This window comes from Lutjanus erythropterus, chromosome 4 (genome assembly GCF_056507025.1).
Source record: "Lutjanus erythropterus isolate fLutEry1 chromosome 4, fLutEry1.hap2, whole genome shotgun sequence".
In the NCBI taxonomy this organism is placed as follows: Eukaryota; Metazoa; Chordata; class Actinopteri; order Lutjaniformes; family Lutjanidae; genus Lutjanus; species Lutjanus erythropterus.
The window spans coordinates 2,695,729-2,984,086 of NC_139320.1; the positions used below are offsets into that span (position 1 = coordinate 2,695,729).

General features: G+C 39.0%; 9 protein-coding genes across 12 annotated transcripts; 5 read left to right on the top strand and 4 right to left on the bottom strand.

Annotated features, from left to right (window-relative positions):
- Positions 1–1,137: 1,137 nt before the first annotated feature.
- On the bottom strand, positions 1,138–36,440 carry nlk2 (nemo-like kinase, type 2). The gene is made up of 11 exons (XM_084716767.1): positions 35,307–36,440; positions 25,406–25,535; positions 23,114–23,169; positions 19,485–19,591; positions 18,419–18,504; positions 15,510–15,719; positions 11,602–11,703; positions 8,325–8,411; positions 6,014–6,212; positions 5,392–5,485; positions 1,138–3,358 (listed from the first exon to the last, which is right to left on the bottom strand). The coding sequence occupies exons 1-11, from the start codon at positions 35,777–35,779 to the stop codon at positions 3,304–3,306; spliced, it is 1,599 nt and encodes a 532-aa protein (XP_084572893.1). The 5' UTR covers positions 35,780–36,440; the 3' UTR covers positions 1,138–3,303.
- Positions 36,441–47,712: 11,272 nt separating this feature from the next.
- smco4 (single-pass membrane protein with coiled-coil domains 4) lies at positions 47,713–57,608 on the top strand. The gene is made up of 2 exons (XM_084716771.1): positions 47,713–47,919; positions 56,553–57,608. Exon 2 carries the CDS (start codon positions 56,596–56,598, stop codon positions 56,773–56,775), a length of 180 nt encoding a protein of 59 aa, XP_084572897.1. The 5' UTR covers positions 47,713–47,919; positions 56,553–56,595; the 3' UTR covers positions 56,776–57,608.
- A 5,365-nt stretch (positions 57,609–62,973) lies between these two features.
- On the top strand, positions 62,974–178,084 carry nf1a (neurofibromin 1a). The gene is made up of 57 exons (XM_084716775.1): positions 62,974–63,789; positions 73,789–73,932; positions 76,550–76,633; positions 79,062–79,252; positions 79,560–79,666; positions 81,156–81,223; positions 81,415–81,490; positions 82,415–82,572; positions 82,672–82,845; positions 84,873–85,001; positions 85,120–85,194; positions 85,289–85,420; positions 87,291–87,428; positions 87,681–87,794; positions 90,079–90,158; positions 90,740–90,863; positions 92,636–92,882; positions 95,814–95,887; positions 96,648–96,731; positions 97,166–97,555; positions 99,989–100,128; positions 101,079–101,201; positions 102,269–102,352; positions 102,472–102,588; positions 103,825–104,006; positions 104,095–104,306; positions 105,691–105,852; positions 106,522–106,619; positions 107,567–107,702; positions 110,993–111,055; positions 122,363–122,521; positions 123,531–123,628; positions 124,677–124,823; positions 124,913–125,059; positions 127,115–127,225; positions 145,967–146,399; positions 146,487–146,827; positions 147,906–148,108; positions 149,931–150,124; positions 150,205–150,345; positions 157,868–158,147; positions 158,250–158,464; positions 159,648–159,709; positions 159,807–159,948; positions 160,826–160,927; positions 162,278–162,418; positions 165,215–165,341; positions 165,732–165,863; positions 166,919–167,054; positions 167,537–167,697; positions 167,871–167,993; positions 168,080–168,198; positions 168,296–168,396; positions 169,729–169,871; positions 170,034–170,080; positions 171,786–172,002; positions 176,106–178,084. Exons 1-57 carry the CDS (start codon positions 63,730–63,732, stop codon positions 176,246–176,248), a joined length of 8,331 nt encoding a protein of 2,776 aa, XP_084572901.1. The 5' UTR covers positions 62,974–63,729; the 3' UTR covers positions 176,249–178,084.
- LOC146327360 (oligodendrocyte-myelin glycoprotein-like) lies at positions 130,574–132,998 on the bottom strand. Its single transcript, XM_084716310.1, has 2 exons — positions 132,790–132,998; positions 130,574–132,283 (listed from the first exon to the last, which is right to left on the bottom strand). Exons 1-2 carry the CDS (start codon positions 132,990–132,992, stop codon positions 131,305–131,307), a joined length of 1,182 nt encoding a protein of 393 aa, XP_084572436.1. The 5' UTR covers positions 132,993–132,998; the 3' UTR covers positions 130,574–131,304.
- On the bottom strand, positions 139,946–143,534 carry LOC146327361 (uncharacterized). The gene is made up of 2 exons (XM_084716772.1): positions 143,383–143,534; positions 139,946–142,552 (listed from the first exon to the last, which is right to left on the bottom strand). The coding sequence occupies exon 2, from the start codon at positions 142,511–142,513 to the stop codon at positions 141,248–141,250; it is 1,266 nt and encodes a 421-aa protein (XP_084572898.1). The 5' UTR covers positions 142,514–142,552; positions 143,383–143,534; the 3' UTR covers positions 139,946–141,247.
- LOC146327362 (uncharacterized) lies at positions 143,932–145,765 on the bottom strand. The gene is made up of 2 exons (XM_084716774.1): positions 145,608–145,765; positions 143,932–145,392 (listed from the first exon to the last, which is right to left on the bottom strand). The coding sequence occupies exon 2, from the start codon at positions 145,384–145,386 to the stop codon at positions 144,721–144,723; it is 666 nt and encodes a 221-aa protein (XP_084572900.1). The 5' UTR covers positions 145,387–145,392; positions 145,608–145,765; the 3' UTR covers positions 143,932–144,720.
- Positions 178,085–184,229: 6,145 nt separating the features above from the next.
- akap1b (A kinase (PRKA) anchor protein 1b) lies at positions 184,230–209,512 on the top strand. Its single transcript, XM_084716773.1, has 11 exons — positions 184,230–184,386; positions 193,285–194,828; positions 198,856–198,980; positions 202,775–202,901; positions 203,020–203,147; positions 205,016–205,193; positions 205,444–205,594; positions 206,782–206,849; positions 207,061–207,134; positions 207,689–207,754; positions 209,100–209,512. The coding sequence occupies exons 2-11, from the start codon at positions 193,310–193,312 to the stop codon at positions 209,160–209,162; spliced, it is 2,499 nt and encodes an 832-aa protein (XP_084572899.1). The 5' UTR covers positions 184,230–184,386; positions 193,285–193,309; the 3' UTR covers positions 209,163–209,512.
- Positions 209,513–220,969: 11,457 nt separating this feature from the next.
- Positions 220,970–251,951, top strand: cuedc1b (CUE domain containing 1b). 4 transcript variants are annotated; one of them, XM_084716778.1, is made up of 11 exons: positions 220,970–221,125; positions 229,904–230,578; positions 232,594–232,721; positions 236,267–236,393; positions 238,365–238,626; positions 244,177–244,242; positions 244,474–244,554; positions 245,161–245,254; positions 245,725–245,783; positions 248,538–248,607; positions 251,350–251,951. In XM_084716778.1, coding segments are annotated over exons 2-11 (1,191 nt in total). In that variant the 5' UTR covers positions 220,970–221,125; positions 229,904–230,275; the 3' UTR covers positions 251,351–251,951. The 4 variants fall into 4 exon arrangements, 3 of the variants coding, with proteins under 3 accessions (XP_084572904.1, XP_084572902.1, XP_084572903.1); XM_084716776.1 differs by having other exon boundaries at positions 236,267–236,392; positions 238,361–238,626; XM_084716777.1 differs by having other exon boundaries at positions 220,985–221,121; positions 236,267–236,392; positions 238,361–238,626.
- An 8,855-nt stretch (positions 251,952–260,806) lies between these two features.
- On the top strand, positions 260,807–273,463 carry wsb1 (WD repeat and SOCS box containing 1). Its single transcript, XM_084716779.1, has 9 exons — positions 260,807–261,201; positions 263,417–263,585; positions 265,583–265,866; positions 266,638–266,769; positions 267,602–267,702; positions 270,684–270,856; positions 271,186–271,299; positions 272,755–272,862; positions 273,157–273,463. Exons 1-9 carry the CDS (start codon positions 261,162–261,164, stop codon positions 273,317–273,319), a joined length of 1,284 nt encoding a protein of 427 aa, XP_084572905.1. The 5' UTR covers positions 260,807–261,161; the 3' UTR covers positions 273,320–273,463.
- The last annotated feature ends 14,895 nt before the right edge of the window (positions 273,464–288,358 follow it).

Below are 288,358 nucleotides of genomic sequence, written 5' to 3' on the forward strand. Positions count from 1 at the left end.
CTTCAAGTTATGTTTGTGTCCGCACCAAAAGTGGTGCAGCCAATCAGCGTTCTACAAGGGACTACTGGTAGCTACGGGTGTGGTTTTAGGTGTGACGACAGCGAGAAGCGTCAAATAAACAATGGCAGGTAGAGCAGATACTGCACCAGCATCAGTTACAGCAGAACTGGAGAGTATTCCTTCATTAAAAGAAGAGCTCCGTAACACTGGGGTTGTGCCTGCTCTGCTGTCTTATTGTAGTGTCAAACACCACTATGACCTGAAAACCACCTGAAACATGGACACTCTGTCTAGCAGATTTACTGGACATGTCCAAACATGTTTGAGCCACCAGAGCCAGAGGACGGGGACAGGGTGGTATTTTTTTCATTCTGTGTCTGGTTGTTGGAACTGAAGTGAGTTGAACTGAACTGCTGGGCTGATTTGAACTAAGAGAAGGTAAGTTCATAACTGAGTATTATGGAGGGCAAGGAGAGGGGGAGGCGGTGTTGTTCGTGGGCCTATAATGTTGGGGGACCATGGCTCTGGTATGTCACAGAGCCAAGTTTCAGGTCCACCAAAAAATCCTGAACACTGAACTCCACAATTCAGTACTACATAGTTCTGTTTATGTTATGTCCGAATCAGAGGTTCAGATAACAGAGATTAAGTGTGTAACTGTCCCCGATCACTGCGAAGTCGCCTCATGAATGCTGTTGTGTGGCTGTCACACTGGAGGACCACAAAGGAAATACAGAGAGGAAGAGAGTGTTAACATGCAACAAATGTCTCCTGCCCAGCTCAGAATGCATCAGACTGTAGTCAAATGTTGCCACAACAGGAACGATGGCCCGCACTATGAAAATAAGACCCAGGTTGTGAACTTTTCAATTTTGTGTTTTTTTCAGGAATCTTTCTCTTCATTCTCTTTGGGGTACAATTTGCTCAGTTTGGCTGTTACCTTACTGTCAAAGCAGTGAAATTAGGAGGCACACAAGTAGACAGCACACATTCCTTCATAAAAAAAACAACTATTGAGTTAGATTGACAGGATTGTGTAGATACAGTAGTACTGAAGTGAGTGTTAGCAGTAGAGGATCTATGGCTGGTCAGAGGTGAGGGCAGAGCAGCACTGATCTGTTCCGTTTCCCTTCGTCAGAACAGAAACTGTCAGGACTGTCGGCTCTCTGAAGCTGAGCTGAGTGGTCTTGTTCGGGAGCAGGGCCTTCTATTTCACCTGATCCCTTTTTTTTTTTTACTATTTCATATTCACAGAAAGGTTCAGTTGTTCCTTCATCTAACATGCAAGTGAGCATTTAAACCTTCACTGAATGATTTCTGCAATAAAACAGAGCAGGTTCCATGTAAATCTCCAGAACACTGGGAGAGCTCAGGTTCATGTTGGGCCTGTTCAGGGGACACCTGATTCTCTTCAAGATGACTGATCAAGAGGTTTACACACTGGGACAACTTCATTATAAATATAGTGGAGCCTCATGTATAAACGTTTTCATACAGTCAACACTGACATCATGCACAAAACAGCAGATACATGCATACATTTACCTGTTCTTTACATGTATAGTATAGTATGCTTCAAACTTCTTTGTAATAACTACATTTCTGCATGCATGTCATCTTAAGTTTCCAAATATTAGTGGATTTGTGTTTACCCTTATCTTCTTTGACATCAACTGGAAATAGTTGACACATCTAAGGCTGAATTTTAGTTTAATTCAATTCATTTTTTAATTGACTTACATTATATTTTTATTATATCAAGTGCTAGCTTTGCTGACTGTCAGGGCCGTTTATAGCTTTTTGGAGGCCCTATACAAAACCTTTTTTTTGGGGGGGGGGCGGAGGGGGATTCAGTAGGGGGATTCCAAACCCTCTAAAGTGGTGCACGGGCATGCATTTGACATTTAATACATTGCATCTGGTGCACTTTAAAAGGAAATAAGGCTAGAACCATGAAAAACATCCTTTTTTTCTCTAAAATTCAAATCAGAAATCTCAAGTTGACCCCAGAAAATTATAATAAATAGGAATCACTGGGCCTGCCCATGTGAGTGACGCAGTGACAGCAACAGTCTTACTTTGAATAGCAGTGGGAATACTGAACACATATCATCACTACATTACACTGTTTGTGGGCCCTTTGGGGGCCCTGTGCAACTGCAAAGCCTGCATATGGCAAGAAACAGCCCTGCTGAAAGTGAACGGATCAGATGTTCATCTTGCTTGGAAGGACACCACCATGAATACATCACCAAACATGACATGGTGAAAAGAAACGAAAGGTGAGTTCAAATATCCTTGGGGGTCTTGAAAGTCGCTTATAAACTATATTATTTATTTACTTTTTTTTTAAACTTTTTTTACATCAGAGTTGGAGCAGGACTGTATCCAACAATTGTTGGAACTAAATGAAGAGGAGGAAACAGCTGTGTGTTCTTTAGATGTCATCAGATGACACACTGTAAAAATTAGTTTGTTTACACACTGAATGGGTCTGTCTCTCCAAAATCATCACTAAACATGATGTACAACATGTGCAGACAGATAATATTTGCTAACTTGCACACAGTCTTAATGTTGATGCATCGTTTATACATGAGGCGTCTCATCTTTGGCAAATAAATTGTTATGTAGGTAAAAACAAGGGCCAAATGTGCAGGGGGACATGTACATGGGGACACAGGGGGACATGCCTTTAATAATTTATCTTTCATTAATTAAGTTAAAATATCAACATACTCAGGAGCATGTTCTTATAAAATCTGGGGAGCTTTCAGTTGGGAAACATTGAGCCTACCAACTCAAGTACAATCGATTGTCTGAGTAAGAAGCAAAGTTGGGTTTCATTGAGCAGTGCAGAGGTGAGGGCGGGCGTCAGAATGCAGAGTGGCCTGATTATGTGGGAAATTAACCCGTTTGTGATTACAGAAATTTTAAAATAGACATCTTGTTTCATTTGTATTAATATACTGTATATAGCAAAACAAATGTACTTCATTATGATGCAATAACTATTAAATCTTCTCTACTGGAGGTGACCAGATGGGTTTGTTTAAAACATTCTGATTTGGTCTACAGAGCATTCATCTCATTCATTTGCATACCAAACCCCCTCTAATACACCCCGTAAAGCAGTTAGCAGAGGGTTTCTCTTCATTTGTTTCAGATGTCAGCACACACAGCAGACCTGTGAGTCCTGCTCTCCAGTGAAATGCTACGCAGATGATCGAAGACGTTCAGACGCGTTCTTGTTCCCAGTTTAGCAGCTTGTCAGTCGGGGAAGATGATGACACACAGCAGCAGCTATTCCCACACCAGCGGAGATGGAGGCATTTCAGAGGGCTGAGCCACGGTGGAGCTGTTCAGAACCAGGCCAACAAGTGGGTGAAGTTAATATTAGCTATTAAGCTGTCTATCAGAAACGCACATTTATTACTGGCTTAAAGGTGGAATGGTTAGTCATGTTGTGTTCCACAAATGTTAAAAATACGTTTAAAGATATACTTACATGCTGCACGTTGTATACAGACTATATTGTTCGAAACCACCCACTCCACGTGTACACACTATACATATATATACATATATATTATTTTTATTTTATTACATCACTCATTCAATGTTTATTCCTCTGTACTATTTGTATTTATTTACAATGTACAGAAACAGGTGACTGGTGTTCTGTTGTGTTTTAGATATATTTACATTCATATGTACACACCTATTTTTCACCTGTTTGTATGTATATCAATGATTCTTGAAAATTTGGACAAATCATGTCCTACACAAAAATGTTTAAAAATAATTAATACTAACACTCGAATTCCAGTTTTTTGGTGAAAACATAGGATTTATATCAAATATATGTAGTTTACGAAATGTTTTGTTCTGTTTTATTTTTTTTATTCCTAAACTTGCTCTGTGTTAGAAAACAACCCTGTCCCAGACAAGAATTCACAACTTCAAACAATTTAAAAGCCTTCAAAATCTAAAACTAACAATTCCTACTGAAAACAAAGGCATTAAAATGTGTTGCTCTAATCATCTTTGTTTTAAATATGATTTTTTATGAAAATGTTGAGCCCAGAGTCGACTCTGTCAGATTTTTACAAAAACATTATTTAATCAGGCATAAAAAGGGTTAACTACACCCTAAGAACCCCTACTGCTCGAGCACAGGTAAACTTCCTCTTTTGAGACAAATTCATTGAATGATATTTCTATCAGATGTGTCTCAACCAGAACATGTCAACTCTGTAGCCCTTCTAAATCAAAGAATTATGCCTTAAAATGATCTATTTTGATTAACATTAAGAGAACTTGAGAGAATAGCCAAGACTTTGATCTTTTAAAATATATTTTCCAGCATAATTAAAGAGTAAAAGTCAAAACTCAAATTCAAAACTTCAAAATAGGGTTTTATCCCAATTCTCAAGACCCTCTTTGTTCAGCTTTATTGTTACTTTTTTAAGCGGTATGTCTATTTTTTTGTATGTTGTTGCACAAAACAATAAGGAAAATACAAAAATCCTATGTTGGATTCAGAGGTTTGTCTGTCTGGGGTGAATGATGTTGAAGTTTTAAACCATTGGGCCTCATGCAAGAAGCACTGTTACAAACAGATTTGTTCTTGTGTGTATGACTGATTTAGGAGAACTTATGGCATTCACCATTTTTTTTTCCAGATACAAACACAATTTATGAACTCATAAAGTTCTTTTTACTCTTCGATACCATTCACTAAATACATACACTTCCTGACATGTGGGGCAGGAAGCGCAGCCTATATGGTAAATACTGGGGCATTAATTATGCTAATTTACAGGTGTCATGCACATGCACTCAGATACATACAGGTGGATCATTTACACGGTTCTCTGAAGTTATAAGTGTTTGCTGAATCTGACGTGGCCTGTTCATATGAGCTTTTCTTATGAAAACCAGTAAGAGAGATGTAAGATAAGAATATGAAAATATTCTTGCATGAGGCCCATTAGGTGGTGCAGTTAAAAGATTATTATACGTTTACATATTGGGAAATTTGAACTTCATACTTTCTGGAACTAGTGTCAGTGATGACAGACTGTAGCTGGAGAGCAGTAAAAACTAACAGGAAGAAACCTTCAAAAGAGCTCTCTACAGTTTTAGGAAACACTCATGTCCTCTGACCCAGATTCAGATGACACTATTATCAATGTAATGTATGTACAAAGGGTATGTAGCTTGCTTTGCTTAGCTTAGCATAAGGACTGGAAGCAGAGAACCTGTTAACCTAGCTTCAACAAAAGGTAAAGAAGAAACAAGGTGTTTGATGATGTTTCATCAACACATACAGAATCTTTAGTTGTACAACCTGCTGTAAATCCTTCTGTGTATTTAAGAGCCTCCTACCTGATAAAGCTTTTGAAAGCAGCCGACTGAGGGTTAATGCAGAGTGGCACTCGACTCCCCTTTTGCTGTTCCAAGATGAACTGATGGATGATCTCTGTGAGGGAGAAACACAGAGCAGCAGAGACAGATGAATAAACTCATTCTTACTTACTGTGGGCTAAAGTCACAATCTGGCCCTGAATGTCAACACAGCTTTGGTTTTTTTTAAACAGAAAAACTTCTGTGCTATATTAAGTGTTTTTGTTTTCATCTCTAAGACTTTTATTTCCAAAGACAGCTTGGCCGTGGACTATGTTTGGTATGTTTGGCTTAATTTTTGATTGAGAGATTCTTCCTCTGCCAAAGAATCGTTCTGTAGATGCTACTATCTGCTAGTGATGGTTCTATCTTCTGTTCTTTCTTTTCATTCCAATAAACACTCACAAGTGAAAGAGTAATATTGCATTTAGTAGAATATTCTACATCCATCTCTGGCAGACTGTGTTGTTCAGTGAATGTGAATCAAACAGGCTGCATTTTCTTATTATGGGAGGAATCACAAGAGTAAACAGTTGCAACAGTTTGAAATCCCATCATTAGTCTTAAAATGTGTTTAATACAGCAGCTCAGCAGATAAACGCACCTTTGACCTGTCTCACAGAGCTCAGGTTCTTCTCAAAGCCGTCGTCAAACTTGGGATTAGTGACGGGCTCAAAGTCACTGGTGTAAACTCGGCCGGAGGATGTGGTGTAGCAGCATTTGCACATGCATGTGTGGTAGCGAAGCCGCCCCTCGTCCAGGTAAGGGTGAGCCAGAGCATCCTTAGCTGAAATCCTCTTTGACTACAAACACACAAATTGTATGTGATTAACAAGGCTATTAACTACACTTCACATTCATCTCTGACTGAAAGCAGCCATTCCCAAAGACTGGGTCATGACTCACAGGTGGGTCACAAGAGATTCCATTTGGGTCGCCACATAAATAAAAAACTACAACAGAAATTTTGCAAGTTTTTTATGTTTTATGTCAGCAGTACAGCTTTTATAAAGCATTTAAAATGTGTATATTGTTTTACTGATGAAGGGACAAAAGCAAGAGGCTGTTTATTCTGCCTTAACGCACTAATTTTGTCTCATTTATGAAGGAGACTAAAATGGCCTATATTGTTTTAAAACAATAACATGTCCTGTTATCTGAGCCTAAATGCATTTATTTCTCATTCATTAGGTATTCAAAGTGTGTTTATTAGGGATGTAATGATTCACTCATGCATCTGATGCATCGGACTGTAATGTGTAAGATATGAGTGCCTCGGTTCAGACGGCCTGTATTGGTAAAAAGCTGAACATGAATTGGAAATAAATTGATGCAACACTAGCATATCGATAAACCTCATTAGGATGCACGTTTCATTTTTGGCATCAGGGAGCTGCTGCTGTAACGTCCCTCCGTCTTCTCCTCCTGTCTCTGCCTGCACCGCTCTTACTGGATGCCTGCTGCTGCGCTCACACAAAACAAGCGCTCCCTCCTCCCTCACCTGTGTCTCCTCTTCACTTACTTAAAACAGACGGCGCAGAAAACACTGACAGAAGTGACATTGTATCACGTCGCACCACCAAACTTTCATAACGCACAAGTGTAGAATAAGTATTGTTTCATAAGAAAGATGAGAAACGCTGCTGCAGATCATTTATGCAAAATGTGTCTGACAGCAGAGAACAGAGACACGAGTCTGACCCACAGAGACGTCATGTCACTGTGAGAGCAGGTAACACAGAGCATCACTGTTCCTCCACTAATCAAAACCACAGCACTCTTCATATGAAACAGAGCAGCAGATCATCTTACTGCAAAAATGCTGATATTTTAAACAGTTTTAAAGTTTCTCATTTATCTCATCTCATTTACACATGAGACTCATAATAAGATGTTAACACCACTGTAATGTCTCCTTCTCTCTGTCTCTACTGTTACTACATTTAGTTAAACTAACAGCACTCTACAAATGTCGCATTAACTGAATCAAAATGTAAAGATTCACACACTGCATTGTCTTATATTGCATCATATCATATCGTATCATGACAGAGCTGAATGGAATCGAACCGAATAGTTGGCCGTTTTATTTTTTAAGATTTTAAGACATATCGTATTTTTGAACATGTATCGATATACGTACGGAATTGGTCTCAGTCAGTGAGATACACACCCATAGTGTTTATGTTTTCAATAACAGGCCTCCAGATTAGGGCTGCAAATAAGTTTTCATGACAGATTAATCTGTCTATTATTTTCTCAATTAATCAATTAGATGATTGATTTATAAAATGGTGATAAATGTTGATCAGCATTTCCCAAAGTTCAAGATGACGTCCTCAAATCTGCATCTAAAATATGTTCAGTTAATTGTCAGAGAGGAGCAAAGAGCCAGAAAATGTTCACATTTAAGATGCTGAAAAAACAGAGAAACTGGACATTTCTTTCTTTAAAAAAAATGACTTAAACTGATTAATCGATAATCAAAATAGTTGGCAATTAATTTAATAATGAATTCATAATGGATTAATCACTGCAGCTCTAGTCAAGATAATATAAGGTGATGTGTAAATGGTAGTAAAATGATCAGGAATGTTCATTTATGACTCCCCAGAAAAAAAACAAAAAGTTTGGGAAACTCAACACTGACTTAAAATACATGTGAAGAGAAATAAAATAGAAAATTTGTTCAACTACTAAGGGACAGTATAAAAATAGGTTGGGAGTATTAATGTTAACCAGTCTGAATGGAGCTCCAGTGTGTCTTTGATCTGATCTGCTTTGTTGCTTGTTTCTTCTGTTGTGTTGTGTTGATCAGTACAGAACACATCTCTAATTATACTCAGTGACTCACTCAATGGGCTTCATTCATTAACAAAACAGAATGCAAAACTATGTATAAGAGAATGACTCACCGGATCAAACACCAGCATCCTGCAGAGGAGGTGGACAGCTTCATGGGTCGCTTGGCTAGACAGTGTGTACAGAACAGGAAGGGATGGCTGCAGACAAAACAAACACGACAACATCAACCACCCTCCCATCTCGTTCCTCCTGCTGTATCAAATGTACATGGAGAATAGCTTGGAATTCACTGCATTCTTAAAAATTGTGCCATGAACTGCGGCTCTGAGCCAGCAGACTGACTGTGATGGAGGTGCACTCCCATCCAAAAAGCTTGGATGAAAGTGTCTAAATCATCAGTTTTGCAGCTGTTAAATGTGAAACTAAATATATTCTGTTTAATTACAAGAAAACATGACTGAGTATCTGAAAGGTCAATTCACACTTAAACTTCTTTTCACATATCAAAGTGTTTTTGAGTATGTTTTTACAGACATTTTTCACTCAGTCCCGTGAAGTGGGTTTTGATTTTTACACTTCAGTTATGCTGTAAAGTATATTTTAAAAGATCAAACTCTTGGCTATTAAACCCTGAAACATGCCAACCTCCTGGAGATGAACTTTTTTTAATTAAAATTCACAGCATAGTCGTAGTGAGCAGGCATTTATTTTTTGTTGACATGTGAGACACATCTGACAGAGACATTTCTTGGTCGGACCTGATTAGTCCCAGTTCTCAAGAATGGGTGTTTTATTATCTATTTATTTCTATAACTGATCTATAACTGATCACACACTCTACCAAGTCCAGTTGCGTACGACAACCTTTTCTATGAATACCATGACCTGTATGACTGAGAATCTTCACAAACATATAACTGATCACAGACAGGACTTCCAAAAAGTCAGGCCCACAGCAGGACACGGGTTCAGGGAGGGGTGGAAGCTGTTCTTGAATGTGGGGGCATGGCTCCAGTACAGGAGGGCAGCCAAAATAGGGAGTGAGGGCATGGTGGATGTTGGGCCTCCGCTCACTTCCATTCTGTGCTTTGCGTGGAATTCAACATTGGCAAAGTCACAGCATCAACAGATAGCAAATACGTGTGTGCTGTTGACTCATAAAACACACTTAAAAGCAGCGAGCTGATTCCCGTGTGTGGCACTTCCTGAAGCGCCCACATTTCACATGGAAAGAGACGGCCACTCATCTGCATTCACACAGATCTGGGGGTTAGTTCAGCCCTGCCCAAAGATAGCAAAACATTTATTTAAATGGAAAACAGTGATTCGTGAACACCCTGTTTCACCAGTGCAGCCTTTTTAATACGGTGGGTTTATAAAAATATCATTACTGATTGGGTATCAGCTCTGACACAGCCACCAGACATGAGAAAACATAAATCAAAGCCTGTTTCACACTGTTTCAAGGAAATATGTCATGGAGGCAAACAGAGCACACCAATTTGAACATGCCCCAGAGCTGCTGTTAGGTACACAGGTACATTCATCTTGTGAAAGTATCATGGCTGCCGCTGGGACAGTGTGTCTGGTCTGGTGTCAGATGGGAGGCTGAGTTTTGTGAAAACGTGTGGCCATAGGAGGAGCAGTGCCTGGGTTAGGAGAAGGTAATGGGCCAGGGGCACGTTCAGTTTGAAGATGGTGTGCATTGTTTTGTCACAGTTTCCAGTTTGAACAACATGTTTCCTCAAAATGGTGTGAAATGGAGTGAAATGGGCTTTGAGGTATTTTCTTTCTTGTTTGTTGGGTGTGTCAGAGCTGTTACCCAATCAGTGACCTACATAAACACCGCTGTATGAAAAAGCCAGTGCAGTGCTTGTGTAACACAACAAGGTGTTAAATGCACCACAGTTTCTGTTTTAATGTTTTCACACACTTTGTCAGGCCTAATTGCTCCCCAGATTTATTTAAAGAGGGTGTAGCTGCAGTAGGTGCAGGGGCACGTTCAGTCTGACATCGTTGTACACCTGTTTGCTACCGTTTCCAGATTGAACGGCACACTTCCATAAAACATTGTGCAACGGGCTGCGAGATCAATTTTCTGTTATTTGGTGGGTGTGCCAAAAGTGTTACCCAATCAGCAGCAATGTATATATAACCTATATATAACCACGGCCACATGACAAAGGCGTTGCAGTGCTTTCGCACACAACAGGGTTTTCAACACAACACAGTTTCTATTTGAATATATGTTTTGCCACATTTTGTTGGGCCTGAATGTGCCTCAGATTTATCTGAGGAGGATGTAGCTGCAGTAGGAGCTGGGGCACGTTCAATCTGAAAACATTCTGCACTAGTTTGCTACGGTTTCCAGATCGAATGGCAAGTTTCCACAAAATGGCATGAAATGGTGTGCTCTCTTGTTTGGTGTGTGTGCCACAGGTGTGCCCCAATCAGCAGCGATGTATTCATAAATACTGCCATATTTAAAAGGCGTTGTAGTGCAGTGCACTTGTGTACACAACAGGGTGTCCAACACACCACCATTTCTATTTAAAAATATGTTTTGATATGTTTCGTCAGGGCTGAATGCAGCCCTGGTTCTGAGTGGGTGGGGCCTGGTGCCTGACGTGACAGCAGGACTGGAACTGGAGGAGGAATCAGACCCAAACATGGCTGTGGTGCCACTGCACACACTACTGCCACAGGCCACATGTTCCAAGATGGCAGCATCTGGGCAGGTTTCAGGGAATTATCCAGCTGCTACTGTTTCTAACACTAAGATCTACGAGATCATCTCTCTCACTGTGGTCTTTACTGGTGCCACACCTAGACATGACTTTTGAACCAAGCACAAGTCAGTTTGTACAGTAGTGCCACCTACTGGCTGCAGAATGTCAGCAGAAACAATCAATTTCAGGTAAGAATCCAACATAGATTTGACCTTATTCAAAATATTAAGTCTGTCAATTTATCTCTCCTAAGACATAAAGCTGAATAAGAAAACCTTACATTTGATTTAGAAATGCTTTCTTACTTCACAGCCTTGCAAAGTCACCTTTGATCTTTAACTGGGTTTGTGTTCCAGGCTGTCATTAACACAATTAAGCAAATAATCCTGCATCAGGGCAGCAGGCCACAGCACTGCCTGTTGTATAAACCATCGCAGGGCTTGAAAGAGCTCAGCTCCCTTCTGACATCTTAGCTAGCTTGTGATTCTCTGTCTCTGTCACGTACAGATTCTGAAACATAGCAGGGCTGTCATGGTTTTTGTTCTGCCCACCTTGTTTGGTCTTTGTCAACATAACAGGCAGATCTGCTATTAGGAGAAGAGGACAGCCCAGGATCATTTCATCTTTTCAGACAGGCAGATGGGGGCTCCATGCTCACCTGTTTGTGAGGTCCTCTGAGAATGTGTGCACGAGCGCCTTCACACGCGGTCCTCATGGCCTCCATAGAAGGAGTCCCCAAAAGGTCAGTGATTAAATCCAGCTACAAAACAACAAGACAAAAAAAAGACACGTCACAGACAGCAGAGTAAGAGACATTTATATACCTCAAACTGCAGTGTAATTTACTTTCACCAAAGTGTTGCACACTCATTTGTACTTTGTATGCCCGTATTCAAATAATGGCACAGAGGAGTGAGAGACATGGTCAACACAACAACAACAACAATACCAGGGTTCTTACACCTTTTCTGAAGTCAAATTCAAGCACTTTTCAGGCATTTTCAGGCTTTTCCAGCACCTTACAGTGGTGGTAAGTGACATATTTATACAAATATACATGCTCAACATGTTGAAATCAGATGTTATTGTGCTATAAACAACCTAAAATGTGTTTCATCACAGATTTCTACAACAGAAAAACGATAAAAGGAAAACAACAGTTCATCAAAATGTGACTCCTGTCTGTATGTAGACTTGGCATCCTATTAGAGCTACAACAATTAATCAATTATTAATTGATAAGTAAGTTGATTGTCAACTATTTTGATAACTAATTAATTGGTTTGATTATTAATTAATTAATTTATTTATTTTTTAGAAAAAAAAGTCAGAATTCTGATATTGTCTGGTTTCTTTACTCCTTGCTGACAGTAAACTGAATATTTTTGAGTTTTGTGGACAAAACAAGACATTTGATGACATCATAGGTCATTGGAAATGACCAACAGATTAACGACAACGAAAATAAATTATGACAGGAAAGATTGTGACAGGACTGATTAATCGATTAATCAGTTTGAGTTGTTTTTTAAGAAAAACAATGTCCAAATTCTCTGACTTCAGTTGTTGTGAAAGTAATGCAATTACAGTTTCAAGCAGTTTTAAGCACTTCATTCAAAATCCAAGCACTTTTCAACCCTTGAAAATACTACATTAAAATTCAAGTGTTTTCAAGGATTTCCAGTTAGAACCCTGAAATACAGGCTGGTCTCTAATAAAGGCAGTTTAAAAACACTGAGTGGGGTGAAATGAACTGAACTCTAACAGCTCACGTGTTGAACTCAGTGTGGTGTCCATTTCCACAGCTCTGATTCCACCACTCATACTCACCACTCTGCTGAGAACACTCTCTCTTTTTAACACAAATGTTTTATTCAACAATTCATTATGATCGCATCCATTTTGTTTTTTCAGTTAAGTTACCATGAATTAACTTAACAGCCTTCTGCAGATGTTTCAAATTAAAACTAGTGGTAGTGGAGGGTTCATGATTTTTTGAGCCTGTGAAATGCTTTTAATGTGTATCATTTATACTGTAAGTGTGGTGACTCACTGACAGTAGATGGTGATCGAAAAAACTATGAAATGGACGTGTTTGGAAACAATTTGCGAATAATTGAGTGTTGTGGAAAAAAAACATTTGTGAATTTATCAGTAGATGAGAAGTAACTAAGTACAAATACTTAATTTCTGTATTTAAGTAGATTTTTCAGGTATCTGTACTTTACTTGAGTAACTTTTTACTTTTACTCACTACATTTTAACACAAATATCTGCACTTTATACTACTTACATTTTCAAGCTCATTACTTTAGTTTTGATGGGAATGATTGATTATTTTTTATTTTGCATCATCATGCACTGATTTCAACCTAATTAGATGGACAATCTCACATGGAAAAGACACAAGTATCTGTCCTTGTACTACATAAAGAATGTGTGTACTGTTGTCACCTCTGGAGTTTAACAAGACAAGAAGACTTAACAGAGAGAAAGTGTTGAGGTTGTATCAGCAGTGAGTGAAAACAGGACCCAGGGTGAACTTCACCTCTTGACAAATGTCAGCTCAGATCAGCTCCAGTTAAGGTGACCAAATGTCCCACTTAATGTGCGACTGCACAGCATTTTTATCCTGTCCCACATATTGAGACGATGTCTCATATTTTGATTGGCTCTAGTTGTCAAAAGTCAAACCACAGTGGGACAGATGCTTTTCTAAAATCTTGCTTTTATCCAAAGCAGTGCAGGGCTGTGTTTGACGTCAATCAACCCGTTAACCTGTCACCATCTTCGCTGCCTACGCTACACCCAGTGGGGAAAACTGAGAGTCACTACAAAGATTTAGGTGGAATATGATGGAAACCACCACAAAGAAAAGGCTACAGCTACAACTACGACTGGGAAATGACTTGTAAGTGGGTGAAGCCAGTGAAAGGTGATTCTCAGAGAGGTTTTCACAAAATTTAAGTTCCTTTTTAATTACACATGAGGTGTCAGTTTCACAAGAAAGTGTGGCTCAAAAAGAGGGGTACTGATCTATGGTTTCATTCCCATTGAAGCCCAAAGACAAAGATGACTCACCACATTTATGCCACACAGATGAGAACAGCAGCTGAAATAACTTGTGTTTACCACACTGTGCAGCACTCCCAGTCACACAGGTCAGCAGACTGTGGTAACCTGTGTTCTTCATTGTTTATTGTGTGTTGGCTGCAACTGTGGCTGCACAATTACTTACAATGTTATCAAAATCTTAATAAAGCCAAGTGCAATATCAAAATCATAGAACCTGAACCAAATTGCAACTTTTTGAGAAAGGAAAAATGTGTGAGAACAGCACTATTATGAAGTAAATCTCTAGTCTGAAGTAAACTAAAAATCTTTTTCTCTGAATGTAAAAATGTTTGTTTGGTGCAGAGCCCTCAAAAATATCATACAATCACAATTTTAATAGTTTTTCTTTTTAGTAAAAATGAAAACTGTAATGCAAAGATGATCATTCCCACCAATCGCATTGCTCATCGGAAATGCAGTTTCAGTCAAAGTAATCCCAATGACTTCTTTACCATATCATACAGCCCTAACTGCAACTAACAATTCATCTGTAGATTATTTTCTTAATTAGTTGACGAGTTGTTTGGTCTATAAAATGTCTGCCCTATAAATCATGTTTGTTGGACGTACATTGACAAGTTTTTCCCTTAACAATTATTTTCAATATCATTCAGTCTGTTGAGCATTTTCTCACTAATCGAATAGTTGTTTAGTCCATGAAATGTCAGAAAGTGTTGATTAAAGTCCAAGACGACGTCCTCAAATGTCTTGTTTTGTCCACAACTCAAAGATATTCAGTTTACTGTCAGAGAGGAGTAAAGAAACCAGAAAATATTCACATTTAAGAAGCTGAAATCAGAGACTTTTTTTTAAGAAGTAACTCAAACCAATTAATCAATCAGCAAAATAGTCGACAATTTACTTACTTATCGATTAAATAATGATTAATTTTTGCAGCTCTTACAGGATGCCAGGTCTACTCACACACAGGTGTCATATTTTGAAACATGAAACTTTGTTTTCCTCTAATTTGTCTCCCTGCTGTAGAATTCTGTCATAAAACATAATTGGACCTTTTTTTTTTCTTAAAAAATTACTCAAACCAATTAATCGATTATCACAGCAGCTGACAATTAATTTAATAGCTTACAGCTAATTGATTAATTGTTGCTGCTCTACCTGTATGCAGCTGAATCAACCAGAGGGAAAAGTACAGAGTTATTTTTATCTAAGGGGAAAAACACAGATGTTAAATGGACATCAAAATTTTAGACTCCTGTGTCCACATTGTCCCATAAAGAGACTCTGTGTCCCACATTTGGCCAGCTGGAAGCTTGTCATCCCAGCTCTAACCCTCACAACTCTCCAAAGGATGAGAGGTTATGATAATGGAATGGACATACAGTGTGTAAGGTATTTTTATACTAATTCACAATTATTTTTGAATTATTACTGATTCAAATATATTCACGTCACTCTGACTGAAGTTGTCTCTTGTCTCGTCTCAGTTACCTGCTGAATGGGACTTTGGGCTTGGAAGAGGATGCGTCGGCCCAGCAGCTCAGCAAAGATGCAGCCCACAGACCAGATATCGATGGAGTTGGAGTAGTGGCGGCTCCCCATGAGGATCTCAGGAGCTCGGTAGTACTGTGTCACCACTTCCTGAGTCATGTGCCGTGCCTCGTCTGACTCCTCCACCCGGGCCAGGCCGAAGTCACAGATCTGGAAGACAGTCATTCACATGTTCAGTGCAACTGTTCTGTTCTCTTGTTTCCCCTCGCAGCTACGCTGACAACTAATACTAGCAACCAGCCCCAGATCTCTGCAGCTCAGATGGAAACAACCACTGTGTGTGGACCCTATGACTCACAGGGTGCAAGAGTTGCATCGTGAAGCACAGTTTGACACACATTTCCCACACACAGACTATACTTGGGCAGTCCACCCGTGTATATTAACGGCTGTTTTTGAGTTTGCTCCAGATCTGTCTTGAAGAACAGCACACACACAGTTATAAAAACTCCCTCAATGACTCAGATCTTTGGAAGGCCTGCAAAGTTTAGAATTTGGTGACACTGTGCCAAAGATGATAAATAACAGTAAATAATTATAGCTCCTAGGTAGGATATGAAAATTTCTGTCTTTGGTATCTCAGAATGGCAGTCAGTGTTGTGCATAAACGCACCGAAAGAGCGGCGTTCATCGAGCCTGCTTATATTTTTTGTGAATGGTGAACTGAACAGACCAGTTTGCCATTAATGAACATAAGTGGTTCACTCCCGAAAGATAACGGCATTCATATCGTCAGCTGATTAGAACCAAGTGTGATCACAGCGGAGACAGACAGAGCTGCGAATATGGACAGGAATGTCAGCGTGGCATAAAAACTTTGGTTTATCCTGCAGCCTGAAGTCTCTGAATGATTCTGAAAAAATATCTAACTGCGATTATTTTAACGGATACTGCAATTACAGTATAATTTGTATGGAAGCCAAAAATTGTGATTTTCTATCTCATAATTTCGAATTTTTATCTCATAATTATGATTTACCATGGGGATATTTTTTCTTTCAGTGGCAGAAATGGGCTTCAATATATTTGTGATATTTGAGGTACTGATAATTTTTACATCATTATTCTTATTCTGATTAAAAAACACATTAAAATGACAATGGTGTGGGGTTTTTTTACAGGAATTTGTACCAAGTTTTAAATTTGTAGAATCTGATGTGTAGGACAGAACATCTCTGCCTCACCACATTCATTCACTTTTGAGTTTGAAGTTTTTTGACACAAGAAATGTTGCACCTCCTGTGGTTTGAAATTTACAGGAAGCCATATTGCACTTTTGATAAAATTCTGGTTAACTGTACAGCCCTGATCTGAACTACACTGAAGACTGGAGATTGTATGAAAGTGACATAAAGTCCTACAGATCTGTGTTAGATTCACCCTTCTCCTCTGTCTCCTCTCCCTCTTCATCTCACCGCAGCTCTCATGTCCTATGGGGCGTTCAATTGGCACTGGAAAGTCAGTATTTTGAGTTCTGAGATGGAAATTTCAACAGTTTGTTGATGTTCACGTTTGCTGTAGTGTAAAACGATCTCAAATTGTTGTGAATTGTTGCTAATAACTACCGATATGAATAATCCTTGGAGTTCAAATTAAAACATCATGCACCACTCAGTGTGACATTGTTACAAAGTCTCTGGTCAGAGGAGGTTCTCTTTCATTTAGATTTATTTAAAAACTGAAGAAATGAATGTGAACTAGTTCATTTTCATTTGTGTGCACTGAACTTTGAGCAGCTCTTTTTAAGTGTGAACTTGTACAACACTGATGGCAGGATCTAAAATGACACCGTCACACACACACACAAAAAAAGCAGAGACAGTGAAGGCGCTAAAAGCCACACAGACTGGATTGTGTCAATTTTCTACAAACACAATTACAACCCCCCAGCACAGTTTGAAAGCTGCAAAAGCTACAAATGTAGAGGCTTTAACCACCATCCATCACTCACGTTAGTTTTCTGGGCAGCTTACATTAATCCTCACATAAAAACATCAGATACCCAGTTGAAAGCAGCGTTACATCCACCAGCAGAGACCACTGATCACTGATATACACGATTCTACTTATTGACGGGAGTGCAACAGCTGATTCAGCTAAATCAACTTGTGGAGAAGAGCTGTTTTGGGTGGAGGAAGAAACTGTTTGACCGGTCAAACTGCAGATACATACAGGTCAGTGTCATACTTTCCAGCCCTCTCAATTTTCCCAGGAGACTCCTAATTTTTATCATCTTCTCCCCGTTTCCTCCTGGGATCACAATTCTCCTGTATTTCTCCTAAATTTATAACAAATTATCACAACTTTTTGTCCTTTTCATTATGCCATACAGACAGCAATACAGCTACACCAAACCAGACTCCTGTTTCTTCAGGAAAGTTTTAAAGGAAAGGAGCATACATTTTGTAAAATATGCCATGTCAATTTTCTTTGAGGGGCAAGGCAAAAAATAAACCAATGAAAGAAAACTGATCAATATTAGTTAATAGCAGGCCTCCCTATTTTTGAGGTCTCAATGTTGGAAGGTATGGAGTAATTTCTTGATGAAAAAGGCTGTATGCTGATAGTGTAGTAGTAGTAGTAGTAGTAGTAGTAGTAGTAGTAGTTTTAGTGCTGTTGCATTGTGTCCACTGTAGACTAAATAACTAACTCGCTCAACTACAGGCTGTAAAATGACCACAGAGCTGAATCTGATTCTTTCTGACACAGCCTGATCAAGAAATAAGTCTTAAAATATACAATTAATTGACTATGGCGGCAGGACTGACAGAGGCTTGTGTTACTGTGATGTTGTCCTCCTGTGGAGACACAAACATTCAGTTGACATATGAACAGCCTGTTCCACTCACCTTGAGCACACAGTTGCTGTTGACCAGAAGGTTTCCAGGCTTGATGTCTCGGTGGAGAATGCCAGCAGAATGAAGGTATTTGAGTCCTGGTGGTGGTGGAGAAGAAAGAGACAACAGTTCAGTTCAACAGAGATGGTTGACCACAAAAACAAAAATACATATGCTCAAAGCCCCAAAAAATACATTTGAAAAATTCAACAGCAGGAATTACTTTATTTCTGCAGTAAAATCTACGAGAGCTACATTACAGTTCTTATGTGAAACTGCTCACAACAACGTGTGTGGATTATCTTGAGTAACCAGGTTGTCATCTCTGGAAAGAAACACTGGTTTTGAATTTTTAAAATATATCCACAAGCCGAGTGCCAATTAATTCCATTATATTGGAGAGAAGGCAGACATCTCTACAACTGATATCTCCAAAACTCTGCAACTCACAAAATAACTATCTAGTTGGATAAACAACACTACAGACCAGGAGAAAAATACGTAGTTTTGATTTTGGGGTGAGCTGTACAGGAAAAGAGCAGCCAAATCACTTTTTAAAATTAAAATAAAAACTAAACAGTGGAGTCAGCATGTTACAGGTGTACACACAGCTCCTACCTATTCATGTTTACATTCTGCTCCGTCTGTCTTGTTTTAGTGAGAGCTAGTTTGAGTCTGTACAAGGCAACACTGTTTACATTTATTTTCTTTAAATTATAATGCATAGTTTTGTCAAATGGAGTACTTTATATCTTATTTTTTCTATTTTATCTTTTTTATCTATTTATCTATCTAAGTATTCTATTGTCACCACTCCTTTTTCTATCTGTACTATCTGAGATGCTGTATCGTGTGAATTTCCCCTGGTTGAGATCAATAAAGCTGATCTCATCTTATCTTATTATGGGCTGTTGTAACTTCCCTCTGCAGGCACTGAAATACTCAATGCTGAAAAATACTGACATTCATTTAACTTGGCTTTCACCCCTCACTTCCTGTAAACCCATTTCACCCCCATCCCTGTGTAAGTGAGAACATCTTAATGACACATGATAGCAACAACGAGACCAGAACCTACCTCGTAAAATCTGATAAAGAAAGACTTTAGCGTGGTCTGAGCTCAGAGGCTGTGGTGATACGATGATCTTATGGAGGTCACTTTGCATCAGTTCAGTCACCACATAGCTGATCATTGGGAAATTAGGGGAAAAAACAAAAACACATCCAAGAGCACAAACAGCAAAATCTGACTGGGAACCACCGGAGGATAGTTGTCATTAGGGCTGCACAATGTTGGAAAAAACTGACATTGCAATTTTTTTAAGCCTGCGATATATATTGCGATATGAAAAAATACAGGAATTTTCACCAGATGACTTGAATAGCACTTTATGTTATGCTGCACTGCTGCCATCTTATGGACAATTAACCTGCACTGATCTTGTGACTCACTCCATATACAGGGGCGTGGTCTGCTTTGGCAAACTGATTAAGAACGATTGTGATTGGTGGATTGCTGCACGCAGTGTGTGTCAGGTACCCTTAAATTAGATGAGAACACGTTTAGTTCATTTGCCTCCTACATCGCAGGACCTGCAATGTGACTATTGCGCACACGTACATTGCGATGATGATGCTCAAACGATATATTGTGCAGCTCTAGTTGTCATATTCTTAAGCTGTACTTTATTCCCTACAATCAGAGTTAAGTCTCAGTATCAACAGAGCTCCTCTAACCTCTGGGTTACTGACTGCCATAGCTGTATGTGCTTAACCTTTGTGTCTCATGTTGGATATGTCTTGACACTTGGAAGTATAATGTTTTGTACTTTTATATGGACGTTGTCTGTAGTTTGTGTGTGTGTGTTTCGTATGTGTGTGTGCATGCACTTATGCCACTATCTTTGTGAGAATAAATACACTCTAGAGCAGTGTTTCCTAAACTCTATTTCTGAGGACCCGCTTTTTAAAAATAACAAACCATCACCACCCTAGTTCACAATAGGCTTCATCAATAAATTTGGGAGAGTTCATTTGTGTGACCATTTCCACATCACCTTATATTATCTTAACACACACACATACGCTAGTTAAATGCTTTATAATTGAGAAATAAATCATGGTTTTCATTTTCTCTAATCAAAAACCAAACCTAAGGAAAGTTCAGACAACTCAAAATTTCAAGAAGCTCACTGTAAAAGTTTTTGAGTTTTGAATCAATGTCAAACTCTTAAGTTTGAATCTCGAATCTTTGAAATAAAAAAAAAAAATGCATTTCAAAAATTGTTCACAGTGAGCTGTGAACCTGGTGGGTGTTCCATCAAGGCTGATAAATAAGCCTGTGATTAAGGGAAAAAGCCTGGCTTGAATTAACTTCAGCTTCCACTGAAGGCTTAAGCCGTTCCACTGAGACATTTTAGCCTGGTGTCATCAACACTAACTCAAGACAGGCTAAAACAAGCTGCACTGTCAGCATGCACGGAGAACACTAGCTGCCCAGAACAGCTGACTGTCAAAAAGAGGACAATGTGTCACAAAGAGAAGAAAAAATGAGATCATGAAAAAAAGCCAGTAGTGAAACAATTAACAAAACAACTGGGGAAAAACCCAGAGACAAAGTAAATTCAAAGAAGATGTGATTCTGTATTATATTGCCCGATCTTAATAGATTACTCAGGAGAGCATCTGCTCTATGTACTGAGGCTTCAGCAGCAGCACAGGTTTGATTCCAACCCGAGGCTGACCTACATGTCATCCTCCTTCTCTCATTCCTTCTTTTCTTGTCTATCTTCAGCTGTACTATGTAGCAAAAAGGCAAAAAGCCATTAAAATCATTTTAGAGGAGCTATACAAGCTTACTTGAAGTATTTTTTGTCTTTACAGCTTGAACAAAACACTTTTGCACATTTTTCTTAAACTGTAAATGTTAAGCTTTAAAATAAAAGGCTGTTTTTGGCTTTTGAAGATAAAAACATTTTTTATAACATGATTTCTCAAACTTTTTTTAAAAGAAAAATAATACATTCTTTGAAACTAAAGTAAACATGTAAATTCATGCTTGGTCACATAGAAGAAGGTCCAAACTTGATGTGAGCACAGAAAGACACCTGAGGGGACTGTCTTTAACACACAGCTAAATAAAGCTGGACAGTTAACCTGTCACTGAGCAGGTTAGTTCAGTGGTATCAGTTACCATGGTTACTGAGCAGGGATTCCTTTAAGCCGCAGTCATGGAGCAGATCTCTCACTTACATTAAGAAGACTTAAGGCATGATTTTCCTTTATTCAGGTTGATGGCATATCACTCTGGTTTGTCATTATTTAGGTGCTTGAAAATCCAATGCTTTTAATTGACAATCTTAAAATATTAACCAAATTTTATCCAAAGAAGAAAAGTAAATTATCTCCATAAAATACTGTTAGTTGGTAAATAACTAATTTAACTTTTTTTTTCACTCAAGAATTTAAGTTGGGCTCAAAAGTTGCCTTGAAATTTTGAATTTTCTCAACCAATATTACAATGTAGAACATTTTAGCCTACTTCATAAATAACACTAAAGAAGTGCATTTGGGCAGAATTAACAGGATTTAAGGAGACTTGGATTACACCAGATGAGCAGCATGGAGGGATTGCATGTTTTTATTTTGTTTTTTTTATGTTTGAAAACTGGTCACCATTCACTTCCACTGTTGATTCTGCAACACTGTTTTCCTGTAAAACTGTAGTGGTGGTGTTTTGTGGACTAAAGAACTAAACCTGACCTTCAATCTGAATGAGGGTGAGTAGATAATGACTAAGACACTAGAGAGGAGCCAAAAGAGCTGCATGTGGCTCCAGTGCCACAGGTTGCAGACCCCTGGGTTAGGGAATGCATTATGTCAATTATGGTCCTCACAAGGATAGACGTACTAGAACGCATGCGTCTGTGTGTGTGTGTGTGTGTGTGTGTGTGTGTGTGTGTCAGGTTGGACTCGCACCAACAGCTCAAACCCTAAAAGAACATCTCATCAGTCAGAGGAGTTAAGAAGGATTTTACACAGATGACTTTCAGTAGGCAGACTGCTTCTTTTTTTAGGCCTGCATCAACATAATCAATAAATATTCAAATGAACACAGCACGAGGGACAGTGAGACTACGTCCAATGTGTGTAGCTGTGTCTAGATAGAGATGGTGTGTAACTGTGGAGCCTGGGGTGTTTCATGCATATTTCTCCTACCTCTCTGCTGCAGTTCATGATATAATACAGTGTTGTTGTTTTTTATTATATTAGACTTTAGATTTTTTATGCATCTGGGCTGCTCACACAACACACTCCAGTTTAACTAAAGACAATTATTAGATCATTATTAGATCAACATTAGATCAACCATCTGTCATCGTGGCAATCATGTATATAAGGTGATAAATGAACTTTGAGTTGTTTTTTCAAACTCAAGAATGAACTTTCATACACAGCTGGAAATTGCTTTTGAAATGGACACTCTGTGTGTTGTTACAATCAGTTTTAGTATTCCCACAAGCAGAAAAGCTGGAGCCTAATAAAAGTTACAACCAATAATAGACGAGCTGAAAGAATTATCCTGGAACACTGATGAGGCACAACAGAGCTGTTCTGCTGCCTGAGAACAATGTACGCTGTCAGCCACAAGTTCAGAATAACTGTACAACAACACGTCAGCCTGAATCCATCTCTGGTAAAGGATACATTTCTTCAAAGTAGTCAATGTGTGGAGGTTGTAGTATGTCCAGAGCCGAAAGCACCTGAGGAGAGAGTTAAAGGCAGAGTCTTATTTTAGATTTCCAGGTTAAGGGCACGGTCACAAGTTTCATCATGATATTTTGTCCATTCTTTGGATAACGGTACGGTATGATATCAAAGTCTGCCGCAGTATGATTTCGATTCAGTTCAATTCAGAGGCCTGTGATTAAAATGAAGACAATATGAAACTGTCAGGGTCCTGTATCACCTTGTTGAGGATTATTTCACAGTAATGACCTGCTCACTGTACATTATCCTGCTTGTTACACGGTTACGTACCAACAAAAGCAATACTTTGACACAAAATATTAATTTTAAATGATTTTAGTGATTTAACAATGATTGTATTGTTGCTCCAGAGTTTATGATCAGAACTGTGTCCATGGCAACGGTCTGTTCTTCATAGCAACTGTCTGCTATATAGAAATAACAGACCTTACACTGCTGTAATTGACCAATCAGAATCAAGTATTTAACAAAGCCACGTAGTGAGTCTGTTTAACACATTAAGTTACACTAATATCAACTCACAAAAAGTATTCGACATTCATCAATTTTATGACTGAACTCTTCCAAACATTAGTGACATATGTGCCATGGGAATTTCAAAATAAAGGCATATCTTAAAAGTTACTTTAAGAAACGTTCATGTTGTGTTGACTTTGGAGACCCCTGTGGACAAAAATGGTACTGTTTCCACCATAATAACCACAAAATATAACATGAAAATAAAATTATCTGTACAAAAATATCCTCCTGCTTCTTTTTTACTGCGTGACGCACTACTCACTCTTACTTTCCCTGGGAAAATCTAAACACAGTCCTGTTACACCTGATTTCAAGCAGAATCCGACCCAGTGGCAAGCAGGAAGAATAACTATACAGAAACAGCTAATCTTCTTGCGGATGGTCTTTTTAACTTATACAGGTCATATAGCGGCATAACTCCTTAAAGTAGCTTTACAAAGTAAGATATAGACTGATATTTTCACTTTGCATCAATCATATTTGATCACTGAACATTAAATTGATACATTGATTAAGAGCAGAATATTGTTGCACCCCTTGTCAACCGCAAACACCTCTGCTTGTTTACTACTGACTCCACTCGATGCAAAGATATGAATCTACTTTGCCAACTGAAGCTAATATTTTATTTGCCCCTTCGCTCACATAGATTGGACGTGAATGGGAAACCAATATGTTACTGCTAATTTTGTTCATGTGTGACCATGCAATAATCTAGTTATCTAGTTGTTTTCTGTATAGTTGCATCTAATAAGAGCACCTTTGCATTCATACTAGGTCTTAATAAATGTTCTCAGTAACATCATACTACACATTTTGTGATCCAATCTAAAAATCCAAGCAGAGCTGGAACCATAGATCAGAGCAACCTGTCTGGGTTCTTTGCTCCTGCATCATGCTTCTGTCCCTTTATGGATGAAAACAACCTCTCTAATTTGACTGGCTGTCAATAACAAATTCAAGGTCACTCAAGAGAATCACTGTTGAGCCCAAATCCTTTGGCCAGTCAGGTGAACAATCATGCTATGTCTTTCCCGATCAACAAGTGGCATCATTACATAGGGGAGAAATAGGGGTTGATGAGTGTCTGCCTCCATCAAAGTAGAAGAGCGATTCCACCGAGTAGTCAGAGGTGTCATATCCTGACAGACGCAACTCCTTTACTGAATCTCTAGGTGATGAATTTCTGACATCTGTCACTTTTTAAGACATTATATTGCTGTTTTAGTAGTCCGTCCACTGTGCCGTTATGACAACCTTTGTACATTGCCAACATTACTTTTGAATAACACTCGTCTTTTCTATGTGGCGCTGACACTTTAACAGTGCTTGTTTTCACCCAAAAGGTGATGTGGTCGAGGGAAGTGACATCCATGATGCGTCTCAAGTCGATTGAAGGGACTTCGAAAGGGATATTCTTAACTGACCACGACAACATGCAACAAAGGGGGCATGTGACAGAGGGATACAGCCTTGTTGACCGGCTCACGTGACTAACGCTGTAAGAATGTAATCAGTCATTGGAAAAGCTTGTTACACTTGTCTGTCACATGACCTTCGTCATGTTGAGTTGTGTCAAGACTCTCCTGAAGTGACACAACTTATTTTTCCTTTGTAGAGGGAGGGTTCATCTGTAGCTTTGGACAGGATGTGTTGGAGTGTGATTGGATCTATAGATGACAACTTGTTTCATCGTTGCTGTGTACTTACATTTTCGTGTTTGAAGAAACATAGCATCTTCAGCTCCCGAAATACCCTCTTGCAAGAAACAAGGTTTTGGAAGACATTGGGCATCTTTTTCAGGGCGACTCGCTTTCCATCTCTGGGGTCTGTCACTGACCTGGGTGAAGAATACACACACATTATTACTAAGAGTCACTGGCTCTTATGAGGAGTTAGCACTTTGCTAATGCATATTAGGATGATACAATAACTCTGATCACATAACGTAACACTTCTTGAACAAGTCACACTCCAATGAACCAAGGTTGCTATTGAGTTTCATATACCTACTCCAGGTCCAGAGGCTGATTCCTAATCATTTTGTGTGCCAGTAATTTCAATATTCAAACACTTTGGTTTTCAACATGGAATCTTGAAAACTAATGATGGCAGTTCCATGAAATTCAGCACAGAGGGTGATTTCTAATGTTGTGGTGGCTCCTCTGCCCTTATAATGCTAATCTTCCAAACAGATGTGTGCAAGCTTGACAGCCAGAAACTGGATAAAGAAAGAGTTAGACAAGGTGACTGAGAAAGTATTCACTTGTTCTTCATGATGTTTGTTGGATGAGCAAATCTTGAATTTGTGCAAAGAGCAAAAGGTTACCCACAAGTGTCAATCCTGGGGTCTGTTCTGTTCACTCTTTTATACACATGATATTTCTTCTTCTGTGGAACAAGCATCTTTTTGCTGATGATACTATTTTGTACTGTACTGTGTGTGCTGTACTCTCTGCTGTTATATCCCTTCAATGCCGCTTTTCTGATTTACAAGTTAGATTCAATAACCATTAGTCCTTAAAGCGCCAGTTCCCCACAAAATAAAAAAATGAATATTTTTCCACTGGCCTATAGTGCGATTGATCCATGTAGAGTTTTTGGTGTAGTTAGCCAAGTTTAGAAGATAACAGCTGTAGAGATGTCTGCCTTCTCTGCAATATAATGGGATTAAATGGCAGCTTTTGACTCAGTTATTGAAGATAATCCACAAACCTTGTTGTGAGCAGTTTCATGCAGGAACTGCTTTCTTTCTGCAGTAGAATCTACTGAAACTACTTTCTTTCAACTATAAAGAAAGTAGTTCTTACCTGAAACAGCTCACAACAAGGTCTGTGGATTATTCTGAGTAACTGACCCATGATTTTTGGAAAAAGACATTGGTTTTGAACGTTTTCAAATTTTTTTGAGTGCAGTGAGCACCACAAAACAAGTGCAATTGAGCCCCGTTTTATTGGATACAGAAAACTGCTGATCTACAGTCAATATCTCCAAAACTCTGCAGCTCAAACCAAAAAAATCTTGATGGATAAACAGCACCACAGGCCAGAGGAAAAAATATGTATTTTTGATTTTGGGCTGAACTGTACCTTTGATGCTGATAAACCTGAGCTCATGTTTTTCACCCGGGACACAAATATTGATTATAACATCATCATCTCTACCAAAAATATGCAAATATTGAAAGAGTAATGCAGTACAAGTGTCTTAGAATATCTTATTTACTCTTATGGTTTTATTATTTTATTAATGCTTATTGTCTTTACTTTTTATGGCCACTTTTATCCAAGCTTCTTATTTGTGTTTCTTTGAATCTGGGAGCTTTTATTTATTTTTCACTTGGCTACACTTTAAGTGAGGTCTCCACCTCAATGTATTCCTGAGTTAAGATAATAGTTGAAAAAAGAATCTTTAAGTACAGGAATGCAGAGATCAAAGCCCTCGTGAGGAGCACAGCAGGTGTAAGTAAGAGCATTCCAGCTCCACACACCACAGCCCTTCCAGCGCAACCTTCAGTGAACCTTTTCAAATAGGATCAGTCACTGCAAACAGATGGCAATGGACTAAGATCCAAGGCTTCAAGACAACACCGAGCTCCAAACACCACCAGTAAGCTCACGTCCTCAAACCAGAGGAACTTTCACTGAGTACACAACAGCCACAGGACTATGAAATGGTAAACTTGAGGTGTTCATGCTGCTTCAAATTACCATAAATTCTCAGATTCTAGCCTTTATTTACCTTGATTTTTCACAGGTCAGGACAGGTACATTAGGGATATATTTCTAATTTTATCACATTTCAGTAAGAACGTCCTGTTTTATGATCTGCTCCCGTTTCTATTTGCTGTTAATGCAAACTTGACACGTCCTCCATGTTTACTTGATACATTCAGTGTAATCTACAGATCCACACCTCAAATTCCATCAGTACAACAACAGAATCTTGTTATACTCTCTTTTCTGGAACAGAAATGTAGTTTTCATGCACTAGTGTTTTTCCACTTTAACAGTACATGAACAGCAATCAAAAAATCATCAATCTACTGCACAGATGTTCCACATAAAAGCAGTCAAGTGGTTCCAAAGGTTTCCCTTCCTGGATGGCATTTAAGGCAAATCATCTGCAGGAAATAGTTCACTAATGGTGCTTAAAACTGCACAGTAGACGAGGTTGAGATTAATTAGTGACTGAACACTTGAATACTAGTTTTTATTTATTCAACAAATTACAGTGAACACGTTACACAAGACTACTAACTTTGACAGTTACTTGGAGTTGAGTTTATTTTCTCGTGTTTACTGGAGACAGACTCAGGAATCATTTTCTTGATTAATCGATTGTTGTTTGGTCTATAAAATGTCATAAAATAGTTACAAAAACAAATCAGTGTTTCCCAAAGTCCAAGATGATGTCCTCAGATGTCTTATTTTGCCCACAAAGCAAAGATATTCAGATTACTGTCAGAGGAGTGAAGAAAACAAAAAAATATTAACATTTAAGAAGCCGGAACCCTTTTCACTTTTTTTTGTTAAATTAAGCTAAACTAAGAATTTACTCAACTGATTTCTCAATTATCAAAATAGTTTATGATCATTTCGTAATCGATAAATCTCTGCAGCTCAAAAGAGGATCCATACATATTTTCAGACATAATACAGGTTCTTGTTCGTCGTTGTCCAATAAACATAAATCTAGAGGTTTTAAATTATGCATTTGCATACACATCCATGTTTTTTGGAAATGCTCTGCACAGAACATCATGTGTATTTCTTTATGGAATTCAAAATCTAAAGTTCCTGTAACTTTTATTTCCTTTTCGTATGCCTTTTTCTTGACATTTCTTTTCCTCTTATAGCAGAAAAAGCCATCTTTAGTGTTATATAACGCATCCTTTTTCTCTATAATGAGCAATACCCATAATGCACGGCTGGACGCAGTGTTACAGGAGAAACCCAACTCAACTACTTACATGCAATGATAATTTTTATGGCTGCACTTTCCAACTTTTTCTCTTTCAACCTCATGAAAGGTGGGTTGATCTGAAACTGCATCTATTGCACCAGCAGGGTTATATTTTGCATGACATCTATAAAGTTATTCTGAAACTCCTGTTCCAGGCTCAGTGCTGGCAGGGAGGTTGACAGCAACTGCTGCTGCCAGATGAACTATGAAAAAGCTCTGGCCCTCTAGCGTATCATGTTGAATCCAAAAACTTGTAATAAGTGGCTTGTTTCAACTTGATGAATAGCACCTGTAGGAGGATGTTTTTCACATTTGATCATTAGCATATCACCACCCACAAAGAGCTACACAAGGCCATTTATTCCACTCCATTTGTTGTCAGGTCTCATTCACAAAATCAGAGGAAATGGAATTGCTGAAAATGTACCCCTGGACAGATTCCTGTAGAAAAGAGCCCAATTCAGTTGATTTAAATTTCAGTCACATGAGGGCAATACAATTCTTTAATCAAACACAGTGTTTCCCCTCCTGAAGGGAAAACTACACACCACTCATTCAAGAGGTCTGTGTCACAAAGAAAATTGAGAAAACTGGGGAATGTGAAAATAACTCATGTGTGCCACTTAAAAACACATCTGATTGTATGAGTTGTTTTTCTACAAGGCCCTATGAGAGTGAATTATAGCCGAGCCAACAGTGCAGCAGTGGTCAGTGTTTCCTTCATGTATACCTTACTCCTGCACCTTTGTAAGAACTACTTCCCTTCCGAGACACTGGACAAAAATTGCAAGAAATTGCCATGATAGCATCATGTTTTCCATAACATCCTGGTTTACCAATAGAGAATTGAGAATACAGTGCTGTTCAGCACTGGAAAAAGATAACGCAGTATTAAGAGCAGTACCACTCGATTCTGTAACAGCACATATCCTGAGGCAGTGAGGTCCTGAACACCTCACCTTCAGGTCTGTTCATCAACTCTACTTAACTGTGTCTCCTTGTAGGTTTTTATTGACTGGACACTGTGTTATATTTACCCTGATAGATTTTATCTGCTTGTATTTACTCTTATTGGGTACATTTGATACTTTTTTTTACTCTGATAGAGTATTTTACGCTGTATTTATCTTATCTTGACATGTAATTTCTCAGATATTTTCACATGTATGTGTATTTGTTTTGTTTTGTTAAGTCTCTGTATGTTTGTTTGAGCACACACCAACACAAATTCTAATCAATACTTCATTGAAATGGTAATAAATTATTGAATCTTGTATCTTGGAGCAACAAGCAGAACATTTTAAAGCTTTCCTCTTTCTTATCTGTAGGGCAATTTAATCTTTAACTGTATCACATTTTAACTCCAGGCATTCCTGTTTTAGCTGATTCATACGCCTTAAATTTGAACTGTTTTTACTTATCATTGAAGTTACTGTTTATTCTTAAAATTTTATTGTAGCTTTTATTGATTTTTTTACTGCTTGTTGCCACTTTTATGTAAGTTTCTCTTTGGTATTCTTTGTGTCTAGAGCACTTATTTTACTGTTATACTCAGCTACATTGTAAATGAGGTCTCTACCTCTATGTATTTATGTATGGAGTTAAATACCCACTTAAGGGAAGAGAAAACTCTAATTATTATATTTTAGTTGCGTAAGGAAATCATTACACTCCCTGAAGCTGACAGGATAAGACATGCACAAAGACAGTTATAGTGCTTAAGTTTAAATGAATATATCAGCTGTGTTCTGAGAGGCTGAAGATGCCTGTATATTAAAGGATATGGTTGTTTCTATAGTTTTCTCATTGTCAATAAATGCCATGCTCATGTCCAAACCAACATTGTGTTATTATTTTCTGACTTCCCTGCTCTATCTATGGCACACAGCTCAAACCCACTGGTTCCTTCTACCGTCAAAAATCACAAAAAAACACAAATATACGTTTTCATCTTCACAGCTGAGTCATTTCCTACAATAGCTGACAGTGGAGTTTTTAAACAAATGTCCCTCAAGCAGAAGAAATTGTTCATTTGTTTGGGGACTATTTTCAATGGCGGATTAATCCAAATTTGGTGCTCCACTGAGTATTTGGGGCAGCAGGACGGTGTGCGTGGGATTGAGTCTAAATAAACTACAGTGTGTGTGTGTTCATAATAATGAAGGAACATGTCACACAGTGCAACAGTGTGGCTCATTCATGTGTTTTTAATAGTTTTTGGAAACAAATGGAGCTCTAAAGCACAGAGGAGGAAGATATATCAGGCTTTTTTCATTTCAGTGTTGGTTTGGCTCTGCACTTGGCCTCTGATGAGCATAAGAAAAATGTAAAATATCACCAGAGTTATCCTTTAAGGACAGGAAACAAAATAGGAACACATTTCAGCAGCAGCACTCTTTTTTTATAACTCTTAATCTTAATATTCTTGCCATTTACAACATCACTTACGTAACAGACTGCCTGATTAAACTAAATCAGAGAATTACACCCACTTCAACTCTTTTAGCTGTGATGAGTACAGAACTCAGGTCACTGCTAACTGTAACAACCAGTGATTAACCTGTGACTGAAGAAGGATATGGATGTGTCAAATACAGGTGGACTGCATGTTTATTAAGCTGCTCAAACACAAGGTTAGTGTGCAAAAGATATGATGCTGCTGTGAGGGGCGGAGCTGGAATGACTCTCACAAGTGTAAAGTGTTGAGATGTTCTCTTATGTAGACACTGGCTGTACTGCTGCAATAATTCAAATAACAAGTTAAAACGTAGTTTGTTTGCTTTCATGCACAAAGACCCATATGCACTTGCGATACACATTCCTGTCAGTGGTTTCTAATGGTTCCACTGGTCTATAGCAACAAAGGCAGTGAAACAGACATCAGCGAGCAAATAAACATGGACACAAACAACGCTGGATGTGAGGTATCAAAAATAAAACAGCTGTTTTATGATGAAGGAAATGCTCTGAACATTTCTGAACATTTTGTTACACTGTAAAACCAAAATTAATTAGTTATAATGAGCTCTGAAAACTTAATTTGTTTACAAGTTCTAGTAACTTCAAAATGTTGAGTAGCAGTAAAATTTCTTTCTGCTGTGGTGGAAAGAGTACTCAAAATTTGTACTCAAGTACAACTACTGCTACATTACTGAAATATTACTCAATTACAAGTAAAAGTACTGATGTTAAAAAAACAAACTTAAGTATAAGTACAATGTATTCTTCCTTTCGTCAGTATGTCATGGTTTCATTGGCCCGTTAAGCCATATTGGCTATAAAAATGCAAGTGAAAGATCTGAATAAATTCAAATTGTACTCAGTACTCAATTATGATTTTAAAAGTAACAAAGTAGATTACATGGTGCAATGCATACAAAAGTACTAGTAAAATTATAGACTTGAAAAAATACAGGTCCCCTAAAAAAAGGAGTTGAAAATGAGTTACTTCGATGCTTGTTAAACTATTTGTGATTAATATGAACTTTACTAAACATGAATTAATTGGTTTTTATACTTAAAATGATTCAGTTCTATTAATTTGTTGCAATGAGAGGGGTAATCCAAAATTCTGAGCTGCATTTACTGAAAATGTCTGAATTGGTTTCATCAGCTTTATCAAAAAGTACATATAACTAACTCCAGATATTTAAGCTCTGATAACTTTTGCATTTCTGAACTTAAAGAATTTGTGGCAACTAATTACTGCTGACTTATCCAGGATTACAGTGTAGACCTCAACACACGATGCATGTTGGTGAGGGACAGAAAGGGCCTTTATCTTCATAAACAAGGGCCGAACAACTAGTCGAAATATTATCAAAAACGCATTATGGCCAGGCTAAGTGAGAAAAAAAGTTGAGAAATGCAGTAGCTGCAATTTTCTGATCAAGGTAAAATTCTAAACCATTATGAACAATGGCGTTTCAGATGTATCCCAGCCTGCCGATCATATTCCCCACATCTAACGGAAAGCGCCTGTTTGGCACAGACTCTAGCAAATCTCACATCATCATTATTTCAGTGAAAATGAGATGAAAAAAAATCCCACTGAAGTGACTCTTATCGCAATATCTACTAAAATTAATCAATATAATAATCAATCCTTTATGTCTCGCTTGTTTCTGTCTTTGTTTCTCCTTTTTACCTTTATATTCTTTTGCTAATCCTTCTGCATTGCTATCCTTGGCAACATTACTGTTCCTTGCAGCTATATTCACCCACATCATACCTTCAGTGCATACATGTTCACAGGTTCTGATGCAAAGCTACATTCTTATTGTGCTAGAGAGCTGGACACTCAAATCTATTGTAACTCATATCTAACGGGAGGGCTGTAAATACATGAAACTATTCTGATTGAATTCTTTAATCCAAAGTATGAGTCAATCTCCCAAAACCTCCCACTGGATCCTACATGTCCCATAATGCAGCTTGGTATTATCTTTTATTAGAACCTTCCTGTCTGGTGAACACAGGTGTGCCATTTTTAAAGGTATTCACCTGTTCTGCTGGGTCATACATGCAGTCACTTTTGCATGCTTTAAGATACTTATCACACAATGTGTATTCGGGATGTCACCATCTCAATATTAAATTAAAAAAAAAAAAATCTATCATAATGAGCTTTCAATTTCAATAATCGAAAGGCAAAATCAGTGATTCTTCCTGTATTTTTTCTCTCTCCACCCCTGTCTTCTGCAACACCCAAAGCAAACCACAACACTTCAAAGACGACACAGCGTAACTTACCAACCATTATATGAGACTTCTTTTTAAAGTAGGATTTGAAAACATAAATGACAACTGTCAGGGCATAAAACCAATATTCTGTTGATTTCTAAAAAATCAAAACTTGATAATCTAACAATGGCATAACCCTCAGTGCAAAATAAAAAAAACTGTTTAAATAGAAAAATCCAATTGAATTGTGACACTGCTATTGTGTATACATCACAGCTGACTGTTGTCAACAGATGGCTGCAGGATGTTGTATTGTTTGAACAGATGTGTAAATTACTGAATACATTTTGTCCATTTGTTGCAGATATTTGAAATGTTTACACTAGATTACCACAAAATAACTGAACTGACATAAACAGGCCAGTGTGAAGAATTAACTCAAGTTTCAAGACTCTACAAGTTCATTTTCATACTATTCTGAAATTAGTGGAAACTGCAGCTACCTGGAAAAACACATGTTGTTAAAACACTGGTTCTCAAAGTGGGGTCTGGGGACCACCAGGGGTCATTGTGGGGGGGTTCTAAGGGGTCCCCAGCAAAAAGGGGAATAATTTATTTTCACTGTAACGCCATGGAAGCTGAGAACAGCCAGTTCTCATGATCATGAGTTAGTTATCTCGAGATAAAGAAGCTCGTTTTCTCAACATAATGAAATAAATGAACCCCTTATCACAAGAAAACAAGTTTTAATGTCGAGATACAGAACTATCTTAACCCGTTATCACAAGAAAACGGGCTTTCTCATCTCACATAAACAATATTTTTATCTTGGGATAAAGAATATTTTTACTTGTTATCACGGGAAAATGATCTTTGTTATCTCGAAATAAAGAAATATTTTAACACGTTATCACAAGAAAACAGGTTTTCTTATGTCACAGGAACACGAGATTTGTTATCTCACAATAATGAAATATTTTAACCAGTTATCACCTAAAAATTAGATTTGTTATCTCGAGATTATGAAAAATTTTAACAGGTTATCACAAGAAAACAAACTTTTTTAACTCACAAGAATATGAGATTTGTTATCTTGGGATAAAGAAATATTTTAAGCTGTTATTATGAGACAATGAGCTTTGTCATCTCAAGATAACAAAATACTTCACCAGAAACCAAACTTATTGTCTTGAGACAAAGAAATATTTTTAATGTGTATTTACAAGAAAATTAGTTTTGATATTCTGAGATAACGAAATAATAAACCTATAATCACAAGAAAATTAATGTTGGTATCTTGAGATAATGAAATAATAAAACTTTTGTCACAAGAAAACACTATTATCGATATTGGGTAAACACTTATCTTGAGATTAACATTTTGACCTGTTCTCACAAAAATGAGTTGTTATCTTGAGATAACACAATAATTAGCCTGTTATACAGAAAAGAAAACTTTATTATCTCAGTATAAGGAAATATATTAACCAATTATCATGAGAAAATGGCATTTGTTATGGAGATAAATTCATACTGAGAAATAATTAGGCCTAACCTGTTATAACGAGTTAAAGAAATATTTTAACTGTTACTGGAAGAAAATAAGCTTTGTTATCTTGAGGTAATGATGTAATTAACTTGTGATCTTGAGGTAAAGGCATTAAAAAAAGAATTACAGCCATTCTTGGCTTCTGTACAAAGTAATATAATGACAGAAAGTATATAATAATTTTGGTCGTGGGTTTAATACACTCAAAGAAAAAAAAGTAATAACAATAACATAATGTTATCTGCTGTGGGACCCGGGTAAAAAATCTTGCTGGGGGTCTGTGACCTAACTTGTATCAGTTTAGGGGTCCTTGACATGAAAAAGTTTGCAAAGCACTTCACACGGTAAAAGTGGAAAAAACATGTATGAATACTGGTACTGTCTGCTAAAATAAAAGTAGTGCAGTGAACTTACCAAACAACCCCGAACGCTCCATATCCGATGGGCCTGTCAGGCTCTATATCTAGCTGCTGTTGTAGGTGGTGCGTGTGTTGCTGCTGATGCTGCTGATGGTGGTGGTGGTGGTGGTGGTGAGCTTTGACAGCAGCGGCGGCTTGAACCTGGGCGGGAGCCGCGGCCGCCGCCGGCCCGGGGGCCTGTCCGGGGGCAGGGGAGGGGAAGTAGGGCTGCTGCTGGCCGGGGTTGAGCATCACCGCCGCGGCGGCGGCCGTGGAGGTGTGCTGCTGGACCGTGTGCACGGCGGCGGCCGAGCCCGGATGCTGCAAGTGATGCTGGCCCGCGTGGTGGTGGTGGTGCATGTGGGGAGGCGGGAGGTGCTGGAGCTGGTGGTGGTGGTGCGGGTGATGGGCAGCCACTGCTGAGGAGCCACCGTTGTAAGCAGCCATCATTTTTGTAACATTTGTTGCTGTTGTGCCGCAAAGAGCCATTCAATGCCGCTGGAATGAACCTGCTGCTAAAAGTGATGAACGGCTACCAGGCTGCAACTCTAACACTAATCAAACTTAGAGAAAACATACAGAAAACAGGTCTGGGCTTTAAATGATCCAACAACAGCTACTTGGAATCAGTGTGGAGAGAAAGCACTCTGGTGAGCCTCCTGATCATAATGCCAACAAGGATCTGACCCACTTTTCTAAATTAATTTTCTTGCTTGCACACCATCAGGCTACTGTAGCCGGGGGCTAATAACACAAATCATATCATATCATGAGCATGTGTGATGTAGCAATGACCACACGAGTCGAAGAATCTGTGCAGCCCTGAAAAGTGTCACTACTAACGATGAGAAATCAAAAACAACCCGCACCCCCCGCAATAAATAAAAAGTCGGTGGCCCTAGATGTCCCTCATGATAGAGGTGGCGCCCCCTCCCTCCTGGTGAGATTCAGCTTCCCCGTCTTGATAGAACAGTGTGATCTGAAGCCTGTCACATGGGAAGCAGCGCATTCATCTTTTCAAAGTGTCCAAGTTTGCCTGCTGCCACACGCTCTGCAGCCACCCGGGCTCCACGCGGCTCCGAAACCGCATCTATTATTCCAAAGTGAAGCCTGCCTCAGATAGATCTGAGTGAGTGAGTGAGTGAGTGAGTGTGTGTGTGTGTGTGTGCAGGCCAGACAGCTACTCTGTAAACACGGCTAATCTGCGAGCCGTAATTAACGCTGCTGATCCGGTGCAGAGCAGAGGAGGTGTATCCCAGGCCAGGCCACAATACAAGAGGCAGGCAGCAGGCAGGCAGCAGGCAGCAGGCAGGCCCAGGCCTCGGCCGTCCACTCCTCTCACATATTATTATTACAGCGGTCCACCGAGCCGCGCGCCTGGACACAAACCCCCATCATTGTGACAGAGTGACGAAGCTTCCACCATGACTCAAAAACTGAAGAGAGAAATCCTCGCAGACGGCTGCCAGCCAACTTCTGTCCCCCATCGACAGCCGTGTGTTCGGGTGTTTTACTCTGTGCTCCCGCGGCTCACGAGCAGCACACATCCAGGGAGAAGACGGAACAATGCGGGAAGAAAGTTAAATCCTGTTACCGCCGCTGCCAGGAGCCAGAGAGACGGCAGGAGTATGAACCTGACAGATTGGAGCTAGCTAATCGCTGTCCGTGTCGCCAAATCAAAACAGTAGCTTCTCCTGCACTCGGTGTCGGTGAGCCCGCTGTGTGCCGGGGGAGAGGACGCCGGGACCCGAGGTGAACCTCTACGCTGTGGGCCCGCGACGCTTCGCTGTCACCGACATGATCAAACTATTAGTCACAAGGCAAATAAGATGAGCAGTTTATCCAACATGGTGAACAAAACCTTAGCTACTCGGCGGTGAGATTATGCAGGACGGCCAACCAATCGCCGGCCGCGCCTCAATGACGTCATGGTAATCTCCCTGATTGTCACCGCGCGTAGCCAGTGGCGCGTGCGGGCTGGGGTGACAGCGGGGTTGACTGCTGCTCTGAGGACCCAATGATGTCCACACTGAGACAGTGAATAACAAACTGCTCAGCTCAATTCAATAAAATATCTCCAGTCCACTTCACACACAAAGTAGCTACAGACCAAAAACACGAGTACACTGGAACACATACTGTATGTTATAATAAGGTACTATAAATACCTTAAAGAATATATACTGAATATATAAATCATGTCCTACAAGAAATCTTTAAAAAATGATTATCACCAACCCTCTCTACTCCATTTGTGATGAAAGTTTATTCTTTAAGGATTTATATACATGGAATATATGTAATTGATGAAATGTTGAAATGAAATGGTTTTTAAAAATTTTTTTTTGAATTTCTTAACTTGCTCTGTCCCAGAAAACATTCTTGCCCAAGACAAGAATTCAGAACTTCAAACAACTTAAAAATGTGTTCAAGCTTTCAAAACAACAATATCCACTGGTAACATAGATATAAGAAATGTGCTACTATAATCTTCTTCTTTTTTTTTAATGGATCTTTTAATAGAAATGTTGGCCCTTTAAAATTGTGTCCCAGATTTCAATCAACTCTGTCAGATTTTTACAAAAATATGATTTAATCAGGCATAAAAAGGATTCGCTATACCATAAGGACCCCTGTCTCCTCACTTCCTGGTTTAAAAAAGGCAGAAGTACTGTTCAAGTACTGCTAAACTTTCTATTTTGTTTTTACAAATTCATAAAATAATATTGCTGTCAAATGTGTCTCAACCATAACATTTCACCAGTGTAGCCCTTCTCAATCAAAGCTAAATGAGAATTATGATTTAAAAATGTGTATTTTGATTAACATTAAGAGAATTCTGAGTAACTACATTTAATTAAAAAAATGTAATCACTTGGAGGTTGGCTCCATGGTCCTTTAAAAGTTAAGGATTGCTGTCTCACAATTACTCCATACATGAACTGATATGTGAGCAAATTAGCTGGCTTTTCAGTAAAATAAAACTTTTTTCCAGACCTATGGGTTTGCATAACTTCTGTGAAAGCAGAACTGAAGCATCATCAGATGCAAAAATTTACATGATAAAGAAAAATACATGAACGCAGGTTCAAATAAATTTCTATGACTGAAATCTTGATAAATTGTTTTCATATTAATCTGTGAAGTAACTGTTAATTAACATTCCTTCCTTAAATGATGATGATCTAAGTGTGAACCAGTCACATCAGCTCATAATAACTAGATCATTTGTTCATGGTAAACAAAAAGAATTCATGACACATCCTGCATTTAGTCATCATGAGTCATGCATTAGTTAACCATTACTTTTGTATATGATCTGTAAGTTTATTATAACATGCTGCTGTTGGGCCCTTCATGAACAACCACCTCCGCCTTTTGTCATCTGTGCATTGTGTTTGTAATGTTATGTTGACTTCAACTTCTCATTCCTTTTGGGCCCTCTAGAGATCTGTTCGGGTTGGTGATTGAGCCTTGCCTGTAACACTGATCAATATTTAAATTATCAGTATTATAGCTACATATTTTTACAATGGCACGGCACAATATCAGATCATTTCAAAGATTGTAATAGATAAACACAAGCCGTTCTTTCTCATGTTCACCTTTACACATCATATTAATTAAACCCCACAATACGATGATCAGCTCATCATCCATAAATAAATACAGTCATGATTCCTGTCCTAAAGACTATTAACAGTTGCCAAAACATGTAATTAAAAACATTTTAATCTCACTCTGTCAGAGGCGTGTTCTATTTAATCTGCATACAAATCTGTTGACATCTGTTAAAAAAAATCACCAAAAGTTATAGTTTAGTAATAAACTGTTTAGTTTAGTAATGAACAGTGCAACATGTTGTTCTTGAGCCCAGCTGAATGAACATCTTCAACACCTACTGACTTCACAGTACCCATTTACAGCACAGTACAAGGTTCAGCCATTTATCATTGTACAGCAAAGAGTTGTGTAACGATATGCTATTGTAGTCCCTTCATGCTACTCACAAAACAAAGTCACATAAATGGATGAATAAATAAGGAGTCATTAAGATAAACTTTTATTTCTGGTGGAGTGCTGAGGATGAATAGAGCTGTCTGAGGGAAGAAACTGCTCTTCATTCTGGTGGTACAACAGTGGATACTTCTGTATCTCTTGCCTGATGGCAGCAGGGGTGTGTGTGGTCTTTCAGTATCCTCTGCGCTCTGCAGGCACCTCACCTCCTCAGTATCACTGATGCTCTGTGGATGGTACTACTGATGTTCTGGGCAGTTTTATTGACCCGCTGCAGAGTCCTCCTGTCGTTGGTCGTGCACATTCAATGTTGCCAGTTTATGATGTTTCCAGTCAGGATGCTTTCTTTTGCTCCTCTGTAGAAATTAACTAGAACACCTTCTAGCACCTAACTAGATCACCTTCCTAAGTCTCCTTAAGAAATACAGCCATGTTTTTCTGAGCCTTCTTTACCAGGGTGGAGATGTTCAACTGCTCCACCTGAGCTCCACTGATGTAGGCAAGGGTATAAATTATTGTGTCCTTTTTCTAAAATTTTACAATCTGAGACTGACTGATTTCCTCCTGACATGAAGTGTCAGTGTCGGCCGATGGTGTCTTCTGCAAACTTCACAGCAGAGTTCTCTGCATGTCGGGGATCCAATATCCAGTTACATAGAGTGCTAAGTTAACCTATCAGCTTCCTGACTCTACAGCTCTACATTTGTGTTTAGCTCTTTTGGCAACATAGCTTCACATGCTGGCCATTGACAGATGCATTAAGTTGTCAGTTCATCACATTCTTGTGCGCATAATGTCTCAAGAACGCATTGAGGGAATTTCTTTAAACTTGGTACAAGTGTCCACTTGGACTCAGGGATGAACTGATTATATTTTGGTGGTCAAAGGCCAGGGTCATGGTGACCTCACTAAAACATATTTTTGGCCATAACTGAAGATTTCATATGCTAATTGTGACAAAATTACAAACAAATATCTAATAGGATAAAATTATGAGGTGGTGACATTTTACATCTAAAAGGTCAAAAGCCAGCTTCACTGTGACATCACAATGTTCAGCTCTCTATCAGTCCTCCGTTCTCCTCTATAAATACAGTCTCTAAGTGAAGACAGCATGTTTCTACTTGGAAATTATTCACTGGAATCACACTTGTATAGGTAGAACTTCCATTTTGCCAAAAAAAAAACAACCCAGACACATAATGCCTTTAATTAAATTCCCTCAAACTAAGTTACAGATCAATATAGTAAATTCTTTCAAAGTCCTCACTACAGATATTATATGAGTGTGGACAGACATGGATGTAAACTGTAACTTGACTTTTTGGTGGAGACATACAACTGTGAGGCAGTAATTCTATGTTTTTGCTCTGTGCTCTGTTTTATACAAAAATTGACTCTTCTTAACTGGCCACTAGGGGCCACAAGTGACCAACAACTGCTTCAGTTTGAAATTTTGTTTGAGTTCAGGACAACGTATGTGGAGGTCATATTAATGTTGGCATAACTTTGCAAATCTCCACTAGCTGCATCTGGTAGTTGTGATGGCATTGCAGCAGGTGCTTCATCATCTGTTGCCTGGTGGGAATCTGCAATCTACTAAGTGAACTCTTCCCAACACATCAACACATTGGGTGATGTGTGGTGATGTCACTGTTGTTGTATATTCCTCAGGGTTGACGTGGTTCTCCTGTGTGGTGACATCTCTGAACATGGTCATAGTCAATGCACTCAGAACAGTCCTGTAGAGCTGATGTTTCACTGCTGAATCCCAGTTGGTCACATCTGTAGAAACTGTTTGGACCAATCAGACCACTCATGGTCTACTTGAGTAAAAGTATCGGGCATGAAAACAGCTGAACTAATAAAACCTGGGGGTCTCAAAATGTGCCCTACACTAGCATCATCACCACTACTATTACTGTTAATCCTTTGATACACAACATGGGTCTGAAAAGACCTGGCTGAGTCTTTATTTTCTATATCTTCATTTTCAACCTTCGATAAATTAATTTCATCACTCAGTATTCCAGGTATTCCTCAGTTAACTTGTATTTGAGCATCACAAATCTTCATTTTCATTGGGCCCCTATAGTTCAGTTGGTAGAGTGTGTGCACCATGTGTTGAGGCGGTCAATCCTCTGCAGCGGCTGCCGGTTTGATTCACACCTGCGGCACATTTGCTGCATATCACCCCCTCTCTCTCTGCTCCCTTTCCTGTCATATCTTCAGCTGTCCTATCTTAATAAAAGCAAAAAGCCCAAAAACATAATCTTTAAAAAAATCTTTATTTTCATTTGTCCTGTCTTACTCTTTGAATAAAAATCATTTTTGTACCACAACCTGTCTAATGCACAACAAGGTCTAAAAAGACCCTTATTCATTTCTTGTGTGGTTTCATGTATTGGTGAGTGATTCTTTGCTATATCTTTGAAATAAATGTATTTTATTATTTAATATTCCAGGTATTCACTGCATATCTTTTTTGATCGTTTTTGATTGAAGGTTATTTTACTTTTTGAACTTGTTGAGGTATGAAAAAGACCTTAACATGTGCCACTTGAGTAATAAACCTAGATTATTATATAGTTTAGATCATTATATACACTCAGCAAAAAACAAACAGCTGTATTTAAAGTAACTTTATTTTTTGTGACTGGTAAATATGGGTGTCAGTTTCTATAGGAAAGCTTTAAATTGGTAAGGGTCTGGAACACTTTTTCAACTCTTTTTCAAACAGAGTAGGGCAGATCAGTGTGTTGATATGCAGTGAGAGTCAGGTCAGCCAGGGACAGGAAGAGGTTAGGTTACACCAGCAGGGGCTCAGGGCTGATACAGTGGGCACAGACTTGTTAGGCTGCAACAGATTACTTGATATTGGTATCCATTGTGTTTCCTGTTTGAGGAAGGACAGAGTGTTTGTGGCTCCAGAATGACAGCTGAGCTAAGAGAACATAAGCTCACTGGTTAGTGAGACAGGTGCTGGCTGCAGCTTTGAACTGATGTAAAGCCTTTACCTGTTGCTCTACTTCCCTGGAGAGCTCCATGTCTACAGAACAACCCCCCCCCCCCTCACCAGAGGCATGGATCTCAATGATGAGCTGTCAGGTAGGATCAGGTTGAACCAGGTAAAGCAGAGGTAAACTGATCTTTGAGATTCTGGCAGGTCTTTTCACCTTCTTGAGTCCATGTATTTGTGTGTCTAAGTGAAAGTCAGGTGATATTCTAGATTTTTCTTGTTAATAAATCCCCTGTGCAGCCAAACTGACAATGGACTAATCCACTAACAAGAATTGTGCATGTATCAAAACCCAATAAATCTTCAGAGCTCCAAAACCATATCAGTGAGCCACACTGCTGAACCCTATATTCCTGCATTACCATGAACTCACATGCTGCAGTTTATTTTGAGTCAATCCCACATACACCGTCCTGCTGCCCCAAATACTCACTAGAGCAGTGTTTCCCAAACTTCTTTTCGGGGGACTCGCTTTTTAAAAATCACAAACCATCATGACCCACTTCACCACAGGATATATCAATAAATCTTGGGAGAGCTAATTTGTGTGTGATCTTTTCCACATGACCTTATTTTATCTTGACGCACGCATATACACATTAAATACTTTAAAAAAGAGAAACAAATGCATGTAGGCTGAGTTCACAGGCCATCTCATTGTTTTTATTTCCTCTGATCAAGAAAACAAACCTTTAAAAAGTTGAGACAACTAAATATTTCAAGGCAACTTATTGTAATAGATTTTTGAGTTTTGAAAACTCAAACTCAAAGTTTGACTCTTAAATCTTTGAAGTTTAGAAAAAAATGTTCAAAGTGAGCTGTTAACCTGATTTTTAATTATTTGGGTGCCTGAAAATGAAATATTTTTAATTGAAAATATTAAAATATAAACAATTATTCGCTTTCATTTCATTTTTTAGCGTTTCTAAAACTTAAAGATTCAAGTTTATCCAAAGAAGAAAAGTAAATTATTTCAACAAAATATTATTATTTAGCAAAACTAACAAAAAAAAACTTTGGAGTTTCAGTTGGGTTCAAAAGTTGCCTTAAAATTTAGATTTTTTTTCTCAACTTTCTCATTTTTACAGTATAGGACATTTTAGCCTACTTCATAAATTAGACAAAATAAATGAATTTAAGTCAGATTAACGGGCTCTAGTTTTTTCCTCTCATCAATAAAACAATATACACATTTGAACTGCTTTATAAAAAGTGTATGGCAAATATTAATCTTAAAATTTGCAGAATTTCTTCCATAGTCTTTACTTTTTTAGTGGACCCAAATAAAATTTTCTGTGACCCACCACTGGGTCACAAGCCAGTCTTTGGGAATGACTGCAGTAGTGCACCAAACGTGGAGTCACCTCTGAAAATGTTTCCTTCTGGTTTAGTGACATTTGTTAAAAACTGCAGTGACCAGCACTTTTTAGGAAGTTACTGAAACTTTTTTTTAATGACACTATATATTTGTGAGTATTTTGAACCATCGTCAGAAGGAACCAACATACTTGGAGCTGAGAGTCACAGACGGGGTCGGGAAGCCAGAAAGTACTGAGATACACAATAACACATTTTTGGTATGGGTCTTTTCATGGGAATTGTTGACAATAAGAAAAATATAGAATAACATTAGTCTAAGATTTCAAAGGGGCGACCACAGAGCCATGATCATCTATCCAAAAAACACGTGAAGTTGCCTGCAGCAGGATGGAACAGGCCCAGCAGCAACTGCCTTCCCATTGGCTAGATCCATTTGGATGCTGCCTCCAGACACAATGAACCTGAAGAATGAAACCGTTATTATTCACATTCTTCCTTCATAAAAAGTTGATTCTCCACAAGCCTGCAGACAATCAGATGCACATGCTGGTTGACAAAGACAAATATATTGAGCATGTCTCTCAGCACTTCATTGACTGTCTTTAACACAGACTCAGTGAGTCTGTATGAAGGTATGATCAGATACTGATGATTTTTCAGTGAAAGAGAAAGAGTAGATCCAAGAAGTAATCAAAGTTTTGGGGAAAAACTACATCAAACACAAAGTATGGTTCTTTTTATTAGTATTTAAACAAAATCATATGGGGTGGGATTACAAGTTGATAGATCACCAGTTAAGTAACTGAATATAATTACAAATGTCCATATATTAATCAGTATGAAATTGGCAAGCAACTTCAAGAAAAGAACGAAAACCAGACACAAAGTATGACTCTGAGAATTGTTATGCATCTTGAAAATGTCTGTAGGGCACCGCTGAAGACACAGAGGCAATATCTTTATTTCTCTCAGCTTGATTACCACAACAGCCTCTTTACTTGTCCTAAGCAATTATCTACTGCCTGGCTAAAGAAGACGAATTGCTTCATTAATCCCCAAAGGGGGAAATTCAATTTTTTCCCTCTATTATACAGTTTACACACACAGGACCCGCAGACACGCAACTGAGGGGAGTGATGTTCCAGTGACGGGGCGGCCACATAGCAGTACTCCCCAAGCAGTTAGGGGTCTGGTGCCTGGTTCAACGGCACCTCAGCAGTCCCCAGGAGGTAAAGCAGCAGCTCTCCAGCCACCGTGTACTATGGTCCATCCTGGGCTTGAACCAGCCATCCTGTGGCTCCCAAGCTGACTACTGTCCCAGGCAGAAGTGGCCTTGTATGGTGATATTGATTGTATCTTATGAGTCTCTGTTCATCATGATCTGATACTCCATGAATGAAACATCAGGTGAGGTTGTACCTCACTGATGACAGACTAATTTATGGTTGAGATGCAGTTATGGTATGGTTTAGATGCAAATAACATTTGGTTAAAACGGAAGAAACACTTGGTCATGGTGCAAATAATGCTTGTTTGAGATGCAAATAATCCCTGGTTGAAACATAAAACATGGCTGGTTGAGATGCAAATAATGCCTGGTTGAGACACAAATAACATTTGTTTAAGACGCAAATAACGCTTGGTTGAGATGTAAATAATATCTGGTTGAGCCGTAAAAAATAGCTGGTCAAGATACAAATTACACTTTTACACTTTTGAGATGCAAATAACACCTGTTTGTGATGCAAATTACACTTGGTTGAGAGGCATATAATGCCTAGTTGAGCTGCAATTATTGTCTGGTTGAGACACAAGTGATGCTTGGTTAAGACGCAAATAACACTTGGTTAAGACGCAAATAACACTTGGTTAAGATGCAAATAAAGCTCGGTTAAGACGCAAATAATACTTGGTTAAGATGCAAATAAAGCTTGGTTAAGATGCAAATAACGCTTGGTTGAAATGCAAATAAAGCTTGGTTGAGATGCAAATAAAGCTTGGTTGAGATGCAAATAAAGCTTGGTTGAGATGCAAATAACGCTTGGTTAAGATGCAAATAAAGCTTGGTTAAGATGCAAATAAAGCTTGGTTGAGATGCAAGTAATTACTGGTTGAGATGCAAATAATGCCTGGTTGAGACACAAATAACGCTTGGTTGAGATGTGAATAATATCTGGTTGAGCCGTAAAAAAAAATAGCTGGTCGAGATACAAATTACACTTCGTTGAGATGCAAATAACACCTGTTTGTGATGCAAATTACACTTGGTTGAGAGGCATATAATGCCTAGTTGAGCTGCAATTATTGTCTGGTTGAGACACAAGTGATGCTTGGTTAAGACGCAAATAACACTTGGTTAAGATGCAAATAAAGGTTAGTTAAGATGCAAATAACACTTGGTTAAGATGCAAATAAAGCTCGGTTAAGATGCAAATAAAGCTTGGTTAAGATGCAAATAAAGCTCAGTTAAGATGCAAATAAAGCTTGGTTGAGATGCAAATAATGCTTGGTTAAGATGCAAATAAAAATTGGTTAAGATGCAAATAATACTTGGTTAAGATGCAAATAAAGCTTGGTTAAGATGCAAATAAAGCTTGGTTGAGATGCAAGTAATTACTGGTTGAGATGCAAATAATGCCTGGTTGAGACACAAATAACGCTTGGTTGAGATGTAAATAATATCTGGTTGAGCCGTAAAAAAATAGCTGGTCAAGATACAAATTACACTTTTACACTTTTGAGATGCAAATAACACCTGTTTGTGATGCAAATTACACTTGGTTGAGAGGCATATAATGCCTAGTTGAGCTGCAATTATTGTCTGGTTGAGACACAAGTGATGCTTGGTTAAGACGCAAATAACACTTGGTTAAGATGCAAATAAAGGTTAGTTAAGATGCAAATAAAGGTTAGTTAAGATGCAAATAAAGGTTAGTTAAGATGCAAATAAAGCTTGGTTAAGATGCAAGTAATTACTGGTTGAGATGTAAAAAAAAATGGCTGGTTGAGATGCAAACAAGGCTTGTTTGAGGCAGATAACACATCAATGAGACACTCAATCAATGACACAAAAATAAATCTCAAATCTCTCAATTCAATGTCTGGTTGATTTACAACACATTGTTGACATGCACTTAATGCCTCTGACTTGGAAATAACATCTCATTGAGGTGTCTTTTCACACCTCTTTGACCTGTTTTTGTAGCCCCTCTTCGATGGAACCCTACATTTCTGAGGTCCATTTGGCCTGAACTGAGCTGCCAGGGTTCTCAAAAAGCATGTCTGTTTCAGTCTTTTGTCTGAAGGAAAAGGAGGAAATAAGGTTGGCCAAGCTAGCAAGATCTTTTAAATTCTTCTTACAACGCTTTTATGTCTTTAATTAACTATAATTTTTCAACTTAATTTGTTGATGATTTTAATGTGTTGCTAAATGCAGTGGTGGGGTGTATCAAAGCAGATTTACTCAAATACTATACTTTTACAGGGATGTTACAAGTATATGCATACTGGTACTTTACTTGGGTATTTCCATTTTATGCTACTTTATGTTTCTAGTCCATTACATCTCAGATGGAAGTATTTGACCTTTTACTCCACTACATTTATTTGATCCTTAATTACTTTTTACATGAAAAACATATGATATGCTTGTCTGATATAATGCAGTGCTTTAATCTAGCCAGTAATATACAAAGTATGTAAAATTGGCTCCACATTGACGAACCACAACATTAAAATCCTGTTACATGTATTTGTTAGTGATAAAAACAGAATAATATAACACTATGAATGAAGCCATTCTGCATTGTCAGTACTTTTATTTTTGTTACTTTACTACATTTTGCTGATAATATTAATGTACTTTTACTGAAGTAAAAAGCATTTACTTTGACTTTTACTTGAAATACAGTAGGCCTACAGTATTTCTGAGACTTCCACCACTGGTCATGTTACCTGGGTTTACAAAAGTGCTCTAGAGAGATGATGACGACGCAGGGTCAGGCTGCACGTTCCTCATGACAACGCCTTCTTTTAGCGTTTTATTTTGGAGGGTTCGACCGGAAGTCTCCTTGTTGTCATGCCAGGATAGTTGACAGCGGCACTTGAAGCCTTCACTGACTGCCACGTCGAGCTCCTTGAGCTACAGCAGGATTTTAACTTACTGTACTTTCTGCTGGAACGACTCTGCCGCCTGGGACTGTGGAGATACACTGAAGAACCTGCCAGAACAAGTTTATCAGCGTGGAACTGTCCTCAACTCTCCGGACTGTCTGTAAGAGAACTCTCAGTGCAGTCTTATTGAACGGTCAGCAGAATGTAGTCAGTGTTGAAGTTCCTACAGGCTGAGTAGCTTTACCGGATACAGGAGCGAATGTTCACCAACTTCCTCAGCAGCTTGTTGTAATGTGGGACAGAGACAGTGTGAAGACATGTGGCTAACTCACTAACATATGCGTCCTGTACGTCACTGTATATTGCTAGCTCTAGCTAACTCTGTACCTAACTACGAGCCGGCTGCTGAACTCACTGTTGTGTAGTGTACTGTAGCATAGTGTAGTGTAGTGCTGGTACTAGTGCTGCGGTGTGTTGTGTGTGTGTTAGCGTTTGGACAAAGTGCTGCTGGGCCGCTGTTGTTACAGTTTGCCCTGAAACTGTTTGTTAAGTAAACTTCAGATATTTGTCTTCTTGGATTTTGGTTTACACTACAGGACTTGTTTATTGACTTGTCAGTTGTATTTCAGGTGACACAGGTCAGGCGAAACTGAAAATACTACAGCTCAGACACTACCTATGACAAATGTATGTGTACTTAGACTCACAGAGCTGGTGTAGTGTTTTAGATAGTTAAAGTTTTGGTTATGCCCTCTAAATCAGGGGTTCTCAACCTAGGGGTCGGGACCCCGAAGGGGGTCGCAAGATCATTTCTGGGGTCACCAGGGGCAGATTTTGTAGGTCAGTAGTTCTTGTACTGGGGGATTTAATTAAATGTCTCACTGGATAAAAAATATAATATAGTAAAATAAGGGTTCACTAGAGCGTCTCTCATTGGTATATCTGATTGTAGTACTGTCAGTGGTAGGTCAGAGTCTCTGGGGCTTCTACCACAGTGAGGAACCGATTTTACACAACAGTTTGGAGTTTTATGGTGTTCTAAATGAAAATATTAGTTTACTGGTTAATTGATTAATTTAGAGTAGATACTGTTTTGACCATTGTTAGTTTAATATGCAAGAAATGAACGACAGAATGATTAAATCCCTCCCAGAAGGCCTACATGTCTCTACATCTCTCTCATCCAGTGGGATCAGGATGATCCTGGTATTTAGCATCAAATTATTGTAATTCCACCTAGGGGTTTTGAAATACCCCAAAGCAACATTTGATCTGGATTCTAGGTAGGATTGGATTACCAAATACATATCCTAATTTTACAGGATCAGGATCACATCTCCTAGTTTTGAAATACCCACAATTGAGATTTAATCCTATCCAGATAATTCTGGTCTAGATTAAAAGTTTTGCAATACTGGGCCCAGGTGATTATGGACAATAAGTAAGGGATACTCAACAAAAGGGCTGCACGGTTTGGTAAAAAAAAAAAAAAAAAAAAGTCATATTGCGATTATTTTGACTGAAATTGCTATTAGTGGACATGATCAGGTTTGCATTACAATTGAAAACTGAAAAAAAGACCTCGTGATGATGTGATATTTATTGAGGTCTGTACCAAACAGACATGCTTTCTTTCATCTGGAGAACAAGATTTTTACTCCAGGATATCTCTGCAGCACTACAGTACCTTATTATAATGCTGTTTTCTCACATATTTTTACTTTTTCAATTTGGTTCTGGTTCTGCCATTTGGGTGTAACACTTGGCCATATTGCAATTTTATTGCTATGCAATTAGTTGCACAGCCCTAATCAGCAAGTAGGTGTGGATTAAATGGCTTGAAGGCATGATTTGGAGGCGAAGAACCACCCAACACAAAGCAGAAGGAGGTTGCCTCTGTGAAGTGACTTCAAATAGTTTAATGCACACCTATAACTGATTATCCCACTTTTACCACGCTCATTTGCCAACAATATGGAATAAAAGCATTTTCAGAATTTGTGGTGAAACTTCTGCCCACAAAATCTAAAGTTATGAACCAACAGCTTACCGTTGTCATGATGAGGAATAATTCTAGTCCCTTTTACAACCAAGTTCAGCTGGCTTGCTGTATTTAACAGTTAACAGTGGCTCCTAACTAGAAGCAATGCGAGTGAACAAGTGTCCACATATATGAGTGCTGTCAAAGCAGCACTAAATTAGCTGTCTGAGTTATTTATTCATAACATGGGTAATTTTCTTAAATCAGCCCTGTTTCTGTATAGATGGAGGACAGTTTACTTACTTGTAATCTCCCAAAAGTTCCCTTTTTTCCTTCCTAATCCCATCCTTTTTGAGGATATTCCTATAAAAAGGCTCCTGAGGATCATATAAAAGGTGCTGCTTCTTCTCAGCCTTGTTAATTAGTCTCTCATCCTCCCTTTGACTGCTTTGATGAGGGGAAACAGAAACATCACCTCACATCTATTTTAACGTCTCATAAACACAGTAAATATGACCCCATTTGAACGCAACATGAGAGCCAGGAAGCAGCTATCAGCGACGTCAGCCCCTTAAAGACATTCAACATATGGGACAAGCTCTCTGTGCAGAAGCCACCTCACTTATGGTTAAAACTACAGTATAAATCAACACAAATATTAAAATAACCAACATAAACCACCATGTTAGGAGCAAACAGCCACTAACAGAAAGTAACATGCTTTTCATAACATTAAAGAACAAACTTAATTAACTACTCAGCAAGCATGACGGGAAATGAGGGCTGTACCAGTGCTGATATAATTAATCTTAGTATAGATATTATTGAATGTCTTTATGCAAGTCAAAGCAGTTATCTTCCTGTGTGAGTTTGGTAGCTTTCATGTGTTATGCAGTAATGGTGGGGGTGGAGGTCCTGAGCACCAGCCTGGTTATTAAAGGTCATAAAAGGTTGAGAAGCATTGCTCTAAGCAGCTATTGGTTTCCCTTCCCTCTCTATGTTTCATTATCATCAGACACGTGAAACTGTGAGACCTGGATGTTGGGGTGGGGCAACAGCCAGATTCAAACATGGATCATGGTTGTGCCTGTGTGTCGTAGTTAGGGCTGGGCAATATATTGATATTAGATTTGAATATTGTTCTATGGTAATATGTCCTTAGTGTTGCCTTTTCCTACTTTTAAAGGTTGAATTACAGTGATGTGACATCATTTTCTGAATTTAGCAGTCTGGTCCAGCTGTTCTATTATTTGCCTTTACCCACTTAGTCATTATATCCACATTATTGGAGTTTATTGATCAAAAATCTAATCTAATTGTTCTAATATTTTGTGGAACCACCGATAGCCATCCCTACAATATATTTGCAACATCGATATGGAGGTGATATTTGATTTTGTCCATATCACCCAGCCCTAGTAGGATGTGCTGGGGGCAAAGAGGTGAGGTCAGGCTCCTTCCAGTGGACCAACATGGGATCTAACTTGGAAATATTAATTGTAGCCCAAATAATTTTTTAATCCATTTGATGTCTATTTTGTCAGTTTAAAAGATAATTTTACAAGTCCAGAAAGTTGTTGTTTGTCATAAGACTGTTGAAATATCAGACTGGGAAGATACATATTTAGAAAGACTACACACCCAGAAGTCACGTACATGATGTCATGACTTTCTTCCTCCATAAGCTAACATTAGCAACTAAGGTGATGACACCTGTGTGTAAAATACTTCAGGTAAGACAGCATTACAACGGACAGTGAGATTGGTATTACAGACGTATATACTGCGGGATGAGACGTAAAACCAGTGAAAAACTGAGACTTTCTTGACTTGTTTAATTGTTTTCATTTGACAAACAACATATGTGTAATTTGTGGCACAGTTCAAGCAAAATCAAAAAATAATTTCTCTTTTGCCATAGACTACTATTCATATTTTTTCCAAAGTAAGGTGCCATGGGGCACACCGGAAGGGACATGGCTCGTAATATGAGAGTTAAAGGTAGAATATGCAGGATTATTGGACAGTTGCCTTCTCCTTCTCAGCTCAACTCACTACTGCCAAACAGGCTGAGGCCCAGAAATGTCCCCAACACAGCAAAATATGCAAAAGTAAGAAAATCCAGAAGGCAGGCTCTGTGCAGATACAGACATCACCACACACTGAGACTGGGTGTAACAAGTGATAATTCAGATGGATTATTATACGAGATTTTTGATGGATAATCCTGCATAGTGTGTCTTTACTGAATGAATGATACTGACACTGTCAGTGTTTTTTTGGCAGTAGTGTAGCTATGGGCCAACATATTTGGATGCTGATAATTTTAAATTGGCCAATAGTATCAGCCAGGCAGCTTCAGCAGTTTCATCAGATCATATGTCAGACAGAAAAACTGCATTATCAAAGAGGAACAGAGCCCCACCACATCCCAACCTTCCCACTAAAAGACACTACAAACTACAGACACACTGTTCATTGACACTCTGTCCTCTACTTATTACTTCCTATTATTCAAATAATCTGTTGATTATTTTATCGATTAACCAATTAATTGTTTTGTCCATAAAATGTCAGAAAATGGTGATAAATGTCAATCAATGTTTCCCAGAATCCAAGACGATGTCCTCAAATGTCTTGTTTTGTCCACAACTCAAAGATATTCAGTTTACTGTCAGAGAGGAGTAAAAGAAACCAGAAAATATTCACATTTAAGAAACTGAAATCAGAGATTTTTTTTTCTTGAGAAGTTGCTCAAAACGATTATCAGAATAGTTGACAATTAATTTAGTAAGTGATTAAAAATTGGTTACTTGATTAATCATTGCAGCTCTAATATGTTTGTAATATGTAGGCCTCATCATCTTTATGTTTCATGTGCTGTAATGCTGCCAGAGCTTTATGCAATGTTTCGCTGTGGATATAAAGCTGTGACTGATGTGGGCAAAAACACATATGGTATTGTTTGATATACTTAAAATCTTTATGTTTTTGTAATCGCAAATAATTAGTTAAGTTAATGTTATCAATAATTGATTAAGAAAAGAGTTTACAGTCCTACCTCCTATACCAGTGTGAAACAGCTGCTAGTGTTAATGAGGCCACTAGATGGTGGTTTAACACCACACTGCACTGCAGATGAGTTCACTGTACTAACCCTGCTGCCAGGAGGAGGAGTGTTTCTCTCAGCTTAGGAGGAGAAATGAACACTTTTGTAGAGCGTTTAATGTTGAGTTTTGCAGTCTATAAACTACTTGTCACTGCAAGGAGCTAAAATGTATTAGACAGGGCTGGGTCCTGAAACTAAGGGCTTTTTGGTAATGACTGAAAAGTGTTTGAAATGCAGCGTATCAAAAACTGTTTTGCTGAAAATTGGCAGTATGTATAAAGCTTGTGATCTTAAGTGCAACAAAATTTCCAGGAATGGCGTATTTTAGCTCATAGGTTTGTTGTAATTAAGACAAGGCATAAGCGTTCCTAAGTGTTAAGGCTTTGTTTCAAATCCCAACTAATCAGAGAGATCAGCAGGGGTCTGCTCAGTCTGTGAGGACTGTCACGACCAGCAGAGGCAGCAGCTGCACACCTGTGTGAGGAGAAGTTGGATCAAAGAAGACAAGAAGTCTAAACCAGATTGGATTCAATCTGAAAACAAGCAAACGCTCATGTTAATGTTTTTCATCCCACTGTTCACATTAAACACATGTATATAGGAGAGTGTTGTCACCATACTGGAATTTTTCATTTCGACACCTTGAAAAATATTGATATTCACAAGTTAAGTGACTAAGTGAAAGGAAGCAGGATCATGTGGCTAATGTTGGGATGATATTTTTATACAGAATATTTTATACATAATATATAATATATAGTCTGCATAAACACACAAAGATGTGTAATGTAACTGTAGTATTTTACAATAAAATAATAACTGTTATTCAAAATGATGTCAGGGCAGTGGAACAGCTTTCACTGATATGTTTAATAATTATAAATAACTAAAAAAAACAAAAAACAAAACTATATAAATATTAAACTTGAATTAAGAAAAAGAGTCACATCTACCCTAAATGTTGCCCATAAAGCTTAAAATGTAATAATCAATAATCATAATCCTCCTCCTCCTCATGAGCTCTTGGTATCCCTGAGCTTGATCTATGACTCATTCACAAGACTTTTTAGAAAAGGAATTCTCTGTATCAGAGAGTATTATTGTTACATCTGTGCAGTCTGCACTTGTTACTTGCTTCAGGAACTAGCTAGTGAGTCAGTGTCTAACGTTAGCAAGCCTGTCCCTGTCCCCAACCACAACGCTTAAAGCAAGCAGAGCAGTTTTTTGTTAGACGTTGTGCAGGTCTTAGATGAAAATATAAAGAATGTCATCTTTTTTCTTTCCATATTGTATGATGCACCACAACACAACAGAAACACAACATGTTGATCTATACATGATTAAGGGACATTATTCTAACCTTAAATGTCAAGTTCATTTCTGAATATCTCTAGAGTTATTTAATATTAAAAAAAACAAACGAATGAAATCAGTAATTCCTCATCAGTCAAGTGGTGTCAAGTATTATGGTATGGGAAACTCTGACCTTAAGTGTGCTATGTGTATTTCTTCTTGATTTGTCTAACTGTTGAAGCCCCATATTAAACTGTGGAATACATCTTTGTGCACAGGAAAACTGAGGATTTTATCCTCCATCATTATGTTGGAATCACATTATGAAGGATCTTTTAATGTCCATCATGAACAGGAGGAATAATTACAGCGAGCAAAATCTGTTTTAATGTTCATATAGACACGTGACCACAAAAACTGTCAACTTGTCTTTTAGTTTACTTTGTTTTATTATTATCTTTCACTATTCAGAAACACATGTTGATGTATAGATACATGTGTGAGTTTTGGACCATGGGGTTAAGATTATTTCCTTTCTTTTAATGCAACATTGACCTTCTCTTCACCATATCATTATTATCTAGATTTGCCAATTTACTGAGAGCCTTTGTAACATTTTTTTTTAAATGTAATGAACCTGTTGGTATATGTTTGTATGGCAGCTTACAGTTCACTTGTCATGAGGAATCTCTCAGCTGCCCCAGAGTATGAAACTTCTCCTTTTACTCCTTTTACCTGGGTGTAATTTTGTGAATAAAACATAATTTGGGGTGTTGAATATGCAATCAATGATATCAGGTGAAAGGTAGGGGTGCAACGGATCAAAAAACTCACGGTTCGGATCGTATCACGGGTTTGAGTCACAAATCGGATCATTTTTCGGATCAGCAAAAAAGAAGAAAAGTGGTGGCATTAGGGTTAAATTATTTTAAAAATGCACTTGTCTTTGATCTTTGTCTGTCTGTAATTATCACCATAGTTATGTAATGTAATAATAATGATAATAGTAATGATAATGGTAATAATATTAAAAACTTCAAACTTATACAGTGCTGTACTATGTATATACTATACATATATTAGATCATTATACACTGTACAGTATAATACACAACTACGCTCTGTAGTCTGGCTCAATGTCCCGCCTACAGCAGCACATCTGATTGGTTAGAAGTCATGATCAATCAATCAATCAGCAGACACACTGTGTCACAGACGGGGCGAGACAGAGCTGCACCAGTGAGCCGAGAGGAGCTGTGTAGAAGTTAAGACAGCTGATATCACCAAAGTTTCAATGAACATCACAGTTTTATGATCTGTTTCTTTGGTGATAGCATAGTTACATCAGTGAAAAAAGTTATGGTCTGGATTTCACTCAAGGCGATGTGACGGCTTTTAAATCAGTCACTCTTCACAGAGATGAGCTGCACACAGCAGCATCTGTCCTGTCTGTTCACTGTAACTCTGCATTTAGATGTCAGGTATTATAACTTATACAAAAGTAACAGTGACAGTAAAACAATGATGCTCACATGTGGTCCGTGGATCACATGCGTGCCAAACCGTAGAGGGCGATCTGTACAGGACACGGATCAACTGCGATCCGTTGCACCCCTGACAGGTGACATTCATCAGGCTGATTTACAAGAAGTTTGTCCAGTTAAAGGGACATTTCACTCTTGTAGTGCTATTCATGTCTAAATATATTTGGTTTAAATTGCTGTAGGAGGTTTGGAGATATCAACAATAGAGATGCCTGCCTTCTCTCCAATATGACTGGCCTAAATGGCATTCAACTTCTGGTGCTCAAAGCACCAACAAATACAATTAAATAAACTCCACAGCAGTGTCTCTTCCCAGAAATCATGACCTAGTTACTCAAAATCATCCACACACCTTTTCAGGCAGCAACTGTTTTCTGTCTTTCAGACAACAGTCACCACCTGTACATGTTAGCTAGCTCAGTGATGCTAACTTTGCAGCTCGGCCAACAAGGACGTCATAAATGTTTACATTCTGCACTGTCACGAGTACTAGCTTCTTGTCCATGAGTAGATGCATGCTTCCTTTTGCGCTGTGATACAGTTGACAGCCGTAGTTCAGGAGAAAGAAAAAAGTTAGAGTGCCATCTAGTTCTGTTATAGTGGAGAGAAAGCAGACATCTCTATTTCTATCTTCAAAAGTCAGACCAAAATGATCTAGATGGATAGACAGCACTACAGATAAGAGGGAAAATATCTACTTTTGATTTTGGGAAGTCCTGAACACTCACACAAACAAAACTAGCTGAATAAAATACATGATGTTTTGGAGAAGAATACAAAAATGTTCCTGCATGAGGTAAATTGAAGCATAGCTGTGTCCAACATGACTGTAGAGCTGACTCAGAGTGTGTTTGTGTCTCTGTCAGGTTCCTGTGAGCACAGCGAAGAGCGAGTGGTCGTGGAGGCATCATGAGGCAGCTCAAAGGCAAACCCAAGAAAGAAACCTCCAAGGACAAGAAGGAGCGTAAGCAGGCCATGCAGGAAGCGCGACAGCAGGTGGCCACCGTCGTCCTGCCCACGCTGGCTGTGGTGGTGCTGCTCATCGTCGTCTTCGTGTACGTGGCCACCAGGCCCGGCGCTATCGAGTAGATGGTGAAGTTACACTAAAAAAAAAAAAGACATGAACTCCCTCATGACTGGGGTTTGACAAAGTGACAGTGGCTATACCCAAAGGATTACCCCCCTACCATGTGACACCCATCCCCCTGCAGGCTGACAGGCCCACCTACCATTAGTCTTAATGAAAGCCTCCTCCAAAGTGTGTTTCTTTGCTTTAAGCAGGATTCAAGCTGCAGACAGAAGAAATCAACCTGATCGCAGTCACAGTTGCTCCGCCGTGCCTTCATTTGAATGAAGATGACATCCATTCCATCCCGTTCATGTCAGAGCAGCAGATGGATTCACGTTGATGTCTTACAAATGATGCAATATAACGCATACCAAAGGACTTGTGCACAGCTCGCCAAGCTCGTCCACAGGTGTTACAAATGAATGGTCAAAAACACATTTTCCTATTATGACTCAATGCTTTTGTAAGATTTGACATTGATGCAACATGAGCCGGGTCTCACACATGTACCACTCTTCAGACAGCGCTCACACCTATCAGTATGGATGATATTTTTGAAAAGTGTTTAAAGGAAGAAGAAGTATTCAGTGTGCTCCTGCTGTGTGTGAACAGCTGAATGCAACTCTAAAATATCTTCTTGAATGTAACTGTAGAATGTGTTCTCTTCAGTCCAGTATGCTCAAACACACCTGCATTTTTTCATGTCTAATGTGAATGTTATCCTGTTTGTTTCCATTAAGTTATTGACAACCATACCTTTGAGTCACTCGTGACATCTGTGCAGATGTAATAAGGTGCCTTAACTGATTTGCAACTGTAGTATTTCAGTTCAATAAATGAATTTTCTAAACTAGTTCTGATGAATGCACGTTTATCTTTATTTTTTCTTTATTGCAGTACCATCAAGCGTTTATCTCTGCATGTGTCTGAGTCATGAGAAACTTATCAGGGAGTGTCTGAGTGCACCGACCTTTAGTCTGGTTCTGATGGCCTGAATTTTTATTTGTTATATGTCCCTTATTCAGTCACATTCATGTGGATATTGTAGATGGTGGAGATTAACTGGCATCAGAAGTGTTCAGACAGCACACACAGGGAGCCTCATTTATAGAAATGTGCTTAGATTTGTACTTGAACGTAGTATCTTTTACGAATTGAACTTTACCACACCACCGGAAATGCTTTTAAGACTGAGCGTAAAAAACTTTAAGCACCTGAGATCTATAAATCTCAACTTAATAACTCACAATCAGTGATTTCTCATTATATTATGAAGTACAGATGAAGGTTTTGTCAGGAACACTGTAAAACAGTGTTTCCCAACCCTGGTCCTCAAGGCACACTGCCCTGCATGTTTTAGATGTTTCTGCTCCAACACACCTGATTCAAATGATCAGGTTGTTGTCAGGCTTCTGCAGAGGCTTGATGATGAGCTGACCATTTGAATCAGGTGTGTTGGAGCAGAAACATCTAAAACATGCAGGACAGTGAGCTCTGAGGACCAGGGTTGGGAAACACTGCTGTAAAAAAAAAAAAAAAAAAAAAAGTTGAAAACTCAAGGCAACTATCTTTACCAAATTGTTGAGTCTTAAGTCAAACTCAAATTCTTACGTTTTGAAATGCGCTCAAAAAAGTTTTTCTAACATACAATCTTTTCATCAAGTTTTCTTCTTTAGATAAACTTTAGCTTGAGTTTTAGAAACCCATTCTGTATTTCAAAAATTGTTCACCAGATTTATCATTATTTTGGTGCTTGAAAATCTGTGTCAAACTCAAATTCTTAAATTTTGAAATGAACTTTGAACAACTTTTAAAAAGGTTTGTCCAACCTATGATCTTTTATTGACATAATTTACTTTTGTTCTTAGATAATCGTGAATTTTTGAGTTTTGGGAACAAACTGTTTTGTCTCTAAAATTGTTGAGTGAACTTGTTAAAGTGAATAATGGTCAATAATATTTTCAGTTGCGTTTCATTTTCAAGCACCAAAAAAACTGAGCTTATTTCAAAACTTAAGAATTTGAGTTTGACTTAAAACTCAAAACTTTAGTGGAAATGGTTTGGAAATCACCTCGACATAATCAGCAGGGAAATCACTTAAATCTTTATAAATAAATTATATAAAGTATTTTATAAATTTTTATAAATATCTACTTATACTTGGTTTTCTTCTTGAGTCATACTTTTCCTCCAAGCTCATTGGTTTACGCTGAAGGTGTAGATCTTTAGAAATGTCTCACAAATATGTAGTTTCAGTTTAAAAAAAAAATGCTGGTCACTGTAGTTTTCATCAAACATTACATAATGGGGGCACATATTGCATTTTATGGAGACTATTTTTATCAGCAGATTAATCCACATTTGATGCTCTAGTGAGTATTTGGGGCAGCAGAACAGTGTATGAGGGATTGATTGACAGTGTGTGTCTTCATGAGAGGGTTGGGCGATATGTTAAAACGCTCCAACCCACCACTCATCATCCAGTGACTGACAATATTTTAGTGGGTTCTTGTTAAGGGGGTAAAAAAAAGTCCCCCTCAGAACCTTCCTCCCATTCACCCGAGTCTCAGCTGGGAGAGTGTGTGTATGTATTATGTATACTTTGTTTGTTTCATCCAAAAAATAAACAAAGTAAACTTAACTGCACCGTACGTGAAGATATTCTGGCTCTACAGGCCGTTTCTCACTCGTCCTCCAGCTCGGTGTGTGTCCTGTGGAGCTTGATGGTGCTTTGTTGAGCAGCAGCTCTCACACTGCAGACCATTAAAGTAGCAAAATAAAATGATTAAAAAAAAATGTTCAAAAAACAACAGGAAATTAAGTCAATGGGCAAAAGCTGCTATATTTGTCCAAATACGCAACACTCATTAATTGTAATGAAGGAGCAGCTTTGAATACACAATCCATCCATCCATCCAAAGAAAACCTGCTATTTTTGTTCCAGCTGGGAACCAATTTTTTTAAATGCTCTGAATGGTGTGAAATTAGGCATGTGAACTGGAACTGGGACAGGTTCATGTCGGTGGAAGAGGCTGACTTCAAAACAGCTGCACTCAGCTGGTGGAACGTGAGCGTTTTCTCATAAATTCAGCTCCTGAGAAATAACCTTTGTCTCGTCTCAGCTTGAGACTAATTTGAGCCCAACTGAAGTTCTTCAAATGTTCTTCTTTGTCTCGCTACACTGATCTTAAATGTATCTTAAATAACCAGCTCTTGAGATAACAATAAGATCTAGAAGAGAACTCTGTTGTCTTAAATGAGATCTTATATTTGTCTCAGTGAAGTCTGTCCCTCCAGGAAGCTGCGATGTTGCAATCACAACAATTCATACAAATTCAGCCAGTCCCTGGGAATTCTGTGTGACCCTGCAATTTTGTCCAGACTCAGCAACTTTTCTGCAAATTTGACCAATCGTTATTATTATTATTATTGTTCCACTCTTGCTTCACAATTTTGAGCTGTTTTGACTGAGCTAAAAAAAAAAAAGATTGTGTTTCTGGTGCACTTCTTCATTCACAAATAAAGCAGATTTCTATATTTTTGTAATTCTGGTAAGGTTTTGGTAAAGTTAGTTAAAACACTCAGAACATATTTGCCTTTGATTTTTAATTAAATTATTAATTTCCCTTGGTCCCACAATTTGATTGCAAAAAATGTCTAAAAACACTGTAACATGCGTTGCAATTTATTAGAAAATCTGCCCTGAAATCAGGCATTTCAGGCCACAACAATCCCAAAAAAAAAAAGGCCTGCAAAATCCTGGAGGGACTGTAAAGTCGAGGAGAAACTTTTTTCTCCTATGAGTAGTGTTTTGGGAGAAAACTGAGAGACTTCTGTGAGCTTAAAATAAGAAACTCACTTATTTCTCAAATGTGAAACACACACACACACACACACACACACACACACACACACACACACACACACACACACACAATGCAACAAGTATTGTAACATCTGCACATGGGATTCATTGACAAGAAGGAAAATATAGAATATTCTCAGATGTATGCTTTAAGCTTTGTATGATTAGCATGTCATGTTATAAAACATATCTACAGCTGTCATCATAAATGTGCATTAAAATTCAGTATGTCACTACATTTTCATAAAATCTCTAATATATTTTTTCTTCATGTCTTGTGTATATGTGTTGTATTGCACTTGTACTATTTACTATCTTCTAGTTTATTTGGTTATTCAACTTCTCAGTGTGAAATGTCTGCATTATACTGTGACCTCAGAAATTCCCCAAATGCAATGAAAACACATGATGATTATTTATAAGTGTCTGATTGCAGTCAGCTATTAAGTGTTTAAATAAGAAAAATAGCAAATAGTTTCTCTAGTTGTCAAACTTCCAAAATTCCCAGAAACAACAGAGAGTACATGACTGAGGTAAACCCAAAGTAATGGAAAGTAATTAAGTTGCATTCCTTTAATACTGTGATACTTGAATTACATTACAGACTACATTTTTTAACAGGTTAGTTAGTAACTGTATAGGAATACATTTTTACACATTTGGCTTATTTTTCAAAACAATTTTAACTACCTCAAAACTGCAGGTGCAATTGTCACAACTATTTCATGGAATATCACAAACTTATTGCATTTTTGCAAAACGTAGCAACCCAAAACACCCAAAACATTTCAGTTCACGCTTCAAAACCTGATTTTTGTGTCAGTAAACTGGCCAGAGCCACTAAAATGAAAAGCTGTTTTATCAGGATGTGAGCTGTACTGCTCAAAATGTTTAGATGGTTTTTCAACATGCAAATGTTTCATCCATACAAATATCTTTTTGACACCTATTGCTCGCGATACTGTGGAAGAATGTCACTTTTTGTTCAGCTGAATGCTGTTGTGTGTTGCACTAACTTTACATTCAGATTTCAACACTAGGCAAAGGTCTAAATAATACAAAATCCTGTAGTACAAAGAGAAAAGACATGCACATGCATGTATGAACAGTAAATTTATTTTTGTGTTACATACAGGGGTATGGTGGTGAATACAGATTACTACAATACAGTTTACCCTCCTTTTTTCTCCTCATTAATTGAAACATTGCATGGTTACATTTAGTGTGAACAGAAAATTCATATATAGAAAATTTGCCACAAAATGGCCTCTGTGTGATTTCTTATTCATTTCCATCACCAGCAGCTCATTTGCCATCACAAACATTACCTGTCATATATATTTTTGGAATATACACATCCATTTCTGATAGATTTTGATAGTTTACTGGATCATTCTGCATGTGATCGACTTAAACAATGATAAAACATTTAGAAGTTGTGAAGAGTCTGACAGTTTCACTGAGAATCAACTCATCAGTTTTGATCAGCAGCCATGTGCAGGTGGTTATTGTGCAAATTTGCTGACAATTGTATCAAATCCTTTGAACATATGCTGAAACTTGCAAATAACTTGAATGAATGAGAAATTACAATCTGTTGTAATCAACATACTAACTGTTCAGAGATTTGAACTTAATGTTTTGAAAAATAGAATTCTCATTCTAGAATTGAGCCAAAGCGAATGAGAAAAAAACAAACAACACAAAAGACATGAGATCAGTGTCACAGTTTCAGCATATTTTATACTGAGGTAATCACAAAGTAATGGAAAGTAATCAAGTTGTGTTAACATTTTAACAGGTAATCAGTAACTGTGTCAGAGTACATCTTTAAAGTAACCCTCCCAACCCTGCATGTACTGCAAACAGAACATTCACCTCTGATCTTTCATGTAAAATCATAAACAGTGAACAGAAAATTTCCCACAAAATGTCATCCATGCAAAAAAAGAAAGAGTGATTTATGGAATACACATATATGACTAACTGATTTTGATCATTGAATAGATCATTTTGCATGTGATGGCTCAAACCATGAAACGGTCTTCAAAAGTTATGAAGAATGCAGTTTTGCTTTTATGTGCAAGTGGTTATTGTGCAAATTCTAGAAGGCTGTCCTGATTATTTGGACATGTGCCTAAACATGCACAATTAACTTGAATGTAAGAGAAATTCAAATGTGTTGTAAACAACAAACTAACAGTTCAGAGATGTGTACATCAAGTTTCAGGAAAAAAGTGCTAGGGGGACACTTTTTGCCCAAATAACCAAAATAACTTTTAAATTCCTATACTTTCTTTACACATAAGACAGAGTGAGTGAGTATAAATACTGCTGTTAAGTCAGTAAATTGTTTGCATCTGTTTTTATTAAAACTTTTAGAAGATCTAACTATTGTTAATGAAAACAATAAAATCCATTCTCTTAATACTGAAAACATTCTGATAGGCCTGCTCGTGCTTGACGCATGCGCGCCAAACGAGCAGTCAAGTTGCCACAGTTTTCTACAGTAGTAGCGGAAGTGAGGAAATCGTACTACAAAATAAATTCTAAAGAAAAAAAATGCATGGAAAACTGCGTTCTTGTTGGTCGAGCAGAAGAACGTCTAATTTAGTGTTGTGTAGGCTTATAGGTGACGTCCACGTCACAGTTTTAGTAGCTTTAACGGCAAATAAAAATATTTCTGAAACAACACGGGGGCTAGAATTACAGGGGAAAATAGGAAACAGAAACACCAGCATTTGTTGTTTCTGTTTTACAAGTGTATATCTCACCTTCTGAGTGAACTTTTTTCATTTAAGCTGTGTATTTGTATTTATTAAAATTTATTAAGAGTGGTTACTGTGAAGCTTGTGGCTGGAAGTGGTGTCCGTCATTGCAGGCAACTTGATCCTGATGTCCAACACCTCCCATCAGTTTCTGTGAAGAAGACTTCCGGTGGTGTGTCATGGCGGTGGCATGGTGAATCCTACAGAAAGGGAAAAATACTCGCCCCTCTCGTCCTTTCCCATCCATCCAGGACAGACTTTCATGCAGAAATAAGCCCTTCCGCTCCGGCCTCACACCTTGGATCTAGCCGCAGAGCGCTGCGGTGTCCCTCCGCCCGGCCATGGCGGCTCACAAACCAGTGGAATGGGTCCAGGCCGTGATTACTAGATTTGATGAGCAGGTAAGATGGGTTGATTCAGTGGATGGGTGTAGCAAGCTGTGGCAGTGTTGAGGCCCCAGCTCTCCGGCTAACCTTACACATTCACACACACCGGCTCCTGCGTTCAAACCCGGGTTAGGGAGCGTTTTCCCGTCAGGACTAGTTTGTCGGTTTAAATGTGTTGTGTATCGCTGCTCGTCCCGGCTGCACAACACTGAAGAAGAGAGGCTCCTTTTTGTAGCTAGCGTCGTCTCCACCATCAATCAGCACATTTCTCCTACATTCGTCCTGCCGTTCGTACGGACCGCACAACAACACACAATAAAGCATTTACGTCAGGGACTTTTTGGACTCGCATACACACGTCTGTGTGTCAGTTAAAGTTCCTCAGCTAACGTTGTGTTTGGGGGTAGCTAGGTAGCTAACATTAGCAGGCCCAGCTATCTAATGTAAACAAATCAGATGTGAGTGTGAGCACGCGCCATGCATCTGAGCTCATCAACTCAGTGCACGTGAGGAGACGCGAGCTCAGCAGTGAGAGTGAAAGGTGCTCTTTACTTCACCTCTTCACCTCCTTTCCTCTGAAACCTGTGTCAGGCTGTCTGCTTCATGAGGCAGCTGCAACACAAACACTGAAGCTCTGCTTTTTCCCTTTAATTTCTCACAAGGAATTTACAGCTAAACTTTACATGACTGAGTATTTTTATGTGCTCATAGTTAGTGTTCACAGTTACTAGTTGGTTTTATTTTGATATATCAGAAAGGCTTTTAGAACTAATATTCTGTGCAATCCAGTCTGCCTTTGCAAGGCAACACTGTTTACATTGTTTCTCTTTGAATTATGATACTACACACCATGTGTGTATTACAACTTGTGTGCAATTTTCCCACACAGCTATCCTTATATACCCAGATATACAGCTGTATATCTAAACACTTCTATATGTCTCTACAAGTGAGAAGTGCAAATAGTGTAAGTAGTCTTGAATGTATAGTTTTGTCAAATTTAGTACTCTGTAATTTATAATTCTTTGATATCTATTTATTTTTTCTATTTTATCTTTATTCTATAAATATTCTATTGCCACTCACTTGTCATTCTGTACCGTTGAAGCTGCTGGAACATGCAAGTTTACCAGTGTGGGATCAATAAAGTTTATTTTACCTTAACTTGCTTTCCTGAACTGAAGAACCCTGTAAAGTCAGCTTGTGTGCATATTTCAGAAGCGATATTAGAGACAGAAGAAGATAAATATGGGTCGTCCCAATTAGTGTAATTGTCTGATGTTTAAATGGAAAGGTGACATGCAGTTTGTGTTGTAAACGGTGTTTGCCATTTAATAGTAATTAGTGTCTATAAGTCTTTGGCTGTGGTGTTAGTTGCCACCGATCATGGATTGTAGTCGGGGTTTAGCGGCTCAGCTTGGATTACTGCACTTGGCTTTAGGTGTTACATCCACTTCTTGGTTATTGCTGCCCTAAGCCTAAAGCCTTCCACTCAGATTATTGGAGTGTTTTTCTTCATAAATATTAGAGATGCTTGATAATTTTGGCATATCACCAGTAGGGCTGCACAGGTAAATACTGCAAATCATATCTCAATTGCAGTATCAGTCAAAATAATTACCGTTAGATATGTTTTCAAAATTGTTCAACCCTTATCATTGCATTGGCATTGTTGTCATATTGGACCAAAATACAGGTCAAGAAGTTGTTATTTTAATCATGCTTATATGTTGAGAGTATGTCTGTGCTGTCAGAAACTTCCAAATCACATTCCTTCAACTATATAAATAGAATTGCCTGTCTTAAGAATCGTCATGATGATCATTACTATGAAGTTGTGAAGAATAAAGAGAAACAGGCACCAGTGAAAACAACTGTAAGTACAGCAGTAGTTTTTTATTTTGAAAGTATTGTATTTTATGTCTACATCTGCTGCTGAGCCATGATGAGAAGTGTCTGCAGAATAATTTGTTAATTCCGCTGTAGGAATTCTCCTAAAGTTCCTAAAGTTCTCTGACACCAGATGTGCATACATGATTAATCGGCTTAAGTAATTTTTTAAGAATAAAAAAGTCCAAATTCTCTAATTTCAGCTTCTTAGATGTGAATATTTTCTGGTTTCTTTACTCCTCCCTGACAGTAAACTGAATATTTTTGAGTTGTGGACAAAACAAGACATTTGAGGATGTCATGTTGGACTTTGGGAAACACTGATCGCCATTTTTCACCATTTTCTGACATTTTAAAGCAAATAATTGTTAATTGATTAAGTAAAAAAATAAGCGACTGATTAATCAACTCAGAAAATAATTAGTAGCTGCAGCCCTACTTTTTTCCTCTATCAAAAAATTGTGATTTGGTTGTAGTTCTGTGGTTTGGAAATTTACATTTGACAATATTTTGATAATATTGCAACTACTTGTGCAGCCCTAATCCAAACAAAGAAAAATCATGTTGGCCTATAATTCCATTATTCCATACACATTACACTGTAATGTAATAACAGTAGGGTCCATCCATCCTGAAGGATGTTCACATTGAGAGACGATGGTGACTGAGGACATTTAGACAAATGTCTACAGCAGGATGACTGACAGTTACAGTACAGAGCTCTCACTTTTTCTTCACCTTCACTAAACTCACATGGTTCCACAGCAGATCTGTCTGGGCTTTTTGTTTATCAGTCTCGTGACTGCAGGTATCAGCCAATCACTATTCTGTTTACTGTTAATGCTAATATAATTTCCTCTTGTTAATTAAAAAGTATCGTCACCTATATATTTAATAACAGTAAAGTTAATATTTAGAATGTGCTGGTAACTTACAGGCCATGGTGTATTTTTCTATATAATCCAGCTTCATAATGGACAGTTAACCTAATGAGCCTACATTAAAATGACAGCCAGTCCTGTGTAGAACAGCCAGCTGAGGAGTTCTCATTCAGAAAATACAGGCTGCATCACAGCTGGCCAGTCATGATGGTTATCTATGTTTTCAATAACATGTAAAGACATAACATAAAGTGATGTGGAATTGGCAGTAAAAATGCTCCAGAATGATCATATATCCACAAATCAACTTTTATCAGAATTTATTTCTTCTTGTGAAGTTTAAGTTTTAAAAAAAACAATTTGGGAGCCACTGCTCTAGACTTCAGAAAACATCTTTGTTTAGCACAGATCCTGAAAAGTAGCACAGCATATTCGTTTTAATGTGTTTTTTAATGAAAAAGAGAATAATGATGTAAAAATTATCCTCTAATATCACAAATCACATTGCAGTTGCTAGATATTTCTTCAAATTTGTTCAGCCCTGATCCCAAAGATATTCAGTTTACTGTCAGAGAGGAGTGAAGAAACCAGAAAATATTCACATTTAAGAAACTGAGATCAGAGAATTTGGACTTTTTGAGTTACTCAAACCATTTGATTATGAAAATAGTCTGCAATTATTTTAATAATGGATTTATCATTGCAGCTCTAGATGTTACAGTGGTAAAGTGCAAGAGGCCAGTGACTGTGAGCCTTCAGAGATGCTTCAGTTTTTATCATGTGACCTTATTATGGAATCGTCTTTGTCCTGCCTGACTCAGTCTTACCTGGAGTCCTTTCTGCTGAGGAAGCCTCCAGGTTGCTGAAGGCTTTGAAAGCACCAAGCAAGTCGACTTTGTGATGAGACTTTTTCTTGTTAGACACTATTCCCAACATCAAGACTGCACCTTCAAGCCCAGTTTAAATATGTTTGACAGTTGAATGACACTAACACAGGGGTCTGCAACCTGCGGCTCTTTAACCACTTCCCAGTGGCTCCCTGTGACTCTGACAAAAAATTATGTGGAAATGAATGACAGTTATTTTTTTTATGTCCATTTATCGTTGTTGTTGGAGTTCTACACTGTAAAGATGAAAAAGTTAAGAAAACTCAAACTTTCAAGGGAATGTGTCGCAATAGAATTTTCATAGTTTTGAACCCAACTGAAATTCTTTAGTTTTGAAAAAAAATGACCAAATACAAATCTTTTGTTGATATAATTAACTTTTCTTATTTCAATAAACTTTGAGTAAATTGAGTCAATTAATTGAAGTAAAAGTGAATGATGTTTAAAATTTTAATGTTTTCAGTTAAACCCATTTCATTTTCAGATACCAAAATAATGGCAAATCAGCTTCACAGTTCACTGTGACCAGATTTTTTGTAATATGTTTTTTCTCACAGATTCAAGTTTATTTCAAGAAGACAAGTAAATTATTAAGTTTATGTCAAAGCTGCAGAGATGAAGTTGTGCGCAAAACTATCACAGCACCTTCCCTTGAAATGTTGACAGATATTTCTTTACAGTGTAAATTGATTCTTACACACTCGAACTGTAAAATATGTAGCCTATACACCAAAAACTATTTTGTCAGCTATAATGTGTCATAGCCTACATCTGTGGCTTGGTGCCTTTTCCTCTACATTCTGACTCTGGATAGTTTTTTTCAGTCTCCATATGGATGCCAAATTAAAAAAACAAAGACAAGCCCTCAGGGAAAAGAGAACATCTAATAGTTGCGACTTGAGACAGATTTTGAAAACGGATCTTTTGACTGTAAAGGTTGCAGAGCCCTGCATAAGGATATATGCATTGTTGTGTATTATTTTGTATACACTCTGTGGAAGGATCCATGCTGACATTCCTCTTTGGACAGACAGGACAGCAGTCCTCTGTACAGTTATGGGACTGTCAAATATGTTCAAAATGTTCCTCTAGTTTTTTTTTTTGTTTTTTTTTTGTCATTTCAAATTGCCGTCGTACATTTTTTTGAGTAAATGTAATTACAAGCAGAACATTGGAGGGCCGAGCAGAAGCGCGTCAAGTGAAGTCCACTGCTTGCAGGTACAATGAGGACTTGTCTGCCCCGCATAGACATTCAGATCCAAATTGGTGAAAGCATTGCAGAGATGTGGCCCACTTCCTGTTTACGTCCTCGCTGCCAGCTCTGTCACAGCCAAGTGATCTGCAATAAATGATGTGAGTGTTCCTGACACAACTTGAGGAATGTGAACTGTTCACTCGCTGCTTCAAGAAACTGATGAGCCTGTTCGGCTGTCTCGCACTGTGGCGGCTCAAGAACACATCGGTTCTTTTAAATGTTCGGTGCGTCCCAACCCAGTCCACAGAATCGGGATCAGGCCCGAGGCAGACACTTTTTACTAAATCGTTATGGACAGCATAAAGCCTGATCCATGTCTGATCAGGTAGTCACACCAACACAGTTTGTATTCATGATGAACAATCAAACTTTATCAAATTCTTAGGGCAGAAGTAATATGTGTTTTGTGGTGCTGCAACAATTAATCAATGATGAAATTAATCACCAACTATTTTCTTTATTGATGAAGCTTTTAGTCATTTAAAAAATGACCAAACTCTCTGATTTCAGCTTCTCAAATGTAAATATTTTCTGTTTTCTTTTGTCCTTTTCTGGTTTCTTTTGAGTACGTTACCATTTTCAGACATTTTATGGCCCAAACCATTAATCGATTATTATTAGATTCATTGAGAACGTAATCAACAGATTAACTGGTAATGAAAATAATGGTAAGTTGCAGCTCTATGGCAGAGACATCCTATCTTACAGATCATAATCAGAGACTTAAAGGTCCAGTGTGTCAGATTTACAGGCATTTATTAGCAGAATATGACAGATGGAATATAATCTTCATTTCTATGTTTTCTTTAGCCTTTTACCTTAGAATGAGCTCTTTATATCTACAAAGGGAGCGGCTGCTCTTCCATAAAGTCATGTTCCACCACCATGTTTCCAGAACAGACAAACTGAACACTAGGTGAAGGGGAAATAATGGATTCTTGGATGCATAGTGTTTCTCTCTTGAAAGATTATGGATTTATGCAGAAAAGTCAATAAACTAAAATTTCAAAAACATTTCTCTACATTATGATCACCTGTAAATTTTGTAAGGCAGGTTGTGCATTTGTTCCCTTTGGCTGAACCAGTTGGATGGTGGAACGTAACAGAAAGTGAACATGTACGTTGTGCTTATGTTCTAAACAAGGCTAATTGTTGAGTGAGGATGGCTGAGTGTGAGCAACTGCAGATTGATACAAACCCTGATAGTTTAAAAGCCTAAAGTTTTAATGTATCAAGATGCATTGATCATTGATCATTTTAGAATCTCATCCTAGCCCTTGGAATTAAATTGTGACAAATTCTCTGATTTCAGCTTCTTAAATGTGAATATTTTCTGGTTTCTTTACTCCTCTCTGACAGTAAACTGAATATGTTTACGTTGTGGTAGAGTAGAGGACTTATTTTCTTACTTAATATTTTCTTAATCATTTTTCCCATTATTCCGACATCACATGAATGCATTATGACGGAGTAAGTGAAGTTACACCATTGGTTGGTTGAGTGCTGGGATCTGCTCTTTCAAAAAAGAATTGGTTCAAAGAGTCCTGAATTATGTCCTCAGGAGGTAAAACTCAATGCAAGAGTGGAGGTGGTGACATCACTGTTTGTGTCCGTTCCCTTGTGTGGACACTGTGTAAAGCATAAACATAAAGCTTTACATCGAGTCGTGGACAGTCTGTGCAGTTTGTGGATGTCTAAAGAAGAACAGGATACAGTGTTGGAGACAGGCCTCCATTCATTCCTATAAGAGCTGCTCAGTGGTGCACAAAAGTGAATGAAGTGTCCACATCTTCCACATCATGTGACCTGCAGAGCAAGTGCACGAGAGACTTCCTTCAGCCGAGTGGCTAACCTCCAGTTAGCCTCTGCTAACTTGAACGGGATAAATCGTGGCTCTCTTCTCGTCTCTGTGGGCTTTGAAAATCTGCCACAGCACAGTTTTGAATCTGTTCAACTCAGGGGTCTGCCATCGATATCAGATGATATATGTCCATGTCACACATTTAGTTACATTTATGTAAACTCACAACTCACATTTATATGTCAATCTAGATCGATTTATCGTTACACCTCCAGTGCACCTCCAAACCCCTCTAGCGTTTCATACTGTACATGGTCCTGTCATATAGTAGTTTGAGACCCAGTCCAGTATAAATCACCACCTGTGACGTGATTTGGACAGACCTACACTCTACCTGGTGGGCTACACATAGACAATACATCCCATAGTTCTGAAATGATCGCACAAAATTTGGATTGTGGAAAAACAATCTTCAGCATTTGGTACATGGGAGAGGATTTATCATGTTTACACCAGAGCGTCCTCTGAAAAGGCTTCTTTGCCATAAAATAGATGCTCCAATAAAAACTGCATTGATCTAACAAAGACAATATGTTTTGTTTTAGATTTTTGTTCGTCTTTTGCCTCTATCTGCACAGTGTTCTAGGATTTCTTTCAGGACTGTTGCATTAGTTTTAGCTAGGTGTACCTAATAAAGTGGACACTGAGTGCATGTGTGACCTTTAGAGGAATGGCGAGGCCTATCTGTGTGAAACAAAGAGCTCACTGACCGCGCTGTGCTGCACTGGGCTGCGAACAGAGGCCCGGCCTGTTGTGCGTTGTGTATTATGTGCATGCGATGGTGTGACAGTCTGACTTCATGATGGAACCATGGGGCTGTATTGAGTCCAGTGCTTTGATTTAGGAGACCAATTTAGAGGCCGGATACAGCTGACGGAAACTTTGGTGGGATATGAGAGAAATGGGAAGCACTGAATGAGCTTTGAATTGAATAAAACTTTACGGTTACATGTCACAAAATATTTATTTTTTTACATCAGCCACAGTTTTACAGTCAAACAAAACAACAGTGAAACAAAAAAAACCTGACAAAATGTGTGATTAGCATGACAGCTGCGACTGACAGTTATTTTCATCATCAATTAATTTGTTGATTATTTTCTTGATTAATCATTCAGTTGTTCAGAAGATGTTGACGTCCAAGATGACGTCCTCAAATGTCTTGTTTTGTCCACAACTCAAAAATATTCAGTTTACTGTCAGAGAGGAGTAAAGAAACCAGAAAATATTCACATTTAAGAAGCTGAAAATGAGAATATAGATTTATTTTTCTTAAAAGATTACTCAAACCAATTAATCGATTTTTTAAATTGATTTGATAATTGATAAATAATCCTAATTTAATTGGAATTTTTCAGTGTTTTGAACATATCTTTGCTTCCTTAACTGTGACCAGTATTGTGGGGATTGTTGATTTGATGATAAAAAAAGTTTTGACTTGTGTCCCTGTGCAGGGCATTGAAGAATCTATGAACAGATACTCAGTGAAATTCAAGAGAAGACGCCTTTGTGAAACCTAGTATTGATGAAAATGTGTGTGGAAGTGGAATGCAGATGGACCAGTAGTAGCTTGATATTAATGATAACATACCAAAGCATAGCATGTGGGCCAAGTAGAGAGGAGTGTTGGTCAAGGTGGCATACTGAAAGAAATGGAATGATAACCTCACATTGTTCAGTCAGTCTAAAATACTGCAAGTATCAGTTCTTCTCATTACTACTTGATAAATCTCTGGAGACTTTGAGGTGATTAAAACAAACAGTTTGTACTGAATGATTTAGGGCAGTAGTTGTCAAAGTACGTCAGCCAATGGTGGCCCCTGAACGCATCATTAAATGCACGCACAATATTTTAATCATCCAGGGTCAAATTCAGTACTTTTCCTACTGTGTCAAACTGACCCCCTGTCAGGTTCAAGTTTGAATCTCAACAGACTGGAGATTTTGAATGGCAGGGTTTTTTTTTTTTTAATTTGGCCAGTCAGAGGCTTAGAATCTTCTGTCAGTCAAAAACAAATTTCACCAAAACTACCTGAACAAACTGTCAGTGACTTTTTGAATCAGCTTATCATGTTCCTCACAGGTGAAGGGGCAGGTTGATGCTGTATGACGTTCTAATTTCATGTTTTCATTGGACTGAACAGTGCTGCCTCCGGCGCTCTACATGTACACATTCACATCTGTGTATACTTTTCAAAAGATATGGAATGCATTGAATTGCAGTAAATCACCAAAGATCAGTTGATGGGGTCATGTTCTTCCATAATGTGTTCACTAAAGTCTACATAAAAGCTGAGCCTCCATCTCAAAACACTCTCATGCCAAATATGTTTGGACATGTTGAGTATGATTTGAAGGATGCCACTAACATTTAACTGGACACACCAGATAGTTTGTTACACAGAACCATCCGGGAAGTCGTCTAGAGAAACTGTTTGGAAAGGGGCAGGCACTTTCAAAAAACACTTGGTAGGTGATTGGATGACCTTCAACCAATCAGATTAAACTCTTGCTGGCAGGAGAAGAGTGAAAACATCTTCACCTTTCAGTGTTGTTCTTTGCTCTTCTTTCAGTGAAGAAATACTTAAACACTTAAAACCACACCCATAGTTGACAGTAGCCCCCTAGGATGCTGATTGGCTGCACCATTTTTGGTGCAGACACAAACAGATAAGTTGAGGCCTGGTAAGATGGATTTTCATATGATCTAGTGATCTTGTGATCTTGTCGGTCCAGCTCCCTCATAAGATAAACAAGGGTAGGGTTGATGTACGACGTCATCGTCCATCGTAATGCTGACAGTCATTGACCACTGAGTCCTCTGACAATGTAACATTGTGATGTATTTAAGCTAGTGTGTCCACTTATGTTTGCCATAGAGTTTTTGCTAAGTTCCGTTTTTGACATGTGGCAGAGAAAATTTAAAAAACTGTTGTTGCTGTTCACTGCATTATGTCTCCATGTTGTGTTTATATTTTCTCATTTAAATTATTAAGTTATGGACATGTGTCCATCCATCATGAAGTTTCACTGTGGACATAGTGATATGGCAGTCCAGTAGACATCACCCAACTCAAGATCTCACAGCATGTGATGATTGAAGCATAATAAAAATAACAAAGTTGACAGTGTTGACAAAAAGAGTATAACATTCTGTAATGATGAATTAACCTGACTGTAATGTAACACCATGAGCTGTAAAGTGTTAGTGACTGCATCGTCATCCTCTCTTTCCTTCAGCTTCCCATTAAAGTTGGACACCAGAACACGCACACCAAAGTCAGCACAGAGCACAACAAGGAATGTCTGATCAACATCTCCAAGTACAAGTTCTCCCTCGTCATCAGCGGCCTCACCACCATCCTCAAAAATGTCAACAACATGGTGAGTGGGTTTCTTCTTCTTCTCTACGTGGACACATTGAAAGAGCTGCTGGTTGGCTCTGTAGGCACATATAGACTGGACAGTTTCTCGATGAAGACTTAAATTATGTCACACTCGTTCAAACACAACGTGACACAAGTAGTTGTGTGAAAAGTGGAAAAACAAGTTCAGATCCTGCCCACTTTCCTGGCCAGTCTCTGCATCAAGTGTGTGTGATGGCCGACTTGACCATTTCAGAAGGATAAAAATAGTTGGATGTAGTCCCACAATTCCTCTGGAAGGAAGAGCTACACAGCAGAACTCACTTACTGGACAGTGTGGACAAAACGAAATGATGAATAACTTTCAATGTTTGTATGACATGGGAGTATTGTATTTAAGCAAACTGAAACTTAATTGGTTGATTGGTGTCTGGATTAATCCATCAATAGTTGTTTTGTCAGAAAATGGTGAAAAATGTCAGTCAGTGTTTCTCAGCGTGCAGGATGACGTCTTTAAATGTCTGGTTTTGCCCACAACCTAAAGATATTCAGTTTACTGTCAGAAAAAGGAAAGAAAGCAAAAAATATTCACATTTAAGAAGCTGAAATCAAAGAATGTTGACTTTTTTTCTTAAAAAAATACTCAAACTGATTAAGCACTTATCAGAATAGTTGGTGATTAATTTAACAATCAATTAATAATTAATTAATCATTGCAGCTCTATACTCTGGTACAATCTAATGTAATGTAATACCACAGCTAATAGGCCTCATTCACATTTCTTCTTAAATCCCACTGACACAGTTTTCACAGATTCACCAAACTTTTCTTACGTCAGATTTGTTCTTAGGCAAGAACAGAAACTACAAACACTCAGGAGCAAACCGACACACATTTGAGTGCTGACATAGGATTTAAATTTTCATAATTTATAATATTTTTAATAATTATTTTCAATATTGCATTAAGTATTATTGTCTTTTAAAATAAATGATGAATTTGACTTTACAGTGATTATTTATACCTTACATAAAATTTCAAGAAACAAACATCACAAATCAAACAGATTTCAGTTTTCTGTTTTGGTGTCAAAAATGTGTAATTTCAAGTTAGTTTTTCTTACTGAAGTCACAGTTAAATGTGGTGCTGTATCATTTCTATGTTTTGTCCTTCACATTTAAAGTAACGGTGAATCAGAATATTAGAATCACACATGAATATAAAGCAGTCGTGTCTAGGGGTGCAACGGATCGCAGTTGATCTGTGTCCCGTACAGATCGCCCTCTACGGTTTGGCACGCGTGTGATCCACGGACCACATGTGAGCATCATAGTTTTACTGTCACTGTTACTTTTGTATAAGTTATAATACCAGAAATCTAAATGCAGAGTTACAGTGAACAGACAGGACAGATGCTGCTGTGTGCAGCACATCTCTGTGAAGAGCGACTGATTTAAAAGCCGTCACATCGCCTTGAGTGAAATCCAGACCATAACTTTTTTCACTGATGTAACTATGCTATCACCAAAGAAACAGATCATAAAACTGTGATGTTCATTGAAACTTTGATGATATCAGCTGTCTTAACTTCTACACAGCTCCTCTCGGCTCACCGGTGCAGCTCTGTCTCACCCCGTCTGTGACACAGTGTGTCTACTGATTGATTGATTGATCCTGACTTCTAACCAATTAGATGTGCTGCTGTAGGCGGGGCATTGAGCCAGACTACAGAGCGTAGTTGTGTATTATACTGTACAGTATATAATGATAGTACAGCACTGTATAAGTTTGAAGTTTTTAATATTATTACCATTATCATTACTGTTATCATTTTTATTACATTACATAACTATGGTGATAATTACAGACAGACAAAGATCAAAGACAAGTGCATTTTTAAAATAATTTAATGAAAAATGATCCGATTTGTGACTCAAAACCGTGATACGATCCGAACCGTGAGTTTTTGATCCATTGCACCCCTAGTCCTGTCTAACACCGCTAAGTATCACTTCAGTGTTGAAACGTAGAATTTAATTAAAACCTCAATGACTGTGTCAATAAAACAATATTATGAGCATCATAAAAGTAGAACAGTTGTATTAGATTGTACAGGTGTGCATGATAAATGTCCACTGAATGGATTAAAAATGGATCGTATGACAGAAGAATGAGAGAAAAGGATGTGAAGATTATAGATGATAATTTGGATAAAGATCTGGAATGCCCTCAGTCTTTTCACGTGTTTGCAACTATGTTCCAACATGTATGATGTATTTGTTTAGAAGAAAAACTGAATTTCCTTCACACAAACTTTAATCCTTTTGAGTTCTTTCTTTAAAGAAATTTTCAGAATTCAGCTTCTTGGATGTGAATATTTTCTGGTTTCTTTAGTCCGTTATGACCAAACTTTGGAAAATAGGAAAATGAGGAAAATAATTGTTAGTTGCAGCCCTGTTTTATATAGATTGTAGTACACAGGTTTAAAGTTAGACAGTGTCAGAGGTGACACCTATAGTCCATATCAAGAAACAAGTGACTGCTCCTGAAATGATCCATGTCAGTCATGTGATACTGATGCAGGAGGTCCTCATGTCTCCATGCTGAGTGAGTGATGTTCTGACTGTCTCCACAGCGGATATTTGGAGAAGCTTCTGAGAAGAACCTCTACCTCTCCCAGCTCATCATCCTGGACACCCTGGAGAAGTGCCTGGCTGGGGTGAGTGTCTGCCTCTGAACAGGCCGCTGTGTCGATCTGTAGAAAACAGAAGGGGTTTTTAAAAATGACCTGATGGAGTACAGTCGGTTGTTCCCTCCCGTCTTTGTGCATTACTCTGAAATCAAACAGAGAAATGATCCAGTCTCTCTACTGCTGTGTTTGTGCTCACTGAGACACAAACCACTGTTAATGTACTTACCCTCCATCAATCACGCTCTCCTCATCTCTGGGAGGTTCCTCGCTGAACCAGCAGGTCCGGATTACATTTGCAGGCATTTGTTGGGAGCCGAGCATCCGATGGGACCTGCTCCCAGCTTCCTGTGCAGGTTTTTGTCATTAACGTGCACAGTCAGATGGAAGCCAGGTACCTCTCTGTATCTGTGGTCGGAGCTGGAATAGGTTTCTAAATTCATAAGAAAGTAGATTTGTTACAAAAGCTGCTTCACAGTAAAGCTGTTTGTCCTGCTTTTCCATTTCTGCCCAACGTCAAAACATTGTTTTATTCTATGTGAATATTATTGCACAGCCTGTGGCTGGTTAATACTGTTGAAATCATTATCACTGTACTTTTAAGGATCTTTTATAGCATTGTTACAATACAGTAAATGTATAACATCCCATATAAAATAATCACAGTCATATTCAAAGCAATGAACTACAGCTTTGCCCCTAACAAACATTTGGATCAGAGTAATTTTGAGAACAAAAAACAAAAAAGTTGGTATGTCATGTAAAACATAATTAAAACAATCTTTATTGACTTGCATTTAATTGAATACAGGACAAAGACAAGATACATTTCATGTTCAAATGGATGAACTTTATTGTTTTTTGTAAATATACACTCATCTGAATTTGATGCCAACAACATGTTTCAAAAAAGATGTGACAAGAGCAACGAAATACTGAAACTTATGGAACACTCCTGTTTGGAACGTCCCACAGGTAAAGGGGGACAGTATCATGACTGGGTATTAAAGGGGCATCCTCAAAAGGCTTCAGCATGAATGGGGTGAAGTTCATTACTTAATGAAAAACTGCAAATACTCCAACAGTTTGACCATCTACAATCCATAATATCATGAAAAGACTCAGAGAATCCAGAGAAATCTCTGCATGTAAGGGACAAGACTGAAAACTAACACTGAATGTCTGTGACCTTTGACCCCTCAGGCAGCGCTGCATTAAAAACTGCATTAAAAACCCACATCATTGTATAAAGGATACTACATGGGCTCAGGAACACTTTGGAAAACCGTTGTCAGTAAACACAGTTTGTCTCTGCATCTACAAATGTAAGTTGAGACTCTACCATGCAAAGAGAAAGACATATATCAACAACATCCAGAAACACTGCAGACTTCTCTGGACCTGAGCTCATCTGAGATGGACTGACACAAAGTGGAAAAGTGTGCTGTGGTCTGACGAGTCCACATTTCAGACTGTTTTCACTAATCATGGACGTCGTGTCCTCCAGGCTAAAGAGGAAGAGGACCATCCAGATTGTTACCAGCACTAATTTCAACAGACAGAGGCTGTGATGGTGTGGATGGTGTGTCAGTGCCCATGGCATCATGGGTAACTGTCATATCTGTGAAGGCCATTAATGCTGAAAGGTTCATACAGGTTTTGGAGCAACATATGCTGCCATCCAGATGTCTTTTTCAGACGTCCCTGCTTTTTTCAGTGAGAAAACACCAAGACACATTGTGCATGTGTTCCAACAGTGTGTCTTCATAGTAAAAGAGTTCATGCTCCTGTCCTGTGTGTCCCTTTTTTGGAACATGTTGCAGGTATCAAATTCAGAATTAGTGTATATTTACAAAAAACAATAAAGTTTGAACATTATACATACAATATAATACATAAAATATCTTGTCTTTGTAGTGTATTCAATTAAATATAGGTTGAAAGGTTTTTTTCAAATCATTGCATTCAGTTTTTACTTATATTTTACATGTAAAAACAATGCAAAACACTGCTGGAGTTTCACAAGAAAACAGTGTTGCAGAATCTCCTGAACAATAGAAGTGATTGGTGATGGTTGGTTTTGGTGTTGACCATTTTTCAAACAGAAAAAAACAACAGAATAAAAACTTAAAATGCCTCCACACACTGTTTTCCTGTGAAACTCCAGCAGTGTTTTGAGGACTGAAAAACTAAACCTGACCTTCAATCAGTATGAGGGTGAGGAGATGATGACTGAACTTTCATTTTTTGGGAGAACTATCCCTTTAACTAGAAACAGAGTTGGAACTGTGTTTTTGTTGTCATAGTGATGTCAGTTAGATTTGGTTTGGTCAGAGCTGAGCGTCACATTACAGTTAGTAATGTTCTGACCTGTTGACTCGTGGCCTCTCCTCAGTTTCAACATCAAATCAGTGAAACAGTCTAATGTGTCCTCCTCCTGTCCGTCCTCCCTCCTCAGCAATCCAAGGACTGCTTGCGTCTGGATGAGACCATGCTGGTCAAACAGTTGCTGCCGGAAATCTGCCATTTCATCCACACGTACCGCGAGGGCCACCAGCATGCTGCTGAGCTGCGGGCCTCAGCCTCAGCCGTCCTCTTCTCTCTGAGCTGCAACAACTTCAACGCCGTCTTCAGCCGCATCTCCACCAGGTACGTCTCCTCAGAGCTGTCTCTGGGATCAACAGCAGCACACTGCATTCACTGGAAGTGTCCAGTAGACTCAAACTCAATTAACTGACTAGTTTGCAGAGATTTAAATGGGAACTGTTTGGGTTTCATGTATATTTTTAATTTCCTGCATTTAAAGCAGCAGAATTGTGTGTGTGTGTGTTTGTCTGTGTGTGTCTGTGTGTGTCTGTGTGTGTGTGTGTGTGTGTGTGTGTGTGTGTGTGTGTGTGTGTGTGTGTGTGTCTGTGTGTGTGTCTGTGTGTGTGTGTGTGTGTGTGTGTCTCCACAGGCTACAGGAGCTGACAGTGTGCTCAGAGGACAATGTGGATGTTCATGACATCGAGCTGATGCAGTACATCAACGTGGACTGCTCCAAGCTGAAGAGGCTGCTACAAGGTTAGCTTCTGATGTTCTTACAGATGCACACAGACAAAGTTCTGTATGTTGTTGGCTTAGAGAAACTTTGTCGACTACATATTCTTATTATTTCCCTCTTATTAATTTGACAAATGTAAAACCAAGTTATTCTTTTCTTTTTCATAAAACATGTTGTGCCAGTGTGTTGCAGGTCCAGTGTGTAGACTGCTCTGTGATCAAAGCTGAACAATTAGTTGAAATTTTATTGAAATCACAATGTTGCCTTCTGCAATTTTCAAATCACAGGAGGTGCGATATTTGTTCAAGTCATAATGTGTATCAAAATACCATTTTAAATGAAATATTGTGATGTAGCAGAGATTTCTACAGAGAAATCAAGAAAACACCTTTGTTTGGTAAATATCCTCGCAAAAATCACACCATCTGTTTTTCAGTGAAATGAACCGTAAATAAAAATATCATTCCCTCTAATATCACACATCAGCAATGTTAGAAACAGGCAAAGTAATAAAAATTAGGTATTTTTCAAAGACGATCAGCCCTATCTGTGAGTAGATAAATAATAGGTGTGAGAATAAATTGACCATAGAAGTCTGGAAGAGATCACTCATAAAATTCATGACTTAGTTGTTCTCTGTGAGTCGACTTAAATGTAACTAAATGTGTTAAATGGACAGATGATATCATCTGATATTGATCACAGACCCCTGAATTGAATAGAATCAAAATTGTATCATGGCAGATTTTATGATTCGATAAATATTGTATCATTGTCCAAAGAATTGATATAATATCGATCAATATAATAACTTATATTTAATGTTCGCTAAGAACAAACCTCTGTATGGATGACATTACATTGTGGGTATTGTGTTTGCACCTACCTAAGATCTAAACACAATGGGCTTCTGACTTAAGTGTGGAGGAATGTTCTTGCTGCACACACAAAATAAGTGTCCACGCAAGATTATCATCTGATTCATGAAGCGTGTGCAGCGGCCAGTTTTTCTCTTACCACTGTGTGCATATTAGTGAATCAGAATATTCTAAACTGAAAGGCTTGTGCTCGCTGTCTGCAATCTGCACGCTGCCACACCCACATTTCTCTATTTAAGGAAATATGTTTCCCTTGATAAGTATCATGGAATAAGTGGTGAAGTTGTTGTAACATCACATTCAGACAGAACCACTGTGAAACAATCAGGAAATAACATTTTATTTGTCTGATTCCCTGGCCTTTTCACCCCCTCTCCTCATCCAGTCTGTAACTCGGACACACAGCTGCGTTCTGCCTGAGGTGGAAGCCTGAAAAGACCTACTTTTGCGAGGTGTTTCCTCTGGAGTGATGATAGTGAAAAAAAAAATACTAATGGAATATATAGGGCTGGGTGAAGAAATGAGTCAGTGCTGCTTTAAGAGCCTCAGATATGAACTCCTGAGGTTGAACCAGTGTTTGTGATCTCTGTGTTAATTGTGTTTTTTTGCTGTGATGTGTGTTTTCTTGCAGAAACTGTGCTGAAGTTCAGAGCTCTGAAGAAGCCCGCCCAGCTCGCAGTCATCAACAGTTTAGAGAAGGTGCATCTTCCATTTCTGTCCCAAACTACATGACTACACATTTGACTGACTCTAGTGAGGCAGTGTCAAGTTCCAATTAGTTCACTGTTCGGTTCACTGTTCGGAAGTGTTTGAGTGCTGTCAGTTGACCTGTTCTTTATTAGACTGTTCAGTTGTGTTCATGTTCTTCTCATGCTGTTCTCTCTCTGCAGGCGTTTTGGAACTGGGTGGAGAATTACCCAGATGAGTTCACCATGCTCTACCAGCGACCACAGGCAGACATGGCAGGTATGAAACGATTCAGTCCAGCTTAGATTTGATTGGTTTCTTAGAGCAAAGATCCAGTCCGTTGTAAAAATCTCACATTCTGTCCGTGATTAGATTAAATAAAATGTGTTTTTCCAAACCAAACCAAACCGGGGCTCAGTAATCAGTCATGTATCAGGGTTTCTTAAAGGTGCTAGAAATCCTTGACAGTGTTTTTATGTTTTAATTTAATGTAGCATTTTCAAAGTTTTAAAAGAGCTGGATGAAGTGCTTGAAACTGCTTGAAACTATAGTTGCATTACTTTGACAACAGCTGAAATCAGAGACTTTGGACTTTTTTCTTAAAACATGACTCAAAACAATGAATCAATGAATTCATCCTGTTGCAATCTTCTCACCAGCCATTATTTTCACTCGTGATTAATCTGTCAACCATTTTCTCAATTAATCAGTTAGTTGTTTGGTCCATGAAATCTCCAAAAATGGTGAAAAACGTTGGCCACCATGTCCAACAAGACGTCCATGATTGTCCTGTTTTGTCCACAACTCAAAGATATTCAGTTTACTGTCAGAGAGGAGTAAAGAAACCAGAACATATTCACATTTCAGAAGCATTTTTCTTTAAAAAATTACTTACACCAACTAATCAGTTATTAGAATAGTTGGTGATTGATTTAATGATCGATTCACAACTGGGTAATTGTTGCAGCTCTAATAGGATGTCAAGCACAGTAACATCTGATGTAAACATTTTGAACATGTATATAAATATATCATTTATCACAGCTGTAGGGTTCTGGGAAAGCTCGAAAATGCTTGAGAAGTTCTTGAATTAAATGACAGAAAAGGTGGAGGAACTCTTTATGTACTTTGAGGCTTTAGTTGATAGATATTTTAAGTGAAGTTGCTGTCATTAACTGTGTGTATGTGTTGGTGTGTGTTCAGAAGCTGCAGAGAAGTTGTTTGACCTGGTCGACAGCTTTGCAGAGAGCGCCAAGAGGAAGGCAGCCGTGTGGCCGCTGCAGATCATCCTCCTCATCCTCTGTCCAGAGATCACACACACCATCTCCAAAGACACGGTGGAAGACAGCAAGGCCAACAAGGTGGGAGGAAAACAAGGCACACACACACACCCACACACATACACAGCAGAGTGTGACTTCAGCTCTCACACACCGTCTCCTGTCCCGTTGTGTCTGCAGAAACTGTTCTTGGACAGTTTGCGGAAAGCTTTAGCGGGCCAGGGTGGCAGTAAGCAGCTGATGGAGAGCGCCGCCATCGCCTGCGTCAAACTGTGCAAAGCCTCCACCTACATCAACTGGGAGGATCACTCAACCATCTTCCTCCTGGTCCAGTCCATCGTCATGGACCTCAAGGTCTGACCTGTTCCTCAGAGTTGACTTTTCTCGTTTTCTCTTCAGGCTTCCTTTTTTTTTTTTTTTTGGGTCTGTTTTGGCCACAGCAGCTAGAAAATGTAATGATCAAAAACTGAAAAATGTTGAATTTTCCACAGTTATGTTCCTTTTTCAGTTGGATCAAGTCTTTGCACTCAATGGAGGCAGAAAGCAGTGAAACCAAAAGATGGATTTATACACATGAAGGCTGACTGTTTCTACAGTTTTTCATTGACATATACAGGATGTCTGTTTGAAATTTGAAGGGCTGTGGTTAACCAAAGAAAATCTTGATTGGCTGAAATTCTGCCTACTTTTTATCCAATCAATTGGTCAATGAGGGAAAAATAATCTGCATGTTATCTCTAGATTAACTAAAGTGACTCTACCTGCAGCCTAAACGGTGCTAAGACACACAAAGTCTTACCAAGCAAATTAGTTCCTCAGTGTGACCACTTCTTTTTCACACAGTCATATTGTTCTTTAGGCGTGTTTGTCAAGTAAATTTACACACAGCAGCAACACAAACACTCACACCAGCAACAAGGGTAGAACCTGTAAAATAACAAAGCTAACACAGCTTGCACAGTAGCTTAAACTTTCACAAAAAGCAACATGAAAAAGCAGATAAGTTACTGGCATTGAACCTACGACTGTCCTTATTAAGTTGTGCTCAAATGAGGCTTAATATTCACACAGTTTCTCTTGACTGTCCTTCAATATTACAACATAAACCCTTGTACAGACTGAGATTTAGCAATCTTATAACTTTATGGCAGCCACACTGCTCAACATGGATGTAATAAACTGGGGTATGACATCAAGTTTAAGGTATATGTAGACCATCCAATGATGACATCTACTGAGTAGCAGGCTACAACACAAGTCAATAAAATGTCATCAGGGTGCATCATCTTGCATCACCACGCTTCATCAATCTGTGACATTGGTAGAGATACAACAAAGTGATGCTGATCAGGAAATGAGTCTTTGCAATAGTTGCATTTATACATCTGGAAAAAAGATAAGGGGGAGTTTGTTTTTAGCGCCAGCAAATATTACTTCTCTCGTCAGTGTCTCGCTGATTAATGCCTCATTTCATCCTGCATTTCTGTAAGTTGGTTAGTAAACGTAGGTCATGGCAGCAGTCACATTGTGAGATGGTTATCCTGAGTTTCTGACGCTATCAGACTTTTGTCCCAGGCTGTCTTTGGTTGCATTATGTTCATCTTTGAACCTCTCTCATGGTGTGATGTAGGACCACTGTTTTGGAGCCATGACCAGATATATCACCATGTTTAGTTGGCTTTAGTCTAACATCAGCCCAGCCTGTGGGAACAGTCACATTTGGAGCAACATGCTAATGTAAACTTCAATGGGGTGACATACAAAGTAAACACTAAAATAGCATAGAACGAGAGCAGATCAACCCATCGACCAGAAGGTGTCAACCTGAGATGTGCACGTGACCAAATTAAAAGCATACTTCACTTGTATTTGTGTCAGAAGAGCAGAGCAAAGTCAATGGAGATGTTTCTTACAGTGGAGACTTGGTGTTCCCTTCTCAGTGGGAAAAATCATGTGCACATGTTGACAATCATCCAAAAAAACATTGGAAAATATCGGCATGTCAGCTAGAATCTAATATTGTGCATCCATAGTGAGTAATTATAACAGTTCATACCATTACACCAACAAGGAGTGTAAACACTACTCCTGCACAGGGTTCGATTGAGGAGTTTTATAAGTGTAGATAATTTGAATAACTTGTAACAATAATAAGACAGAAGTTTAAAAGCAGAAATTGTTTTTACTTCCAGTGAACAGAGTTTCTCTGATTAATCACTGGTTATCTGAAGCAGTTGTAATTGGCTCCAATAATTCAGGTGAATGTTTCAATGACCAGTTCCTCCTCTCTTTGAATGTATTGTGACAGCTTGGAGTTTATTTCAGCAGAAATGTGCTTGTGAATGACCTGAAGTGACATGTGACCCTCCCTGTCCCTCCAGGCTCAGCTGTTCAACCCAGCCAAACCCTTCTGGAGGGGGACGGGTAGCCAGAACGCTGACGTGGAGCTCATGATGGACTGCTTCGTCTCCTGTTTCCGCATTAACCCTCACAACAACCAGCACTTTAAGGTGGACTGAAAACAAGTGATATTGTGTTGTTTAACACAGAGCAGACTGCACATACATGTACTTCTGTACATCAGCCTGTGGAGCTGATTCTCACCAATGTTTCCTGTTTGTCCTGAAGGTCTGTTTGGCCGCCTCCTCCCCCTCCACCTTTCACTTTGTCCTGGTCAACTCGTTGCACAGAATAATCACCAATGTAAGTGTGCAGAGCCTCTTCACACATTAGTGATGATAGAATAGTTTTACGTTACTTCAAATGTCACGTCTCATCCTGTGTCGTCTCCTCCCAGTCACATCTGGACTGGTGGCCGAAGATCGATGCAGTCTACTGCTACTCCAGCGAGCTTCGCTTCATGTTCTCAGACACCCTCAACCGGGTGATCCAAGGTGCCGGCACCCACGCTCCACTACGCATGACACCGGTGAGAGGACAATAACGTCGTACATGATTTCACCACACCAGTTCACGTCCTCAATCTGAAAATACGACTCTGCTGGCTGCATCTGGCAGTTGCGGTGTCACTGCAGTAGGTGTTTCACCAGCTGTTGCCTGGTGGAGACTCTACGGACTGACCTCTTGCAGAATTTATAATATTTTGAGATTTTTGAGATGGAAAATCTGTTTAAATCTGTTAATCAAAATGTTCCATTTTTTTAATTTCACAGTGTCGTCATAGTGAGCAGCCATTTAATTTTTTAAAGTGTCTCAGAGTTCTCATAATGCTAATCAAAATACAAATGTTGAAAGCATAATTCTTATTTAACTTTGATTTAGAAGGGCTACAGAGGTGACATGTTATAGTTGAGACATATTGAATGAATCTGTCAGAGTTGATGGAAAAATGGGACACATCTTTAAAGGGCCAACATTTTCATTAAAAACATCTATTTTAAAACAAAGATTATTATAATAGGACATTTCTTTACCTCTGTTATCAGCAGGTATTGTTAGTTTTAGATTTTGAAGACTTGAAACACATTTTTAAATTGTTTGAAGTTGTGAATTCTTGCCTGGGATAAGGCTGTTTTCTGGCACAGACCAAATTTAGAAATAAAAATTAAAGCAGAGCAATTTATTTGGTAGAACATGATTTAATCCAGTTCTAAACAGTGGTCGACTTACTAAAGTAACAGTTGAGATTAAGGAACATGGTGACCTACAGTCAAGTCCAGCAACAGACAGGAACGGTGTTTGTGTGTAAATGTGTGTGTAGAGGATGTTCATAGTGTTTAGTGACAGAGTGACATGGAGCCGACCACCTGCTGTGGCTGAATAACTGTAACTTAATATGACGAATGACATTTTTCAACACTGACAAGTAAAGTGTATGTAATGTACTGTAGATCTGTCACTCCTGGCTGGTACCCCATTATTATCTCAGGTCTGTATCAAGGCAAATAGTTTCCTCTCAGTGAATCCTAGATGCACAGTGAACTTAGTGACTACCAAAATAAGACTCATGTTGTAATAAATTATCCTTTAGTTGATGTTATTTAACAGGTAGATAGATGTCCTTTATTGTCAACAGAGGGAAGTACATCTTGCTCAGTTCAGTTCCAGTAATGTATGTTTTTATTTAAACGGATAACAGTGGAAGTCTATGGCACAGGTATTAGATATACGCACACTGCTTCAGAATCAGAAATACTTTTTGATCCTTGGGGGGGAAATTGCTGATGTCACAGGTGCTCCTGTTCAAGAGTGGAAAATATATATAAGCACAGAGAACTGTAAGAATAGTAAATAAGAAGTATATAAAAATATATACATACTACTGCAGTATATAAGAGATAATATAACAATAATAACAAATGAAGAAGTGTGTAAAGAAACGTGTCTGATCTACAATATATAACAGCAATATATGAATCTAAAACTGAAATATATGGAAAATAAACAATGACTAGAAATATGAGAATGGATGTAAATTCTATACAAAAATGTGTATTAAGCTAGATAGATATATAAGGGTGTAATAACAATGCTGTATCATTGTACGGTGAGTTATTGTAGAAGTTCAAGTCATTATTGTACAGAGTGGAGTTGTTAGTGTGATATGTTTAGTGCTCAAAAATACAGAATGTATATTGTGTAACATTTTCTTCATCAATCAGCATCTAAATCAAGTCAAACATCATCAGATTCTGCTCACACGTTCATTCAGAGTGTATCATTAACACCTTGGATTTGTCTGCTCCCAGTCAGCACACACTCTGGATGCTGTGATGTGGTGTGAAAGCAGCTTGCCTGACTTTAACCTCCGTGTTTTGTGTGTGTGTGTTTCCCTCCAGAGTCTGACATTCAAAGGGAAGATGACCACCAGCCTTAAATTCAAAGAGAAAGCCACAGAACTTGACACTCGAAGTTACAAGTGCCTCCTCCTCGCTCTGGTCAAACTCATCCACGCTGACCCTAAACTCATGTTGCATGTGAGTCGGCGGCAACACTCGTGTCAGCGTGACTCAGCAGATAAACACAGCAGAGACGTTTCTACACTGGCAGCTCTTCTTGCAGCTTCTGATGCTCCCGTACACATAAATACTTGACACATTCATGTCAAGTCATTCATTTTAACTGTATTTTGTAAGAATGGAATGACAAACTTTCTGAACTTGAACTTGCTCCTAACTCTGTGTGTGTGTGTGTTTGTGTGTTTGTGTGTGTGTGTTTGTGTGTGTTAGAACCCAGTGAAACAAGCTCCAGAGATGCAGAGCAGCACAGCAGAGCTCATCACCGGCCTGGTGCAGCTAGTGCCTCTAACCAACACTACCCAGCTCTCACAAGAAGCCATGGAGGTCAGAGTCTGAACACACCTCAACTACACAGCTCCACTGACATAATATCCAGTAATAATACAGATGACTTTTGAATATTTATTTACTTTGTTATGTCAGCAGACACTCTGAGAACTATAAGAAAATAAAAGACACAGAAATAAAGGTTTCACATATACATCTCTGAACTGAAGCTGCTGTTTTGTTTGCAGGACATGGGAGTCGCTGGTCTGCCGCTCCCTCATTAGTTCAGACCCAAACAATCATGTTAAAACACTGAAATCACACTGAAGTCAAACAATAACACCAACTCTACAACTTCTGTGACCTGTGAGCTAAAAAGACTTTATGTCTATGGTCTGGTGGTTGAGACGGCAGCTTCACTTCCTGTTGGAAATAGCTGTCTGATGACAAAGTAAAGCAGCGAACATGTTCTAAGTATAGTGAACACATTTTTTTTAGGTGGTCCTTATTGAAGTGGCTAAAATATGTTCTGCTGCTGTCGGTTTCTATGGTGGTCCTCACACAGCAGGACATCACTTAACGTCTGTGTTGGGACTCTATAGACGGCTAATGAGAAACTAAACTTTGGTATCATGTATGCGTTTTTTCAATTTCAAGTCTTCAGAGGCTTTACCTCACCATGTGTGCCTCTTGCACCGTGCAGAATCTGGTTATTTTGGGGGCGGATGTTTTTCCTCTGCAGCCATGTTGTGCTCTTGCTTTGGCCCATAATGCAACAAGTGTGTCATTAACTAAACAGTGATCAGTTGACCTGTTACACAGAGCAGCACTTTTTTAACAAGTTATTTTAAAGGTGGCATTTCTTAATGACTGTATGAATTCAAACACTGATGAAATAATGACAATAATAATAAAATATGACATAAACATTTCAATAAAAAATGTGTCCCAGAAAGTTTCACGCGTTCTGTCACTATAAATCCACCACTGATGCTCCTCATTATGGCAGAGGACAGCGGGACAATTAATAGAATTCAGACATGAAGAAGAGTCAACTAATTTTTTTGCTCACAAATCAGATGTTCAATCATCATTCAGGATGTTAAGAACACATTTGTGCCTTTTAAACTCCAGAAATGTAGTATCGCACTTCACACAAGTTAGTGGAGACATAAGAGACAGATAAGAAAAAGACAGAGGTGGAGATGTCCTGTCTGTCCTGTTTACTGTTTAGTTTGATTGAGCTCAACAGTGATTTATGGCCAAATGGAAGCGTATTTAAAAAACACAGCATGTAACATGAATTTGTTGTACTGATGCAGTTACAGCTGTGGAAATGGACATTATGATGAATCTGTCAAGAGTTCCTGTAAATATGGAGGAAGTGTTTGTGTTCACAGCAAACAGCAAATTAAAACAGAACAGATCATAAAACAGTAAGACTTCTTCGCAAAATATGTTGAACTTTAGTTAGAAAATAGGAAAAGGAAATAAATAAATAATAAAGGAAATGACTGCATACTTTATCTGTGTATTTGAGACAGTATATAAATAAAGTGTGAAACTTCAAGTCTAGATAGCAATCCACAATTCGTCCCTCAAGCAAGTTGCGATGTTGCAAATTCAACCAGTCACCGATAGTTCTGCACAACCTTGCAATTTTGTCCAATCACTGCAATTTCTTGCAGATTTGATCGTAGCAGTTTCCCATTCAAATGTCATACATGAACGTCTCAGTGAACAGGCTCGATTGTGTGTGTTTGTATTTTGCAGTGTTATTCTTTGTGGAACAAGTTTTTCATGAATTCTAAAAACAAAGGAATCACTTCACACATCTATTAAAAAAGACAGGTGCTTTGGAGAGAGAAGACCAAAAAATTGAAAAAGGCCCTCCAGCACACTGTCGAACTTGCAATATGTCGTTTATTTGCAACGTTTCCGTACTAGACCTTCATCAGACAAATGCAGTATGGCAACGTTGCAAATAAATGACATATTGCATGTTCAACAGTGTGCTGGAGTGCTTTTTCAATGAATATAAAAAAAAATAAAAAATCACACACTTTTTTTGGCAATCTCATGCTACCTCAACTTTTAACATTGCAAAAAGCACCTAAAATATCACAAACTGCATCACAATCTTTTCAGAGGGCTGCAGTGAAATGAACCATTTTAGACTGTAACAATCTCAAAAAACCCCTGCAAAGTCCTGTGACTGCATGATGTATTTTTTTTTTCTCCTGTAGAACCTCAACTTAGCACAATGCATTGTTTCTGTCTCCTCCTGGTTCTGTCTCTTCCTCTCCTGTCCTCTCCTGTCCTCTGCCCTGTCCGTTTCCAGGCTCTGTTAGTTCTGCACCAGCCAGAGACCATAGAGCTGTGGAACCCTGATGCTCCCATAGAGACGTTCTGGGACATCAGGTACTCAACCATCTTTTCATCTTTCCATAATCTGTCACTATGGTGGAGTAAGTCACTGCAACTGATTGAAATCGTCGCAAGTAGTGAAGCATAAAGCTTTTTTTGAGTGGTTTGATTTTGCAATAAGTTGGGCTGCAGCTGACAGTTACTTGTTCATACATTCATTTTTCAGTCCTTTTCCTGATTAGTCAGTCAGTGGTTTGGTCCATGTAATCATAACAGTAATCATAATCAGAATCATAAAATGGGTTTATGTGTTGATCAGTGTTTTCTGAAGTCCAAGATGACGTCCTCAAATGTCTTGTTTTGTCCACAACTCAGAGACATTCAGTTTACTGTCAGAGAGGAGGAAAGAAGATTTTTTTTCTCTTCTTAAATTAATAAACCAATTCTCTAAATAGTTGGTGTTTAATTTAATGGTTGATGAGTAATTTATTAATCGACTCATTTTTGCAGCTCTAGTAGGAAGAATTCATCTTCCAGTGTTAGAACCAAAACTAACAAATCTTCCTGATCCTTGTTTTTGGAAACATCTTGTTAAAGTTTACAAGATAATGGCCTCTTTTTGCATCTTTCTTCAGCTCACAGGTGCTCTTCCTCATCTGCCGCAAACTGATTGGCCAGCAAATGGTTAATGGGACAGAAGTGCTCAAGTGGTTGAGGGAGATCCTCATCTGCAGGAACAAGTTCCTGCTCAAGAACAAGGTACAGTTCTGTTCCTCGACCGTAGCAACAGGCTGCTTTGTCGGTCAGCAGGCGGAGATGGTGACACACAGTCCTGAGACTGAGTCAGTTAAACAAATTACAACAGTCCACTTTGGTCCAATTCTAATGTCCCTCAGGAATCCACCCATCACAGACTGTAGCTGAAGTCACCTGGACTGTTTAAGTGAGAGGAATGGTATAAACAGGAATGGGACACTTTGTGACATATCAAAGTGACACAAATACATGATGAAGAAGATAAAAGTATTCTTATAAATTATCTAAAAATCTAACCCTAACCAGAATTTTAGGTATTTAGAGAAAGAAACACTCCCAGTATCCCAGCAATAAAGCAGTTGCTGTATTACTGCAGTCAAGCAGAATCTGCAGCTCACACAAGCTTGCTGGGAGACAAATCAGGTTGCGGCTTATTTGAAAGCAGCCTCTCAGAGTCATTCATGGTATTTATCTGCTAATTTATCTGTTCCCAGGCTGGTCCAGCCTACAGTAGTTTTAAACTTTTGCTGGTTGTATTTCATATCTTTTTAGATGAGAATTGATATTTTTTATCCTGTGGAAAAAAAGATATATCACCCACAACCATCAGACCAATCAACTATTAGGCAGTATTTGATGACTACTAAAATGCAGTAATCATAAATGTGTTAGCATATAGAATAATTCAATTAATCAGATATTCAAGAGCGCTATCATCTGCAGATTTTTTTTTAATGCTTCCAGGGTTCCCTTGGTAACCCTGATGTTTAGCATCACAGCGCTAACACAGGCAAAGTCTTCAGAGATGCATAAATGGTTCAAAAAGTACATGAGACAGCAATCAGAGACTTGAAGACTTCACAGTGGGACAGCCCTGACCCCTCACAGACTCACTGGGAATGAGCCTCAAAGTCTGAGAGTCTGTGATGGTAGACATTTTCATTTTAATTTAGCCCAGTGTGACCAATGTAACAGTAACACAAATAATGAGAAAACCGTTAAAATTGAGCACAGTTTATTAGTTGATAATGTTAAACACTGTCTCAAAAACTCCTGTGTGTATTAAGAGAAATTTGAAGCCATTAATCACAGTCTACTGTTGCTAAACTGTATTTTAAATGCTGCAGGAATGTGTGTCACTTTGTGCCATGCAAAATGAACATCACACATTATCCTTCAAAACATGACAACAGCTCAGTAAATGCTTCTACTTGTCAGACTGAACAGGATCACTATGACATCATTCACCCAGAGCTGACACAGTGTGGCTAACGTTAGCAGTGCTAGCAGCAGCAGCAGCTTCCCTGCTTGCAGGTTAATGGACGTATCTGTGCTGAATGTGGTCACGTTACTCCAGCTGTGTGGTTACATACCTCTGTCACAGCCTACATTCAACCACATTTTCATTTTCTGCATCAACGTACTGACAGGCCGCACTGTTTATGAGCTGCTCTCTCCGACTTTGCTGATACCAACATCTGGGCCATCGGGGCATTTGCGCCGGGCGAGAGGGGCTGCTGTCTGCTGGAGCTGCAGCACTGGCTAGTGACAGGTGGCTGCATGACAGCTTCAAGGCAACAGTTAACTGGCTTTGTAAAATATTGATCAGTAGTTCAACTGAGTGAGGGGTGGGGTGACGTTAAATCGTGTAGTCAGCTAACCACACACATCCCTCGTGGATGTTTGGCCAATGACAGAGTCAGATTTTTGTTGGTTTAGTGTGTGTGTCACCCTGTCTGTGTGTAAACTGTATGTTTGCTCCTCCATTGTTCCAGGAGTGTGCCACTATGGGTGGAGGCATCCCCATCTGCCGGCAGGCGCAGACGAAGCTGGAGGTGTGTCTCTACATGTTCCTGTGGAGTCCGGACACCGAGGCGGTGCTGGTGGCCATGTCGTGTTTCCGCCACCTCTGTGAGGAGGCTGATATCCGCAGCGCCGCTGACGAGGTGCCCGTCCAGACCATCCTGCCCAACTACGCCACATTCAGTGAACTGGCCTCCGTCAGCAACATGATGGGAACAGGTCTGTACTGTTAGTCCCACCCTCTTCAGTAAACTCTCACATCCTGAATACTACAGGTTAACTCAGTCTTCAGCACTGTACCGCATCGCCTGACATACAGACAGTATGAGGGTTACTTTAGAAATCTATTCTGATACAGTTACTAATTATCTGTTAAAAATGTAGTCCTCTTGACTTTGACCAATCACAGGATGGTAACATAGTTGATTGTTTGGTCTCAGTCAAAAACATCTAGCATTTGACAACCAGGGAATAAAACTCAGAATCAGCTATCTTTCTCCAGAATCACTTACTGCACCTCTAATGAGATGGTCATGTTGTCTTTTCCACCTGAGGGGGATCGGTTGTTGAGCAGGCAGTGTAGAACAGCCTCAGCCTGGTTAACTGTGATGTTTAAGTGCTGCTGGATATTCATATCAGTGACTGTGCAACAGACATTTGAGAGGCTGTTTAAAAACAGAATAACTGCAGCCACAGACAGGACCAAACATCTGGCTGCGGCTGCTTGGATCGCAGCTGCATCTGCATCTCATCTACTGCTGGAGAATGTTTAGCTGCTCTGACGGAGCCTGTGAAGTACCAAACTAATTGTTAACAGCCGTAACATTCCTCATATCTGTGAGCTCACTTCCTCTTCCCACCGCAGCTCGATGTGATCTGAGGGAGCAGATAAGCTGCGCGAGCTGTCTTGTATAAAATGGCTGCTGCAACCTCCAGCAGCGGGTCACTGTTCAAACTGCAGGGAGGCCAAAGACAGAGACTTCAAACACCCAGGGAAGGAGCAGGAAAGAACAAACTCTGCTGGAAGGACATCAAACTATCATGACATCTTTTCTGGTGACAGATGACAGAAACAATAGACGACCCCTGGAAAGGGCTTGTCTGCAGTTAACATGAACCCTGAGCTCTAGAGGGCCCCACAGTAGAGCTGCGAGACTCTCCAATTAAACATTTTATTGCTTTTTCAATATTTAAGCACACAATACAAATTTACAAAATCATATATACATATAAATAAATAGAGAAAAGTCATGAAAAAAATGGAACATGCACATTCCTCATGATGGAGTAACACAGGCTGTTATACAACATTACACCTCTTACTTATCAAGCATAAAATGACATGATACACAGAGAACAGGGATGGGACTTATGGACATTATTTGTCATGGTGTTGCTCTTTACCTGTCATTTCCAAAGAGAGGTCCCATATCTTTTGTGAAAGCCTTGGAACAGCTTTGGCAGTCACTTTAAAAATGTAGTGCAATACAGTTTGTACTTACATGTCAAAAACATAATCCAAGTATCACAATATTGAAGCATTGTAACTTGATTACTTTCTGTTGTTTTGAGATTAGCTCGATATAAAATATGGTGATCATTGTTTAGCCTGATATAGTGTTTTTATGGAAGCTACTAACGATTATTTTCATCATCGATTAATAATTTTCTCAGTTACTCGATTAGTTGTTTGGTCCATGAATTGTCAGAAAATGGTGAAAAATCAAGATGACGTCCTCAAATGTCTTGTTTCGAGTTTGGACATTTTTTCTCAAAAATGACTTTGAAAAATGAAAGTGATCAGTAGATGCATTTAATAGTTAATAATAGATTAATCTTTGCAGCTCTAAGTGTTTATTTTGGTTGTTAGTTGTATTAGTTTGTCCACCTGGTCCTCCTTTGTTTTGTGTAATTAAAGACAAAAATGTTGAACTTTCCACCCAGTGAAGCATTTTTTCACTAGAGGTCATGATAATGAATTGTCAGCTGTGTGTGCGCTGTGCATGGTAGGATATTGTTTTTATAATCCCCATTTTTACTACATGTGTCTGATAACGTCTTTTTTGTGACTGTCATGGAATACAGTTACTTTTTTTGGTTTACAGATTACATAATCCTGTTATGTAATCTGTTACTCCCCAAACCTGCATTCTAGCTATTATTAATTCTGTGAATAGGTTGTTCAAAGGAAGCTGTCTTCACAAGTTCATCTCTCCGCTCATTTTCTCTTTTGACTTCCAGTCAGTTAGTTCGTCTCACCCAAGAAGACACTTGACCTCCAGTGGCAAGATGTCCCATAAACAAAATGTTGGTGTCTCAGTTAACTCTATTTCAGTTTGTTGTTAAAACATCTGACAGCAGCTGACCACAAATCGTGCACCATGGCACATTCATATAGTATGTGGGCTAGCATACTCCTTTCTTTGTTGCATTTCCAACAACTTTCGTCCTCCCCAGCCCCAGCCGTCACACTTCTGATGGAGTCCAGTACTTCTGATGGATTATTCAGAATGAAATTAAACGTGTCTGCATGTGGATTTCCATGTCTGTGCTGCTTTCCTCCAAGCTCTCTCAGGAATAGATGCTTAGGGCTGCCTTATTCTTGCTAAAATGTGGATCACGATTTTCTCCCTAACAACTGAGATCACGATTCTCTCACACAACTGTTTTTTTTTTTGTTTGTTTGTTTGTTTGTTTGTTTGTTTTACAGTCCAAATTGATTTTGGTTGGGTTGGTACATGACAACTCTACACAGACAAAAATAAAAATACAGTGGCAAAAGGATGATAGAGATCTGTGCAAGAGGGGGCAACACACCAGCTGCAATCTCCTCACAACACAGTCAAAACTGAATAAATAAACAAATAAAATTAAGAAGAAAAAAAATAATCATCAATAGAAGTAAAAAAAAATAGGCAAGGCAAGACAAAACAATGATCACAATTCAGAGCCCCCAGACAGTGGAGAATAATTCCAAAACTCCCCCCAGGTTGTCTGATACAGACAATAAAATTGAAGTATAAAGTATGGTGCATTGTTAAATCTGTCTAAACGGTTTTGTTTCCTTCCTCTGGACCTTTGCAGAAATTCTCCACTTGTTTTACTTGTCAGTTTCCGTAACCAGCGTGGTTGTGTTTCTGTTCTCCACAGGCCGGTCCACACTGCAGAAGAGGGTGATGGCCTTACTGAGGAGGATAGAGCACCCCACACTAGGAAACACAGAGGTAACGTTCACTTCAAATTCCACTTCTTTCTTTAAATGACTCAACCTCATCGATCACTCTTAGATCACATTCACATGGTGTCAATGTTCACCTTTTTACAGATAGAACAACAGAAGAAACACACTTTTTTTTAATAAACATGAGTAGAATGAAGACAAGTGTAAAAGATTTCTGTGAAAAAACTCTACTTCTAAACTTAAAAAAGACGTTTTAATTTACCAACCCATGGCAAGTAGTATAATTTAAAGTGAGTTGCAGAGTCTTTGAGATGTCTGTCTTCTCTCCAGTATAGTGGGACTAAATGGCACTCAGCCTGTGGTGCTCAAAGAATCAAAAAAGATACATTTTACCTTTACCTTGTTGTGAGCAGTTTCATGTAGGAGCTTCTTTGTTGCTACAGTAGAATCTCCTGGAACTACTTTCTTTCTACTAGAAAGAAAAGTAGTAGAAAGAAAGTAGCAACAAAGTCTGTGAAACCAGGTAATCATTCCTGAGAGACACTGGTGTTAAATTTTTCAAATGTATTTTTTGAGTGCTACTTAGTTCCATTCTATTGGAGAGAAGGCAGACATCTCTACAGCTGAATGTATCGAGATGAACAGAACTATTACATATATTTTTGATTTGGGGGTGAACTGTCCCCTTAAACTAATGGACCTCCATTTCTGTGTCGTCGGGTTGGCAGTGTTTTCTTCCTCAGTTTTCTCTCACCTCTGTTTGTGCTCCATGGTTAACATACAGTTTATTGTTCCACCTTCAGGCTTGGGAGGACACATATGGTAAATGGGAGCAGGCCACCAAACAGATTCTCAGCTTCCCCAAGAACAAGGCAGATGATGGGCAGGTAAGACTGACAGACAAGATCTGTCCTCTATGAACTTCTTTGACTGATGGAGTCATGATCAAATGTGATATTGCAGACAGCACTGGACAGTATCCAGTGAGAGAGCTCAGGAAACCAGAGGCAGGGTGTGGTGGGAGGAAGAGAGGCAGCAGACACACACACACACACACACACACACACACACACACAGTGATGTTAATGTTTTAGGAGTCATGAAGAATGAAAAGGAGCTGGAGGGATGTAGTGAGACATAACAACATGCCAAGCTGCTTTAAAAGATGTCATTTACATGATATTTTTAACCTGAATGTTTACTGTATTTAGATTTTAAGAAAGTCATGTTTAGTGAGACAGCTGCTAAGTTGGCAACAATTTGATGCCTTTTTTTAAAACTGAGTCTTGCTGGTGTTCAGTGTCTCTGTGTCCCCCTGCAGCAGGAGTGGATCAACATGACGGGCTTCCTGTGTGCTCTGGGCGGCGTGTGTCTCCAGCAACGCAGCACCCCCGGCCCAGCCACCTACAGCCCCCCTATGGGCCCCATGAGCGAGCGCAAGCACTCCATGATCTCCATGGGCCCCTGCGACGCGTCCAACCCCGTAGCCTCTGCCTCCTCCTGCTCCTCGTCGGCCTCCAGCGAGACGCCCGTCAGCCGCTTCCTGGACCGGCTGCTGGGCCTGCTGGTGTGCGGCCATGACAGGGTCGGCCTCCACGTCCGCAACAACGTCAAAGACCTGCTGGGGCTGGAGCTCAGCCCCGCCCTCTACCCCATGCTCTTCAACAAGCTGAGGAACAGCATCGGCAAGTTCTTCGACACGCAGGGGCCGGTGAGTAGCACTGTGGAACATGAACAGTCGTCTACACTCACGGTTTGGCTTGTAAGTGTGTGTTAGTACAGGGAGAGTAGTAGTAAGGAAAACTATGACAAAATATGGTCATCACCAAATGTTTTTCACCAACGAGATGATGATGAGATGGTACAGACCAGAACAGTGTTTCCCAAACTTTTTTTTCTGGGGACCTGCTTTTTAAAAACGACAAACCATCACGACCCAATCCGAGACAATTCAAGGCAACTCATTGTAACCGTTTTTTCACTTTTGAATCAAACTCAAATTTTGAAATTATTTTAAAAAGTTGACTTTGATGAGATAAAAAATGGATTAAAAACATTATCTACAGTGAGCTATGAAGCTGATTAGTCATTATTTGGGTAATTAACATTCATTTTTATTAGTAACATCATTCACTTTAACTTGAACAAGTTTACTCAATAATGTTTTAGAAGATGAGTAAATTATCTCAAGTATAAGACAAGTAAATGATCTCAACAAAACATTATTAGTTGGTAAAACTTTTTTAAAGAGTGTGAGTTGGGCTCAGTATTAAAAAAATCTATTGAAGTAAGCTGCCTTGAAATTTTGAGTTTTCTCAACTTTTTCATCTTTACAGTATGAAACATTTTAGCCTCCTTCATAAATGAGACGAAATAATTAAAAAGAATGAACATTTCAAATGGTTTGTAAAAGATGAACTGCAGATATTAATCTTAAATTTTGCAGAAACATGACTCCTGTCCAGTCCCAATCCCATTACTGAATGAAAAAAGAATTCCCAGTCCTGTGTCTCTCAAGATTCCTGAAAAATATCAGCCTTTAGTACAGACGTCATTAAACACCAGCTGTGACTTCATCAACATGCAGTATTATTGACAAAAAATGACTAAAATGGAGATTAAAAAATATAAACTTTACTAAAACCTCTCAATTTTGTTGACAAAAAGAGCAGACACAATGATAAGATAGATCTTTATTAAGGAAAATCTTGTGCCAGATTCCTCCAGAATAACAGTAACAGAACGTTAAAGTAAGTGAAATATAAAATATACATTTTAAAAGGAGTAAATGCAAAGAAAGTGTGCCCAATAAAAAACAATAGAAGTAAGATAAGTTTAGTACAAAAGTAACTAAACAGACAAAGTAAAGATGGCAGTTACAGTGAAAGTGATATAAAGTTATATTGCACCAGGTAATGAATGTAAAAATACACATGATATTGGATGATACATGATAATAAGGAGTAATAGTGATAGTAGTATTGCAAAGTGTATTAAAACATGACATTAAATGTAATAGAAAAAAAGGGAGACAGAATATTATATATTATCATAGATTATAGGTTTTTTCAGGATTCAGAGTAACTTAAGATCAGATATTTTATACAGAGGTTTAAGTCAACAATGACAACAGAAGAGCTTGGGAGAAAGAAACAAGGTGATATTAGAGCTGGGTCACTGAGGGTATATTTGTTATAATGGTTGAGAACAAAAAACATACATGACTTTATCAGAAGGAAGTGTGAGGCAATAAATGTGGTGAGAACCACAAGAGACAAGTTAAAGTTGTCTCCACAGAGAGACTGAGGAAGATTAACAAAAAAGATGTATTAAGTCACCTAGTAAGGTGGTGGTGTTACATGATGTAGGCTGTGCTGTGAATCATTGGGTTTTTCATCAGCTAATGATAAGACCAAATCTTATGAGAAACAAGTTAAACTAACATGAAAAAAAAAGTTTTGGTTTGACTATATTGACTGAAAATGTTCAATTTAATCTGATGACTAAAATATTCAGCAATTGTCATTGGTTAAAACTAGAGAAAAATAGTTAATAGGTTTTCGAATAAAATGCCCTGAAATTACTTTTCATAAACTAAAACTTGACTCAAAGAACAGGATAAGGTTGATAAATATAATCAGAACTTAGAGGACATTACACATAGGATTGAAACTAAATTTTTAAAAAAGCTGACAAAAGAATAATAATTTTCTGTAAAGGACTGGTGTAAAAATGGAATTTATTAGTGTGGTAAATTCAGGACATTGTTGGTGGACAAATATTAACCCACATCTGTCTTTATTGATTCAGTATTGGAGCAGTTTTCCAAACCTAATACAAATCTTAGGGTTTCTTGAACTGTGCCTTCTGCTGCTTCATATCAACATTTCAGGCTCTGTTTATTTGCTCAATTTGTTATTCTTTATAATGTCAGTTTGTGTGTTAGTTGAATTAATCTTTAAATCAGTTATTTACTCTGATTTGTCATCAGGACATCATGTGATAAATATCAAGAAATAAAACTAAGCTTAATGAACCTGCTGTATGTTTGTAACATTCAGGGTGTTTGATGGGTGTGTTAGGATGTCTGTGGTGCCTCAGTTATGTTTCTCTGTGAAGTGAACTCTGCGTCTCCTGTTTGCAGGTTCCCATCAACGAGACTAACACGCAGTTTGTGGAGCAGACCATCGCCATCATGAAGAACCTGTTGGATAACCACACAGAGGGCAGCTCCGAGCACCTGGGACAGGCCAGCATCGAGACCATGATGCTCAACCTGGTCAGGTCAGTGCTCCTGCTCTGTCCACTGCTCATTCAGCCTCTGTGCATCCTATTAAACAATCAAATCAATTCAGCGTGCTTTGTGGGCATGAATATTTTATAAACAATATTGCTGAAGTGTTAGTGATACAATAAAAGAACACACTTCATAAAAAAATATGATTTGTTAAATAAAAGAAGATAAATATGTCAAGAAAAAGCACAAAAATGTTCAAACCAGTAGAGAAGCAGTCATAAGCATCATAACAAAATTAAATGTTAGAATTCTCCTGATTTCTGTTGTGGTGATTTGGAGACACCCTGTGGTGACTGCTGGGACTCACACCTTGGCAGATAGATGTTTTCAGCCTCTCAAATATGGACACACACACACACACACACACACATAAACAGACAAAGTGATCACAGGGATTAAAATAGTCTTACTATGTCCCTTTTCTTTATTTCCTATGTCTAAGGCATCACTCTAAGTCTTGCCAGAAGTCTGATTAATATGATTGAAATGATGAATAAATGATTGCCAAATACTGCAAGATAGCCAGTGGAAAATGCAGTAGCATTTAGTGAATCTATATTTGTCATATCCTTTTGAATTGTTAGAATACAAAAGAAAAGAATAAACATTATATTTTAATGAAAAAAAAAAAGATCTAAAACTCATCAAGCAGCAGAATGTGGAGCATATGGAGCTCATATGGGCACCAAACACAATCACAATCAGAGTTTAAAATACTAGTGACAAACAGAAATAAAAACTTTAAAAGATCAAATATCTTAGGTTTTGAAGTGAAATGCTTATTAACTAAAGTAAAATATTTCCTCTAAGTGTTTTTGGTTGGTAAAGCTTGTGGAGAACTCGTGAATTCACTGACTCACACAGTGAAATAAATTTTAATCATATTGTGAGGTGTAGTGTTCTGAGGTATGTCGACCTTTGGTTCTCCGTCCTTCAGGTACGTGCGCATCCTGGGCAACGTGGTCCACGCCATCCAGATCAAAACCAAGCTGTGCCAGCTGGTGGAGGTGATGATGGAGAGGCGAGATGACCTGTCCTTCTGCCAGGAGATGAAGTTCAGGTCAGTGATATGCACACACATCTCTGCAGGTCAGTGACAGAGCCACACCAACTATCTGTGCCACGTTTTTACGTCGGTGTGTTTACTGGACCTTTAAAACTGAATTTGGTTAATAAATATGTTCTGATCCTGGCCAAACTATGAGGATGTGATGACAAACCTTGAACCTGGCTGAAGTGTAAGTTTTCCTCTACTTGTCCTTCAGACACTAAAGCCCCTTTGCACTGGACAAAAAAACCAACGAACACCCGCTAATGTCTGGCTTTTTTCTTCAGTTGGAAAGAGTACAATCAGCATTCAGTCCTGGGTCAAACAACCCTGCAGTAGTCACGAGTATTTACCATCTCCACCTCTGATTGGCAGTGATGTTAACACAACACCTGGGTGGACACGCTATTTTCATCCCTTTTCAGCAGAGGCAGTGAAGGCCTGTTGCCTCCGTTGCTCCTTTTTCATCCTCATGTGCTGCTTGACCCAGTTTGACTCGGTGCTGTGGCCCCTCACAGCAGAGTTTGCAGCTGCATGAAGGTGTGTGTTTACTGAGGAAGTGCTCATCTTAAATCAACCGGCAGAATGGTGTATGATGTTACTTCCTGGAAATCCTTAACAATAAAACTCAGTAGTTATTTTGGTATCTAAAAGCTTTTTTTTTTTTATGAAGCATTGTGTTGTGTTTTCATCAGCAGTAAATCAATATGACAATCATGAAACAGTAAAATAAGGCAGATAGCTGATGGTACAAACAGTGACACAGACAAGAAACTAAACTAAACTTCAGTTCATCTTCAAAGTACTGAGAGCTGAATGCAGACACTTTTAAAATCCTGTTTCTTTCTCTCTCACATGAGTTGAGTCTCAGCTCTCCAGCACACACCAGAAAAAAACAGAAAGACAAACAGGTCTACTGACAATGTGAAAAGGGTCAATCTCCTGTTTTTAGTGGATTTACCACATTTCAAAAACTTGCACATCTGTGCTAATTTTAGTGTAAAAACAATACAATTTATTTCCACCTGCTGGAAGGTTTCACTCATGCTATTGTCGTCCTTTGTTGTGTGTGTGTGTAGGAACAAGATGGTGGAGTACCTGACTGACTGGGTGATGGGAACCTCCAACCAAGCTGCTGATGATGACATCAAATGTCTGACTAGGTGCAGCTTCTCACATGTGTTCAACTCAACTAATCTGCTGTAAGATACTGAGGGAGCTCTGTACTCACTGCTGTCTCCTTCATCTGTATGTGTGTGTGTGCGCGCGTGTGTGCGTGCAGGGACCTGGACCAGGCCAGTATGGAGGCAGTGGTGTCTCTGTTAGCTGGTCTTCCTCTGCAGCCGGAGGAGGGAGACGGAGTAGAACTGATGGAGGCCAAATCTCAGCTCTTCCTCAAGTAAGAACACAGCTGCACTTGACTTAAACAAACATGCACTAAAGTTTGATGGACACTGTATGTGACTGTTAGAAGTAACTTGTTACTTTGCAGAGTTACTTACTGAGACAGGTAACTTATGGATACTTTGGATACTTACTGGATATTTTGTTTCCTAAAGTAAAAAAAACCCTTTGCAATTATTTTTGTATGTTGGTTACATTATACTATAGCTGACTGTATGAAAACAATCAAATACAACTCATACAGCCTTCAATACATCCTGTTTCATGTAGCTAATGAACCGGTTAGTTTCTCAAAACACATGAACACATAGCACTACAAACAATAATAAAACAACAATGACTGAGAACAAACAATTGCTACACAGTAACTGAAACCACAATGACTGAACACAGACAAACAAGCATGACAAATAATACTTAAAACAATGAGTGAAATCGACAACACTGACAAAATAAAAGGAAAAGAGTGTCTACAAACTATACAAACTCCTGTTTCTCAGTGTTCACAGACTTGCTCTTTTTGGAGCCATAGTTTTGTCATTTGAACATTCAAATCGGGGCGCCTGGGAGGCTCAGTTAGTAGATTGTGCGCCCTATGTACAGAGTGTGTGAGTCCTCTGCAGGAGCTGCAGGTTTGACTCCCACCTGTGGCCCTTTGTTACATGTCATTTCCCACTCTCTCCCCTTCTCCTGTTATATCTTCAGCTGTGCGATTGAAATAGGTTTCAAAATTACCAAAAAATGTTTGTATATAAAACACAGCCCTGGGATTTCAAGTATGTGTTATTCTTCATTTACCTGACCTACTTTAACAGGTGTTACACTGCATTTGTTGACTGTCACATTTCCACTGGAATGTATTTTGTATCTTGCCGTTGGTATAATTAATCTCTTGTGTTGATCAGAGTTGTTATTAAAGTGGGTCACAGAAGAGTTTCAGATTGGACTGAGGTGTTCTCAAGTTTGGGGATGACTGCTCTATTTCCTTCTGATCAGTAATAATTTTGAAATTGTCTAATTTTTCATCCTAATGAAAAGTATATTGAAACTAAAATTATATGATAATATATAATAATGACTAAAATGTGTCAAAGCAAATGTGAAGAAATCTAAGAGTGTGTAAAAATCAAAGCTTTTTTTGTGAAACAGGACAAAGTGTCCCTGTGTGCTGATGATGAAGGACTTGGATGGAGAATCCTTTTCTAATAAGTGAGCTGTTGTTTCTGTGCAGGTACTTCACCCTCTTCATGAACCTGCTGAATGACTGCAGTGAGGTCGAAGACGAGGGACAAGCAGTGGGGGGACGGAAGAGAGGAATGTCCCGCCGCCTGGCCTCCCTCCGCCACTGCACCGTCCTGGCCATGTCCAACCTGCTCAATGCTAACGTGGACAGCGGACTCATGCACTCGATCGGTAAGTCGGCCACAGAGTTACCAAATGTTGCTTCGTATGCAGCAGAGTTTTCCCATTGGCCCCAGAGCTGACGTCTCCTCCTCCTCAGGTCTGGGGTACCACAAGGACCTGCAGACTCGAGCCACCTTCATGGAGGTGCTGACCAAGATCCTGCAGCAGGGGACGGAGTTTGACACGCTGGCAGAGACGGTTCTGGCTGACCGCTTTGAGAGGCTGGTGGAGCTGGTCACCATGATGGGAGACCAGGGAGAGCTGCCCATCGCCATGGCGCTGGCTAATGTGGTTCCTGGCTCCCAGTGGGTGTGTACCTCCTCTTTATTTACCGTTGTGGGCAGAAAACTTACACATCAATAAATATGACAGTATGTGCTCAGACTTGTAGAAAGTATCTGTACTACAACTTTTTACTTCTGTGTCATGTCAGACGTCAGATTCAACAAACACTTGTAACTTCAGATAACTGTGTAAATGATCCACCTGTGTGTATCTGAGTGTATGTACATGAGAACTGTAAATTATTATAATTAACACCCAGTAATATCATATATGGCTGCGCTTCCTGCTCCATAATCCTGCTCCTGTCAGGAAGTGTTCAGTCATTAAAATGGCATCAAAGAGAAAAAAGAACTTTACAAGTTTGGAGTTTGACGTCCTGCTTTCAGAGATCCATAAAAGAGAATCTGTCATTTTACCAGCATCAGCAGTGGAATTAAAAGAGCTGCTAAAGTGAAGAAACGGGAAAACCCGAGGGCTGTTACTGCAGTGTTACCTGAGGATCTGACTGTAACTGAAATAAAGATGAAATGTCTCAATATGAAAATAACTTCAAAGAAAAAAAAGCCTTACTACAGCAAGGGGCAAAAGATGACTGCAAGGAGGAGGGTGTCAGGGGGAAGTTTATATCATGGAGATCAAGGACAGAACCAGTGAGAATGTTCACCTGGACAGAGACTTAATAAACCTGCATGTGAAGATATACGGCCGATACACCTGACAGCAGGTAACAATAGATCATTAAATTAATGATTGGCTTTTTTTGTTAATTTACAGTTATATTATAATTTGAAGTGTAGTCAAACAAGATGATGGCATCATAATTGCTAAGTATGATTATTTTTCAAACTAAAAAAAAAATGAAATGAAATATACAGTCATTAGTGCAATACTTCTGTTTGGATACCAGCAGACTGGCTGCTCATGACTCTATGACAGGTCTGGACCTCATAACTTGTGTTTTTATCTTAAAGAAAATTCTAAATACAAGAAAATGCAATGAGTTCTTCTAAATCATTCATACACACCACTGAAAAACAAATCTGTTTGTATGAGTGGTTCTTGCATGAGGCCCAGTGTAAAAGATGTAACAAGATAAAAACTTTGTGAAAGACAGAAAAGACATAACAAGACAAAAACAGTGTAAAAGAAGTAAAAAGATGGAACAGACAAGAGAAGGAGACGAGGTCCACTACAAATGTTCTTCAGAGGATGACTTTTATACTTTGGTAAAAGCACAAGCACTGATTCAACTTCTTTACTCAAGTAAAAGTGAAAAAATACAGGCTCTAAATGTATTTTTACAGAAGAATCAGTACTTCTGCTTCAGTAAAGACTGTGTGTACTTTTGCCATCTCTGAACATGTCTCCATGTTTTCCAGCAGTGATTGTGTGTGTGTTGTATTTGCAGGATGAGCTCGCCCGAGTCCTGGTGACGCTGTTTGACTCGCGCCACCTCCTCTACCAGCTGCTGTGGAACATGTTCTCTAAAGAAGTGGAGCTTGCAGACTCCATGCAGACTCTGTTCAGAGGAAACAGCCTGGCCAGCAAAATCATGACCTTCTGTTTCAAGGTAGGAAACGCAGGACGTCTCCTGTAACGTCTACAGGGACTGAGACGATGAATATAACTTCACAGCTGTGTGACCAATACTGCAGTAAGTGGGGTTCTTACAGGTGCTGGAAATCCTTGAAAATGCTTGAATGTTAATGCAGTGTTTTCAAGGTTTAAAAAATGACTCAAACTGATGAAGCAATTATAATTTAGTCACAGTCTTGTCACTTGAAAAACATCTGGACTGATGATTGTCTGTCAATCATTGTGTCAGACCAGCCCCATATTAGGTAAACAATTGTGATTGGTCAGTTGAGATCCAGGACCGATCAAAACAGCGACCAAAATTAGCACCAGCTACAAACCACATGCTGGTAAAATAAATAAGTGGCTGATAGATTTGCTTCACTTACCACCAAAAAACAGTGGTAATCTATTGATTTGCTGGTTATTTGATTAATTGAATCAGTTAAATAAATTTTGAACCCTGACTGGAAATCTCTTTGAATAGGACAGCGGCCATTTTCTCTCATTTACGTGGCTAATACTGCCACCTTGTGGGAGTTGAGTAAAACTCCTGTTATGAAATGATTTGAAAAGTCTACAGTATGTCTGACAGAAAATATCTGCTTCAAAACACATGTACGTATGTATATTATTGACTATATTATCTGTGCTCTGATGTCAGGTGTATGGGGCAGCGTACCTGCAGAAGCTGCTGGAGCCTTTATTAAGAGGGGTCATCACCACCCCTGAACACATCAGCTTTGAGGTGGATCCTACCAGGTGAGTTCCTGCATCTCACCACTGACAACATGGACAATTCATATTCTCAGAGATTCGGTGTCAAAAATAAATGATCCAGACTAGACCGTAGCCTTTTGTCACTCATCTATAGAAGTTACTTTTAGCCTCTTTACATAATGAGTTTAAAGGGATAGTTACCCCCAAAATGAAAATTCAACCATTATCTGCTCACCCTCATACCGACTGAAGGTCAGGTTTAGTTTTTTAGTCCACAAAACTCTGCTGGAGTTTCATAGGAAACAGTGTTGAAGAAGCTCCCAAACAATGGAAGTGAATGGTGACAAACAGAAAAAAGATCCCAAAGAAACAAAACATAAAATGCCTCCATACTGCTCGTCTGGTGTAATCCAAGTCTCCCAAAGCCCTAACAGGCTGTTCACTCACATGTACACACCGTCACACTGCACACACCCAGTTTAGACTAGGGGTGGGAGAAGTGACACACATCGCAGCATTGAACAGCTTAAACCACGGCTTTGGTGAAGAAAATCACTCTCTGCCCTGTCGATTTCACCTCAAAACTCCATGTCTGCTCTGTATCCTGCACAGTGATGTCTTCCCCCAGAGCCCACGGTGCAGCAGAGAGGCTTCTCTCCACTGCTGTAGACCTAACATTAACACAGCGGAGCACTCCGCCTCCTCCCCGTTTTTTATTTTCATACAGGCCTGGAGACTATATGGTGCTTTCAAATTGATGAATTCATTAATTGTAGCTCTCTGTATCGAAATCGCATCGAATTGTGAGGTAGCAAGAGATTCCCACCCCTAGTTCAGATGGTTTGCATGTGAACGTGGCTCCAAGCTAAGGATCTACAGTGAAGATTCAGACTAAAACCTGGACTGCAATCAGCATGAGGATGAGTAGATCATGACTGAATTTTCATTTTTAAGTGAACTACGATTGAGCTCCTTGTTTGTCTCTTCAGGTTGGAACAAGGCGAGAACCTGGAGGAGAACCAGAGGAACCTGCTGCAGATCACCGAACGCTTCTTCCAGGCTATCATTGGTTCATCGAGCGAGTTCCCCCCACAGCTGCGCAGTGTCTGCCACTGTCTTTACCAGGTACACCCCTCCCACCCTCCACCCCCCGCCCCCTCTCTAATTCACCACGGCCCCCAGCTGCTCACCCAGCCTCTCTGCTCTTACCTGTGTGTGTGTGTGTGTGTGTGTGTGTGTGCAGTGTCACATGTGGAGCTGCTGCCTCTCCACTCTGAGGTGTCCTGACGCTGCTCCACTCACTGCTCCCCACATCACACCCGTCACTGCACAGCTGCACACACCTTTAACTGTACACACATCCACACCTTTGTGTTCATCATTCTCATCCTCTCAGAGCTCCATATGCTCACTGTTTACTCCTCGACATTTAGAAATGTCACCACGGGACACTAAACTTGTAGGTGACTGTAAAACAGGCCTTGTTTTCTAGCTTTTGCCATCGTGACAGTTAACCGTCAGAACAAAAGTCCATCCAGTACAAACACTTGCAGCAGGAATACTGCATAGTAATGACTGCAGCTCATGATGGTTGTCATGATCCAGTAAGCTAAGTAACTGATTATTTGAACTATAAAATATTAGAAAGTCAGCTTACTGTTATACTTCACTGGGAAACACAGGAAACACATTTGAGAAATTGGACCCAGAGAATTTTTGTCATTTGATAAAATAGTGACTTTAGAGACAGTTCACTCCAAAATCAAAAATACATATTTTTTCCCTGGTCTGTAGTCCTGATTATCCCTCTAAATAGTTTTGGTGTGAGTTGCAGAGTTTTGGAGATATCAGCTGTAGAGATGTCTGCCTTCTCTCCAATAGCAGGTTCATGCAGGAACTACTTTCCTTTGTACTAGACAGAAAACTGTTTCTACGTGAAACAAGTCACAATTAAGTCTGTGAATTATCTTGAGTAACCAGGTCAGGATTTTTGGAAAGAGACTGGTTTTGAACAGAGCTTCAACCACCTATTTAATAATTGATTTAGGGCTGCAACAATTATTTTCATTAACGTTTAATCTGTCAACCAGTGACCAGTGGTGATTAATGTTTATTTTTTGGTGCTTCAAGCACCACAAGTTGAGTGATATTGATTCCCATTATTATATATTATGGAGAGAAGACAGACATCTCGGCAGCTGATATCTGCAAAACTCTACACACCAAAAAATTAGGATGGATAAACAGCACTACAGATAACACATCCTGATACAAATGACATGTTAATACCAGGTGGAGACAAGTGGAGACAGAGTCTTACTGATGATGGCAAAGCTGATAAAACAAGGCTCTGTTAACTAAAAAAAAAAAAAAACACGTTCACATGGGCAAAAACAGGCTTCTCTGTTCTAGTTTTCTACAGTACTGGATAAAATTCTCCCAGACTACACTATAGTGATCCTCCTGTCAGACATGTGATTGGAAAAAAAATCCAAACTGTGATCACACCTAATCCTGTACATTGAGACTGTGTTCTGTTCATCACATCAGATGAGTGGAGAAAAATATCATCCCCAAGTCTGTCGTATCAGCTGATGATCATTAGGATCTGTGATGTCTGCAGAAAGATTTTGTTGAAAATTTTTTGATAAATTTTACAAAACAAGCTCCCGATTAATGAAAATGCTAACAGTGTAGTCTGACTCACTGGATGCACAGTGCCAGTATAAGTCTGCCATTGGTTGCTTGTTCAAGTGGCATATGTCTATGTTCCCCGGGAAACAAGAACAACCTCCACCCTGAAAACAGCAAATCAGCACCTGAGATACCAGTGGTACAAATGTAAACAAACTAACAGCTGTTACCTTTTCTTTTGCAGTGATGTAGTCATTTAAATACCAGAGCTCACCTCCTGACATGCGAACGTTCCACCAAAACAAGTTCCTCCTTGACACTATTTTATTTTCTATAGTGTATGATCCAAAGTGCATGGTGCAAGTGCGTTTAGGTGTATCCAAATCCACCTTTGCTAGTTAAATGGTGCACAATCTGGGAGCGAAGTAAGGTGCAAAGGGGTCGTATTTAGACCAATCAGAGTGTCACATCCCATTTAAAACCCAGGTGTGCCTGGCCTCACCTCATTTTAAGACTAACACCCATGGGTGCGAGTACATCTGCTACTTATAGAAAATGGGTGCTTTGCATGAAAGTGACAACTGCGTCGGTTGGAAACTAGCAATGACAGTTGTGCTGTGAGGTGCACTGCTTTGCACGGGGTGTAAGATGGATGGATGAGTAACATGTCCCAACTAGGGCTGAACAATTTTTAAACGACAAGCAATATGTAATTGTGATTATTTTGACTGATATTACAATTGTGATATGTTATGCAATATTAGAGGTAATGATAATTTTTACATCATTATTCTTATTTGATGGAAAAAAAAAAACATGTTGAAATGACTGGTGTGATTATTTAATTATTTATTTTGCAGGAATCTGTACCAAATGATGTTATTTTTAAGTCTGTAGAATCTGATGTGTAGGACAGGACACCTCTGCCTCACCACATTCATTCATTTTAAACATTTTCTGACACACATTTTGCCTTTCACAAATGTTGCTGCTTGTGCGATTTAAAAATTTCAGACCCTTATTGCGATTTCACTAAAATTTAAATTAATTTTGCAGCCCGTCCCAACTGTCCATGCCAAAGTCTAACCATGGATTAGGTGTGATCACAACGTAGGGAGACAACAACTGACAGGCCTGCATCACCAAATATATTTACCATATCATATAATAGTCTAAGCTCAACACACACACAAACACACACAGAGTTTGACTGTTTTCCGCCTAAATGAAAAGCAGCTTCACACTGCTGCTGCTGCTCCTGCTGCTGCTGCTGCCGCCTCGCCAACAAGAAGCTCCGCAGTTCTGTCTGCTCACACTCAACACCTGACTGAACAGACTGTTGATACGTTCCACAGTTTACTACAGTGAGTCAGAACGCTTCAGACCCACACACATTAAGAGTGCTCTGGGTTCCTGATGACAGATTGTGTATTTTCCATGTGTTGACATCTTTGATTTCTCATTCTCCATCTTGGATTTCCTTTTGCAACTGTGTACACACACACACACACACACACACGCATACACACACACACTAACACTAATACAGTGTGCTGAAGTCAGACCACGCCAGCGCATGCATTGACACGCTTCCAGTCCCCTGAGCAGTGATGAACACTTTTCTAACAGCAGTTTTGATTTCTCTGTGTTTTACTAGATTGACTGTGTGTGTGTTCCCCTTGAGGAGTTAGGGCTGTGCTACCTGTGTGTGTGTGTGTGAGTGTGCGAGTGTGTGTGTAGCTGGTGCTGTGACCATGATTGTGCTCATCTCTGTTCTGTAGGCTACTTGCCACTCTCTACTGAATAAAGCAACAGTAAAAGAAAAAAAGGAAAACAAAAAAGCAGTAAGTTTGGAGAATCTACTTTCCCTCAGACACTTTTCCCCCTAAAGCAAAAAAGCCTTTTTTGCATTTTATTCATTTGATTTTTTTTGATTTCTTCATTTTTAAAAATTTGGTTTTAATTTGGTGTTTCTCTGGAAATGTTTTATTCTTTTCTCCATATTCAACTTTGTGTACAACCCTCTCTTAAAATCATTGTACTAATATCGGCGCCATTTGATGTATCTTCAATTAACAGTTCCCAGGAAACTGTGGCATTCTCTCTTCTCTTTTCTTTCTGGACTCTCTGTTTGCACTCCTGGAGACATTTTCTCAGAACATTTCATCAAATCATGTTTCTCCATCTTATATGGCTCTTTAACAAATCATCTCTCTCACACACAGACACACACACACACACACACACACACACACACACACACACCTGCACGCCTCACCTGCCTCAGCTGACATGGCTTTCTAAAAGACATGAATGTCTTCAGATGAAATATTCTGATAAACTGGCCTCCGTCTGTCAGGGGTTGGATTCCTCAGCTGTATGGTCTCCTTTCTCCCACCATATATGAAGAGCAGTGTTTTTGAATGTGAGAGTGTGATTTTCTACATTCACGTTTGATTTCCAGTGCCCTCCATCAGAACCACGTCGCTCGCACTCCAATACAGCTGATTTTGCTGAAACCACTTTTGCTTGATTATAATTTGATCACATTTCATCCTTTCTCACTTCTTTTACTTCAAATCCATTTCAAAAAGTGCAGTTTGTTAAAATGATTTCTATACATGCTGCACAATACAGTGCAATATCCAAATCACACAACAATGCAACTGCACTGCAGTTATTTGATAAAGGAAATGTGTGAGAAAACAGCATTATAGTGAGGTACTGTAGAGCTGCAGAGATGACCTGGATTAAAAATCTTGTTCTCCAGATGAAAGAAAACATGTTTGTTTGGTTCAGACCTCAACTAATGTCACACCATCACTATTTTAATAGGTTTTTCAGTGAATATGAAAACTGTTAAGCAGAAATGATCATTTCTGCTAATTTTATCACAATTTGAGTAAAAGTAATTGCAGTATCACTTTTTTTACCATATTGTGCAGCACTAATACATAGTTAGGATTATGTGAAGCTGCAGTGTTGAACACATTACTGAAGCATGTCATTAAAGAAGTGGCTGTGAATCATTTTACGGAAATTATTATACCAAAAAAAAAAATTATAAAATAATGATACCAAAAACTGAAGATATGATAAAAAGTTCACAATATGATGCTTATCACAATATTAAAGAACAAAGAAAACTGACAACTTGAAAAAATGAATTAGTATTAAAATTTGTTTGTATAAAACTTCACTTCTGTAATTAATGAAACAGAAGAACAGAAGTAGTCATGACCTAAGGATGTGCAAAAAAACCGGCATGACAATGAATGTTTGAATTATATATGTACAACTACAAAACACAGAAATAATATAAAAGTAGTCAAATTAAATAATTCGACTTGGGATACTGTTAGATCTTTAGACATAATGTTAATTAGCCAAAGGTAATGTCATCTGCTGCAAGACTTAATATTAATCAAAACTAACGCGGATTTCAGAAAAACAAGAAGCACACACAGTGGGCACAAAAAATGAAATGAAATGAAAATGAAAACAAAGAAATACAAAGACAATATGTAAAGGATAGTGGAAACAGTATAATTAAGTTTATACATCAAGAAATAATTGAACAACATGAATTAAATGCATGCAGTGGATTTCCTTTTCAAACTCTCTAAAGTTTACAAGCTGTTGATGACATGAACCTTTATGTTCCACATCTGTACAGCAGGTTATCTGTGGAAGAACTGACCATGTTCTGTCTTATACAAAGGAAGGTGAAGAGGATCAACCTGTTTAATGCTACATGAGTGAACTTCACAATAAAATCTGAAGAAGTTACAAAAGGATGATGGTAAAGACAAGGACAAAAAAAAAAGTAATATTTTCTGAACAGGAGAGCTGAGGCCTCGGCAGAGTGTGAGAGAGTTTCCAGTCTTACAAATAATTTTTCTATCAAAAACACCTAAACTTAATGAAGGATAGAGGGGAATGTATTTGCCCAAACAATATTACCATAAATAAAATGGGGATAAATCATGGAATAATAAAAAGTTAATAAACAATTTTATTTATCACCTTTTATATCACCCAATAAAAGAGGTGGTCAGTGCTTATGAAACATGAACAGAAGAGCAGAAGAACAGAGTAATGTTACCTTAAAGACATGTACATGACCATCTACAGATAGAACAGGAGATAAAAAGATTCCAATAACAGACACATGATGGCACCATTAGAATAAGCATGATTTCTGCCAAATGGGAACTGGATCCATAATGGAACTGGCTACTGGAACCCAACCCTGTATGCAAGCTGCATTGTCCAGGCACTTGCATGCTGTGTGTGTGTATAAATGGATTAAAAAGTCTGTCCACTGGGGGGCAGATCAGGGCTGCATCATTCCTGGCCAACATCAGAATATCATCTCATCATTCACGCAGTAAACACACATGGCAATGCTCAGGCAGGATCAGAGGTTGTTGTTGAGACACACAAGTAAAGGCAAAGCAAAGACAAGCTTTATTTACAGTAGTTTGTCTTCAGACTAACTGCCTTTATATTTGAAGCTGCTGTTAGAGAGCACACAGCCACGGCTCTGAGTTATAAGGAAGTCTGTCAGAGACGTCTGTTATAAGCAGTTGCTCTTCACCAGCCATCCAAGATTTCCTCATCTTCTTTGTGTGCTTCATGTATCTTTATCTAAGTATTAATAGAGAGCCAAAGTCACGTCCCATGAGACTGAAATTTGGGGACACATGCTGTTGGAACTGTGCAATGAATTACTCACATGATGTTTGTCAATTTAAAACGTTATTTTACAAGTCTCAGTTATAGTTTCATTTAGTTTTGTATGAACTACACTTACTACTCTCATCTCGCACAATGTTCGTCACCAGTCTCACTGCCCCCTGTAATGTTATCTTACCTTGAGTGTTTGATCAGTGACTCCTGGTCCTTCTATCAGCTGTGATGACAAAGGATCAATAAGACCTGTAGTTGTGTGACTATATCCCAGTACAAAAACACACAGGTATTGATAGGTTTTCGGATCAAAACCGCCCTGCCAGGACTGTGTAATACATGTGTAATTGCCATTACCATTCCCATCTGCAGATACAGCATCCCATAATGCCATTTACAATGTGTAGCAGAGAGCGGCATACTAAGATCTCTTAACTTGTTCTGTACTTCTTATTCTCAACTCATATTATACTTTACTGTTTCTATCTTATCTGTACCATTTATTTTCAATTTAAGTATTCTTATTATTATGTAATATTATTTTTTATGTAATTCTTGTATTTAACTTTAACTCTTAAACCTTTTAAGTTATCTTCTTGTCCTACCACGCTGCAACGCCAACTTGAATTCCTGTGTACTTTATACATTGGGTGATTAAAGTGGTTCTGATTCTGGAGGGAGAAGATCATGACATCACTAATGTGACTTAGACAACAGTTTTATGATCAAATACAAATTTCTTGATGTGAAAAATTATCTTTAAAATTGGCAAACATCATATGTGTAATTCATGGCACAGTTCAAACTGGATCAAAAATAATTTGTCTAGACTACAATTTGTATATTTCCAGAGTTAGGTCCCATGGTGGTTCACCAGAAGGGGTGTGACTTCACCTCTCTGTTGATAAAACAGTTGAAACATTCACCGGTTCGTCTCGATATGAGCTGGTGCCTGTAGCTCCGATGCCTCTCTCACTGCATGCACTAGAGCTAGAAATAAGGACAAGTCCTCCCTTCCCTCAGGACAGAAGTCTTTTGCTTCTCGGTGTCTTGACCAGATCATTTAAATAGTGTTACACATATCTTGACTTCAGTGCCACCATGTCTCCTCGTTGTCTTTCTGTTGACTGACTGTTTGCATTCATGCTACCTCTGAATATAGAATTAAATGGCAGAATTGCACCCCATGTGCTTTTGTGGTCATATAAATTGAAAAAGAAAACTTTCACTGCATTTCTGGTGGTTTGTTACACAGAACCATCTGGGAAGTTGTGTGTAGAAACTGGTTGGAAAAGGGCACACACTTTCAAAAAACACCATGTATGCTTCTCGGTGTCATCACACCTAAAACCACACCTGTAGCTGCCAGTAGTGCCTCCTAGGATGCTGACTGGCTGCACCACTTTCTGCTGCCAACCTTCCTCACAATTAGCAAGCTTGCTGACAGTCTGAGCAGGAGGAGACACTTCAGCAGGAGTGTAGTTTAAACCCCAAACACACACACACACACACACACACACACACACACACACACACACACACACACACACACACACACACACACACACACACACACGTTTATGAAAGCAGGACATATTTGAAATGGCGTGATAGTGGCTGGGTCACTGGAAAATGTGAATATGAAATTAGGAAATGATGCTTTTACATTGAAAAGCCAGGGTTCTTAATATATGTCTGGAAAAAATAGCATACAACTGGTGTCTGAATGAAGAAGTGAAAATTCACCCTAAAACCTCAGATACTCTTCATTTTTTACTGTTCAGGCTGGTTTTCATCCTACCAACAAGATTGACATCAGTCTACATCTGTGTGTGTTGACTACAGAGGCAGGCCCAGGTGGGGTTAGCCTAGCTTAGCACAAAAGACTAGAAGCTACTGTAAGTTAAACATATCCAAGACAGATATGTTTTGTATTCTTTCATCAGATGGTTTGTAGAAGGCTAAAAGCTTTCCATAATTCATTTATAGGATAATGAACAAAAAGATGTTTTGGGTGGACTTTCTCTTACCTGATGCCTCGGCAAGGACAGTAGTGCTTTGGGCTGTTTGGTTAGCTGCCGTAGCTCAGTGTCGCTCCGTGTGCAAACATCTCTGCCTCTACAGTCAGAGGACAGCTAATGTTGGATGGAAGCGTCAGTGTAGAAACACTTTAGGCTTCCAGTTTGATTGAGCTGAGCTGCTGCAGTGCAGAGAGACTGCTGAATGAGACCAAGACAAACTGCTAAAGTGAATTCATTGAAGCTGTGTTGAAGGAAACGTAGAGATTTGAATTTTGGCTCTAACAGTCTGTAGTTTCTGTGTTTGCCAATATGTTTTGGCCACAAATTTTGGCTTAATAATTTGAGCAGCCTTCTCAGGATGCAGCATTTAATGAACAAGTAATAACATCTAACATCTATCTTTTTTTGTTTTCACTCATCCACTACTGACACCACAAAATATGACAGCAGTGTCCTTCCTGCAGCAGTACCTCCACTTCAGGACTGCTGAACTTTTTCTTACGTTTGAAGTCCGGTATTCCACCATCTTTAAATTTTTGTTTGAATTCTTGACTTCTCTCTCAACACATAGCCCTTCAGTCTCATGCACTTATACAGAACTTGGCAGGGCGTTTACCTACATTTATTGGAATAGATAGATAGGTAGGTAGATACATAGATACATACATAGATAGAACTTTATTGATCCCAAACTGTGAATTTCTTGTGTTACAGCACCAAGTCATCAGTCATAGTATGTGGACAGTAAATGTACATGTATAGACCAAAAGAGAAAAAATGGATCAAAAGATAAAAATATCTGACAATATATAAAATGCATAGAAGATAAAACAGTGCTAAAATGTAAAAATATACAAGAGTAATATAAAGGATACACTACACCAAATCTAAAATACAAAAATGCAGAAAAAGAATAACACTTATATACATAAGAGGCAGTGAGGCAGAGTGGGATTGGAGACAAAATGTGCAATATGGCTGTTAGATGTGCAGTTAGTCATGACATAGGAACATTCATCGTTACAAGAACACAGGCAGTTTAAGAACACCGCATGAATTGAAAGGACCTTTCTCAAGAACAAATTTAAGAAAAAAACCTAGGAAGACATTGTTAAATTAAACCCATTGTTCCTTAAACCTGAATAACATAAACCTGTCCTACATGTCTTAATCACACCTCTGTCAAATTCAGAATGTTGTCATAGTCTGTTATGAAAGTGGAAAATTAGTGTGCATGTAAGTGTAGTCACTGATGGAAGGAGAGTCTTTTGGGAGTGTAGTCTATACGACCGACACACTCCTCTGATTTAAGTTTGACCCGACTGCAGTTTGAGGCTCTTGTGTTTGTGATGATATAAATCACAGTGATGTGACACATTTAATGAGTGTAGAGAGAACAGGGCCCTTGGGAGCTGAGCTTGAGATAATGGAATCCAGTTCTCAGTCATGAAGTCAGTTATAAGTTGATTTCTTTCCACAAGGCTTCATTGTTGTCTGCAGCCACTCCATCTCCTGTCCTTTACTTTAAAACATGGCAAAGGTGAAGGACTTCCTTTAGGATTTTTTTTGATGAATGCTTAATTTGCAGTTCAGTTTAGAATGGCATCATTCTAAATCTGTCAGAAAACACCCGTGTCACACCACCTCTACCATACAATGTGGTTTTAACGTTTGCTTTGCCAGTATCATTACTTCATTTTAAAGTCATTTTTAAGCCACAGCAGGGTGCCCAACTTCCTGGAAAATCTGAAAAATTGAGAAGAAATGCAAGAAGTCCTGCAGTAACCAGCAGCTGTTAGGAAAGTTAGGTTCAGTTTATGATGGTGTCGTGGCAGTACTGGAGTGAAATACTCACAGAGGTAAGCTACTGAATGCACACAGGTTTTATAAAACTGCTCCTGTGCATCAGAGCACTTGACTGACAGGTAGCTGTAGCTGCAGACATGCAGGTACTGATCCAGACTGCTGCACCAGCATCTGTATGGGATCTAAGCAGGTGTGTCATCAAATATTGATCCTACTTTACCAGTAGAGAAAGCCAAACCGTCCCAGTCCAGTTTATAACTGACAATGTACTGGAAAATGATCTCCTGAAAACAGAGGAAGCTCAGCATAGGTGGTTTGTTGGACAGTGAATGTCTGGGTGTGTGTGCTCATGCATGCAGATACAGTATGTGTTGTGTGGGTTAACGTCAGCACTCCCTTTATCGGACACGGCTCCTTCTGATTTCTATGCTTCTTAGTCTTAAACAGCCCTGAGTTTACCATTATTCTGAGGGTTGTTCTAGTACCAGTCCAGTACCAGTATCAGAGATGCCCCCAAACAGTCTAACATGCTGGATGAGGTATTGGTGAGTTCACCCTGAAACTGAACACAGCAGCATCCTGTACACCAGTTTATTTATTTTTTAATCTGAGCCCGACCATACAACAATTATAGAAATATTGATGATGATGATTCTGCTGACGATGATGATTATGATAACTTTATCAGAACAAGTCTGAATTTTTTTCTTGTGTCACAGCAGCTCAATGTTCAACATGACAGATGACAAACGTTTAGAAAAGAAACAAAATACTAGGGCTGCAACTAACAATAATATCTTTGATTTATCAATTAATTAATCCCGTCACAATCTTGAATCACTTGAAGGATAAGTCCAGACATGTGGAGCACGCAGATGTGCATCCATGTCCTCCACATGTTTGATGCTGTTTTTCAAGTCTTTTCTTCAAAGATTATTTTCACTATCAATTAATCTGTCAGTCATTTTCTTGGTTGATTGATTAGTTGTTTGGTCCATAAAATGGTGAAAAATGTAGATCAGTGTTTCCCAGAGCACAAGATGACATCAGAAACCAGAGAGAAAACAGCAAATATTTATATTTAAGAAGCTGGAATCAGACAAGCTTTACCTTTTCCTTAAAAACAATTAGTCACACCAATTAATCGATTATCAATGTTTTTGGGTTTTCTTAAATAGTCTTAATCTGATATGCCATGAACTGAACTGTACATGTTTTGGTGAAGGTATGAGTGGTAGGAGTATGGTGAGTATATGTCTGGACAGAGAATAAGGGGAGAGGATGTTTAAGAAGCTCCTGTGGACATTTGAATAATTCTGCCCACAGTGTCACCAGGTGTCTTAGGAGTGGACGATATGGACAAAATAAAGTCTCCCAGTGTTTTGATCAAATACCTTGATAACAGTATTCATTGGTATTCCAGCAGCATTGTGGGGATTGTAGTTGGTGCTTTCACAGAATACTGTCTTGACACAATGAGATTTGTGATAAATAATCATCAGTCATGTGGATATAATGACTAAGTGGGTAAAGACAAATAATAAAACAGCTAGAACAGTCTGGTAAGTTCAGAAAATTTCACACTGTTCTTGTAATGCAGCATTTAAAAGCAGGAAAAGACAATGTCCAAAATCTAAGACAGTATCTAGTCTCATATCACTATAATAACCATGTATCATCCAGCCCTCATTCTAACCAGTGTGCTTCAGTCTTTCCAACCTAAAGTGCATAACCTTCAAAAAAGAGGAAGGTAGGAAACAACCACACTGTTACTGTGGGTGAGCGCTTGATATTTAAAAGCAGATTTTGGATCTGTCTCATTTCAAGCCAGAGAGATTAGATGGTAGCATGATTTATGTTTGCTCTTACTTCAGTTTCCAGCTGTCTAAACCTTGTATTTAAGAATAATTCCAGTTTAATCTTATTCTTGTAGTTTTGGCTATCATCTCTGAGGTGTAATAATATTGTAGTCCTGAGATTGTGGAGATCTGTGAAGGTGGTGACATTGCCTAAAGAAAGTCTGACAGGTCAGTAACACAAGCATTCAAATCATCAGACAGGTGGGAGATGAGGCCTGGGTTAGCCTGGTTTTTTTTGGACATCACTCTGCACATAAAATCTTGTGTGGTGCCCCTGAGCAAATCACCTCCGTTCTTGCCTCTTTCAAAGAGCGAACGGCAAACAGCGACCTGCCGAGAAGACGAGGAAGAAAACAAGACAAACAGCCATTGTAAAAGTTTTAATGAAGAGTACAGCTTTTCTTGCCTTAGTCAGCTTTGAGAGCGGCCCTCTTGTGTGCGACTGTACATTTGTTCACAATGACAACTCCAGGAAGGACGAGAGTGAGAGAAGATAAACATGAGTTGTTGCAGACAGAGCAGTGGCCTGTGGACCCTGCTGAGTACTATAAACACTTCATTTGGAGGTCAAACCACAAGTGATGCATCCAGAATGTTTGTAGCAATCTGTTGTTAGATGGAAAAACTGTTTACTGTAGGTATGGTAGGTTTTAGCTGGCGGGAGGAGCAGGAGTTTGCAGACAGTTTTAGTATATATTTTTACAGTTAGCCTTCTTTTTCTCATCCAGATAAGTTTGACGAACCTGAAGGTTTGTTTCCAGCCTGTCTGATCGTCCTCATCTTACTGCTGGAGTGTCGTGACCTGTCAGACTTCTTTTAGCAATTTCATGTCATATGAAGCTTCTGCAAGCGATTCTGGAGAAAGAACGCTGATTGCCGACTGAGTCCTGTTCAGAGCTCATCAAATACCTATACTATGAGTTGGTGACTCCGGCCAAGCCACCAACCAAAAGCATCACTATTTGATGACCTTGGAATGATATAGCAGCTTTAAAAGAGCAATATGTAGCTGTAGCACATGCAAAAATTAGTACAGGATAGTGAGTTAGAGCCATAAAGCGTAGATTAAATTGGCTGTAATCCTGTTTAATATACAATCTATTGTAAATGTACCATAACAAGCAGCGATGAGTCCTCCACTGTAAGTTGAATGTAAAGTTTAAGTAAGTTTAATTTAAAGTTAAGCCCATTATCCTGAAAAGGAGATCCCGCTGCTCTGAAATAACACACTCTGGACTGTTATACTGCCAAACTCCATTAACATTTCACTCAATTTAATAGTTATAAACATCTACACCTTCTATGAAATTATGAATGATTTTAATAATTCTTACAGCTTATAAACAGACACTTACTCATTTACAAAGTTGTGTATTAATTTGAACTCTGATTAATATGAAATGGACATACAAACCACTCATTCTGGTCTGGAATAGACTGTTCAAAAGGGGACACAGCGGCTGTAGGGTTCATGTCATGTTTCCTTGATCTCTGATGACACATTGTGGTCACTTTTGATTTATTACAGTAAATATATTACAGATATCTCTTTTAAGATCTCAGAAATTAACATGGTCAGGGTATTAGTATAGCATATCTATAGTATAGTAGTTGATTATCAATCAATTATTAAATTAACTGCCAACTATTTTGATATTCGGTTGATTTGTTTGAGTCATTTCTAGTTTCATCAATGTGAATATTTTCTGGTTTCTGAAGACGTCATCTCTGTGAAACACTGATCAGCATTTTTCACCATTTTCTGACATTTTATGGACCAAACAACTTATCAAATAATCAAGTGATAAACAGAATCATCGATAATGAAAATATTCATTATAGGAAAGATGTGAAGATTATGGCCAAACATGTGACAAGATTATGACAGGATTAATTAATTGAGAAAATGATTTAGAGATTAATCGACAATGAAAATAATCATTAGTTGCAGCTCTGTAAATAAATAATAAATATTTAAAGACTTGTTAAATCACATCCTCTAAATAGCTAGTACAAAGAGTGACAAAACTCTGTTAAATCTTGTGTTGGTCTGGCTGAGGCTGCAGATGCTCAGGGATCCCGCCTCAGTTTTCTGGACTGGTTGAAAGCTTGATGAAGGAGAGACCGACTGTGTCCGATTCTGGAACTTGTGACGTTCCGTTTGTGACCCGTCTGGAATGCGTCACACACACAGCCCCTGCTTTGCTTTAAAGCAAGATGTGATGTGCAGGTTGTGATATTTTTGGATGATCATCCACCGCTTCACACCACAACTCATGACCCATCTGTCATCATGGCCCGCCGCCTTCTTTTTTATTTTGTGATGACTTCCGGTTTTCATTCACCAACAGAGAGGAGTTGGTTGGGTCTCTTGTCTTGCTCTTCCTGTCTTTTCTTTTTCTCGGGCTGTAACTGGAGTAAGAACCTTCCTCGCTCTTCTTACAGCCCCAAATGAACTGAGATTGTGTCGAAGTCTCACTTCATGCCTTCCTCCACTGTTCCTCCTCCTCAACCTGACATCTTCCACTGTTTTGGCACTGGCTCACCTCACTCTGCTCTGTTCCACACATTGATACATGTATATTTTGTTACTCCCATCATTCCCTCCTTTGCTCTGCAATGTACTGAAATCCATTTTCAATATTTTCTCCTTCCCTTTGCTCAAACCTGGTCCCCTGCTCAAACCTTTCTCTTCTGTTCCATGTGTTCCACATTTCCCCTTTGTTTTCCCCTCCTGTGTCTCCCCCTGCTCCCTCCATCCTCCTTCACACAGGTGGTGAGTCAGCGGTTCCCACAGAACAGCATCGGCGCGGTGGGCAGCGCCATGTTTCTGCGTTTCGTCAACCCAGCTATTGTGTCTCCCTACGAGGCCGGCATCTTGGACAAGAAGCCCCTGCCCAGGATAGAGCGGGGTCTCAAACTCATGTCCAAGGTAAGACTGGTCAACATGATGGACATGTGATACAGCTGACCAGAGGGAAACTCAAACTGTATATTAAGTCTTAATCATGTTTGAAAAAAAGTCACAAAGGGTACTTTAAATTATTAGAAAATGTATTATTGAAGGATGAAATAAATGTAATTTATAGAATGTTTTGATTTTCTTTTCTTTTTTGTATTTTTTTTATATTTAAACTTGTCCCAGACAAGAACTTCAAACTTTGTTACTTTGTGTTAAAAGCCTCAAAATGTCAGACTAACAATACCTGCTGATAATAAATATGAAATATGTATAGTTGTCTTTGTTTTAAATCGATTTTAATGAAAATGTTGGTCTTTTAAAGTTGTGTCCCAGATTTCCATCATATCTGTTGACATCTATGCTGAAGGAGGTGACATAACAGTCAGTTCTCTTTAATTATCTTTAATGATTCAGTAATATATTTGAAATGAGAACTTGTTTCAAGTTAATTAAAATAAATGAATAAATAAATAAATAAAGTGCCCACTTGTGTCACACAGTCACAAAAGTCTGGACAAACTCCTGTTTGTGATGTCAACTCCATCCATTTTTTCTGTTATATTTATGTTAATAATAATTTATAAAATGAGTTTAGTTTTGTTATACATAATGTATGTTCTAACAATCCCATTTTAATTAAAGGGACAGTTCACCCCAAAAATACATATTTTTCCCTGGCTTGGTTTTTGTGCAAGTTGCAGAGTTTTAAAGATATCAGCTGTATCTGTCTGCCTTCTCTCCAATATAAAGTGAACAAGGATTGGGTTAGTGACTGTAACAGCAAACATGTTACACTGAGTCAAAGGCAGACAAGTCACAATGACAGGATACTGCTACATGCTAAAACAGTGTGACAGAAGTACAGAGGAAGTAAAGAGCTTCATCTGTTGACTTGAGTAATGTTGGTTACTTCAGAGGTGAAGACCTGCTCAGACCAACAGTTGGACTGTTTTTCAATATTTGTGTTTGTGTTTTTCAGATTCTGCAGAGCATCGCAAACCATGTCCTATTTACAAAAGAAGAACACATGAGGCCTTTTAATGATTTTGTAAAGAGCAACTTTGATTCAGCCAGGAGGTAAGACGCCTGGAGCACCATGCAAACAGATCTCTGTCAAAAATCCACACCAGTCTGTTTTCTTCACTTAGAACAGCTTGTAAACTGTGGACAACATGAAATGGGCTCGTGAAACTGTTGGTTCAAAGACAGTGTACTTAGATTTTCAGTTAGTTAATGATCACATTACTGTGGTAATGAGTAAAACACACCTGCATATGAGTTTTTACTGTATCAAGCTGCCATCTCATGTGATTAACATTTGGGACAAAGTGTCATTGCTGCCACGTGTCTCATTTGACCCATTTTAGGCTACATTTTTGTGAGTTGTTCCTTATTAGGACGCATCTTATTTTAGCTCTCTCAAAGTCTGTGACCAGTTCTGTAAAGGAGAAATCTGTAATATATTTACTGAAATAAATCATAAAATAACCACTATGTGTCATCAGAGATTAAGGAAATATTTCCATTCCGGACTAAAATAATTGTTTTGTATGTCCATTCAAATTAATGCTGAATTTTCGCCTAATGAGTAAGTGTTTGTTTATGAGCTGTAAGACATCATTCATAATCTTGTAGAAGGCGTAGATGTTTGTAATTGTTAAATTGAATTGGGCAGGTAGTGAGACACACAGTCCCTGTACTCATCATCCAGAGTGTGACAGACAACTGACGGTTAAAACAGCTGATCAACTCACAGTGGAGGACTTGTCCTCACTTGTTATTGTCAAGTTATGAGATTGAATGTGTCCTGTAGAGCTCCTGGAGCCTGCTGTTTCTGGGTGGGGGGACGACAACTCGCTTTAACCACAGATTGTATATTAAACAAGACTACAGCCTATTTAATATACAGTCTATGGCTCCAATTTGCTATTTAGACTGCAGGACTAATTTCTGCACGTGCAATGGCGACATATTGCTCCTTTAAGGTGTCCTTAGGACTATTTTAGTAGAATGTGACATAGACAACATGGATCTGTAGCATCACACACTTCTTCTAAAGCAGTGAAGTCCCTGGTGTTGAGTATCTTGTGTCTGTAGGTCATGAACTCCTGTCCTTCCACCACAGGTTTTTCTTGGACATAGCATCTGACTCTCCACCCAGCGACTCGGTCAACCACAGTCTGTCCTTCATCAGTGACGGCAACGTTCTGGCCCTCCACCGCCTGCTGTGGAACAACCAGGAGAGGATCGGCCAGTACCTCTCCAGTAACAGGTCACAGTATTATCTGATGAAGCACGACGCTGTACGATCTTGACACTGAACTAGTTTTTAACACTGCTGTGTGGCGTTCTTATTTCCAGGGACCATAAGGCCGTAGGCAGGCGACCTTTTGACAAGATGGCGACCCTGCTGGCCTACCTGGGACCTCCTGAACACAAACCTGTAGCTGACACTCACTGGTCCAGCCTCAACCTGACCAGCTCCAAGTTTGAAGAGTTTATGACCAGGTAGGATTCCTACCAGCCTGTAACATCATGTTTCCTCATGAACTTGTTTCTCCAGGTCCTCCCTCACATCTACCAGAACAAGTGAGTCACTGCAGTGGATTCTCTGCTCAGACTCACTCTCTCATTTCATTCTGTAGCTGTAATATTTAATTTTACAGAGACAGAGACTTTATTGTCCCCAAGAGTGAAATGTGTTTCCACAGTGTGTGCAGTAGTAATGCCATGCACTGTATTACACAGATAAAACACATCACGGATGGACTGATTTATTATCAGCTGAACTATTATAGTTTCTTTTGATTGCAGTGTAGTTGTGTGCACTTTATTAAGCATCAGAGGGAAATGTGTTTTAAACCTCTCCTACTGCCTCATTGGTTGCTTAAAGGGTTGTGCGTCTGATTGATGATCTCAGTCAGGTTTGAGAAATCTTTTGTTTTCTCCACATTCACTGGTTCCTCTTTAGCAGCAGATGAACACTGAGTCATATTCTGACTCCAACTTCTGCTTTCTGATGTCTAAATAACTAAAGTCTGCAGTGCATTTGGTTGTTTTTTTGTGGCCTTAAGATATCTCCACCAAGGCAGGATAACGAAAAACTACTCGCCTAATTTTCATGAAATCAAAAACACATACAGTCACTCACTTGTGTACTCAATCAGCACAGTGCCTGTGCTCCTGCAGCTGATTGTGTGTTTCCATAGTGACGACGAGGCTCACTTTTGGCTGTCAAAAGCTAATACTTTTTTAAACTTTTTACAGAAGTCATTCTCACTGTCTTTGAGTGCAATAAAATCCTCCCTTGGCCTTTGACGATGTACTGTCCACAAGTTGGTGTCCTCCGCTGGTTATTTTCACCGTTGTCATCAGTTTTAGCTGTCAGCTAGCCTTCATCGCTGTCAGATCAAACAGTGACATCCCATTGTTTGGCATGATGTGGGGGTTGTGGTTGTGTCATAGACTTTCACAATAAACCCCTGGCAGCTGATTTGCCTTATTACTGCCTTAGTGGATATAAACGTAAAAATACTGTTACTTGGTTGCTACCCATAGGCCCATGACCCGGTGCAGATCTTTGCTAGTGGCCTTGGTGGAGATCTGTTCTCTCTGAGTGCACATCTAGTTTCTAACTATTTCAGAAAAACCTGTTGGCTAATCAGCTGGCTAATAATGTGGTTCTCCCTGTTCCATTGTTGGATTTATTCTCACAGTGCGTTCATGTATTCCCACTGTTATTTTGAGATGTCCCCTAAAATTAGCTGTCGGGGTTTAGCTCTGTTTCCTCTTCCTCTTTTGTTCCTCCAGGCAGCAGATGCCATGACTTCATGCTGAAGTGAATGCCAAGCTACTTTTACAGCTGTTGTTTTTTCAGTCGTCACTCTGCTGCCCACATGAAAGGTTCCCTGCATCAGTCTGTCTGTAAAACTGAAACGAAGATGATGATGACTAGAAGAGTCATCAGTCACTCAGTAGATTGCAGATCCCTGCCAGGCAACCAGATGGTGAAGCACTTACTGCAATGCCACCACAACTGCCAGATACAACCAGCGGAGATTTGCAAAGTTCCACCAAGATTTCAAACTGAAGCATTTACTGTCACTGGTCGTATAAAACAGAACAGTCAGAAAACAGAATTACTGCCTCACGGTTGTTTGTCTCCACCAACCAGTCAAGTTACAATTTACATCCATGTCTGTCCACACTCATATGTTGGTAGTAAAGACTCTGAAAATTAATATGGAACTTACCACTATATTAACCTGTAACTTTCACACTCATGCACACAAGCAATTATATGATCTCCTCCCAGCTTACACCCAGCAGGGACATCAATTTGCCTGCATTCATAAATGATGCTGTCTGAGAGACTCTGTAGATTCAGCTCACAGTTCATCAAATGCTACAGTCAGATTTACCCCACAGAGATTAAAAATATAATCTAATGATATAACAATCTAATCTAATCTAACCTGACGTGTTACACATCAGCACTTAGCCATAAAGCTGTCAAGTAAATCAAGTCATGATTGATCCTCAGCTCTCTGCTCTGCTCTGTAGGCACCAGGTCCACGAGAAGGAGGAGTTCAAAGCCTTAAAAACCCTCAACATCTTCTACCAGGCAGGAACCTCCAAGACCGGCAACCCAGTGTTCTACTACGTGGCCCGCAGGTAGGAGTCTGGACTACATGTTGCTTCTAGAACACGCTGAACCATGTGAAACCATGATAACTGTGTTGTTTCCTCCTGAGAGAAATAATGATGCTCCAAAAAATCACAGCACAGAGAGACAGAGTGCATGATATTAAGATATTAAGTCATTCTTTTGAGAAGCCAATTATCAGTTACTAGTAGTTACTATTGCCCCCTTGGAGGAGGCAATTGTTCCAGTAGTTGGGGGCAGTTGAAACACTTAAGAAGTAAGTCTTATTTACCCACCATATCTCAAATAAAAGCACACATCAAAGTAATCAGACTTCTCGCACTACAGTACTCTTGTGGATAATCCTGCACCTCTACTTAAAGGGATAGTTCACTCAGAAATGAAAATTCAGTCATTATCTACTGACTCTCATGCCAACTGAAGCTCAGGTTTAGTTCTTTAGTCAAAACGCTGCTGGAGTTTCATGTTTACAAACTGGTCACCATTCACTTCCATTATTTGTGAGATTCTGCAACAGTTTTCCTGTGAAACTCCAGCAGAGTTTTGTGGACTAACAAAATAAACCTGACCCTCAGTTGGCATGAGGGTGAGTAGATAATGACTGTTTTTTTACATTTTTCGGTGAACTACCCTTTTAAACCATATTACACAGTCTTCATCAGCTGAAACCTTTGAAAAATCTTTCCACAAAGTGTAGCTTAGAAAAACCCACCATTTGTCAGGAGCATTACATCTGTCTTCATTATTATTAAGTTTTGAGAAAGGCTAATTATTCAGTTAGTAAATGACCAACAGTCAGCCTGTTTTTGTTCATATGCTTTTTATTTGCAATCTTGGCAAGTCAACATTAGAGCTGCAACAATTAATCAATTATGATTATTAAATTAATCAACTATTTTGATAATCACATTGAGTAATTTTTTTAATTCAATTTTCTGAATTCAGCTTCTCATGTGTGAATATATTATTGTTTGTTTACACCACTACGGCAGTAAACTGAAAATCTTTACTGTGGACAAAATAGAAAATATTTAAAGATGCGCGATCAATATTTCACACCATTTTCTGACATTTTCTGGGCCAAACAACTTATCCGTTAATCAACACAATAATCAACAAATTAAGTCAGCTTTTTCTCTTGGAATTCTGTGAAATGATTTTGGGAACACATTTTAATCTTGGGTGTAACAGTTTCATGTAGATTTTTTTAAGATTTGAAGAAAGTAGATGGTTGAACCCACAGGGCTTCAGCTGTTTTCTGTTCAGTCCAGTAAATCACACACAGACTGGTGACTTTTTCCATATTCATCACACAGTGGATAAAAAAAAAAACATCATTGTGACTTGGACTAAAAGAATAGTACTGTGTGGCCATTCAAGGTTTTAATGTAAGACTCATTTTCAGCATGCTGATAGTTGTAACAATGCAGGGCTCAATAAGGAGGCTTGCCTGCTTGCCAGGGGCAAGTAAAATGCCATGTCAGGCAAGTAAATCTGGCAGCTCACTTGCCCAACTGGCCAAGTGGTAAAAAAAACAATTAAAGTATTTTATAATCGATTGATTGTTAAATTAATTTTTCAGGCTAAATAGCAGAAAATGCTGTTTTGTTACCTGCTTTTCTTTATCATCATATAAACTAACAAAACGAGAGATTTAAAGACATCACCTTGGATATAGAGAAATCTGGTACATTTCTTCACCATTTTCTGATATTTTATAGATGGTGCAGCCCTAAATTACACATGACAAATAACTTAAGTCTTTCTTGTTATTTAGTAACAGCAAATAAACCCATTTGTACAGGGGCAAATAAATATTGACCCACTGTTCAACAAGAGCAAGTGGAAAAAAAATGATTAACATTGAACCCTGCAATGTGAAACTTGGTACAGACCTGAACGTGCTGAATACTTTTACCTCAGAATTAGGGATGCATGATAATTAGAGCTTGAGATCTGTGCCCGAACCTGACAGGATCCAACAGGTTTGGGTCGGGTCGGAATGGATTTTTCACATATTTCATGGGCTTATATTGGGTTTAGGCTGTATCATTATTATCATTATTATTATTATTATTATTATTATTATTATTATTATTGTTATTATTATTATTACCTTTTGTTCCACATTTTGCCAATTCATATTCCCAGAATGTATTGTCCCTGTCACTGTCAACTCCTGCTGTGTGGTACATAGAGGAAAACGTGAAGAAAAGTGTCGTGCCGTAATCGGGTTTGGGCTGAAAAATGCTAATGAGGGATGGGTTCAGGTCTGGTTTGGACAGAATTTTGTTGGGCTTGGGCCTTTTTTGGGCTCAACTTTTCAGGCCTGATTAAAGTTGTAATGATAATATCTGCAGGTCATCAGTTTCGGCTGATAAAGGCTTTCAAGTGAAATATTCTATCAGCCCGAAATGAACATGTCTGCTGATATGATGGAAGGATAAGATGACGCAATGATTTTGTGCACCTGACTGCAGTATGTCTGCAGTGTGGCATGTGTTTTTTTTTGACAGATAAGAAAGTTGCAGTGATTGCTCTGCTTCAGTCATGCAAGTAGGAGCCAAATTAAATTTGTGAAGAACAAAGTGGAAATAACTGGTCAGCAATAGTTTTCTTATTTTGCTCAGTGAATGTGTACATTTTAAAAAGAATAGTGGGCCATCATAATAAGAGGAGGAAATAATATGTTCATTCACCACAGGAGAGACTTGATGTTCTCTGCAGTTAGGTGAATAAAAAATATGTGCATGTATTGGCATGAGCAATCAGCCAAAATGAGCTGGAAAATGTCAGCATATCGGATATCTGTAACAATCCAATATCATGCATCCCTGCTCAGGATCAGCAAAGTTCACCTCTGACTTTCCTTTATTTTTCTTTGTTTGGAGGGAAAAATCCAAACTGGTGTTGTCCCAGGGCTGCCACCCACTGTAAAAGACCATGATTTGAGTCATCAGTCAAGAACAAGTTTTGCAAACGTGGCCAATGTAACTGCAAAGTGAAAAGAGTAATGTGCACAAAGGAAGGCTGCCCTTTTTCTTTTTTGTTTCCAAGGTCGCTGCACAACTCCTCATCCCAACCAGACCACTTCTTTTACTGCTGTCCAGTGTAAACGCCACTGCAGCTGCAGGAGGGCGGCTCTTTGTCATGATTTCTCTGTTAGAGTAATGGAATAGTGAATATTGTCAGCCTACTTTTGACTGGACTGTTTAATGGCCTTATAGTAAAAAAAAGGCAGCACCAACATTGGAAACAGAGTCACAACTTACTAAATATAACACAAAGATGAAGAATGTGATCCAATAATAACTTCTTTGACAGGAATACAAAACTGTTCTTGCCTTTGCTGAACTTTCCATGGGTCGACTCATTATGCATTTTCAACATGATTTGTCTGTTGTGCTTTGGTTTTTCCTTTTGGCGTTTATTTTGTTGCATATTGCATTACATCATAAAGAATTCATTGCATCGCACTGTTGTAATTCATAGAATTTCTATTATTAAATTTTCATTGCAGACAGGAACACCTATATCTATTCTATTCTAATGTTTCCTTGTAATTCCTCCACCTCACTAGCCCTTCAGTGGCAACTTTTTTCTATTTTGTTGTGTAGACATTAGTGGGCTCATCACTACTCGCTGACAGTGAGCCAGGTGTGCATAGGGGCTGTGGAATGTTATGTTATGTAATTTGTATTGTCAGTCCTGTTTTGAATGGCTCAGCAGGACCAAATTTAGCGTAAGCATCACTATAATGAATAAAGCATAGGACATAGCAGTCTGTCAGTGTGCAGGCATTATACTGAGTGTTGAGCATTGACATTAGCACTCCAGTTGAACCAGATATTCAGATATTTCGAGTAGTTTTGTTGGTTTATACAGTTCATGTTTGTGTACAGGATTTTGAGACATGTTGTACATGTTGAATAGATGATAAACTTGATGATGACAGAAGGCAGTAACAGTCGCAACAGTTCTTACAAGGGAAATGGAAATGGGAGGTGCTATGTGGAGTTATTGGTCATACATTCACCGTCCGGAGTAATCCGGTAAGTAGAATATTCTGTATTCCATTAAGGTGTTTTCAAAAGGTGTTGAACGCTGATGTCATGACTAAAATAGTCAAGGTGACAGTTTGTCGGAGTCCCTCACCCTTATTCCGTGAGTTAGCTACTTTGGGCTTCTTGGTTGAAGACCGAGGGCGTGCTGTTGTGCTTGTGCGTGTGGAGACACTGTCAAAACTTGTGGACGACGTCCAGACAAACACCATGTGCTCCCCAGATTCATTCACTCCTCTTTTGTCCTGAAATATCCCTGTCTCGAAAAGTGCAGATTTGGCCTGGTAAGTGGACGTGACCTCTGCAGTTCTCGCAGGCGACTGACCATCATGCCCTTCACCTCTGCTATCAACCCAGAGAGGAGGCTCTGTGAACAGTGCAGAGTGCCACTCCCTCCCAGGCGTCACCAGATGGCTCTGCCCACAGATGGGTCTTGTATAACAGGGGCAGCCTAAGACGGTTGCACGGGCCTGCTCAGCCCACCTCAGGAGCCTCGTTATGTTTTCTTCTTCTTCACAAGCCCAGGGGTTATCCCCGAGAGTCATCACCTCCAGCACCACCAGCTTGTCAAAGATCCCTTCAGGCAACGAGGAGAAACGGTTAGCATGCAAGTAGAACTTAGCCAGCCTCGGTAGCCGATCCAGCGATCCAGGCAGGATCTGGGTCAGGTAGTTGTGTGACAAGTCAATGCTCTCCAGGTGGTGCGGCATATTTGTCGGCACAGTCCAAAACCTGTTGTGGCTGAGGTTGAGAGTTTGAAGACTGGGCAGCGTGTTGTTGATGAAGACCACTCTCTCCAGCTCATTGTCCGACAGGTCCAGTAGCTTCAAGTTCCAGTGGTAAGCCGTGTCGTTTTTGTCCAGCGAGCGCAGATGGTTCCCTGCTGCTCGGATGTCCCACAGAGAGCGCGGCAAGGCGGACGGCAGGCTCTCCAGGCGGTTGTAGGACAGGTCCAGGGTTCGCAGGTGGGCATAGTGGCTGAGCTGGCTGTCCAGACGCTGCAAGCTGTTAGAAAAGGGTAATATTTAGAAAACTAATTTATATGCACAGTCAGATAAGAGTTAGAAAGTCAGCAGATTCCCTCAATAATACACAGCATTGTCTGTTCTAAGTTTGCTATCTGATGAAGAAAGGTATGAACATTTTTTTTATTACTTATGAGGGAGAATTAGTGGTTACGACTTTCAAAAGTTATCAACCTGGCACTTCGTACTGCACTTGAGAAAGCATTTAATATGATGAGCTGCCCTCTTCTTTCTCAGTAAGTGATGTTTGAGGTTCAGACACATCATATTGTAAACTGCATGTGAGTCAACATAGCTACCTTGCCAACAGACACTAGACAGTAGAAATAGAAACAAGACTACTACATACTGATGTCCCTGAAGATTTTGTTGGTAGGGAAGCAAGGCAGGTCGTAAATGTGGTCACCTCTTTGATATTCAGAAATCCAGTAATTGTGGAAGAGTGTTCCTGTTACCAAATAACACTGCAGGGCTGCAGGTACTCACCTGTTAAAAGAGAGGTTAAGAAAGCGGATGTTGTGCTGCAGGCCAGGCGGCAGCTTGGTCAGGCCCCGTGACGAGCAGTCCACCACACGGTGTCCCCGGCTGCACGAACAGACAGAGGGGCAGATGGACACCACCCACCCTCCCAGAAGCCCGCACAGCAGCAGGAGGAGCAGGCAGAGCAGAGACGCAGAGCAGGCAGGCATGGTCAGGGCTCTGGAGGACAAAAGATAAAAGTTTTAAATCGAAGGTTAGGACTTGATTGTAGGAAACTGAAATGATGGCTTTCACATTTGTTTTGTATGTATCATGGGAATTCCAGTTTGGTTCATTCAAATTCTGCCCTGGTCTTAGAGAAAAGAGTCCCATTTTGATACTCTTATGTGAAAACGGGATTTCTATATTTATCTCATTGGTTGTCAGTGGTCCAGATAAGCTCTCATAGACTGGGCAGCTCAAACACAGGGAAATACTTGGTATTCAAGTTTTCATTGCTTCAGACATACTAGATTCCTGTTCATAGCTCAGCATCCATGTCAGGAGACCTAGAGTTTGTGAAAGAATGTATTGCATTCCTGTAAAGCTTTCTAGTGTCGGACAGAAAACAAAAATGGAAATTAACGATATTTTTTGCACAAACTCTAGGGTCAGTCCACCACTTTAGTCCAGACTGAACTCTCTCTAGTGTCTGATCAATTGCCATAAACTTTTGCAGAGACATTCATGGTACCCATATGATGAATCCTAATCACTTCTCATCTAGTACCATCACTAGTGCCATCAGAGTTTTCAATTCTTAATAAGAGATAAGATTCAGTGGCAGCATATTTAGTTAGCATATTCACTACATTAAACATGCTCGTTGTAAGAAGATTAGAATGCTTATTTTGTCAGTTAACTCAAAGAGCCTCTGTGCCTGACTACAGCATCGACTAGCCTCTGGGTGTTGCTGCAGTTGTAGTCATTGAGGTTTTAAAGAGATGAGCCAAAATGGTGATGTGTTGTTGTTTTGGACTGTAAGTTTCCAAGTTGCTCACTGTTGTGAAATGTGACCAGAACAGAGCTACCTGCCTAGTCGGCCAGCCCAAGGTCTTTGCACTGTTTTTGTTTTAAATTTAGTTGGATGGTCTTTACTTTGGGAATCCTTGACTGTGCCATGACAGCCAGCCTTTTCAGCATTACTTGCCAGGATAGACACTAATATTTTTAAATACTGGCCCCAGGGGCCATCAACCTCCTGAATTTGGTTGCCAAAGTACATTTTTGGTGGTCCAAATGTAATCTAATGTAAAAACAATACAGAAAAGGCAGTTTAACACAACTCAACACGGCTTTCCTGATCTGTGTTGTCCACTTTTCCTATGAATTGTTCCCAGTGTTTACTGAAGGCATCGTTTCCAATGAGAGCTAGACTTCTGTGTTAGTTGAGGAAACTTTTGCTTCTATTCACCCCTAACTTTTCAAAGTTGTTTTTGTATTTTTCAGTCCTTTTGTGCCTCTGGTTCTCTAAGCATGGTGTCAGCACTTTGAATAGGCTTCAGTGACCCTGACATATCAGCAGCTAGGCGGTGAGGAGGGCCATTCACTGTTCACTGTGTGAAGGAATTGGGATGTTTGTGGAACTGTAACATTTGAACGCTCATAGTATGGAGATAAAACTTGGAATATTTGATGGCCACAGAGTAACTTTTTGTGGCCACGTGCCGTCGGCCCATACTGAATGTGGAACCCTGAACTTGGGTATCATACATGTTTAGTTGTTGGTCCTCACTAAACTTCAGCTCACCCTCCCTCTGGTACAGTCTCAGTCATTTGTTTGAGATTTCCATTCTGGCTGAAACTGTGGCTGAAACTGAGGCTGCAATCTGCAATAAAGTAGCTGAGCCTGGAGCTGTCATCACCATTGAATACCAGTACTGAGGATGTTACTGTGTGATTGGATTAACAGCCTCAGACCAATTAGCCTTTGATGCATGTGTACTGCAGCATCAACACTTTAACACTTAAAACCCAACCCCTCCATCTGACCGTCCTGTCAGGACCCATCCCGTCGTGAAGTTGAACAGATAGCTTAGCTTTCTGCTCCTGATGCATTTTGTTCGGGTGCTGCTAGTCATTCTGACTGCCAATGGGTTTGAAGCTCTGCCAGTGGGACTGGAGCTCCAAGTGCTGCAGTGAGACTCACTTCATTCTGGATGATACACCAACTGCAGATGTTCTGAGCTGAAGACTCAAGGTCCATGTGTGTCTGTGTTTTCAAAGACTGCGCTGTCTGTGGGACATGTCAACACCCTTGAAATATGTTCCAGAAATTTCTCCGCTCTGCCGTTGTGTTAGCTCTGCTGTGATTGTGCCTCACATCGCTAAATTCTTCTGTGTGTCGCTTTAAACCCTATAATGTTACTTTTGCCAGCGTCTCCGTGGAATACTAAAAGGAGAAATCTGCATAGTGACAGAGCAGGGAGCAGCTCAGCATTCCTCTGTACTACTGCATTAACAGGATTCACAATGAAATGGCTCACTGCCCTTCCCATCAGGTGTATGTGGGTCGAACGCTTTTCCGTAGCTTTCCAATTCAAATCACTCACCTCATCCTTTCTAGTGTTGCTCTGTCATCTCTCCTTTTCTCCTGTCGTCTGCTCCTCCAGTCCCAGCTCTGTATTATTTCCCTTTGAGCTTTATTGCTTCTCTGCTGCTGGAAGGTAGCGCTCTCAGGCTCTTTTTTCTGGCTGTTGTGGCCGGACACTAAACATGCTGGCTGCCAGCACCGGCCCCCGTCCTGCTCACCGCTCTGCAGGCTCCAGATGCAGCTGGATGGAGGTGTGGGTTAGGAGAAGGAGATGGGGAGGGAAAGAGAGAGAATTGCAGCAGCGAGCCGGCCCACTCTGCTGCTGATGAGGCAAGCAAGAGCTGGGATGGTGTGTGTGTGTGTGTGTGTGTGTGTGTGTGTGTGTGTGTGTGTGTGCTGACAACAGCATGCTTCAGCAGCTCTATCTCTGTCTCTCTCATGCACATGTGTTCTTACACACACTTTCTATGAACAGTGGATAAAATGTTTGTGTATAAAAGGTGTCAGAATTGTCATCACCTGTCCAGTTCATCTTCCCTCTGCGGAGCCTTTTAGCTTTACAGCACACACACTGTGCACTGTTTTGGTTCAGTGTCATCACACAGCAGGCAGCTGTTTTTAATAAGATCTTGTACTACCTGGAGCAATAATGCATACTTTTATAATTCCATTGTATGAAATGACAATGTGAAAGCAATGTGACAACATGTAGGGTGGCTCAATTAGAATTATCATCTGAATCTGCAGCTCCCCTCAGCTTTACAGAGCTTTAATTGTGAGTTTATTGTGTTAATCAGTCCGGCCCACAACGTTACTGTTTTAGTTGACTCTCATAGTGCTGTTTTCTTTTGCAGCAGGCAGCTGTTTTCAACTCACTGTCCACTTCCTGCTCAGCACCAGCTCGAGCTGCAGCCTTCGTTTGGACAGCAGGTTGTAGTTGACTAAAATCAAGGTATAGTTTAGGTACAGTGTTTAGTTTGTCACCCATTTTTGAGAATTATTTATTTCCTACCCCCAAAAAACTTAAATGATTAATGCCAATATTCTAATTCCAATTTTTTGGTGAATATTTATTCTTAAGGATTTATTTCTAAAATGTTTTGGTTTGTTTGTAATTTTTACATTTCTAAACTTGCTCTGTGTCAGAAAACAGCCTTGTCCCAGACAAGAATTCACAGCTTCAAGCTTTTTAAAAATAAAAGCCAAAATCTAACACTAACAATACCTACTGATAACATAGGTATAAAAATTTGCTATTATAATTGTTTTTATTTTAAAAGTGATTTTTTATGAAAATGTTGGCCCTTTAAAGTTGTGTCTCAGATTTCCATCAACTCTGTCACATTTTTACAAAAACATGGTTTAATCAGGCATATAAATGGTTAACTATACCCTAAGGACCCCATCTCACTTCCTGGTTTAAAAAAGGCAGGAATACTGCTTAAGCACTGGTAATTTTTTTGACAAACTCATTAAATAATATTTCTATCAGATGTGTCTTAACCATAACATGTCAACTCTGTAGTCCTTCTAAATCAAAGCTAAATAAGAATTATGGTTTAAAAAAATGGTATTTTGATTAAGAGAAAATATATAGTTTTAATGCCAATTTCATCTCTACTTTTCTCCCATCATGTGCCTAACAGGAAGTATGCTACTTTTCTTCAAATGCACATTCATATTTTTCTTACATATCTTTTGATCTAAGGACAGTGAAACTTAACATTTATTATCGTCAGTATATCAATCAGTCTTTTAATTTACGATGTAGGATTAGCAGCTCTGTCTCATTCATGCCTCTAATCAGCACACAACAGCAGTGGTTTCTTTTAGCTTGTACTGTACTTCAAGTGTAGTGAAAACTTGCTTTAATTTTGGCATGGCTAGTCTGCAGATATCATGTCAAGTTGTTTGTGTTTCTACTGCTGATTGCTGCTCCACATGGTTTAGAAAGGCTCCTGTTTTTCTTGGCATCAAATGTGAAAAGACTGTTCTCTTTTTCCCAAGCGCTGACATTTCCGTACAGTGTATGACACATGCAGCAGGTTCAGCTAGATGACGTCCCAGGTAGTATCCATTTGTGTGCATCTAACTTCCCAACCACACAAACAGATGAATTCTGATTGGCTCTCTTCCTGACTCGTCCCTCCCTACCATGTTTTTATTTGTCGACAAAAGTGTCAGTAGATTTTGTAATAACTTTTGCCATCATAAATTTGTTTTTATTCACTTATCCATTTGTTTTAGTCATTAAAAAGTGTTGTTAATGAAAACTGTGACAAATTATTCATTAACTAAATAAATAGAGACTAGCTGGTGAAGATACTGGAGCATTTAGCAGCAAAAAAGAGCTGACCATAGTTAAAATGATAACTGGGCTTATTGGGAATCATCAGGGATTATTGACTTGATTGACTTCTGTTGACAGCAGTGAGTAAAAATCAGCTTGGGCTCCTGTTGCTCAAGACTTCCTGATTGTGATCATCTTTGGTTGCCATGTAACAGCCAATCAATGCTAATCCTACATGTGATGTGGTATTATATCGTCATGGAAAGGCACAATAGAAGCATTTAATGAAAACTTAACTAGAGGCTCGTTCTACATTAGACATCACATAATCACTGTCACAGGGCAAAGGTTCTCTGCTTTACTGTCTGAAATGAGTTTTCTTGGCTCATGGCCATGTGAACAGGGTGAATCAGAATGTGAACAGCTCCTTGGCCACTGTCAGGTTGGTACACAATTGCAGTGAAGTCTTCTCCTCTTCTTCCTCGGTCTGCAAGTTTTATTATTTTCAACAGTTCAACTCATGTGAAGGAGATAGTGAATTTACAACTGTAGAAGTATGTGGTACGTGGAAGAGGGTTTGTTTTCTATATGACATCCAAAACCACAACCACAACCGCTCAGAGACATTTGACAGAAACCAATTTCACTTGGCTTTTTTCTTTACCCAACATTCAAAATTCTCTGCAGACACACTAAAAGACACACAAAGATATACAAATATACATTGAGAGACTTTGCAACAAAAACTTCATGATCACGATTGTCACCATTTTGCAAAAGGAAGAAGATGGCTGAAACACTAGAATAAATATGGAGGAAAAAATCAGCACATTATGAAAACCACTTAACCACATTGAAATGAGCTGTTAACATGTGAAGCCATTAACCTGGGGGTTCTAAAAGTGCAACCTTCACAGACAGTTGCATGACACATAACAGCATTCATTACATTTTAACATTTCATTTCAGTACTTTGACTTTAAGTAGCCTACATTCAAAACTGCACCTCACTAACAAGCGTCTGTCAGGTTAGGAATGATAAGTTGGAGAAAGCTATTGGTTGTATGGCAGTTAGTGGCACCTTGTGCTGCTAGTGTTGTATTAAGGTGCAAGACTTGGCAGTTGAATGTGGAAGTGAGATGGAAAAGCCACCATGAAAAAAAGCTGTTTGGTTGAGGAGAAACAGGTTTTAGAAAAAAAATTAACTCTCATTTTTGAACTCAGGGGACAGATGAAGTGATCTGTCTTATATGCAAACAGCTGAATTCAATTTCAATTTATTCAGTTCAAGAAATTTAATTTTAAACTCAACACTGGATTCCTAAACTGATGCACTGTCATCAGAACTTTGAGAACCCCTGCATTAACCCTTGCCAGTCAGCATTAGGTGCAGCAGACAGCAGAAAAGTGCTGAGCCTGGCGTGGATGGGGAAGTGTGGCTGACAGTCCTGTAACTAGTGGTTCTTGTTTTATGATTGTAGCGCTCACACTTCCACTGTTACATTAGAGGAGCAAAGCTTTCGTGTAAGCACACAGTATTTAATGCTGTTTTATTCAGACTTATTTATACATGTCAGTCAGGCCCTCCACTATATATATTGCAGGCTTTTTTGGTGATTGTTGCTGCCCAGAATGCCTGATTACAGGCAAAAGTTGTGTTTTTTTTCTTTTATTTACTTCACCCATAAATGAAAATTCAGTCATTATCTCACCCTCATAGGTAGTTTTCACAGAAAAACAGTGTTGCAGAATCTCACAAACAATGGAAGTGAATGGTGACCAATTTTCAAACATAAAAAACAACTGGAAAGAAACCATAAAATGTCTCCACACGTCTGACATAATCCAAGTATACAAAAGTACTGTCACAACACACACACACCCAGTTCAGACAGTGTGCATGTGCACATGAACATGAAGATTCAGGCTAAAAACACGATGTAAATGACATTTTTTAAGTCAACTTGGCATGTTGGGGCTTTAGGAGACTTGGAGTACACCAGACAAGCAGTATGGAGACATTTTAGGTTTTTATTCTGTTGTTTTTTTACATTTGAAAACTGGTCACCATTCACTTCCATTGTTTGGGAGATTCTGCAACACTGTTTTCCTGTGAAACTCCAGCAGTGTTTTGTGGACTAAAAAACTAAACCTGACCGTCAGTTGGCATGAGGCTGAGTAGATAATGACTGAATTTTCATTTTTGAGTGAACTGTCCCTTTAAACCTTTCCAGGGGGAATAAAACCACACTCTCAGCATTCTCAGTAATCTTAACAAAAGGCTCAGGATTACAGAAATGCTTCAGAAATCTGCTTTATTTGTAAATGAAGGAGTGGAGGGGGGGATATTCCACAAAGAAACAAAATGTTGTTGAAGCTCAAACTCAGTCAAAACAGCACAAAATTCTAAAATGTAAAAGTGCATGGCGCATTGGTTAATGTCGATAGCAAAGACAAACCTCATGTTCTTTTCGGTACCCATGACAAATAAAAACAATCAAACAAAAAAAATATTAAATAACAAAACATTGTTGTTTTTTCTTTTTTTTTTTTTTTTTTGAGATACATGTATGATGTTTGCACGGAGGACTGCTGTGATTGGAGGAACTGGCAAGAAGCTTTGTGTAAAAAGATTTGCGTAAAAGGTGCGATGTCTGGACAAAACTGCAAGATTGTGCAGAATTCACAGGAATTGGTTGAATTTGTGTGAATTGTTAGAACCGTCTGGAGGGACTGAACAGTTCCACTCATGATGACTAAGTAATCTGAAAGTCAGATATTAAGAAATGTTGTCTTTTGTAATGGAAGTTTTGAAACATGATAAGTAAAAAAAAAATCACAGACATGTAACTCCAGTACCAAGAGTGTTGAATATGTGTAGTCAAGCAGACTGAATCTATCTTCCATATCAGGTGAAACACGAGGCCCCTTTTCATTATCACATCAAAGCTGAGATGTAGAAAAAGCAAAAGTTTGTATTTAGCCTCTGCTATTCACCACCATGAGTCATATGTTAAACGGTTTTCTTGCCCCTCGTGTTGTACAGAAAGTATTAATGTTTATTCTCACCACCACATATCCTTCTGCCTTTCCATCATGGTTATATTTTCTCCAGCAGCACTCTCCACAGGTCGCAGAGGGTGGAGAAGATGCTGGGAAGAAAGCATTGTAGATTTACTCTCCTCAGGTCTCTGTGACATTTTTATACGGTGATAAAGAAAGTACAGCAGTGGTCTGCTGTGAGGATCCCTGAAGTGGTGATGGGGAGAGACCTTGCTGATAGCTATAATTTAGAACCAGAGTGACTTGCAGTAAAGGTTCCAATAACTTATGGCTTTAACATTGCCCTGTGCATCACCATGATTGAGGATCCAAAAATGTTTTCTTGATGTATTTTAGAATTTAGTAGCTATTTTATGACTTTTTCATTCTTTAATTGTAATCCTGTATACTGCTTTTCAGATTTCGCAGTACAACACTAGATAAACATCACTTCTCACTTATCATCTCAGTCAGTTTCCTGTGTTTTCAGTCACAGTTGTTGTTGCTTAGTAACCAGTCAAATTGGATGCACTGGGGGGGGGGGGGGGGATTTAGTTCAGTCAAGGTTGCACAAGGCCATCATTAACCTGTACCAGAGCATTTTCCTCATCTCCAGATGGAGCAGGGTCATTCGCAGGATGGTCTTCACTGAGGTTTGTAACCTCCGAACTGTTATTTGTGGACTGCAGGTTGTCCGTTGGTGAAGAGGACACTGAGACAGAGTTTTCAACAGTCTCTGGGGCGTCTCCTGGGGTGTTAGTTTCCTGAACAACTACAGCAGTCCCGTTGCTTTCTTGCACACCTTTTCCATCCAGCTCTCGACCAAGTGTACTCTCTTGATGTTTGTCTCCGAATGTAGTACCTGGGGTCAAATCTTCTAACTCCTCATCTGTTTCTGGGAGCAAAGACAGCCGTTTGGACAACCTCTGAGGTAGGAAGCTGGAGAAAGAGATTCGGTTGGATGACCTCAGTGTTACCTCCTCCTTGTCGGCTCCACCATCCAGAAATGGTGAAGGGCCAGCCCATTCGCTGGTTGTTATCTGCTGCCTCCGAAGCTTCCGTTTCTTGATATAGATGACCAGGAATCCTACCATCATCAATACCAGGGCTCCACCTATTAACCCTGCCACTACTTTACCGTGGTTTGTTTCATTTTTGGCCTTGTTTTTTTCCTCAACATTGTTGTTTTTCTTTGCCTTGGTGCTGTGGATGAATGGTCTCCTTGTCATGGCCAGTGAAGTTGTGTATACACCTGTGGACTGCGTAGCATCACCACCTGTGACTGAGCTTGTAGACTTGTTTTCAACAGCCTTGGTAGATGTGGTTGCATTGGAGATGTTTGTAGGTTGTGTTGGACGTGTAGATGGATGGATAGTTTTATCACTGATGGACTGGGAGGTCATTGTCTTTACTGTGTCTTGGCTTTGGGTGGAGCTCCTTAATATTGGAGGTACACTAGGAGTTGCGGTTGGGTTGATGGCTTGACTGGTTCCCACCGTTGTTGCTGACGTTGCGACCTCTGTCGTGTTGATGCCTGCTGATGAGCTGTGTGATGATATGGAATTGGTTGGCGTTGCTGCTGCTTGAACATTTGGTAAAAATGTTTTAGAAGGTGTTGCTTCAGTCACTTGCAGTGGAGGTTTAGTGCTTTGTTTTTTCGTTTCGTCCTCTGTTACAGCAACCACAATGGACTGTGTGGTGACCTCCAAGAGGGGACGTAAGCTGGAGGACTCCTGTGTTGTCAGCATAAGGTTGCTGCTCAGTGTGCTGCTTGCTGTCAGAGGCAGCAGCCATATGAAAATTAGGCTTGCAAAATTGATGGTCATCTTTCTCTTCAGTCTCCTGGTGGTTTGTTGTTGGTGTAGCTAGAACAGAGGAAGTCATTTTTATCAGAGATGCATAGTAATACAGTCTGAAGCAATGGTGTCTAAAGAGGAAATAGTTAAAGGGAGTTTAAGCAAAAAAGGCATAGTGTTGTGAAATCTAACCTTGTTCTGCATCGTTTCCTCAAAATGTGAACTTGATATAGACATTTGTTTAAAGGGGATACACCAGGGGTCGACTGTTTTTTCACGGGGCTGATACTAGTTATTAGTAATCAAATGAAAATCTCTGTGTCAAAATTTGGAAAAACACAAACTCCAGTGAAATAAAACTTTTAACATTCAACCAATCAGAGAGTGTTGTGGGCAGGACATTGAGTGAGACGACAGAATGGTGACTGCCGACAGAGATATGGTTCTTATCTGCAGTCGAGGTACAGATAATGTTGAATATCGGATCCAGTAATTGCTCAACCGTATAATATACTGGATGTATTTACAGCTCTACAGTCAACAGTTTCATCTGACTTATGTTTATCTCTCCACATTTTACAGTCTTAAAATATCTTAAACTAAAGGAGGTTTTCAGTTTAATCAATAAAGTAAAAGCTTTCTTGTTTTTCATCAACTTTGTTGTGATCATTACTCAATCACGAATCACTCAAAGGCGCTTTAAATGTGATTGATTAAGTTGTGCTGTTGAAGCTGTTTCAATCCATCAAATGCAAGTTGTCTGTATACAGATTTGTCACCTATGGCAGTTTTAACACACATTTGTGCAGACACACCCTTTTTGCATCAATCCAAAGGACTCTAGACATTAGTAGGACATAAGGCTGCATAAATAATTCAAATGATCACAATGTACTTACCAGTGACTTGTCATGGATAGCCTCAGTAACCCGTCAGCTGTGTCGTTCCAGGTTGTGTTAAAAGCGAAATAGCTGTAGGATCGTATGCTGTCACCCGTCTCGCAGGATGTCTCACAAGCAGGAACTTGAGGCATGGACGGCTCTTTCTCTGCTGAAATGTTAAGACTGATTCTTGCCTCACTTACAGGAAGTGTGACATGTGAAACGGATGACAACCTTAAGCATTCTCACTCTGCTGTGCTAAACATAGTAGTTCATCTTTTAGACAACAGACTTACTAAAATGCTTAACACAAGAGAGACAGCAAATTGTTGAACTGTAGTAGTTCTCGATCATAATTACAGTAAAAAGAATATTTGCATTTTTTTAAATTTCTTTTGATGTCTTCAATACTGTCTACTTCAGTAGATACATCTGGCCAATAATTAGTTGCAATTATGCATCATTGCCTTTTTTATAACTATTCACTCCCTAAAGAATCCAATATAAATGTAAGCAAAGTGGCAAATTCTGAGTATTAATTTGAAGCACAAGACATTGACACAATTCAAAAACCCATTTATTTAAAACCTGACACATTAACAGGCTCATGTCCACAAGAGCAATGAAAGAACAGTAGTATTAGAAAGTCTGCAGTAAAGGTACAGCTAAACTGTAAGAAGCAAAATTCAACAGAATATATATGGATTAATACAACAAGGACTGTTAGCAGACATCCTACTCAACTGTCTTAGGATGTCTTGATACTGTAGATTATTGTGTCCACTCAGTTATGTTACAAAAAAAATCAAGCCTAATCAACCGGGCTTTCGGTATGTGTTGAATTTCTAAAGCAAGTGTGTAAAAAATATGTAGGATATCATGTTAGATGTTTAAAAGTTATACTTTTCTAAACAGTATAGATATTTTGAAAAAAATCCACTGGTAGCATCATACATCAAAATATATACACATTACTAGGACTGGGGAATAGACATTGAATGCATTGTCAGATATGTAAAGTTATTCTTTAATCGGATAGTTCCTGATTTTACTACGAAATAAATCACGTTTGAGAACTTTTTCTCATTATTGAAAATGATTTGGTTTAAAAATTGTATTTATATTTTCCAAAATAAGGTATGGGTACCAAAACAGAGGTATTGTTTTGGCTAAAATATTCCAAATTTCAAGTGATGCCCTAATTGTAGGTTTTAATTATATTCTGTGAAGTGAGATAAATAAACATGAAAGAACATGATAAAACCTTGCAAGTTAAACTTCCTTTGAACTGAGAGGTTGCTGTTTGTCTTGAGTGGAGTGTCTTGGGGTGGAGGTGACTGAAGTTGGGTAATCTCCTCACACAACAAGGGGCATGTCCTCTAGATCCCTGGGCACCTCCAGACAGGAGTCCCTGGAGCTGGAGCTCGGCATATGGCAAGTCTTCTCTTCAGGGTCAAAAGCCATCGCTGTGGCCCCTTCTTCAAGTCCGGCTCCAGCCTCCTCCATTGCCTCTTGTATTTCAGCCTGCCCGTCTTCCTCCATCTTGCCGTCTGCTCTCACCTCCTCGAGCATGACGCTGGCATCGCACGGCCCAACCAGTCCCCCGACCTCTGGCTGGTCAGTGTCCCAGTAGCCTGCACTGCTCACCAAGTCCATGTTGGACCGGGAGGTTCGGGGGGCGTAAACCCGGCGCTGCAGGCTGCAGACCTGGCATGCCAGTACCACAGTGGCGATCAGCAGGCAGACGATCAGCCCCCCTGCTGAACCTATCGCAATCAGACCCATCTCTGTGTCGATCAAGCAGTCACCACGAGTGCCGTTGGTGTCTGTATCAGGAAAGTTTGTGCGGTCAGTGGTGGTGAAGTCGGGGTCAACAGAAGGGGTTGATCTGGTTGATCCACCATGATCTGTTGCATGTGAATAAAGCTGTGTGGTTGAAAGATCTTGGTCTGCATCAGCAGGACAGAATGGCAACTGGTTGAGCAGGAGAAACAGCCAGAGGGAAGTCCTGGTCCCTTCCATTGTGCGCTGAAATAAAGAAAAACTATTTAGTCAGAGTAAATCCTATTCAGAAGGACAATTTAAGACTGTGACTAAACTGTTTAAGGTCCATTTAAATGTCCTGAATCTTAACCCTGATGACGTGTCAGTGTTAAGTTTGCTACTTAATATGATATCACATACACTAAAATCTTTTACTTTTAATGTGATCAAAAGCAGCATGATATATTAACAATACTTACTTGAAGTAGTCTTATTGGAGGTCTTGGTGGAGGGATTCAGTAAGACACCTGCTGCAGTCAGACACTTCAGATGCTCTGAGCTCACTTCCTGACCCCCTTTCTGGGTCTTTTTCTGGTCTGGTTATTTCAGGGCCTCCGGTTTGATACCACAGATGCTTAAAGGACTTACAAGAAGTGAGAGGAAAAAAAGATATGCAGTTAATCAGAAGCTAAAACGGCTTTTATTAGTGTCACATATGCTATGAACTATTTTAGGAAGGCTTATGTGTACAAAACCAAAAACTGAGCATGTTAATGCACCGTTCACTACACAAGGCTTGAATTGGATTTTTATTTTTTTTTTTATCTCCTTTCTTTAGGTTCAAAACAGGCCAGATCAACGGTGACCTGCTCATCTACCATGTCCTCCTCACCCTCAAACCCTACTATGCTAAGCCCTACGAGATAGTAGTGGACTTGACACATGTAGGACCCAGCAATCGCTTCAAGACCGACTTTCTGTCCAAGTGGTTTGTGGTCTTTCCTGGCTTTGCCTACGAGAATGTAGCAGCTGTGTATGTCTACAACTGCAACACCTGGGTGAGGGAGTACACCAAGTACCATGAGCGGCTGCTGACAGGGCTGAAGGGCAGCAAACGGCTTCAGTTTATCGATTCTCCGGCTAAGCTGGCCGAGCACATCGAGCCTGACCAACAGAAGCTGCCTGCGGCCACGCTGACCCTGGAGGAAGACCTGAAAGTGTTCCACAATGCCCTCAAGCTGGCCCACAAAGACACCAAGGTTTCAATAAAGGTGAGGGTGCAGCTAAGGATTAGATTAGTGAAGGTTAATAATATCATTAGAGGAAGCCTAAACACTGTATGTTTTCTTGCTGATCAGGTGGGTTCGACAGCAGTTCAGGTGACCTCAGCTGAGCGGACTCGCGTCCTTGGCCAGCCCGTCTTCCTCAACGACGTCTACTACGCCTCAGAGATCGAAGAGATCTGCCTGGTGGATGAGAGCCAGTTCACCCTCACCATGGCCAACCAGGGCACGCCGCTCACGTTCATGCACCAGGAGTGTGATGCCATCGTCCAGTCCATCATCCACATCCGTACGCGCTGGGAACTGTCGCAGCCCGACTCCATCCCACAGCACACCAAGATCAGGCCGAAAGATGTTCCTGGCACTCTGCTCAACATCGCCCTGCTGAACCTGGGCAGCTCTGACCCCAGCCTCAGGTCAGTCCTGCAGGCTGTTTACAGGGATAGTTCAGATTATTTGAAGTGGGTTTGCATGAGGTACTATTACTTACAGTAGATGAGGGTCAGCATGTCCCCAGTTTGAAGCTAAGCAATGTACTTCCACAAAATATATTTTAGCTACCTTAAAAAATCAATATCAGTTTAATTGTTCACTATATTTAGAATATTTTAACAGCTTCACCTTGCTGTCAGGTTTTCTGACTGAAAACCACCATTATACAACCCAAGACTCCTTTTTGAAGAAATAGTCATTTTACATTGCAGAACACAGGAGTTGTTAGTCTACAGCTGCCATGATCTGTTAGTTTGTTTGTGTTGTTGTGTGACTTTGGATGCTAAATCATACAACAATACAAACTAACTAACAGATCGATGCAGCTGTGGACCAGTTAATCCTGTTCTCTACGAGGTAAAAATACTGTTTTTGTAGAAGATAATGATATTTGGTTTATATAATGACAGTTTCTGGTAGGGCTGAACAGCTGAACAATCAAATGCTGTTTTGAATGAAATATTGTGCAAAGTCTTTGCCTGCACATCATATTAAATACTTAAGAAAACGTCTTTGTTTGGCACAGATCCCTGCAAATTTCACACCCTAACCATTTAAAAATGTTTTTCACTGAAAATAAAACAAAAAAAAAAACGTTTCTCCTCTAATATCACAAATCATATCACAATTGTAATATCAGTCAAAATAATCACAATAAGACATCTTTTCAAAATCGTTCAGCCCTAGTTTCTGACAGCAAGAAAAGGTGGTAAAGATCATCTAAATGTAGTATACACTAACACTGGTATTGATTTTTTGTCTGAATGCTGTTTTGCTGCTGACCCTGTCCACACCAGTCCTTTCACTGGTACTCCCACTACTCAAGGATTTCTCTTATTAACAAACAGTTTATAATTTCTGCATTTGTAGGAACCAAAGTTTAAAATATCTATCAGTATCTGTTTTGAGCTGCACATTCAAAATGATCCTGTGTGGTTCTAACAGTTGACACTTGCAGACACTTGGTTAACACCTCTGGCTTGTTGTGCATCCTACATCCAGGTCTGCAGCGTACAATCTACTTTGTGCTTTGACCTGCACCTTCAACCTGAAGATAGAGGGCCAGCTGCTGGAGACGTCGGGCCTCTGCATCCCAGCCAACAACACCCTCTTCATAGTCTCAATTAGCAAGACTCTGGCTGCCAACGAGCCTCATCTGACCCTAGAGTTCCTGGAGGAGTGCATTTCAGGCTTCAGCAAGTCCAGTAAGACCACCTAACAGGGCATACACATGCTCTCACATATACACAGCCAGCCGTGTCACTGTATAACTCATACTCCGAACTAAAGAGACCCATTGAGGTCATATGGGCTTTTAATTTCTGCTGCACACTGTAAAGCAGTAAGTTGTGTTTTTCCAGTGTTCGTGCAAAATACGTGGTTGAGCACATCAGAGATTTTATTAGCAGATGAACACACCTTTTCATTAATTAACTTCGTTCCCTGCGAGGTAAATGCATGTCTTTCAAACTCAGCATCTCCAGACTGTAGTGCTGATTTCAGTGACCTTGTCAGGGTTATTTAGCTATGCCACGGTCATAATGAAGACCAAGAGTGACAGGGCTTTTGCTTTGAGGACTCACACACTTTGGAGTAGCCTACCTCAAGAACTAAAACTGGAAAATTCGCTGTCTTCTTTTAAGTTGTCTTTTAAGAGTATTTTTTTTTTCATTTAGCTTTTCTTAAAGAGAAGGTAAAAGAAAAGATGAGATTATTACTTTATTAGTCCACAACAGGGAAATTTTCAATCTATTTTTTTCTTTTTTTGGGGGGGGGGGGTTCTTTCTTATTTGTTATTTGTGATGGTGCTGCTGTATTTCATTATTATCCTGCTTGATTTTAATCATCTCTGTTTGTGAAGCATTTTGTAACAGTGCTTTTGAAAGGTGCTGTATAAATTATGTTATTATTATTTCCCTCCAGAGCCACTGTAGCCATTATACAACTGTTAGCACAGGCTGAGTGAGTGCTCATTCTGAGTAAACTGATCTTTATGTGCAGCATCAGTGAGTATCCCTTTAAAGGTCCAGTCTGTGAGATTTAGGGGGATTTAGGGGGATCAGAAATGGAATATGATATTCAAGAGTATTTTAATCACCTGAAAATAAGAAAAGTTTTTGTCGCTTTAAAATGAGGACTTTATATGTACGGAGTGTGCAGGGCCTCTTCTATGGAGGCTGCCATAATTCTACAACAGCCCAGAATGGACAAACCAAAAGCTTGCTCTAAATGTGGTGTTTGCATTTGGCAGGGATTTGCATTTCTATTACAACAGGGCTACTCACATGAAGGTGTCTGATGACTGAAGACACAGCTTAGCTCGAGTGGAGCAGCTATAAGCACTGAAAGTCATACAGATTCTTCACAATAAAAGTTGTCTGTTAGTGTGTTACTCAAATGCTTTTATCATAAAACAGCAAAACCAGGATTTTTTTTTTCATCAGAGGTTACTTGACACGACTTCTATACAGCTGAAAGTGAACACGACAGTAAAATACAACAGATACCTGAGAAACTGCACTTTAAACCACAGAGATAAACTTCTAAAGAACTGAGAGCTGAACACACAGTCACACACACTTTTAGACACATCTTTTCTCTCTGCTCTCCTGCACACACACGAGTTGAGTATCACAGCGCATGTGTTCGCAGTCGGCGAGATGTTACCATAGCCTGCTTGGAGGCGGGTTTGGCCCACTTTGGCCCCACTCCAGAGAAGGTTCTCGAGCACGACTTGGTGCAGCTCGGCACGATAAAAGTGATAATGGAAATGCAAATCAGTGCGCCACAGTTTGATTTGGCACAGCCAAAAGTGGCAGTGGAAAAACCCCACCCCTAAACACATTTAGAAGAGGAGCGTGCTCACCACTAGAAGCCACTAAATCCTACACACTGGTCCTTTAAGTAGACAATATGGTAGAGTTCAGAAGTGTAAACTGTAGTCAGTCAGATGAAGGTTCACCAGTGTATCCTGTATTAAACCAGTAAAGCAGAGGGTGTGTTAATATCTGCTGGTTTTTGTTGCAGGTATCGAGCTGAAGCATCTCTGTCTGGAGTACATGACGCCCTGGCTGCTCAACCTGGTTCGTTTCTGTAAGCACAACGACGATGCCAAGCGCCAGCGTGTCACCGCCATTTTGGACAAACTCATCACCATGACGATCAATGAAAAGCAGATGTATCCTTCCATCCAGGCAAAGATCTGGGGCAGCCTGGGCCAGGTGAGTCCACCACACCCGCAGCAGCCTGATCAGTAACCGTGCGTTGCGGATTTGTCCTCTAACCGTCTCGCCGTCTTCAGATAACGGACCTGTTGGACGTGGTGTTGGACAGCTTTATTAAGACCAGCGCCACGGGAGGCCTGGGCTCCATCAAAGCAGAGGTCATGGCTGATACGGCGGTGGCTCTGGCTTCAGGGAATGTCAAACTAGTCTCCAGCAAGGTGAGACTCTCCCTAATGTCTGCAGTGGTACCTGCACTCGGAATGTGCTGTATGTTCTCACAGACACATTGTGTGTAATGAAGTGTGAAGATGTTGAAGTCATGTTTATGCAGCAACACTTCACACAGCATGACTTCACATCTCTGCTTTGTTTTTCACCCAGTGAGCAGAGCAGAGTGTTTATGAGCAAATACTCCAACTATCATGTAATATAGCCTGATTAATCAATTATTAATCAACTGTTAAATTAACCAACTATTCTGATAATGAGTTAATCATGCCCATATTCTCTGACTTCAGCTTCTCAAATGTGAATATTTTCAGGTTCTCTCTTGATGGTATTCCTTCAGTAACAGAATACAGGGCATCTTCAAGTATCAGAAAGTTAAATGTAAGACTTAATAATTCTATTTATAATATTTACTTTATCATTTATAGCAATTTTGCAGTCAGACTAAATATCAGATGTGAAAATACAGACATACTGCTCTGTGTGAATACATGTATTATTAGTTCCAAGTTAAAAGTAAGGCAAAATAACTACAGCTGCAACAATTAATCAATGTATTGATAATAAATTGATTATTAAATAAATCATCAACTATTTTGATAACTGATTAAATGTGAGTATTCTCCGCTTTCTTTACTCCTCTCTGACAGTAAACCAAATATCTTTGAGTTGTGGACAAAATTAGACATTTGAGGACGTCATCTTGGACTTGACATTTGAAAATAATCAATAGATAATCAACAGATTAATTATTAATGAAGATAGTAGTTAGTTGCAGTCCTATCATGCAATCATTTAAGTCAACCAGTTTTAAAAACCACTGCATGGTGTTTGCTCATCTCCCTCCACTCACCCTGAGCAAATCAAACACACACACACACACACACACACACACACACACACACACACACACACACACACACACACACCTCTACTTAATTTAGGATCCTACTTGACCTTATGTTTAGCTACGTTGCTAGTAATGCAAACTGAGGTTGGCCCTTTTAGTTTTTGTATGCTTCTACTTTCAAAACTGCTGTTTAACTGAGTTACAGTAACATTTATTTGTTCAAGTCAACAGAAATTTCATTTGAATGAAATGATTAAAATGATCATATTTAATCAAATGATTGAAACATCCTTAACAAAAAGCAGGATCAGGATGATTTAATATGATAAATAAATGTAAAAAAAATGAAGAAATTAACACTAAAGTATGCTAACTTAAAGGGACAGTTCAGCCCCAAAATCAAAACATCACATTTCCCCCCTGGCCTGTAGCGCTGTTGATCCATCTAGACAGTTTTGGTGTGAGTTGTGAGTTTTGGAGACATCAGCTGAAGAGATGTCTGCCTTCTCTTCTATATAACAGGACTAAATTAGAACTCTTGCCTTGTTGTGCTCAAAGCACCACAAAATACACGTGAAAAGTTCTAAACTAGTGTCTTTCTCCAAAATTCATGACCCAGTTACTGAGATTATCCACAGTGCTCCTTGTGAGCAGTTTCATCTAGGAACTACTTTCTCTCTGCAGTAGAATCTACTGGAACTACTTTAGAAACTACATTCTTTCAACAAGAACCACAAGCCAAGTGCCATTTAGGTCTATTACATGAAAGAAGGCCGACATTTGAAAGGTCAATATCTCCAAAACTCTGCAACTCACACCAACACTATCTAGAAGGATAAATAAACATTAAACTACAAGCCAGGGGTAAATCTCTGTTTTTGAATATGAGGTGAACTGGCCCTTTAAACTAACCCAGTGAGGTTTCCCTCACTGATTCTATTTGGAACAGAGTGATTTGCTTGTCAAGGCTGTTTAACCAACAGCACATGAAGCGTGTCAAAGCAACTGCTCCTTTTATTTAAAAGTCCACACACCAGTGGTGTCTCACTGTGAGTCAAAAGTCTCTTTTTCTCATTTGTGGTAAGGCGTTCACCGAATAACACCCAAACTTAAAGTGGTTACTGTTACTGTACATCACTGCTGTACTTGTGTCTGTATGGAGTGTCTGGTTCTGTGCTGAGGGCATCACTTAACACTCACTGTCAGCCAGTTTTCACATGCAGCAGAGACAAGTGTCTGAGGACGAAAAAGACACCAGCAGCCGCATGCTAACCTGTTTCTGGCCACAATACAGAAATGCACTGGACATAAAGCAGCTGAACTGAATCACTTCAGTCCAGTGTGTCTCTGCTGTGCCACTGACAACTTCGTTTGACCTTTCCCAAGGTCCACACAGCAGCTTCAGCTGAACCGTGACATCTTTTACCTCTGTGTTCATCTCAAACAGCACAAATACTCCAGCTAGAAGTTCAGGAGTTCTTGATTTATTTATTTATTTATTTATTTTTTATCCCACTTGAGTAAAATTGTCACCAGGGCCACTTGTCATAGTTGATCAATCAGTCGATTATTTTCTTGATTAATCGATTAATACTGGTTTGTTTTAAAATGTCAGAAAATGGTGTAAAATGTTGATCAATGTTTCCTAAAGTCCAAGATGATGTCTTGTTTCACTCACAACTCAAAAATATTCAGTTTACTGTCTGAGGAGTAAAGAAACCAGAAAATATTCACATTTAAGAAGCTGAAATCAGAGAATTTTGACTTTTATTTCTTAATAAAATACTATAAATACTATAAAATACTATAAAAAACTGTTTAATCAGTTAAGAAAATAGTTGGTGACTACTTTGATAATCAATTATTAATTGATTAATTGTTGCAGCTCTAGTTGTAACGATACTGGAATTTCTCATTTAGATATGATACTTTGAAAATATCAATATTCCATATCATTTTCAATACTATAGGGCAAAGTTGACTCAACATTGAGAGCCTAAAACTTAAGATTTTTATGAAAAGATAAACAACATGACAATGGATTGGGCCGGCAACTAACAATTATTTTCATTTTCGATTTTTCTGCCATTTATCTTATTATTTTATTATTTCATTATTATTTTAATTTTAATTTTAATCAATCTACTTGTTCAGAGGAAGTCTAAGATGACGTCCTCAAATATCTTGTTTTGTCCACAACTCAAAGATATTCAGTTTACTGTCAGAGAGGAGTAAAGAAACCAGAAAATATTCACATTTAAGAAGCTGAAATCAGAGAATTTTGAAATTTTTATTAAATTACTACAATTAATCACTTATCAAAAAAGTTAATTAAATCGTTTAAATATTGATCAATAATCAAATAATCGATGCAGCACTAGTTGTCATGATACTGGAATTTATCATTTTGATACAATAAAAATGTCATTATTTGATGCTGTTTTCGACTCGAATGAACATTTTTGATTTTTATGAAAAGATAAACCTAACATGACAGTGGATGTAGAAAATGAGACAAGTGACAAAAAGAAGACGGCACTGTGAGTATGTTAAAAAAAAAAAAAAAGGGCGGGACTATGTGGGCACTGCAGTGGTGTGATTCAGAGAAATGAGAAGGAGAAAATGCAGCTGCTAGTATCAGTACTCTGAAAAATGAGTACTGAAAGTATTTCACACATTAAATATCAATATTAAATGATATATTGATATTTTTCTTGTAATCCTTACTTTTATCTTGAAATGTTTCCACTGACTTGATATCACATTTGATGATACTGTTAAGTGTTAAACTCCATAATTACAACACTGATGTGCTTTTATTAATTCTAACTGAGTGACAAGGTGAATGAATGAACTTAACTTTTGTTAATGATTTAGTTTGTTTACTAATTTGACACTGATGTGAAAATGAGAAATGAGCATTAAATGTAATAAGAACTTACTTACTGAAGGAAGAAATTAGTCCACTGCTGTAAATCACCAAAGAGACAAACTCATCCACTCACTATCCATCATCTGTGTGCTCTGCATCCAAATCCAGCCTGCTACTCAGATAAACAAACACAACATACACAGGCAGACACAATAGAAAAGCCAGGCCCTGGCTCCTATTATGGCAGACAGCAGCTCTGCACTGAATAGTGTCCTTTGTGAGGACTGTTGACTAAAAGAAGACAGTCAGTGTTTAAGTTCAAGTGCTGCTCCCCTCTCTCATTTTCTCCAGTTTGACCAAAGTGTCAAAGTGACTTTAGGAACATGACATGAACATGTGTGCATGTCTTCAGGGTCATACATGTGTGTTTGTGCTGGTGTTACCGACAGGCCTGCTGTCTGATGTCATGGCAGGAGAGCATACGGAGACAATGGAGCGTTGTCTGCGCCTCTTGAACTCTTTGTCACCCAAGAGTTGAATAATGCTATTTTCTAACCGGTTATAACCACAGACATATTGTCATATGTATCAGCTTCATATCATAAAAGACACGTACAGTATTTACTGCAGGCTTCACTGTGGACGGGTTCATTAGTCAGCAAATCTATAATCATGTTTGGATTTATCTACTGTACCAGAACCTTTAAGAACATGTCAAAGTCCTTCTACAACTTTTACATGATGGTATTTTACAGGAGACATACAACTATGAAGGAACGAGGAGTTATGTATAGATTATATGAAGCTTATGTAGAAGTGCCAGAACTTTAGAACTGGTAGAACAGCCATAAATGTATATTTTGAACTGTTTTATCTCTCATGATAAATACCAGAGAGATTAATACTTTTAATTTTTGTTTTTGTTTTTTTAGAAATGAAATAACACCAAAATATAATCACATCATGTGCAATAAAGTGTGATGACTGCATATGTTCACAGCAGGATTGTTCTGTAGGTTAATAACCATCAGTGATCTGATTCAAGATTTAATTCATCTAGAATTACTCAGAGTGAGAAACAGTGAAATGTATGTTATTTTAACATTAATAATAACAAATATCTGTCTGGAACCATCACAACAAATAATCACAGCCTATAGGAAAAGGCTGGAAACAAAAATGAAAAAATAAAACCACAAAATTGTTGGAAACGTCACTATTTGTAATCAGTAAGGTGACTTTATTTCAAAATGTGAGAGCTTTAACACAAAAATTCAATTACAGTTGTCTCTGGCCTCCTTTACTTTATTTTTAGTTGAGTTTAATCAGTTAATTGATTATTTGTATTTTAATGCTGGAAAATTGGAAATCGAGAGCACTGGTGAAGTTTTATTGACAGAGATGATGATAGTTGCTAAGCAACCAAGATGCATCTCCAACGGTGCGAAAAGTAAAAATGTAATTAATATAATTATAGTGGTGATTTCTATGTGGTCAGTATGGCCATCTGTGGCTGAAGTAGGTAAAAAGTGATCACAGTTTGTTTGTAATTTATGTAAAAAACATTTTAAATGAAAATAGAGACTTTTAGAAATGTCAGATACCAGCAGCATTGTATTTTTTAGTTCAACAAAGTTATTGCACATGTCTGACAGAGATAGAACTTTTTGTTCAAGAGTAAGATAAGATTTGTTTCACCAGAAACTGCTATTTTATTGTTTTCACCAAAGCTACCAGACTCCATTTACATAAACAGTAATTTTATTATTGTCATTGTCATCTTCATTCAAACTCAACAGAAACAAAATCAGACTCACCAAAAACATCTTTGTTCATCTTTCCTCTGTTCTAATAATCACCAGCTCTAGTTTGGTTTGAATAAACTCTTAATAAGTTTGATGTGAAAATATGAAGAGAGGAGTGAGAGGGAGGTCAGACATCAGAGATCTCTAACTCTGTGAATTAAAGAGTTTATTTGCTGGAACAGTGGAAAGATGAACCAAGATGGTTTCAGTGAGTTTTATTTTTCTTCTGTCGAGTTTGAATGAAGTTTGTTTTACAATGGCAACATCAGTGTTTTTGTAAATGCACCCTAATAGCTTTGGCGAGAGCAATAAAATAGCTGTTTCTGGTTAAACAAAATGTATCTTTGTCTTTAAGGAAAACCTCTCTCTGTAGGGATCCTTTCCATAATGATGCCAGACACTTAGAATAACAATCTGAGCCTGTCGGTGACAAAACAAGCACCTTTAGTTGGACGCACTTTGACGGTTCATAGTCACCTAAGGATTACATTGAAGCCAGTTTCACGGCTGACAGCTGCAGCACTCTAACTCAAAACTGGACCAGTTTCAAAAACTGGTGTCTTCATTAGTCATTCACACACAAAAACATGGGAAATAGTTGAAAAATACCAAAGTTACTCTTTAGTCTGAGAATGAACTAAACCTGGCTTCGTTCAGTCTTAAAGCTTTTCCTGAAGGTTGAGTTCAGTCGAGGTTATGAAGGGTTAGTGCTGCTCTAATCATTATTTTTTCAGTTAAAGGATGAAATGATTCTGTGTGATGTGTAGAGGCTGGCTTCAGATCTACTGAGCATTTTGACCTCTTTTAGCTTTTTGTTTGCTAATTGTTGCTTTTACGGCCCACAAGCTCTGTTCTCATCATCAGTCTTTCAATCCATTACCAGCAGGCAGCAGTTCTCTGTGAAAAAGCCCACTGCTCTGCACGAGCTGCTCAGTACCACACACACACACACACACACACACACACACACACACACACACACACACACACACAGTCAACTCTTACAAGGTTTTATTCAGCTCCTGGCTGAACTTGAAAACTGCCTGCTCAACTTTGAAGGACGTGTAGGACAAGTCATTTATCTTTTCCTCTTTTTATTTTCAGTCCACTTTCCTTTGTTTACTTTGTTACAGTCCAGTTTTGTTTTGGGAACTGCCTATTATAAACCCGGAAGTGAGACAGAAGTTTTAATGCCTGATTAAATCATGTTTTTGTGTAAAAGGAGTTGATGGAGATCTGGGGCACAACTTTAAAGGGCCAACATTTTCATAAAGAGTTGATTTTAAAACAGAGATGGTTATAGTAACAAATGTTTATGCCTTTGTTATCAGCAGGTATTGTTAGTTTTAGATTTTGAAGACCTGTAACACATTTTTAAATTGTTTGAAGTTGTGAAATCTTGTCTGGCACAGAGCAAGTTTACAAAAAATAAAGCAAACTAAAATGTTTCATATATTAAATGTAGTTCATATATATAAATCATAAAAGTACACATTTTTATGTACACCCCCCCCCCCCCCCCCCCCCCACAAAAAAAAATGGAATTACATTGTTGATATGAATGTTTAAAGTTCTTTAATCACAACTGAAAAAGAAAATAATTCTGTGTTAAGTGTTTGTCTGCAGTGCTTCAGTAACAATATTTGCTATAACAGTTAATCAAATAATGGATTATTAATCGACTATTAAATTAATCAGCAACTATTTTGGTAACTGATTTATTGTTTTGAGCCTTTTTAATTTAGAAAAAGTCAAAACTCTGATTTCAGCTTCTTAAATGTGAATATTTTCTGGTTTCTTTACTCCTCTCTGACAGCTCCTAAATAAACCAGTGTGGGATTTATCATGACAGCTGCCTGCTCACACTTCACTGATATGAAGGAAGGCTCAGCTTTTGGCTCAGTAGGGTTCATTTATTTTCTGTGAAAAGTTTGTCTTGTGTCTGCTGTGTTTCAGTGTTGTTCTTCTCTTCTTCTTCGTGGCAGGTTATTGGCCGGATGTGTAAGATCATAGATAAGACGTGCCTGTCACCGACGCCCACACTGGAGCAGCACTTGATGTGGGACGACATCGCCATCCTGGCGCGCTACATGCTCATGCTGTCCTTCAACAACTCCCTGGATGTGGCGGCCCACCTGCCCTATCTGTTCCACGTTGTGACCCTGCTGGTGGCCACCGGACCGCTCTCCCTCAGGGCCTCCACCCACGGTTTGGTCATCAACATCATCCACTCCCTCTGCACCTGCTCACAGCTCAACTTCAGTGGTGAGGACTCAGTCCACATGTGTGGTTGGACCACGCAAAAAAAATGAAGGCAGCTTGTGTCTGATCAAAATAACCGTGTGACGTTGTGTTTGGTGATTTCAGAGGAGACGAAGCAGGTTCTGAGGCTGAGCCTGACAGAGTTCTCCCTGCCCAAGTTCTACCTGCTGTTCGGCATCAGCAAAGTCAAGTCAGCCGCCGTCATCGCCTTCCGCTCCAGCTACAGAGACCGCTCCTTCTCACCGGGCTCCTACGAGAGGGAGACATTTGCCCTGTCCTCCCTTGAGACGGTCACCGAGGCCTTACTGGAGATCATGGAGGTCAGCAGAAAAATCAAGCATTTTCCATTCCTCTGTAACCCAGACATTTTGATTTCATGTAGGAAGACCCAGCCAGAGTCTGAAGAAAATGTTCTCATGATAAACATGTCTGTGTCCTGCAATAAGATTATTTTTTGTGCTTTTTAGCCTTTATTTGACAAAACAACTGAGAGTCTCTGGGAGTCCTGGGTGCCCCAGAATATTTGTTACAATATGATCAGTTTGTTAAATACTGTATTTGATTGTGGAACAAAACAAAAAAAGACTGAGAAAATGACTGAATTAGAACAAGTAATTATATTATTAATATAAAACTAGTTGATCAGTGAACTTTGTGTGGGAGTTTACCAGTCAAATGTGCTTTTCTCTGCTCTTTTAAAATTTGATGATGTCATGTTGGGCTCTGGGAAATTATGATGAGCATTTTTCACAATTTTTTGACATTTTATAGACTAAACCCATGATTTTCAAAGTGGAAACTGCCAGGGAGTCCTCAACAAATTGGACATAAGATGAAAAGAAATGCTAAAAATTAATAAACACAATAAAATTTGTATTTTAAATATAATTATTAATGCATAAAAAAAGTAAGGAAATATTTCTTTTTTCCAGTAGTATATATAGCATATAGCAAGACACCTTACAAAAAAAGGGGGCCCAGCCATAAGCTGCTGCTATTTATGGGGCCTTGGCACAGACGAGTTTGGGAATTCTTTGATTAACTAATTAATTGATTAATTGCAAAAATAATCAGCAGATTAATCCATAGTGAAAATTATTATTAGTTGCAGCCCTCCACTTCAAATTTGTATCAAGTCTATTTTTGACAGATGCTGCGTCTATCAGCACAGAGCAGATCGAGCGAGCAGGAAAAAGCAGAGAGAATCTGATCAGTTATCAAAATAAAAGACTCCATGCAGACATAGAATCATATAGACGCACAGAAAAGGAACTGTTTAACAACATAACCTGCCTATCCATGGTAGAAGCACAAAGAGCAAGGAAAGTCAACATAATCAGGTGGGGGAAAACGCTACGCTGCGGAAACTCTTCTGAGACACTGCTGGTGGGGACTGCAGGCGTGTGGATGACGGACCAAAACAGTGGTATAGACATACCATGCCTAGTGGAATCAACCAGTACCCCTGATCCATCTGTCTGCTCTGTGTCGTGTCTCCTGCAGGCTTGTATGAGGGACATCCCAGCCTGCAAGTGGTTGGACCAGTGGACAGAGCTCGCACAGAAGTATGACCCTCCTCCATCTTATTTTAACGCATCTTTTGTAGGAACATGACTGCGCAGTAGTGTAGAACGTGTGTGATTGTGTGTGTTTGTGTCACAGGTTTGCATTCCAGTACAACCCGTCTCTCCAGCCCAGAGCGCTGGTGGTGTTTGGCTGCATCAGTAAGAGGGTGAGCCACGGCCAGATCAAGCAGATCATCCGAATCCTCAGCAAGGCCAGCCCTCTGCTCAGCATAGACCGGGTGAGAGAGCACATTCACTGTGTCATTGTCCAAACAGGCTGCTTCACCTTCAGTTGGAAAGTTCACACTGACTTTTTGTTATCAAGATGGACACATTTCCTTTGCCTTGGATTCACCCCAAATTTACAAGTACATATTTTTCCTCTCACCTGTAGTGCTATTTATCTCTCTACATAGTTTAAGAAACCAAAGCTACATTTGAAAAACTCAGCAGTGTCTCTTTCCAGAAATCCTGACCTGTTTACTCAAGATAATCCACACACCTTGTTGTGAGCAGTTTCATGTAGGAACTACTTTCTTTCTAGTAGCAAAAACACTTCCTACATGAAATTGCTTGCAACAAGGTTGTTCTTTGATTCTTTGAGCACCACAAGTGGAGTGCCATCTACTTCCATTATATTAGAGAGAAGGCAGACATCTCTGTGTCTGATATCTCCAACAATCTGCAGCTCACACAAAACTATCTAGATGGATAAAGAGCACTTAAGACACACTGAGATGTGTGACACAGAGGAAAATGAAAAATATTGGTTGATACAGGAGTTGACATAAGTTGTATTTCTCAAATCTGGATGATGTGTATGTAGATCAATAAAATTCTGAAATTAGAAAAAGTTTGTATGGAGGTTGCTATTAGGCTTTTATGTAACAAAATCTTTTTATGTCATTTTGATCAAAAGCTTTCTTCAGGTGATTTTAGTGAATGTTCAGTAATACTGGTGCTTGTTACAGCTCATCAGTACAGTTGAGATCTGATGAATATTTCTTTGTGTTATGTTGTGTAATGACCCTCTGTATAATGGATTACTGTCCTTCCTCGTCCCTGCTCTGCCACCTCTTGCTGCTGTTCCTTCTCTCACTTCCCTCTCTGTCACAGGGTCTGGAGAGCTGTCTGAAGGGGCCTGACAATTACAACAGCCAAGTATTAATAGAGGCCACGGTCATCGCTCTGACCAAACTGCAGCCTCTGCTCAGCAAGGTATCCAACAGCTGCCTCCACACTGCTTCTTTACTGCTCAATATTAATACTTGCCAACCTTCAGATGTCAAAAATAGTTAGGATTTCAATACTTGAGTTCACTGCAACTAACAATTATAGGTCCACATGTTTTCAAGTCTTTCCTGTAACAGTTATTTCTATTATCAACCAATCTTTGTCATTTTCTTGATTAATCGATTAGTTATTTAGTACTTAGCACTTTTTTCTTAAAAAATGACTGAAACTGATTAATTCATTATCAGAACAGTCACAGATCAATTTGATAATCAATTCATAATCAATCAAGTGCTCTGCACTGCAGCAGTGTTTTTATGTTGAATACATTTAATTTTACTTTTAATTCTCAGGAAAGAGCACAAAATAATTTGTCCTTTTAGTGTCAAATATCTGTGATAAACCAAGATTTATCAGTTTTCTGTCATTGATTAATTTTTTGCACCACCCTGAAAAAAATTGATGCGGCAGATTTTAAAATGTGTATGACCTCTTCTTTGGAAGTCTGGTTTGGTGTCTGTAATCGGGGGACTTTCAGAGTCATATAGGGTTTATACATGTGTCAGAAACAGTTTGTGATAATGACAAGGGAAAAAAAGGTGTGAAAATTCATCTGAAATCAGGAGAAATATTGGAGAATTATGATCCCTGGAGGAAACAAGGAGAGGGCAAAGAAAAACAGGAGTCTCCTGGGAAAATAGTGAGAGTTGGCAAGTATGCTGAATAAGCCATTGTTTTTTTAGATCATTAATATATTTTTGTAACTTTACCTGCAGCTGTGAGTTTTTGGTAGAAAGTACTCTGTGTCTGCTTCATTGATGCTTCTGGGTTTTATTGAATATTATTTATTGAGTATTATTTTTCAGTAGTTGGTATGGCTGCACATGGACATAAGCCCATGTTTGGACTTATTTTTCAAGTCTTCCCTGTAACAATTATTGTCATTATCAGTTCACCTTACAATCATTTTCTCAATTAATCAATTAGTTGTCTGGTCCAATGTCAGAAAAAATTGTCAATCAGTGTTTCTCAATGTCTGTTCCAGCTGTTCTATTATTTGCCTTTATCCACATAGTCATAATAATCAGTAATTATTAATATTTTGTGAAAGCGCCAATAGTCATCCCTACAATATTGTTACAATATCAAGTTATTTAGTCAAAGAAAATATGATTTTTACTAATTTTATCAGTTTAACTGCTTCCACTCCTGTGAGTACACAACATGTAGTTAATAATGGATATCAACCGATATTAAACTTCATTATTGTGTGATGGCCTACGTTCAACATTAGTGCATCGTGCCTGATTCCACCCTGTATGTGTGTGTCTGCAGGAGTCTCCCATGCACAAAGCTCTGTTCTGGGTGGCGGTGGCGGTGCTGCAGCTGGATGAAGTGAACCTTTACTCTGCCGGGACGGCCCTGCTGGAGCAGAACCTCCACACTCTGGACACGATGCGCGTCTTCAATGACAAGGTAAAACACACTCTGTGCAAGGTCTCCTCTGCTCTAATGCTGCGTGAACTAACAGCCAATACAGCTTTCATAATACACACTCTCATTATGGTCTGGACAGCTCAGCCAGGCTGCACTGAGAGCTGTACAAGGACACGCGTGACAGTGTGTTTAAAAAGTCTCTTCACACTAAGTCCATGTGCACAGTCACATTATCTATCATTTCCTCTGGTCCCACTCTGTGTATAATGTAGTGTTCATTCCTAGAGAAAGTGAAGTAATGCTGCACAGTAGATGAGAACAAATTGACACATATTGTGTGATGTTGCTGAGCACACCACACCCCCAGTTACAAAGCTTTCTACTCATATAGCTAAATACCACTACTGCTGGTAGTGCATTTGAATGCATTCTTGTTTTACTTTTTGGTTTTGTTTCACACACACATAAAATAAAAATAAAATAGGTGTTAGTTGTGGGGGCTTGTATCAAAACCACACCCAAAATGTATACTGAAGTTAAAGTACAAACAATACAAAATCACCAATACATCTTGGATGCCCCTGTAGCTCAGCTGGTAGAGCGTACAGCCACATACAAAGAAGCTGGAGCTGTACAGTTTTACACCAGCCATATTTTTCCAAATCAGATGTTTTTAAAAGCAGAGTAGTTCTAAGTTTCTTTTTAAACACAGACTGACAAAAAGGAATCCATTAAATGTACATTTTCATTCCACACAACTCTCCGATATTTGATAGAAAACCGACAGCGGGATGTTTGTATGATGGGAGATGGGTAATTATGGAATCGTGAATTATTAACAAAATAATATGTAAATATATGAGGTAAATCAACGTTCTTATAAAGATAGATAAAAGATAGTCTGCAGTTTATAAAAGAGAGGTGCATTTGGTACAACAGCTTTGGAAAAAGTTGCTAATCTGATGAAGTGTTTCTGCAGCAGCAATATTTTGTACAAGTATGTAAATAACACAGTATGTTAAATAAGGATAAAGTAAAGTATAATATAACGTAAGGAAACATGTACTGTGTACAAACCTCTTATTTTTCTCCTACCTGCTCCCTCCACGACAGTTTCCACGACAATCAAACAACCTGTTGTTGGAACTTTGATTATTTTGTCATTCTGAATATGATGTTTAATTTTCTCACCATCATATTTTTTATTTCCTGCAAATAAGACATTTTTTTCATGTTAGTGACAGCTTATCTGTGTGAAACCATGTTGAGTAATTAAAATAATCAAGATTTCGATGTTTGAATATGTGAAGAGGGTGTGTTCAAGCTAAAACAGGTTATAGTCTGCCACAGAATTTTTTTTTAGGTTACTTCAAGTCAGAAATGATGTAAAAAGTACATCCTCCCCGGTTTGAGAATACAGGGACAGGTTGGATGAATGATAAAAGGGGTTCGCCATGTCAGATCATATAATATCTCATTTACATGATATATTACTTGACCTAAAAGCCAAGTGGGGAAAGGAATTGGGTACAACATGACCTATGGGATGAGAGTCTGAGTTACATTTACACATGTTCCAGGAACACTCATCACTGTTTAATACAGTTTAAAATCACACACAGACTACACTACTCCAAGGACAAATTACATCAAATATTTCCAGAGGTCTCTCCCATGTGTTAAAGGAAAAAATGCAATTCAGAGGAAGTTGATTTACTTCACAGCTGAGCTCTCTGTTCCAAAATACATGTTTACTGGTGTCACCTCTTTTTTTGTCTGAGGTGCTGAGTGTTCAGATAGACCCCGACCCAATTTTAATAATCGTGTGGATTTAAAGAAACTAAAACAGGCCTTATCACTGCAGAGAAGCTAATCCAGTTATTCTGCTACAAAGAAAGATGTTCCAACACTGAAAATTCTGGGTCACAGAACTGATGGACACGCTTCACCTTGAGAGAATCTGATTTATGACTCGGGACAAGCTGAAGGATTTTGGAAGATTTACTGTCACATCTTGCAGGTGGAACTAAAGCTTAAATGCAGTCCAGGGTTGGGGTGGGGGCGGAGATTCTGGTAGACAGCGGGAGAGTGTGAGGTCAGTTAGGGGTTACAAATGTTAAGTTTTTCTTTTTCTATTCCAAGTACTATTCACTAATTATTTTTAATTTTCATATGTATGGAGTGAGTTCCTCCTGTGTCTTCATATTATGTTTCTTTATATGGAAATGAAGCATGGTTATACCATATCTTATCTTTTATAATCAGGCTGCTCTGCTGCTGATTCACATCACATCTCCTATTCCAACTATAAATAGGAGGAACCATTTGGCCTAATTAATGTGTAGGAAACATTTCTGGTAAATAATTGTTTAACCACCAGTGTTTGGGCAGAAGACGAGCTGTAAAAGTGTCGCAATCATCAGTCAAATCTACATGAGGAAGTTGACCAGAGTCATTCTGACCACAGACTCTCTGTGGGCTAAATGAGACTAGTTTATTTAAAAGACATGTCTGAACTATAAAAACAGAGCTGCAGCAGCAGAGAAACTGACAATCAGACTGAATGGAGGACAGTTGTAGTGACAAATATATTATTTTCACACTGATGAACATACTTGGACAAATGTTCTTCCTTTCTTTAACTCACATAATTTTGAGCAGACAATATTAGTATTTACTCAGAAGAGTACACCTATAATTTCACATTTGATAGAGATTTACTACTAGAAAGTAGTAAATCTCTAAAACTACTCTAAACTCTAAAACTTAGAAAGTGGGTTTTTAAATAACAGCATGACCCAGTCCCACTCTTGTCCTCCTCATGTGCTCCTGCAGAGTCCAGAGGAAGTGTTCATGGAGATCAGGCGTCCTTTAGAGTGGCACTGTAAGCAGATGGATCATTTTGTGGGCCTCAACTTCAGCACCAACTTCAACTTTGCACTGGTGGGACACCTGCTCAAAGGTAAAGCAGCCGCTGATTGAGAAATACACTCACATCCGGTGTTCAGGACAGTGTGGTTTGAGCTGGATCATGTTCATGTGAGTCAGGAATACAAGAGAAAACATTCACTGTGTTGTCAGTGAGATTCAGTCATTCATTTTCACAGTGTGAGAGTTCAGCTCAGCTTCGGTGTTTCAGGAAGGAAGTCAGAGTGATACTGATCACCGCTGCATGCAGAACTGTCTACCAATCAATCATCAATCTACTGGATATCATTTTAATATAGTTTTTAAGAGTAACAAAAAGGGACCTACATCTTCTCTCACCTCTGTTGTATAATAATAAATAAATCTACCCTGTAAGTGTGTGTCTTTACATCCCTGTCTTTCTGTCTCTAACTTGTGTCTCCAGGCTACAGACACCCGTCAGCCACCACAGTAGCGAGGACAGTGAGAATCCTGCACACGCTGTTGGCTCTCATCAGTAAACATCTGAAATGTGACAAGTTTGAGGTCAACACCCACAGTGTGGCCTATCTGGCTGGTATGTAAACACACTGAGAGGCATTTCTACATCTCTGAACTACACTTACCCTGTGCACCATGTGAAATACCATCTACCAAAATGTGTTCATAGTAAAGATCATAATCATATTTCAGGGTGGCTACAGGTCTGTTAGGAATCTTTTTTTATTATAAATAGTTTATTAAGGTTTCACCAAAATTGGAAAGTTGCTACATAAAATTAAAAAGATAAGAAAGGAGCACCATTGTATATGTGCTGTACATTAAACCAGTATCCTATACATCTTACATACTGTACACATGAATTATTGTTTGTAAAGGCAACAGGATAAACACAAAGCCAAAGTATGTAGTACAAGCAACAGGAAAGAGTAAACAGAGGGTGGGGCAAAGGTAGGGTAGACATGGGGGGGTACTAATTTAAAGTGTTTGCATCAAATGTGTTTGCAGGGAAGGGGGTGCCATTTTTTTTGTAATTTGTCAAAGAGCCCTGAACTGTACATTTGTTTTTGTTTTTTTCTAGTTTGAGATATTACATTGCCTCATGAATCCAGTGCAAGTGACATGGAGATTTGGCAGATTATCATCTTAAAAGTACAAGCCTGCGGGCGAGTGATGTTGAGAATGTCATGAGGTCTTTTAGATGCCTGGATATCCTGCTGTTGCTGGGGACAAGAAGAATAGAAGAAAGAAGACAGAATCTGGATTTAAAAAGTTTTACAATGTCTTAGCCATACTATATGAATATTTGACAATCATGGATGACAAAGAAAGGCATTAAGATGTGATTCTAAGTGGAAAACCATGCTCATGTAGGCTCATAGGAATTAAATGGAGTGCACTGCACTGTAAAAAAAAAAAAAAAAGACTTGCACTTGTCCAGATTGTGATTTTGATAATATTTCAATTAATTCCACAGCCCTAATAATTACCAACACCTACTTTTTCAGCAGGCAGCATCCAGTCCTTTCTTGTATCCAAGGGTCTTTACCTAACAGACACGCTGTAGAGCTTGACCTGCTGCTGGTTCTCCTGTCTCTGATGATCATTGTCTCCTCCTGTTATTGTGTGCAGCTCTGCTCACTGTATCTGAGGAGGTCCGGAGCCGCTGCAGCCTCAAACACAGGAAGTCACTACTGATTTCTGACCTGTCCATGGACCCAGTACCCATGGACACCTACTCCAGTCACATCACTGATCCCAGCTGCAGGTGAGCCGCTGAACAGAGGTCAAAACCAGGGGGGAAGTTGTCTGATCCATCCAAAACAATATAGACAGACTATTTTCTTAAATACATGATGCTGCTCTCAACAACATTTTTCAAATGTACTTCTTTGGTGCTTTCAGCACCACAAGCAAAGTGCCATTTTGTCCCATTATACAGGGGAGGATGCAAACATCTCTACAGCCAACATCTCCAAAACTTTTCAGCTCACCCCAAAACTATCTAGATGGATAAACAGCACCACAGGCCAGAGAGAAAATATGTATTTTGGATTTTGGGGTGAATTGTCCTTTTAAAAAAAAGCTCAATACACATCTAATTTTACAGATGATTTAAACAAAGTGAGATTAAAATGTGGTGAGAATTCCTGTGTGTCACAGTTTGATTTGTATCAGGTTTTTATTTTTTAAATGAGCCATCCAGTTGTCTTCTGTCCCCTGACCGCTGTCTGTCCACTGTCCTCTCAGAACTCTGCGAGAGACTCAGCCGTGGACGTCACCTCAGGTTTCAGAGCGCTACCTTTCAGCCCATCACTACCCCACGGTGGGCCAGATCAGCCCCCGAACACGCAAGTCCATGAGCCTGGACATGGGTCAGCCCTCACAGGCCAACACCAAGAAGCTCCTGGGTAAGATTTCATTATCCCTGTGTTTATGTTCATCTTTACTGTAGAGGAACATCCAGAACTACAATGCTGAAGCTCCAGACTGTAAATCACCCATTGTATTATTGTAAAATACAGTTTTGTCCCAATTCCCAAGAATGATTGAAATGTATTTGTTGTGTTTGTGTGTTTTCCAGGCACCAGGAAGAGCTTCGATCATCTCATATCGGACTCTAAAGCACCAAAGAGACCAGAGATGGAGTCGGGTATGACCACCCCTCCCAAGATGAGGCGTGTAGCAGAGAATGACTACGAGATTGGTGAGCGTGCAGTCCTTTCCTTCCACGTCTGATGTGATGCAGTTCGCCTGAGGAAATATTAACTGTGAGTCCTCTCATCATTACAGAAACACAAAGAATCGCAAACTCTCACCTTCGCAAGGTGTCTGTATCAGAGTCCAACGTTCTGCTGGACGAGGAGGTGCTGACCGACCCAAAGATCCAGGCTCTGCTGCTCACTGTGCTGGTGAGGAAACACACCATGCGCTCTGCACACAGTGGAATGTGGCAGATGGCCACTGCGTGCTGCAGGTACTGACTCTGACTGATGCTCTGATTTTCAGGCCACTCAGGTCAAATACACCACTGATGACTTTGACCAGCGGATTCTGTACGAGTACTTGGCTGAAGCTAGCGTCGTCTTCCCAAAGGTTTTCCCAGTTGTGTAAGTCGACACCTTCTGCTACCTTCCTTCTTTCTGTTCTCTGCCATTAGACTTCTTTTCTAACTAGAAATATTTGAAATGTTTGGAATTCTTTGGGTTCTTTTTAGAGTCTAATGCAGAGGTCGTCATGGGAACACTCTGTTCCTAGAGACTGGGATGTGAATGGGACCAAAACTCTGCAACTCACACCAAAGAAGTGTAGCTGGATGAACAGCACTAGAGGCTGAGGGAAAAATATGATATTTTGATTTTGGGGTAAACTGTCCCTTTAAAATAGACAGCACTGTGCAACAGATGAGTGTAGACAAAGGATGCTTTTCATTAAGATGAATTCTGCCTCCTCGTCTCCTCTCTCCACCTCCATCATGAAGGATCTTCCAGTTCCAACATCAATATGAAAACTACTAATAATCAGTTATGTTAATCTGTTTAGTTATTGAAATAAATGCTGTAAGTTTGAAACTGTTCTTAAAAAAAGTGTCTGTGGTTGTTTTCATGTCATTTTGCAGCTTCGTCTCCTCTGTCCTCACATCTCTCTTACATGTCCTCACTGGGAGGAGGAAGAACATGGAGGAGATGAATTTGCTGAAATAAAAGCACCCAAACTCTTGCTCTTAGTTTGATCTAAGTCATTGTCAAAGTCCATCTTTGTTTGTAAAGTCAATGACTGTGAGTTGAGTTTGGTTTCCATGAGCTCGCTGCTCTCTGTTGCTCTACTTTGAAGAGTAAATGACAAATGAGAAACAGTCACACAAGGAGACATTCAGTCTGACTGTTGAGTATCAGCGTGACAGACTTTCTGTAAAGTTTGTAGTGCCAAATATAAAACCACGTTATGTATCTCGCTGTGGTATTAAAAGACCCATGTGGCTTCTCAGACATAAGTTGAACTGCTGCTATGCCGTAATGTCAACCTATAAAAATATTTGTGCCGTTGCAACAGGTAGACGTGTCATTTAGTCAAAGCCACAGTGTACGGTACACTGTGTTCATGCAGGCCCAACAATAGCTCTTAATGTGTAGTAGGGGTGAAGTGATATATTGATCTGGATCGATAGATTGATTACATTTTCAACGATCCAATATGATCGATGCAAAGTGAAAATGGTGATCTATATTGTCATCTTTAAGATACGCCTTTATTTTGAAATTTTAATGGAAAGTTGTTGAATTATAATTTAACTGAATATGCTAAGTGGACAAATCATATTGTCTCATACTGATCACAGACCCCTGAAATGAATGGTGACATCATCAAATATTGTATTGTTGTAGAAAGAATTTGTATATTATCGTATTGTGATGAAACTGATGTGTTTGTCTCCTCCTCAGCCACAACCTGCTGGACTCAAAGATCAACACTGTGCTGTCCATGTGCCAGGACACCAACCTCCTGAACCCTGTCCACGGCATCGTCCAGAGTGTGGTGTACCACGAGGAGTCGCCCCCCCAGTACCAGCCCTCCTATTTACAAAGTAATACACACTCACACGCTCACGCTGTGCTCAGTTAACTGAACTTATAACCGCTCTGTGCTTTTAGTACATACGCATTTTCACTCTGTCTTCCATGTCCCCTGTCCTCCTCTCCCTCCTCCTCCTCCTCCTCCTCTCCTCTTCCTCCGTTTCATTTCACAGGCTTTGGCTTTAATGGACTCTGGAGGTTTGCCGGACCCTTCTCTAAGGTACGAATGATTCTTTCCTCCCGTCACTTTTTCATTTTCTCTGAGGGACTCTTGGCCGCCACGCAGGAAATATTCAGCTTACTAAGCAATTACATGACAGCTCTGCAACCAGCCTGCCAATTGGTATGGTGATATATAGAGCATCTAACACACACACACACACACACGCAGCAGTAACAGAGAGGCTGGAGATCAGTGGAAGTCCAGTTTTTAGTTGATTGTAAATGTAGTAGCTGCTGAATGATTTAGTTTAGAATACACGACTAAGAGTTTAGTAACATTGTCTGTGACTCCTTCAGTCACTGAGAGTTAGAATAGACACACAATTAACTTTTCAGAATTAAAGCACAGTGTACAAGATACACCAAACATGACAAAACGGCAGCAGTGTTACCCTTAAGGTTGTCCCAACTCTGGGAAACAGCCCGTAACTTTAAGGGAGACCTTAAAATGCAACTTACGACGCACGTAGTGCTAAGAAGGCTCTGGGAAACGGGGCCCTGGTTGTTGTCAGGCTTCTGCAGAGCCTTGATGATGAGCTGACCATTTGAATCAGGTGTGTTGGAGCAGAGAAACATCTAAAACATGCAGGACAGTGATCTCTGAGGACCAGGGTTGGGGAACACTGACATACAGTACAATGAGATAGGGAAGCTTAAAAAAAAACAATAACTGAAATGTGCAGAGGGAGCCAAAGAACAAACTCATAAGAGCACGTTGGTTGGCCCTCCTAATGCAAGACAGTCAACATAAAGACAAACTAATACATTAGAATAAAAAATGCATGACACAGCTACAGAAAAATCATAACAGTACAAAAAAAAAATGCAGTTTTGCTGAGTTGAAGACAGATTCTTGCAACGCTGTTAATGATCCGTCCTGATGATCTGCTCTGAGAACTGAAACTGGAGAAGGAATTTTACAGAAGTACACAGGACGTTTACCAAGAATGGATTTAAAGAAGACGTTCATGTGGAGCTTCGCCTGTTTTCACTGAGGTCCAGTGATGAGCATTCAGATGATGTCACCATCATCTAAAGTGCTAAAAATGAGAACCGAACAAGATTTTTTCTTTCTGCAAATGGAAAGCAGTTCTTCAGCCAAAAGTCCAAACCTAATTTGTGCAGAGTTTCTGAGCGAGGTAATCAGTGTCTGTATTGAAAGTTACTGTTTCATCCAGGCATATTTTAGACCCAATAGAGACTATTTCTGCTTCATTTATGCACTTGTATTTTCTAACATCAGCATGCTAACTCAGCTCTGGCTTCATGGGGACGTTCAGACGGCCTGAGCAGCAGCGTCATCACTGTCTGCCACACTGTCCTCTTTAATACAATGACCATACTCAGACATTTCTCTGGTATATGCAGGTTGTAGTGGTTTTCAGGATTAGAAAGTTGACATGTTTCACTCATCAGTATGTTGCTGTTTACATGAATAGAATCATCTTAATGATTAACAATGATTCAAGTCATCTAATTGTAGAAAGAAGCTTCGTATCCAGATTACATAATTCTTTTACATGTAATCTGTTACTCCCCATGGAGAGGTTATTGGTGACTCGTGTCTGTCTGGACAGGACAGGTCACTTGTTATGTTCTTTCTGTTTGATCTGACTGCTGCTCAGCTGATTTTCCTTCCTGTATGAACTCTTCTGTTCATGTTTATGTTCCTTCTTCTTTTCACACACCTGCCGACCTCTCAGCAAACACAGATACCGGACTACGCCGAGCTGATCGTCAAGTTCCTGGAGGCGCTGATCGACAGTTACCTGCCGGCAGCTGATGAGGAGCGAGGGGAGGAGCAGCTGAGGACGCCCACCTCCCCCTACCCCCCCACCAGCCAGAGCCAGCTCAGCATCACTGCCAACCTCAACCTGTCCAACTCCATGACCTCACTGGCCACCTCGCAGCATTCACCAGGTCTCACACACTCACAGACCCTCGCTCTGACTCTCTGCACCAACCACATGAGAACTGTTGATGCTCCCTGTTAACCCTGAGACCTCGTTACTAAGTTGAGGTCAAAATCTGACCTCAGAATCTGACTTGAATCTGATTCAAGTCACACTGCAGGGGCGTATTCACAAAGTTTCCTAGTACAAAGAAAATTTCTAGAATTTTGATGTTTTCTAAGAGTTTCCCCTTAAATATAAGAGTAGATCTTAGATAAAACTCTTCTGAGGAGGGAGGAGTTTTCTCAAAAGAGAAAAAAATAGCAGAAAGATGAAGAAAAAGGAGAAATGTTCTTCAAACACTGAATGACAGTGAATTAGTAGAACACTGCAGATTAGATTGTGCAGAGATGATGTTTGTGATGGATCTCATTAGAGATGCTCTCACATAATAATAGTAATACAAATAAACTTAATTTATACGTCACTTGTCTTAAGCCTGTAAAGCCATTTGCATCATATTTGATACATGAGTTTGTGAGACCTCAACAACATCCGTGTGATCAATGCTGGACTGAACAACTGTTGTATGGAATGTGAGACGTGTCTGCTGCCCTCTGGTGGATCATCAACATGGCTGCCTTCACTTAGTGACTCAGTTTTGGTGAAGTCTTTGCTAATTTTGAAAAAGTTACTGTTAGAATAACATTCATATGGCTGGTAATATTTCAGTATGAATATTTACTGATAGAAACAAGTTATAATGACTCAATATTTAATTTCTACCACAAGTACAAATACACTGAAATAAACTAATCAAATAAATTTAGAGTGAAAATTGTGATTGATGTGTTTTTTATATATGTAACCTATTCCCATTATAATCACTTGTGTGTTGCAGTTATGAGGAAGTGGACACGTAATAATAATAATAATGGTGTTTTAATTGATTTTCACAAAAACAATCCTTTAATATCATAGTTGTATGTCATTTTGGTCAGATTTAGTTCAGATTCTGATTATAATTTTTTTGGCGAACACAAGTCAAAATAAAAAGGTTCCTCTTAAAAACAAAAAGGACCAAATTAAGTGAAAGTTAAAAAATAACAATATTTGTTTTTGTTTCTAAAATAAAAACAATTTTGATCACTGAAATTTCATAAATGCTTTACATATCAAATACAATACAAACATAATATCATTTATGTAAATAATAAAGAAAAAAATGTTTTTTTATTCAAAGGGGCCAATAAACATTTAAATGTATGTAATTTTAATGTAATTAAATGTAATTTTAATGTAATTTAAATGTGTCAGCCTTCACAGGGATGTTATAAAGTGTTCATAAAAGAAAGTAAAACCAGTCAAGGCTGATAAATCACCTGCCTAATGCAATGACACTGTAACAGCAGAAATGAAAGTGATCACGTCACTATGATATTATTTTACTAAGCAGTGATGACTTGGGTCTGTCTCAGCAGAGTGATCAAACTCTTACAGCTCTGTCACTGTCTCATATTGTGACACACTTCAGTTTATTTCCACTGGATGTCCACACACAGCGGGATCACAAAAGGGCAGTAATGGACACAATGAACCTCCCCTCTTAACATCGACTTCATCATGTACTAAAACTACCAGCATGGTTAATAGACATCAGCAGATAAACATAACTATCAGCATGTGAACAGGCATAAGTAGACACAGTTACACCCTGTCTTAATACAGTGTGAAACCACACCTCCTCACTAAGATCAAAGTTTCCGTCCCCTCCTTGCTGAAAGAAATTTTCGGGTTAAGTTTCTGAGAGTTTTCTTAGCATGTTTGTGAAGACAAGCCCAGGTCTTCCTTTCTGTGATGTTATTTGAGCCAAAGCAGAAAGAGAGGAGAGTTCTCAGAGTAACTCTGAGCAAGGAAAATCAGACACTTTTATCTTAGTGATGAGCTGTGGCTGACACTGTTGCTAGGTGTGATTCCAAGAATATGATTGGTTGATCCAAACTTTTTTGTCTATAGCTGTCAGTGTGATCACTCTGCTGATGAAGGTTGAGACAGACCTCAGTCATCACTCCTGCACTGTTGTATGTCTACAAACAACTCAGTGTTGTGATCACTTTCATTTCTGGTGTTACAGTGTCATTGCCCTGAGTTTAAGATTTATCATCCGTCTTTGGTCTTATTTTCTTTTATAAAGCACTTGGTAAAATTGTTAAGAAATGTGCTATATGGATAAAGTTTATTTTTAGCATGATGGGAGTGCATCTCAAATAAGACTGACCTCACATCATCCCTGTGTGATCTAATCTGTAGTGCAGTGATAGTCAACTTGCAGCCTGTGGGCCAAACCTGTCCCCCAATATGGTGCTGAGTCGTCCTCCAATCACTTTCTAATTCACAATAAAAAATAAACTGATTCGCTCTGTTAGCTTTTGGTTTGTTTATACATCAGTAAATGTTCAGGAATGTCCATTGGCTGTAACTTTGGAAGCTGCATTTTAGCCCACAAACACTAAAAGAGCTTAAATATGCTGTTTATTGTCCCATAGGAGCACAGTGTGTTTCTAAATGCAGCATCTGAGTGACTGCATGATTGAAAAGGTTCCAGGCAGCTACATTTAGTGTTGTATAAACTTTTCAACATTTACAACTTACATGCAGCTGCAGCTATTAAATGCAGAAAAATCAGTTTGTGTCTGTCATACAGGCCCAGTGTTAATCCTTGTACCAACTTAATTTAGTTAATAAGTCAAATAAATGAGTGAGTTAATTTGAAAACGCAGAATTTCAAAGAAAGATGACTTATGAGCCTTTTATTTTTTCAGTTTGTCTGCTAATGTTTCTTTATTAACTGCCCCCCCCCCCGACAAAACCAGTTAAGTATCTCTGCTGTAGTGTTTCTTTAACTCACTGTCAGTTCAGTGTGGAGATTATTTCTCCACCTTGTTGTCTTTCTGACATCTTCTCCTCAGCTTGAAAATCTCTTAAGCCTGTTAGAAGTCCTCCTCCCTTCTCCAAACAGTTTTTCACTCACTTTATCTTTGCCATCATTTACTCTGAACTTTGAGGGAAATTCTTAGAAAACATCACAATTCTAATTAAATTCTTAAAATTTCATCACTAGGAGCAACTGAGTGAATACAGTCCCTGAAGCATAACGTTACCGAACCTGTCTGAGCTGCAGAGCTGCAGTTTTAGAAAGCTTATGCTACAGGGCCCCCTGGTGGTGATAAATGACACCTCAGATGCAGGAGAGAAATGTAACACTTGAGACTGATGATAAAGAAACTCTTTAAATTATTAAAAAATGAAGCTGACAACACATTAGTTAAAAGTGTTAGTTAGTGGTAAGACTTGATTTCTGCCTACGGCTGACCTGTGTGAGGCTGCTGTGGTTGGATCTGCTGCTTTGCAAAGACGAGTGAGGTAGAAAATAAAAATAATTCTGTTAAAAATGGATGGATGAATTTACCTTTATTTTGCCACTACATATCAATCCTAAACCACTGTGTTTAATTTGCCAAATGACATTTGCTGTAAATAAAGTTGCTCGTATCGGGTACAGTCACGAGTCAAAACATGCTAGCTTAAGTGCAGCATTACTGCCAAGAATTTTTTTTATATATATATTTAGCTAATAAATAAATATTAATACTGCTTGTTTAATAATTGGCCCCTGAAAGTAGCCCCTGGGCAAAGCAAGTTAAGTATCCCTGCTCAGCTGTAGAGATGTCTGCATCCTCTCCAGTGCAATGATACTAAATGACACTTGTGGTGCTCAAAGCACCAAAAAAATACATTTGAAAAACTCAGTCATCAGAAATTATGACCCAGTTACTCAAAATAATCCACAGACCTTATTGAGAGCAGTTCAATGTAGGAAATTCTTTCTGTCTGCAGTAGGGTCTACCAGAACTACTTTATTTCTAATAGAAAAGAGTTGAAAAATAAAATTAAGCCACATTCTTGTGATCCACCCAGAGGGAACTTGTTAAAACAGACAGACCTCATTCTTGTTAAAGGAAATGAGCCACATACATCACTCCCCTGTGCTGCTGTACTGTGGACTGTTTGCCTTTAAAGCGCATGAAAACATCTGTCCTCTTGTCATGTGTCCTCTGTGTTGTCCTCCAGGTGTGGATAAGGAGAACGTCCAGCTGTCCCCCAGCTCTGCTCTGTCCAGTGGGGGTCGCACTCGCCACGGTTCAGCCAGTCAGGTCCAGAAGCAACGCAGCGCCGGCAGCTTCAAGAGACCCAGCATCAAGAAGATTGTCTGATCAGCCAGAAAACAACCGACCCCTCTCTCCTCCTCCTCCTCCTCCTCCTCCTCCTCCTTCTCCTTCTCCTCCTCCCTCTCCTCCTCCTCCTCCTTCTCTCCGTCCTCTCTGCTCCTCCCCCAGCCTGCCAGGCCTCATGCTGCACTCAACTTTTGACTCTTTTTATTTCTTCCTTCTTCTCCATGGTTGTTGTTCTGGCAGGAGAACAAGCGATTTTGTGTTTTGCATCGAGGAGGAATATTAGCAAGGGCAAACTTGAATTCTGTGCTGCTTGAGATTTATTTTGAAAAAAACTCGGCGTGCGTCGGAGGAGAAGAACCCTCTCTGTCCTCCTCTGGAGTCAAAGCTCTTCTTCACGCATGTTCAGCAGCAGCAGCGGCGGCAGAGGTCTCATATGTGAAGTGGTTGGAGAAAAAAAAAGTCCCTCTGAGGCTCATGGGGACACAGTCTGGACATGAAGGTTCAGTTTGTGACTTTTCTCAGACAGGGAGGAAGCAGAAACTGAAGTTTGATCTGTAACACGTCCCTCGGCCTTCCTTTTGACTTCACACTCCAGTGTCAGCCAGATGGACCAAATGACAGCAGTGGAGGGGGAGGGTGGGCGTCTGGGAGACAGGACCTTCAGTGCGGACCTGCTCGGACGTCTCAGCTCCCCTCTCCCAGTCCTGTACATATTTTACATAGACAGATTATGTATAACTAGTCCTTAGTGCTAATTTCGATGTTGACGTTTTCTCCATGGTGTGCCTTTGTCAGGGTTTTTCAATGTGTACAATTTGTAAAGTAAAAGTCAAACCTTGCTGGGGACAAAGAACAGGTACTAATTATGGAGGCGAGCCGTCCATATCACCACGAGTTCACCCGAGCTGCCTCAAGACCGGCCTCCAATGATCGTCAATATACAATCATCCATATACCCTGTTGCCTGAACGTATTTATCCTGTACAGCTAGATAGTGCAACACCAATCTTCTTCTTCTTCTTCTTCTTTTCAAACACTTTCCAAAAATCTTCTTCTTTTCAAACACTTTCAATGTATCAACATGAAGATTGCAAAACACTAGGGGAAACGCAACCGTGTAAATAGCTCCGAGCTTTTTCTGTTTGTTTGTTTGTTTGTTTGTTTTTTGTGCTTTTATTTTCGCTGTTTTTCCGTTGGTTCTATTCAGTATGAAGTGTATTCTTTCAAATTTTAATTTGTTTACACAGTGACAAGGAAAATTGTGTAATAGGCAATAATCCTCAACTCTCAAACTCCTTCGTCAACCACCGATTTTCTTTGTACAGCGAACAGGGAGAACACGTCACTATGTCAGCTCGGTGCAATATGATGCCAACTCCTGAGTTGCCTGTTAGCGTTTAGAGATTTAGCTCTTATTGATTACCTCCAGTGACCATTTGAATAGAAAAGAGGCAGTGGACACACACACACACACACACACACACACACACACACACACACACACACACACGCCTCCATTTGTTTCACCTCAGCAGTCTGAGCTGGACCCACAGCCGTCAGAGTTTGTCCTGTGGGCTCTTTAAAGGAAAAATCCACCCTAAAAGAGGCTGTTAGAGCTATTGATCACATGACAAAAAAATCTATTATTATTTAACAACAAAAGCCATTATGACCCCTTCCTAATCGATGCTGTGGAGGCACTTCTGGTTTAGGCCACAGCATCGAGACTGAGATGTTGTTAAAAGAAGAGCTCCAATGATTAATCAGCTAATCAAATATTAATTGATTATTGAATTAATTGCCAGCTATTTTTTTTATAATCAATTAATTGTTCTGAGTATTATTTTTAGAAAAAAGTAAACATTCTTCAGCTTCTCTTTCAGCTTCTTCCATGTGAATTTTTTCTGTTTTTTTTTTTTTACTCTTTTATGACAATAAACTTAATATCTTTGGGTTGTGGACAAAACAACACATTTGAGGACGTCATATTAGGCTTTAGGAAACAATGATTGTCATTTTTCATCATTTTCTGACATTTTTATAGACCAAACAACTTATCGATTAATCAAGAAAATAATCTACAGATTAACCAGCAATGAAAATAATTGCTTTGTGCAGCCCCACTTAAAATATCTGGTGAAAGCTGCTAAGTGAAGCTTGTTTTTTGAACGAAGTCACTACACTGAAGCAGAATTTAATTCAGATAGAAAATAGATAGATAGAAAAGTGGACTTCTGATCCTCCTCTTGGCTCCGTTTTCAGGCTTAAGGATTCTGGAGGCTAGATTTCCTTAAGCCTTACTGCGTTTTTAAAATACTCATGACTGCTCGAACACATCAGTGTCTGATACTGTGTGAGTACAGTCCAATCAACTGAAGTCAGAAAATATATCATCAGAGAAGTTAACGAAATATTATGGAGAATTTGTTGTTTTTTGTGATTTGGTGCCCCCTACAGTTTCAGGTTGCAGTTCACTTCAATAGCACTGTGATAAATATGGACATCTGATTGTGTGATTTATGATGAAAAACTAGCGAGTCATCAGCTTTGCTAACAAGCAGCTAAATACTGACTAATACATCACCAAGACAACCAGCTCACTGTCTGTCACTGTCTTTTTTCACTTTACTTCACTGTCCACCAAAAACCTCTGTAAATCAGAAAAATAGAAAGCGCTTTCTCCATAAAATAAGATTCAGTTTCACCAAAATCACTCGCATAGTTAATGCTGTGTGTTTCAGTGTTACACACTTGTTTCACCCTGTGGTGCAGGAGCAGGGACTGATTCAACTGACATGGATTGATGAGATCTCTTGGTCGAAGAGTGTAAGATGGTGGATTTTTCCTTTAAGAGCTTTAGTTCAGGGTTATCGTTGACACAGAGGCCAGCTGTGTGATTTCAAACCAGTCTTCTGTAGCCTCAGAGCACATCTGGGCACAGCAGACCCTCTGAACCAAACACAGGCCTTGTGTGGTGCAGAGCAGGCGTTTGGTTTCAACTCATCTACTGCAAATCACATCATGTGTCGATGAGTGCTGACTGTTGTCCACAGCATGCTGCAGTGTTTCAGACAGCCGAGTGTGTCTCTGAGCTTCCAGACAGCTGGTGGTTTACAGTTATTTCATGATGTTTAAGAAAGGAAAAAAAAAACTGCTCACGGTAACGACTCCATGACAGAGAACATCACGTCTGCTGTCAGGGTTTATTTACAGCATCAACAGTCTGCATGACTGACACCATCAGCCAGTCTCAGCTCATATAGACATGTCAGGATCTGTGCTTCTGTCAGCAACAGAGCAAGAAAACTGTCAGCGATATATTTTAGATCAAACAGCATCTTTATCACAGCTTGTTCACCAGAGCACACATGAGTTTGTTTTTACTCAAGCTAGAACTAATGATTATTATGATTATGACTATTTTCATTCTTTTCACATCAATTAATTGTTTTGTCCATAGAATGGTAAAAAAAAAAAAAAAAAGGCAGTTTCCTTTAGTCAAAGATGACGTCCTCAAATGTCTTGTTTTGTCCATAACTCAAAGATATTCAGTTTACTGTCAGAGAGGAGTGAAGAAACCAGAAAATATTCACATTTAAGAAGCTGAAATCAGAGAATTTGGACATTTTTTTCCTTAAAAAAAAGACTCAAATGGATTATCAATATATTATTAATTATCAATTAATTTAATAGTTGCCAACTCATCAATTAATCGTTACAGATCCAGTTTTTACACCATAGAATGCTCCACTTTAACAATGAATAATCAATGATCAAAAATGGATTTTCAATTTAATCTGCAACTATTTTGATCATCAATTGATCAAAATAGAGTAATTGAGTCATGTTTTAACAAAAACGTGCAAATTCTCTGATTCACTGACTGTCATTGACAGTTAATAGTTATGATCATTGATGTCATTGACAGTTATTAGAATGACATGACAGTTATTAAAATAATTTTCAGTCATTAACGTCATTAACCACTATTAACAGTCATCGACAGTCACTGACATCATTAACAGTCACTAACTGTCATTAACATCATTAACTGTTATGAACAATCATAGACAGTCATTAATGGTCATGGACAGTGACTGACAGTGATAAATTGACATCAACATTGTTAATCATTATTAACATCATTGACAGTTATGAACAGTAAGTTACAGTTATTAATCTTTACTAATCCACATCCACAACTACTTGATTAAAGGAGAAAATAATTGACAGATTAATGGATGATGAAAAGCCTTCATCCACTTCCTCCATTATGTTCAATCGATCGGTCCTGGTCTCACAGGTCCAGTGTATGGGGGTCAGGGTTTAATCTGCAGTCAGGACGGTCACTGTGATGGATCCCAGCTGCCTGCAGGAGGATCTAGATGTTGTTCTGAACTGAACTGGAACCATTGGCTGCCTGACGGGTACAGAGACACACTGACAGATCCAAAACACTCCGTTCTGCTGAGGAAATGGTCACATGGTTCGTAGTAAATGAGTTTAAACACACAGACGCCGTGACAGCAGCTGTGTCCACGTGTCGCCGTAAATTTGGATGATTTGGTTGAGCAGGTGTAGAATGGGACTCCACCCGCAGCCTCCGTCCATAGCTCAGCGGGGTTGGCTCGTCAAAAACGCTTCTATCCTGCCTTAACATCTATGCATGACAAGAGTTGAGTATTGTTGTACAACTCTGACTTTAGTTTTGTCTGAGCGGCGTCTCCACACGTCCGCCGCTCAGAGTCTCACACAGTTTCTTTAAAGTGTTCACATTATCTTACAGAATCATTTTTCAGTCAGTTCACTACTGTTTTGTTTTTCTTGGTTTGTAGTCGTCTGAGGGGATGTTTTCATTTCTTCATTCAGTAAACGTGATCATGAGATAAATTCACATGGAAAGGGACATTTTCATTAGCAGTCTCAGAAAAAGTGTTTTGTATTTCAGCCTCAAAGAACGTCATAAAGGGAAGACTGAGTTTACTGAGGAGAACGATGAAGAACTGAAGTCCCTCGTCCAGTTTCAGCAGATGAAACTTTTCTTGTTGTCCTCCATCACTGACATGTTTTCATGAATAGTTGTGCTCGTATGAAGGGAACCAAGATTTTGGAACATTGTGAATCATTTGACTGTAGTAAAAGGGGATTTCAGTCTGTGGGTTTGAAGCGTACTGAGGCCTTCAGGCGCTGATGAAATGTCAAAAATCCCATTTGATGTCAGGTTTTCCAAACTATGGTTTCATTTTGATTGAGCGGCTGATGTGTTATTGAATGAAACATCTGCCCTCCTTCCCATGTAAATAGGCCTAACCCTAGTTCAGTGTCAAGCATGGAGTTTCATCACCTTTAAGTTGTTCAAGTCACATTTTGTAACACACAGCATGTCTGAAGCTCGGCACAGAGCGGCTACGAAGGTCTAGGTTGGAAGGATTTTTGGATCGAGGCCACTGAAGCTGTAGAGATACATGTTAGTTCAGATTATAGTGTCAGATTCCACTGAAACGTCTCATCGTACAACTCGATACATCGTCTCTGCTCACCACTTTTCACCATCTAACTGTTCCTGAAGCTACACCTGCTGATTTCCCCCTAAGGAAAAAAAAAGGTCCACAGAACCTGAATCAGAATCAGCGAGTGTATCTTTAACCAAACACAAGCAGGAAAAATCTGAAGGCGAGATTTCTTTGAGCACCGTGTTAGCAGATTGCCATTGTTTCCAGGTTTTAGTTTGACTTGTGTGTGAATGGAAACATTAAGGATTATGTATCCATAACCTCTTAAACAAGTGGTTGACTTGCACTAATTTAAAAACAGAGTCATGGGTTTGTAAAGATGAAAAACCTCAAAATGTGGCATGTTTTATTTGATGTTATGCAAATTCTAATGTCTGTAGAGTACTAGTCTGAGTTTTGTTTTTAATGCAGTATGTGTGACAATTGTAAATACTTTGTGTACAATTTGAGATGGTATATTTACTACACTGTACATACATGTGATATTGTATCATTTTGTTTTTGTAAAGCAGTTAGTTTCTGTATAATAATATACAAATTGAACTATTCCAGTGTTAGTAATAAAATGTTTTGCTCTCCACCACGTTTGAACCTGCGTGATGACACAGACCAGCTTTCAGTGTTACAGTGCCTCAAGTTTAAAGCTGGGATAAGCAGGTTATTTTTGACGTCATTTGACAAAAACTCAGTAATATAACATAATGTTGGCTCTGTTTTCGGGCTTTGGAAAATCTAGCCCATGATGGGAGACTTTAGCCAATCACAGGTCAGGAAGATAATTGACTGTCATTCCCAAAACATCTGTCTGATAACCTGGGAGTGAGACTAACCAATCATCTATCTTTCTTTAGAGTCACTTACTACCCCTTTAAGAAAGGAGAGAAGATTTACTCTATTAATGTTCTTGGGGAATTCTGTTTTTATACTCCATTGTTATTTCATACACACTGAGTGATGAGAGTGCTGTAAAAAACTATCTCTGTAAAATAATAAGAAAACAAATGTAGCAATATTAAGAGGAATAAAGTATTTCTATGAAATTAGAAAATATAAAAAACACAGCAGTGTGTTGCTGCTACACCAGAAAAAGGAAGAGAACAGTATCAAGTTAAAACATGAAAAGTTTATTGTTAGAACAACAAGTTTTTCATGTTATTTCATGTTATTCCATCACACAAACATTTTCTTTTATAACGTTACACTTTTTATCTTGGCATAACATGAATTGTTTCATGTTATAATGTTACAAATTATTATTCAGACTTATTAATTTTTGTATTATGTTCTCACATTATAACATGAAACATTTCATATTATAACAAGATAACTAGTATGTACAGTTACAACATGAAAAGGTCCTTGTTATTATTTGATAATTTTGTCATAATAACATGAAAATATCTTGTTACAGTGTGAAAAACATCTTGTTATAACTATAGAGTTGTGTTTTTTTTATTATATTATTATTATTACAGTATATGTTATGTAATTAAAAACAGAATAAATGTGTAAATATAAAGACAAATAACAAAATATAAAATAATAATTATAAGCATTTTAGTTTATTTTCATATTTATTTTTTAAAATACATTTTGCATATAAATTACAATGTTCTGTACATTTTATATTTTGCATTTATTTTTATAGTATCATTTATGTATTTTTATTCCTTTGTTTTTCCTTTTTATTATACTATTTTTAGTTTCCTTAAAAAAAACAAAAACTCTTTATTAAAAAACATTTAGTATACAAGGGACAGTATACAAAACAGATACAACAGAAGAGCCAGGGGTAAATTACAATACTTAACATAAAAAATATTTAAAGACATACATAAATTACAAGTTTTAATAACCTTTTTGTTCGTAGAAAAAGAAAGCAGCTTTATATGTTGTTTGCTATTTTTAGTTTCCTTAAAGTCCAGTAAAGTCAACTCTGAGCTGTTCCTCTACAGGCACGCTCTCTGATTGGGCAGTGAGTGGACCGTGTCAGGGTGCCGGGGCGGAGCCTCGATGAGATAACCAATAGCGAAGGCCGGTGGAAGGTTGGGCACGCTCTCATTGAACTGGAGTTAAATTCAGGTAACTACTGTTTGATAAGAGAATTTCTATATTCCCACTGATTACAAATTGTCTTCTTCACAGTTTCATCATTTTAAGCGCTATAGATGGAGACGGAGAGATTCAATTTAATACAATGGTCGTAGAAAACGCACATTCCCTGTGTGTGTGTCTGTGTGCATGTATGTTTAACCTTGTGCTGCTGCAGCCTTTACGTTAATCTGACGCTATTCATTCAAGTGTATGCTGGGTTGAAAGTGATACAGAAATGTTACGTACGTTATGTACGATTGTCGTCGTGACTGAGACGTAAACCCAGACATGAGACTAACATGTTACGGTGCCGTCAAATCAGTGTAACAGGGAACATATCTCAAATAGGTGCCTTTACTGCATTCTCAGTTGCCGCGAGACTTCAGAGGGCCTGGACGCCTGAGCATCGCGAGATTTGACCAGCTGTTTAGTCTGTGTTTTTTTAGACTGGTGCTAGTCGGTCAACACGTGGGGAGGAGAGACTGACTTTTCACAGGGACACGTTTTAAAATCTCACATTATAGAAGTGCTCTGCTCTCACCGTGGCGGCTCCGAGGACCCTAAAATACTGTAAGTAAACTGAGTGAAGTGTGGAGAGGACGAAGCAGGTTTATCAGTGGAGGGGGACACAGCATGCGAGCCGATAGCATCTACATCATGTTCACACAGCGTGACTTAGTTCAAATCAACGCTCAGTGGTGCAACACACGCACACATAATGTATTGAAACCCATTCATTGACATTTCCACGCGTCTGTGCCGACCGTCTACAGATTACTGTGTCACCGTCTCAGTGCAGTAATCCCATGTCATTGAACAACTAGCCTACTCATCTTTCTCCAAGTTACCAGGCAGCACACTCCGGCTAGCCTCCGTCCCTGTTGTGTAACTTAGATTAGCCTAATTCCTCCTCTCCTGCGCTCTATGCTCTTACTAACAACAGGTTCGTCTGTCTTGAATAATAGCAAATGTGTGTAGGTTGTCAGCAGTAAGTATGCATTTCGCGATCATTTTCGCCAGGCCGGCTAGTAGGCTAACGTGAAGGTCTGAGGCCCATGAAAGACAGGAGCACTCTGTGGCTTAAAATGTCCTTTAACCCTGCGACAGTGTACCTCCAGACTTCAGTGATGCACTTAGTTACGTTTGGAACTGTGTTGCATCGCCTTTATGTTGTGGCCTAACGCCGTGAATGAAGCTCTGAAGTGGCCTCAAACACGCGGCTTTAATGATGTAACCAACCAACGGTCATGCTCTTTGGGTTAGAAATAATGCAGTGGAGCTGCTAGCTGCTCTGCCATTTTAATTAATGTTTACGATCAAATACGCTTTTAGCATTATAACCTATGTGCAGGGCTAGCCTGCTAACTTCACACTTTGTGTCCTGCACTGCGGCCTCCTCACCAACCAGCCATGCTTTTACTCCCTGTAGTGTAACGCTAGCGTCAGGTCAAAACCACCTCTGGTACCTCGGGTTTCATTCCAGGCAATGTCACGCCAAACTCCATGTCTATATCTGCAAATTAACACTTTTAATCTTACAAGCAAAACAGTCTACAATTTAGCACTGAGCGTAAGTCATTTTAAGGATGTTAAGCGTCGTCCGTTAAATTCGGCATTCAATGGAGGCACCTAGTGGCACCTATGAACTAACTTTCAGTTTCTACAACTTGTTCTCATTGCTTGCTAGCTAACTCACTGCCCACTAGTGTTAAGATCGATTGTACTCTGTTAGCTCGGTCACACAGCTAACGGCAGTGTTGGTGTGTTAAGATGTGTAAATATAAAGACTCGCCTGAATTAGGAGGATGTGAATTGTATTTTCTCCCCTGTCTCAATGCAAGGAAAAAATAACAAAATTCTAAGTGCAGTTTGACGTTGTGTTTATGCTAGCTAGTATAGCTAATTCCGTTAGCCAGTTGGTCAGTGTTGTGGTGAAATGAATGACGGCTGGTTTTAGCTGGTCCGGAGCTAACTGTACACGGCACGAGACGGGGATTATTATGAGCCACACACTGTAGGTGTTATTAGCACGGAGCGTTAGCTAGGTGAAGTGGAATGCCATTAGTTAGCTTAAGTCGTCGCTGGAAGTTGACATTATGACCCACGTATATAGTAAAGTGAGACAACCCGGCAAGTCAAGGTGCAGCCTGTCATTGTGTCACGGGTTTGCAAACGGCAATAATACGATTTTCGTTGTGCTTTGAAATAAACTGAAGGATTAGCTATTGTTGTGGCTAATATCAACGCTAGTTAAGTTTAAACTTAACACAGCGAAGCTAGCTAATTGCCAGAAAGCGTGACAAATTCGACAGTGTACTGATGCGTTATGGCCAGACAGACTCCATGAAGTCTTCAGTCAAATGTTAGGATAACTGCTGCAATGGGGGCCACTCTACAGTTCTACTTACATGCAGTTCCCACGTTAGTGTTAATGGTTATAAAATGTCACCATAACAATCACGTAACAGTATGTCTCGCTAGTTTAGAGAGAGATAGTGTTAATATGGAAGGCTCTCTGTATGTATAGTGAAAGCTGCTCAGGCTGCCCGTGCTCACTGTGTTGGTCGGTCTGTAACATGTAAATACAGACTGGCCACTCCCCTATCAGAACATCAAGGTCACAGTCTGAATCTGGATTTTAAGGTCAAGAAAAACGCAAATGAACAGCAGTCTGACCTGTATCAGAGCTCTACATCTGTTTAACTGCCTCTAACTTGGTATTGTAACCTTGTCCAAGGTGAGTGTTGTGTGGGCCACCATTTCATACACATACACACACACGTGTACAGGCTTGTTGGTACCTGTCTGTTTTAAATCAGGCCCATATGGAAAAACTTAGATTGATTTCATGCTATGTTTTATTGCTTATTGAAAGGAGATAATTATCTCCTATAATCTCCCCAGCTGTGATCTCACTTATGTGTTAAGGATTGAACTTCTCATGTGATGTTGATTGTTTATGTGATGTACAGAAGTTTAAAGAAAAGCCCAGCTATACTCTACGTAAAATCACTCTTACTTAATTTAAAAAATAAGCCTTGTTTTTGGTTGCACGTGTTCATGTTAGGGCTGAAACTGATTTTTTTTTTCATTGTTATTTTCTCAATTAATCCTGTCACAATCTTGTCAATTGAAAGATCAGTCCAAACATGTTTAGCACATTTTTTTTTTACCTATTTTTGAAGCCTTTCCTGTAATGATTATTTTCATTATCGATTGATCTGTCAATCATTTTCTTGATTGATTGATTGAGTTGTTTGAGAAACACTGATGAACATTTTCTGGACCAAAGTCCAAGATGACGTCCTCAAATGTCTTATTTTGTCCACAACTCAAAGATATTCAGATTACTGTCAGAGAGGAGTAAAGAAACCAGAAAATATTCACATTTGAGAAGCTTAACTTGGAGAATTTGGACTTTTTTTAATTTAAAAAATAACTCAAAATGATTTTGAGCAAAATAGTTGACAATCCAATAGTTGATTAATAATTGATTATTTGATTAATTGTTGCAGCTCTATTTCATGTCAAAGTTAATTTCACAGAATATATTGCTTTTTTTTAACCATATCGCAACAATATATAAAGGTGGCACAATGTCATAGAACTGCCCTGCATGCTGTAATCAGCTTTGATCATTTGGCTGTGGTGCAAATGGCTTTTCATACATTATGAATGGAATTATTAAAAAGGTGTTGCTTACCATGGTGGAGGCTGGAGGTTTTGAGTTCAGTCGGTCTGCGTGCAGCTCTTCAATTCACCAGTTCATTATGGAGGCCTCCTTCTTAGGCTGTTCTTGTCATATTATCCCCAGCAAAACTGAGCTGCCAACTTCTTCTCAGCAAGGTGTTACAGTGACCATACTGTAGGCTACATACAACTCACCCTTGCTCACATATGCATATATTATTATATTCTTGGAGGTCAGGAACAGTGTATTTTAGGTTTGTTCTTGGTATAGATATTTTAAACTTTGGAATTTAGTTTGGAAATTTGTTGAGTAATGAAAAACATAGCAGCAATTGTGAGTGAGGACAATTCAGATTTGATATCAAGAATTATTTTTGATTATTTAATATGTGATGAATTACCGATTTCATTTGGGTTGCACTGCAAAAGAAAAGCCCAGGTTAATTGTTTGAAGGTACAGTTAACCCTGTAATCAAAAATAGATATTTTTCCTCCTGTCTATAGTGCCGTTTATTCATCTATTTATCCATTTTTTTAGTTGCAGAGATTCTAAGCCACAGAGATGACTGCCTTCTCTCCAACATTATGGGAATAAATAACGCTCAGAACGCCAAAAGATACATTTGAGAAATTCAAAACCAGCATCTCTTCCTAGAAATCATGAGCCGATTACACACACATTGTTGTGAGCAGTTTCATGTTGGAACTACTTTCTTTCTACCAGTGGGAAAATCGTTCCCACATGTAAACCGCTCACAACAGGGTCTGTGGATTATCTTACCATGTCATGATTTTTGGAAAGAGACACTGGTTTTGAACCCCTCAGATGTATTTTTTGGTGATTTTTAGCACCACAAGCCAAGTGCCACTTAGTCCCATTATGGACAATATCTTCCAAAATCTGCAACTTATATCAAAAAGGTCTAGATGGAAATAGCACTACATGCCAGGGAAGAATGTCTTTTTGATTATGGGGTGAACTGTCCCTTTTACTTGAAGGTTTGTTAGAGGAAAGGAATGCATTTAATAGAGTATTTTTGTACTTAATCACCTATTGGTCAAATGTCTGATTTATTAGAAGAAGTAAGAAGCAACAGCAGTTAAATATTGATATAATATTAAACTGCATATCGTATTAAATTTCAGTTGTCCAAGAACTTGATATATCATTTGCTTGCCATTCATTTTTATGTGCTACTTCTTTTCCTTTGGGATCATTATATGACCATATAGTAAAAGGCCATGCGTTTTTAAAATTCTCCCTGTTGGTGTGTTTATGGATCATCTAAAGGCAACCTTTGGAATGCAACAAATGACCAAATTCACATTATTCTCATCACTGTTGCCATGCTTCTTCTGATTTTTCAGTCAATGGAGCTCACTGGCAATATGCTTATTTGTGAGTTGACTTCCAGGACTTGGATGTCTGAGCAGCCTCACTAAGAAGAACTTGGAAGTAGCTTTTACTGAAAATAACCATGACTAATGTCCAGCTGGGATACACAACACAATGTAGAATTTTATCATTGTCCAAAAACTAGTGATTTCATTGTCGTTTCAGCCAGTAACGCTATACTACTTACTCAGTGTCGTGTCATTAGTGCTTCTGCCTGTGTGTCGAGTTTCCATTAGTCGAGTCAACCTGTTGTGAGACTGACGGGGATGCAGTTCTCAAGTTCCAATAATCACTGCAGCAGATTAGCACAAATGACTGCATCTTTAGTTAGAAAATATGTAATATCAGTTTTCGACATGCCATTTGCAGGATCGAATAAATCAACTTAGGTTCCTTTGGGCCAGTAAATTCAAACAATTTCAATTGTTTGATTTTAATGATTTTCCTGACATTGTTTTGCGAGCGTCGTTATTATGTCTGTTCTGCTCCCTCTGTCCTCGTGTGAATGTGAGTAGAACGCTTTGCATGAAGACAGGCACAGGCAGGCTCATTTACTTCATAGATGCAATCTGAAACAAACATACAAGTTGGAACAAAAATGAAAAAAGGAACATTCATTGCATCTTGGAGAAAAATGTAGGTTGATGATCAGTCAGTGCGGTCTTTTAAAGGGACAGATGATTATTGGAAAGAGTCTCTTGGAAGCCACGAGTAAAGCTGGCAACATTTGCTGCGTGTGGCAGGAAGGGTCTGAAAAATTGTAATCTGAGAGCTTTAGTTACTAATTACTTTTCAGAGACATGTAGTAGAGTAGAAAGTACAACATTTGGCACAAACATGTCTTTGCTATTGGTTGAGGCTGTGACTCCGCCCTCTCAAAGTTCACCAAAGTTGAACTCGACACTAAGAGAAGATGCAAATTTGTGCATGGGTGACCGTGCCATAAAGGTGCATAAAATGGAAACACTCAAGTAAAATACTTAGTAGGGATATGACCTAAAAAGCACAAGGTCCAATAATACCAGGATGAAAAGTCCACAATGCGTTATGATATTGCAAAGATGACATAAAAATGTCCTTTCTTAAACAATGAATCTGATGTCTCCAGCATTTTTAGTTTTTATAAATTTAGCTTTTCTATTTAGTGTAGAAAGTAGGGTCACGGCTAACAATTATTTGCATTGTCAATTAATCTCCATTATTTTCTTGATTAATCAATTAGTTTTGTCTATAAAATACCCAAATATAGTGAAAATGTCATTTAGTGTTTCCCAGAACCCAACGTGATGCCCCCAATTGTCTCGTTTTGACCACAGCTCAAAGATAATTCTTACAGTTTTTCTTGAAAAGAAAACAAAAAAAGTGGCAATTAATTAATTTAACAATTGATTAATTGTTGCTGCTCTAGTAGAAGGTGCTTCTGCTTTCCTTCTTTAGTAAAATAAAAGTCACCAAACACAACTTAAGAATGTGAAAAAATTGGCAGTTGTCCATGGCAATGAATGATTGAATTATATTTGTACAACTGCCAAACAAACACAATGCAGCAGTCCTTTATACAATAAAAATATTTAGTCATGTAATGGAAATATTGTCACAATCCTGTATGGTGCTGAGACATTCTTTCATTGCGATATTTGATATATTGTTACAACCCTAGTACTTAAACAGTAGTAGAGTACTTGAGTAAATGCCACCACTATATATATATCTCTCACACACACATATATGAAGTTCAGAGCAGCTGCCAATGAGCGCCGTGTCTAGGAGCACAGCAGGTTTTGACTCAGTCACATCCAGGCCATGTGATGCATTCCTCCTGGAGGAGGCAGGCTTGTCCAGGTCTGTTAAGGAAAGGCATGTGCACATGGCCTTTTTTTAACATGGTCAGGGAGTCACCTCCCGTTAGGCGGCACACCAGGAATTGGGTATGCAGAGGGCTGTTCTAGTGTTGTCAGTGGGGGCTGATTCCCGAAACACAAGCTGATCATTTTGTAACTCCAAGACCTTCGACCCAGTCTGTGCGCTCTGTGTGCTCACTGTGTGTCATTCTGTTAGGTGTGCTGGATAATTTGACTTGTAGAAAGACTTGGGAGGTTTACTTAAAAAATCTGTTCTGGTGTAGTTGCTAATAACTTCAAAAAATCCTTAATAGATCTAATTATGCACATTTATGTCATTTGTCAAGTAAGTTATTCACACATCACTTTCACTTAAAGTGAACTGCCATATTCTAGGGCTTCTGTCTTTACCCACATACCATCCTTGCCACCAGCATCACCATTTACAGTCACAAAATATTTTTCATTTGTAGAAGTATTGTCAAGTTAGCTAGCCAACTTGATTTCTATGTAGGTCCAGGTATATGTTGGTCCTACCTGTAACGTTTCTTTAAAATACATGTTCAGTTTGTGGATGATGACAGCATTTTAACAGCTGATGGCAGAACTGTCACTGTGCTGTGATGTTCCTCTTTTTTGATTTTAAGACAAAATAACAGTTAAATTTCCACCCAGTGAAAGTATTTTTTTCATTAATGGACACGATAATGAACCGACTGTAAGATTAGCTGGTTGCACTCAGACCAGAGTGGACAGACTGCACATTGTAGTATATTGATCTTTATTTAAATGCATTTTAAAACTGTAATCATGTCAATAATCCCCATTTTTACTAAATGTAACCAATTTTACAGCTTTTTTTCTGTAACTGTAATGGAATACAGCCAACTTTTTTTGTATCCTGATAATGTAATCCTGTTATATGTAACCTGTTACTCACCAAGCCTGCTTTTAGATGCCAGGCTAAGGGGTGAGGTAGCCAAGAAGAGCACAAAAACCTTAAATAAAATGATTGACCCAGTTGGAATTGCAAGTTCACCATAAAGTTAAAAATGCACATTTTCCTTTTACCTGTAGTGCTGTTTATCCATCTTGATAGTTTTGGTGTGAGTTGCAGAATCTTAGAGATATCAGCTGCAGAGATGTCTGCTTCTCTACAATATAAAGGAGCTAGATGTCGCTCGGCATGGGGCACTCAAAGCACCAAAAAAATACATCTGAAAAACAAAAACAGCGATGTCTCTATCTTGAAATCATGACCTGGTTACTCAAGATAATCCACACACCTTGTTGTGAGCAGTTTTCAATAACAAGCAGTCACAGAAAGTAGGCTGTTGGAAAAAGCCAGCCATTGGCTCACTATTGCAGTTGGCGTTCTCTCCTTCTGCTATCTGCTGTTACTGTTTTCAAAGTCCCCATCACTATTGAAACAACAACAGCCTCTGAGGTAGTAATCTATATACTGAAAATGGCCAGTTACCCCAACTGTTGCTAATGGTACAAGAGTAAACCATTTAGCAGCTGTTACCTTTTTCTTTTGTAGGGATTTTGCAATTTTAATGATGTCACCGCATCCTGTGTTTAGCACCTCACAAGATGATTCCAGTAGGTTTAAAGAAATACAAACAAGCCAGACCGTCTTTTCTAGTGTTTCTAGGGGTGAAGCTAGGCTGGTACAGTCACGTATATCGCACCACTAAAAGGTTCAGTGGTGGTGTGCAGCACTGGGAAGAAGGGACAGCAGCTGACTGCCAAATCCCACATAGAACAACCCGTCACTGTCGCATTTCCAACAAGAAAACACATCTGATAAAGTTAGTCAACATAAACAACAGTTAATTTTCTCATAATCTGCTTATCAATTGTTCCAGTGTGTTTGTGCCCCGCACAGATGTGTGGGTTTTAAATTCCTGCTGGAGGGAACCCATCTGCCTTTCCAAAACTCTCTAGTTACTGCTGGCTAACGTCAACTTCTGCTGCAGCTGACTATCTATCGAGTATGACTATCGAGGTTTAGGGGGGTGACAGGCAGTGGTTTCTTGCTAACATCCCGAGACAAGCAACATATGCCACTTCCACACCTTGTTCAGTAACTCTGGTGTAATATCAGTGCGGGTGAGCATCTTTACTTCTTAAACACACTCAGTGCCTGAAAAGGTGTGTGTTCTTTTTATATATTGGTCCTGTACTTTTCATGACCAAACCAATACCAGCTTGGCATTGTGATATCAAAGATGTTCTCAGTCTTGTTTGCTTTCAGATTTTAAAATTTCATGACGTCAACAATTAGAATTGGCAAGTTATTTGTGAAGGTACAGTTGGAACGCATTTGTATTATATTTATCAAAATAATTTCAGGAGATGTGATTGACCTATTTCACAAACATTGGATGAAAGATGAAATTAAATTGTGAGCTTCATACTAAAATTAACTTGCAAGAGGCAGATCCTTATCAGTTTTTCCAGATTTGCTAGAAATTGTCTCTACTATGACACATCCTTCATTGAATACAAATCTGTGTGTGTCTTTGTGTTTTTCAGGTGTAGCTGTTAGTGTCCTGAGGAAATGCCGCTGAGGTTTCGCTCTATTGTGCCCTACACACTGCCTGGAGTCCTGGCACTGATTGGCTGGTGGTGGTACATCTCGCGGAAGAAAGAGCGGCTCATCAGCCATGACAGCCCAGAGGGGGCTCCAACTGCTATGGGCCTTAGAACATCTCCGACAGAGGGTAGCAATGGTCTGGTTGAGAAGGGCACAGTATCCCCCACAAATGACACAGAAAGCCCCACCCACATAACCCCAAAGGTCAGTCACCAGAGAATAGACCATGAAAAGATCTCCCAAGTTCAAGTCCAGTGCACTGAAGCAGCACCTTCACTGGAACAAAGTTCTGAAGAAACTGCCCCTCACCTGGGCAGAATAAGACAAGAGGAAGTCCTTAAACCCTCAGCATCCCCTGGAAAAGAAGACATCTTGCATATGTCATTGAAAGACCATAAAGACACAGAGAAAAGTTCACCTGCCCTGGTACAAGAGCTGGACAAACACCTGGTGAAAGATCCAGCCGCAGTAGAAGAAGTCATCCTGCCCTGCCAGTCTACCAAAGTCAGCAGCTCCTCCCCTGCAGCAGCTCACCTGTCTGATGCAGAGAGGCCTGAGCCTGAGGGGGAGGTGGCAAAGCACCACAGCACTGTTAACACACAGGATGAGATGGTCGTCTGTTCAGTCACCCCCGCCAAAGTGCAGAGAGCGCTCCCAGCAGAGGCCGTGTCTCTGGAAACCCCCCCTTCAGCGCAGGACTTCCACCAACATGTTCTAACCAGCACACCTACCTTCCCAGCCTCGGCCTCCACAGCCCTGACCACAGTTCAAGACCCCACCACCGCATCAGTGAGCCCACAGGACACCCAGGTCCACAGCAGCAGTGCAGAGGAGCAGGATCTGGAGCTTCTGGCCTCGGGACTCATAACTGAGGTCATCTCGGCAGCCACCCAGGAGGTCCTTGGTGTCACCAGCTGCCAGGCCACAGACAACAACCAGCCCACACCACTGGGCAGTGGCAGACTCTGCTCCCAACAGGAGCCAATCACAGCAGCACAGCAGCAGCACCATCTACTGACGAGCCCCTCTCAGAGAGAGGCAGCAGAGAAAGAGGAGCAGGGGATGTCCAATGGCTGCTCCCTGCTCACTCACAGGGTTCACCAGACAAACAGTGCACAGAGAGGCCACTGGCCAACAGCATCGCACCAAGCAGCACAAAGTGCCCCTTTGCTAAACGTGGTGACAGGTGATGAAGCAGCCGTGCTGGCTGAGGACTCCGCCTGCAGCACATGCCACTCTGAGGACGGCATCAGCAGCGAGGACCTCCAAAACAGCATGTTTAACAACCAAATGGATGTGATCCAGGTTACAGACTTGTCAGCAAAAGAAGCCACACAGCCTGACTCACTGGTAGAGAGCACCACAGAGGCCACAAGTGAGGAGAATTCAGTGGATGCTGTGTGTGAGATTAAGAGGCTCAATGGAATGGGCCTGAGGAACGGAGCTCATGGGACATGTGAGGTGGAGACGGACCAGTCAGGAGGTGAGACATCAGTCTGTTTAATCTGCTTATTTGTAGAAGTAGTAGTGTCATTAGTGCCAGTGTTACTGAGTATATCCAGACCAATTCAGGGTGTTTATAAATGTGATGCAGACAGGGCAGGGTGTTGTTTAAAAAAATCATATCAGAACCCTTAAAGTGATGCAGATACCAGTTGATACCTTTTTTTTACTTAATTCAGTGAACATAATTATTCTGCATTTTATGCATTTATTTTTGTCAGACTCCACAGGCATGTAGTATAGCCATATTTTACAACATTTTGGTGGCATCTTAGCATGCAGGACTGCCAACTCCCATCAAATACATTGCACTCTACAATGGACTATGTGGGTTGTAGCTGTTGCAATACTGGGCCAATCATATGTATCACTAAACACTCGTGATGATTGGCAGTAAGCAAAACCATACAGTTGTCATTTTTTTCTAGATTTGGGCACAAAAAGGGTCGAATGCAGATATCATTTGACTAGGAAAGTTTCATCACTATATGGTACTTGGTTATTTCAGTTGATAACATAAAGGTATTGATTACTGATACCCAGCTCTAATGATTAGCCAATAGACTGTTTCAAGGCTCTTAGCACTGGTAACTTTTGAACCAGATGCTGCTACAACTTCTTCTTTTATTCCTATTTTAATTCATTTCTATTTCACTTTGTCTTAATATTCCTAAGTCTGTATTACTGTCTTTATCTGGTGGTTGATTTACTTCTTTTGTAAAGCTCTCTGTGACATTCTGCTCTTATAAGGTGCTATCTAGGACTGCCCCGGACTAATTCTTTCCTAGTTAACTAGACAGCTGTTCACGCTGCATATTCTTAGCCCAGGGCTATCCTTAGCCTTGGTTTAACTTGGGTGGTTAACCCAGGGTTAAGTGAAGCCCAGGGCTTTATGATTCACACTGCCCTTCTTCTAGCTCTGGGTTGAAGCCTCTGTATTCCCTGACAGGTGTTTTGTGTTAACCCGTCTGATTATCTTCTTCTTCTAATCATGCAGCCATGTTTCACACTGGCAGCTTCTTAGCCCTGGGTTTGGTCGATTTTCAGGGGATAACCCCACAAAGCCCTAGGCTAAAGTTGGGTTTAGCCCAAGGCTAAGAGAGCTCTTGTCCTGGGGCTAACAACTTTATTAGCCTGGGGCTAAGTGCAGTGTGAGAAGTGCTCGTAGTTGTTAGTTCATGCAATGGTTTGAGTTCCAGGGCTGAGAAATAATGTTCTAACACTGAGGAATACTAACCCATACTAATGATCCTTTAAAATAGACATTTCACAAGGAGACATGAAGCTAGCTGCTTTTTAATGTCAGTGCTATCCGTTTAACATCACACAAGTTTCATTGTTCAAAAGACTGGAATGAATAACTTCACAAAAACAAATACTTGTGGTCTTACCAACACGATGGAGGGTGTGTACTTAAACATTAAGTCATTTCTCCACTGCGTCACGCCTTTCTTGTGCCCAAACCCTCTGTGACTTCATCATCCCTGGAGAAACAGTCCTGGTCAGACCACTGTAATGTTAAATCACAGCATTACTATATTCCCTGTCATCTAGCCGGCAGCATGCTAGGGGTCTGGTCCTGGTCTGTGTCTTCCTCTTTCTTCCCCTGCTAAAAGTTTTTTTTTGGGGGGGGGGGTTTGTTTTTCCTTACTTTTTCAAGGGGCTACAGGACAGTGTGTCACACACTGGACAGATTATAAAGCCCCTGAGGCAAATTGTGATTTATGATGGGCTATATAAATAAAATTTGCCTAAAGTCAGGTCTCCCTGCTGCTCCAAAGCTCATGTGCTAGCAGTGTTAACAAACACCAGTGCTCCCCTGGCAGGTCAGTGCAAGTTCCCTACATTTTTAGTGTCTTGCCTGTTGCAAGGAAAAAGGTCTGTGTTGCAACTGCCTCTCAATCCCCTCATAACTTTACAGACAAAATGTAGCACCAGAATGGAGTTTTTGCCATATAAAGTTAGAGAATTTCTCCTGCCAGGCTGCTGATTTTATTCATAATGAACAGAAGTAGAGTAAGTCACCTTTGGTGTGCTAAGATTTTATAACTGAACTAAAACCAGGATGCACCCTTATTTCTCTGACTGTGAGGAAATCAAATGTTTTAACATCACAGATGATGAGCAAAGGCATTAAAACTGAAACCTGTGTAAGTTGTTAGAGCAGCTGAGTATGATGCAGGTGAGCAAAGGAGTCATAAATACATCTCTCATAATTGTATGTAGCCTTACCCCTAATTTACACCAGGCGCGGCTGCGCTTTACACCAGAAGCACTCCGGCGTGTCTCAGCAGCGTCCCAGAAGTGCGCTCCGCTCTGTAGAGAATACGCAGAAAGTCTATTTTTGACTGATGGCGCGTCAATTGGCACAGAGCAGGTCAAATGGGTAGGAAGTCAGGCACGTTGCGATCATAAAGACAGAAAATAAACAATTTAACTACGTAGCCTGCTTATCCATGGTAGAAGCAAAAAGAGCAAGGAAAGAGGACTTAATCAACAAAATCAGAGCAAGTAAACATAATCAGACGGGCAAAACACTGTGCTGCTGAAACGCTGCTGGTGTAAATTGAAGTTGCGTACATGATGGAGCAAAACCGCGGCGGAGCCGTGACGCAGTGCAGCTGCGACGCAGCACCTGGTGTAAATTACGGGTAAGATTTATTGAAGACCAAACATTTGTAATAAGTGAGTATTTCTGAAAAGTATTTTCATTAACAGTAGCTTCAAGGGACAGTTCACCACAAAGTTAAAAATAAATATTTCTCCCCTGACCTGCAGTGCTGTTTATCCATCTAGATTTTTTGGTGTGAGTTGCAGAGTTTTGGAGACATCAGCTATAGAGATGTCTACCATCTCTTCAGTGTAATGGAGCTAAATGGCACTCGGCTTGTGGTACCAAAAGTACCAAAATAAAAGCATTTGAAAAACTTAAAACCAGTGTCCCTTACCAAAAATCATGAGCCTGATACTGGAACTGTCCCTTGAAACATCACACGATGAGACCAGAATTTCTTTTAAGTGGCAAACTCTGAGTAGTGATGAGCATGACATGACAACAGGGTTGTTTTTTGAAATGTACATCATGTTGTACATCGTGTGTTGAGTTCGCATCAACAGCAAATGAATAAAACATTTGAGTAGATCAGAAAAGACCACTAGAAAACATTTTGGCTTGAAAGTTCATGAATATGAATGAATTCATTCATTACTTGACTGTAGGAACAGTCAGGTAACTGCAGGGCCACTCACTAGCTTTTTCTGGAGCTTTTAACTGCCTCAGTTGCCATGTAGTTGGTTTAATTGTTGTCATGTGATTAAAGTATGGAACTACAGTCACATGGAACCAGGTTGTCCTGTATGTACTAAGTAGTTATAAATACCGAATGCCCATGGTTGTGTGTAAAGCAGTTGTTAGTAAGTGGAACGTTTTATGAATTGTGAAGCTGTGGCAAGAAGTACTACAACATAACTGCAACTCAGTTTGCTTTCAGTTGGGGCTGCACAATTAATCACAATATTATTGAAATTGCAATGTGGCAAAGTGCAATATCCTAATTGCAGTTTTCTGAAAGAGGAGAAATGTGTGAGAAAACAGCATTATAATGAGGTACTGTAGTGCTGCAGAGATGGCCTGGCCTGAAAATCTTTTCAGATGGAAGAAAACACTTTTGTTTAGTACAGACTTCAACAAATATCACATAATCACACTTTTAATGGTTTGTTTTGTTTTTTGCAGCCACAATGAAATTGTGATGCAAAAATGATCATTAAGTGAAGGTAAATACTTGAGGGACATGACACACTGAAGACTAGAGCAGAAAATGTGATTACCTGGCAAATGTGACTTAAAACACAGTATAGATGTTTCATTCTGATGATGATTTGTGTTAAAGGATACACCAGGGAAACTGTAAAGGATGAGCACTGGACCCAGAAACGTGTGGTGTTGTAAATATGGCTCTTAAAGATGATGACGAGTTTGTGTGCGTCTTTGTCTGTCCATCCAGGCTCTGATGTGAACAGCATGGACTCAGTGGACAGCGGCTGCACTATGGGTGCTGGGGAAAGCCAGAGCAACCACGCTGCCTCCTCAAGCTCTGAGCTCATCATCTGGGAAATTGAGGTGCCAAAGGTGAGCCAGGACATCAAGAGGTCAAACCAGGCCATTCCACAGATTTCAGTGTGGAATGGAACCATGCAGCTTCACTGCTGGCAGTGGCATGTGTTCAAAAATAACGTGAAAAGCTTTTAGACTCTTACAAAATGTTGGGTATTGATCACATTGATACTACCTGGTGGTAGCATCAGGAAACACTGGGAGACAACAACACACACCACTTACAGTACTCACAGTCACACACTCAACCTGTTAATCATTTACACTGTAAGGTGGCCTGTAGGTCCAAGGGCCAAGGACAAAGATTTACATTGTTCTTTCTTTGATTATTAGCCTTATTAATAATCTCATATAGTCACAGTGGTGCAGTGGTTGGCACTGTTGCCTCACAGCAAGAAGGTTCTGAGTTTGAATCCCCCAGGCAGCCTGAGGGCTTGGGACTTTTGTGGCTGGGGCAAGGCCTTACTGTCTGGAGTTTGTATGTTCTCCTTGTGTCCGCACGGCTTTCTCCCACAGTCCAAAGACATGCAGTATAGTAGGTTAATTGATAACTCTAAATTGCCCATACGTGTGAGTGTGAGTAGTTGTCTGACTCTGTGTCAGCCCTGCAATGAACTAGCAACTTATCCAGGGTGTAGCCTGCATCTTGCCCATTGTCAGCTGGGATAGGCTCCAGCATGGCCATACAGAGGGAAATGCTGGAGAGGAAGCAAAGTCTGAACATGGGTCCTATGAGATTACAGTCCAAACTGAATTTTTTCCTATGCCAGGTTGGCAAGTTGACCTCTGTAGAAGTTGGGTTAAGTTTGGAGTTAGAAGAGTAATGAAGTATGTTGAGTCTAAGGCCTTAGCCACGCGCACACATGCATTTTTTAAAATGGTGTTTTAAAACCAAAACTATCTCTGTCCAGAGGAGCGTCAGCATTTTCAAGAAAAATCTCTGTCAATATTAACACGTCTAAAAATGAAACATGAAAATTCACTTACACTGGACATACACATCAGTTGTAAACCAGAAGCAGGTCATAATGATGAGGCAGAGTAATGTGACTGCTGTTCACAGCATCCTCCTGGGTGTGTTTTTTCTTTTTTTCATCACTGTACTTTCAATTTGCTTTTCTCTCTACAGTCTAACATCAGTCAATGTACAAACACAAATACTTAGTGTAATAACACATACTTAATGCTTATAGCCTGCATTCACATTTTAGTTGGGCTATTCATTAAACTGGATTTTAACTATTTGCTTTACAGCAGAACTACTTTTACTTTTATTGTGTTATGTTATTACTGAACCAATAAATAACAGGTTTGTAGCTAGCTGTGCCACCAAATGCCAGCTGAAAGACAGTAATTTAGCTGGTGCTGATGCTAAATTATATGTGAAAAAAACAGACTGAACAAAACATTCATCATCCAGCAAACTTTGATGTATCAGAATGAATCAATTATTGACAAAAATGTCCATGAAACAGAAATTGTAGTTCCACAACTCTTGTGCAGTCAAAGAAAGTTTTCCCTTTATGTCCATGTAGTTGGTGGATTAGTAGTTTTATTTGGATATTGTCAACAATACTGTTTGTGTTTTTTTTTGTGTTTTTTTTTCGGAAGTTGACGACAGCACCCTTCACTTCAGGCTGTGTACTCTCTGGTTTGAGGAAGTCTGATAAGGAAGATATTCCTACCAGACTTGTCGGATGATGACTGAAAGCAACTTGCTGGTATAATCCAAATGCAGCTGCGATTTTTCCAGAGTCACTCCACATGTTCCTTCCACACGCAGATGTAGTTTAACAGTGAGGTTGATGGGGTTTTCATTCAAGAGTTTTCTCGCCATTCCTCGTCTTCCACTAAACAATGCTTCATGTAAGCTGTCAGGGTAACCATGGAGATAACTGGCAAACTGACATCAAACAAAGGCGAGAACAGCGCACACTCTGACTTCACAGGCTAAAAACGCTGATTTCACTGTCTACACGACAACTCTGAAAGCTGAGTTTTTAAATATCTAATATAATTCTTTTCTTGATGTTCTTTATGAGTGATAGATTCTCAGCTGAGGGAAGAAGTTATATATGTAGCATGTTGCAGCAATGTGAACTGTGCATCACGTTGCCATGGGAACCACAGTTTGATGATTGTTGGTTGTTGCTTCAGGTCATATTAGCACTTTAAGTTTTACACAGCAGATTGTCTACACACTGACAGAAGCAGCTGCAGACACTTTGATGTTTTCCAGCTTGATCCTGATTTGTTACCAAGTCTGTTTTGCACTGCTGATATTACAGCTCAGAACACCATTAGATTAGTCTATCATTTTCATCACAGATAATATTCACTCAGTAACATTATTTCACATTGATTTGAAAAAACTAAAGTGAATTTCATGCAATTACATGTCCTTCTTTTTGGGACAGTGTCAGACTGACAGTATTAAAATAGTGTATCAAGTTTAATGTGCAGTTTCACATTAGAATTAAACAGCAGCATTAAGATCACATTCCAGTTGTGTGTTTTTTTGACAGCCTTCCTCTCGTCTTGTTTGTCTCACTCTTTAGTGTTGGTTTTTGCCGTAATATTTATTTTTTAACCCTGCATCATAATGACTTGTAGCCTGATATCAAACTGAACTGTCAACTTGTTGCACTTCATTTTAGAGGTCAGATTGGAAGGTCTGGATGCAGGGTAAACAACCTGTTCATCTTAACTGAAGTAGGCGGCTCACAATCACTCCAGAGTCTATAGAAGAAAACCCGAGTTAGCAAAGGAAGTTGATAACCACCGTCATGATAGCCGTTATCTCTGAATGGGGTTTTACATTTTGTTGAGCAGCTCATGCAGATAAAGCCTGGCTATGTTAAGCTTTCTCCATAGAACAGCCTTCAGGAAACCACAAAGTTTAAACTGTCACAGTGCACGTGGCCCAGTACTTATAAAATAGTCTTGTATCATGTACTTTGCATGAAAAATCCTTGTATATATGGTCTGAAACCCTATGTTGTAAAATAACAAATATGAACCTGGTACCTTGTGTTTCACATTTAATCCACCCTTGAAAATAATTCTCAAACAAACAATTTCCTCCTGTCCAGTGAAGATTGCTAAGAACTACAATAACCAGCTGTTTTTGGAAATTACAGAGTCTGTTTTTAATGGGGACTAAACTTGAGAGCCATTGAAGATTATTATTTTAAATTTCAGTAGGAACTGTTTGGCTTTGGGGCTGAGTGACAGTGACAGGGTAGAGAAATGGGATACTACTGAGAGACAGACTAACACATTATTGGTTTGGGTTTGCATAGAAGATTTTCAACAAAATACAAATGAAGGTTCTGCCAGTGTTTGAATGCTGGTTAACCTTTTAAACTAAGCAACTGTAATGTTAAACCTGAGTCCCCACGGAGTCTTAGAAGTATTGAATGTTGTCCATTTTGTTCAATTATTTAGCATTAAATAAGAACCTGAAAGTGCTGTTTGTAAAATGACAGCAGAATCCAAAATGTGAGTGTGCATTTTCAGGCAGTTTGAATTTGAGTATTACAGTGATCTGCTAAATTCAAATACTTGGTAAATAATTGTTGCCTAGGGCGTTAAGTCCACACTGATTTTGCAATATATTTTTAATACTTTTGCCAGTCTGGTTATGAAATTGCCATAAAATTTCAGTCTAAGTGATATTAAAAAGGTGTTAAAGTTTTAAATGTAACATTTAGAGCCCTGGAGGTAAACTATATTAACAATATTGTGTTTCTTTTATGAGCTTTCTTTTTAAAATGTTCTTGTCTCTTCTGCTTGTCCTCATTTCCCAGCATCTTGTTGGGCGGTTAATAGGGAAACAAGGGAGATACGTGAGTTTCCTGAAGCAGAACTCTGGAGCAAAGATCTACATCTCCACCCTGCCTTACACACAGGAGTTTCAGATCTGTCACATAGAGGGTGAGTCAGAAGAACCGGATCATTAGAATCTAGGCATTTCAGAGAAACTGTTGAACTTTTTGTTTCAATGTTTTTGGAGCACATCGAAACCTTCTCTTTGTGTCTGATCTCTGTGCAGGTACACAGCAGCAGGTTGATAAAGCCCTGTCCTTGATTGGGAAGAAGTTTAAAGATCTGGACTTGACCAACCTATATGCACCTCCACCACCCCCGCTCACATTGCCATCACTTCCCATGACCTCCTGGGTAAGAATGGGCACTCTGACTGCTCACTGCCACTGTTTATATGGGGATTTGGCTTGTAACACGGCCTAAATAAATAAATAAATTATGTGGTATCTGATCTGTGCACAGGCTTGCATACTTGCCAGTACCTTTTAGACTAAATCGGAGGCATTTCCCAATATTGGTATTAGTATAAAAGCAACTCTACTTTTTTTTTTCATTGTGTGTCCAGGGGTTTTCCTGGCTCAAAATAATCATGTGCTCACTCATATATGTGCACCGTGCAGCTTCAGCTGGGTCAAGCGAACATTTTTTGCAAGCACCATATTTTATTTTTGCAGTGTAGTTGAAAATAAATAGAATATAAAAGCCTTTTCTTTAATTTACACATTTCACATCCTGCAAGATAGGTTGTTGAACTTTGCATTAAAGCCACATTGCACTGCTAGAGGCAGAACATTTCAGCCTGCTCTTTTTATTTTTATTTTCTAAAACCTTTTATAAAACCTTTTCTTGCACACATTGCAGTCCAAGGCCTCCTGGTCTAATCCATTAGACTTGACAAATTTACCACATTTCATGATTAACATACATTATTACTTTTAACTGCTGTAATAATCAGATGTTACACTGTGAGCTGGTGCCACGATTCTCCTCCTCGTGAACTCACTGCCTAAAGTAATCCTAATCCTATATCCTATTAAGAAATTGGATGTGCTTGGATGCGGGAAAAAAAAAACACTATTCACCTGTTAGAACAGCCACAAAAAATCACGCTACTACTTTTTTGTTTTAAAATGAGTAAGTCATGCTACGTTTCCACCTAGTGTTCATACTGCCCTGCCTTTTAGGGCACCTAAAATGCAGACATTTCTAAATGCTGCTAGTTCTGTTTCATTTTCAAAACTCGGGTTGTGTTTTAGTTTGGACGGGCAAAACCAGAGACCTTTGGAAATGATGCAGACACCCAGGTGTGCTTCTTGATTGGGTCTATCAGTCACTACACGTCATTCCCTGATTCGTCACACTGCAAGCTTGCAGACAGTGTGAGGCTGCTGTCGCTTGATTGCTTCAATTTTATGCTGTTTTTAATTCTAATGCTCTTCTAAGAGTTCACACCTCTGGATGAGAAAGCTGCCATTCACGCAAAGCCATGGAAAGAGACTTTTCCAGCACTGTGCAGGTCACGATACAGCGTCACACTGCCACCATATTGGTGCAGTGTGACATAAATCACACAGAGAGAAACGCTTGTTAGAGCTTTTTATGAACACACTCGTCTTGAGAGCTGGAGGTGGTACAAAATTTGACAGAGGCAGCCACCTCATAATTCCCTGTGCAGGAAAAACCCTGGTTTTGTCCTTCTCCACTAAACCAGCCACCTAGAAATATTGGATGTGTTATTCGAAAGTATTCAAATGGCACTAATTTAATACTGTGTGAAAATGGTTTGATTTTCTTAGGAGTTTGAAGATGAAATATAAACCATACAAACCAGACTGTGCAATGTATTTTGGGTCTGATGAGCATTTTAAACTGGGCAAAGGTTTGCTCTTATTTTAGGCAGGACTGTACAGTCCTAGAGAGTGAATAATTTTCTTTTTCATGTCTATGCTTGGAAGATTAACAGTGTAATTGCCTTATTGCAAGCCACAACCTCAATAAGGTGTTCTACCTGGTGTGTATTTTATTGGCCAGTGTGTTACATTGTAGGATAATGTTGCATTTCACTGTAGCAAAAAGTTGAGCAACTTTTTTTACCTGTCTGCTTTGTGACTGGCACTGCACTGGTATCATTAAAATAACTCAGGATGACATGTGGTTCTAGCAGCAGTCTAGACTGGATCCTGGAAGACTAACAGTTCCTCTGGTGTCATTTCCCCTCTCAGCTTCTGCTCCCCAGCGGAGTGACAGTTGAAGTGATAGTGGTGAACATCGTGTCAGCCGGTCACGTCTTTGTCCAGCAGCACACTCACCCCACCTATCACGCTCTCAGAAGCCTCGACCAGCAGATGTTCCTCTGCTACTCTCAGCCGGGCACCCCAGCTTTGCCCTCACCAGCTGAAGGTAACCTCTGTCACACAGTGGGGTTAAAGTGCAGTTTGACCCTCTCCTTGACTCTGTCTTTTCTTGTCTTTCAAGCTCAAGACATTATAGGTGTGCAAAAACATAAATTATAGAAAGTCAGATAATACTCTGTATCATTTTATGTATACCTGTGTTCAATTCAGCAGTATTATTTCCTCTCCATGTCTAAAGGGCAGCACTGTTGTACTGTTGCTTGCAGTTGTAACAGTCTTTGTCTGTGTGTCTGCAGTTGGTGTCATCTGTGCAGCTCCAGCGGTGGAAGGAGCCTGGTGGAGAGCTCAGGTCATCACCTTCTATAAAGACACAAATGAAGTGGAGATTAGATACGTCGACTATGGAGGCTACGACAGAGTTAAGATTGACTCGCTACGACAAATAAGGCGAGTCTATAAAAACATCATCCAGAGGAACCGTGCTTCTCTGAACACAGTTTCCTTCCAGTCCTGGCCAGTGTCTGCATTGTAGCAGCTGCCAAACTCTGCTTTCTCAGGTGGTTTTTTGAGCCAAGACCAGTCCAAGACTAAAATGCATCTTTGTTGAATTTTATTTCAGTGTTGGACCAAGTGTACTCTCTGGCTGTACTGTGTGTATTAGGATGTGGTGATATATCTTGATAATGCACAATTTCTCTAAACTAGCATATTGTAAATTCTGAAACTGTGCAAACACATGCTGATCTCACAGAGTATGATGCATTGCTGTAGATTAAATTACCCAGCAGAATATAAAGTAGTTATATTGAGTACAACCTTAAACATCTGCAGCAGTAAAATGCAACATACACATTAACGCAGCAGTATTGATCATCCAAAAAGAATCAGATGTAATAGTAAAACACTGACAGGCAACATTTTACTGCACAATAACTAATGCTACATTTACTTTTGACACTTTCAGTGAATTTTGCTGTAATACTGACATACCTTTACCTCAGTAAAGTTTAGAATGCAGGACTTTTACTTGAAGTGGAGTATTTTCAACATATGATGGAGGTCTTTGTTGTCAAAGTGATCCAGCTAGTTAGCTGCTATGAGTCAGGACAGTTCAAATAAGCTAAAGCCAGAGGTCTTCCCAGTACTTTTTAGAGCTGGCAGCTGCAGGTAGGGTTGCAAGCGTTTTCATGTTTTCTCAAGTTATTTTTTTGTTTGTTAGTTTTTTTTCTCTCCATGGTGAAAGCCATGTAGACTAACCTTTTTAAAGAAGAATTTGAAAATGTAGAAAACAGTTGTCAATAATCTGGTGATTTTAACAAATCAAGGCTCCAAAATCTTACCGTGACACCAGCTTAGTGACTAAAACAAAAAACTGTTGACAGAGCGGTGATGGGAGAGTGTGGTTATGATGAGCTGTCACAGGTTTGTAAAGGCAGAGCCAGTAGGAATCACTGCTCTGCTGTAAATGGGATTTTTAAATTTGTGAAACTTGTTTTCATGTTGTCATTGTGGATTACAATATGTGAGAAATGTATGTGAGAAAATGTTTGTGAGAAAATGTGTGTTTATAAGTGTATGTTCTGTATGAGTTATCACTATAAATGCTCATAACGGATAACATTTTTATTTTCCAGGTCTGATTTTGTAACACTACCGTTTCAAGGTGCTGAAGTATTGCTTGATAACATCGCCCCACTTCCAGGTACCACTTAACACATCATTTAAAACTTGCAGCTGAGCATCCAACTTTCAATGGCACTTTAATTTGAAATGGTCTAGTTCTGTTGTTTTTTTCTTGAGAATTTGTCTTAAAAACAGTTCAGATGTTGCTGCTTGAAAGCTGCAGATGTTGTGTGGAACTCTTGTTCATATTTAGTTGTTCTAACGTGTGTGTGTGAATTGTGGCTCATTAGGAGAAGATCGTTTTTCAGCGGAGGCCACATCAGCGTTGGAGGAGATGACCAGAGGAGTGGCGCTGCTTGCACAGGTAAGTCCTCATTGAACCACTCCAGAGTGATCTGCATTTCCATCACCGGTTTCACCACTCTGAGTTGTGTTGAAATGGATCTTCTCTTGAGTTGGGCACCTGACTCACCTCCAAGCAGGTTGTGGTGATGTCTCACCTTAGTTTGAAGTGACAATTAACGTGTCAAGCAGGACACCACACCACAGTCACCACAATTGGATGCAAAGCAACTACAAAGAAACACAAAATGACCAAGAGAGAGACTACAACAACACAAAACAACCACCAAGAGATGTGAAATGACCATTAGAGACACTTAAGAACTACAAAGAGACACAAATTGACCACAAATAGTCACAAAATGACTACAAACACACATAAAACAACCACAAATAGAAACATAACAACTGCACAAACACAAAATAACAACAAAAATACAGAAAATGACCACAAAGACACAAAAACAGCTGTAAAGAAATGCTAAACTTTACATTTTGTGTCTGGGTGTCTTGCTCTTGTTGGAGCCCTTTTTCATCCATCCGTGCTAACTGTCCATCATCTTTCTCTCTGTAAAGGTCTCAAATTACGATAACAACACAGGCCTCCCACTGGTCCACTTGTGGAACATGGTTGGAGATGAGGTACGATGCTGTCTGACACACCTTCATCACACACTGCTCCTTACCGTCTGTGACACATACTGTAGTCTGACTGCCTGTAATGGTAGTTTGTAACGTCATGTGGAATATCTTTAAAACTACTTTTCTTACACAGTTCTGGTCTTCCAAAGATTGAGTTTGGAAGACCAGAAGACCATGTTTGCCATTGAGTGCAAACATTTTAAAGGGACAGTTCACCTGAAAATCAAAATTACATATTTTTCTCCCCTGGCCTATAGTGCTGTTTATCCCTCTAGATAGTTATGGTGTGAGTTGCAGAGTTCTGGAGATATCAGCTGTAGAGATGTCTGTCATCTCTCCAATATAGTGGGACTAAATGGCACAAAATATACAACTTCTAAACCAGTCTCTCCTTCCAGAAAGCATGACCTGGTTACTCAAGATGACCAAAAAAAAAAAACTGGTGGAACTGGGGGGAAAAACTGTATTTTTGATTTTGGAGTGAACTGTCACTAAGTTGATGCTTCAACTTTGCCTAAAAAGCAGTAAAATCAGTATTAAACATTTAAGTGGAAAGAACAAATTAATGGGATCATGTTACACTCCAATTAAAGGGAGAGTTCAAATCATTTTAAATGGGGTTATATGAGGTATTTGTCTATAGTCGGTGTAGTGATAAAACCTAAATATCAGTCTCTTCAAAGCAACCAGACTCCTTTGGCGAAATCAAAAATTTGACATCACAGAACAAAGGAGTTGCATGTCTCCTGCTGCCTCAACCTGTTAGTATGTTTGACTTCAGTTTATCTGAACTAACCTTTTAAAACACCAAAGTCACCTGCAGGAGATGTTGAATTTCATTTACATCAGCTGAACAGCCACCAACAGAAAGACAACTGAAAATGATTATTGAATAGAAAGTGATTGTTGAAGAGAAACTCAAAGCAGTAGGGGAGTGTGAGATGATACATGTATAATGTACATACAGGGTTCAATGTTGATGGGATTTTTTTTTCTCTTGCCTGGTCAGTCAAGTGGGTCAGTTATCTACTTGCCAAGTCAGTATTTACTTGCCCCTGTGTAAACTGTTTTATTAGCAGTTACTAAATGTCTTCTTTTATCAGTTTAATATTATAATAAATGAAGAAAAGAGAAAAATCTCCACATTTGAGAGGCTGAAAACATCATTTTCTGGCATTGTGCATGAAAAATTACTTTAATGACTAACTGATTATCAAAATAATTTAATTCTTTTTACCACTTACCCTTCTGGGCAAGTGAAATGCCTGCCCGACGTGGCCTTTGGGTTAGGGGCTTTGACATGTACATGATGTGAATCACCTGAATGTGTCTCTTCCTCTTGCAGATCATCTCAGTGAACCGTACTCTGGCAGAGAGGGGTCTGGGTGTTTGGGTGGATGGATTTTGAACTGCTAACATGCTCTGACCTCCACCCCCCCAGTCTCCTGTGATCAGCAGTCTAGGACCCAGGTCATCCTGGGCTCCTTGCCCCACCAGACACACCACTGGATTGAAGAAGATTGTTTTTCCTCTTTCTTTATTACTTTTTTTTTTTTGCCCCCCCTCCCCCGATTCCTTTGAAAATGAATTAAAAATTGTTTGCAGGCATAATCTCCAAGAACACAGCACTGCTTCAGAATAAGACAACCACCCCCTCTGTTCTTGTACAAAAAGAGAACTTAGAGAAGGAAAGGAAGAGGTACTTGTAAAATTTTTAAAACAAATCTATATTGTAACTAAATAAAGATTCAACCGATATTTTTTTCCTCCCTCATCCTACCATATTTTTCACTCTGGGCCTTTGCTCACTGACTGTGGATCATCCTGCTGTGTGAAGGACACACCTCCATCAGTCTGTAGTTTCACTGACACCTCAGCTCTAGTGGTCTGTAGGTCTGTACATGTCGAGTTGATTTAGCAGATTTTTGTCTGGATAGAATGTGTGAGGGGGAGAGGGGCAGAAAGGCTACAGAGACTGATGGTGATGGCACAACACAGAGCAGAGGAGGTCAGAGGGTGGGCCCGGGCCCTGGACCTGTGGCCTCCAGAGACACGGACTTCTCTGGGGTCTTCATCCGCTGCTGCTGCTGCTGCACCTCTAACTAGGACGGAGGAGTGAGGTGGTTGTCCTTTGCTCTACTTTTTTTTTTTTTTGCCCACCAACTTGCACTGCAGTACAGAGGAGCCAGGATTCAGCCCTGCCACACAACACGCAGCTGAACAGCTGTTCAGATCGGAACTCTGAGCTGGTCAGGATCTACCTAACTCAAGATTTCATGCATTTTTCTGACAGCATGTCAGTGAGGCAACATGTGGCTGATGATTGAGATCATTACACAGGGACTGTTTCTAATCCTCAAACTACACATGTTCTGTTTTTAAAGACTGACATTACTGTAAAGATCTTCTCTGATTTTGTCTTAGAACCTCCAAATCAAGAAATTTGTGTCCCTAAAGTTTGGGCAGGGTATCTGTACTCAGTACCTTTAAGGTATCAATTGAAATAACTCGGTACCAAGTACTATCAAAACTTATCCAGTCAAACAATCCCTACAGTTGATCATTTCAGTAACCAGATCTAGAAAAAGACTATTTATGTGGTTCTGATCACAGCCAGTTATTACAAACATTTCTAAAGAAGAACCATGAAAAAAAAGGTACCGAATGAAGTACTCCATTGATATCAGTGTCACTTTAAGGGTACTAGTATTGGTACTGGTATCGTAACCTTTTAAATGATACCCAGCCCTGCCTAAAGTCCTGAAAGATTGATCTAACTTCACAAGATTCTGCTCAAAATGAATGAAAATACTTGACTGTGGGAAGTCCATATGAAATTAGGATTCTAACAGCATCATAACAGAGTCAGAGTTCATTTTTAAACACTTGATAACAAATGGTTTAACATCTAAATATGAACGGAAACGGCTGCTAAAGGTCTAGACTAGTCCTCACTCATGTATCAATATTTCATGTTGGTCAAATCATTTTGTCTCATGGGTGTTTTAATACTTCCAAAGAAATGTGGATTTTCTGAGCTGGGCTGCAGCTTTGATACCGTCAGTGATCTGATCCGGAGCACAGTCTCTGTACGCTCCGGTTCTACAAGGACTTCACCACTACGAACTCACACTGACACAGGAAAGAAACACTACAACAGGTTTAGTTTGCAGTGCTGCTCTTTAGTGTCGACCTCATATTAACTGTTGATCTGAGTCCGGTCTGTGTCAGTAGTCTGCATGGTAGACAGCCCAGGAGCAGCTCTGCTCCCAGCTCTTCACTAACTGACTGTAAAGTCTGTGTGGTCTGTCTCCTGTTCAAGAGCCCAGCCTTCATCTTCACATGTGGAGTTCACTTTGATGGTTCGACTCGAGCCAGAACCTGAGGAATGTTGACATGGTTCTGGTTTCAGGGGTCTGTATCATGAAGGAAGTTCAGCAGGTTGTTGATGAGGTAGAGACAGAGTTGAATAGAAACATCAAAACCAAGAACATAGTATGACATGAGATGAAACTGGGAGATGGGGTCATAAACAGGACTGCAGTTTCATTATCGATTGATCTTTTGAGTATTTTCTCCATCAGTTGATCAGTTGTTTAGTCCATAAAATGTCAGCAGTTGGTCAAAAAAAAGTTGATCACTGTTCTCCAAAGCCTGATGTGACGATCACAAATGTCTTTAGTCCACAACCCAAAGATACTTAGTCAACTGTCAGATGAGTCAAATTAAAACACAAAATATCACATTTGAGAAGCTGAAAAAAAAGTATTTGGACATTTCTTTATTTAAAAATTAAAATCTCAAATCTTTAATCAACTATCAGAATAGTTGGTGATTAATAGTTGATCAATTATTGATTAATTGTTGCATCTCTAGTTATACAGGCAGCCAAAATATAATTATTTGGTTAAGAGAAATGTTTAATAGAAATGCACAATAGTGTGAAACAGATAAAAGACTCAGGATATAAATAGGTGTGTATTATGTTTGTTTTTTAACATGTGATTTGATGTCCAGATGTGATTTTCATCAAAAGATTGAAGTATTGTGACATCTTTCTGCCAAAGCAGAGAGCAGAAGAAAATAAGATCTGACCTTTGTGTGACCAAAATGATGCATTAATGATTTAATGAGAACTTATTACCTGACAATGGATTTATTTTTCCAGTGGAAGACACCAGAAGGTGTCTTTTTGATTGTCAGTTGTCATCACGCCATGTCCTCTGAGCTGCAGTGATGGACTGAGTGTAAAAACATCAGCAGGAATGTCAGAATGCAGATGTTGGTGACTATTCAGCACAGGTGGTGTAGTGTGAACACCTGGAACAACAGCAATATTACTGATCTGTCAAATCATGTTACTGTTACCATGGTAATCTAACAGGGTTTAAAGTGAGCCAGCTTTGTGATGCAGGGAAACCTGAGTCAAGCCAGAAACTAACTAGCTGCTAGGTGCAGTCCTCCCCGTCTGTCACAAGAAAAAATTGAAAATAGCCACCAAACCCACTGATGTCACTTCATGATACAGACCCCAGATGGGAGCATTTTTGTTACTGAGAATCATCCAGGTCTAATAGTGTAATGATACAGTCTTGCCAAAATGTGTTGCCTTTATTCTAAAATAAGAGCGCGGTGTCACTCAGGATAACTTGAGCCAAGATACACAAATCGAACCAGATCTGCTGGATTAATTTGAGCTGGCTAACGTCAGGTTATCCTGAGGGCTGTTTGATGAAAACGGATGAGAACAGCAGGACTTACAGCTTGGCTTGAGTCAGTGTAACTTCCATAAACACAACTCAACGCCCATGTGGTTTGATTGACTGAAACATGGGGCCTCATTTATGAAAATGCTCTTAAAATTTGTACTTGAACTTAGTCCTTGGGTCAATGCTGACGGTGAGCTTAAGTTCAATTCATAAAAGATACTGAGCATAAAGAACTCTGCATACTCTGGTTCTAGGGAGAATATTTGTAATTTAATTACATAGATCATGAACTTCATGAATTTATTATGAATTATGAATTTATAGGTCATAAATAGTTCTGGGCCAAAAGAAAAACAAATACGTACTATACAGTGGACTTAATAGCAGGTTAACAAACACGCAGCTTGGGAGTGTGTCACTATTTATTGATAATTCCTGTCGCACTTTATAAAGCTGATGCAAAGGTGCATATGCATCCTAAACTGCAACCATAACCAGAAGGAAAATCACTCAAGTCTAGACTTCACTTAAACTTCAGATCATTTCCATGTCAAAGAAAAGTTTTTAGAAATAATTACTGCTACATGGTGTTCTACTCAAGTCAAACTTGTTGATAGTAAGTCTAGGACTGCAACTAATGATTATTTTCATACTCAATCTGTTGATAATTTTCTCCAGTAACTGATGAGTTGATTGGTCCAAAAATGTCAGGAAAAGGTGAAAAATGTTGATCAGTGTTTCCCAAAGCTCAAGATGACGTCCTCAAATGTCTTGTTTTGTCCACAACTCAAAGATATTCAGTTTGCTGTCAGAGAGGAATAAAGAAACCAGAAAATATTCGCATTTAAGAAGCTGAAATGAGAGAATTTAGACTTTTTTTTTCTAGTTGGTGATTAATTTAATAATCGATTAATCATTGCAGCTGAGAGCATTGAGTCCATCTTATAAATGAGGCCTCTGGTTTAAGAACACACTGACTGAATTGCTTGAATTTCTGTGATGATCAAACTGAAGATGAGCTTGATTGACTGAAGTAGCCCTGTGTTAGCTGGTAATGTGTCTTCCTGACGCCTCTCTGGATGAGTTGACCCACATGTGAAGAACAGGCTCCTGCTGAACAGAGACAAAACCTCCTACATGCTTGATTTTTCAGTTCAATCTGCATCTGAATGTCTCGTCACTGTCAAACTTTTTTTTTTTTTCTTCCAGACATGAATCCTGATGTTTATCCAGTGTCATGAAGTCAGACCTTCTCTGTTTGCACTTCTTTTATGGCGATGTGAGATTCAGCCTGACGGGGCTGAACGAGCCGTGTAAGGGATTAATCTAACCATGACTGTACTTCTGAATATTTTTATTGAGTCTCTTTTCAATGGAATGAAATCACTGTTACTCTGTTAGCAATAAGGCAGCTTTATTTTGACTAATTGAAGGACATAATGGGAAATGGGCGGTTTTTAAGTGTTCCTAGGAAAGATAACTGCATAACTGTTGTCAACATTAACACTTTAAATGCTCTTCAGTAATACCTGACTTCAGTGATGTATCTCAGGAATGGTTAATTTGGTGTTTGATCAGTGAATCATCATGTCCGGGGGGAGCTGATGGAGGACGGGGGTGTGATTTTAGCTTGAAAAGATGAAATTTTAGGAGCATTTTGACAATGAATTTACATACAAGACATGTCTCCAACAAGGTGTCCACATGTTGGTGCTGGAATGGGAGCAGTAGCCATATTGTGTGTCGTTGGCTCGTGTGCGTCCTTCCTCTCTGTTTGACATCCGCTGTCTGTCCCTTCTTTTTTTAATCCAGATTTAAATATGCCATACTAGAATAACCCCGCCCCTCTTCTAGACGACAACCCAAAAAACGTCACCACACCTTAAAAATCCGTTTGATCAAACTCGGGTTTTGTTCATTTCTCTGTAAATAAGATATTTGACTGTACTTTTCTATAACACTGGAGAGAGATATAAAGGGAACATTATTTTTGTTTTATTTCTCTTTGGTTTGTTCTGGTTCATCCTGCCTCCCCTCTTTCAGAGTCCCTCACTGTTCTCGCGCTGTGGGACTGATTTTTAAGTGTTGAAGTCATCATTTGATTATTTAAATGGGTGTTCAGCTCTTGTGCCCAGAAGCATTTAACATGTACAGATCAGTTTTTGCTAGGCTCATCTTAAGTTTGATTTGTTGATTGTACAGATCTATTAGGGGGAAAAATAAAAGTTATTGAAAGTGTATATTGTACTTTCTTTTTCCACTTCTTCACTGGTGAAAGTCTTATGATCACATTGTGTTGTTGGCCAGTGTACATCCAATAAGAACATCAGCTTATTGTATATACATGGCAGATGCATCAGAATGATTTACGTTTAAACTTTAAACAAACCTCTTCTATTGCATAGCAGAACTCTTTAACAGGAGTCTTCTAACAAAACCAAAACTCCAGAGCTCTCTGGACCACTGATCCTCAGCATTCTGATGATTTACAGTGAAGTTACAGTAACAAAGGGCTTTACAAATAAAGCGTGACATATTTTAAGGCAAACAAAAAGCTAACTAAAGGCTATAAAACTAAACACATTATGGGCCAGTTTCATAAGGTTTAAGTCTAGTCCCAGACTAAAATACCTGTTTAAGCTGCCTTGTGTCGAGGTGACTTGCACAGACTGGATTTAAACTTAACTAATTGCAAGAGGGAGGATTAGAGCTCCTCTAGGACTAAATTGAAACTCAAATTAATAGTTCACCCAAAAATGAAAATTCATTCATTATCTACTCACCCTCGTGCCTGTTTAAGGTCAAGTTTATTTTGTTAGTCCATAAAAAACTGCTGGAGTTTCACAGGAAAACAGTGTTGCAGAATCTGGCAAACAGTGGAAGTGAATGGTGACCAGTTTTCAAATGTAAAAACATAAAATGTCTCCATTCTGCTTGTTTGGCATAATCCAAGTCTCCTAAAGTCCTGTCAAATTCAGACAGTGTGCACATGAACGTGGCTCCAAGGATCTACACTGAAGATTCAGGATAATAATTTTTTTTTAGTCACCTTTGTATGTCGGGGCTTGAATTGCACCAGACGAACAGTATGGAGGCATTTTATGTTTTTATTCTGTTGTTTTTTTACATTTGAAAACTGGTCTCCATTCACTTCCATTGTTTGGGAGATTCTGCAACACTGTTTTCCTGTGAAATTCCAACAGTGTGTTGTGGACTAAAAAACTAAACCTGACCTTCAATCAGCATGAGGGTGAGTAAATAATGACTGAATTTTCATTTTTGATTGTCCTGTTCGTCAGGGAGCATGATCAGACCTTTACCCTCGGTGGACCATGAGCGAAAATCTCACAACTATATGTTATTGTGTTGTATAGTTAAGATGCGGAAAGCTACAGTTTGATCCCACATTATCTTAAAAGACTAATTTTCTGTGACGATTTTTTGGCCTTTTTCTTTGATTGGACAGGACAGGTGAAGACAGACAGGAAAGGTGAGAAAGAGAGAAGACAACATTCAAAAAAGGACCACAGGCTCGGGTCAAACCCCCCCGGCTCCAATAAGAACTACAGCCTGAGTATATGCTGAGTACCAAGTGAACTAGCAGGGTGCCACTTAAAGAGCATTTTTATCTCACAGACGTTAAGTAGGATGAGTAAAGCTTTATATATATATACACATATTTATAAATTTTATTTATTTTAAGCCCAACATGCATTACAGAGGCCAGATGAGTCTGGTTTTTACTTTGAATAACTGGATGGTTTGACACAGTTTGTTTTAGAAATGTTTTTCTTAAGTTTTTTGAACAAATTCTTTTTGCTTCTGTCGTCGTTTTGTCTCCAGATCCACACCACTCCTGGTGTTTTCTGTTCCATTCCTTATTTTTGTGAACACAACTAGTTATTGTTGTTAGAAAAAAGACTTCAGATGGGCCAAAATCCTCCGGTCCTTCCAAACATGTAGTCCATGAAGTTCAGAAACTCTTAGAAAAACAGCTAGATTCAGTGAGAATTGAAGCTTGTTGCAGCTTAGACAGAAACAGTAAAGTGAGAGCAGGTCCAGACATCAGCACACTGAAGAGAAACTGTTCAGGAGTCTTCTTTTATACTCTGTGTGTCTCCTCCTGTTGTGGCTCCACCCTATTTCACAAATCCAGGAATTGAATACCATTATTTATAAGACATTTCATTAAAATGGAATTTATTCTACAATTATTTCTATTTCTATTTATTTCAATTATTTTTCCTAAAGGGTTTCCACAATAGCTCCCTCTGCTGGTCATTGCACAAACACCATACATTTCACTCCACAAGTATTTTAAATGGATATAAATAAAAATTAGAAAACTTCGCACATATTTTTGAGTATATCTGATGCTTGTTGCCGACTAGTATATCCATCATATTGCCAGAAGTATTTATAGCAGTAGATGTATCATTGAGGTTGCGTGTATCTGTGTGTGTACACATGCACGCGCTGTCACACGCATGTCTGTATGTATGCGAGTGTGTGCATCTGTGTGTTTGTGCATGTGTTATCATGGCACGTTTGTATGTATATGGATAAGAGTGTATGTCAATAAAAGTCCCCTTACACATAGAAAGAACAGCTTTTGTGTGTGTATGTATGAGAAGTTGTGTGAGTAAGAAGAACAATATGGCTGACATTAAAAATGTCAGTAGGTAGCCATGGATATTAGACTTAGAGCTAGAAATTAAATTAAGCCAATCACATTCAGCCTCGTCAATTTCTGCCCAGCAACTGTGAGTGGACATGTAGCCACTGTGTAGGCAAGATGGACATTTCATGAATGAAAGAATGAATTTAACATTAGCCAGCTCAAACTTTGAATTTATTAACAGTTAAAAAAGACTGGCGTCTAAATGTCCATGTTTGACACAGAAAGACACAGACAGAGACAGACAGACAGGCAGACACAAAAAACAGAGTAAAATGACCAAATCAATAAAAAGATATTTTATTGGTCATTTCACAGTCTCAGAGCCCTGACTGAAAAGGCTGTACGTCCTTTAAGTACAAATCTGGAGCTGGAACAACCAGCAGCGACTCAACCCAGGATGTCAGGGAGCAGGAGGAGATAAACAGCACTAAAAGCTCAGCAAAATAACCAGGAGCCAGGTCTTTCAGGGCTTTGTAAGGAGCCACTAATATCTTAAATCATCTCAAAAAGCAACAGGTAACAATCAGTGAGATGTGATCACATTTCATAGTCAAGGTCCTGGCAGCAGAGTTCAGCTTATAACACGTGCAAGAGACGATTCCTTAGTGTATCCATCAGTGCATATCACACACAACAGATGTAACAAGACAAAAAGGACATAAAAGATGTAACAAGACAAAAAAACATGAAACCCAAAGAAAAATGACATAACAGGAAAAAAAAAAGTGATGTAAAAGATTTAACAAGACAAAACAATCATGGATCAAGGCAAAAAATGACATAAAAACATGTAACAAGATGAAAAAGATGTAATAAGGCCAAAAATTACATAACAAGACCAAAAAATTATGTTAAAGACCAAACAAAACAAAAAAGACTCCTGGAAAGGTGGCTGCACTCTCAGCCATACACTTTAAAACAGGGCGAATGACATCAGCGGTCAGTTATTGTCAACAGACGAATCAGTGCAATATACAAGTTAAAACACATCAACAATACTCTTACGTATTGTACTAAAAACATGACATTTTTAATAACTAAAATCAAGAATTATAGCCCACATGAGTGATATGATCAGAATATTTTCACAGATTCATGTTATCTCCTGATATAATGGTTAATTTTTGGGACAAAAAGGACAGGATTCAGGACTGTCCTGTAATTATCAGGACATCTGGTCACCCTGCATCCTCCCTGCTCCGAGCAGTTTCAAATTCAGCTTAACAGCCCTGCCATAAGGCTGTCATAATGAAGCTTATAATGTTTGTGCTGCTTGTGTCAGACAAGATTTGATTTGAACTTCATGGCCGTTTATAACACAGTGTTGGTGTAGTGTCCCTGTTATTTTGTCCACCCTGACAGGATCGTCAGATAAAATATTACCTTCCTTACAGTCTAAATATGACTACAACTGAAACTGAATAATTGGTATCACAGAGCGGTGGTGCTGAAATGCATCATGGGAGAATTCTAAGCTCACACAGGAGCAGCTTCACACTGAAGTCCATGTCAGTGTTTCCAGGTTGCCGTTTCTTTGAAACCTGTGTTGTTGTCTGTCTGGTGTTCATTCATCTGCTGGGCTGTTTAAAGGAGCCCAGGCTGAAGCTGCATGAAAACTAGACAGGAAGTAAGATCATCGGACCTTCAAAATAAACTTGTGAAATAAAAAATGTATTTACCCCCTTAACCCTCTATTTCTGTGTCTGATTCATTTTAACAGACAACTTTTGTACACACTCAATAATCATACATAACTCCTCTTCTTGTTCCAATAACTAATATAATACTCATATTCACTGAAATATTCAACCAAGGATGCCCTACATAACATTAAAAAGAAGTAGAGCTGATTGTTAGAAGGATTATAAAATTAATCGCCAACTATTTTAATAATCAATCAATCAGTCTGAGTCATTTTTTATTGTTTTTTTTTTTTTAAAAAGTCAAATTCTCAGATTTCAGCTTCTTAAATGTGAATATTTTCTGGTTTCTTTACTCCTTTCTGACAGTAAACTGAATATTTTTGAATTGTGGACAAAACAAGACATTTGAGGACGTCATCTTGGACTTTGGGAAACACTGACCAACATTTTTCACCATTTTATGGACCAAACAACTAATCAGTGAGTGGAGCCAACGATGAACAGATTGAATGATAATGAAAATAATCATTATGGAAAAGAAAATAGTCCAAACATGTGGTACGACCCTGTGCTCCACATGATTAATTGAGAAAATAATTGACAGATTAATCAACAATGGAAATAATCATTAGCTGCAGCCCTGAAATAATAGAAAAAAATATATTTATCTTTTGCGTCATGTTATACAGTTTTTCACAACAGTTATATTTGTTGTGTTTTATAAATTTCAGGATCTGCATTAGAAATAAAAAATAATGTTCAGTAGGTCTGGAAAAAGAGTTAACTGTTCAACATGGACACAGCACATCATAATTAGATTTAATTATGTATTTACTTTTCATAGTGTTCTGTACACAGGAGCACATTTTTCTTCCTATTCTGGATTTATCCATAAAAGAAAAATTACAATGAAAATATAAGATAAGATAAGATATCCCTTTATTAGTCCCACAACAGGGAAATTTATGGTGTTACAGCAGCAAAGTGGAGAGCAAAAATATAAAGAAGCATCAATAAGAATATAAAAATAAAATATAAAAATATAAGCAGGTGCCATCCAGTCCTTGTCAAATAAATTGATGTAACAGTTGAGTGTTTGAAATGAATGCATTTATTCAAGCTATTACCACTCTTCAGTATGGTTAAACAAACAATAACTCAATATTATTATTATACAGCTTTCCATCAGTGGATGGCTGCTGATGTTGATTTGACAGGCTGGTGGTTAGTTTTGTTTTTTGTACATACTGTACATACTGTACACACACTTCAGCACTCAGATGGGCTTCATCAGACCTGTTCTACTGACTGGCTTTTGCTTAATGTTCCGCAAGTTAATCTAAAGTTGGAAAGACTGTTGACAATGTTACTGCATCTGACTGGAACAAAGTACAACACTTCCTTAAAATCAGAACACTTAAACATGTTGGACATCTTAGAAATTTGATCTTAAACCTCCCAACCTGGTTTTACATAACTGTACAAGTATTTAATTTTAGATTTAATTTATTTTAATGTATCTTGCAGGTTATCTTCCAGATTCTGAAAGTTTTATTTGGCTTTTTATGAGCTAATTGTGATATTGTCTTTTCTCTGTTAGTATATCAATGTTGTTTTTACTTTGCTTTCTTTTTGTAATTGATTTGATGTCATCATAAAAGATCTCTTGAGTATAAATCAAGCTTCATAGACCTTTTTCACAGCAGACATTCTGATATGACATGGTAGGGTAAACTCAGGTGTTACCAATGATAGATAGCTATGATTGGATATCTTTTCATTGGTTGCTTCCCCTACTTAAATATGTGTATATATATATATATATGTATGTATATTTGCAATATGGCGCAGCATCCAAATTGCAGGACTAATTTTTTTTGAAAAAAGAAAAATGTGTAAAAACAACCCATTTTTTAAAAAAAGCAAAAATTAAAAATTGTAATGCAAAAATTAGCAATCTCGCTTAACTAATTGTATATCAGAATCATAGTTTCAGTGAAAATTAGATATTTTGAAGCCCTATATCATATCCTCATCAGTGAAGTATTTGGAATACATTTTATATTAAAAAAATACTTACATATTTGATGACTGTTTATTGTGTTTTTAATCTCGATGTAAATATTGCGCATTAGATATTTTATTTTGAAGGTTTGACTGTATTGTGTCTAACCTGACACTTCCGGTTGCCAGCTGAATTTTATGGCAGATCTGCTGCTGTGTGAGAGGACAGTCTCCTTCTGGTTCCCATTACAATGCTAACATCCAACGTCCCGCTGCTCAGCTGGACCTCCGTGTGGACAGTCTGTATTCAGCCGGACCGTCTGTTCCTGTGTCAGTGAGTACAGCTTGCTAACGTTAGCACTGCTCGGCTGTTTGTTCCAGCCTGAGGGACCAGATGACAATACACTGCTTTAACTGCTGTAAATATGTAGCCTAGTTTACCGCTGCTCTCTGTAAACAGCAACACGGCGGTGGAACAGTCCTCTGGTCTTCAGCAGGGTGCGTTTGTTCCGCTGAAAAACGAGCAGAATGGGGGATATTTGACTATTGAACTCGGTGACATATTTAGACCGAGTTAACGTTAACGTTAATTTGGGTTGTATGCTGCGGCTGGGAGTCACTGACCGAGGCCTGCTACAGTCAGTCCCCGTCTGTCCGCGGAGGACCGTCTGTGCCTGGCTCTGATTAGTTAGCTCCAACAGCTAACACACTGCTGCTAACGCTGCTTTAAGTACAGCCTAGTGCTAACATGAGCTGCTGTAGCGTAAAGTCACGTTATAATGTCGTTAAAAGGTTTTGTTCGACCGACCAATGACAAGAATTAGATTGAATTTGAGTTGAGTTCTGTTGGTTGGTAGAAGAAAAGTACCAGTTAGCCAGTTAGCAGCGACCTACAGAGACCCGAGAGAAGCACATGAGCTCATAGAGGAAGGCTGTGAACTGTTTGGCACCGTTATTAAAGGCGGTGTTGTACGGTACTGTTATGAAGGCTGTATACTGTATGGTGCCGTTATGAAGGCTGTGTACTGTATGTTGCTGTTATGATGTCTGTATACTGTATGGTACCATTAAGAAGGTTGTTTAGTGTATGGTACCGTTATGATACTGTTATGGAGGCTGTATACTCTATGTTACCATCATGAAGGTTGTGAGGTGTATGGTACCGTTATGAAGGGTGTCGTGTATGGTACTGTTATGAAGTCTGTGTATTTTATGGCACTCTTATGAAGGCTGTGAAGCATATGGTACTGTTATAATATGAATATTTTAAACACTAGCTTTAATGAACCCTTGTGGTCTACTTTTTAATCCACAAGGCACAAAATACTTAAATCAAATGATTTTATTTCTAAACTGTTCCTCCTCATGTGAAACACACCGTGTTGGACACCATAGTATTTATACAAAATGTTATTTATCTTTTCAGTAGTCCAGTGCTCAGGTAAGTTAGGAGGAGGTTGGTCACAGCTGCTCCTAATGTGGACTAGATCATGCTTTCAAAGGTCCAATGATGTAAAATTTAGGGGCAGAATAAAGCTGAAAAGTGTGTTAGAATATTTATAAGAATGATATTTATTGTTGTTATTAGTAGTATTTGTTTGTTTGTTTCAGGTCTGTTTTCAGTTTTGGTATGTGAAGCACTTTTGGCTGCATGCATGTATGAAAGGTGCTCTACAAATAAAGCTGAGTTAATAACAATTGTAGGGCTGCAACTAATGATTATTGTCATAGTTCAATCAATCGGTCAATTATTTTCTCAGTTAATGGATTAATAGTTGATCATTTTTTTGTCAAGATGATGTCCTTGTATTGTCCACAACCTAAAGATTTCAATTTACTGTCAGAGAGGAGTAAATAAACCAGAGAATATTCACATTTAAGAAGCTTCAATCAGAAGATTTTGATGTTTTTTCTTGAAAAAATTCTCAAACCGATTAATCGATTATCAAAATAGAGTTTTTGTTACATTAGAATGAGCTCTTTATATCCGCAGAATGCATACGTCCTCTTTCATGGAGGTCGTCGTATTGAATTGCCATGTTTCTACTGACGTTACAAATTTTGTGTTTTTTACTTAACCAGTAGTTGAAAATATTAGCAAACAATATGTCATAAATGAAATACAAACACGTCTTTTTCTCAGTGTAAGATTTATTGCAATCTAGTGGCACATTAGTTCTGTGAATCATTAATTCATGAAGTACAAACAAAATAAATGAACAGAAATGGTACACAAAACTACATTGTTGATTAATAGATTTTTAATCGGTTAAATTCGACTAGTATGTTTTCTTTGGTGTATAATCACCTGAAGATAAGAACTGTCGTGTTTTTGTTACCCTGGACTATATCTACAGAAGAAGCAGGTCCACAGAGTCCATCACATTGCACTGCCGTGTTTCTACAGTAGACCAGAATGGACAAACCAAACACTAGTACTCAGACAATGAACCTCTGAGCTGCAACCTACATACTGACAATGGCAAATTAGCACCTGGGATGCTATCAGTACAAAGGTAAACAAGCTAACAGCTGTTACCTTTTCTCTTGCAGCGATGCAGTCATTTTAATGCCAGAGCTCACCTCCCGATGTGCAAATGTTCCACCAAAACAAGTTCCATCTGGACACTATTTTGCAGCAGCCCCATTGCTGCATCCTGGGCTTAGTGCTGCCCAAGACGTTTGTGATTGGTTTAAAGAAATGCAGAGCACTCTTTCCCCTATAGCAGAATGTGTATGCGTGGAGCCAGACCTTTCCCCAGTACTGAGCACTGTGGAGAGCAAATAAAATGTGTTTATTTTGACATAACTGTTTCATATATTTTTCACAAAAAATACACACATTGGAACAGAAAATTTGTGTCTCGTTTTTTACCCCCCCTAGAAATATTGATATTTGAGACTCCAAAAATCTTCCACGTAAATTGCACACTTCAAGATGTTTGTCTTTCCTGAAATTGAAGGTGTGTCTCCCAAAAATATGGCTGTCAGCCCTGTTTGATTGTGACTGATGCTGCAGTGTTCTGCTGGTCAGACATGTGTGTCAGTCAGTTAATCTGCCAGGCAGCCAGTCAGGTGAAAGCAAGTTGTAGAGCAAGTGAGACAGAGCGGTGGTGGCAGTGAGGCCGTCCAACATTGGTGTTATAATGAGATTAACTGAATTACACTTTAGCATCAGACAACAGGTGTGGCCAGAACATCTAGAATGACTTAACATGCACGCAGCAAACAAGTCGCCACATTATACATGATTTTTATTATTTCAGCTAAGCAGAAATGTGGAGAAGTTCATCTGAAAATCAGTAGAAATGTTGGCATACATTTTGAATGCAGATGTCATGTGTCAAGTCGATTTGATCTCCTACTTGCACAGCGTGGCAAGTGACATCTGAGGCTTAGTGTAGATCCGTGAATCAGACATGATGTGTGACACTACACCACCATGTTGTACCCAGTCCAGACAGGTACAGTCTAGAGCTGACATTAAAGAGAGTTTTCACCGGTCATGTACCAGTGTAGCTTGTCAAGGGAAAGACCTTAACTTTTTTTTTTTTTTGCTTCAGCTGGTAAGCAACTACCTCCCATACACTCATACAGACACACATACACTCCCTCTGAGGACAGAGAGTCCTGGATTGTGTGCTAAATATAGCATGGTTCTTAGGTGCAGATTAATATGATGATGTTGGGAAGATATCTTTGTGAGTGCATGGCCATGGCATGGTATCACATACACACTAATACTTGCATGCTCCCATTCTGTGGCAGAACCAGGCTAAAAGCCTCTGTTGGTGTTCTCAGTAGAACACTGAGATTGTTTTAAACAAGACATTTGAAATAGTTGGAAGTAGAGCTGTACAATTAATTGTAATATTATAAATATTGTGAGATACCCGTACAATATCCAAATCACAGAACTCTGCAATTATTATTGATATATTTTAATGAACTAGATAGTGAATGTAAAGACACATTCATTCCAATGAGAGTTGCTCGCCTGGCGCATTAGCTGAAAAAGTTTCTTAGCTTCCATGTTTACTTCCTGGTTATACGGCCCACTGAATTTGCTCAGTAGTGTTCCCACTTAGCCCATAGACTTTACATTGTGATGATGTCACCAATTTTTAAATGGCTTTTTTTGGCTCAAAGAAAGTTTTACAAATATAAAAAACACAGATGTCTCTTTTATAATGGTGGCTTATGGGGGGCCAGTGGCAAATCTTTTGCTGCAATACTGCGAGTGACCACTGGCAAAATTGGTGGCAGGCTGAGTGGCATAGCCCTGTGTAGTTTAATAGTCTATGGTCCTCTTCCATGGAGTGCAGCATGTTACACCACCATGTTTCTTCAGTAGCACAGAATGGACAAACCAAACACTGACCTAGACAAGACCTCCAGCATTTTGTGCATGTTTCATGTCCACCATATGTTCTCCTATACTCTTGGAAGGGGAAGGTGTGACAAGGTGGTTGGTCTGAGCACATGAAGCAGTAAAGAATTGTTCTGATAAGGTATCAAGACAATTGGCCATCTCTGCTTTAATATTATTACACTATGGCCACAACTAACGTCATTTTAATTGTTGATTAATTGGATTATTTTCTCAATTAATTGGCTAAAAGTTGTTTGTTTTAAAATGTCAGAAAATGTCCAAAGATAATTAGTTTTCTGTCACAGAGGAGTAGAGAATTCATGTTTAAGAAGCTGCAAATCAGAGAATTTGTACTTTTTTTTTAAATGACTCAAAAAGATTAATCAGTTATCAAAAGAGATGGCGATTAATTTCATAATCAATTAAGAAATAATTTTTGCAACTCTGTGTGACACTATCTTAACCCTGAGTAATATATCAAATGTGTCATTTAATGTGAAATGTGTTTTTAATGGTGTATAAAGCTGGTTAGGCTCATAGACCTAGTGGAGCTGAGGAAAGAGCCATGACTTTGCAGCTGGTTCCGCCGGAACATAGCGCAGCAACATCTGGTGGACATTAGGGGTTAAAAACAGAAACATGTGATTGATCAGATGCTACAGCTGTAACAAGATCTGAGATCAGGGCCAACTGACCTGTGGCTGGTTGAGCAGGGTCTAATTCAGTTTCAAGTCCTTTTATAAATGACCTAAATGTAATCACACCCTGACTGTCTGCCTGAGCTGGACCTTACTCTCATGTGCATGTTCTTGCACACACAGCTATGTATTGTGACTGTTTTATCAAACTCAGTCAGTGTCTTGTTCTCTGTGTGCACACACACAGCTTCAGCAGGGCACGAAGGCAAGGCTATTAGGGCGGGCATCTTGTTTACATCAAAGCCAGACTCTTAGTAAATGGGAGGCTAAGAGAGCGGCTCTGTTTATGGGCTGTGGATGGGGCCTGGTACTGCCATGTGGCACTGGGCAGCCGCCAGCTACAATGAACCCCCAGTGAAGCAGGAAGGAAGGGGAGGTGAGGAATAGAGAGGCAGGAATCACAAATAGATTAAAGCTCCCATTACACAGCCTGATCAAGGTGGGAGTGTTGTGCCCTTCTTCTGCCTCACAGTTCTGTGTAAAACAAACTAACACAGAATGGTGGGATATTTTTATTCTGCCTTAAAGGGAAAGTTCACCCCAACCTCAAAAACACATACTTTCCCCTGGACTGTAGTACTATTTATCCATCTAGATTTTTTTGTTGTGAGTTGCAGAGTTTCGGAGATATCAGCTGTAGAGATGTCTGACTTCTCTCCAATATAATGGAACCAGATGGTACTCGGCTTGTGGTGCTCAACGCACCAAAAAATTTATTTGAAAAATTCAAAACCAGTGTCTCTTTCCTAAGAATCATGACCCGGTCACTGAAGATTTTTCAGTTTCATGTAGGAACTACTTTCCTTCTGCAGTAGAATCTACCTGAACTACTTTCTTTCCTACTAGAAATAAAGTAGTTTTTACACAAAACTGCTCACAATAAGGTGTATATATTATCTTAAGCAACTGGATCATAATTTTTTGGAAAGAGACACTGGTTTTTAATTGTTCACGCTTTTGTTTTTTTTGTGCTTTGAGCACCACAAGCAGACTTATTATATCAGAGCGAAGGCAGACATCTCTACAGTTTATCTGCAAAACTCCCACCAAAAAGTCTGGATGGATAAATAGCACTACATCCAGGGGAAAAATATGTATTTTAGATTTTGGAGTGAACTGTCTCTTATTACTGTCCTTATAAAGTGTGGGACTGTAGGACAGGACAGGGGTGTGAAGTTTTGGTGACGTGTTATGTGTGTGACCCACCACTTGAGGGATTTAAAAAAGCAGAAAGTTGCAGCTGACTCAAAGGTAAAGAGCAGCCAAATATGTCAGCAAATTGGTGAGACAACAAGGTCTGGGAGGTCCTTAGTCCTCAGACCAGAGGACTAGATCATAGGCCATATAACAGGAACAGTAAAGGCCATTATTCATTTTTAGAAAGCAGTGTCATTGCCTGCTGCAGATGTTAGATGTCACACTAGACACCAATGCTGTTGTGTTACATATCTCACCCGTCATCCCTCTTTGGCTTCCAGAATGCTGGCATTGTAGCTAAAATTGTGCGGGTCAGAGTGACTAAGCAAACCCAAGTCTTCTTTACACCAGTATTGTGAGATCTCTTCGTAGAAAGGGCTTAAAGGTTCAGTCAACTATTCTGGTATCTACTTTGATTTTGGGCTGAGCTTTAAATTGGCACCGTTCACCAGCCAAAGACTAAAATATGCAAGGTGGAAATATATGTCCAGTAGACAAAAAAAAGTTCATTTTGGACTGTGCTTTTTGAAAGAGACATAATAATCAGCAATCTTACTGGCTTGTGATTGGCCGAAGTCTTCTGTCAAGGGCTAGATTTTCTAAAGCCTTAAAGCAGAGCCAAGAGGAGGAGGAGTCATCCACTCTTCTCACAGACCATTTGAATTACATTATGTTTAAAGGTTCGTATGGAAACTTTAACCCAGTGATGCCAAAAATAAACAGCCCACCCCAGCTATAAGAGAAAGCCACAGCTAGCTTCTATTGCCAGAACTCCACATTTGTTAACATCATATTTCCATATTATGATATGAAAATTTCATATCATGATTATCGTGACCAAAATCTCACTGTCATCATAATTATTACTGTATTGTTAGAATATGTTATCATCATATTTATCACGATTTTTTCAAAGCACAATAATCAAACACAATAATTAAAATTTTAAATGGTTATACTACTTTTCCTCTTATTGTTTCATGCCTATCCACCATGTGCTAGTCCACAGTATGTTACAGCCATTTTCAAAAGCATAAACTTAACGACACACTCTTCTGGCTTCCTAAAACCTATACTTGAACTTTGTGTGGCTTTGTTACTTGGTTTCCACTGTAGCTCACAAACCAGGTCATTTGACCTATATGGCATAAAAAGGCAACAATTAAATTAAAAGGTTTTCTGTATTAATGTGTTTGGTAGGTACATTAAGTACGAAATATCTGGGTGTACAACAATAGAAGAAGTGGTGCCTACATTGATTTCCTGCCACATTTACTCTGTTGATGTCTATTTCCTCATTGATTGTGTTTTGCCTAACCTACGCTGACCTCAACCCAAGTCATTTCATCTCTCCTCAAAGACATTAATGGTGCTGCACTCCAATGTTCACACAAACAAAAAATCACTGCAATAGTTGTTTGAGGTCTGCTTTAAACCTGCTTTAAACCTGGTCAATCACAGTGAGCATTCTTGTCATATTGTCATATTGTCAAAAATAAGAATGTCAAAATGTTAAAGTTTATCTATCTATCTATCTATCTATCTATCTATCTATCCATCTATCCATCTATCCAACTATCTAACTATCTAACTATCTATCTAACTATCTATCTATCTGATCCTGTCTAACAATCCAAGAAGTCGTTCCTTTGGAATTATAAGGTTCTGACATTTTTGTCTAAACTGAGTTATTCACATATTCTTATTCTGTGACCACTTTCTAACATTATGTGAGGCGAAGTTATATACATATTTTGGCTTTTTATTTAGAAAACAAAAAGGTTATATCTTCAAAGTCAAACAATATCTTGGCTATAAAAGGTTCTATCTGTGAGCCAATCAGCAATTGTAGACACACAAGAGAACCAATCATGTTCTGGGTCAAATTTGAACGTTTGTCTGTCAGTGGCTGGTAGATGTTCACATTTATTAAGTTAATTTTCCACTCTGGCTGCCAGACTAACATTAGCACCAGCTGGTGCCAGCTGGCTAGCATGTTAGCTAACAATGAAAATAAAGCTCTCTGCAAGATCTAAAACAATTAAAAAGACTGAACTTGCCTGTCATTTATACAGCTGTCCTTCACAATAATGTGTAAGATTGCAACTCAACTGTTAACTCAGCAGTTCAGCTAAAAAAAAACCATTGTGAAATATGAAAACATGTTACTGAAACATTGTCAGGCATTTTGCAGTTCTTGAATGGTCTTAAAATGTCTTAAATTTTATAAATATTAGTTAAAATCCATTAAATACACAGATTTGAGTTTATGGGGTTCTAATCACAACATAAATACCAATTCTATTCATCCATCATGTTTTTTTCTTTCCCTTTTCCCCTAAAGAAGACATACTGTATATATTTAGTTTATCAAATCAACATTTCTGATATAAAACAAAACCTCATAGAAATGTCATAGAAATCATTCATTTAACTTTCTCATGCATGTAGGCATTCTGTTACAACACTATTTTTATGGTTTTAAACAAATTAAGGGTAAACTGTAAACTGCTTCTTTTCATGTTTTGAACCAGGTGTTTTAGGATTAGAAGGTTTTATCTGTATTTGACCTGTTCCAAAAAACTGAATTTACAAATTTGATAGGATTTTGATATTGTACATTTATTTATCTTAATGTTTTAAATGGATATCTGTGCTGCTCTTTGCATCTAGTGTCTAATAGTGGTTCTGTGTCTGAGGTCCCTGCAGACTGATGGAGCTACTGTAGAATGAGATTCAGCTGGAGGTGGCTGTTGAGAAGCAGTGGTGTAATTAAATTGTAGAACTATATAAGGTTTGTGTTGCGAGCTCTTCCTAACTCCCTGCCTGTCTCCTCTCTCTGTAGGTGCTGATGACTGTGATGTAGCTATGCATGTTCCCTGGTGGATTTTTACTCCAACCTCTACCTGGTGACAGGACCTTGGACATTGAATTTCTGTCACCGCCTGACTATTCCAGTGCCTGCACACCCTTCAGAACAGTCAGCCATGCTGGATGCTGCTGAATAACGAGTAGCTTTGGGGGGTTGGGGGGGACTCCAGTTTTTTTCTAAACTCCCATCAGCAGACTGCCATGTTTGTGTTAGAATGAGAAACTGAACAAGGAAAAAGTGGAGAGCAAGTGAGACTGAAGGGGCCAAAGTGCTTGTGTTGGAGACAAATAAGAAGAGCCATCCTATCAGGAGGTTGGCAGCACCTGAGGTGGCCAGGCCCTGAGGATGACTAGTCTGTTCAAGCGCAGCAGCAGCAATGGAGGTTCCAGAAGCAGTGGAAGTGGCGGCGGAGGCAGCGGGCAGCTCAACAACAGCAGGCCCAACCGGCAGGTCAGACGCCTGGAGTTCAACCAGGCAATGGAGGACTTCAAGACCATGTTCCCCTCTATGGACTATGAGGTCATTGAGTGTGTGCTGCGCTCCAACAACGGAGCTGTGGACGCCACCATCGACCAGCTGCTGCAGATGAGCATTGATGGACAGGGCTCAGATGACAGCTCAGACTCAGATGACAGCATCCCACCAGAGGTCAGTGGAAAGGGCCCAAGGGGTCCAGAGAGCAATATAATGCAGACCTGTCAGTACTGCTAAAAACTAATCACTGATTACCAGTAGGGTCAGTTACCAATAAGAATCAAGGGGGAAAAGATCCAAAATATGACTTCTGTGACATTTCTTGAGTGTTTGAAAACGGAATGATAGCTAGAAAACAATGCAACTTTAGGTTAACTTTACAGCTAATCCTAGATAGGAAACAATATAATGTTTTAACATTTTAGCTAAACTTAGATAGTAAATAAAGTCATTTTTGTGAACTTAATAGGTATTTTTAGCCAGAGGGGAACTGTAAGGCCTTCAGAGAAGGCCTAAGACATCGGTATTTCAAATGTTATATTTAAATATATTATATTTAATTTATTTCATTTAATTATTAGGCTGTTCTCTCCTATTTCTAATTTCAACCTTATTTTCTATCAACTTCACTTCAGAAATGAAAGGGTTACAGTCCTGAAAACAGCAAAATAGATAATAATATCCAATTAGATTTTTTTTTGCTGTTGGAAGTTTAGAGCTGGCTCTCTCATTGGTTAGGATTTCATCACTGGGACAGAAGGCCACAGCCTGTGTGTTTGTTTAGAAAGTGACTGGTGAATTAACCAATCACATTTTGATTTACAGTGGGTGGAACCAAAAATAATGAAGGACAGAGATATCTTGTTCAAGACGAAGCAGACGAGACCAGCGCTGTTGTTAGGTGGCTAACTTGATAGCCTTGACTTTCACAGTGTACCAGAGGATCTGCAAAGGACTGTGTTATTTAGTGCTTGTCCCAGAGTCTGTTTAAAAACAGTTTTCAGACACTTGAATATTATTTTTAAAGCTCCTTCCAACAGTGCAGCACAGCAGACAGAGTTGTGTTGGTAGAGAGAAATAATAGAACTGGAGATCTGTGCTACATGTAACTGTGTGTGTTACTGAAACAGAGAAATAAGAAACTGTCTATCAGTGTTTCCCGGAGTCCAAGATGACGTCTTCAGAAACCAGAAAAAGAAAACACCCAGAAAATATTCACTTTGAAGAAGCTAGAATCAGAGAATTTTTTTAATTGTTTTTTTTCCTAAAAAATTACCCAAACCAATTTATTGATTACCAGAATAGTAGCCAATTAATTACAGAGTACTAATCAATTATTTGGTTAATGATTGCAGTTCCAGTTGGTGGTATGACCCCACCAACCAGAATCCCTTACAGCACCTTTAAATTCTCTGCTGGATCACAGCATACAATCACAGACCCCTAACAATCCAGGGTATAAATGGCCCTCTGGAGGATCTAGTGTTTAACCACAACCACAAATTGAATAATTCGTGATTTTGCTTAACATCCTATCACATATATATGAGAAGTTGGTGTATGCAGTGAGCTAAAATACTTGAAGGATAAACGGCTTTTATATTTAGATGTTTGAGAGTTCGTTCTGTTCTCCTGGTGTTGTGTCAGATGCCTGACAGCATCATACGTTACCTTTACAAAAATAACTCCATGGTCTTCTGGCTCAGTTCCACCACGGGGCTTTGACCCAGGGCTTCATGACCTGCTCAAGATGCTGCTGACCCAAGCGCTTATTGATTTTGAGTTTAAAAATAGAATTTGATCTGAACTTGAGCATGAAATGTAATGTATTTTCCACTGGCTGATGTTTGAGTGTGCAGGCTCTGTACATATAAAAAAATCAAATTGTGGACATATAGAGGCTGCTCAGTGTCAGTTTTTGTTTTAGTCAGACATCAGCTACTGTCCAAACAGCTAAATTCAATGACAGGAAGGATGCCACCTCTGAACAGCTAACTGTAACAATCAGGCTTTGTACCAAAATAAATAAAGATCACAGGGAGGTCTAAATTCAGTGTGTTATATTTGACTATGGCAGATAAGTGACTGCAATTGGAATCAAAGTGGAATTCTTGCAAAATTGCAAGTGCATGAGGATAAGGCAGGTTTAATGAAACATAGTTTGTGTTGCGCTGTCTGTTCCGTTCTAGATTCTGGAGCGAACGCTGGAACCTGACAGTTCAGATGAGGAACCGCCTCCAGTCTATTCTCCGCCAGCATATGACATGCACATCTATGACAGGAAATACCCAGAAGCCCCACCAACACCCCCACCAAGGTAAGGAAGGAGGGATTGGACTTTATATAGAAAAGGCTGTGGCCTTGATAATGCAGTTATCAGATTAACTCATTTTGTGTTTGTTTGGGTTTTTTTTTTGTGCCTCTGACTTTATAAAATGAATGGAGGGTTTGTAGGTGGACAAAAAGCAATCTGGCCCTGCTACTGGTGCCACAAGGTGTAATGTGTGATAGAACTGCTTCTGGTGTAGGCCAGTACCAATATTCCTCCACCACTACCCCATTATTTGATTCATCAATAGAATAATTGATAGATAAGATAAAAATTAACATTCTAAATTGTGTGTCTCAAGTGGAGAGAGAGTGGAAAAACCTCTCTTCACAGTTACCTAGAGTTGATTGCATTAGTGTTGTCAAAAATATTCAGAAATATCAAAACTTTTTTGCTCTCTTCTCTCTGATAGTAAGTTGACACACACAACCCTGCAGTGCCCATATAGTCATATAGCATCTTCACATCACTTATCTCGTTTTCTCTGCTTGAATCTGTTATGTTATAGTCTTGTAATAGTTACCTTTTAATAAAAAAAAAAAAAAGTGCCCTCATTGCCAGTCTCACACAGCTAAAAAGGCTGTCAGGAGTAAGTGGCTAAATTAGAGCCACACACCACTGATAAAATGATATGAATAATATATGAAATATACTCTATATGTACTATGAAAAGTTATCATTATCTATCAAAGTCCAAAACATTTTTTTCCAGATTTGAACCAAGTGGAGTGAGTACATTCAACCTACTGTATGTGGTCAGGCTTGAGCTGACTTCATAGAATAAGTGAGTGAGATTTGTACTGATCAACAGCTTGCACTTTATCCATTTTACCTCTTCAGGCCCGTGTATCTAAGGTGAAAGCTTTCCATGTTAAGTTGTAAATAATTAAAGCTGGTGCTATAAAAGAAAACCTCTGGAAGATCCAGGCTGTAAAACGGTTAGAAAATATACTGCAGTTTGGTTGTTGGTTTTTAAGTGTGCACAGTGTTGATGTAATGCAAAATGTTGAATGTCAAATGCATGCTTTTCCAAAATTAAAAAAAAGAACAAAAAAGTCAGGGCATCAGTTCAGTGGCTGCATTAAATAGGGTATCCCATTCTGTCCCTTTAAGCAGATGTTCTAGGGACTTTGGACATCTGTGCCAAATGTCATGGCAATGCATCCAACTGTCATATGTGAGAAATGTTAAGGGATCACTGAAGAAGAGACCACACGTCTGAGCCAAATTCCATGACAATCCATCCAATAGCTGTTGAGAGTTGAGTCTAGATCAAAGTGGTGGCTCGACTGACTGACATCACAATCAGTAGAGCCATCATGTCTATCATCTATTTTGTGTGGCTGAAATGGAGGGTGGACCTCACAGAGCAGTACCTTAACACACACACTGATGTATTCTACCAACATGTAAATGTTGTGACCAGAGGAAACAACACTCTGGACTTGGCTTATACAAACATTAAAAACTCTTACAAAGCAGAGCCTCTCCCCCATATTGGTAACAACATATAACTGTCAGACTCATACCAGCATACAGACCCAGAGTGAAGCGGGACAAGCCAGTGGTCAGTGAGGTCAGAATGTGGTCACAGGAAGCAACAGCAGCACTACATGACTGTTTTGACACCACACACTGGGACATCTTCAGAGACACAGCGACACATGATGGGAGTGTACAGGAATACACAGATTCTGAAGCCATGGCTGACAGGGAAAGTGCGCTCATTGCTCAAAGCACGAGACAAGGCATTCAGAGCTGGAGACTCTGCAGCATATGCACTTGCAAGAAGCAACCTGGCCCAGGGAATTAAAGGGGCAAATAGGCAGTATGCACAAACACTGAACAGCCAATTTACTGAAGCTAAGGACTCATGTCGCTTGTGGCAGGGATTTCATTCCATCACCGACTATAACCCCCCGAACTCCCCGATTTCCGCCCTGTAGCCCTCACGCCTATACACCCTAACGCCTGGTCATGCAGCACATTAAAAACTGCCTCCCTGCCGACCTGGACCCACTACAATTCGCTTACAGAAGAAACAGATCCACAGAAGATGCAATTTCCACCATGCTCCACCTCGCACTGTCTCATCTTGAGAAGAAGAACCCCTACGCCAGGCTTCTGTTCTTAGACTTCAGCAGTGGCTTCAACACCATCATCCCACAGCAGCTGGTGAAAAAGCTGCAGCTGCTAAAAGTGGACACCAGCATCTGCAACTAGGTCTACAACTTTCTGACTCAGCGATAGCAGACAGTCAGGGTGGGCAGCCGCACATCAAAGACCATCACAGTGAGCACAGGCTCTCCGCAGGGCTGCGTCCTGAGCCCTTTGCTCTTCAGCCTGCTCACCTCTGTCTGCACTGCCAGATTTTGCAGCAACTACATCCTGAAGTTTGCAGATGACATGACGGTGGTGGGCCTCATTAAGGACAACAGTGAGTCTGCATACAGGGAAGAAGTGAAACCGCTGAGTTCATGGTGTGGTTCCCACAACCTCTTCCTCAATGTGGAGACCAATGAGGTTATTATTGATTTCAGGAGGGCTGGCAAACTGGATCATGAACCACTATCCATCAACGGTACTGCTGCTGCTGTAAAGAAGGTCAGCAGTGTTAAGTATTTGGGGGTTCACATTGATGAGGACCTCACTTCAACCACTAACACCTCAGCAGCGGCTCTCACTCCCTCCACAGACTCAGGAAAACAGGCCTCCCCACCACACACCTCACCACCTTCTACAGGGGTACTGTTGAAAGCATCCTGACCTATGGCTTCACCACCTGGTTCGGGTGCTGGACAAAAAGGAACTTAACAGACTGGTCAAGACAGCCAGCAAAATCATTGGTGTCCCACTCCCCTGCCTGATGAAGCTATACCAGCAGCGCTGCATTAACGGACTGTCCCCCATCCCCACATACACACCCACACTCACCCTTGACAGCTAGTCACCTGTCAAGTTAAGAGACTGAATGCACTTTTTGAGAGAATGGACTGTTTTTATCTGATTTTATTCCTATTTATTGTCTATTATGATGCTATATTTTATTATGTTACTATTTTATCATTGCACTGCAGTCACTGATTGAGAAATGAAATTTCTTCTCTTGTGTATGTAAATGCACAGTGAACATGACAATAAAAATCCTTGATCCTTGATCCTTGACACTGATGTATTACTAAAGCAGAAACAAAATAAACTAAGAGTCAGATCGTCCTCAAAGCATAATCAGTCAGCCTATTTTCTTTGTATAACAATATTACAAACTGTTCCTGTAAGTGTCTCTTTCATCTGCGAGCACTCAGCAGGCATTTCTTCACAACATATCTTCTGATCTGTTTTATCTGTTAATGAAATCCAGGAAACAAACAGATGTTTCCTTTCTCTGGTCGTCCCATGTGATTTTTGTAAGTGGGCAATTTAAAGAATATGAATAATTAATAGTAATTTGAGAGGTAAGTTGATAATGCACCTAATGCAGTTGGTAGAGTTGTTAATGTTAACATGTCCTGTTACTCAATGGCCTCTCCTAGATTTGAAGCAGAGCCACCTCCAGGTCACCAGCAGGTCAGAAGCTACAGGAACTGGAATCCTCCTCTGCTTGGAAATCTGCCAGATGACTTCCTGCGGATCCTGCCTCAGCAGTTAGACAGTATCAAGGTAAAACATGTCAGCACACAGACGACTGCATTTCTTTTCTTCTTCTATTTAAAACATTGAAATCTGAACAGGTTTATTATTGTGTGGGTGTCAGTGGAAGTGTTAGTGCTGGTTTTGTAGTGTAATTACAAGTGGTGTTAGGGTGTCACTTGGGTATCGCTTAAAAGATGATAGTACCCTTAAAGTGATGCTGATACCAACTGAGCACTTCATTTGGTACCTTTTTCTCTACTTCATTTATACCCATATAATTTTTCTGCATGTTGAACTGCTGGTTCTGTCAAATAAACCAGCCTTGACTGTATGGGTTGTAGCTGCTGCAGTAGTGGGCCAATTACACGCTGCATTAAATCGAGGAATGTTGGTGATTGGCTGCAAGCAAAACTATACAAAAAGTCATTTTTCTCAGTGCTTGGGTACAAAAAAGATCAAATGCAGGTATTGTTTGACTGGAGAAGTTTTGATACGACTTGTTACCAGGTTATTTTGACCAATATCTTAAAGGTAACCAGCTCTTGTCAGTACTAAGGAAGTTCTGGAACTAATAGGTGGTTTTAGGAGAGTTGCAGCAGGCTGTGATGTTCAAGGCTGTTGCTGGTGGTTCTAGGTGGCTCCTTTGATAGATGTTAGAGCCCCACAATACCGATATTAGAGAGTTTCACAATTTTAGTTAATGGTGACCAGTTAAAAAGACAACAATGAAAAAAATAAAATTAAATAAATAAAATGCCTCCATACTGCTTGTCTGTTGCAATCAAAGTCTCCTAAAGCACCAACATGCCAAGTTGAAATGAAAGATGTCCTTTCCACCATTTGTTTTTAGCCTAGATTTTCACCATAGATCCTTAGCCTGGAGCCATGTTCACATGCACACCATCTGCACACAACATGTCAGGGCTTTAGGAGACTTGGATTACACCAGAGGAGCAGTATGAAGGCATTTTATGTTTTTTTTTTTTGTGTTGTTCTTTACATTTGCAAAAGTATTAACAAAAAGGATCAAATATATATATGAATATGCATACAATTCTGCTGATAAAATATATAAAAACCTTAAAAATAAAACTAAAAACAATCTGCATTGAGGTCTTTAAAAAAGTTTTCATATCAGCACATAGCAGACAACATCATGTGTGTTGACAACAATATAGACCAATATAGCTGTGATTAGCTGCCTGATATATCTGTCTGGCTCTTTGACCATTCCAGTCAGCCATCGGTTTGTATTAATTCCATTAATGTTCTATTCTGTTCCATTAAATGCTAACCTAGGCTAACCATGTCCTGACTTCAGCTCTGCACTTTACAGATAAATATATGGTTGAGTGACATCCTCTCAACTCAATCACAGAAAGAAATGGAAGAGGCCCCAAAATGTTCAACAAAATGTTACAATACTCCCCAGTTCTACTGCTACTCTCAGGACCACTCCTGTACTATTGGCAGGAGTGGTTCTGATACTAGAAGTGGCAGTGGGTTGGTTGCCTTGCAGGGGAGCCGGATTCGCAAAAGATCAGATGAGAATCCGTCTTGCCAGGCTTCAAGTTATCCGTTTGTGTCCACACCAAAAGTGGTGCAGCCAATCAGTGTCCCAGGAGGGACTACTGGCAGCTATGGGCGTGGTTTTAGGTGTGACGACAGTGAGAGGCGTCCATAGAATTGACTTGTCTTCAACAAACAATGGCAGCTCCTTAAGAGGTTAGCATAGATACTGTGATAGCATCAGGTACATCAGAACTGGAGAGTATTTCTTCATTGAAAGAAGAGCAAAGGACGACACTGAAGGCTGAAGATGTTTTCACTCTCCTGACCAACATCAGCAAGAGTTTGATCTGATTGGTTGAAGTAAGCCTGTGTTAGACATGGCATGGTTCATCCAGTCACCTGCAAATGACCCCTTGGAGTGATCCCTAATCAAACGACATGAATTGACGCTCTAACTAAAGACTTCTCCTGTCTTTATCCCCGCAGAGCTCTCAGAGCAGTCTGTCCCAACCGTCATCGTCATCCTCTTCCTCGGTTTCTTCAATAAGCCAATGGACAGCCCAGTCTGGCTCTCGGTCTGGAGCCTCAGGGACCACAGGAGGTCCAAGTTTGACAGCAGGAGCCACAGAGCAAGACAAGAAACTGAAGCAGTATCTGGAGGATGAGCGCATCGCCCTCTTCCTACAAAATGAGGAGTTTATGAGGGAGCTGCAGCGCAACCGCGAGTTCCTCATCGCCTTAGAGAGAGGTATGACTGTGTCCATCCTACTCATTATACACAGAATTTCTGCTCATGATGCCAGTTTTAATAGCTGTACTGTTGAAAATAATGCATAGAAAGTTAAAACATTCAGATTTGAAGTTGTGAGATACCATTATTTCTTAAGATATTCTAGTGTTTTTAAGGTTGTTGTCATTAAAGGTTCCCTGTGGAGTTTATACCTCTAGCAGCATTATAGAGCCATTTTGTTTGTCCTGTACACAAGGGTGCACATGTATACACAAAAAACAGGTGACACGGTACACAGACCTGACAGTGATTTCATACTTTTCCACTATAATACACCAACACAGGCAAGAAGACTGCAGGCTAGTAAACATGAATGTAAATAGTGCTGGACTGAAAATACTTACAAAGCCTTGCAAATGTTTTGGAGGAAGGAAATATATTCAACACATGTGTTGCTCAAGTACACACACTGTATTTTGGTGAGTAACACTGAATGTAAACATAACTTTTTGTTTGTTTACAAGAAAACTCCACAGTGCACCTTTAAAAGCCGTTGTTTTTGTGCTGTTATTACCACAGTTTGCCTTGATGCTCAAGTCCAGTGCTCGTCTCTTTGGAATTACTTTTGTCTAAGTAATAAAACTCAAATGTTTAATTACAAACCATGCAGCAATATCAGCAGCAACCCAACCCTGCTAACACTGGAGAGTGTTAGAGCTAAAATGTGGAAAGCAAAGAAACCGATTGTCCAAAATCAAACAGTTCAGGGTGTGACTGCACTGCCTGCCTTTGGTTTAAGTTCCTGACTTTTGTTTAGTGAATTTGGCCTTTGTGTTGTGTGGAAAAGAGGGAGATCTGATTCATCTCCAGAGCCAATAAACATCACAGCAGACCCATCACACCCTGAACACAACTTCACCCCTCTGGTTGGTGCTACAGAGCACAGTATGCCAAAACAACTGATGCAAGATCAGTTTCTCTCCATACACACTGTTACTCTGATGAGCAGTTAACATCAGCCCGATAGTGTCAGATGCAATCCTGGTGCAATAATCCTGTAACACTAAACATCCACTGTGCCTAGAAATGTAGAAATGTATTTTATAGTTTAAATACACAAAACATTTACATATCGTCATTGTATTTTTTTTCACCTACTTGTGTAACTCCCGATTCCAAAAAAGTTGGGATGTTGTGCAAAACAAATAAAAACGTGTTGATTTGGAAAAACTTCAATTGAATACAGTACAATGACAAGATATTTAGTGTTCCAACTGGGTAACTTTATTGTTTTTTGTAAATATACACTCATTATGTATTTGATGCCTGCAACATGTTTCAAGTTTCAAGAGGAGCGTGTTTACCACTGTGATACATCATCTTTTCTTTTAACAACACTCAGTTAGTGTTTGTGAACTGAGGACACTAATTGTTGAAGTTTTGAAAGTGAAATTCTTTCTCCCTCTTGCTTGATATATGACTTGATGTGCTCAACAGTCCGGTGGTTGTATTTTGTGCTTCATAATACACCACACATTTTCAATGGGAGACAGGTCTGGACTGCAGGCAGGTCAGTCTAGTACCTGGACTCTTTTACTATGAAGACACACTGTTGGAACACATGCATGATGTGTCTCGGCATTGTTTGGCTGAAATAAGCAGAGATGTCTCTGAAAAAGTCGTCATCTGGATGGCAGCATATGTTGCTCCAGAACCTGTATGTACCTTTCAGCATTAAGGTAAATTGAAAATGAGTGTATATTTACAAATAAAATAATAAGGTTACCCAGTTTGAACATTTTAATGTCTTATCTTTGTACCGTATTCAGTTGAATACAAGTAGAAAAGTATTTGCAAGTCATTACATTCTGTTTTTATTTGCGTTTCATACAACGTTCCAGCTTTTTTATTATTGGCAGGTACCTTAAAGTTAAATACTATTCAAATCAACAGTAACAACAAATAAATTTATGGTTAATTACACACATTTTAAGTTGTGGATGACAAGGCCCTAGTTAGCTGTCTTCAGAAATCAGATCCTTTAGGTGAAGCAGCCTATTTGGCTCACTCTGAGACCCTCCAAACATAGTGTCATATTAGTCATCTAGTGATTATATCTCTGAGATGCTCACAGTGACTTTATCTTGTCAGGAAACTCTATGGCCTCTGTGTCAGTCAGCAGATTTTAGAGCTTATTTACAAAACTTTTGTGGAAAGCATTTTAACCTTTCCTATTCCTGCTCTGTACAGTCACCTAAATTGTAGACTTAAGAATAAACTTTCCAGGATTGTGTCAATGGCAAGTAAGATAATTGGCAAAAACTGGAAGCCTTTGAATCAACTTTTAACAGAGAGGACGAGGGAGAAGACGAGGAGCGTCCTGTCAGAGAGCTCTCATCCTCTCCAGCCAGTTTGAGCCTTTAAAATCTCTGAGGCGCTACAGAGTCCCTCTGGCAACTAAAAACATATTCAAGAAGTCCTTCATCCTAAGTGCTATTAATTTTGTTAACTCTACAAATGATTGGGATCTGGACCACAGATATGACATGGACTGCTCTTAGTGTTTAATGGTTAATGTTTATCATCTATTTAATCTTATCTATGTACTTGTTTTTTACCTTCTCTTGTGTCCTGTGTTTGGTGAGCTGAAGACAAGTTTCCACCTCGGTGGATGATAAAGATTTATTCTATTTTATTCTGGTCTATTCTATTCTGAACTTCTTCAGGGCATTGGCCACGTACTTTATTGATCCCCTCGGGGGAAATTGTTCACTTTACCGATGCTCAAGAATAGAAAAATATACAGCATAGAACAATTATAAAAAATAGAAAATAATTCTATAAAATCAACTACAATATATACAGATACATAGCAATAATATGACAAAATATATACAGCAAGAGTATGTGAAGATATATACCTTATTCTCCATAACAGCACTATATAGATATACAGGAAAATAGGAAATAATGTCCAAAATCCTGCCTAGCTGTGTCCAGTCTCCACTCTCCAGACAAGAGATTGAATTTCTTAGCCTTTTAAATTTTAGCTCTATCATATTTAGCAGTGTTATCAGATTTGGATTGCTGTTGCTGTTGTTTGTTTTCTTTTTGTGTGTTACTTTACCTTTTTTTTCTTTGACAAAATAAATTCCATGTGTCTCCATTTGTCACAGTTGTACATCCTTCAGCTTATGATCAAAGCACTTGCTTCCATTGTTGTAGTATATTTACAGATCCAAATGTACCTGAACCACATTCAAGGTTTTTCAGGTGTCTTTGAATTCTAAGTTCTTTAGTTGCATTATTCACTTAATCTCAGAAATATAAATATAATTATCATAAAAATATGAAGAATTTACTGTTTCTGGGATTAAAAACTCTATTCTGAGATGAGAGTTAGACTGACTTTATTTTCAGAAAGTCACTGTGTAACTTTCAGCTCAGAACTCAGACTTTCACAATTCTGAGTTTAAGCTCAGGGCATTTTTTACTTGTACCCAATTCGCATAATTCACAGTTTTTGACAAGTTGGACAACATGAACATGACAACCAAACAAAATATTTGGCCAGTAACTGATTTTGCATGCACAGATTTTTTTGAGGAAAGACAGTTAAATGCAATGAAATGTTTGTGTTTGTGGTGGAAATATGACCTTTTTAGAGCTTCTAAAATTCAGGCTTTGCTGAGACAAGCTAGATAAGCAAAGTGCTTGCCTTGGCTGATCTGGTGCAACAATGCAAAGCATAAAGAGACAGTTCACCCAAAAATCAAAAACATATATTTTTCTTCTTACCTGTGTTGCTATTTATCCATCTAGGTCAGGGGTATTCAACTAGAGGTCAAAGAGGTCCAGTTAGAGAAAATTTCCTAAAGCAAAGGTCTGGAACATCATAATGTCTAACTTGTGTTATGAGAGTGATATATACTGAAGTAGTGTAGTAGTTGTATCAACGTCTACATCAGGGGTGTCAAACTCATTTTGGTTCAGGAGCCACATACAGACCAATTTGATTTCAAGTGGGCCGAACCAGTAAAATTAAAGCATAATCTATCAATTATTCTGCCGATTAATTGAGTAATCAGATAAGAAATATTGCATGTTCTGCATTTTTTTCTATTACATTACGTTTGTTTTATTTAAGAACAATGGTAATATACAAAATAGAAAATAAGACAGGTCTATTAAATGAACAACTATAAATTACTAAAGTAAAAATACTCAGTAAAGTAACTTTACTTTTAATGTAGATTTACTTTTACTGTATTTACTTTACTTTTTACTTTTTTTTTCAAGTACAAAGGTAAAAGTAAAGGTAGTAATGTCTGCAGAAACCACAAACAGAAGAGTGAACTAACTCTTTTAACTGAAACAGTCACCAGAATGTTTTGTTCACATGTTAAAATCACAACATTTTTCTTCTGGAGCAGGACAGACACCAGACCCCCAGAGGACAGGGGACTTGTTTACCAACATGACACCTTTTTCTCCTCTTATGAGTTTGCAGGTCTGTATTTAGTCATCAAAAAATACCAACAAGAATACCATTAAAGTACAACAACAGCAATAAAAATGTTGATTTTTCAAAAAAGGAAACAACATGCAAAATATTTAAATTGTAATTAAGTAAAAACACTAATACCACAATGTCAAAATATCTAAGTAAAGAATCTGAGTATTTTTTTCCATCACAGCAGGTCAGTGATCAGTGTTTCAGTGAATAGTGTTTTATTTATGGCGGCCCGCCACATTAAAAACATCGACACCATGACATGATTTTCTATTTTTGGAGCCGCGCACCTTTTTCGGTCGTGTCTAGAAGGTAACTCTTTATTTGCACAACTCTCGCGAGATTTGTTTCCGTTATTTTTACTAAAATAATCAAACTCGCGCGATCTTTCGCGGGTCTAGGGTTCCCTTCTAGAGACGACCCTCTCTGTCTCTCTGTCAAACTACAGACAGCAGACTGTCTGTAAACAGCACGATGTTACACTCTGCAGTGTTTCACACAAAGACTTTATGTGTTTGGACACCCAGGTTAGGTTTGTCACCAATTTTGACATTTTTATTTTTTTTTAATCAATCCGAGAGGACTGGGTCCTCGACGGCGTGTGGGTCCAGACTTGGACCATGGTCCGACTGTTAGGGGCCCCTGATCTAGACTGTTGGTGTGATTTGCAGAGTTGTCCAAGATATCAGCTGTAAAGATGTCTGCCTTCTTTTCAATATAATAGAACTATGTGGCTCTTGGCATGTTGTGCTCACAGCGCTAAAAAAAATACGGCTGAGTGCCCTCGAGACCCATTATATTGGCAGAAATCTCAGCTGATCAGCTGATATCTCCAAAATTCAGCAACTCACACCAAAACTATCTAGATGGAGGAAAATATGTATTTTTGATTTTGGGGTGAACTGTCCCTTCAAAACTGTTTTCCCCTCTCATCAGGCACTGGTCAAGGTGAATTGATGTGGAAGTTTAGAAGTTTGAGCATTGCCATTATACCAGGGTTCATCACATCTTGGTTCCTCACATCAGTGGTCATAACATCTGCTCTCTGTTTTTAGATCGCTTGAAGTTTGAATCAAAGAAATCAAAGTCCAATCATTCATCTAGCATGGAGAGTTCCACAGGTAGATATCACTCATCAAGCTTCCTCTGCCAAGCTATTTGCAACTGTGTCTTTGTACACTGAATTCTACTGAATACTGGTCTGTGTGTGTCTATGCATTCACTGTGATATTTGTTGGTTGTGTCGAGGATTTGTGCTATGGACATCATACTATAAGTACTTGTGATTGTACAGCTGATGTGTGTAAGTAAATGAGTGTACAGTGTGGTGGTGTTGCTGTGTCTGTGTGCAGGAGAACAGTACTCTGCAGCTTCAATGGAGGCTGTCTCAGATGACGCCCTGTTCAGAGATAAACTCAAACACATGGGCAAATGTAAGTCTGCCAATTTATAATTATTTCACAAATAATGCATTAGCTTTTAAAGGGAAAGTTTGAAGTGTAGTTGCACGAGATATTTATCTATAGTCAGTGTATTACCTGCAGTAGATGGTGTCAACCCCCAATTTGGAGAAGCAGCAGGAGTACCAGTGTATGAAGCTGAACAATGTACTGCTATGGACAGGGTCAGCAGCAAAATGTCTTTTACACACCTAAAAAATCAATATCATTTTAAGTGCACACTGTATTTGCAAAAGGTCTCTGGTGGCTTTTGATAGAGCAATATTTGGTTTGTATAACAGTGGTTTATAAACAGAGAAAATCAGGAAATCTCTGTAATTAAAAGGTAGAAAGCAGCATTTTCTGCCAATTTTGCCTGAAAAATTACTTTAAAAAATTAATTAATATTTGAAACAAGTTAATATCTTAAGATTAGCTTCCTGCACTGGTACTCCTGCTGCTTCTCCAAACTGGGGGCACGTTGACCACCACCTACTGTAGGTAAATACATCAACCATGGTTCAGTTGCTCATACAACCGCATGCCTTTAAAGTCACCGTCTACTGTAGCTAATGACCTCTGATGTTTTCTCACCTTCAGCAACGAGAAAGAAACTGTTTGAAATTGCCAGAACGTTCTCAGAAAAGACAAAGAGGAGAAAGTCAAAAAGGAGGATGCTCCTGAAGCACCATTCGTATCCTTTGATTAATCTTTGTCTTATTAACTGATAATCACCTTTTTTGTTGTAAGATGGTAAAGTCTTATTTAATGACTACAATAATACGACATTTAAAAAATGGAAATATTTAATTCAGCAAATAAAATAGTTTGCTTCATTAACACCAAGTACTTCAACAGTAACCTTCAACTTTACACATTCTTGTCCTCCATCCAGAGACAACAGCCAGAGACATTACATGATACTGTTTTGTCTGAGTGCTGTTTGTTTTCTTACTCCTAGTGGAACAGATGAAATATATACAGAGGAAAGCATCATTTCCTCTGATGATGCATTTGCATCTTCCATTATCTGCTGCACATGAATCAGCACCATAGTTTTTGGTTTCTGCTTCTGACATACCACTTCCATGAGTCTGTGGATTATGAGACTGATCTGATTTGCGAGGCTGGAGTTTTTGTGTTCTTAACTCTTAACCTTTCCAGATTGGGCACAGCCAACTCTACAGCCAATCTTCTTGACGATGTAGAGGGACACCCCTGTGGTAGGATATCCGTGTCACCCACATGATGTAACACATTTTGGTTTTGTCACTATGTCACACAGCAGTGGTTTAGCTTCAGGCTGCAAATGTTCCTCAGTGGATTCAAACCCAGAGACAGATCTAACTACTGAGCAGTGCTTTGATTTATGTCCACAGAATGAACATTTTAGCTTTGATAAACTGCTTAAAGCTCAATAAAATAACAAGCATTGAAGCAGGAGGGTGCAGAGGTGGCAAAAGTCCACACACTCTTTACTCAAGTAGAAGTACAGATACTTCTGTAAAATAAGACTGGTAAAAGTAGAAGTACTGAACTTCTATACTCAAGTAAAAGTGAGAAAGTACAGACCCTGTCTCTCTTATCCTGTTGCATCTTTTTTTTTCATGTTATGTCTTTTTTTCCTCATGTCCTTTATATCTTGTCTTATGTCTTTTGTGTTGTTGTCTTGCTGTCTTTTATGTAGTCTTGTTTCATTTTTTGTCATCTTTGTCTCATCTTTTTTTGTTTTGTAATATTTTGACGTCTTTTTTGTCTCATTACATCTTTTCTCTCTTACTGTGTCTTTACATCTTTTGCATTTTTGTCTTGTTGTTGAAATCAATCTTTATGGTGAGAAGGTGATGCGCAATAATGCAAAAAAAATAAATGAATAAATAAATCAATAATTCTCCTCAAGTGTGTTAAAACTAAAGTAACAAGCCTGTTTTGAAAATGTAAGGAGTAGAAAGTACAGATATTTTCTTTTCAGATGTAAGGAATAAAAGTAAAACATTGGCAGAAAAATAAATACTCAAGTAAAGTACAGATACCTGAAAACTTTAAGTACAGTACAGTAATTATTTGTGCTTAGCAACTTCACCTCTGGCAGAGAGCAATTATGACATCAAGCCAACATTTAAAAAGGTGACAAATTATGAATGACTCACTTTCAAAACCAGTGATTCAGCAAGCCATTTAGATATTCCTCCCACACTGGAGCACAGCGCATGCTGCGTGGCCCGCTCTACATCGCTGCTTTGATTCCTGCTGTCAACCTTTGTTTCACATCATACCTCTCTCTCTCTCCCTCTCTCTCTCTCCTGTTCCCTGTCTTCCTCTGCTGTCCAATAAAGGCAGAAAAAAAGATTTGCCCCCTCCCCTTTTGTTGAATGTATTTTAGTTTTACTGCCCTTTATGCAAGTATCTCTACCCACAGCTTTAGCGCTACCTCTTGAAGGTGACCACAGTTATTTTGTTAATTGAATGTCTGTGAGCTCAACACTGAACAGACCAGTGTGTAGGATTTAGTGGCATCTTGCCAGGGTTACCATGCCACTGACAGGTAAATGTTCAAACTCCTCAGCCTCTCAATAATAAATTGTTATTTTATGTCATATAAATTGTTATTTTATATGAAATCGACCAGCCACTTTAATTTTTTACCAGCATTTGGTTCGTGACTGGTACCAATTTCCAACCCTGCATGTAGCTGGTTTCTAGAGTGCCCTTGCTGTGGAGAAACATGTGGTGAAGTGTCCTCTATAGTTCCCTATCCGTAGAGAAAACTTGATGTAGTGCTCTCTATGGTGTCCTACCAGTGGAGAAAATGTGATAAAGACCACAAACATCTCATCCTGCCCTCCCCTTCCTACCTATGGTGGCAGTGAAACTTGAGCAAAACATGATCAGCTATTCCTAGAGCCACTCTTTGGTTTGTCCGTTCTGGGATAGTGTAGAAACATGACAGTGCAACACAGTTGGCCTCCATGGAAGAGGAGCTGCTCCCTCTAAAGGCCCTTTCAAACACAATGTGATGTAGTTGCCCTCACTGCTGGGGTCATTGAGCGGTACACAGCACTGTGTTTGCGGCTTTGCTCAACGCAGTGAGAAGCTAAATTACATGAGAATAGAAGGACAATTTAGTTAAAGGCAGTTCACTGTATTTTTCATGCACCTTCATGTGTGTCTTCACATGAGTGCAAATGGCAACACAGGGGACCCACTCATAAAAATATTGCTCCATAGAGTTAATATTGGTCAGAAACTCCACAGGGAGTGTTTGAGTCTGTTGAATCTCTGACCACACCTATGATGACAGCTGGGTGTGGTTTGATGTGGTGTGTTATTATTGTGACCACACCTGTTGTGTTCTCAGTAAAATGAATGAAGAGGCATGTTTTTGATTTGTTTCTGAGGTTTTTTCTGTGCGGTCTTATTGTCCATCTGAATGTAGCCTCAGGCTGGATTCATGAGCAGGTTTCAAGATTTGGGCCAATACCTGCATTGTAACTGTACAACGCAGGTAATAGCTGTAATAGCTGAATGATTATGGCCAGATTAGGCCATGCCGGCTTTTGTTGCATGTCATACCCCTCTCTTTCTCCCATCTCTGCTGTCCAATAAGGGCAAAAAATGCTCCCAAAATCAGAAAAACGTCATCTCCGATGTAGGAAACACCTTAGTGTCAGTGTACCTGCTCCTTTGTTTTCAAATGTGTCTCGATAAAGACAGGCATTCCAGCAGTGTCTAATAACATTCACCACAAAACACTACTGTGTGAGAAATGATAAAATCAGACTGCATGATGACCTGAACTTCAGTCTACCCCCATGACTCAGTGGTATTAACAGAAATCACCCTCTGTCAATCCATCTCATGGTTTTGCTTTATATGCTTCGTCTTTTTTTTTTAACTAATATTCATGAAATAAACATGACTCATTTACTGGAGATGCTCATATAAGTATGTTTATATGTTTTTGTGTGTGTGTCCAGAGGAAGATGGTCAGCCTAGAAGAGCAAACACTCAGGAAGAGACTGAACAACGCAATGAGCCAATATCATGGTAAAGTATTCCTCTGTCATTCCACGATGGGCTTCAAATGAGTCCATGTTGCAATTAGTGTATATAAATCAGCCTGCAACATGATGGCAAAGTCACTGTGCAAACAAACTGACCAACACGGTGCTCACCGGTCAAAAGCAATAAGGACACTTCAAGTAAGACAGTGTCATATTTAAAATGGAATATATGATAATTTGGAAACTAGTGATGTTAATTTTAACTGTTAATTAGCCGACATGTGTAACCACTCAAAAATATTCTTGGCGGTTAACTAATTTTCACACACACACACTGCTCATGTGTAAAGGGAACGATAGATTTAGAAATGTGGACACCTTGTTTCTTCATTGTGCACAGCTCAACAACAAATGAGATTAGGTGCGGTTATGGCCTAACCAACTTCATCTACAGCTCTTAATAATCAGTTTCTTGTCCATATTAAATTGGACAATTCAAAAGTGTTTTATTATGAATTATTAAAACATACTGTGGGTGGGCGGGTCAAGTGACAAAGCAGCATTCAAAGTAAGTTATTAATGACTTCCAGAAACATTGTGTGCAATACTCCATCTTCTACCTCACTCTCTTTCTCTCTGTCTGTCTTCAGAGAAAAATACAAGCATGTGTTGAAACTCAGTTCATGTGTGTACAGAAGAGCAGATAGAAAAAGGTGTTTGAGTGTTCATGTGTTCATCTTTCAGTACTTTTGTAGCTTCTAACTGAGTCTCAGTGGTTTGAATTGAAGTTTCTCTTGTGTGTTGTTTGTACTTTCAGATATCAGGTTTTATGTTCACTTTCAGCTGATAGGAGTCATGTTAAGTTACTGCTGATGAAAACCAAACATTTCCTGATTTTGCTGCTCCATAATAAAAGCTTTTACAGAAAAATAAAAATAAAATACCAGGTGACTTTTTGCATGAACAGTTTACAGGAATTGGAACTCATATCCACTATTTTGCAGCCACTTGACCCAAGACGGGCACATATCTCCAGCAGGTAGTCCTGCTGTGATGGAAATGGAAATCACTGCAATGTCAAAAAATGTCAAGCCAAGCCAGTACATGTGTATGAAAAATGGGCAACTAACCAGTGATGAGTACTGTTCACTGTTTTAGTAGAATGTTGAGCAAAAACAGAATGAAGATGTTTGTGGAACTGTAACGTTGTGCTGGTGAAGGCTCACAGTATGGGAATAAATCTTGGTGGCCACAGAGTCACTTATTGTCATACCATGGTTAATATCGAACTCTGCCAACATAAAGCAAATGTTATTATGCAACCTCATTTCTGCTTCTAAAGATAATACAGAATGCACAAAATGTTGCAGACACTGAGGGAGAGCCAGACTCTCCTCTACATATCTCAAAGAAACCAGTGTGCCAGGATTGAGCCAGAGACTGGACACTTAAAGAACATTTTAAATTGGGTACAATTACCCTCACTGATAGTTTTCTCTGTGGTGTCCATGTGCTGGTCTAAGTGTCTTCATGTCTTTACCACTTGGAGAAAGATCCAGTTACAGTTTACTTGGAGTGCCACTGAGTTCATCCACTTCTACTTTGAGTGAATGTCATTGTTTTCTTTAGGGTTGGGGGGCGTTACTTTAAAAATGTATTCCCATACAGTTACTACCATTACCATTACTTTTGGATTACCATAGTATAAAATATGGTAACTGTTCAGCCTGATATAGTGTTGTTATGGCAACTAACCATTATTTTCATAATTGATTAATCCGCTGATTATTTTCTTTGTTGATCAATTAGTTGTTTGGTTCATGAAATGTCAGAAGATGAAGGAAAATGTTGATCAAAGTCCAAGATGATGTCCTCAAATGCCTTGTTTTGTCAACAACTCAAAGACAGTTTACTTAACCATAACCCTTTTTTAAATAAAAAAAAAAAGACGATTAATTGAGTATCAAAATAAATGCAGATTAATTTAATAGTTGATTAATAATAGATAGGTGCAGGTGTTTTATGTTCCTTATTAGGTTTAGTTCCTTTCCCTTTCCACCCAGTGAAGCATTTTTTCACTAGAGGTCATGATAATGAACTGTCAGCTGTGTGTGCACTGTGCATGGCAGGATATTGTTCTTTAAAATTGTAATCCTACTAGTAATCCCCATTTTTACTAAATGTATCTGTAATCTGATTATGTGTTTTTTATCTGTAACTATAAGGGAATACAGCTGCCTTTTTTGTATCCAGATTACAAAATCTTGTTACATGTAATCTGTTACTCCCCAAGCCTTGTAGTCTTTGCTCTCTTATTATTAATACTGTCCTCCTCAAGGTTGATCTAATCAGAAGAGCTGTTATGTTCGGCTCCACTTATCTTTAGTCGGCTGTGGGGCGCCACCAGTGAATCAACTGGAGGTGATCTAACAGTAAAGTTATGAGACAATTTAGAGAACAAAGTGCAGAAGTGACAGTACTCTGTGTTATGAAATTTTATTTGCAATATGTACAATCAACTAAGCAAATCTTTGGCATTTATCTGCCTTTGAATGTCTGTATTACAGTTATATACTGACTGCCTCTACTCCTTTCTTCCCCTCAACAAAGCTAAAAATAAAAGTGTCCTCCTTTTGCACTGTATCAAACACTTGATCATAGTGCTCTCTGTCAGCCGGCACTTTCACTTTGAAACGCTGCTAAGTAAAGCACAGACAGTATCTTCCTTCATTGTTTTCTTTTGGGTTGAAAACCCTAATTATCCAGACTCTCTTCTGCATTTCAGATCCTCCCATGCTGCACCATATCGGGGTTACCATGGTGACGGCAGCATGACCCATGGGTGGCGGCCACGCAGCTCTTCCTGTCCCCACCTGCTCACCCCACCCTAATCCAAACCAGCCAATTTAAGGCTCAGCAATGAGTTGAGACCCCCCTCCTCCCCAGTGAGGGGACCTGGACTCTTCCCAGCACTGGGCTAACTGTCTGTAAATGCATTCTCTGTATTATAACACTTTATTGATATATAATTTTAAATGTAAAGGAAAAAGCATTAGTCCTTACCAGTATTTCTTAACGGCTTCTTTTAATCCACTGAGAGGTGCACTAGCGCAGTGATGATCTTGCTATATGAACCTTTGTTACTTTTCCAGTCCTGTACAGTAGCAAACTGTTTGTTTCTGATCGGGGTCCCTCAGGCTGGGCATTTCAAATCCAAAGTGTGCACATGCCCCTTTATATACACTAAACCATGTAGAGCTTTTTTACCTTCTTTTCTTAATCAGATTGTGATATTTTGCTGTTTCTGAACGTCAGGGGTTATGTAACTGAAATTCTTATGTGTCAGAATATTGTGGCCATTAAAGTTGTGGCTGCCCAACATGTCAACACTTCTCTATGGCCATAATTATCACACTTACAGGAGTGTGCTTTTAGAAAGCATGTTTGGAGCAGCTGACTTAAATGCTGCAGCATTTGGAGCAGTTGAATAGTTTGGTTTGTTCAAGGTGAAAACAGTGCCATTCGGTCTATTGTAGCACCACTAACAGCACAGTTGCATGGGTGAAAGTTGGGATGTTGTCAGAAAATAAAACCAGGATGACAGATTGTGAGCAAACACAGGCGCCACATGAAGGACAACATGAAGTTGCTTACTAAGCTTCAGAAGGCTAACAGTATGAGTCCAGATAACTTTACAGCCAGGGTATGCTTGAAAGAAATGTTTGTATTTTCTACACAATGTTGTGTGACCAACACTAAAGCAAACGTGTTTATGCCTGTTCTGAATGAATACACTTTGAGGCAGGGGAAAAAGGATGCTGTGATAAGCCGCCTTTCCACCCAAAGTGCTCAGAACTTTTAGTCACAGGAACTACTTTTCAACAAACTGAAAGATTATTTCAGCCTGTTGTTGTTTGCATTTCCAGCACAGTTTACAGACCCACAAAGACTAGTCTGCTAATGTATGAAAAAGCAACAGCTGGTTTTATACATCATTTTTCAGCTCTACAATTAAGTAATAATGGTGCCATATTTGTTAAAGGCAAAATGTGTCAAACAATGTTTAAATTAATGAAAGTGGTGAGGCAGAAATGTCCTCTCCTACAGATCAGACTTAAACATCTTAATTTGGTACAGATTCCTGCAAAACTAAATCACACCATAGTCATTTTAACACCTATATATGTTGCCCTTGTATGCGATGTAGGCGACAGGCATTTAATACTTGTGCGACACTGCAGTAACACTAAGCCCTCCGTCATTGGTCCATCTGTTGTGTGGTTTCAACAAACAAACTGGTCTGTGGCTGCAGATTTTTAAAATTGGTGGGTGAAAAAAAAATGCTGTCAGTACTCAGCCAGTCAGAAATCAGCGGTGCTAGCCCCACACCCAAAATCCTGTACTACCCCACAATCAGGGACTTTTTGAGATGAGATAATGTCCCTAGAATTAATGTAGACTAATTTTTGGGTTATTTATTTTGTTTGGGGTTCTAATAGAATAGCTTTACATTTTTTTTTTATACTGGCCATATTTGCAGCTCCTTTACTCGCCCTCTGTCTGAAACACTAGCTCCTGTCCCCCCTCCAAAAAAAGCCCATTCTGCTCTGATTAGTCAGCTCCCTGCTCACTGTGATTCAGTAGGTATTCAGTTGGTGGGACTGTCACCTATCTAGAGGTTGTGCTCAGCCCTTTATAAGGGGAGGCAAATCTGACTGGTGTTTTGGAACGCACATTTGAAAAGGGCAGAAAAGCAAAAAAGAGATATTTCGGGGGTCTTTAGAGACACCAGGGATGAATCATTTTGTTGAAAAACCTTGAAAAAAGTATTTGGCATAAAATGTGACCTAGAAACTGGTTTCTCCTAGGGCCTCCCTTAGGAAAGTTCCCTTGGTGGAAAAGTGTCAATAGAGAGGGTCATGATGCGATAATGGTTCAGATATGGCACAACTATACATTTTCAGGCAGTCTCTCCTTGAAGCCATTCACAGAGTTGGACTCGATGGCTCCCAGATTTGTTGCTCCATGAGTGACTCCTCCTGGCTGGTTCGGGTGCTTTCACCATGGGGAGTGAGACCGCAGGGGGAGCTTGAACCACACACATTATACCCCAATGGTGAAGCCTGGCAGATTAAAAGAAACAGCTGGAGACAGCATGTGTCCCAGAGGTGGCTCATGTTTGTCTGCAGCCCTCCCCAGCACACCAGGACTGTTGGCAGTAGCAGAGGAATGTACTGTATGGACACAAAATGATGTCAAAAAATAATGAAAGAAAGCCACATGAAGGAGATGCTGTTTCAAAATAAAAGTGTAGCATATTCAGTTCACTTCAGAATAAATGCTGACAAGCGGCTGGCTGCCAGATGTCAACATCTACCTCCTCCTACCCATAAGCCCTTGAATGATTAAGGTCATGTCCTGTTGGTTGGGATTATGTCTTTAGTCCTACCACATCCAGAGATGGCTCAGACCTGCATTTTTGGGCATTACTGTATTTTATTTTATTTTATTGTATGTTTTTCAGAATGGCATTGTTGTCACCTCGCACACTGAACCAAACCAGGAGTGTGAATCCACTGCTCTACATGCTTGGAGTGAGCGTGCCCATAGAGCTTCATCACTGCTTCACTCAGAACTTTGATAATATTCTGCCATGTTTCCAGAACTCTTGCATTAAAGCTACAGTAGTAATTGTTATGGAAATAATATCACTCAGACTACGTTGCCATATCTCAGACTGTTCCTGTAGTCTTTCAGCAAATCATGTCTTCGTTGATCTCATCTCCTCGAGTGAAGGAGAACACATTTCTAAATGCCAGTGTTAATACTGTAATCAACAGCATCGTGTTCAGACAGGAGAATTCATGGTTCTGATTTCCTTGTGAATGATGGATGTGTCTGTTTATGAGGATAAAACATCTGAAGATGACTGAAGTTGGACAAAGTGAAAACAAAAAGAATGCTTGTGAGGATGTCATCCATCCCTTTCTACTGCTCTTTTCATTTGTATGTGTAGATGTGAACCTAGCATGGAGTAAAGATGTAGTCAAAGTCTGATGTAGCCTGTGTGAACAGAAGGTGTTAGAAGAGGAACAAAAAAAAACTGCGTGCTGTGGACATGAGTAAGTTTACAATGCAGGGGTTCCCAGAAAACTGCCTGATTTTAAGCTCTAGACTAATTAGATGAATTAACTTTCAATCTGTGAAATCAACTTTCTTTCTCCCTTTGTGAATAAAGTGTTTTTTTATCACTTCAGAACATCTTCAATTAATCTTTCTGGATTTTTTTGTCAGTTTTGTGAGTGTTATCTGTCCCCATTGATTCAAATACTTAAATGTGCTATTCGCTTATTTAGTGAGGAATAAAGTTTGGATGTCAGGATGACATTAAGGAATCTGTTGAAGGAACATTCCTGTGTTAAAGCATGTTTTAGACCATTTACTACTGATTATATACATGATGTTAATTTTAAAGCTCCATTTATCACTATTTTAACATTAACAATGGATCGAATGACGGTGAGAAGTGTCAAACCACAGAGAATTCTTACCAGCTCTGCAGCACAACATAGTTCATTGAGCTTTTTAATCTTTTTCAGCTCATTGTTTTGGAGCAGCAGGCTGCAGTTTTGAGTGAAAAAGCTCTGACAAAGCCACCATACACAACATCCCCAGCAGCAAACAGCACAGTTACAGACCAGCTGGTGAACACAGGGGAGCCATTAGCAATTTAAGAGCCACATTTACTCTTTGAGAGTTGGTGGAGACCAAAACAGACCTAAAAGGATACTGAATACTGGGTTTATTATCATCAGGTGAACACAAACCTGACTCTAAATGAATGCTGAAGTCCTCTGTGTCTGCTGAATGTGTTAATTGTTTAACATGTTACCATAACAACTTAAGGTTATAATATGTAACATTTCCACATTAAAATGTCTAAAAACACTAGTTATATATTTTGTTGAGTTGTGTACTTACATGTACTTACATGTTTCCAACAAGGTTCAAACCCAGAGAAATCTGTGATTTATTCAAGCTAACGGTGCGTTTCCTCCCAGCCCCTAATTGTTTTAACTTGCAGGGAGACACAAGATACATCGGATATGTAACGTGAATAAAACTTTAATACATTACCTCATCTGTGAATACAATTTCTGCTTGAGTTAGATACGATTTTCATTGGAAATGGTGGTTTAACATTGAAAACAACATTTCCCATGATTCCACGCTACTTCATGATGTCATCAAACTTTTTTTTATTGTTTTCATGTGAGAGACCCCTAGCAGTAAGCTGGCACGCCAGGTGGTGTGTTGTATTGAACCATCTGGGAAGTTGTCTGTCTGAAGACCCCCTAAAGAGTAAAGAACCCCATTCATTTTCATGGTTGCTGTAAGACTCTATTACGAAGAAGTTTATAACTTTATTCATCCCCAAGGGGAAATTGCGTTCTTTTCACTCTGTTGTAATTTTTGTACATACATACACACAAACAGGACCAATAGACATGCATTAGAGGGCGGTGTCAGAGCGAGGGGGATGCACACATATAGTCAAGTACCTCAAGCAGTGAGGGGTTCAGTGCCTTGCTCAAGGGCACCTAGGCAGTGCCCAGGAGGTGAACTAACACCTCTATAGCTACCAGTCCACATTCGGTACTTTGGACCGTGTGGGACTTGAACTTACAACTCTTCGGTTCCCAAGCCAAGTCTTTACAGACTGAGCTAGTGCTGCTGCCAAATGCCCTGTAAATAGGCTGAAACATGCAAAAACACTGGTCTGGTCCTTTAAGACTAGTAGTCATATAAATGGGTTGAAAGGTCATTATTTGCAGGTATTGATGTAGAGAAGAGCAGTGTTTATAGGATAGTCCACCCAAAAATGTAAATTCAGTCATTGTCTACCCCCCCACCCCCACCCCAAAAAAAAAAAAGAAAAAAAAAAACGGAGATTGAAGGTCAGGTTTAGTTTTTTAGTCCACAAAAAACTGCTGGAGTTTCACAGAAAGAGGATGTTGCAGAATCTCCCAAACAAGTGAAGTGACGGCATGTTGGGACTTTAGGAGACTTGGATTACATCAGACGAACAGTATGGAAGCGTTTTATGTTTTTATGCTGTTGTTTTTTTATGTTTGAAAACTGGTCACCATTCACTTCCATTGTTTGGGAGATTCTGCAACACTGTTTTCCTGTGAAACTCCAGCAGAATTTTGTCGACTAGAAAACTAAACCTGACCTTCAGTCAGCATGAGGGTGAGTAGATGATGACTTAATTTTCATTTTTGGGTGAACTATCCCTTTAAGGGACAAATCCCAACATTGATCCCATCATCAAAATGAGGTGAAATGTCACAATATTCACTGATGTTGTCTTTTGAAGTCCAGTTTGTGCTGGCTTGTTTGAACATTGAACTTTAAATGAATAACTGCAAGTTGACCGTCATGTCACAGTGAAATTAATCCATAAATGATTGACCTTTATTGGTTGTCTGGCTCTATGTGTTGCATAAAAACACCAGGCAGCGTGTTAGTTTATGGAATGTCAACACAAAAATAGCCATTTTAAAAGAACTTAATTATCTTAAATGTATGACAATAGAAGTCGTGTCAGACTGAGGCAGGAGCCAGTCAACATGACTCACAGGAAGCATGAACGGATGGGTGGCTTTTGTTTTTAGTCCACGACCTTTCACCTACCAGACTAATCAACTTTGATTCTGTATCCTCAATATCACCACCTACTGTCATATCCTTGGACTGTTAGAACACAGAAAAGCGAATCAAAGAGCCTGAAATCAGTGTTTTGGGGTCTCTGATTCTCGTCTGTTGAAATATACGTTAATGAGCTGCTGGTTTCAAGAGCTGTTTAGCAACATTTGTCTGTCTGGTCACTGTGATCTGCAAGTGGGTTGATGTTTGATTTAGTTTAATAAAACTTGCTGATGTGTTCTATCAGGGAAAGCCACCCTGATTATTCTCTTTGTTTAGGTTTTTGACACACCATAGATGCACAGGGTGCTGTACAGATTATTTCCCTGAAGTTAACGCAACATTTGGACTGATTTGAACCTTTCAGAGCTGTTAGTCATAACCACGCTTGGGAGGTTTACTCAGAAATGTATTCTAATACAGTTACTAATTACCTGTTAAAAAACTAACATAATCCAAATATCACAATATTAAAGTAATGTAACTAAGTAATGTTACTTTTGAATTACCTCTGTGTAAAAAATGGTGAGAATTGTTAAGCCTAATATAGTGTTTTTAGGGCTGCAACCAATGATTATTTACATCGTTGATCAATCTGATGATTTTTTTCTCAATTAATGGATTAGTTGTTTGGTCCATGAAATGTCACAAAATAATGAAAAATGTTGAGTCCAAGGTGTCTTCAAATGTCTTGTTTTGTCCACAACTCAAAGATATTCAGTTTACTGTCAGAGAGGAGTAAAGAAACCAGAAAATATTCACATTTAAGAAACTGAAATCAGAGATTCTTTTCTTGTTTTAATTAACAAAATGACTCAAAACAATTCATTTATTATTAGAATAGATGCAGATTAATTTAATAGTCGATTAATAATAGATTAATTGTTGAAACTCAAAGTGTTTTATGTTGGTTTATTGCTTTGTCCAGCTGTTTCTTACTTTATTGTGCACAATTGATTGATTGATTGATTGATTGATTGATTGATTGATTGATTGATTGATTGATTGATTGATTGATTTAAAGACAAAAAATGTTGAACTTTCCACCCAGCAAAGTATTTTTTCACTAGAGGTCATGATAATGAACTGTCAGCTGTGTGTGCACTGTGCATGGTAGGATATTGTTAAATGGTAATCCTGCTAATAATGCCCATGTTACTAAGTGGATCTGTAATCTGATTACATCTTTTTTTTTATCTGTAACTGTAATGGAATACAGTATTCAGATTATTTAATCCCATTACATGTAATTCATTACTTTTTAATAACAGACACCAGTAGTGGTTTTACATGTAAAATAATTTCAAACCATAGTCAAACAGTTTATAATATTACAAGCATACCTCCTAAAATGTTGGACTATTAATCACATCAGCCCTCATTTAGATTTTCTCTTTGATTTTAATGATTAATCTTCTAAAACTACAGAGCAGGACTGATCAGAAGAATCAACACTGGACTTCATTTCATAGGTGTCCACATTTGACGCAGCACTGAAGGGACAATTCGCTCAAAGCAATGCAGTAGCTCATACACAATCAGATACATCTTCAAGTTTGAGGAGTTTTTTAGTTATTTGGATGTGAAGTTCTTATGATTCTGTGCATATCAAACATTCTGTAGATCACATGTCACACATGCTACAGCCACACAATATGTTGTAGTTAGAGTTAAGAACATGACCATGATCTTGACTTTGCACTTGCACCTTTGGTTGTCACGGGGAAATGTAGGAAACCATTAATATCTAAACAAGTACAGCGAAGTTAATGTAGCCGTGAATGTACCACGTGATGACTCTTTTACAGTTTTCACGTGGACGTCTGGTCAGTGTAGATAGTAAATGTTGCCAGTTAAAGCAATAAATTCCTCAGTGCTGCTATATTGACCAAGTGATGTCACAGTGATGTCATAGCAATGTAGTTGGTGTTAAGAAAGAACTACAGGCTATTTCAGCTTGGATTTCTAGTCTCTTCTTCTGGGGCGTGCTACGTGAGTATTTTTGTCACACTATGTTCTGGCCAACAAAGTAACAGCTGTAGGTGTAGGGTGATGACGCACGTCAACATGGGCATGTGCATCAGAAGCTTGAGCGCAATGCATCCTGGTACGTGGAGGCAGTGTAATATATTAATTCAGTGTTTCCCAAACTTGAGCTTCAGGCTCTGCTCATGATCTGGTGAGAATGTACGCCATATCCACAGAGCACAGACCACATCCTGGGCTGGAGGCGTTCCAGCCCTTTTACATGGAGCTCACTCTGAATTAGTCATTGAAATGCTAAACAGGAAGAGCACATTAAAAATATCTGAAATTCATCTGAAGAAATCAACAGTTGTGGTTTCAGCCACTCTCTCAGTAGTGTGATGATTGTTAGTGACTGTTATGTTTTCTTGAATGCAAAGAAATTTTACAGTCATTGATATAATTTTTGATTTGATTTGTTTCTGAATCATATATGTAAATACATTAACATGACTAGTAAAGGTTTTTTTTCTCAAGTTTTTTTGTCCTCTGATATTTTTCACTTTTTGGTGCAAATACCATAAATAATGAAAATAATAATAACATTTGAGGCAATCCTTGAGGTTTGGTCCTTTCAAGGGCAAAACCAGAAATAAGTAAGACAATTAATTCATTATTTTCCTTCTCTTTAAGGTTTAAATCACCCAATCTCCTTTTTTCCTTTGAAGTATGACATTATTTATTTTTTATTTATTTATTTTACATTTGATGTTTGTATTTCCCAGGATATGTTGTTCATTAGGGGTGTCAGTATGAAAAAGCTAGTAATGTTTTGTCGTTTGCAACCTTACTTGCGGCAGACTTGTTAAAAATTTTTTATAAAGGTAACCTTAGAATGAGCTCTTTATATCTCTGGAGGGAGCAGGTCACCTCTCCATGGAGGCCGCCATGTTTCACCACCAAACACTGGCACTACATACTGGTTGTGCCACTAAATCCTACAAACTGGTTCTTTAATTTCAGTCTGGAGAAATGTACATTATATTATAATGTACATTTATTATAGTATCATGGTGAAAAAAAAAAAGAAAAAAAAAAAGTTATTTTACATTTTTTCTGTTAAATAATAGACATTTTCAGATAAATTTACTGAAAAAACTGTCAATTTAGGAAAGCTACAAGCTACGTAGTACATTATTGTACTACGGTATAAGTTTTATTATTTTTACTATTCAACAAACATTCAGTGTAATTTAAAATGGGAATGTTTTACATTCAAGTTTTAGGTTTATTAAAAAATATGTTTGTATGACAGGTACTGATACTGATACAACTGCATGCACATACAGTATTCTTCTGAAGGAAAATCCACGCGCTGTACCAGCGGATGGCGGTAATGCGCCATTTTGATTTTCGAAGGCAGAAGAAGAGGGGAGAAAGTAGAGCTGCAAAAAACAGAGAGCAGAGAGACACAGTGGCAGGGGGAGGTCTTAATAGTATCACCATGGCAACTGTGCTGACGTATAATGAAAACCCTCCCACAGCTCTGTAGTCGCCCTCCTTTAGATGAAAATAGCTCGGTGCAATCTAGTCAGTAGCCATTGTATAGCAAGGGGTCGTATCCGAGACTACGGTATCGATTACGATAATTACGTGTTAAAAGGTTTTAATCCGAGTAAGAGTCAACACCCGAGTAGTGGAATTATACATTTAAGCAGCTGTCGAATAAGTAAAGAAAAAAAAGACTTTTACAGAGGTCGAACGACGACTGGGACGTTAAGCTCGGCGGAGGGATACAACCGACTTCACTAGACAGCAGAAGGGGAAAAGCCACTGTCTAATTTCGCTCTTTTTATTTCCTCCAGATATCTTAGTTTTACAGTCCGTACTTGGCTTTTCTCTTAAGTCTGTGCCCTTATTTAGATGGCAAGCTTCCCAGACTCTGTCAACGAAAATGATATAGGTAAGTAGAATAAAATGCATGTATCATATGTCTGTGGGCAGGACCTGTGTGTGAGCAGCAGTAGCGTGCTATTAAGACGTCAAGTTACGTTCAAAGTTGAGTAATGGTGCATTGTAACCTGAAAAATAATACCAACATTTGTTAGTATAACGTACCCGCCAGTTTAAATGCGTGTGCGTAAGTGAATGTTCCTTTGAAGCCCGGGGCTTGTGTTGGCATTAGAGCTAGCCGAACAGCCTACACGCGTCGGAGGCAGACAGTGCGCCGTCTCACTGACGGACTATAAAGTGCACTGTTTGGGTTGCACATCTTTAAAGTCCAGTCGGTTTATTACAGTTTATTATGATTAGCCGACGGTCTGTTATCATTTTCACTCTTCAGGCTGACGTTTATGGTTGAAGCCAGAGTTCCTTTTTCACTCGTTGCTGAGTCAAAGCTCTGGCTAGAGGCTTCCCTCCCCCACACAGCAGCACAGGCTGATTCATAACCTGCTTCACTCAGACTGGAGACGACGTGCCTGCTAACACGCCACACGCTCTGTGCCCTGAAACTGTATATAAACTATCTTACTTGTCTGTGATGTTAGTTAGGTACATTGTTAAATTCTTCCCATCTCCAAATGTCAGGCAGTACAAATTACAATTGCACTGCCCTTAATGTGATTTCTATTCTTAATTATCTTCAGAATCTATAATTTTCTCCTGTAGCAATATACTTACCTTTACTATCATGGACTTAAAAAGACAATCCAACTCCCTCCATGCTTGCCTGTACAGAGAAATCAGAAAAGTTCCCAATAATAACCTGTGTTAGCACTGAGAAGAATGTTTTTTTTTAGATTTTTTAAAGCCAGCACTGTAGGGTTAAAAGATCATATAGCAAATATTTTAACAGCTATTATAATTGCAAAATTATTCACAATAAGATAGGATGATCATTTCATTTTCACTGAAGAAAAAGATTAAATCATGATGATGTGACATTTGTTGGCGCCTGTACCAAACAAACATGTTTGTTTACTTCTTGAGAGCAAGATTAGTAGGCACCACTGCAGTATATAATTACAATGCTATTTTTTTGTCATGTTTCCTTTATCAAAAACTGCAGCTTGGATATTGCACTGGGCATATATATTATTTTAATTAATTATGCAGCCCTATTTTGTAGCAACATGCCTATCTTCACAATCTTGTATTTAAAAGATAGGCCTAATCAAACTCTCCTCTTGCTTACATGTCCAGACAAATCCAGAAAGTTCCCAGTACTTACCTCTACCACTCCCTATACACAATAATTTGTTTAGGTTAGTTAAACTACCTTATTTGTCCCAAAGGAAATCTGTTATCATTAATGAAATGTTAATGGGAGTGATGAGTCCAGCAGAATTACTGTATGTTAAAAAAAAAAAAAAAGTATTGATGGACCATGTGTCTACTAGAACCTTACTTTTTTCAAAGCTTCATTCTAATGCATGTATATGTGGTCATAAAACGTGTCAAATTAAGTCTGGTATGTCCTGAGACCCCATTCTCATACTTTTTTGTGCTATTTGTGTGCTCCAGAAAGTTATCGTGACATGTTCTCCATAACTCTGTTAGTTGTGCTTTAAAAATCTTTAAGAGTTACATGGGAAATGTTAGCCAAAGGTTACTTTTCAAAGCAAACATAACTGTCCTAAGCAAATTGACTTTGGGAAAGTATAGCTCAATACTTTTAGAGGTCAAGTATGGATCAAAAATATTGATATTTAGGCCTCTAGAGCATTTCCTGAACAGTTTATTTTGTTGACAGTTTGTTGATAAACACTAACAAATTAAAACCGTTTTTGAAATCCAAGTGTGCTTTTCAGCAATTCTTATTTGTTTTATTACAAAGAATTTAACCTATTTGTCCCACCCACTGTTTTTGTACAAGTAGTGTGGTTAACCCAGTTAGCCAATCAGATGCTTGCAACGGTGACAAGCCCTCTCATAAATGTGTGTGAGTGAAGAGGTTACTTTGGGATGATTGGAATTCCTGTGCGTAGGCTGAATAAGCTGAGGGGTTGTAACATGTTAATAAGTGATCTCATGATGGGTGGAGCTGAAGTAACCATGTTGTTGGTGTTTTTCCAGGTAAAGCTAGTTGGGCAGGCTGAATAAGCAGAGGGGGTGTAACATGTTAATAACTGATCTCGATGTGTAGAGCTGAACTAATTGCGTTGTTGTTTTTTCAGGTAAGGCTAAGTTCATTGGTGAACTCCTGGTGCCTGTTGCTCCCTTTGACCAGAAGTCTGGGCGTGAGACTTGGACGGTAGCCTTTGCACCCAATGGTTCCTACTTCGCTTGGTCTCAGGGGCATCGCATTGTCAGGCTCATTCCCTGGACAAAATGCCTGAAGGACTTGTAAGTATCATTTGAAAATATAGTACTACCAGTATTAAAATGTAGCAGCCATGTACTTGTGTTATTCATGGAATATTTAAGGGCTCAAGCACTGCAGGTGCTGGAACCTTGTTGGAATAATTCTTCTTATTATCCTATGAAAGTGTAACTGAAGCCGCAACACCAACAGCAACCATACTTGTCACAAACATTCAAAAATGTACCAACTACTAAAGAAAATATGTTTCAGTTTTTTGGCAATAAATATTCTGAACCATACAAGTTAGAAGCAAAATTGATTTTCCTTGGATTCAATGGATGATGTCCCATCTGTCAGGAAAGGATACCAACCCATTTTGACCAGGTGATTCTCTGACATTTTGACTTAAGTCCAAAACCTTTAAAAGTTCTCCCAGCTTTCAAGTTTGATTGAATCTTCACCAAGCAGAAAGTACTGAACAACACAAAGATTTTGAAAAGTCATTTTTATATTCCCTTCTGTTTTCTAGACATTAATTTAAGCGATGAAATTATAAACCACAGTAAAATTACTGATGAAACTGTTTAAAATCGCACTTTGAAAAACTAAATACCGTCCAACATCAACAAAGGTGAAATATCAGTGTTTTTATTGATGGAAAACAAACCCAAAGGGCAACATGTCATTTCAAATCTTTGAGAGGTTTTAATATAAAACTTGATGAAATTATTTTAGTGTGTGGATACGTTTTCAGCACATTTTCACAGTACCACAATACAACTGATAAATTAGATCATTTTGGTCACTCTAATCATGACAGGAATTTTTCTTACCGTTTCATCTTTAATAAGTTTTTTTTACATTGTGTTGAGATAATTTTCAGAAATGAGACACGGGTTAAAGATATTGTAACCAAATTGTATGTTTATTTCCAGTTGTGCATTGTATTTCCCCCCTAAAATTAAGCTAACATGATCTGTAGTCACACCCCAGTCAGCAAGTGAGATGTGGTTCTCATTGATCAAAGTGGGCAGGGTTTATTAGTGACTAATTCAAATGCAATGCAAAACCAGTAAATTCCCCAGAGATTAACAGCAGCCTGAACTTGATGTGTTCAGATTTTCTGCCACTTGTTGACTGGTTGTTCTGTGCAGCTATATCACTGCATATTTTGCCATAAAATGTAATCGTAATGAAGTTTCCACTGTGCTGTATCATCTGCAGTGTTCAAGAAAACAGTCAACTCTGTAGTTACACAGCATGAAATAAGGTCATAGTATTTTTTTCACTTGGCCAATAAATTACATAGTTCTGCATAAACAGTATAGTGTTGGTGTTTGGCAAATCTGTGTGCGAGTAGAAGTTTCCTGCAGTTTGCTGGCTCTTGGTATCCCTCCCTGGCTAATGCAGGCAGCAGAACGAACACAAAGAGGTGATCCTCAGTGCCAAGGACACGTGGCTTGTATTATCTGCTCCTTTTCTGCTTAACAGGCTCTTTTTCCACTCAATAATAGGGCCTTGTGACTCTCAGAGCCACACTTTGAAATAGTGTGCAGAACAAATGCTGCTTGTTCCCAAACATCAGGCAGGGGTTGGTTGGCTGCTTTTTTCCCTGCAGTGGCAAAAAAGCCAACTTTTGCTGCTGACTAGTACCTTTGTTAAAACACATTTAGTTTTTTCTTGAGCCCAGGGTTTACTTTTACTGTGAACAAGTTACAGGAAGTGCAATGCGTTTATCGCGCAATTTGCGGAGTTTCAGCAGTTCAGTTATAAATATTGCAGGGAGGAATAGTACAAACTAACAGCCACAGTGAGCTGAAAAAGGCTTAAGGTAACAGACTCTTACTGTGATTTCTAACCAGCACACCTCTAACTCATCATCAGGGTGAACAACAAGGTAAACAAAGTGTGTGGTCTTGTAGAAAAAAAGCATTCCATTGAGCCTCACCTGCTTGCGGTCATTCACAGTATGGCTTGGAACAACTGTGTTGTCTCCTCTTGACCTCCTCTTGTATGTGTCTCAATTCTCTTGCTTTAGTTCCATGGGTCATGGTGGAGAGGGTACCAATGCCTTGAGCCCCCGGCACTTGTCCCGTCAGAACAGCTCTGGAGGCCAGGTAATCCCGGTGGTTGGCGAGCCCCCCGAGCACACCATCGACTGCGGTGACATTGTCTGGGGCCTGGCCTTCGGCTCCTCTGTGCCAGAGAAGCAGAGCCGCTGTGTTAACATCGAGTGGCACCGCTTCAAGTTTGGCCAGGACCAGCTGCTGTTGGCAACAGGCCTCAACAATGGTCGCATCAAGATCTGGGATGTTTACACTGGTGAGGACACAATGATTTTAATTAGACATAGATTATATCTTCAGCTTGATTAGTTGGTACTCAGATAAGGTAATAAATACTAAGGCAATATCATGTTTAAAGTGAAGCATGTTGTGAACTAACAGTGATATTGAAAGGTTTCATAGGTATAAAATCAGCCTTTTGTAAGATGTTTTGTCATTTTCTGAAACCAACAGACAGCCTACGGAATACACTTTAACTTGTAACTTTTATCATCTGATTCTATCCTCCACATTCCTCACATTCTGACCTCCCCCAAGAATGTTCAACAATTTGTAAACAGAATGCAAGGTAGAAAAAAAGAAAGCTGCAGACTGCTGATTAACACGCTGCTCCTGCTAAGCCTCCTATGTGAACAGTGGTTAATGTTCAGAAAAGAGCCTAGGATTCAGGAGGCTAATATATCTTGCATGCATTCTGTTTCTCTTTACCTTCGCAGGGCTAAGACTTTTTGAAAGTTGATTGGTTTTCAGCGATTAAATAGAATTAGTCCTCCTGTCATTCCAGGCTATACTCATAGTTTTGTCTTTGTGTCATTCTTGTGGTTTTCCTCTGTAGCACTCTGTTAAGCACATAAAGGTGGATTCTTGTGGAGCAGAATTGCAGCTCTTGCTGTACCTGTAAACATTGTATCTCTGAAATTTTCATAGTTAAATGCTACAAGTTGTCAAACTTAAAATAGGATTAGTTGCACTTCACAGTGGATGAGTTTTTCATGACTGTTCTATTTGATTTGATGGGTTGTTGCAGGAAAACTGTTGCTGAATCTGATGGACCATACTGATGTAGTGCGAGACTTGACCTTTGCTCCTGATGGCAGTCTAATGCTGGTCTCTGCATCGAGAGATAAGACCCTGCGTGTGTGGGACCTCAAAGATGATGGTATGGAGACACTCTGTCCTTAATGGAAAGCTTTTTTTTCACCTTTCTTTCTAATGCTTTTTTTTCTCTTTTCATTCTTGCACTTCACTTGTAGTGAGGTGATAACAGTCCTTTCTTTCAATTTATTGGAGCATGCTGTTGCCAAGCCCAGTGTTTAAAAAGTATGACAAACATCCAGGGCATAGTGCTAGGCTATAAACATGAAGAACGGTCCAGTGATTTGGTAATCTTTGTTATTTTGCATATGCAGAGAAAATACAGTTGCCCAGACTTTGACAGTCCCTGATCTGCTGTATGGTTCGCATGAACCATTGACAGATTGTGTGAGCAATAGTCTGGGTCAAACATGGATGATGGCCCCCTTTGCATACCACTGTGACCTACATTCCTTCCATAAATTGTTCATTAGGCCGTTAAAATCAGTTGCACATGCGGCTCATGCTTAGTTTACCCTTAATGAGTTACTGGGAAAGGTTTATTATTCCGCTGCTGAAAATAGTTCCAGACAAAGGCACTATTTCCTCTGCTGAAAACTACAGAGACCAACCATTTAAGTACATTACTTAGGACATTACTGACCACAAGAAGGATATTATGCTCAAATATTTTTATATGGTAAATGTAATAAATACCATAAGTATGAGTCATGAATGTGAATAACGCATGCGTCACTGGTTCAGTTCTGACTTGAGGACCTTCATAGCTTGTCCTCCCCTCCCTTCTGTTTGCATCTATTCTGTCCCTTTACAAAAAGTCTGACTCATGATGTGGCGATGATGGTAAAGAACATGGTGTACTGCTTCATCTAAGAGACTGTTTGTTTGTCTTGTAGGTAACATGGTTAAGGTTTTGCGGGGGCATCAGAACTGGGTGTACTGCAGCGCCTTCTCCCCTGACTCCTCCATCCTGTGCTCAGTTGGCGCTGGCAAAGCAGTACGTATACAAGTTTCTTTTTAATAATTTTGTTGGGTTTGCTAGCTAATCTGTGTGCAATTGCTTGTGACCAGTTATGCTCAATAAGTCTAAAAATGAAAAACACTCCCATCTGCCCCACCCTCCCATTTCCACCTTAGGATAAACTGTGCTCGATGTCATGATAAATTGAGCTACCTGCACTTAGATTCTGTTTGGTTTTGGTTTGCAGTGGAAAAAAGGCTTTTTGGTGTTCTGAAGTTTGCATGCAAGAACAGACTGTTTTCACTACTGCTATATATAAGTGAATTTGTTTCATCATACAATTTAGATACCACTGAAAAATATTTATGTTGAAGAACAAACTAGACCTTCAGATCTTTACAGCAGGAAAATCTTTGAAGAAAAAATTAAGTAACTTCATACAAGAAAGTTCATAGAAGAAAAATTTCTATTTCGTTTATTATATGTTGAATGGACTCATATTTCTGCAGCCCTTAAGGCAGACATGTGTCTGGATATTGATAAACTGGCCACCAGTAGTTCATTTTAAGTACAATCTTGCAGCTCTAGATCAGTCTGAATATGGTGGTAATGGTAGACATGGTGGTAGCTTTGTTAGGCTGTGTGTGTCCCTACAGTGTGTGTCTTGCTCTCCCTGTCACAGGTGGTGGCAGAGCTCAATGTGTGATTGGTTTTGAACGGAGCGCCGCGCTGACATTTTGAGCAGCCGGTGTAAACCGGGGACGCACAGTGCACAATGCCCAAAGGCCTGGCCAGGGGCAGCCTGGCACCTGACCCGCAAGGTCAATCTGTACGTAGGTGCTGCTCCGTGTCTGTCTACCTCTGCTGTCGCAGTTCCTCTATTTATTTTAATTTCAGTTTAAAACTATCATTAAACTGGTTATTAAATACTCCCTCTATCCCCCCTCACCTCCCACCTCTCTCCCAAACCCACTTCCACACCTCCCCTTTATCTTTATAGAGCTCCGTCAACTGTCTGCACATGTTAGCATCTCTTTTGTTACTAGGATTTCTGTTACTGTTAGTTTAAATGTAACCCTTGTAGCATACAGTGTAACATTGTAATGCTGCCAGTGGCACGTTAAAGCAAACTATTCAGCCAGTCACAACAGCTTAATAATCAGCGTGCCCCTCCCTTCACTGTCAGTGTAAGCCAGCAGCTGCCAGTACTTTGCTAATGTTACATTAATGCCCTTTGTCTTGGAATTATTGTGCTGTTGATATACAGATATTAAAACATTTTAGTGCCTTTTCCATGCGCTTGTATTCTATAAATGTCAGCTGTTCCTTTAAAACAATTGAGAAAAACATTCAAAGTGGCCAGTTATTTGGTAACTTTTCCATCTACAGTTCTTCTGGGGCCTTTTCTGCTTTTATAAAGAGCATTTGCTGTTGGCAGCAATGGTGGAAAAACAAAGTAATACTGTATTTGATCCACATTTACCCACCAGCATACTTATGATGAAAACCAGTGGTGGAATAAAGTACACTAACTCAAGAGATATTGTTACATACAATCAACACAATCAACCTTACTTTAATGTCTATTTTCTGCTACTTTCTACTTCTACTCCACTCCATTTTGGAGGCAAATATTGCACTTTGTTACTGCACTGCATTTGTTATAACTTAAGTTACTAGTTATTTTGCAGATTCAAATAATTAATATAGATTAACTAATAAATTATGATGAATCATGAATTATTATGAACTACTCCACAGAAGTAATTTTAATGAGCACCAACTTCACCAGCTGCAGCATTAAAGTAATGAACACAGTATTGCATCACTAATTATAATTCAGTAATATATTATATCTAATACTCTGAATTAGGCCATTCTGCACAATTACTCTTGGTACTTCCATGTATATTTTGATGGTAATAGTTTTTAACTTTTGCCTAAGATTTTGAATGCAATTCTGTGGCAATTTTACTTCCAAGTAAAAGACCTGAGTACTTCCTCCACCACTGTTTAAAACAGCGCTAAGAATTTCACCAGAGAAAATTATGCTGCTGTTTTTAACTTCAACTGGGAAACAAAAACAGGAAATTAATAAGTACAGAGAGGAAGAACCCTGCTCAAGAAACAGAACCATTAACCTGCATGTGACTGTTATGATTTTTAAGTAGATCATTAATTGCAGTTGTTCACAAGCAGTGTTTTCAGCACTTTTACACATTTTCAATTTCTACCCAAGAGTGACAACTTTCCGAAGTTACATAACTGTATAGTTTTCACATGATTTATAGATAGATATTAATACAAAAAAAATCAGACCGTGTCTGACTGTTTAAAGCAAAAGGCTTGATCACTTTTCTACCAGTGTGTATGTGTGTGTATAGTATGTATGTATGTGTGTGTGTGTGTATGTATGTATGAATATGTGTACTTTGCCAGAGGTGTCAACCCTTTGGCCATAAAATATTCTTTTCTCTTGCAGTATCTGTCTCTCTTCGTAGGCTTCTGCCGGAGGTGCGAGTCTATTGTAAACACAGTGAACTAAAACTCTGAAAGGGGAAACCAGTGGAGTAACATTATGTTACCTTAAGTTACTACTTGTTTTATTTTCTCTTTTTTTGTGTAGACTTTTTATGTTAATGGAATTATTTATGTAGTACATTTGATAATGTATTAAAAGATGTATACATTTAAATTAAGATGTTGTAGTTTAATACTATTATATAAAAATGTTGAAATGTTAATTGTAATTGTCCATATAGGTGAAGTGTTGCATTTTGACGTAGCCTTGCTGCTTGTGTAGCATGTCCTCTTTTGTTTGTTTGGCCTGGTTAAAGGTTACAAAGCTTTACAATGACATAACTTGAGCATAACTGTTTAATTCTGATTTAATTCATGTTGCTTAATTTAATTTATAAATGCTTTATGTGCACATAGTAATGATAAGTGTAAAATAGCACATCTATTCTATACCCAATCATTCCATGGGCTATAACAGTCCTCTCTTCACGTTGCAGGTGTTCCTATGGAACATGGATAAGTACACGTTGATCCGGAAGCTGGAGGGGCACCACAATGATGTGGTGTCTTGTGAGTTTTCACCAGATGGGGCGCTGTTGGCCACTGCCTCGTATGACACCCGGGTCATCGTGTGGGACCACCACAAGGCCACCATCCTGCTGGAACTAGGGTATGAAATACACACTTTATTATTCATAACCAAATATGTAAGGGTGGAGTATTCTGACTGGTTCCATTTGTATTTTGTAAAATATTGTATTTGTTAAGTATTGTGGCAAAAATCATTTTTATGTGTCCATCAGCTGAAGATCCCAAGATGTGATTGAGAGCTGTGTAAAATATATTTATATGTCTTTCTAATATTAGCTACTGGTCATACCAGACCAAATAAGGCTGTATTTGCAAATCTCCAGAGTGGATTATGTGCAGAAGTGTGTTTTATTTCTTATGAGAAATTTTCCTGTGACCCTGATGCTCACTCTTCTCCTCGGTCTCCAGCCATCTCTTCCCTCCTCCATCACCTATTTTTGCTGGAGGGGCAAATGACCGCTGGGTTCGCTCTGTGAGCTTCTGCCCTGATGGCCGCCACATTGCCAGCATTACTGATGACAGGTGAGGCACTGGATGACATCAGAGTATTCTAAACTTGTCTCTTTTTATTAACATCTCTCTCGGTGTACAGTTTTCTGTTTCATTGGTTGATCTCTGGTTTGAGATTTCATTGCTGTCCCAGTTGCTTTTAGAGGAACAACAGTTTTTTTTCTTTGGCAGATCTTTGAAAATGAAAACATTAATATGCTGACCGTCAGTGTAAACTTTCAAAAACAATTATTTAAAATCCAAATATATTTTCTCTCTTGTAGGCAGTTGTGTTACTCTCTGTTGTTGGTGGTCAGCTATATCCACATGAGCATGTTTCCACAGTAGAGAAACAAGCGAATTGTTTGCCACACTCATATTTTAAGCGTTCAAACCCTGAACAAGCAGTGATTTCAGTATGAGCCTTGACAAATCCACGTGTGCAGCTGTGTACTTCTTGAGTGAATGTTTGTTCACTACAGCCTTTTTCTGATGCCTACTCATGCACATGGACTGATGTGTAAACAGCAGAATGCAGCAGAAAAGCTTCACTGTTTGCTGCAGCTTGTTTTTTTCAATCTTGCAGGGAGTCATGAGTCTTAATGGAACTTGAAAACACATGGCTACTGTATATTGCTCTGTTAGGACGGGTCACATGACTGTCACAAGTGAGCTATTAATCACTCTGATTGCTGTCTGGCCAAGCACTGAATTGTTGGTAGAAAACATGTTGAGAACAGAGGAACAAGAGCGGCAAGAGAGCCCTGCAAAATGGAGGCTGTTTTCGGGGGAGGCACAGCAAACCTGAGGCAGAGAACACCGCCCTGGTGGGCTACAGTGGTCAGCCCTAGAGTGTGGAGGTGGTGTGACAGCCAGTCTAACCTGTCTGTGGTAGAGTGTAGTAGATGTTGTCTTAATGTGCTGGAAAACCAGTTTCTCAAATCACTTCAGAATCAGGCTGAGGCCACAAAGTGGTAGTTGTTTAGACTAGGCACTGCAGACTTGTTAGACACAGGGACAGGGACAATGGTAGCTGTCTTGAAGCAGTGATGTCAGTAATAACATGAACTAGCTGGTTGGTACATGTTTCCAGTACACAGCCAGGGATGGGAACAAGCCCAGCAGCTTTACTCATATTGAATTTCAGCAGAATTCTTCCACCTACATGGAATATTTGATGGCCACAAAATAACTTTTTGTGGCCATGATGTGGACCTAATGCTGTAATCTAGTAATTTAAGTTTTTCGTAAGATGGGGCGCATCAGGATTTTAGCTCAGGTGACATTGACTGAGCGATCACAGTCGAGGCAAACAGCTCCAGTAGTTATTTTCTTGTGTGCAAGCTGTGCTGCTGGTTAAACACTGATGCGAGGTTAGTCTAATAATCATCAGCTGGACACGTTTTACTCAACAGTTTGTTTAAACCATAACATACAAAGGTGTGGTCTGGATTGTGACAGCATTGTTTTTGTTCTGTCTTTGCTCAGGTTGGTTCGTTTCTGGAGCATCGAGGAAAGGGCTCCTCAGGCCATCGCCTCTCTCTCTAATGGCCTCTGCTGTGCCTTCTCTGCTGAAGGAAGTGTTCTTGCTGCTGGGTAAGACACTAGCATACACACATGTTCATATACACACATCCTGAACACACAGATCACATGACGCCGCCCCAGTCACACCTCACTGACTCCTTCCCTTTGATCAAGCAGTCAAGGAAACCAGTTCTCCATGTTTTGCCTCAGCTGGCCATCTCCACAGGCAGATCGTATGCATTCTTAGCTTTGGAATTTTCCACTGAACTCACTTACAATGTTCCAGTGCAATCTTGTGAGTTGCACAGTTATACTGCCTTCCTCCTTTTTGATTTGTAATCATTTTTTTTTCTTTTCTTCAAGGACTCGCGATGGCAGTGTGCACTTCTGGGAGTGTCCTCGTAGCATCGCCAGTCTGCAGCACATGTGCAGGATGGCCCTTCGCCGGGTGATGACCACCCAGCAGGTGGAGGCCCTGGCCATTCCCACGCCGCTCCGCGACTACCTGACTTACAAAGTCATCTAATTCCTCCCACCCACCACCCCAGCACCGGCTGATGCAGCTGCACCTGCTGCAGCAGCAGCATGCTGGAAAACCAATGAATCCCTTCTTTTTGGAAAATTAAACAGTTTTTCATAGAACTTTGTTGAACAAACAAAGGACAGAAGGAAAAACATTAACCCCAGAGACATGTCCTCGCCTCAAGCCCCCACTACATCCGTTTGCAGTAGGATGTTGTGTTATTTTGTACATATTTATTTTTGTAAGTGTTTAGTAATTTAGTGTGCTGAGGCCAGCACACTGTTTCTGCCTGTAAGGTCAAGTTATTTCTGGGGCGTCCTGTCCCCTCTGTCATATCAGTGAGGCACCGATAAGTGTTCAGCTCTTTTTCCAGCTGGTTTCAACTCCACTAGGCTCATCAAACCCTTCATATTTCCCTCTGACTTGAAATGGCTGTCGCACTTAATGTGAGAAGCTTTGCAGTGGTGCTTGCTCTTAATGTCAGGTTTTCTGTTCGCGAGTGGGTGAACTAAAGGGAAGAGACATCGGAGATTTAAAGAATATAGGGTTTGAAGGCCAAGACTCAGATCTGTGAACTACTGATACTGTGGAAGTATAGCTTCATTATTGTCATGTTATAAAAGAAAAACAAAATCAAGCAGTTTCTCTCAAACAGTATTTTCACCACCAGAAACGGGCAGAGGGAGAATTCTTCATACATTCTTGCAATTAGAAACAGCACAAGAAGCAGCTAGCATGTTAACCAACTCCAGAAGAAAAACTAATACACCGAGCCAACATTAACCCATTGCACTGACATTGATATCATATCAGCCGATAAATGACAAAAAAATAAAAGTACAGGAATGCCAAACATACCGTTTGAAATGGTGTCACGGTTCCATAGTTTGTCCACTAGAAAGTTGGGAAATAAATTTTTCAACTGCAAATTGTCTTGGCCTTTGTATTTCTTGTCTGGATAAGGGATCCTTATAAATAATTTATAGTGGCTTGTGCAAAGAAAATAAATATCGGCTGATAAGATTGATGATTTTTCAAGTATCAATATTGGCATTGCCCTGAAATATGCTGTGTGGGTTGAGCTGTATAGTTACACATATTTGATTAGTTTACCAGGGAAGCGCCAGAGAAAAGTGTGTCTGTGTTTTTGTTAACCTCATGGGGACCTTTTTGGTATAAACACCAACCTTGTTGGGACCAGTTGTCCTCGTGGACCAAAGCCTGGTCCTAATGAGACAGAACGTCATTTCGGAGGTCCTTCTTAGGGTTAGGGGTAAGGTGTGAGGTTAGATTAAGGTTACCGTTTGGGTTAGGCCGTCTAAAGTGAATGGAAGATGATGCAGTTTCCTAACGAGGATAGCTGTTTAAGCTTGTGTGTGTTTGTCTGTGTGTGTGTGTGTGCGTGCGTGTGCGCGCGCGCCTGCCTGCCCAGCTGGGCAGTATAAAGCCTTGAGACCAGTGTTGTTTGTTGTTTCAGACTTAATCAGGGCGCCTCTGCCGCTGAACTGCTATCTATATTTGAACTTGTACAAAAACCTGTATACAGAGTTCCATGTGATATGTATGTACATACAAAATTGTATCATGTCTATAAACATATCAAAGTTTTAAGCCTTTTTCACTTTATTTTATCATTTATATCCAACGCTTCTGTTGTTGTATTTTTTATATATATATTTTTGTTTTTGTTCTCCTTTAAATGTGAAAATCTGTACAAACAACTAGACGTCTTACTGCTAAAGCCCAGAGTGAAAGGTGTATTACATTTCTCTAGTGGTCACATTTAGATTGGCTGTGTTGCTGTGCCCTGTCACAGATTTTTGCTGTGTGCAGAAATTACAATGACAAATTCCAGCAGCCCTGAAAGTAACCCAAAGCAACCAACCAATCACCTGCCAGCCTCAGTCTCTAGGTTTTAATAAATACTGAAATATTTACTGAACTCTTGATAGAAATATGTGCACATGATAATCCAAAATCACTTTAAGATACGCATTTTCACAATCTTGTGTTTCTTGATTGTCATGTTTAGTTTTGATGTCAGTGAGAGGAGTTGTGAAGAAGGGAAAGTGAGCTGTTAGTGTTGTCCTGTGTGTGTTTCTGTGGGAAGATGGTGCAGAGCAGCTGTCTGTCATTCTTGGCAATAAGTTCTCTGACAGTGTCAATGCCAAAGGTTTTACTTTTCAGATTCACTTTATGAAAATGGTTCTTGTAATTTTCTTATTAGAGGGTGAATGTATGATGAACGGGCTGCAGTGCTTAGGTCTCTACACAACCTTAACAGAGGTTTGCATTACAAGATGTTTGCATACCTGTAACCATTGCAATTGGAAAAACACAGTCCTGCCTCAGAGAGATGCAGTATGAAGCGGTAAATATTATATCAAATATATATATGAATGTACAAAAATTCCGACAATTTTCTTGTAATTGTGTGTTTGTAGTTTCAATAAAGGCTTTTTGACAAAATGTTTGTGTGTTGCTTGGAATCTCCACCCTTTCTGTCTGTGTACACACTTTTGTATGCGGGTCATTTTCTACAATACATGATTATATACAATGTGTGTGTATATATATATATATATATATATTTAGAGAGAGAGACATTGTCACCTGTGATGTGACAAAGTCCCTGCTCTAAGGCCTTTGTCAGATGTTCTAACGCCTTGAACACCACTCTGCAGAACAGAGATGAGATGGGTTTGACATTGACCGCTCCATAATGTAGAAAACAACAACAGATTAACAGAGGTGCAACAATTAATCAGTGAATCAGTTATTAAATTAATCTCCAACTATTATGAGTATTTTTTAAGAAAATAAATGTCAAAATTCTCTGATTTCAGCTTCTTAAATGTGAATATTTTCTGGTTTCTTTACTCCTCTCTGACAGTAAATTGAATATCTTTGGGTTGTGGAAGAAATGAGACACTTGAGGACATCATCTTGGACTTTGGACACCATTTTATGCACCAAACAAGTTATTGATTAATGCATAAAATGATTAATTGATAATGAAAATAATTATTATGCAAAGACTTGAATAGGTCACATGGACGTGTGAATGCTTGGACCTGTTTAACAACAGAAGATTGTGACAATTAATCAATTAATCAAGAAAATGATTGACAGATTAATTGATGATGGAAACAATCGTTAGTTGCAGCAGTAATACATCTTAATCATATCTCAATAATCTTATTACATCCTGGTCCAGGAAAAAAATGTTTTTTATTCACACATATTTTTAAGACAATTTCATTATTTGTCATGATCGCTGTGTGGCCAAAAGGGTGGCAATGTCTTGACTCAGAACAGGACTGGCCTATTGACAGAATGAGGTGGACTTCTCTCTGTCGGCCTCGTGAGGTACCTGGATTCAGAAGATCACGTGAGAATTTAATATTCCAGGTTTCAAGTTATCCATTTGTGTCCACAGCAAAAGTGCAACCAGTCAGCATCCCAGGAGGGACTACTGTCAGCTACGGGTGTGGTTTTAGTGACAACAGCAAGAAGTGTCAACAGAAACAGTTCATTGAACAAACAATGACGGCTCCTGAAGAAGTTAGCATAGATACTGTGATAGTTATATCAGAACTGGAGACTTATTGGAGAGCAAAGTACAACACTGAAGGTTTTTCGCCGTGAGTTTGATCTGATTGGTTGAAGTTAGCCCATATTAGACATGATATACATGATTGGTTCATCCAATCACCTACCAAGTGTTTTTTTTTAAAGTGCCTGCCCTTTTCCAAACAGTTTCTAAGGATGACTTCCCAAATGGTTCTGTGTAACAAACCATCTGGTGTGTCAGGTTACAAATTATTATCTTTAAATGTGATCTTGAATCCTATAGAATGTTTTATGATATAGTTTATTTTACTGTCTTCATGTTTTAAGTGGTTTTTATTCCATCTTATCTATTTTTATCTTAGTCTTTTAGCTATTTAGTTTTATTCATTTATTTTTATTTGTTGTGTGGATTTATCAATCAGTCACTTGTTTCACTATTAACATTTCTGCTGTCATAATATCAGTTTGTTAAAGCACTTTGAATTGCTCTGTTCTGTTCTTCATAAGATCAATAAATTATCCAGTCCCTCCAGGATGGTGTGATGTTGTGATCGCTAATTCAGCCAATCCCCATGAGTTCTGCACAACCTTACAATTCTGTCAAATCACTGCGACTTTTATGCAAATTTGACCAATCATTGAAGTTTTTTTTTTTTTATTTTGTCACAGGTACTGAAGAGGTTTATCACTGTTACTGATACTGATCAATGGTCTGTGGACTTTGCATTTCTGTGCATTTTCTAAATAATTTTGTGCTGGTTTTGAGTTTGTGCTCCCAAAACATTTTGCCTCTTGGTGGAATATCCCCCAAGTGAACTTCTTCATTTACATTTAAAACATATTTTGTTAGACTTTTGTAATCTGGAGCGTTTTTAGTGAGATTACACTCAGAAAAAAGTACAGATTCATTCTTCCTGGAACAAGTTGCCTTTGATTTGAAATGAATTATACGAAATAATTATTATAAGAACTTAAAAAGTACAACTTTTTTTTTTTTTTTTTTTAGCAATTTTCACTTGTTCCTTCAATGTCTTTGAAAAAAAACCCACCTAAAAATATGCATCACAATTTATTAAGCCTGCGAAATACTAGAGGGACTGATTATCATGAGAAACATTGTTTCTACAATGCTTTTCAAATGTGCTTTTTGAACTCAGCAAAACACAGGTTTTGGGTAAACTGACCCTTTAATGTGTCAGTTGTCTGTTTTGTGTGAGTGGCCTGCTTATAAAAAAAATAGAAATGATGTCTAGCAGCTGCTGTAATAAATGTTTAATACTCAGCGGCTCGATAGAGGTTGAGCTCTTTGATCTGTAGTTCGCCAACACACACACTGTTTCAGTGTGTGTCCTCCTCCCTCATGTGTAACTGCAGGTATTAACAGTCCAGGTCAATAATAAACCCGATCACAGTTCAAGTGTACACTGAACACAGAGCTCTCTCTGCGTGTGTGTGTGTGTGTGTGTGTGTGTGTGTGTGTGTGTGTGTTTAACTGCTGGTAGATTTCCACTCAGCTGATAGGAGGATCCTGAAGGCTGTCACAGCTGCCACACACTCTGATCTTCACACTGTTTGTCTACACACTTAAAACCACAGTTAGCTCACCACTCATTTTACGTCTTTGTGGCATTTCAGCTGACAAACAAATGTCTATATGCAACCTTTTTTTAAAAAAAATGTTAATGTATAGTTGCTGTTTTGTTTTGATTTTTCTTTATTTGAGAAATTCACTTATACTCTGCTACTACAGTAAGAGCAGGATTTTTCATAAAAAGCTAGGTATTTTATATTTGGTAGTTTTCTGTAATCACTGACAATAACAGTAGCACGTGTGACACACATCTCATCTGTTATCTGGAGAGACTCTGGAGCGGAAAAACACTGACTGGCCCTGTCATATAATATTATACTGATATCATGAAAAACATCATAAACTCACTGTTGAATAGCTACAAAGGAATGTATCACATTACATGTTTTCTTTGTTTTTTGTATTATATGACACTTTAAACTAAGATAACATGGAATAATCCACAAGGTATAAATTCAACAGAGAAATAATATGCTACATTATGAATATTTGAAAGTGATACACTAGAATGTGATATTTTAAGTAATACGATATTTTAAGTCACAAAACTGAACCACATACAGTATATTCATATAAGTTCCAAAAGAGATATTATAAAAATATTATACTAACATTACACTGGGCTTAAAATGATCATCCATCAATTCATTAAATTAAGTTTCTAAATAATTATGATAAATGTTAAATGTTTGTGTGACTGAAGAATTGTTGGCTCAATTTAATATCTTAAGCTTACTAAACATGTTTTGTCAAGTACAGCTGAATTAATATTAACATAAATATAAACATTAATTTGACTGGAAAATTTTGTTTTGAATCATTACAAAATTCATCAACTTGTTTTTTTCAAATTAAGTGAACTTAAAATTGTTAAGGCAGATCACACAGACGAACAGTTTTGATAGTGAATATTTCTCATGATTTTATTCAGTTCCAGGAAGAATGAAACCATACTTTTTCTGTAATCTCACTAAAAACACTCAAGATTACAAAAAGTCTAACAAAATATGTTTTAAATGTAAATGAAGAAGTTCACTTGGGGGATATTCCACCAAGAGGCAAAATGTTTTGGGAGCACAAACTCAAAACCAGCACAAAATTATTTAGAAAACGCACAGAAATGCAAAGTCCACAGACCATTGATCAGTATCAGTAACAGTGATAAACCTCTTCAATACCTGTGACAAAATAAAAAAAAAAAAAACTTCAATGATTGGTCAAATTTGCATAAAAGTTGCAGTGATTTGACAGAATTGTAAGGTTGTGCAGAACTCATGGGGATTGGCTGAATTAGCGATCACAACATCACACCATCCTGGAGGGACTGGATAATTTATTGATCTTATGAAGAACAGAACAGAGCAATTCAAAGTGCTTTAACAAACTGATATTATGACAGCAGAAATGTTAATAGTGAAACAAGTGACTGATTGATAAATCCACACAACAAATAAAAATAAATGAATAAAACTAAATAGCTAAAAGACTAAGATAAAATAGATAAGATGGAATAAAACCACTTAAAACATGAAGACAGTAAAATAAACTATATCATAAAACATTCTATAGGATTCAAGATCACATTTAAAGATAATAATTTGTAACCTGACACACCAGATGGTTTGTTACACAGAACCATTTGGGAAGTCATCCTTAGAAACTGTTTGGAAAAGGGCAGGCACTTTCAAAAAACACTTGGCAGGTGATGGGATGAACCATCTGTCTATCACGTCTAACTTTTAATTTCAAACAATGAGATCAAACTCTTGCCAAAGCTGATCAGGAGAAGAGTGAAAACATGAGGAGAAAAGCCTTCAGTGTTGTACTTTGCTCTTCTTTAAATGAAGAAATACTCTCCAGTTCTGATATAACTGATGCTATCACAGTATCTATGCTAACCTCGTCAGGAGTCGCCATTGTTTGTTCAAGAAGCGTCCATGGAAATCCATGGACACCTCTTGCTGCCAGTAGTCCCTCAAGATGCTGATTGGTCGCACCACTTTTAGTGTGGACAGACAACTTGAAGCCAGGCAAGATGGATTCTCGTGTGATCTGTCAGTCCTACCAGTCCTGCTTCACTCAGTCTGCAACTCATAAGAGCTCAGGCCTTGTGGTTTTTGGTGGTTTCTCAGTGTTGTCTCTGAGTTAAGCGAGCGTTTCAGGACAATGAACACTTCAACGAATAGAGGCTGGTTGACCAGAGGTTCTCAATCCTGGTCCTCAGAGCTCACTGCCCTGCATGTTTTAGGTGTTTCCCTGCTCCAACACACCTGATTCAAATAATCGTCTTGACATTAATCCTCTGCAGAAGCCTGATCAAGCTGTTCATTTGAATCAGGCGTGTTGGAGCAGGGAAACATCTAGAACATGTAAAGGAGTCTGCCCCGAGGACCCGGGGCCTCAGTTTTTAACATTGTGTAGAAAAGGTTCTAAATTCTGTCTTATACATAAAATTTAGAATGTGCATAGGTACAAAAAAATGGGTATTACACACTACACACTAATATGTAATCAGTGTTGATAAATCCCACATGTTCTGCACCACCATGTTTGTGCACGTTCAGAATCATTTGCATTCAGAAACGCCCTCAATTAACCACATATGGTAACAAACCATCCCTTTAAAAAAAAAAAAACCATGGCAATTGCTTGTTTTCCCTAAAGGAATAATAGCAAAGAGAGAGAAGAAAAGAAACTTTTCTGCAACAGAAATCAAGGTGCTTTTTGCTGAAGTTGATCCAGTACAGTGTAACTTTCACCTTAAATGACTTTTGTAGTAATAGATTGTCTTCCTCTCAAAACACAACCTTCAGTCATTCTGTCACTATGAAAATATAAAAAAACAAGTGGGAGGTTTGGAGGAGTGTGCTTCAGAAAGGCGTGGCTGGGCTGAGTTGGGGGGGGGGTACATGACATTTAGTGTTTTTCCAGTTTGTTCAGTGTACGTGCTGTTCATGAAGTAACCCATTTTAGTAAGCAAAGCAGGCAGGTTTATTTGTAACACACATTTCAACATACATGCATACATAAAAAGCACCAAGACAAATATGACAAACTGTTTGTTTTAATGAAAGGCAGACAGAAAAGTCTTCAGCTTTGATTTAAAGAACTGAAAGCTGCAGCAGATGTGCAGTTTTCTGGGAGTTTGTTCCAGATATGTGGCGCATAAAAACAGAATGCTGCCTGTCCATGTTTAGTTTTCACTTTGGGACAGAAAGTAGACCTGGGATGTCTGGATGGTTCACAACCAAGCACCATTCAGTGCTTCATCAACCAATTTTAAAATCAGACAGCAAGTCAGTGCAAAGAACTCAGAACTGCAGTGACTCACTTTTCTGGTCTTAGTGTTCTGAATCAGCTGAGAGAAGATAAATACATGGATGTTCTTCCAAATCCTGCTGAGCCACAGGTTCTTTAATTCTTGATAAATTCTTCAGGTGACAGTTGGCTGGACCACACCCAGATTTCTGGCTTGGTTTATGGTTTTTACTGACTGAAGCTGAGTAACACAGTAAGTAATATGTCTTTCTGATGTCTGTATCATAATCATGTGGCTCCATGAGGGTCTGAGACTGTGAAAAAGAGATTTCAACAAACAGAGGAAGTGAGTCATCGCTGTGTTATGGGCTCTCAAGGAAAGGAGGGCGGAGCAGGCAGCAGGGAGAAAAACACAGATATAGGCTCTAATTCCTCATTTACTGTCAAGTCCTGTTATTTTGACACATTATAACCCCAGAACAAATATGTATCCATGTACAACATGGCAAACTGTTGATTCTTCACATGTGGATCAGGGGGTGTCTGGGGTAATGGAGATGAAGATTTGGTGAACTGCAGTGCTGGAGGAATGTGTTACGTGTCAGGCTGCACACAGAATCCTTTTCAATCCAAAAAAGCTCTGGTTCCTCCCTGGCAACTAACGCAACTCTGTCTCATCTGCACTGTCTGCCTCACACACAACGCCTGCTGCTGGAAATAAAAACCAATGGAAAAGTTTCAAACGTTGTGGATGTGAAAGTGCACACCTCAGCATCATGAGAGGTATTAAATTATTTCTACTTCGGCACAAAAGTCATCTTACATCTTATATAATTTTTTGCCCTCCTGATCTTTTAAATAGGGGAAATACACTATTGTGTAAGTGTGTGTGGCGTCCAAAAAAACAGGAACACTCTCTTTTTGTGGTGTTGGAGCAGCTCTGTGACCAAAATGCTGGACCTGAGAGTATAATGAAATACAGTACTGCCAAAGCACTACGTGAATAATACTTACAATTACAATATAAAGAAATACAAAAATATACAATGTCTATATTTTGACCGATGTAGAAACTTCAACATGACAAGAAAACCAGGCTGTCCAAATCCAACAGCCCCCTCCACTCACTGACCCCTCATCTGAGAAGAAAAATAAATCACATGAGCAAATGATTGATTATTGGTGCATATAATGCTACAAACAGGGTTGGGAGGATTACTTTAAAATGTTTTTTTCTGATACAGTTACTAATTACCTGTTAAAACTGTAGTCAGTAACGTAATCCAAGTATCACAATATTAAAGTAATGTAACTTGGTTACTTTCTGTTACTTTTGGATTACCTCAATATAAAATATGGTGAAATTGTTTTGCCTAATTTAGCGTTTTTAGGACTGCAACTGATGATTTATCGGTTGATTATTTTCTCATTTAATCAATTACTTGTCTGGTCCATGAACTGTCCAAAAATGTTGAAAAATGTTGATCAAAGTCAAAGATGACGTCCTCAAATGTCTTGTTTTGTCCACAACTTAAAAATATTCAGTTTACTGTCAGAGAGGAGTAAAGAAAAAAATGACACTTTTTAATTAAAAAATGACTCAAATGATTAATTGATTAAAGATGCAGGTTAATTTAATAGTTTGTAAGTGTTTCATGTTTGTTGTTTGGCTTATTAGTTTGTCCAGCTGCTCCTTCCTTTTGTGTTCAATTGAATGAATGATTGATTGATTGATTGATTGATTGATTGATTGATTGATTGATTGATTGATTCATTTAAGGACAAAAAATTTTGAAATTTCCACCCAGTGAAGTATTTTTTCACTAAAGGTCATGATAATGAATTGTCAGCTGTGTGTGCACTGTGCATGGTGGGATATTGTTCTTTATTTTAAAATTAGAATCCTGCTAATAATCCACATTTTGACTAAATGTATCTGTAATCTGATTACGTAATTTTATCTGTAACTGCAGTGGAATAGATTTACTTTTTTTTTGTATCCAGATTATGTAAGCACATCAGATCAGATGTAGATCAGCAGATCAGTCTGGCTGCCTCATGTTGTGGCAAACAAAGACTGTCCTGTGATGCAGTTGTCTTTCATTTCCCCAAATAATATTTTTAGTTTTTTGTTTTCTGAATGAATAAAGTGTGGATCTTTATGACTGAATGTTGGGAAGAACTGTTCCCAGACAGTTTTAAATTTTGGGCTCTATGTTCCACCACACTATCGCAGCACCGTCACTCCTTTTTTGGCTGTGAGCAGTCTGTCTATACCTTGTTAACATGTTACTCTGCACAGGTAGGGTGCCACAGTGTGCTGCCTTTTTAGGGCCAGATAACATTTTACTGTGTGTCAGTGATTTTATGTTCCAATAAGTGAGATATTTTTGTTTTTCTTGTGTAATAATTTGGTGCACACTAACAGCTCTGGTGTCAAACTGGTCTTGTGGCAGAACGTTGTTGAACTGGTTGAACTGGGTTGGGAATATAAGCGTCAGGATCAGCTGAGTGAGGCGACTCTTGTCTTTGCTCACCTGTTGGCATTGCAGGGCTTCATGGTGGCAGGAGTGGAGATCACTTTGTTTTAGATGGAGCCAATATTTTCAATAATGATGGAAACTGGCCTGATTGAACTCCGCGTGCATTGAAAGTTGTTGACCTGTGCACCTGCAGGATGCTTTTCCAAATTTGGCATGCTCATTTTCAACTGACCCTTTGCTAAGCCCCACCTCCAAACAACAACTGTCCAGTCATAGCTAGCATAGCTAGAGCTGTCAGGCTTTCCATTTCTCCCCATGTTGAAGGTGTGCAGGAGACTCTCAGAGGAGTGATGTGTTCCATGAGTCTGGACGGTGGCGTCTTTTTGTCATCTCTCAAAAATGTGAAACACAAGAGCACACATGGTTAAAGGATTAAACTCTGTCTTCATCTGCTCTAACAGAAGCTGCAAATATTAGCATTTCTGGCTCAGTAACACTACCTCCCTAGCTGCAGTAACTTTATCTCCAGACAAACTTAGATCCCACTGCATCTCCATTTGTTCTGTGGGGGTTTGAGGAGGAGGATGTGGGCTGATGAAGAATCAAAGTGGGCCAACAACAATGCATCTCTCTGGCTCGCTGTCTCAGTTCTAAGACAGGTTAGCTTAGCTCTTATCCTGGCTGTCTTCCTGTGGCGATCACGGTCTTGCTGGTCTGGCTGAGTGACCTGTCTCCAAGTCTGCTGCACTAGCCAGGTCCCTACGCTTCCTTTTCTCATGTTAATGAGAACTGACAAATGAGTGCATAAAATGCCTTGCATGCTTTTTCCCTCAGTTCATTGACTGCTGGATTGAAATTTTCAGTTAAATTTTTTTGAAATCTTATGTCTGACTATAATATTCAATTATGTTCAAACTCTGGTAAAGTCCATCTTTTGTCAGACATAAGATGATTAAATCATCTGTTCAGAGCAGGATTTTGATTTCTGAGTTGTTACATGTGAGACCAGGTGCTGTGGACTGTTCCAAGATGGTGGCCAATTCATTATGTAACGCTGAGTTTAGTATGTCAGTGATAGATACCCCCAAATATAGCAACACACGTGTGTGTGTGTGTGTGTGTGTGTGTATGTGTGTGTCTGGGTGGAGCCATTTAGAACATGCTTGGCAGCACGGAGCAGCCCTCCTCACACGAACAGCATTATCACGTGTGCTGGTAGAATTATCTAGAACAAATATGTCGCTGGGTATTAATCAGGAATAAACTGATAACCATAACTAACATAAATATCCTTCATCAAGAAGAGAAAACACTGTTAACATCTGCAAATATATACACTGGTTCAGCTGGACCTGTTCACCCAACACACATTCATGTCAGGCTATGCATTTATCTGCATAACAAAGCTTATTAATATATGCAATATATCCTGTGCAGTACTGACCTCAGAGTGCAATTCATTTTGTGCAATACTTTGTGCATTATTCAGCAGTACAGTATTCTGGCATCAGTCCTGCATTTATACTGTAGATTTCAACCAACCAATACTCTTATTTATTTATGCATTCTGGCATCTTAACACACTTATTTAAAGGGCCCATTTTTCAGCATTGTTTGTGTTTGCTTGTGTTTGCTTATATAATGTGTTGCTCATTGTCTCCACATGCTGGGTAGTGTGGACCATGGAGTACTGAGATTCATTGTAAACTGTACTTCTCAGATCAATTCAAATTGTTTTATTGGCATGACATATTGCCATGACAAGGGATTTCTGAAAAACAAATCACATCCTGCAAAAAAGAGACAAATAAAATGATGTCTCCTTTCTTTGTACGTTGTCTCAGTCATTTTTATGTGTTTATTTACAAAACCATTCTGGAAAAAAACCTACTTACTTATCTTATCTTTTAAAGATGGAAAGATGGAAATATGGAAGTCATAATCTTCTAATAATTTACAGACTGATCTATTTCAAAACATGATAACCTTGACCTAGGGGTGTCATGACATACAGGTACTGATGATAAGCATACAATTTTAAAAAGGAAATACTGATATCATGTTAACAATTCACATATGATAATGTCATGTACATATGATAATATCATATGTGTTTGTATCATGTAACAATCCAGCACCTCTTAAATGTACTGTATGGTCTTAAATCATTTACAGCTCTGGTTAGAGTCCTTCTCCACCTCCGTACACTGAGTGTAATTCACAAAAAACAAAGTCAAAGATAAATTTGACTGACAGCATTATTATTTCTCTTTTTAAAAAATCTACAGATATGATATGAACGAGTTTAAAGCTTTGGTGAAATCTCATGAGTCTAGTTTGTGTGCATGTGTTTTACATATATGATCAGTTTTCATGCTGTGCTAATCTATGTGTTCACCTGTTGAAACTGTGCTGCTGATATTGTTGGAGACCACCTTGGTTAAATAAAGGCTGAAAACAACAGTGAAGTCAGTGGGTTTACCTCAGTTTGGGCATCAAGATTACAAACTTATATAAAAAAAAGCTTGCATATATTTTTTTATTTTCTTTTTATTCTAAGTTTAGATGTTTGTATATCTGATCTTATATATATGTAGTATGAATGGGGCTTTCACTGTGCAACCCTGTGTTGTATAATGACAAATAAAAACCATCATTCTTTGATTCCTTGCTTGTTCGGCACTAAGAATGTGCGGGGGTTCTTCCATGACATTGCCTATTTGAAGAGTAATGTGGTCAAGGGCTTTAGTTCTGGAGAACAGAATGTTTTCTGTTTTTATCAACATTTAATTCAAGTTTAAGATCTATAAGTGCATCCTGCAAAGCACTGAAAGAAAGCTGCCGGTTTTCAGTCCAGTCAGCTCAACAGTATAGAATAATGTCATCAGCATAAAGGTGGACACTAAAAGTTTAACCAGATAATATCATTAATATAGATAGTAAACAGAACTAGTCCTAAGTCTGTACCTCGTGGGATGCCTTTAGTTATTGGTAGAAACTATTATCTAACATTTCCCACAGAGTCAATTTCACTACTCGATTATCTTTGCAGAAGGAGTCAGAATGATTGACTGTATCAGGCTTTTGATAAATCAGCAAATGCCACAGTGACGCCCTAAAGGATAATTCAGTTTGGGCATGGAGACAGAAGGCCCTTCGTAGTGCTACGTGCATTGTAAGTTGTATTTTAAGGTCTCCTGGGCTGTTTCCCAGAGTTGGGAAACTCTGCCCAAACTTAAGGGAGACCTTAAGATACAATTTACGACGCACATAGCACTACGAAGGCTCTGGGAAATGGAGCCCTGATTGGTTGAAGCTAGCCCGTGTTAGACTTGACAGATAGATGGTTCAACCAATCATCTGCCAAGTGTTTTTTGAAAGTGCCTGCCCTTTTCCAAACAGTTTCAAAGGATGACTTCCCAGGTGGTTCTATGCAACAAACCATCTGGTGTGTCAGGTTTGTACTTTTTACTCCACTAAAAATATTTGTATAGTATAAAAGTAAAATATTGTACTTTGTATTATTATTGATTATATCAACCCAGCAGCATAGAAATTAGCTGACATTAGCTCCACCTTTACCTGCTGCAACATGGAAGGGAAAAACACATTAGTGCATCACTAATTATAATCCTTTAATATTTATATGATATATATTTTTTAAATATGTACCACATATGATCATATATATGATACATATGATTCTGAAATGGGCCATTCTGCATAATGATGAACACTTTTACTTTGATAATACTTTTGCTAATGCTTTTGTACTTTTACTCAAGTAAGATATTGGATGCAAGGCTTTTACTTGTATATTTTTATTTGAGTATTTGTACACTGTGGTAGTAAGTAATGGGGCAAGCAGGAATCTAATCACTTCAAATACTATTTCATTTGATTGTGTAGGGACCCAGGGTCCTGAGCAGCTGCACTCTTCATCTGAAAGTCCTGAACAAAACATGTTCACACGTGACGGGGCAAATATATCTGGATATATGCTGGAAGAAGATTGTGAGATTCTGTTAAAATGACAACAGGATACCTCAAAAATAAAAAAAAAGTTACACAGTTCTCCCACTCATAAGAAAACTGTGCAGGCTTAACCTCAGCTCACCTCAGCTGAGCTGATTCTTC

Excerpts from the sequence above, each read along its gene's own strand:
- nlk2 (XM_084716767.1), bottom strand. The coding sequence starts at position 35,779 with ATGGCTCTTTGCGGCACAACAGCAACAAATGTTACAAAAATGATGGCT. Across the intron at positions 19,592-23,113 it reads ATTGACTACTTTGAAGAAAT|CTATGTGGTGACTGAACTGA; the intron begins GTATCCTTTACC and ends CCCAATGATCAG. Across the intron at positions 6,213-8,324 it reads GGATGCTGGTGTTTGATCCG|TCAAAGAGGATTTCAGCTAA; the intron begins GTGAGTCATTCT and ends GTGTGTTTGTAG.
- smco4 (XM_084716771.1), top strand. The coding sequence starts at position 56,596 with ATGAGGCAGCTCAAAGGCAAACCCAAGAAAGAAACCTCCAAGGACAAG.
- nf1a (XM_084716775.1), top strand. The coding sequence starts at position 63,730 with ATGGCGGCTCACAAACCAGTGGAATGGGTCCAGGCCGTGATTACTAGA. Across the intron at positions 87,429-87,680 it reads ACCCTAAACTCATGTTGCAT|AACCCAGTGAAACAAGCTCC; the intron begins GTGAGTCGGCGG and ends TGTGTGTGTTAG. Across the intron at positions 165,864-166,918 it reads CAGTGTGGCCTATCTGGCTG|CTCTGCTCACTGTATCTGAG; the intron begins GTATGTAAACAC and ends TATTGTGTGCAG.
- LOC146327360 (XM_084716310.1), bottom strand. The coding sequence starts at position 132,992 with ATGCCTGCCTGCTCTGCGTCTCTGCTCTGCCTGCTCCTCCTGCTGCTG. Across the intron at positions 132,284-132,789 it reads CTTAACCTCTCTTTTAACAG|CTTGCAGCGTCTGGACAGCC; the intron begins GTGAGTACCTGC and ends CTTTTCTAACAG.
- LOC146327361 (XM_084716772.1), bottom strand. The coding sequence starts at position 142,513 with ATGACCATCAATTTTGCAAGCCTAATTTTCATATGGCTGCTGCCTCTG.
- LOC146327362 (XM_084716774.1), bottom strand. The coding sequence starts at position 145,386 with ATGGAAGGGACCAGGACTTCCCTCTGGCTGTTTCTCCTGCTCAACCAG.
- akap1b (XM_084716773.1), top strand. The coding sequence starts at position 193,310 with ATGCCGCTGAGGTTTCGCTCTATTGTGCCCTACACACTGCCTGGAGTC. Across the intron at positions 205,194-205,443 it reads TTTGCCCTCACCAGCTGAAG|TTGGTGTCATCTGTGCAGCT; the intron begins GTAACCTCTGTC and ends GTGTGTCTGCAG. Across the intron at positions 206,850-207,060 it reads TAACATCGCCCCACTTCCAG|GAGAAGATCGTTTTTCAGCG; the intron begins GTACCACTTAAC and ends GTGGCTCATTAG.
- cuedc1b (XM_084716776.1), top strand. The coding sequence starts at position 230,276 with ATGACTAGTCTGTTCAAGCGCAGCAGCAGCAATGGAGGTTCCAGAAGC. Across the intron at positions 230,579-232,593 it reads ATGACAGCATCCCACCAGAG|ATTCTGGAGCGAACGCTGGA; the intron begins GTCAGTGGAAAG and ends GTTCCGTTCTAG. Across the intron at positions 245,784-248,537 it reads TGTAGAGGGACACCCCTGTG|AGGAAGATGGTCAGCCTAGA; the intron begins GTAGGATATCCG and ends GTGTGTGTCCAG.
- wsb1 (XM_084716779.1), top strand. The coding sequence starts at position 261,162 with ATGGCAAGCTTCCCAGACTCTGTCAACGAAAATGATATAG. Across the intron at positions 266,770-267,601 it reads GTGGGACCTCAAAGATGATG|GTAACATGGTTAAGGTTTTG; the intron begins GTATGGAGACAC and ends TTTGTCTTGTAG. Across the intron at positions 270,857-271,185 it reads ACCATCCTGCTGGAACTAGG|CCATCTCTTCCCTCCTCCAT; the intron begins GTATGAAATACA and ends CTCGGTCTCCAG.